At 43.4% G+C, this 244,583-nt stretch overlaps 3 protein-coding genes across 7 annotated transcripts in view; 1 reads left to right on the top strand and 2 right to left on the bottom strand.

Annotated features, from left to right (window-relative positions):
• LOC119405490 (MAM and LDL-receptor class A domain-containing protein 2) overlaps window positions 1–377 on the bottom strand; it is a 79,673-nt gene extending 79,296 nt beyond the window's left edge. Inside the window, exon 1 of the mRNA XM_037672327.2 lies at window positions 212–377. Coding sequence (XP_037528255.1) covers window positions 212–275 — 64 coding nt within the window. The 5' untranslated portion in view covers window positions 276–377. The remainder of the gene's footprint in view (window positions 1–211) is intronic.
• A 50,869-nt stretch (window positions 378–51,246) lies between these two features.
• LOC119405515 (AP-1 complex subunit gamma-1) lies at window positions 51,247–167,401 on the bottom strand. 4 transcript variants are annotated; one of them, XM_037672366.2, is made up of 20 exons: window positions 167,324–167,401; window positions 153,502–153,715; window positions 146,791–147,057; window positions 141,607–141,703; window positions 140,126–140,202; window positions 119,941–120,036; window positions 109,403–109,582; window positions 106,591–106,760; window positions 104,022–104,162; window positions 101,812–101,866; window positions 100,717–100,935; window positions 94,509–94,636; window positions 88,705–88,809; window positions 86,469–86,637; window positions 79,323–79,530; window positions 71,503–71,610; window positions 65,880–66,040; window positions 58,252–58,350; window positions 57,769–57,873; window positions 51,247–52,852 (listed from the first exon to the last, which is right to left on the bottom strand). In XM_037672366.2, the coding sequence occupies exons 1-19, from the start codon at window positions 167,350–167,352 to the stop codon at window positions 57,772–57,774; spliced, it is 2,625 nt and encodes an 874-aa protein (XP_037528294.1). In that variant the 5' UTR covers window positions 167,353–167,401; the 3' UTR covers window positions 51,247–52,852; window positions 57,769–57,771. The 4 variants fall into 4 exon arrangements, with proteins under 4 accessions (XP_037528294.1, XP_037528280.1, XP_037528301.1 ...); XM_037672352.2 differs by having other exon boundaries at window positions 140,117–140,202; XM_037672373.2 differs by lacking the exon at window positions 167,324–167,401 and adding an exon at window positions 166,963–167,268 and having other exon boundaries at window positions 140,117–140,202.
• Window positions 167,402–168,441: 1,040 nt separating this feature from the next.
• Window positions 168,442–242,721, top strand: LOC119405500 (NACHT domain- and WD repeat-containing protein 1). Of its 2 annotated transcripts, XM_037672336.2 has the most exons (16): window positions 168,442–168,810; window positions 175,805–175,916; window positions 178,055–178,268; window positions 178,677–179,045; window positions 180,168–180,492; window positions 183,668–183,842; window positions 183,937–184,148; window positions 190,152–190,492; window positions 197,257–197,460; window positions 201,428–202,888; window positions 216,803–216,987; window positions 217,253–217,451; window positions 226,879–227,063; window positions 229,456–229,580; window positions 235,044–235,313; window positions 242,604–242,721. In XM_037672336.2, the coding sequence occupies exons 2-15, from the start codon at window positions 175,852–175,854 to the stop codon at window positions 235,268–235,270; spliced, it is 4,287 nt and encodes a 1,428-aa protein (XP_037528264.1). In that variant the 5' UTR covers window positions 168,442–168,810; window positions 175,805–175,851; the 3' UTR covers window positions 235,271–235,313; window positions 242,604–242,721. The 2 variants fall into 2 exon arrangements, with proteins under 2 accessions (XP_037528264.1, XP_049274702.1); XM_049418745.1 differs by having other exon boundaries at window positions 168,443–168,810; window positions 178,058–178,268; window positions 235,044–242,721.
• Window positions 242,722–244,583: the final 1,862 nt, after the last annotated feature.

Consider the following 244,583-nt stretch of genomic DNA (forward strand, 5'->3'; position numbering starts at 1 on the left):
TATAAGAGAAAAGGCGGGCAATATTTGCTATATAGACTAATGAATGAAACCCACTATGAAAAGTACATAGAACGTAGCACGTACCAAATCAAACTCCACTCTATGCAAGTATGAAAGTGTACGCGTTGTCTTCCTCAACCCAGTCATCGCTTGCGTGCACGAAAACTGCGGTGAGCAAGTATAAAAATAAAAATCACGAATGCTACTTTACCAACAAAGATGTGGACGCAGCAGATGAGCCCAAAGATCCACAGGAGCAAAGAGCAGCGTACCATTTTAGGCCGCTCAGTGTCAAACTGCTCACTGAGCGAAGCAGCCGCCGAGGTGCAATGGATGTTCTCTCTAACCAGCCTGCAATATTTCTGCGCCGCCCGAAGCGCTATATTGAATTTACAGTTTCTCCGAGCCAACTACAGGAAATGACTCGATCGATTATTGTCCGTCTTATCTCGAGCATGCAACGCGTCGGTACAAAGGCACAACAACTATTCCGCAATAGCATATCTGCTGTGAACGCGAAACTAAATAATGACACACGCACGGATATTGCAGTTTGGGCCCAGATAAGATCCCCCGGCACAAAAGAGAAATCCGCGCCCAATATGCGGTCATGCCGCAGCCGTACTGACTGGGGTCAATGTACAAGGTACAAGCTTATACCGGATTGGTGTCCTTGCTAAATTGAGATCTGTGCCCACGTACACACACACACACACACACACACACACACACACACACACACACACACACACACACACACACACACACACACACACACACACACACACACACACACACACACACACACACACACACACACACACACACACACACACACACACACACACACACACACACACACACACACACCACATGCGCGCACACACACGCGCGCGCTTTAAGTCCAAAGGTGAGAGAAAAGCTTACTTGGCTTCCCATTTGGCGAGACAGTTGGGGACAATACATATTTCGGTGGAAAACGGCTTCCCAGTTTCCAAGTTCCCGCAGTTTCATCAGGACGACTTGCGCGCGCGCGCTTAGTAATGTTCGAATGCCAGTTGCCCAGTGCCATGAAAATGCCCTTATAAAAACCTCGTGTTCTAACAGACAAGCTAGTGCGAACAAGCTGACTTTCTTTTTGCGCACTAAGAATTCTTTCATAAACCCCATGATCTCTATTGCATTCAGCGACTTTGATTTACTCGGTTTTCTGTAATTTAGCTATTTGGTATGTGCGTCTGGGTGTGGACCAGTCCTAGTGTAATCCTCCATAATGGCTATGCACCAACGTGACACAAGGGTATAAAACAGTTGTGTTATAAGGTATCCAATTTGAATGTGGTTTGCACAAAACATTCAGGAAGGATGAAAATTTAATGGCCCGTCCCGTTTTCTGATGTATAATGAAAAAAAAATAACGAAAACCGCGAAATGCTATACAAGGAGGAATGGCTTCGCCTATAAAACATTGTTTAAAAAATCACAGTTTCGCCGCAAGTGAGAAGCAATGAATGCGATAGCAAGAAATTCGAATGTCGCACGAAGAACGAGAAGCACCTCGATACTCGCAGCGCACTGCTGAAGCACAAAGAAGGAAGCCCGAAAAGAACGCACAGGCATGCCACACGGGGGCGTCTGATGTAAGGCGTGCCCGGTGTTCTTTGTTTATTTTTTCCTTCCACATCACGAGTGGATACAGAAAAGGGCCACTTGGTCGTGCGCGTCTTAAGGGCAGTTTTCAAACTGAAAGAAAATGAGGAGCGTTGCGTGATAGAAAAAAACACGCTCAAGCTCCTTCGAGGTTTGCTTACCACCAGCGGTAAGTGGTGTATATATAAATAGCTCGCTGTTATTTCGGCGGCGCATGCATGGGGCATGGCTGAGTTGTCTAATGCAGCAGGCTGGGGAGCGATGGGTCGATGGTTCGAATCCCTGGTCGGGTGCTTCGGAATCTTTTTCTACTGCTTTATTTTTCTTTGTGCCTTTTATATATATACGTACATAAACATATCTGGGGCATCACGGCAACGGCGACGGCAAAAAATCACGCCATATTCACGAAGTGAATGATGATGAGTGGGCGAAGCTCCGGAGGTAATCTGGCAAACCGTCAATCCCCGTAAATTTTGCCCACTCGATCATCATACAAAGACCTGACACACAAACGCGGGGGTCCTCATATATGGCGTTAAGCTCAGGGGAACGTTTGTTGTCGACGTTGCCGTTTTGCCTTTCGAGGGCGAGAGCGCGCTCACGATCGTTTTCATCCATGGCAGAAAGAGAATGTGTGGTCTGGAACGCGCTTATACTTCATGGTCATCAGCGTCATCGTTATCACGTGTAGTGGGTACATTCCACTATACTGGAACGCGCTTATTCTTGATGGTCATCAGTCGTCATCGTTATCTTTATCACATGGAGTGGATACATCCCACTATGCATGGCTACCTACTACTACATACTATAAAGGAGGGACAGGCCCACACCCTGAGGAGCTTCGCCCCTAAAATAAGCCGAGAGTGTCCATATAATTGCTATCGCAATAAAACTAATTGCCATGCGGCGTACCAAACGTGACTAGCAAAGATGTATAAGGGTTATAAATCGCTTACCCTATGTTGGAGTAACCACCCAAAACGTCAAACTGTTCTGACTGGAACAGTATGCAGTCCTTCTTGTCGTGGCTTTCGTTATTTCTTACTTATTCTATTTTTCGGCGTTACACATCAAAAAGCGGGACAGGCCAATAAATTTTCATCCCATCCTTCCTTTCATCCTTTGCCGCAAACCGCATTAAAATCGGATAATTTGTAACGAAACTACAGCCCAATGAAATAGGTCAGGTCTAAAAGAATCAGTAGCGTAGCCTGAAACTTTTTTCGGCGAAGGAATGTGGGGGGAGGGGGTTCAACCATACTTTATGTATGTTCGCGCGTGCGTTTGTATGTGTGCCTGTATTGATTATACACATGCAAAATTGGAAAATTTGGGGGGGGGGCGGATTTGAACCCCCCTCCCCCCCTCCCCCCCCACACACACACCTGGCTACGCTAGTGGAAGCTGTAACGTTCACGGTGCACAAACAATCATTGCATGGGATTTCACGGTGTACATTATGAAAGTAAGTACAAATAACTGTATGCAGCACCCTTTGTCGTAGTTATTTAGTGCCTGCGTGTGGCCCACCAATGCATCCAACTGTGTGTGTATATATATATATATATATATTGAAAGACGCAGGACGACCGGACCAGAGAACGCCAGCAGAACCGTTTATTCCGCCGTGTCTGCCTCGGCACAAAGCACGAGGAAGAAGAAGAACAGTGATGATGATGACTATGTACAAATGAGAAAGATGAGGTACGTTAAATGTGCTTGCAATATATATATATATATATATATATATATATATATATATATATATATATATATATATATATATATATATATATATATATATATATATATATATATATATATATATATATCACATAATTAGGCGGGAGTCTCATTCGCTCAAAAGACATTGGCTCAGCCGTGTGGTTTAGCATATCAGGGGCCGCATTCACAAACCTTTGAGTTCGGAAGTGCTCCGTACCCTTCGCCAGCCGGTCTCGCTCACGACATGCCAAGCATCAGCATTGACCGAACGTCTCTTATACGAACGATTATAGAGCACGACGCGTTAAATTTGTAAGCGTTTCCATGCCGAATCTTTGGGGAAACTGCGTGTCCGTTACACTGCCACGTAAGACGAATCGCTATAAAGAAATATTATGTCAAATGCAAGTTCCCTTGGCGGTGGTAGGTTTCGAACATAGGGCACCCCGCTCAGGAGGCGAGTGTCTTATCCATTGGGCTAAAGGACCACACTTAAGAATGCGAATATATTTGAACCATATGAATGCGTTGTATCGGCGGTACAAAACAATTGCAAAGGAAAAACACTCTCTATGAAGGCTACGCTGAAATATTTCGGAACAAGATAGAAAGCTGACGTAGAAGGTCGTACGCTTCAGGAAAATTTCGACTTTGCGAAAATGTAATTCCGAACGCGCGTTTCGGTGGTCGCGGGATACGCATTCCAAGGGTCCGTTCCAGACGCTGACGAACGCTAGAAAGGAGGTAAAAGACGCCGCGCCGATGGCGCCCGACAACAACGTTCCAGGGAAGGCCGCCACCACAGTTTCCTGCAATAAAGATCTACGCTTACGCATCACTTAGACAACTGCCAAAGGTGATTCTGCGTGGAGTTTTTGTGAATACGGGCCCTGAGACCGAATTCACTGAGCTTTACATTCGTAATTGATCTTCTCCATTCGACAGAAGGCTTCGCTAATGATAAGTGCGCTTCATGATGGGCTGGAACTTTCTCTTACGAACAGTTTGACAGAGTAAGATGCGTTTGTGAATACGGGCTCTGGGACCTAATTCACAAACACATCTTACTCAGCGTCAGTGTGCAGCGTCAGGATTGGCTGAAGTTGTCTCGCATAAACATTTCTAGCGTCAAATGTTTTTTGGGAATGCGGGTCAACTTTACTATAATTTACGAGGTTTTAAGTGCCAAAACAACGATATGATTATGAGGCACGCCGTAGTGGAGGGCTCCGGAAATTTCGACTGCTTTTAAAGTCCGCTGACATCGCACTGTACCTGGGCCTCTATAGCGTTTCAACTCCGTCGAAATGCGACCGCCGCAGCCGCGATCGGACCCGCAACTTTCGGATCAGCAGCCAAGTACTGTATCCACTGTACCACCACGGCGGACCTCACTTTACTGTCATCAATGACAAAAAGAAAGAAAAAGAAAGACGATAGATCGGCTTGACAACAACCGCGTTAATGGCTACAACATCGCGACTGTACACGGACATAGAAAAATGGCTAAGATATTATGCCGTTCATATCGACGCACTGTTACACCCATGCAGCGGTATCAACTAGCCTTATTTCCACTCTCAACCACATTCATGCAGATTACAAACCGTGGACCAATCTGCAGGTGTTCCGCGTTCCATGGCCGATGGTTCCACATAACAGACCGGGATATGTTCCGGTCACAGTGTAGTCACATGGGGTGTTTTTTTTTTAGACAATACAGATTTTTAATAAAAATTCTATGATAGTCAGGCTCCTGTCGTTTTCGCACATGAACTCTATGTCGAGGCGGAAATACTTTCCCGCAGCAAAAATGACGTTGACGCGACTAATTAACAAAAACTCGTTAATCAAGTTTTTAATTACTTACTTGAGCGCAGATGTTTATATTACAAAGTTGTAGTGCGTGCCAATTCATGGCACACTTATTTTTTATAAATCGCAAAAGTTGCACATAGTTCGAGATATTCATCATCGGATTTCAAGAAGAAATCGAAACTTCTCGCGCCCGGAGCGCACAAAGCACGGCGGAACACCGGAATGACACGTGACAGGGAAGTGCTGAAATTTGAATGAAAGCGCGCCAAAGCAGAATCTGGTCACAAAAATCGGCAAGAATTCTGAAATACAGTAGTAGGCAGCTTAATGTTTGCATGCGATGGGTGGTACCAATCTGTTTCTTCCTTAAATTATAAAGAGGCGCGAAAAACTATTTAGCCTGTCCGCAAGAAGCGCCGCAGTGGCAGCCCCTGAGGTTTATGCTTTCCAGACAAAAGAAAGGTTGATACTGCGGTTTTCTTCTCCACAGTTCGAAATAAAGAGATAAGCTCCAAACACTACGCGCAAAAGTAAGGCGATGCGCGGGCACAGGTGAGGTGACCTGCAGCTTTTCACGAAAACATACGGCAGCGGCGCGCCGTCATTCAAATTTCGTCACTCCCATGTCACGAGTAGTTCCGGTATGACGTAACAGAACGGTCGCGCTTCGGGCGTACCGGGCGCGATCAGCTTCGATTTCGCCCTTGAAATTCGGCGATGAATATCTCGAACTACGTGCAACTTTTGTGATTTCTGAAAAATACGTATGCCATAAATTGGCACGCACTACAACTTTGTAATACAAACACCTGACCTAATGTCAATAATTAAAAAGTTAATTAACGAGCTTTTGTTAATTTTTCGCAAGACTGTCGTTTTAACTGAGGCACAGTATTTCCGCCTTGACGTGGAGTTCGTGTGTGAAAACGGCAGAAGCCTTACTGTCATAGGATTTTTTTTTTTAAATCTGTATTGTCTAAAAAGAACACCCTGTATATGACCAAGCATACAGCATCGCAAAGCATCAGTAGGGAGTTGCCGAGAAAGCAATAACAGCGGTGCATTCAACTGAGTCCCGTTTAGGTTATTGATTCGAAATCTGTTCATGGAAATTGCAGAAGCGCGTACGCCATAGAGAGCGAATCTCGTGGCCAGGGTGTTTACAGCCTAGATTAGAAAGATAGAATGTGCCATACCACACCCTCTCTCCCCTCTCTAGTGATAAAAACGATAATAATTGTTGGCATTTCCCGTCCCAAAACCACGATATGATTATGAGGGACGCCGTAGTTGAAGGCTCCGGAAATTTCGACCACCTGGGGTTCTTTAACGCGCACCTAAATCTAAGCACACGGGCCTTCAGCATTTCGCCTCCATCGAAATGCGGCCTCTGCGGCCGGGATTCAATCCCACGACCTTCGGGTCAGCAGTCAAGTACCGTAACCACTAGACCACCGTGGCGGGCAGGTTATAAAAACGACCACTACATATTCTTTACGGCCGTGCGTAGGGTTCCAGAAAATCCAGTACTTTTTTATTTCTATACATATGTGACTGAAATTTTTGAGGCTGCTTCCGGGTGTGCGGTGGTGCGATCTAGGCAAATTAAGTTTATGACGAGTATCAGTCAAGACGCGGCCGTCTGCACTGGTGTAGCAAGGGGGGGGGGGGCGGAAAGGGTTTGAACCTACCCCCCACCCCCCAACCCCCGACATTTTAAAATTTTGCATGGGCATACATACACGCACACTACAAACACGCACGACCATAAGAAATGGTGGTTGAGCACCACCTCCTCCTACCCCTTCCCCCCCTCCGAGAAAAACTTCTGGCTCGAACCCGCACGTGCCTCAAGCTTAGGAGCGCTACACCTACCTCAGCCTGCTAAGGTAACACGGTGGGTTAGAGAGGAACAATGACGAAATGTCAGAGAGGTTTCGACCCACTTTTAGCGCAACCATTTTTCTGTTGACACTTCAGAGGAAGACAAGAGAAAGAAGAAGAAATGGTAGCGTCCACGGATGGCGACAAAAACAGCGCCAGCGACCATAGTTCAAATGGTTATGACGGGAGCTGTTCTCCAGGCAAGTGCGCAGAACAATACCATTCAAACAGTCTAAACTAAGGCAAGGTTTTGTGCCCCGCCACGGTGGTCTAGTGGTTATGGCGCTCGACTGCTGACCCGAAGGTCGCGGGATGGAATCCCGGCCGCGGCGGCTGTGTTTTCGATGGAGGCGAAAATGTTTGAGGCCCGTGTACTTAGATTTAGGTGCACGTTAAAGAACCCCAGGTGGTCGAAATTTCCGGAGACCTCCACTAGGGCGTCTCTCATAATCATATGGTGGTTTTGGGACGTTAAACCCCAGGTATTATTATTATTATAAGGCAAGGTTTTGTACAAAGCACTTCGAAACTCGTACTGGCGATGTCTAGTCGAAAACAATCCTACTCGCTGTAGCAACACGCGTTACGGCTGTTGAGGGTCGTGAGATAGAGCGTGAACTACGAGTGCGTTTTCGAGCAATACACTTAGTTGTTTCCTTTATGGCGTTAAGAAAACTACATTCCTGACCCACCCATTCATTCACAAAAACAATTTTCATTTGCTAATCTAAGTAACAACCACAGCAACGTCCCCGCAGAGTTGCGTAGAGAGCACACACTTTCTCGACTAAGCCGAACATGCGATTTCAACTGAATATGGCATCCTTAATCATTCGAAAAATGTATCTTTGCCTTATTCTGAGAACAGGGAGCAACAGGGAGCAACAGAACAGTCATAGCAATCCGACCTTATATTTTCACGCCGAACATACGGCCTGGCTTAAGTATGCGTTATCTTCGACGAACGTCAGATGCAGGTTACCTTGACAGTCCCAAGGCCAGCCATAGCGAAAGGGGGCGCATCGTCCATCTGTGGATGAGATACAAGAGATCGTGGTTCCGTCCGCGACTGTCACGGTCGCCGTCAGAGCGCATGCTGCTCAACTGGGTACTGTGCCTGATCACGTTCGTGGGCGTCGTCACTGTGAGTCTACTGTTCGTGCTCATGAAAGTCTACGAGAATTCGAGGTTTGGACCCAGGGACAGGGAGCTGTACAGTCTGATCACAACCGATGAGTACAGGTGGGACGACGACCTAAACGACGCTCTGCTGGCGAAAATCACCGAACAAGACATGGACCTCATGGTTCGGTAAGCGCCGGAAGAGGCAACCATCTTGTCATTCTTAATTGGCGCAAAGAAACGCACACATGGCGGTAGTTTATCGTGCCCAGAAGCGCTCTTTGTAGAGCTATTCCACTGAGAGTTTATTGCAGCCTCGTGAAGTCAAACCTACGTGTAACCAACGCAGTGGCGGATCCAGAAGGGGGGGCGGTAGGGGCGATCGCCCCCCTCAAAGCATGTGTCAGTCCTCCCCCCCGCCTGCCTGCAGTGCCTGTCTCTCCTCCTCCCTACCCTACCCCCCCCCCCCCGCTGAGATGAAGGAACCGCCCCCCCCCCCCCCCAAAGTTGGCACCTGGATCCGCCCCTGAACCAACGACGCCCGCAACTATTTGTGAACAGCGCAATAAAACGTGTTCCTTGTTTACAGGAGGTCCCTTTTGTTTGTTTTGAAAACCGGTTGACGAAAGCAGAGAAGCACGCAGAAATGAAGAGGGCTTTATCACTTGGGCAGACATCGCAGAATTAACACGGGTCACCGGGCAAGGAAGGTGGGTTGGCAGGTTTTATGGGGTTTAACGTCCCGGAAACGACTCAAGCTACGAGAGACACCTATAGCGAAGGGCTCCGGATGACTTAGACCAGCAGGAGTTCTTTCTACGACATTGAACAGTATACACGGGCCTCTAGTATTTCGCCTGCATCGAAATGCGCCCGCCGCTGCCGGGATCGAATCCGCATGTTTCGGATCAACAGTCGAGCACCGTAATCACTGAGACACCACGCCGGTCCCGGGGAAGGAGCGTTGCGCTGCCTTCTCCGATTGGTCCGCTCGCGCATCTTTGAGGGGCTTGTTTAGGACAGTGGAGACTTACAGTGCGGCGTAAAATACAAAGGATCCTCGGCGGAAATGTGTTGGCAGAGCGATGTCGTACGCGTGCCGAAACTGATCGACGACGTTATATTGGCACGCAAGATATTTATTACAGAAAAATAAATCCATTCTCACCCGCAGCTTTGAGTAGCCAGCGCCAAAACGATTGGCGATCGGCGAAAAACTCAGTTTTGTTCGGCATATTAATGCGCCGCTTAGTGCGTACACATCAATTTGACGTTATGAGTTTTAACGGTTTTGCGACGTCTCGTACGTAACAGACAGGCAATGCTGTCGCGGCCAGGAATTTTTTTATCATTAGCGAAGAGATAATGGCGATAAAATGCGCTGAATCAGAAATAATTTATTGCCCGTCGTTTGATCAAATCATATGCATAAGCTGCCTGTACACATCATTTTGATATGAAATATTCGTTAAATACGAGATAGACAAGCGCAGTGGGCATGGCCTGAACGGGTCGACCAATTGGGGAGGGGAAATGCTGAACTTGCATTCGAAAAGATTGGAATATAGTTTTTCGGTTATAGCGACGGAGATTAGTACCCTGACTCTGTGGTGATACCGCGCGCGTTTTGCCAGCGTGGTGAAAGGAAGGGAGCGGCAACAATGACGACACAGATGCTGTGTCGAATGAGCTTGGAACGTTGAAAAGTAAGTGTTCCCGAATTCATCTCAAGAACGCCTCTATTCGAAATCGTCCTCCCGCACAGAAAAATCGATGGTGGGCTTCCCGGTGTCGCATTGCGTTCGCTCTATCATTGGAGTAATTAGAATCTAATTAATGGCACTCAGCTAATTCTGTCTAGCTACGCAACGTACTACTCATCATGAAAGAGGTCAAGGCGTGCAAACACGGACGCAGAAGAGAGCCAGATAACAGAGATAAGAATAGAGACAAAACTTATCTGCTTATGACCAGGTATGGTAGCGCCGCCTGTCCATCAGGCACATGTGCGGGTCTACGCGAGAATCAACTCTTTAGGCGTTTAATTTCTTCTTTATGCAAGTTAATCGAGCTGGCTCACGCATGCGATTTAACCACTATTGATGTGTGCCAGGCCACAACCATTAGGCGCGTTTCTTCTTTGTTATGCATCTGAAACTGCGCATTCATCAAATTTTGGCGTACGTTAACAACCTAGACAGCGCAAAGAAAGATTACATGGCGATCCTCTGGTTAACGACATTTTATGCTCAATTAATTTCTGCCTAACACAACGGCCCGTCAGTCCTATACGTATAAGCGGCCTCAGCTGAACAGGACAACACCAGTATCGCAGTCTAAATTTGTTGGGGTTTTGCAAAACAAATGCCTGTCCGCCTCTTGTCTTTTCTACTCTTTCTCTCTCTCTGCACGGCGGCGCATATCTTACCTGTAGCTTACTGGCAGGCGTAAAAAGAACGTTAACACCGGATCTACTTCCCACTTTCTTTAGCCTGTGCGATGAGGAATGGATATAAGGAATACCTATAGCACTCTTCTTTTGTTGTTATTGCTTTCTGCAATCATTTTCGAATTTGACGAAGTGACGGACTGAGTTAAGCGTTCAGCGACAGTGGCTACTGCAACACGAGGAAAATGCCCTTCAATGGCGCTTAACCTGCTCATTATAGGTGATGCTTATTCAGTACGCACTGGATTTGATGAGAGAGAAATGAAGGCACAACATGGTAATGCCGTTTTTTTTTTGTTGTTTTTTTTTTCAACCTCAGAATGCTTGAATGGAAAGCTTAGGAACGATATTGAAGATCCGGGGGAGTACTGCCAACGCACGCGGTTCTCCTGAAACGCCAAGGAAATGTATAATAATGAATGTATTACGCCACTCCAAAGGAATTCTTCAGTAAACTTAACTCCTCCTCCATTTACTTTAAATTGTTCTCTTACAGAAGTAACAACGGTTCCAAATTCGTTCCTGCTACAAAAAAAAAAAAAGTTAGGCGATTGCCCGCGTAACGAAATACATTAAGAAGACAATCGCCCAGTACGTCTTCTAAGCACTTGTAAACCTTGCTAAGGTATGAATACCTAAGAAATGGAAAAAAAGAAACATCTTACAACCAATCAAAATTCCCGATTTCTGTACAAATACGGCTTTGCACCCAACCAGTATCGACCTTAAATGTATGGAAAGGATTTTCACAAAAGCCCCGTTGAAACACCACATTCGTAAAACCGATTCGTACATTTGTTCATTAATACAGTATTAACACTGCGGCGCCATTACAGTCAGAGCAGAGGAGAAATATATTTAGGCCAAAATAACAATATTTTTGCTCATTATAACTGAAGGGGGTGGAGGTGAGAAGTCACGTACGCATTAAATTCAAATTACCTGGTCACGCTTTTGTCAGTGGGCACCCGTATAGGTGATACTTATAGGACTTTACAAACGAGAGGGAACAGTGACAGACAAATTGAATTACGTGACGTTTAGAACGTCGCGCGCATGTCCGACCGATGTTATCAATATCCTTATCAGCTAATGACGCTGCAAGTTATTGTTTAAAAGGCGGAAGTCCCTTGAACGGGTCACCTATACTTTTATGCCCGCAGCGCAGGATGACTAAATGAACTACAAAAACAAAAAAGAAACAGAAACGATATCACTGTGACTCCGCGGCAGCTCGCAACACTACAACACATGAAGTCATGAATTCATAGATTACATAGGGCGTCAATCAGGAAGTGTCAGCCCTGTCAATCAGGAAGCCACCCTATCAAGTCTTCAAGCATGCCATGCTATATACTTAAATCCAAGTGGGCATTGTTCAAACTTGAAATAAAGCTATATTAAGGACTGCACTTGCAGAACGAAGTATAGTACATCTAAAATAGTATCTTCCTGTGCAAAATTATGCTTACGTTTGCCGTACAGGTGCCCCAAACGTAAAACGGAGCACGCGAGCTGTGGCCAAACGGGGCGAAACAAAAGTCACTGTAACGGGAAAAGTACCGCATTCCTTTTCTCTTCGCCGCCGCGCCCTTTCGGCGGCTTCACCACATACGGGGTCCAGCTCGCCCACCTTGCTAGTGTCTCCCGGCCGCCGACGCGCGGCGCTTTAGAGGAAAATTGTTTTTATAGCCTCAGAAAAGCGTGCAGGAACATCACGACATCCCGTATCGTTTTGACACTTCATCGCAAGCCTGTCCAGGCATCCAAGAATGCCTGAGTGCTGCGCTTTTGGGTGCACCAAGTGGCGGGAAACGGGCAAAGCCCTCTTTGCTATTCCCAGCGGGAAAAAGGATGCCAAGCGACGGGCTGTGTGACTGCACAGAATACGGCGGGAAAAACTTGTTCCCACGACTGATACCCGCCTTTGTGACGCAAGCGTTTCATTGAGAATTCGCATATGTTGTTCCGGGGAATGTTTGCGTCTCCCCTGTACTAGTGCAGCTTGTTGCGCGTGGTTGCCACAGAAATTTCGTGCACAATAACATTGCCGGGCAGCTCTTAACTATGTTTGGCGTAAAAGTGACGCCTTTGGCCTCACATATAACGATCAACGCGCGGTGAAAACTGACTGCTACAGATTGGTACTGCGTGACGTGGCTGTATGACGAACATAAATAGCAGGTCGTACAATGAAAATGATGGCACGCATGTCATGTAAGGCATGATTTACATGCTATGCTCATGGTGGACTAGTGCGTAGGCAGATTTTTTTTTTTTTTTTTGGGGGGGGGGGGGCACCTCCTTGATCCGACATTGGGTCTGGGCAGATAAGTGGGGTCGAGTCTCACTTTGTGCCCTGTATCCCATGGAAAAAAAATTCGGAGGGGGGGGGGGGGAGCGCATGGGGCCGGTGTGTGCCCCCACCCCCTGGCTACGCCACTGTTGTGCACTCGCGGCCGGTTCGCTGGCTTGATATGTTCCAAAATCGGTATTGCGTGACGTGACTATGTGACGAACATAAATACCAGGTGGTAACATGAAAATAATGGCACGCATGTTATGTAAGACATGATTTACATGTGCACCTGTCACTAACGTTCGTCATACAAAAATATCTCGTCATATCAATTTTGGTATACATGCATTTCATTAAATGACCGCCAGTGCCCCTAGACCATGTCATGTAAATAATGTTTTACATGGGATGCCTGTCATGATTTGCACGTCGTAACCATACAGTAACTTGTGTTCGTCATACACTCTTGTCACGCCATACCAATTTTAGTGTGTTTCAAGCTAGCGAAGCGGCCGCGAGCGCAACATGAGTGTAATAGCTTTAGTACACGGGAGCCTACTTGGCAGGACACATGTTTATTGCAACTTGCAATACAACGGAATGAATGCAACGCGCACACGTGGCGGTCTTATAAGCTAACAGAGAACTAAGAGTGACGTAAGAGAGCCAACACTTACACGTGCATCTTATCTTAGGTACGATACGCAAAGCAATGAGTGACGTCAGAGCATGACTAACGCACGTTCTATCTTAAGTGGAATAACACAACACTCCCTTCCCCCCCCAAGTGTTTTTAGTAACGGTCAGGCGGTCGTCTTTGTCGGGTGCTACGTCGAAGTTCCGGTTGGGAAGGTTGAGACTCGCCCCCGCCGCAGTCCCCGCCTGCCGATGAAGTGTCCGGTAGGTGGACCGGTTCTTTGTTGGCATCGTCTGCCTGCTCATCGACTTGCTCGGCGTCAGACGTCTCTCGTGCTCCATCGATAGGTACAGGGGAACCTAAAGACCTGCGAGACACAACGGCTTGACTGCATGCTGGAAATTCGGGGTTTGCAGACGGCACCTGAACCGATGGCGGGAAGCGCTCCTGGAATGTTCATGGTGTCATATGATCAACGTGCACGTATCTCCCCTCGTTCCCTATCCCTATCACATAAGTGCTTAAACTAACGCGTTTGTTTACCTTACCGCTCAACCACTCTCCTTCCCCGGGGCGTAGTCCTTGCACGAGGACGTCTTCCCCTTCCTCGAAGTCTCTCCAAGCTCCCCGTCCCCAATTGGCCGACTGCCTTGTTCGCTGCAGTTTTTCTTTCATTCTTTGCGCGATATCTGGATGGAGAAGGCTCAATCTGGTTCTAGGTTTCCACGATAAGAACAGCTGGGTCGGCGTCTCTTCAGTAACACCCGTTGGCGTGTTCCTATAATTGAATAGGAACTGGTCGATCCGGTGCTGGAGAGACTTCATCTGCCCATTCCTCTGCTCGTCCATGACCTGCTTAATAAGATTTTTTTTCAACGTCTGTACAAAACGCTCCGCGCTGCCGTTCGATGCCGGGTGATAAGGTGGCGATTTTGTGTGCCGGATGCCGTTCCGTCTCATGAACGTCTCGAAAAGTTCCGAGGTAAATTGCGGGCCATTGTCTGTTACCACTTCTCCCGGTAATCCGTGCGCTGCAAATACTGTGCGCAGTTTTTCTATTGTCTTTTCGCTGCTAGTTGACCTCATCAGAAACACTTCAACCCACTTGGAGTAGGAATCAACAAGCACTAGAAACCAATGCTGATCTCGATGAGCGAAATCTAAGTGCACACGCTCCCACCGGCGCCCCGCCACTCCCCATGACATCACCGGAACTTTGGGCGCCGCATTTTGCGTCAACTGGCATGTTACACACTCTAACTTTTTGCTCAACATACTGCGTAAGGCGAGGCCACCACACGTGGCTTCTAGACAGCATTTTCATACGGGCCATTCTAGGATGGCCCTCATGCAACAGTGATAGCACTTCTTCGCGGAGAGATAATGGCACTATCACTCGGTTTCCCCACGTCACACAATCTCTGTCAACAGAAAGCTCGCTGCGTCACGCAAAATAAGGCGCCAGTGCGTCGTCAGACACCTTTGAAGGCCAACCGTTTTGCGTGTACAACAACACTTTTAATAACAGGCTGTCTTTTCTCGTTTCCCCTCTGATGTGTTCTGCGGAGAGTGGGAGTCCATCTAGAATAGAAAAAGCTATGTACTCCGACACGTCATCCGAGTTCCTAAGCGGCAGGCGTGAAAGTGCGTCTGCATTGCCGATATCCTGTGATTTGCGATAAACCCATTTGTAGTCATAAGCAGCAATCTGCAGGGCCCATCGCTGCACGCGTGCCGCCGACATAGCAGGAATTGGCCTATCCTGTCCCAATAATCCCGCCAAGGGTTGATGATCAGAGTATATTCCAAATTTCCGCCCAAAAAGGTACTTGTGAAACTTCTTTAGCCCGTACACTACAGCCAGTGCTTCTTTTTCGATATGGGCATATGCCTGCTCTCTTTTAGTCAGAGTTCTAGAGGCAAAAGCGATTGGCCTTTCTTCTGAGCCTACTTTGTGAAAAAGGACTGCCCCTAGACCAAGGAAACCTCCTTGCCCTAGACCATACGCAGATGCGTCGCAAACGAGCCCTAGCTGCTTTGAAGGGTCATAGTAGGTGAGTACAGACGTACTCAGCAACCAGCTCTTGGATGCTTTGAAAGCTTTTTCAGTGACCTCCGTCCATTTCCACTTGGTACTCTCAGCTAGCAAGTCATGCAATGGTTTAAGCTGTGCCGATATGTTTGGTACGAACTTCCCATAGAAATTTAACAAGCCTAAGTAAGCTCTCAGCTCATTCTTGTTTTTTGGAGTTGGTGCTTCTTTGATAGTACGCACCTTGTCCTCTGAAGGGCGGATTCCGCTTTCGTCAATCACGTGACCCAAATATGTCACAGACTTTTCAAAAAACTTGCATTTTTCTTTCCGCAATCTCAGCCCCCTTTCCTTGTACCTTGTCAGCACAGCTTGCACTCTATCATAACATTCTTCCATCGTTTCCCCCGCAATTAACATATCATCAAGATAACATGACACTCTGTCCAAACCCTTCAGCATGTCATCCATTACCGCTTGGAAAATGGATGGAGCACTTGTTATGCCGTACGGCATACGTGTGTATTGAAAAAGCCCTAGGTGAGTGTTCACAGTGACCAAGGGTTGCGACTCGGGATGCAACTGCAATTGTTGGTACGCTGTCGACAGGTCAAGGACAGTAAAACACTTGCATCCATGTAACGCTACAAAAGTATCTTCCAATGTTGGGAGAGGGTAATAATCAGTTCTCAGACAACGGTTCAAAATCACTTTGTAGTCTCCGCATATTCGCACTTTGTTGTTGGCCTTGGGGACAACTACTAGAGGCGTTGCCCATTCACTGTGTTTTACTGGAGCCAGCACTCCAGATTCCACTAGTGAATGTAACTCTGATGCTACTGCGTCCCTGAGTGCGAATGGCACCGGGCGATGCTTGCAGAAAACGGGCGTACAGTTGTCTTTTAGCACCAGTTTGACCGACGTGTCAGCTATCAGTCCTAGTGACGGATTAAACACTTCCGAAAACTTTTTGATGAGTGCGGTTGATCTATCAACTGTGTTTGATCTCTCAAAGTTGATATTACACACGCTAGACCAATTCAGCTTCAAAGCCTCTAGCCAGTTGCGGCCCAACAACAAAGTGTCACAATTTTTTTTTCTGTTCGAACTACAATTAACGGAAAGGTCGCGGTTTGCCCATCGTGCTCTACACGCACCGTCAACTTTCCGGCAATTTTTAGTGCCGAACCCCCATAAGTTTTTAACCGTAAAGTACATCTTTCTAGGGGTACCGCCGGCCAGTACCGTCTGTACATTTGTTCCGGCACAATAGACACAGATGCCCCGGTATCAACCTGCATAGTGACATTTCTGCCTGCTATCTTAACTGTCACAACGTAGCCACCGTAACTACTCCGACATGAAAAAATATGACTAAGCAAGGCATAGTTCTCACCACTTTTATCGTCCCAGTCACCGGAGTCTTCTAAACCAGTGCTCTCTTCAAGAGAGTGCACCGAACGTGGCGTTGTTCTGCAGACCCTTGCCAGGTGTCCCATCTTTTTGCAGGCACGCCATCGAAATTTGCGAAAGGGGCAGGTGGCGGCGTCATGCGTTGCTCCGCACCGGGAACAGTCCGTTGTCTCGGCATGCCGCTCCGTGTTTTTACTCGCGACCTTTCTTGTCCCAGTGGTCCGCTGTGGCTGTTGCTGTACCAGGTTCACGTCGCCGAGTTCTTTTGGGTGAATTTTTCTTGTTTCCGTGCGAGCAAGTTCCCCACTTTTCGCCAAGTCGTAGGCAGTTTGAAACGTCAGGGTACTCTTCTTAAGCAGCTCTGCTTGTGCCGTTTCATCTCTCAGTCCGGCCACGAATCGATCCCGTAAGGCGTCATCCAAGAATTGCCCGAACTCACAGGATCCAGCCAGCCTTCTTAGTTCCAATGCAAACGCGGCCACTGGCTCATTTTCCAGCTGCGACCGACGGTTGAAACGGAATCTTTCCGCTATCACCAAAGGCTTCGGAGAATGAATGAATGAATGAAAAACTTTATTGGTGCAAAGAAATTCTCCCGGTGAAGGTGGAGCCCTCAGTCCAGGGCCCCTGTGGCCTTTGCCATCTTGCGAGCTCTGTCGATCAGCTTGAGCTGTTCTTCAGGCTTCGAGCAGGACAGCGCAGCCTCCCACTGCTCCGGTGTTGGTGTGTTGTTTATTGGCACATCCTTTGAGTGTTGGCAGGCCCACGTAACATGATAAAGTGTTGCATGTTCCCCGCATAGCGGGCATTTGTTGTCGTATGTAGTCGGATAAATTTTGCTAAGTAGACTGAGGTTTGGGTATGTATTAGTCTGCAGCTGTCTCCAGGCAACCGACTGCTCTCTACTGAGATCTTTGTGGGGAGGAGAGTAAATCCTCCTCAGTGCTCTTTGATGTTCTAGAATTGCCCCATAGCGTCTAGTGAGTGTGTCTGGTTCCCCGTCGTTGTGCGCCCCCCGGTTGGCGTATGCTCGGGCGTTGGCGTCAGCACGCTGGTTCCCAGTCACAGTTTCATGACCTGGTGTCCACGTAATGGAGCAGCACGAGAAGGTGATTTTTCTCGCCTTGAGTATAAGAATAGTAGCCTTTCAGTATCTGGAGCAGTTCGGCATACGTTTTCTCTTCCGGCTTGGTCGGGGCCAATAAATTTTTCAGCGTGCGGTAGGCCTGTTTTCCAATGGCGGTGACAAATACTGATACCTTCAAGTCTTCACTGACCTGGGTAGCTCGGACGTAATGTTCAAAGCGTTCCGCATAAGAGTCGAAGTCTTCGTCTCCCTCCTCCGTGAACGGCTCAAACCGCCCAAAGGAAGCCATGTCGTGGTAATCCGCCCAGCCGCTTCCGCTCCTAGAATACCGACGCCAGAGAACATCCCATCTTCGTCGCCACTGTAATAGCTTTAGTACACGGGAGCCTACTTGGCAGGACACATGTTTATTGCAACTTGCAATACAACGGAATGGATGCAACGCGCACACTTGGCGGTCTTATAAGCTAACAGAGAACTAAGAGTGACGTAAGAGAGCCAACACTTACACGTGCATCTTATCTTAGGTACGATACGCAAAGCAACGAGTGACGTCAGAGCATGACTAACGCACGTTATAAAGTGGAATAACACAACAATGAGCGTGGCATGTAAATCATGCCGTACATGGCATGCATGTCACTATTTTCATGTCATCACCTGTAATTTATGTTCGTCATACAGGCATGTTATGCCATACCATTTTGGTGTACATCCTATTAACGGAACGGCCAGGAGAGCACAAAGTCGTGGGCGGCTAGATAGATAGATAGATAGATAGATAGATAGATAGATAGATAGATAGATAGATAGATAGATAGATAGATAGATAGATAGATAGATAGATAGATAGATAGATAGATAGATAGATAGATAGATAGATAGATAGATAGATAGATAGATAGATAGATAGATAGATAGATAGATAGATAGATAGATAACGTTCAAAGTTAAATTCTTCGCATTTAATAAATACCGACAGCCGAGCGCGTAAATTCCACGCTGTTCGCATTTATTTATTTATGTAGGCGCGCGCGTATCTCAGCAGAAATCAGCAAAGCGGCACGTATACCTTTCTACGCGCTGTGATCTCGCCGCTTCGTGCTGTGACCACTGATACGACAAACTGCACAAAAACCGCTTCTCCCCCGGGAAGAAGAAGAAGAAGAAGAAAGAAGAAATGACTTTATTCATTCGAAAAAGATAATACATAGGAAAAATAATATACAGAAGGAGGTCCCAAAGCTCTAGGCTGCAAGGGGACCTCCTGTGCTGGTTAAACAAAAGAAAACAAATCATGTGAAGCAACTTGGCAAACAGAAAAGAATAAGTTTCAAAGAATCAATAACACCTGACAGCAAATGAAATCAAACAATCAATCAGCAAAGAATCAATAACACTTGACAGCAAAAAATATGAAATGTATATACACTGAAGTACATGTTAGATGTTAAGCGAACGATACAGATATCACATGTGCTGAATAATAATGGGCAAAGAAAAAAGATAAAAGTGGTATGTCACAAAGCGGCAACAATGTCAGACACATGATAATCAGCGAATTTGGTACAATACAGAACAAACATAATGGGCAAAACAGTTCCGATTGAACAGCATAAACTACAAGATTATTTAAACGTTAAGTAATTACGAAAATAAGTGCTTTTTAAAACTACCTATGCTTGGAGACATTTTCACGTCACTTGGAATACCGTTCCAGACGGAAATCGCTGTGAAGTTAGAAGTGAATCTGCCATAGTTAGTTCTAACTTTAGGTAACAGGAAGTTATTATTTGATGCATATCGAGTTATATTTTGATTAATGAGTTGTTCTTTGTTGAAAACTATGAATGGCATGTTTGAGTGAAGAGAATTGAATATAAGGGTTGCCATGTTAAAATGAAAAAGTTTATGAATGGTTAGAATACGATGCTCTTGTAAAAGAGCAGATGCACTTCATCATGGTGACTGAAATGTGATAATGCGAATGGCCTGGTTTTGAACATATTGTAAAGGAGCCAGATGAGTGCTATATGTATTACACCAGGACGCAATACAGTAAGTGAAGTGACTGTGAACGAAGGCATAGTAAAGAGAAAGCAAGGTATTTAGACAAAAGTATGGACGTGCCTTGATGAGAATCCTGATGCCATAGGCAGCTTTTTGCTTTAGGTGTGAGACATGGGAAGTGTACTTTAAGTTTGAATCAAGAATCACTCCCAGAAAACGACACCGACTGGAAGCTTTGATGGGATAATTATTGACCGTTATAGACGGAAATTCAACGACCTTTTTTTGAGTGGGGTGAAATAGCATAAAAACTGTTTTGCTGGGGTTAATTTCCAATGAATTTTGACGACACCAGCGAATAATACTTTCAAGATCGCTATTAAGCTTAGAAGTAACACTATCAATCGAGGTGCAAGCAGGTAAAATCGTAGTGTCATCCGCATACAGGTAAGGTAGACAGTGCGATAGGTGAGAAGTTAGATCATTAATGTAAATGGTGAAGAGTAATGGGCCTAGTATTGATCCCTGAGGTACTCCCCTATTGACTAATTTAAAATTAGAAAGATGATTAGAAATGCTTACAGCCTGTTCTCTGTTAGTTAAGTAGCTGTGAATGAAGTTCAACGCAGGTCCTACCACACCAGCCGCGTTTAATTTAGTAATTAAAATTTTGTGAGCGACCGTATTCCCATTCCTATATACCAGTGTTTTGTATAGTTACGCGAGATGGATCAAAAAGAGTCAGCGGCTAGTCTTAGTTCGTATAACATTACGACATGTTGCTATAGCATTCGCTGCTTCGCCCCTTCGGTGAGTGAGTGAGTGAGTGAGTGAGTGAGTGAGTGAGTGAGTGAGTGAGTGAGTGAGTGAGTGAGTGAGTGAGTGAGTGAGTGAGTGAGTGAGTGAGTGAGTGAGTGAGTGAGTGAGTGAGTGAGTGAGTGAGTGAGTGAGTGAGTGAGTGAGTGAGTGAGTGAATAAACTTTATTACGAGATCCGCCATGTTTGTGGTCCGGGCTAGACCGCACAGGTAGACACCAGGAGACCTTGTCTCCCTATAGCCTCCCTGGCCTGCTGGATAGCCCATCTTTGGTCTTCGACCTCCGAGCTGAGCAGCACTAGCCGCCACCGCTCCCGGAGGGCCTCAGGAGAACTAAACAGATTTTTTTTTTCACAATTCAAGGGACAAATTTAAATTTCTCTCCCCACCAACTCTTTAATCCACATCTCCCTTCCCCTCTTCACCCGCGCCACGCCGCCGCCGATCCGATGAACCCCGCGCCGTTCACGCGCCGCCGCCGGAGGTGGAAACACCGGCGCGCCACCGCCGGTGATTTTGGGACCGGCGCATAGGTCTACACCACACCGCGAATCAAGAGCACTGTGAGAGGAAAGTGTGAGACATATAAGGCGCGTTCATGTTACCACCTTCACGTGTTTGATGGTCGCGCAGTGGGTTAAGCGCCCGCTAGCCATCGCCGCGGACCAAGACGTCGTGGGTTCGACTCCTGTCAACGGAACTTCATCTTTGCCATCTGATCGCGTTCATTTTGCTGACGTATTTCCGTGACGGAAACAAGTCATGAAAGTCTTGGTGGACCCCGGCATAAAACACTCTCGTGTTAAAATTGTCGGAGGTGGTTTAGGGGCCCTTTAAGCCGGCCTTAATCTATCCAACGCGAACAAAAAGCCTCGGGCGGGTATGTACCACAGGAATTGGACAAGCCCCACTACCCAATGCAGCAGGTGCGAGCGTTAAACGAAAACGAACACGTGAAAGAGAGAGAGAGAGAAAGAGATATTGTCACGTGGTCGTGACGTCATCGAAGGCAGCAGTCAGCACGTCAGAGATGAAACTCTTTATTTGACCGAACTTGTGGCCGGTAAACTGAAAGACAAACTACAGCAATGCACTGATAGCGGCGAACAGAGCGTCGACCGTCGATCAACTGACAAGTGGTGAAGTGCGTCGGCATTTATACATGTGACGTCGAATATTCCAGTCTTATCACTGGGTCACGCAAGCTCTGGAACAATCTAGGCCGTTCGCGGCCTGCGCGCAATCCTAACAAAACGATCTACAATAATCGTGAAGCTTTTCGAACAATGAGGCGCGGTTTGCGCTGAGCGTTTCTGGCAGTCTTTGTGGGCGAAAACAGAATACAACAAAAGTGATAATAAGGAACGCACGTGGCAATATAAAGAAAGAGGAAGAAAAAATAGAGAAAGAGAGAGAAAAAAGGAAAGCGATAAAAAGAAAGAGAAAACGGAGAGAAATAAAAGGAATAAAGACATCAAAAGATAAACAGAGAAAGACATAGACAAACAGAGAAAGGAATAGAAAGAAACAGACACAAAAAAGAGAAAAACTGAGAGCAAGACAGAAAGAGAAAGAAAGAACGAGCAAGAGAAATAAACACACAGAGAGAGCTAAAGATGGAAAGAAAGAAGAAGCGATAAATAGAGAGGGAGGGAAGAAAGAAAGAGAAAATAGAAAGAAATAGAAAGGAACAGATAGAGAGAAAGAAAGAGAAACACGGAAGGCCGCCCCCAGCTCCGCTCTTCCTTCAGGCTAATGCGAAGCGGCCATAATTTTTCTAAACCATCTCGACAGCGTTACCAATTTTATCACAGTTAGGATTCCAGATGAACGCGCTTGTCTGCTGCGAAGCGGTGAGGTTGCTATCAAGTTTGTTTTCTATTACTTTTTGTTGTTATTATAGTGAAAGGTTGTGTGAAACAAACGAGCTCTCAAAATTCACTTCGTTCGTTCGTGTTATTATGGTTATTTATAAGGTGTGCAGCTCACGTAGCTCGTATTAATATTAATATTATATAATTATGCACGTGTGTCCTTCGTGCGAAAAAGAGCAATGCAGTGGGAAGGCTTACCGTGATGCAGGTGACAATGTACCGGCACGGAGAGATGCTCTTAGAAACAACAAGCACCGACGTCCCATCCAGCATTTCGAACAACCGGTCTGCTTTTCTGGAGTACTCACTAGCTCGCGACGTGAATGTGAGTTGGCCGCCGATAAATGCTAACAGTTGAGACCGAATGCGTCCCGACCTTCGCACATATGCATTGTAAACGTGCCGCTTGTCCAGCTTCTATGAACGGATCAGCGCGCGCAACTTATCGCACGGCACGTGCACGCCGCTTGTGTCGAGGGTACTGACAAAAATCCCGCAACTCGACAACAGAAACAAAAGATACCGCCCGCATAAACTTTCATCAAAACAAACGACAAGCGATCGTGTATACGGAACAAAATTTTTGCGAATTCAGCCGCAGTTAGCAACGGCATGCAGACTACCACAGGAAACATAACAGGGTAGCTATACAATGAATTCAACTTTAATTGATTTTACACTTCCTATAGCACCAGTATGGCATAAACGATGGGAGTCCACTTAGCAAAAGTTGTTAATTGACGCTATACTATTTAAAATATGCACGAAAATATTTTTTTCAGATCTATTCGGAAACCCGTCCAAAAACAAACCTAGAAATCGCTTCTGTCCATACACCACGTAGCTCAGAGCCCCTTTATGCACGCGCTTTTATTTGAACACGAACTTAGGACTCTATTGCCGTGGAAGAAGCAAGGCATGCAAACACGGAGGCTACATTAGATAACCAGACAACACAAACGCCAAAACAAACACACAGCGTTTGTGTTGTCCGGTTCACTCCTCTGTCGTTTTTGCAAGCCTTATTTCTTCCAAGATGAGTCCCTACCTAGCTCTACTCTGTGTCGTTTTAGGACTCTATCCCCTTTTAAACATTGGTTCTTTCCCTGTACTGGCCAATAAACAGGCACTTGATCGCTTCTTCTGCAACTATGCAGCCACGGAAACTCTGTGGTGGAAGGCGTTCGAAAATGTGCAAGCTTGGCCTTAATATAAGACGAAAGAGATAAAAAGGCTGCAGAGCTGCAAAGGCCGCGCTGCTTCTGTTTTTTTTTTATCTCGCTCTTGAGGAATAGCTATCATGTACAACAAAGAGACTCAAGAGGCCTGCGTAAATTTGCATTTGCATTTTTTTTTTGCCATGAACAGGGTTCCGCTGTCTACGTGAACTACGCAGAGGACTCCGACTTCGAATTTTTGAGCTCCCACAAAATTGACGTTGCCGGGCGCATATGTTTGGTACGAGTAGGCAAGATCAGTAAGGGTGAGCAGGTAAGTTAAAATTTTCTTTACAAAAATGAAGCCTGCGCCTATTTTATTTGTACCTATAAATGAAACGGTTGCATTTTACTTGAGTTTCTGCTCATGCGGTCGTGCTCCTATATCGTCGTGACAATTTTCATATAGATTTAGCCTGCGATATTTTACATACATCTATGCTCCGACGTGCGGCATATCAGATATTTTGCCGTGATGAGCCACGACCCATGCGTAAGGCATGTGCTGTTTTCCCGTAACATGTCGTTTCCTTCTGTAGTATACATGTGATTGACGGCGAACAGGTTGATTACAAATCAAGTTGTGGCTATTTTTGCACATTCATTTTCGCTATAAATATGGCACAACGTTCACTATCTCGCTCCCGAAGTCCTTTGCGAAATGCTACAGCAGTCGATTCTCGCATGGTGTCCACTGTATGCGCTTACAGTGCTGCAAACGTCGGTTTATTGTTAGAAACGAAGATGCTAGCGAAAGAAAAAATCAATTACTGCACCGTGTGCGCAGGTAATGAATATCCAAGCACGTGGTGCCATTGGAGCAATCTTCTTCCTGAGCTCGCAGGACGTCTCCGTCGCAGCGAACCAGAGTACCAGCTTTCCCGAACCCATTTGTATTGGTGAAAACGCCCTGCAACATGGGACAGTGGCCAGGCTTCTTGGCGACCCTCTGACGTCTGGATACCCATCACATGGTTAGACACAAACCTTGCGGAATCAGTTAGGACATATAAAGAGAATAGAAAACGCTTGTGTAATACCGGTTAAGATGTGGCTGCAATAATGCAAAAATTGTCTTCGGCGATTGAGTGCAAATGGTTTGCCTTTGCCCAGTTTTATTTTACGAAGTATAACCACTCGGGAGTATAAATATATACGTATAGGTTGCTCTTCGCAGCATCCATGGCAGCCACGGTAAGGTGCGGCTGAGGTATGATCACATGATGTCGTCGTGTGCTGGATTCTGTTTTTTGTTATATAGACGCAACACAGAACCTTGGCGTCTCTGCTCTGCGAGTGCATGCTATATGGCGCCGATCTTTATGCGGCAGATGGCCTGCATCGGGTGAGCGTACAAGATTCTGGCCTGCCCTCAATCCCTGCGCAGCCGATAAACGAGGACAACGCCCGAGTCATTTTTGGGTAAGAAGATCGTCAGCGACCCCTTTACGGAAACGAGTGCTCGTGACGTCGAAAGTTAGGCGGTTCGATTTGGTGCAGGTCAATGACGGAAGCAGAGTGTCCTACGCAGTGGGATCCCAACTTAAATGTCCCGTGTGCCCTTGTTTCGGAGCCCGGAACGATGTAAGCATGAAACTATCCCGCTCTATACATGTCCTAATCGCGTCGTTGATCTCAGTAAATCTGAAGAAGCTGGTTCAAGTTGCTTTATATGTATGAACCATGGTCCACATGAACCGAATCAACAGCCGTTGCAGATATGCAACTAATCAGGGTGGACGATTGGGCAAGCTGGTGATCATGTGTAAGCCCCAGTGTAAGGATCAAGCTAACGCCGGACTTACGAGAAAAGGTTCGCGCAAAATTCGGAACCGACTTACATCGCACATACAGCGACCGTTTATCGACATATACGGGTGTAACGCTGTGTGCGCACTTTTACTGCGTTAATTAACATGACAAATAGTTTTTGGACTATTCTGGCGAAGCCTAGCAAGGTGCATACTATGTTTATATACCTGTAATTTCAAAGTTAATCTTCGTTATGATGATGACTTATTGAGCTTTCTTTCTGCAATGTTATCACTATAGAGTTAGAACTGCAAAATCGATTCGTATGCGCCTTCTTATGCCATACCAAAAGAACGGCTAAGTGGTCCTCGGCTGGCTGAACAACAGCAATTGAGCGCTCTTGTTCTCCCCGTGGCAGGCTCCGAATAAGGACGCACAATGTCTTTACGGTCTCCACAGTCCGGAACGTCATCGCCATGTTGAGAGGAAGCATCGAACCAGGTAGGCACCGCAAGAACATCTTAATGGAGTGAACAGAAGAGCATGGATATACCACAGTCAATATACGAAATTCATTGTCAATATCTACTGAGTTATTATCCTCAGTATAACTTGTCTACAGCAATAAATTCTCGAATTACAGGCATTTTGGGCCGTTTACCATGTTTATGATTGTTTTCCTTGGAATTCCTTCCACAGCAAAGTGAAATGAAATACTCATAAGGTAGCATTTCATTTGTTATCTGTTGCGGAAAAGTATTGCGATTAAGAAGCGCACTTTCTTTATCGGCGGCTGGAAAGTATATATATATATATGTTACAACAACAAAGTGTAACGTATGAACAAGGCGATGGTAGGAGAAGGCGACGAAGAAGAAGTGCGCGTGCATTAGAATAAATGCATGGCAACTGAACCACGACGCGTCTCTGTTTTGTAACGTTACACAAGTCGACAGGATGAAGACCTGGCAGCCACTTCATCAGCCACGCATCATCAACGTTCTCAACAAGACACCCTGACCACATACGGACCATCTGCGCACATCATCGCTGCATACAGTGACCAGCTTCATGGCAGCATCATCAGCAGACCTCGACATCCCGAAGTACGCAGGATCGGTGGACGATGGACCCGTCCAGGACTGGTTCCACCTTTTCGAGGTCCACGCTACCGCTGCATCATGGTCAGAACGGGACATGGTCAAAAACTTCAACGACTACGTCACCGGTGAGGCCTTCCGCTTTTACCTCACGCACATCTTCCAAAACAATGAATCATGGAACAAAATCAGGGAAGAAATGATCACCCGATTTAGAGACTACAGTGAAGATTCGCCTGTAATCCACCATCTGGAGAAATTTCAACTATGCCATCGCAGTCCAAGCTCTTTTCCCAAAAGATCTAGACATCCATCAGATTTCCATTCTGCACGAAACTCGTCATTTACGTCTTCACTCCACCGTATGACACGAGGCGTTACTGAAGCACCCGATGCCTTTGATTCTTCGCCTCGTATACGTAGACCACCGCCTGGTTATCCTTCACGCGGCTCTTCAGTTGCTCCTAACGCCTACCAACTGCCTGATAAGGTCGCTGCGTTCACGGTAAGCGAGCTGAAGCATTGGGAGAATACCCAACGACCTCAGGATGAGCCCAAGAGGTGCCTTTCACAGCAAGGTTCTATTTCAATAGTTCCGCAGTCTTGCCAAAATTCGCAACTGGAACCTGATCAAGCCATCTCCGCTGCGGTATCGCCACCCAGTGCTGATGCACCCGTGAGTCGAATCGATGCAGAAGGCTCGGATGTATCAAACCTCACACGCAGCTGTGAGTCAGAAGCGTCCGTAATGAGCGACATCGCAGAAGCCTCTGAAGAGCTTTCTAGCAATGATGGCGCTCTATGTACAGTGCCCGATAATCATCACAACAGGCCACAGTGCGCCGCCTACCTAGTGGACACCACATCAGCTTACGAAGAAAATCTAACTCGTGTTCCTAATAGGAGTCCACACAAGCAACTTCCGCAACATCAGGAATTCCAACAAAGGCAACAACAGGAATATCATCCAACACAACAAAAACTACAACAAAGGCAACGACGAATAAGAACTTCATCGGAAGCTCACTCACGGATTGAAGGACGTCCGAAGACAAGATCATTATGCCAAAGGAAAATTCAAGATGTAAGGCATCTGCCCGTACACCGCCAGAGACATCTTCTGCACCACAGAAAGCGACAAAAAGGCACAAAGCCATCAATTGTACTCCACAAGAACGTCGACGTCGTCCTGTCAGTTTCGGTCAACGAACACGCAAACGGAAGGCACACAGTGTGTATCAGTCACGACAAACAACCCGACGCGTACGGCATGCTGACATTCGATCCAACAAGGTGATCCAGTATTATTCAGCCGTGACATATCTGCGACACGTGTCTTCATCAGTGTGCATGCGCAGGGCATGGGTATGTTGTCCAGGACGCAACAGCCAGCCTCGCCCACCAGAGCTGTTCTCGATATCACCGGACTGCTGCACTCTCCCCTGAAGTTTTTGCGAGTTTACCGAACTCCACTGGGACATGGAACGATCTGTGCATTTTGATATTTGTCACTTCTAATTCTGTTTGTTTGCTTTTCGTTGTTGTTTGTAACTCACGCCTTCTTTCGGGGGGAGGGGGAATCATGTGACGTATGAAGCCATGGCAGGAGAAGCTGACGAGGAAGAAGTGCGCGTGCAGTAGAATAAAAGTATGGCGTATGAGCCACGGCCCGTCTTTCATTCATAGCGTCACACACACACACATATATATATATATATATATATATATATATATATATATATATATATATATATATATATATATATATATATATATATATATATATATATATATATATATATATATATATATATATATATATATATATATATATATATATATACATTTGACCCGACCGCTCGACTCCTCGAGTTAAAAAGTTAAGTAAGATAACTTCAATAATTACTGCCGTTGTTAATGTATCTAGTCGTCTTAAATGTCTCTCACCGTAGACAAGTAATTTTAAAGGTAGCGCGCAAATATGTCATTTCCCTTATTTTTGAGGATTTTCGGACACATTTCTCGAAACACCTTAGGCAGGCTGTAACCTTCAGTTCGCTATAGTATCTCGTTTCGTCATTGCTGTGGAGCAGACCGGCTGGTAGTGCTGGGCGCCCGGGCCTCGTGGACGGCGACCAGCCCAAACCTCCAGCATCGCTGGTTTCCCGTCTGCCAGCTCCTGCAGCAGAGCATCGCCTTCCGGGACCTGCGCCGTCGATGGTGGCCCCCGGGCGCAGCCTCGCCTTCGCGCTCTGGCAGTCGGACGAGTCCGGTGCACAGGGCTCCGCCGAATGGGTTGAGGACCGCGCCGCCTTGCTCCGCAAAGGGAGCGTGCTCTACGTGGACAACAGTCGGGTCACAGGTACGCAGTAAGGAATTGTCTCTTCTGTGCCGCGCATAAGAGTGTGTAAACACACGCGTGCAACCCTTTCATTCACTTACTTACTAAGGCGAAAGCCTAAGATGCCTCATCAAGCCCGAAAAGTGACCGTCGGCATCAACATGCAAAAAATCATCATATGATGACGCCATGATGACAAATTTGTGACGTCATCATGTGACATGTCGCTTGGTCAAAGGTGAGCCGATCCCGGAGGCACTGCAAAACCACGTTGGGTGCAGAAAGCTATAGAGAGGGGGTGGGGGTTCAATACAATCGAGTGAGAAGAAGACGGCTTTCGCCTTCCAGTCGTCTTATATAGGCAAATGCATAAGGGACCGCGTGACTTTTAATTTATTTATTTTGTAGTGAACAATACAGACGACGACGAAGCAGCCAAGAAAGCAAGCCACATCGTGAGTGGTAGCCACGCGACCCGAGCTTGCGCTTGCTTGGATTTTGGACCCTCGACGTTCCTCGACGTTCCTTCACGTTTGTACGTGAATAAACCACGTGACAATTTATTTATTTATTTATTTATTTATTTATTTATTTATTTATTTATTTATTTATTTCCAATCGTTCGAAGGCTTTACAGGGAGGAGGGGCATGAATAAATATCTGCACTGATAGTTTTTTGGACAAGTTATATACATAGCAGCGATGGTGGCGAAGAGGTGGCTTCAATCCTCGGAGGTCATTGGTGGTGCGGCATGAGAGTACATATCGAATGATCCCTCCAGGGTGACATGTATACGATGGCGGAAGAAACAGCTCGTCTTTGAGGGTCTCATTGGTGTAGAATATAATGTGGAAGAGGCACAGTGTGAGATACTTTCGGCGATATGCATGGTCGGCTATAAAAAACGCCGGAACAACGAGCACAGTCTGACAGGATAAAGCGAGCGCTGCGTTTGTGGATAGATGAAAGAAGGTTCGTTAGTGCTTTTTTTAGCAGGCCTGGTCCCTAATTGAACATGCGTACTCGACTTTAGGTCGAATAATCAAAGTACGAAGTATTGCGAGGCTAATGGGAGGCTTGTGGTCATGGTTCCCAGACATTCCAGAAACTCACTTATGTGTTTACTTTGCGCAGTGCTGTCGGGATTAGAGATTAATCAAACGACATTTTGAACACTACAGCTTTGGGTGCGCAGAAAAACGTTACTAGTGAAGCAGTGCTGCAAGAAAGCTTGGACATCCTTACAAGTAGGGGAGCTCGAAGCGAAATGGGACAAAAAACTTCCGAGGAAAATTTAAAAAAGAAAGAACAAGTGGCTGACTGAAACATTTAAATATTTGCATACGGACAACGTTGTCTTACGCTGGAGAAACGAAGAAAAACATGGATACTAAACTAACCAATAGTGTTCGCGCTAAGAACTACAAACAAGATAGACACAATTAAGAGGAAGTCAGCTACGGAACTCCATCTAACAACAAAGAATTAAATAGCAAGGTAAAAAGCAACAGAACTGCTGCAAACGGACCACTGAACTCATGTTCCACACTGTTGATTGACTGGTTATTTGATTAAAGCTTTAGTGAAGCACAATATAAAAGTTCGGCAGATCCCACGCACTGTGGGAATCGATGTAATGCGAAGCAGCCAGCAAAGAGCTGCATACATCGCCTTGTTTGTCTTTGAGCCAAATGAAATCATTCGTGCCATGGCATCTACTCCACCATATATCGCATGTTTGCCATGCACGCATGCATGCACAATCTAGTATACACCATGCCAATGAAACGCATATTCTGGTATATAAATGCATGACCTGTCGTTTATGTTCATCACGCACTCGTGTCATGCCTTACCAATTTTGGTATATATCACGTTAACAAAACGGCCGGAAGCGCACCATGACAGTGGCATGTAAATCATACCGTACATGACATGCATAACATGATTCGCATGTTAAGACCTCTCATTTATGTTCGTCATACAGTCACATCGCGCAACATCAATTTTGGTGTATATCAAGCGAGCGAAATGGCCGCGAGTGCACCGCGAGTATAGCATGTAAATCATGCCTTACATGACATGCATGTCATTATTTTCATGTTAACACCTTTCATTTACGTTCGTCATACAGTCGCTTCGCGCAATACCAATTTTGGTGCATATCAAGCTAGCGAAACGGCCGCGAATGCACCATGAGCGCGGCATGTAAATCATGACATACATGACATCATGTAACGGTTTTCATGTTACCACTGTTATTCATGTTCGTCATACAGTCGCGTCGCGCAATACCAATTTTGGTATATATCAAGCTAGGAAAACGGCCGCGAATGTATCATGAGTGTGGCTTGCAAATCATGTCGTACATGACCTGCATGTCATGCTTCCATGTTACCACCTCTCATTTACGTTCGTCATGCAGTCGCGTCGCGCAATACCAATTTTGGTGTATATCACGCAAGCGAAACGGCCACGAATGCGCCATGACCATGACATGTAAATCATGTCGTACATGTCATGCATGTCATGATTTTCATGTTACCATGTCTCATTTACGTTCGTCATACAGTCGCTGCGCGCAATACCAATTTTGGTGTACATCAAGCTAGCGAAGCGGCCGCGAATGCATCATGAGCGTGGCATTTAAATCATGACATACATGACATGCATGCCATGGTTTTCATCTTACCAACTGTTATTCATGTTCTTCATACAGTCACTTAGCGCAATACCAATTTTGGTGTATATCAATCTACTGAAACGGCCGCTAGCGCACCATGAGCGCGGCATGTAAATCAGGTTGTACATGACTTGCACGTCATGATTTTCATGTTACCACCTCTCACTTACGTTCGTCATACGGTCGTGTCGCGCAATACCAATTTTGGTGTATATCATGCAAGCGAAACGGCCGCAAATGCACCATGAGCGTGGCATGTAAATCATGACATACATGTCATGGATGTCATGGTTTTCATGCTACGACCTGTTATTCATGTTCTTCATACAGTCACATAGCACAATACCAATTTTGGTGTATATCAATCTAGCGAAATCAATCTAGTGTATATCAATCCGCGAGTGCGCCATCAGCGTGGCATGTAAATCATGTCGTACATGACATGCATGTCATGATTTTCATGTTACCACGAATCAGTTATGTTCTTCACACAGAAATGGCTCGTTATACCAGTTTTCGGATATATCCCTTCATTTAAACGGCCGCGAGCACCCAGAGACAATGTCATGTAAATCATGCTTCACATTACATGCGCGTCATGATTTGCATATTAGGACCAGTCATTATGTTCGTCACGAATTCTTGTCACGTCGTACCGATTTTGGTGTATATGAAATTAACGGAACGGCCACTAGAGCCTAAGGTCGTGGAATGTAAATCATGCTGTTCATGACATGCGTGTCATGATTTTCATGATATGACCTGTCATTTATGTTCGTAATAAGGCCATGTTATGACACACCAATTTTGGTATACATCCGATTAACGAAACGACCAGGAGAACACAAAGTCGTAGGCGGCTAGATAGATAGATAGATAGATAGATAGATAGATAGATAGATAGATAGATAGATAGATAGATAGATAGATAGATAGATAGATAGATAGATAGATAGATAGATAGACAGACAGACAGACAGACAGACAGACAGACAGACAGACAGACAGACAGATAGATAGATAGATAGATAGATAGATAGATAGATAGATAGATAGATAGATAGATAGATAGATAGATAGATAGATAGATAGATAGATAGATAGATAGATAGATAGATAGATAGATAGATAGATAGATAGATAGATAGATAGATAGATAGATAGATAGATAGATAGATAGATAGATAGATAGATAGATAGATAGATAGATAGATAGATAGATAGATAGATAGATAGATAGATAGATAGATACGCTCAAAGTCGCAGAAGTTCGCTAAGAAATGCTTCGCATTTAAAAAAAAAACATGGCTGATCCTTCCGTCATAGGAATCGGTAAAACACGAAAGTGAAACGTGACTTCACAGAAGTAGTGCTTATTGTGTAGTGATGTATGAGAGCTTGTACAATGTCTGTTGGTGTTTGGCAGCTATATATAGCGCCGTTTGACGTGGATGCACCCACGTTGGCGCCTAGTGGCATATCTCCATCGCGACGACTAACGCCCATGTTCATGATTTAACCGTTGTGGTAGCTGAGGTTTTTAACTATACCTGGATACAAGCGTATCGTGAATCCTGCGCAAAGGGACAACAAGCACATAATGATCACTGGTACTCGATATGCGCTTTTTCAAAGCGTCGTCAATTAAGGAGGGAAACGGCATGGTGTGCGGGTAACCTACGTCTGTGCTCATGCATACACGGGAGGCAGATGTTCGTAGCTTGAGCCGCGAACGCGCGCAGGCGTTCCACGTCCCGCTGGCCTCTGCCTCGCTCCACCAAGGCACGACATTCGCCCGTCGACATCGTTGCCTTTCTGCAGCGCTTACTACAGCAGTTTTATTAGTCGATGTTACAGCGTTCGAAGCAGTCGGCGGCGAAACACCATTGGTGCATGCGGAAGCTGCACTACTCCAACAACGAGCCGTCACACGCTAACACGAAGCGAAAGGCAAAGAAAGCAACTTGCGTCAAGGAGACTCCCTGATGCTAGCGCAGCCTGTGTTTTTCGCTGGCATCGAGACGCTTTGACCATGGCCTTCAAAATTGTGCGCCGGCGCGCAATCTCAGACGCCATGCTTTAACTGCGTCTTCGACGAAACGTTCTCTATCACATGCGTTTCGCCGGAGTAAGGAGAGGGTGTTGGGACTATACATGCCGCGGGACATACCTCCGAGCAAGAGATGCCTTCGCATCTAAAAGAAAAGAAAGAGAAGATCAGGCACAGCGCACAGCGCTACTCGGCACCCTTCGTTGTGATGCGTGAAATCCTCCAAAGTCCTAAATTATAACTGGGAGGCGCTGGCAATGCAACGAATGCAAGCGCTGTCGTCGGCGTTCGAAGGCCGTGCAAGCTAACTTGTTCTTTTAAAGACGACAGTCTTTCTTGGGATACTTAAACGGAGAAATTTTGGTCTGTCTGTCTTTCTGTTTCTCGGCACGTCACTCGATTCAGCCACTCGGCCAAAGTTGAACCACTTGCCCAAGGGCCAGTCATCTTGAACTGGTACGGCTGTTCATACTTGTGAACGTTGTCGATCAAAAAATAAATATCACGCATATCTGAGGCGCAAGATCACTAAGTAAGTATTAGGTGGTGTGTTCCTTTAATAGAAAATGCAAACATACGTAATTCTAAAACCCTAGTTTTTTAAGCTGCGCTGAAAATGCGACTGAGCTGGAACTTGCCTTCCTCCGTGCCCTCTGCACGAGCTCATTGTTGTGTTTCGGTTTCGGTTCTGTATTGCACTGTACGAATGCCATGGGGCGCCGCTCTGGCATTCCTGTTTTACCCAGGCGACGTGTAAATAAAAGAGTGTGTGGAGAGTACTCGTTGAGTGCGGACGTTTCATCTGCTTCAGCGCTTCGCGCCAAACCGCGTGTTCGGGCTGGCTGGCGTCCCCGCCGGGCGCGTTGGTCACCGCCGGTCTTCGCCTGCTGCTGCGCCGGGACTACCAGCCCGCAACACAACACTCATGTTTCCCGACGTTTTGCCAGATGGCGTCCATACCTCACGCAGCGCCTCTTCTATCGTCTTTAGACGACATTTGCAGCGAAGAACGCAGATACGCGGCCAATTTTGAGTTACGGTAGCCAATGCTAGCATCCATACGTGCAAGTTCACGATGACTTCATTATCTTTATATATTTCGCGGGCTATTTTGATAGCCAGGGAAAAAAATAACCGCGTACGAGATAAGGTCATGAAAGCGAGTCCATGAGGTTGCCAAGTAGTTTCAAAGTGTCAACAACGACACAAATTTTTTGTGGTGGGAACTTTCTAACGGAGGTTTTTACTGGAGTCGAAACGTCGTTGTACCAATCTTATCCAGAATAAAAAGAGAGAGAGAGAGCTCAGAGTGGCACATCAGTGCAGGTGATGCGATGTATGTCCAAATAAGGCGAGGAAGTCAAATGCAAAGTGAAATTAGTGTTCATCATGTTCCACAAATGCTCGGAAATAGTACGTAATGTATTTGCTCCCTTCGGAATAATGGTGTTGGCAAGTTTCTATGTGGAAGTCCTACAGAGACTGAGACAACGCGTCCTGCGTATGCACCAAGAGGTCGCTACGTCATGGTTTCTGCACCACGACAATATGCTCCGTCGCACACGTGCTCATTGCCAGCGAGTTTTTGACTGAGCAAGACACAACCACGATTTCGACCTGTTTCCCTGCGACTTCTTCCTGTTTCCGAGGATGAAAACGCGCATTTGCAGGGCACCGATACGCCATCGTAAGACGTCCAAAGTGCTGCAACGAAGGTGATCGACACGATCTCACAAAAGGGCTTCTAAAGAGTCAGAAGAGTCAAAGACTCGCCTACAAAGAGTCAAACTCGCTGGGCTCACTGTTTCGATGCCTAAGGTTCTCATTTTGAAGAATACCAAGTGTAGTGAAAAATTTTGTGCCCCTGCATTTCTGAATTCACTGTCAGCATCAAGGTATAGCATATGCAAGTGAACGCTTCTGAACATATTCGATTTTTGGTGAATTAATGTGTGGAGAGAAGCTCAGAGCCGTATTATCAGACAAGGAAGGTCGTCTTGTAATTAAACAGGACAGCATGTTTTCAGAAAAAAGCTTGATTAGCAATCAAACAGAATTTTCAGCCTGTAAAACTGATGTGATCTGTTGTCAAGTAACGCGATCTCGACCTTCTGTTACGACATAATCTTGATAAGGTCGTTTGTAGTGTAAAGAAGGCAAGATCGCCACCTTATAACGTTTTTTTTTTTTTCTTTTGAGATTCCCTTTGGAGCGATTTCTTTTGGAGCGTTTTTTTTTTTTTCGGAGACAAGACAATCCGCTGTAGCTATAGTTACGTGCAGAACTTAATACAGACCCTTTCAGCATGCGTAAATCACAGGCGCTTATTCAGCTGTTGACAGAGGAAAATCCCGACCGATGTGCAGATATGATCGCCTTGATTACTCGCTGCCACATGGCGGGTTGTTAAATTGCGTTAAAGAATGCATTAATGAACACCTGCAGGAATCGGCTTTCGCAGACAAATGCGCTGTTTCAACGAAGCTTTTCTGCAAATCATTTTCTTGTACTGATAGGGTCGACGGTGGTTGGGTGAGAAAAAAAAGCGTATTTGTACAGAAATCGGGAATTTGCATTGTTCAGGTATGAAACTATTGGTACATTCGACTGGGCGCCGCCGCGCTGTGACTCAGATTGCAACAATAGGGAGCCCGCTCTAGATCCGAGCGAGAGAACGGGTGTCCGAGCCGAACGTGCAGCCGCTCGCCAAAACACTCTGGAGCACACGAAAACGACCAGTTGAATGTACCATATCATTCCAGGATTGCGCCAATCTTTTGTGATTTACAGAGTGATGCATCAACTATATCACAGGTGTGTGTTTGTGGGGGTATATATATATATATATATATATAGGTTATTTGAGGCGCCCTACAAATAAAGTAAATATTTTACCGATTGCAGCAAAAGTTAGAAAGTTGGCTAATTAAAGTTAATTAATGAACGCTTAGTGAGTGAGTAAAACAACTTTATTCGGTCCACAATAGACGCGAGTAAACTCAACGTCACCTGGCTAGGCCCACTCGGGGACCGGCAGGTTAAACCTGACGGCCCTCGCGCGGGCCCTCTGGACGGCCAGGATTTGAGAGGTACGGTAGATACACCTTCGCTAGAACACATTTCTTTTTTTTTAATCATGGTCCGAGTGAGGTGGGACACCCGGTATGCAGGCTTTTTTTTAGACAATACAATTTTTTATAAAAATTATATGACAGTCACACTTCTGTCGTTTTCGCACACGTACTCTATGTCGAGGCGGACATACTTTGCCGCAAATAAAATGAGATCAACGAGACCAACAAAAGTTCCTTAATTACCTTAATAATTATTGACTTGAGGGAAGTTGTTTATATTAGAAAGTTGTAGTGCTTGCTAATTTATGGCATACCTATTTTTTAGAGATTACGAAAGTTGCACGTAATTCGAGATATTCGTCATCGAAACTCAAGATATTCGATAAATATATCAATATGTTATGACTAACAATTTCCCTTCCATCGTTCATTGCACATTCTCAAGCTTTTTTGTTAACCTCAAAGCTTCTATACACTAAAAGTTAATAGTACCCGTAGAATAGAACGGTAGGCTGCAGCTCATAATTCGGCCGTATATGCTCAAACGCATTGTTATTCTGTGTACTATCGTCTTATCAGGGTGGCTTCCCAATACTTGACCAAGAAAAACGTCATATTTCACAGATTCTAGAGAGTCTGACTGCTTATCAAATGCTTGTCTTGCCAGGCTACTGAACATTACTTTCGTCCCCATTCCTACTTTTACATTTTATTGGCCGAGATCCTCAATTACATGTTGCAGCGCACGGGGGCATCAACGGAAATGAGGCGACAGACTCTGCCGCTCGAGAAGAAACTATACGGAGCCGCAGCCTCGACCCTCGCGTAACAACCAAGACGAATTCGGTGAATAATACCTGCCTTGTGTTGACGAGGCATGCAGAACCTCATTTCCAGGTCCCATTTGTGCAATCGCACGTGTCGTCGCTCCGGTTTGGTCTAAAGCCCCTCCATCGCGTTTGCTGCCGGAAAACGACGGAAAACGCATGGAGGGGCTTTAGTTTGGTCTAGTGCTCAAGTGTGACGTTATGCACATATCATCGGCTGCAGTTACACCGGCCCCAACTGAGATCACTGTCAAGTGCCAGAAACACTTGAGCACATATTTTGTACCTGCCCAGCATACGCACGTGAACGACAGAAATTGATTCCCTCTACTGAAGGATTGCATAATAGGCCATTAACTGATGAGGTTGTGTTGGGCCCTTGGCCTGACGCCAACAGTACAACTGTGGTCACAAGAGCGGTCGCAGCTTTCCTACAAGCCGCTGGACTGGATGCGCAGCTATAGCACTGCGCCACCTTGACGGGACTGTACATACTCGCCTCCCCCATGCATCGTCATCCATCACTCTTTTTTCCTCCAATTTCCCCTCCCCCGGTGAAGAGTAGCAGGCTGGAGCATGCTATCGCTCAGGCTTTCTGTAAATAAACCTCTCTCGCTATCTCATATTAATACAACACCGGTCGCCCCGCGGGAGATCTTTGCCCTCCTGAGAAGCGAGCCACGAACACTCCCTCTATCATCTTCAACTCAAGGGGTACTGACACAAAAATTTTGGCCTCGCGCTTTTTTTGCTGCAATGTGTTGCTGGGGGCCTGTTATAACACGGCGCATCGTTTGCTGCAGCGCGCGACAGACAATTAATTAAAAGATCCTCATTACCGACCAGTCTGAGTTTCGGTTTGAGAAAGCTCCAAAAACGACAAGCCGCCGGGTGCAACTATCACCACCTAGCGTGTGCAACGTTCGACCACGTCAGCACACAGAACTGTGACGCACTTCCGCGCGGTCCGTAGCCCACACAACACAAGGAAATCAAAAAGTCCTTTCGAACAGGAAAAGGGAAAGCAGTGTCGGCAAACACAAAAATTTCAACGCGCGCGCCGCGGTCACAGACTCGCGAGCATCCGCCGAAAGTACGAGTCTGCTTGTGCAAGCGCGACAATAGAGAAATGGCGACGATGGCGTCACCATGACTTGTTGTTTCGGCTGCAGCGTGGTGAAACGGGGAAGTAGGGGGTCGCCTTCGAGTCACTTTCAAGGGTGTCAATGCCGCGAGGTGCGGCGTTCACGGCGCTGGATCGCGCACGCGAACGTCAAAATTCGTCTAAAATACCTTCCAAGCTATATTCGCCGTTAATATTTTGCAAATGATATACGCATATTTACGGGAATCGATCCCGCAGGCTATCTCGGCCGCGAAATTTTGTCAGTAACCCTCAATCGAACCAACACTTATCGAAACCTAAGCCTCCTCGGACAGAGTAAAATCGCATCGGCGGCAGCCAAGTATGCTTGCCCCTGGTGCGGCGATACAGACACACACTGAGGTATATAACATGGCAGTGCGGGAGGTCACCCAATACACTCACCCTAACCTCAAACTTATCGCTGACTTGGGAGACGCGACTCGCGGGCTGCGGCCCCGAGCATTTTCATAATGTTTTTATCCGCTAATATTTAAATAACATCACTGCATGACATATGGATGTGATCAACTAAAAAGCACCTCTTCCTGCATGTTGACTAAAGCCACGTGTTTCCCCGATTATTAGATGCGAAGTATCTTAAGGCGGAGCTCAATCCGGTGGTGGTGGTGTGCGGCGTGACCACCCTTACTGCGCATGCGCATACCCTCTCCACACACTCCTCTCCACTCACCCTCTCCCCTTCCCCTCTCCACTTTCCCTCTCACCTTCCCCTCTCCACTTTCCCTCCCCTTCCCCTCTCCACTTTCCCTCGCCCCTTCCCCTCTCCACTTTCCCTCTCCCCTCCCCCTTTCCACTCTTCCTCTGAAACGCGGGCTAGACATGCCGAAATTCTCTCCTGCGCAACGCCGCGATGAGCTCGAGCGCATGCGCGTCCCCTCCCCTTCTCTCTCCTCTTCTACGCTGCCCCCTCTCGCCCGCCTGTCGACCGCGTTCCCCGCTCGCCCTGTGAGAATTAACGGCCAGGCTAGATGGAAGATAGACGCGCGTAGCGTCCCTCTTCGCGTTCCACGACGCGAGGTCGGTAGCATGCCCAACGAACGCCAACGGAACGCGATCGTGCAAGTGCTCCGGCTTCGCATCGCCTCATGGTCCCCTTTAGCGGGAGATGGTGTAATTTTTTGAAATTCGCTTGAACATCCTGCACTGCATGGAAAGGAAGCTAATGAGCCCATGATTCTCGAGAACGTCGGCACCTTCCCTTGTGCACTTGAAATCCTGAGGCAATAGAGTAATAGAATAAAAAAAATGTTGCAGTGGCTTAGCTCGGCTATGCCAGGATAACGTAGCGTTAGCAAAGGTTCAGCTGATTGTTCTTAGTTTTCCTTATTGTCTAGGATTAGCTTGATTATCATGCTTACTGCTGCTCCAATGACACACTCATGGTATACATATTATGTGGCACATGTATATTTATTTTGCCAGGCAACTACTTCAGGATCCGATGAGTTAAGCTTCTCCGCTCTTCTGCGCCGTTAAACAGCATTTGCGCTCTCCTTCTCCATGGCTTAACCACACTGGCAAACGCCAGTCAGAGGCGCTATCAAGCGGCTCAAGCGCAGTGTCAGACGGCGACTGCACAGCGAAGGCGAATAGCTGCGCACGCGCCGGCGCCAGTACGTCTACCTCGGCTACGACGTCACTCCCCTGGAAAGCGCAGGCCGGCGGCAGCGAGTCGCGCGCGGCAGCGGCGGAGTGCGCGGGAGGTGCCGGCTCCGATGCGCCAGCTGTGTGACATCACTGATCCTCGCGCATGCGCAGCACGGCTCTTGAGGAGCCACGCGAAACTGGCTCGGCTAGGCCAGTGTAGCTAACGCTACAAAACTTGGAAGACGCTCGAGCTTCGCCTTCAAGAGTGGAATGCGATAAGCGTAATTGGGCTCCGTGCGCAGACTTCAACCGTGTCTCAAGGAACGTTTGCGTGCGAACACTGGCCGTGTCAAACTATCCTAGAATGAGAACAGTTGCGAAGTGCCAACTACGCCATAATTCTTCCTTCTGCCAATTAGCGAAGTACCCACTACTCGTCCGTAAGGTGCCACGCGCGTGCACCTGCACAGTTTGTAATGGGTGGACAGCTTTAAACCACCCACTCGTTGCGCAATTCACATGTTTTGACGCCTGGTGCGATTCTACGATTCTGCCATGCAATATTACATGCGTTAAGGAGACTCCTCCGACACAGTTCCAAGCACTGGCGTGGTTCTATGGTAGAACACCTGCTTACCACGCAGAAGACCTGGGTTCGATACTCACACGGACCGAGGATTTCTTTATTTGCATCTATCTCGAAGCTTCGCTCATGATCAACAAGGACGACGCCGACACCGGAATTTCCGCGAAACGAGCTCTTAAACGCTATCGCGCTAACATACTGTTACTCAGTCTTCTCCAGCCGCTTTTCCTCGCAGGCCCCGCAGAGTCCTTAGAGAAAAAAAATGGGGGGGGGGGGGAGGCAGCTACGCACTAGTGGAAAAAGCGGGGCTGGTGGCGTTCCCCTCCTCCTCTTCCCCCTCACTTCCCTTTCCCACCCCTTGATATTATTCAACACCTTCTAGTCTAGAGGGTGTTGTATTACTGCTATACTTCCTTTCTCTCTCTCTCCCACTTTCTCTTTCTGTCATGCTCCCTGTTTTTCTCTCTTTTTGTCTTCCTTCCCTTTCTATCTCTATTTCTCTCTCTGTACTCGTTCTCTCGCACATCCGAGTTATTGCATCCCACGCGGCGCCGGACAAATCGGCGCCTCCTCACCCTCACTTCCCTTTACCACCCCATTTCTATGCTATACTCTACAAGGCTATGCTATGCTCTGCTAGCGTGCCTGGATAGCCGAGTGATTAAGACGCTCGCCTTCGGATCGTGGGCACGCGTGTTCGAATCTCACTTCGCCAAGGCATTTTGTTTCGCCACGAATTTCTCTTTCTTTCTCTCTCTGTACTCGTTCTCTCGCCCATCCGAGTTATTGCATCCCACGCCGAGCGAATCGGCGCACGTGTTCTGGGAGCGAGGATGAAGAGAGCGCGTGCCGGTTCATGATGATGATAATTTCTGTTCGCGACTAACGGGGATCCTCCGAGCCTAAACAGCTCCGCTGTTAAAAACGGGATGGAGTCCCTGCCTTGTTAAAATCGAAACTCTCCACCGGTAAGCGGAGGCACGTCAAGATGGCAGTGCCCGTGAAGCAGCAAGGAAATGCATCTGCCAACCATAATCTAATCATCATCCTCTTGAAGCTTAATTTTGCAATCAGGCCCTTGTCCATATGAAACTTTAAGACAACCAGTAAAGGCTGCTGGATGGGTCACCCTCGGAATGAGTTAACCCCTACACGGTAAACGTCAACACAACAGTGATTGATAAAATAATACTAATTTACATCTTTTACTTCTAAGCAGGGGAGGAACTGAATGAATTCGTGGAAAGTTGATGGAAAGGTAAACGATATGGCACAGATGGTACATACATGCTGCAAAGGAGGGTTCTCTTTTTGCTGCACTACCTCTGAAGGCATTTACGGTCACTGGACAGCAATGCAGACTTTTAAACCGAGTTAAAACTGCGCGGTGGACGGAACACAAGTAGCAGTAGTAGACGTGACAAGCGATCTAGACAGGGTGTGTCCAGATAAGATCGAACACGAGGTCCCGGTCACCATTCCCGATTTTGATGAAATTTGTTGTAGGTCTAGGCCAGGGTTGCCAATGGTGGCTACTTTTCGCCAAATTGGCGAATTTGATAGGCCCGTGGCGACCTAAAATTATGAATGGCGACATGGCGAATTTTTGGCGATTTTCGGCTTAGGTCTCCACTGAGTTATGCATCCTAAGCTCAGTGTCTTCCCAACGAATGAACGGCAACATTCTCTGTATTTTTCTTGGTTTTAGACCCACGAGTAGAATGTTCACATTACGCGTCATTCGGTATGTCCGCTCTGTAGCTCGTGTGTATCTCCTCAATTCATCTAGATGCAGGAGGCACTGCAGCGTTCCCTAGCGACATTCTAGCAAAATGTAAGTCAGCGGAGTGCCTTGCAAACCTCGAAGGGGCAGTGTTTCACTGTAAGTTTGTGGCTTTAGGTGCTTTAAGCTTCTCTAAAGTTTCGCTCCTGAAGGGGCTAGACGACGGGTTGGCCGCGTGTTCCGACCATTTGTTCCGCCAAAGCTCCAACTGTTCTAAATAGCTTGGCGACTTATTCACTGTTGCAGTACCCACAATTCAGCTCGTAAAGACTGTTTTGGAATAGCGAAGAGAGGCGGATACGCGGCTATTTGTGCAATTTATTGATGCATTTTACACCGTTATCGGTGAGCGTGTGCAATGAAAACAATTGCTATATGACATTTTACGTTGTCTACGTGTTCATTAATAACGCATCGGATTGACGCGTGTAGATATAAGTTGCTTTAAGAAAAGGTCGGTGGCGTCAGGTATCATATTAGTTAACACTGAAAAGGTGAACTCATTAATGATCGGTTCCTGTAAGAATTCTGTCGGGTTACCTTCAGTAAACCTTTTAATCTTTTCAATTCATATAAGGGTACATAAAGCTGTCTGCAAACAAGGCTTTCCCGGTTTTCGCCAAAGGTTTACCACACTTTTACCTTTGAAACGAGCGGACAGGGATGGAAGGATATCATGAGCGCTTCATTGATTTCCCTTGCGCCATCACGCACATCTTGCGGCTAGTCGGAGAAGCAGCACGATGGACTCCCATGGTGAAGCGGGCAGTACGACTGGCATTGAGAAACGTCAATATAATTGAAGGGTCTTGGATGGTGCTGTATTCTACGGGGCTATACGTGAGCGGAAATTTTTATTATGGCGCACATATCTAGAATGGCGACTTATTTGGCGAAATTTGTAAAAAAAATGGCGACTTTTGGCGACTTTTTGCTCGTCGTTTGGCGACATGTACTCGAAAGTCAGTGGCAACCCTGGTCTAGGCATCACACCCAGAGCAACAGTTTCAAAGTTAGTTTTGCGAAAAAAAAGAATTTGTTCGCCTGAAAAAAAAAATTACAAATTTTGGCCGCAGAAAACACTTTTCTGCTAATTTCGTGATTTCTGAACTTTGAGCGCACCTAGGGAAAAAACGGTGCACTTCTCGGTCACAATATTTATTCCCCTCAAAAAAAAAGTTTCATGCAATCTTACGAGCCTATTATTTTCCTTGTTTGTCGAAGCACTTTTGAAGAAAAACATCGCCAACTCGGCAAATCGCACAAAATACCTGTATTTGAGGAATTTATTGCTGCAAACAAGTTAAAGTGCGGATAATAAATATCAGTACATATTAACCTTGATACTTTCGCTCTTTTAAAATAATTTTCGTGGATTTATCACGCTCCATTTTACTCGATAATTGGGCTGAAACGTAAGTGATTTACCAAAAACGCCGAACTTTGAACACAGTTTTCTCAAAAAGGCCATTTTTAATTTTTTTTTAATCCCTCTGATTGAAGTCAAGGACGTCATCTATCATTCTGCATAAAAAAAACGTTGCATTATTTTGGTTGCTAACAAGTTATAATGAGCCAAATGTGACCAAGTCAGCCTAGCGGCCGCGTCGTTCGTTATGTGCTGAAACTCTGATATGAGTTGTTCAAAATACTTGTACGTGACATAATCACAAATAAGTAGCTCCACACCAACAAATGCGCAGCCAGGTGTCATGGTTCAGCAAGCTTTGGCTCGCGATCAGCCGCTTGACAAACCCGCAGTAGCGGCCGCTCGATGCTGCGGGCGCTCACATTACATGAGTGCCGCTTCGACTGCGGATGAGCTCCGCTTGCGCGCCAAACTACGCTCACAGGACGAAAGAGAGAAGGAATGCATCACTGTGAAATATAAAGGCTGTTAAGTGCCAACAAATGTCATAATATGCAACGAAAACTCTGCGGGCAATTTCACAGTGAGCGCCTCAGTGCGCTCATCTGTTGCTTTCTCTCTTCAGATGGCCTAAAGATAATTAGGTTCACTCTATCAGCAGTATATGACACAAAAGCAAGCCATTGACATCTAAAGAAATGTCTCATACGTGCTTCCGATGGTCGAACAACTCAAATTGCAGTTGTTCTCTTTCTCGTGCCAGAACACTTGAGTCAGCCGGCTGTGAAAAGAAGTGAGTGCAAGTCCTTATTTTGCTTCATTAAAACACCGCTTTTACAATACTGTATTGTTGTGCGTCCGCAGATATTTTCAACGCAAGCCGAGCGTTTTTCACGATATTTTGCGGCTGCGGGCCTAAGAGGAGGGAAAAAAATACATGCATGCTGTATTCCATGCAGACGTGGAAGATATGCCACGACACAACGGTGTCTCAATGCAAACTAAACACACATCACATGGGAGATCCCAGCCGCGGACGTGAGACTCGGAACTATGAGATCAGCTCTTCCTCTAGCTTAGCGCGCTAGGAGCGGGAACATGTATACACAGCATGTGTTTTGAGTGGAGGAAGAAAAAAAGCATTCGTGGAGTCGAACATTCATATGGGAACGGATTACCAGCGAAACTGTTTAGGGTGCATAATTTTGAAATCATACATTATTTCGCCTATATAACACCTATTTACATGTATACATTTATGCTCATCTAATTTCGAAACGATGGTGATCGCTGGTTTATGATCCGTGAGATACATGGCGACAATTTCCATTTTCACACAGGACACATTCTTCGCGAACGGCGGGCCGATACGTGAACAATGCAGGGTTGTTTGTTTTGATGTGTCGGTGTAGCACACGAAACCAAGCGATAAGTGCCATCAAATGCGAGACTGATGCAATTTGGCGCAATTTACGTCGATTTTATCAGGACGCCGCAGTAAATCCCATTCCGCCCAGTGAAGTGGAATCACTGGGCGCTGCTGATGCAGGAATGGAACCATTGTTTACCTGTCTGAAATTCACGCAGGAAGAGTTCAAATTATTTAGCAATAGAAAAAGTGGTCAGCTTTGCTGACGTAGTGTTGCATGATTTGCTCCACGAAAAGCACGGCACGTAAGCGCGGGAACTCGAAGAAAGCAACACAAAAAAGGAAGTCGCCTTTCTCTGCATCTCCGATGCCATACGGCGAGATTTGCCGTATCCACGATGTATCAAAATCAAAGCGAGTTAGCTGCAAACGCAATATGCACGAAAAAGTAATTTAGTGAGCGCGGAAGATGAGAAATGAGCTCAATATCGCACAAAAACCGAATATGAAGAGGGCCTCTCTCATCATTGGACAGTTATAGTTTAGCGGGCTAGCGGGCTTAGCGGGTTTACCGGAATAGCGGGACCGAAATGCGCATGCGCAGTACCGTACGTGACCAGTAGCGTTTACCGTACGCACGCTATTTTTCAGCTTTAACGTTAGCGTGTTTGCGTGGTTAACGTAGTGTACGTAAAACATGGCGGCGGTTTTCGACGCCCGCTTCGAACTGAATTTAGCGTAGATGTGGACGGATCCACTTCTTTCGAAGCAAACGACTGTGCGAAATGGCTTCGCTTGCCTTCAGGTAGCTTCGACGGCACGGTATGACGGATAACTTAGCGTAGTTTTTGAGATCGCTTCCCATTTCGAAAGTCCCTAGGCCTATCAGAAGATCGGTGTAAACAGGTCTGCAACATAAAAATTTTCACTTTTGGTGCTTGGTTAATATTTATTTACTTTTATTTTCACTAAAAAAAGGAGTAATATTGCTGCGTGCGGGGATACAGGCTCGGTTTTGTTCTTTTCACTTTTTTTAACGCATTCACCCTTCGCTAGGTGGCGCCACAGTCCCGGCTTGGGCACGTAAACGCTATCCCGCTAAACTAAAACACGCTTTCCGCAACCAACGTTTGCGGCACGGTAACGCTATTCCCTTAACCCCCGCTATCACGCTAACGCTAAACTATAACTGTCTATTACTAGGTCATTACCGCCCGCGAGCGCCGCCATCGTGGTACGGTTCGAAAGCTCATACCATCATACTTTCCCCTTTCCGTTCCCACCACGCAAAAGAGACCAGGAAGAAAAGAATTATGATAAAGGATGTTCTGGAGAAATTCGCAGTGTATACGGCTGTGGCTACGGCAGATTGCGCACCGACGCTACCGGTGCAGTGCTCGCCTGCAGGCTTGCTTTGAGAACTTCGCCGATCCGCCGCTTCTTCCTTCGATAACTTCGCGACCGTAAACAGCGGCGAATCGATGCTCAGTTTTGAAAACTTCGACACCAGACTCGCGTGGCGGCGTACTGAGAGCCGAACACACCTTGACCTGACCATATGGGGCGATAGAGAGGAGGCGCTTATCAAAATTAAGTTTAGACGAGACAACGATCGCGCAGGACAAAAGGTCGACCGCGCTGTGCAGTCCGGTTACCGCGTCCGCAACTAAAGCGAAGTCCACGTCATCGAGCCACGTACTACACGCGGCGACGCGGGCGAGAGCGCCGACGTTGCGTGTGCGCTCGTTCCTGCAACTCGCCGGCCTCGCGCCGCCGCGGGTTCTTGCCGACTCATTAGCCGTAACCAGAAGCATAGATTTTTGACGTTGGTACTTGTTACTCAGATGAAACTGCCGCTGGGATGCGAGTTTGTACACCACCCAGATAAGGGCCACACAAGAAAGCCGTTTTCCCTGACATGTCTCGCTCGATTAATGAATTCCCTGACAATTCCGCGATTTTTCCCGGTGGCTCAAAATTCCATGACTTTTCCCGGTTTTCCCTGTCGCTATACACCAGCGGCGTAGCCACGGAATGGCACACCGGGCCCGTGCCCCTCACCCCGAAAATTCTTTCCCCCTTAGGAAACAGAGCACAAAACGACACTCGACCACACTTATCTGCTCAGACCTCCATGTCGGGACCCCCCCCCCCCGCCGAAAAAAATTTCTGCCTACGCCAACTTTTCTTGGCAATGAAGGGAAGGCTAGAGAGCCGAACTACGCATGTGCTACCGCGTGTTTTCTGCATGAGAAGAAAAAACAACATTATTTTCTACGGGGCGCTGCTTGAAAAGAGGGTCAGCGCGCACCAAGGAGATATATTTGTTTTGCTTTATGCAGTGTCATTTCGCGTTTTTGCACCTGTGAAAACGTCGCACCTTTTACGAGCACCTCACAGTCAAAATGACGTCTTCAATCTTCAGGTGAGCGCTCGTCACCCTCCAGCTTTTCCGACGACACGCCGAGGGAGCTTGTGACGAATTTCACTAACAAATGGCTGTGTAAGGCTGTAATGACCGCTCGAATAATCAAATGGCCGTCACAGGAGGTACGGAAGGTTCAGAAACCAAAACTAAATTCGAAACGCGCGCCGAACCGGACTATTTCGCGGAGCAGTACATGTGCAGTAGCTCCGCCCCCGTAGCCTTTCCTTCATTGCCACGCAATGCACAAAACTAACCTTTCCTAGCTTTGCACCTGGACAACAAGGTTTAACTGCAATTACACTAAAATATAATGCGATGTTTTGCTGCTGTCGTGTGTTCGGCAAAAATAATTGCTTCAGAACCGAGTTGCATGGTTAGAGATGTTAATGTGCTTCCATGCCAACACACCATGCATTCAATCTCTCCTAAATGAGGGTCATGATTAGCGTCTTAGCCAGCATTACCGCAATAGAGAAGGCATTTTTTATTGGACTAGGAAACTGCTGTCAAGTCAATGAGGAGTACTATTTCCATGGAAGGCACTATTTGCTTGAGTTCTTTAACATCTCATGCAACATTCAACTGTTACACTATATGAACAGTGCTTCCAGTGAGGTACTCTGTAATGACAATCTTTGCGCATGCTTGAACTGCAGCACACAATGCCACTTACAGATCATGAACAATAACAGCTAAAATACGATGTCATAGCCAAAAAGTCATTTCAAAAAGCCAGAGTGATTACTCAGTGCATTGACCTTAATTTTTAGCCATACTGCATGACCCTTGCGTATTGTAGGCTGCTTTACCAGATCACAGAATTTCAAATTTTGTCATGCTTTCTTTACAATATTATGGCTAAGCACACACCTGAATGAGACTTAAGGGCACCACGTAGGCAAAATCTGAAAAAAAAAAAAATTTTTTTTCTTTGCAATTTGGTAAATTCTGAAATAACTAGAATTGAAGCCTGACCAAAATACAGTCAATTTGCTGGAAAAAGATGACCACAATCGACAATACATTGCGGATAGAACTCCACGACAACTCAAAAAAGAAGCAAGGCAAGCAAGACTAGAGGCTCCAATGTGAAAAATCACTTTGTGCCAAGCTTGTAGCTACTAAATAAAATAGTTGAACGGCGTTTGTGGCAAAGTACGTTCATTTTTTAACTGTTTTCTAACTTTAAACTAGATCATTTCAAAACCTTGTTTTTGTTGCTTAGGTACCATTATTTCCTATGTATTCCAAAATAACCAGTTGGTTATTTTTTCTTAGGCATACAACTTCTGAAGCAGAATTGAAATTATGCACTTTAGAGATTTTGCGTTACAAATTTTCAAATTAACTCAAAATTTAGGTCCTAGTGGTAAAATATTTGCCAAAATATTAGTGATATTTTAAACAATCTGCTTCAGTTAAAAGAGCGGGAAATTTGTAAGAAAATGATATATGCATTATGTGAATATCCCTTTTAGTCACTGAGAAAACGGTCAAAAATGCATGGGACATATAGGGCTTACCCTGTGCCCTTAAAGGACCCCTGACAGCATAGGTCGGCAAACTCGCTCATGAGTAGACTCAGACTCTGATCTAGCCGCGAGTCTGAGTTTGAGTGAGTCCGAGTGAGTAATATTTTGGAGAGTTTGAGTCCGAGTGAGTTCGGTTGAGACAAATTTTAACGAGTGAGTCCGGCTGAGGAAAATTTTGGTGAATCTGAGTCCGAATGAGCCCTAAGCACAAAATATATTTCTTGAGTGAGTCTGAGTGAGCTTTCATTTTTTTGCTGACCTATGGTGATAACTACTCAACTTCAGCATTACTATCAGCCTTATGACGGCTATCATTCTACTCGCACACACGTCTACGCACTAGCATTCATACACCAGCTCAATGTTCATAGATCAGAGGTGTGCCTCAATACCCCCACTCCTCAGCAAAATTTTTCGAAAGAAGTTCTTAATAAAAATATCTCGTGCGAGTCATATCATTCAATAAAAATGTACTTATGAATTGCAATCACTGATAGCTCGGAGATCAAAATGCATATCGTAGAGCACAGATTATGCAAGATATTGGCGTTTTAAGTGCGCTGACATCCTGATCTTAAAAAGCTAATTATATGCTAACGGACTCATGAGTCTACTCACTCAGACTCGGAGCGAGCCGTGAGTTTGAGTGAGTAATATTGAGGTGAGTCTGAGTCCTAGTCAGTCCTAAGGGCAAAATATATTCCATGAGTGATTCTGAGTGAGCTCCACATTTTTTGCCGACCTATGGCTGACAGCGAAATTTTTACTTGACTTTTTTACTGTAATTTGTAGCCTTGTGTCTGGTAATGCCTAAATTGAATCGTAAATGTTTTAAGGTATCATATAATTAATGCTAGCATCATTAAATGTCACCAATGTTAACGCCACTTCGGAACGCCCGCCTAAAATCTTAACAACTAGCGTCCCACAGTGGGGGAGCGCCCGAGACTATGTGCGCTCAAGCTTCGGTGACGCTGAATGCGCAGTTTTCAAATCGGGGGACCCATGTGCAGTGAAGAATGAAACGATGTTGGTGCCTTCAGCGTGCCCCCCCCCCTCCCCCCAGAAAAAGAAAAGCATTCCTGGCGTAAGCAGCCCAAACCACCTTGAGAGCAGCCCGACAACAGAGCGAGAGGGGCGAGGAACAATAGCCCCCTTTGGGTGCCAGTCGTGGTTTCGTGTGCGCCCCGTGAATGTTCTGCAACGTCGACAATACTCGCTTTTTTTGTGGAATGTCGCAAGGGGCCTCTGTCTATGTCATACTAGTGGCGATGTCGCGAGGTGCTGAAAACTCAGATGAGCACTCACACTTATTTCAAAACTGAATTCAAGTATCTAAAAGGCAACGTTCCGTTAGTCATAATTGGTCAGAAGTGCCCACGCATGCAGGAACTATCCAACAACAGAAGCGTCTCGAGTTTCCAAATTTTGTGTCAGGGGTCCTTTAGGGTTGCAGTGACAACAAAGAACAAGAACAATCTGTAATTTCTTTTGGACTTGTGGCTAGTTGAGTAAGGCAACAAAATAAGCACACAAAACAATACTACACCAACATATAAAAATGTTCATTATTTTATTATTTTTTTTAAGTTAAACAAGCATTCCTAAACAACAACCATTCCATAAACCCTCACACAGTCCAACTAAAAAAAAAACACGTTCGTTCAATTATAGCAAGCAGAAAAAGTGTCACATCAGTGAAACCCAACATGTGTATACAAGACCAATTTCCTTTTTACAAAAATTGTGTAATGCCTAGACTCCTACAGAGCAACTGGAAACACTGAAATATCTTGCACACAATTATTTGCTCTAAATAGAGGAACCAAACTGCACATTTCCAGAGAACCCCAGATACCATTGCACGGCTCTGAAATATTGAATAACGGCACTTATCTTTTTCCAGTATGGAACACTTGGCTACAGCGAGCTCGTCTACAACACCTTCTGATGCACCACTCTTCACGTTCCTCTCAACCTTCCTTCTCTGACATCTTAGCACTCACCAATATTTATATATGTATATATATATATATGTATAGGTGTGTATAAATTCTCTCTGGACAGATCATAACGCTGCACTACACTAAAAAAAAAGTAAAAGAAGCAAGAAACAAGGGCTATTTACATTATAATCCCTAAATAAAAGCTTGCAAGGACCGTGTTCACCACTGCTGTTGCCTGCCTTAAACATTCTCTATATGAAGCACTCCAGACCACAACAGCCTTTGGCAAAAGGCAATGCAGGCAACAAACTAGTGTGTTGGTAGCTCCACAGAAATATCTTTCTAAAATATCCTGCAATGGCTAGTGCTCACGGGTACACATTCTTTATACATCCATAAGCACTGGTGTCCTAGATGTCACAGTTCCAGTAAGCAAGAAAAAAAAAAAATAAGCTGGGGAGGACACAAGGGACTTAAAAACCATTCAGTCGTTCCTGTCCCCCATTTGTCCTGTGGATGGAATGGCTAAGCACATCCAGAGCACCGTGGCCTGTTCTCTAACTGCTGGCCTCTCATCAAGAGAAAAAAACAAACCAGCATGGCATCTCAAAATCTAAACTCTTGAGCGACGTGCACAATAGAATAAACTGATGATCGAAACGCAAGGGCAAAAGTGATCAGAAAAAAAAAAGGTAGGCAATATTTCATTTTTCATACAGCATTCATAACATGCCTAAACGTGTTCTGCAACAACAAAAAGGGACATATCATTAGAGTGACCCAACATGTGAAGTCACTGTTGCACAGTGCAACTCTTTTAACAAAGTCAGGTTGCCCAGTGCAACACCGCCTTTTGGAGAGTGGTGAAGAAAACAATGACTAAGATGTTGGTTGCACCTACAAAAGCTGCAAGGTTACTTGGATGTTCTGGAAGAGGAAGGGAATGAGGAGCATAGAATGTGAAATAAGGGAATGGAAAAATGGCACTTGGCTCCTCTGCTGACTTGTATAGCAGTTCTCGTGGCTTTTTCCTTATCAATTCCCTTCCTCTCTGCCAAGTCCTTTTACATGCAGACATCCATCATCTCTCAAAGCTGTTTGTCCTCTTCATTTTTTCACTTCTAAGCATGAGGCTCTGTGACAGAACTCTGCAGCCATCTTGCCCACCAGCATGTGAACTGAGAGTTCTCAGGAGTGAAATGGTGTGACAGAAATCCTGAAAAAAAAAAAAAAAAAACCACCCATTTAGCTTATTCACGCCCTACCCAACTAAGCTAAGCACACATTTGCCTTTCAACGTTCATAAAAACTACAAATGGAAACCTGTCAGAAACCTCTGTAACTTGACATCCTTTACAATCGTGCATCCATTAGTGAAGACCACATTAGTAGAAAAAGTGCACAACCTGCCATCAGCAGCCTACAGTGCATCAGGAAAACGGCTACATGGGAGTAAACATTTTTTTTTGCCACTGGAGTGATAGGACCTGGAACCTTCTTAAAATTAAATATTTTTGCATGTGCTGCTTATCAAGGAGGCCAATAAAAAGGGGATGATACAGTGATAAAGACAAGACAAGCAATTAAGTGCCCTCTCAACTTTATCAGGAACAATTGCTCCTGCGTGGTAAGTTAGCAGGCAACGTGCCACAGTGACAAGGTCAACGACAGGGCTTAGATTCCTGGCACCAGTCACTGCATTTGGATGGGGGTGAAATGGAAGAATGCCCTTTTACTTCAACTTAGGTGTACATTAAAGAACTGCAGGTGGTCATAATCATAATCATGTTGTGGTTTTGGCACACAAAGTTCCAGTATCATTTTTTTTAATGGAATAATTGCTGATGCACTGATGCTACTAAGGACTTTTGATTTAGAGCACTTTGGAGTAGATAATTTTGCATCTGAAAGCACCCTGGAGAAGCAAGTTGCATTTACATTCACACTCCTGAATAATTATTATGAACTCTTATGAAGAGCTACATCGTTGCAAATCTCACGGAGAAAATGCTCTCCAGAGCACTCATTATTTTACTCGATTATGCAAAAATAAGGGTGTCATGCAACTGAATGTTATGGAATAACCTCCTCAGCTATTTTTTTTCTACAGAAGCAAATAAACAAAATACTGAATCAATAAAACTGTACATTATGAAATAACACTATAAATACAACTATGTGGTTATCAAAGAGCTCCTGCCACAAATCTATAGTGTTGATGTCAATAAAATGTTGCACTTTAAATCAGCACAAGTGGCAGACAAATGCCGCGACATACAACAGTGCCTCAGTGCGTGGGCGTCTGCAGGGGATGGGGGGGGGGGGGGGGGAGGCAAACCAGTGTTGCATCGCAGAGGGAATCTGGGAATGCGGCGAGGGAGGGGGGCTGCGCTGGTGGGGCTTGAGAGGGCAGGTGCTGGCGTGGCTTGAGGCGGGGAGGGGGGGGGGGTGCAAGTGCCCCCTTTGCATCCACTTGCTGAGGCCCAAGTCACAATGCTCAAAATTCACACGGACCCTATTTATACCTTCCCCAAAGGCAAAAGCCAGCCTCTTTTCTTCTCAGTCGATTGTATTGATCCTGTTAATTGATTACTGAATATTACCTTAATAATATGCCATGCGGCACTTCAAACGAGCCACCAGCAGCGTCTCTGGAAGAGACTATGTCACCAAACCAATTGCCGCCACACACTATCGCCACAATCGGCCTAGAAGTCACCAGCCTCTGTGGACAGCGCGCTTCACCATTGAGCTAACTTGCACAACAGAGACTATGTTGGCACCGTGCTTGGTGTCGTGGCTTGATCGGGACGCACGTGTGAGCATGGTATCGTCTGTGGAATAAGCCTTGGTCCGTGATTGTGAATTTGGTGGCCCCAGATCAAATTGCACATGTTTTGACGCGCCGGCGGTGCGACTGCCGGTGAAAGACATCATCAAACCCGAGACTCTGGCACAATTTACGCCAATTTTATCAGGATGGCACAGCAAATCCAATTCGGCACGCTTTCACGTAGTTGGCGCAGGAGTGGAACTGCTGCTGATACCAGCTGCAGTGATCTAAGAAATCATACACAAATGATTCAGCTATCACAACTGCCATCTCAGCTATCACAACTGCCATCAGCAGTCAGCAGCAAACCTCCGCACACAAGCACGAACCGCTGTCACGCTCACCTCCCACTGTTTGTAGCATGTGTTGTGTGTATACGACTTCATTGTCACCGCAGATCGAATAATTTTTATGATAGAAGCTTCACAACCTTTTCCGCGTTACTATTCTGCGATTAGGCACTGACCGGTGAGCCTTCCATTGCACTAGGGAAAACAGGCACCATAAAAATTGGTTGTCAGTCCCTTTAAGAGTTTTGCATACGGTCGCCCAAGGACAAACCGCCTTGTTTTTGTTTTTTCTTTCTTCCTCAGTCAACATGCGATTGTTGGTGCACGTGGTTTGGCTTGTCTGGCCGCTTTGTAGGCAGGAAATCAGTGTTATTTGTGACTGTTAGTGACATAAAAACTCGAATTCTCAGCTAGAAGTGACAAAGGCAGCAGATATTTTCAGGCATGGACAAACAAAAAATATGAATTAACCGAATTTATGCAATGGAGCAGTTTGTATTAAATAGCTTTAAAATACATTGAAAACATAACGGGCCAACCAAAAACTTAAAATTTGTTTGAATTAACCAAAAGCTTGAATTATTAAAATACTTGCAGCTTCCATGAACACTTGTGCCAGCGTTTTGTACAGTAAAGTTTGAAGGAACCTCTATGAGTACGACAGCAAGAAGACAAGCTAGGGTGACCACGACAATCCTCGCGCATTCTGACATGAGTGGCCCAAATGGTGCACTAATTTTGTCCATACTGGAAAAAGAAATCCCATTTTGTACAAGACTTATTATTAGTTAATGAATGAAGCTATACCAACTTCACACACTGGTTCAATTCCTACCAGTTATTCTTCGTACAAGTTCAAGATAAATGTGGATTTCTAAGATATAAAAATAAAGAAGGCCTTTACTACAATTACAATACAAGTTGACACTACTTATAGTACTAAGTAATCTTAGTAATGTGCCTGAATAAATGGAAATATAACCATGAACTATTTGTAGAATGGGTGGGTATTGGTCATTTTATATCATATTACTGTTTTTTTAAGTTCAGCTTTTACTAGATACCCACATGTGATGACAGTTACCAAATCAGAAGGATTGTCAAAAGTTAAAGTTGGCAAAGGGGCATTCACACGGGGGACTTCTGCTGGGGATAATGGACAGTGTTAACCACGTTATTTCTGGCAAGCGTCCTAGTCCTCCCCCTTTAACACCAAGACTGCCTGCCACTGCCAAGCCGTTGCACAGGCAAAGGCTGGGCACTTGTCCCACTTCGAGGATTGGGGAAACTTCGTCGCTCTGTTCACTGCTCTCCAGATCCCTGGGGGTGCTCCAAAAGGTGGCATCAGCCGATTAACCCATATATGCCCAGTGTCCTACATATAGGACGCTTCTTTGATGCACTCTAACATCGCTATTTCTTTAGCTGATGACTAGCGCCACCTACAGCACATCAAGCAGGCCTCGTTCTCGACGTGTGCAAGCCTAGACATTGCTTGCTTTTCATGCTGCCACGTGCCGACTGTTTTCTCTGGGCAAACGCGTGCTTTGTGTGAAAGACGTCATGGAGAGGAAGAAGTGCGCGTGAAACGCCGACCGCTTTCTCCGGGCAAACGCGTGCTTTGTATGAAATACGTCATGGAGAGGAACAAGTGCAATGTCGGTGTGCATGTGAAATGTTTCAAGGCTTCCACACTCGCACATAGCACCCCTAATGCCCAGGGTCCTATATGTATAGGACGGCTTGAAAAACAGTGTTGCGTTTACCTGGCAGTAAATAAAGAACTTGTGCTTTCGTTTGAGGGTATAAGTACACTTTCTGTGAAGAAAAATATTTGTTTTGTCATTTTTTCTGAGTTTGGGCATATATATGGGTTAAAGCGTAATGTAAAGGTCACACAGTGAGCTCCCCTTGCAGGGAGAGGCAGAGCTTTCCCTTGTGTGACTACCCCTCAACACTTTCCTGCCCGCATCTAAACCCATCGATGGCTCGCCCCCCCCCCCCTATAGAAGGTTTCAAATTCAAATTTCTCAGGTTTGAAACGTGCCTCGACAACTAGCATTATCAAGCGCATAAACAGAGCACTACTCTTGCCGTTTTGCTTGCCTTGTTATGTTTTTTGTCGCACGAGGTTCTTTTAAAGTGCCACCAAAGTTGGCTGCCATAGTTCCCAACATGTGTCGATGCTATGTGCGGTGGCTTATCGAGATTGTGCGTTTCTACAGAGTCTGGCGCATCTGCACATGAAATTTTTGATACTGGCAGCATCAGTAACCCACAAGGCAACTTCGGTTCGCCAGATTTCAGTAACACGAATAGCGAAAGTACATCAAACCGGCATGGAACGTAAATAGGTGCTCTCCAGCAAGTGCTGTTTTCGTTTCACTACTACCTCGCACTTATCTCAAGATCTCAGGCATGTTCTAAAAGAATTTTTTTCTGCCATGTTTCAGCATCGCTTATTGTTTACCACATGGAAACTTTTATCTTTCATGAGAATACGGCTGGTTGTCGACCATCAATCATATAATCAGTCGCCCTCCAGAGCGCTGCAGTGTGGTTTGCAAAAGTCCCATTTCTTCCTGTTGAACACAGAAGGTTCAAAATTGCTAGTACACTGCATGAATGTCTGTTTTATACGATGTATATTCTGAAAATGTTTTGTGCTGCACAGTCATGAAGATACATTGATATTTGTTTTATGTCCTCCAGTTGTCTTACAATTTTTTTGCATATTTTTTTCCCGCATTTTATTTATTAAGTAAGCTTATTGCTACTAACACAAGTGGAAAAATAATTCCTTCCTATATCAATTGGTACTATGCACTTCCGTATGAAACATGTTCTGCTAAAGGCAAAAAAATATATATTGGACCACCTAAAAAGTGCTACTTTTTCCACAGACAGGAAAGTGATGTCATTGTGAAAAATAGTGGAAGCAGCGCAGGGACATATATAAAGGGTGCCCTCGTGTAGTTGTTTTTTCAATGAGCAAATTAGTAATCTTACCTTTCACTGCCACACAGAAGCTGGGAAGTTGTTCACTTCAGCCTGCTCAAGGACTTGAGCACCATTGATGCTGTAGGATATTCTGATTCGCATCCTCAATGGGTTCTATAAGGCAGCATGACAGCGACATACTTTTTAGAATGATTACTACGCAGTCTACTAAATATTACAATGGAACAAACGCAGGCAACACAGACTACTGAAAGTTTTTCCTGTGGTAATCAAATAACATCAGGAGGAGCCACATGTACGTCAACTGGCCTGGCTATAGCACTGTCTTCGTTTGGAACTGTGGTCGGCATGCGCAAAAATGCAAGTTTAGACTCCCTTTCGTATTCATGCTAATTTTATCAACTCAGCTATACTGAGGTTTAACTGTAACACTTTGATGTAAGAACACTAAATATAAAAATATTCAACAATACTGCATGCACTGAATGCAAGAACATATCTAGCAAGATCAAAGAAAAAGAAGGTGATTACCTTTTGAGGACTTGTCACCTTGATGGTTTGTCTGACACATCCAGAACTGTTTGGTTGTACTACAGAGCCGTCTGGTGGTAGCATCTGCAGCTGGAATGTCTGTAAAAATAAGTTGATCCTTAACGTTTGTCAACAAAGATGCTACACAAAGTATCAAATTTTGTTGCATCTAACCTGGACAAGAAATAGTGAAAATTCAAAGCTAAAGTCAGAGTGCTACTTATACGCGAATTTCGGTGTACAGTCGAACCCACTTATAACGATCCCACATATAACGATCTATCGGTTATAACGACCATATTTGGGTGCACTTACGATTTTCCTATGCTAACCATTGAAGCTGCATCCAGATATAGCGAACATTTTTCAAAGCCTCCTACTTTTACAACGAACACTTGAGACGCGGTCACGGTAAAAATATGGCGCATACGAAGCGAAAAAAAGTTAAAGCATGCCTTCTAAAGCGTGACAGGGGCGCGCGCTCGCGCGCGTGCCCCGCTCCCGTTTACGCGCGACTAAGGTACCCAGATCGACGAGCACCGCACGCAGATTTCGGACGCTGCGAGCGAGGTCGCTCACTTTCCAGGCGTTTCTTCAGTGGTAGAATGGCAGTGAGGAAAAAAAAAAAAGTAGGCAGCATGAAGCCTTGCGGTCAGCTTTCGCACGGTGACCTTTCCTGACGCCGTTCTCTGTAGCTATAGTATACGACCGCCTGCGATGAACCAAACAATGCCTTGGAACGCAAGAAGGCATAAATGCAAGAAGTGATAACCGCGATAACTTTCCATCGCAAAAAGGTTCACTGCGTCCCTAAACTCGTCGACGCCACAATGTGCCGCAAAGAGTCGTCCGTCTTTTCGGTAACGGCAGAGACCGGTCGATTGGTGATTACGACTTCCATGCGATTGCGGCGATGCCTTCGCGGATAAGCATCAGAAAAGAGCGAAGGCGATGTGGCGGCCGTCGATAAACGTGCCGTTATGCCTTACAGCCGACAACCTTATCACGGTCATCTGTAGATATCTGCTCTGCTGCGCGCGTGGCGTACACCGTACACTGCAGATTGACGGCGGTACGAGCGTGCCATGCTTAGCCATGCTGCCGTTCGCAAGTTTGCCGCCGCCGCGTCGTGTGAGACCGCTTTAAAGTGCGCGTCGCTTTGTAGAAACGAAAGTAGCTCGCTGTTGTTGAGCGGCACGGGCACCGACAAACGTCGATGCACTGACAGCGAGCGTATACTGCGTGTCTGACTAGGTGACAACTGAAGTGCGCCGCGCATCGTCGTGCAGGGCCGCGAGGGCATCGCGGAGACGTAGTGCGCGTTGCTTGGAAAATGCTTGTTTTCGCCGCGTTGACCGAAGAGGCTAGTCGCCGCATCCGTGCACGATCCGGAGTGAAGCAAGCACGAAGAACGTACAAACGCGCGCATACGGCATACAGCAAGCGGCCCGGCAGTGACTCCGCGACCCGAGTAGGCGGCGCGCTGCACGCAACTAGCCAGGGACGATCGGCTCCACGTCGCGGTACCGCGCTTCGGTGAAACGATGTCAACTCATTGCAAAAGCGGTTAATTCACTCGTAAGCACGCAGCGGGCGTCGCTTCACGACGCGAAAAGGCTTAGCTTGTCACCGAAGGGGTTGTTAGCACTTTAATAAAAGTGCACAAAGGAAAAAAAACGGCTTGGCCGCAAAGCGCACGTTTTTAAGGGCTAGTCCATATACAACGAACTACTGATATAACGACCACTTTTCGCGACACTTTCGAGTTCGTTATAAACGGGTTCGACTGTATATGGTGGCAATGCGAAGAAGGTGGCAGTGACAGCGATGGCTGAAAGTGACAGTAGGTGAGTACAGGTAAGTGACACTAGTGACTGCAACCGAGTGAAAATAATGTTTTTGCGATCTTCAAGCTTAGTTAGCGAGTTCATTTCTATCAAAGTCAAAATTAATACGCGCAATTGAAATGTGCGGGCAATACACAGGGGTCTTTTTTAAAATGTTTATGCAGGTTGCAGTTGGGGGTGTGGGTTATATGCAGGGGAAGCTCAAATGTGAGAAAATATGGTAGACATGCTACCTGAGTGGTTATTTAATACAGTCAACTGCCGATTTTTCGGATGCCCGATTTTCCGGACATGCTAGAAAATTCCTGACGCTTTCGCGGCACCATCACCAGCCTCATAGACGTCAATGTATTAGAATGTCTGAAATTTCAGATGCTGAAACTATTCCGCGTCCGATTTTTTGGACTTTCTGCCCAAATTGCAGGTCCGAAAGGCATTATTTGAAGCCCCCATCTCTGCTGCATCTATCATCTCGTAGGTTCGAACCAGCGTTTTCGCGAGTTGATCTGTTTGCGACAATAGCAGAGTCCAAAAGTCAGCTTTGCCGCAATGCCGAAGCGTTATGGGGTGAAGCTGACCAGAAATTCAAAGGAGCCGGCGGTGGCGATGTTACGGATAAGCAGCGGAAATGCACGGAGGCGTGATGGCGGCAGCTGGCAAACACGCCAATACGGCTTAATCGCTGACAACTCTTACGATAAGCATCTTCAGTTAACTGCTCGGTAGTGCATGTAGCCTAGCGCAGTTGCATGCGTACTGCACGCATTTAATAGGCGAGAACCCAAATGCGCTGTGCCGCCATTTTTGCTGCCTCTTTGTACGAGACCGCTAAGTGCGCCGCACAGACGCGTTGCCTTCACGGACGAAACCAGCTTGGCATTGCCGCGCCCGTGTGCGGTCAGGAACAAAGTGCGCATCACGAACCCTTTCATGGTAAATGCGTGCGTACGATACAGCAACAGTACAGTGACGGCATCAGCTTAGTTGGCAATGTGCTGCACACAACTAGAAACGACCGGCTTGACACGGCAGCAAATGCTGTGTATTGGCAGAGATTCGGCGATGTGTGTGCGGATCGTATCGTTTACATGCGCACACGCATCGGGGAAAGCAGGACAAGTCGTCCGCTCTACCGCCACAGTCTTTGCGTTCCGCGTCATCGTTTCCAAATGCTTCATGATACGAGAGAGCCGTAATCTATTCTGCGCTTTGCTGTTATCAGTGGCGCTCATCACGAGATGCAAAAGTGGCGGTTGGCACGCACACAGTTAAGTGGGGTTCACGGCAGATACTGAATGCATTTGCGGGAACCTGGGCGCGCACCAAAATGCCTGATAAGTGTACTGGGAGGCATTAAAGCTATTTCAGACGTGGCTGTGGCGATATGACCGCTTTAGCGGAGTAAAAAAACATGAATTTGTTTTTTCGGACTGCTCAATATTTCGGACGATTTCGTGGTCCCTAGGGAGTCCGAAAAATCGAACGTTGACTGTAGTAAATTTGGATCCCTTATGCCAAAGTAGAGCAGTGGCAGCCCGACTGCCAGAACATTTCTCTGCCTGCAGTACACAGCACGGTTGGAATTCTCAGTGCATCGATAACATTGGAGACTTAGCATCCTCAGCAGTCGCATAACTTCAGTGACAGACAGACAGACAGAGGAACTTTATTGTGTCCTGGGACGAGGGTTCCTAAAAACCCGCGGAGGGCATCGCCCGCGAAGGGGTCGGGAGCCAAAGGCTCCCAATCGCTTCACAGGCTCCCTGGACCGCCCGGAGTTGATTCGCAAAATCCGGACTTGCGATGCATTTTAAGAATTCTGTCTTGTTGATGTGATGCTTTCTTGTGCAAACGCGCAAGCGGGGACACCGCCACATTAAATGGGAAAAAGTTGCTAGATGATCGCAAGCTGAGCACTTTGGCGAAATGTCTGTACACACGGCCATAGTGGCCGGCGATGGGAACTATCTAGTCTGGAGGAGTCGGAGGGCGATCTCCGGGTTCCGAGTTAGCTCTCTGTGCGGATCTGGAAAGGATTTCCTGCCTAGCCTATAGTGTGAAGTGACCTCGTGAAAGGTGGTCAACGGGTCTCCGTCGGCGCCATCGCCACCCCCCTCCCCCGCAGCCTGCGGGGGGCTCGTTTGCCCGGGGCGGAGAATGAGTCCTCGCGCCCGAGCGTGAGCCACTTCGTTGGGGTTGGCGATGCCGTCGACGGAGGCGCCCATGTGGGCGGGAAACCACGTCAACTCATGAGGGAATATTGTAGATTTAGTTAAAATGCTGTGAGCAGCCAAGGAGATTTGATTCGCGTCAAACGACCTGACGGCTGTCATAGAATCGGAAAAGATGGGGCATGGATCTTTAGTTGTTAGTACCAGAGAGATGGCGACCTGTTCGGCCACTCCGATGGACCTGGTCCTTACCAAGGCGGCACTCACAGTGCGGCCGCTCATGTCTACCACGGCGGCCACGAAGCTATTCGGTCCCGAGCGAGATGCATCGACGAAGAGAGCGTTTTCTCTTCTGCTGTTTAACTGAGAGAGGACGGCTTTAGCCCGCGCTCTCCTTCTACCGTGATTGTATACCGGATGCATATTTCGGGGAAGTGGGTGAACCATGATCGCCGACCTTACGGTGTCTGGAAGTGGAACTGCTCTCTCCTTAGTCAGGAAAGAGGTGATCCCTACTCTGGCTAGAATCGCTTTGCCCGCTCCAGTGCACGAAAGCCTGGAGATCTGAGCAGTGCGCTGCGCTTCTATTAATTCAGTGCTTACAAAACATTAAGATGCAGCGACACAGAAACCTATTGTAGTTGGCATGGTGACAACATGAATTAGAGCCCTTTTGTTCATAGTGGCCATGCTTCTTGCTAAGTGAAATGGCGTGCATTAGTATAATGTCTGATGACTCAAGCAAGACCTGGTACGGTGTCATGAATTTCAGTTGCAGCTATGTATCGGTTCAAAAGAAGTCTTGCTAGTTGGTGTTATTCCAAAACACTGCCACGTAATTTTAAGCAAGCTCCCCCCCCCAGCAAGTCAAGATTACCAGCAAAGTGGAGTGGGCGTGCTTTCCCGGAACAGCACCAAATTTCAAGATGGCAGTGGCAATGTTTTCCCGCCAAAAAAAAAAAAAAAATTGAGTGCACATGGACTTCTTCAGAAGTCCTCTGGCTTTCTTTTGTCACACGGCGCATTACAATGATGACTCACAACCAAAAGAAACACAAAGACAACACAATTAGACCGCGGGAAGCATGGCATGGAAGAATCTCCTGATTATGAGCCTATGCCAGTGCAGCAGCTGTAGGCAACAGAGACAGATCTCAGAGACCTTACTTTTGCGAACTATGTGAGTCATAAGTGCCATCTTTGGATTGCAAACACACAACTCAAGTTACAAAACTCAAACATACTGCTCGCAGGAGCCTGAAAATCGTCATGAGTGTTGTGTGCCAATTTTGGGGTGTGATCTTATACGGGAAAGAAAAGAAAGCAAAATTTTGATGACAAATTTCAGGCACAGGGCTCAGAGATCGGGCTGCTAAGCAGGGTTGGATTTGTTTCAAGCAGGCCAGTGTTGCCTGGATGCAGTGCGTAATCAGGGTGTGTGGTAGAGGAGCAGCGATTTAGTGCGAGCAGCATTTGCTAATCTCGAGTGTTTTCACTCGGAATTTATTCTATTTCAGGGTCCGGTATAGCTTCTTTCGACTGTAGGATCATGCAGAGTGAGTTCAGTGATGTCCCAAAACATGCAGTGACGTCCTTTTTCTCGCCGACTGAACTAGCCTTGTCAGATCCGCAGCAAGATCCGTGTCCTGAACGATTGAGATTGCTTGCAAGTGAAACCTCGTTTTGTTTAGTACTACCACCTCTACATCTACACATGCCTGTCACTTGACACACAGTGACAAGGACACAAAACCGGATGCTAACGCAAGGCAAGGGCAGCATGGAACACGTAGTAGCTGCACTAGCCGCACAGTCCATAATACAATGTGCTCCCTTGTGCTAGGGTGCCCGTACGCATGTTCTTCTCCCCTGCTCTGAAAATGAGGCGGAGAGCATTCATATTTTTCCTTGTCCCCCCAACAGTAGCCAGAAAAGATGCCACTTCACTTCGATGGCTGTTCTCTAGATTTGAAAAATGCATGTGCAAAAACACACAGCTCAACCATTTGACCGCTGGCACCAAACTAATAGCCAATGCTTTAACAAACTAGCCCACCAACGTGCTTGAGACACTAGCATCAGCAGTGAAACTTCGTTATATTCACATACAGTAAAAGCTCGTTAATTCGACTCTCGTTAATTCGGAAAATCGGTTAATTCGGACACGTCATCTGGTCCCTGTAAATATATGCATCACTCTATGAGACTGGGCGCTCGTTATTTCGGACAGATTTGACCGCAAATCGGATAATTCGGCGACTTTCGGGCCGCTGGCGAGGCTCGAAAACGAAAAAAGAACCATTCGGAACAAAAGTGAAGCTCAAATGCAGCATCGCCATGGACATCAATTATTGGCTTGGCTTGACTTGAGACTGGTTGAACGCCTTTTCTTCACGCCTGATAGCGTGTGGGTGGGGCGTGTGGGTTTGGTGCGGTGTCATTTTTGTTGCTTTGTTCCCGTTGGTGTGCTGCATCGTTGAACGCCGTTTTATCGTTGCTGGTGCTTTTGTGCTGACTTCTCGTGTGAACGCACTCTCCGCCGATGGCAACGCCGGCGAAGCGGACCAAGTACGAGGCCACGGACTTCACCACCAAAGTAGAAATTTTGCGTGCCCTGAAAAATGGGCTCTCCCGGCAAGAAGTAGCTCCTGTGCCATGACGTCGGCAAACAATACGACGTGAGTCTCCTGAGCGCAGTTAGCATTCTTCGCGTATGTGTGGCAGAGCACGCCTGCGCACGCCATTGCCAACTGTTTCAGGCACAGTGGCTTTGTTGTGCCCGACTCCAGCGATGCCGCAGTGGCCGAAGTGTCGCCGAACGACGGTGCCGATGACGGGCAGGATTTCGGAAGTATTATGCCTGATGCAGTGACACTCGACGATTATATCGGCATTGATGGCGTTGCCACTGCCGGCTCTCTGACTGATGAGCAAATCGTCAAGGAAGTGATGCATGGCGACGAATCCGAGAACGAAGAGCCTGAAGAGCAGCAGCCACACTATGAGCCACATAGGCCCCCTCATACTGTGAAGGAAGCCGCGGAGGCCCTCGTCGTCCTTAAAGAATTTTGTTTTGGCACTGCAGACAGCATGCGAGCTGCTGAGCACCTTGAAGGGCTCAGAAAAATTGTGTCCGCGCGAATTTCTGCTCGAAAACAGAGACGCATCTGCGATTACCATGTAAAGTAAAGGTATGCTGAAAAAACTCTTGCATTTATTGTGTTTATTTCGACCATTCGATAATTCGGACATTCGGTTAATTCGGACATTTTTTCCGGTCCCTAGAAATCCGAATTAACGAGCTTTTACTGTAGTCTACACTTGTCATGTTGAGGTCAAAAATTCATGGTGTATTATGAAGTCATAACAAGTTAAATACTTCGTTACATCAAGAATTTCATCGTCTTGAAGTTCATTATATCGAGTTTAGCTGCATTACATTACAAAGACATGTGTGCTCATGAAAATTTAAAATAGTGAAAATCTGGGCTCTCAAATTTTCTGTCAGCGCTTACATATGACGTAATTTTGAGATCAATGAACTATTTGAGTTTTAGTGCAGTGTTTAATAAGTAAGAAAGTTTAACAAAAACATATTCTCCACACTCACCTTTGGGACAGCTGCCTGAAACAGGAAATCTGTCATTGGACAGGATGACAGATTGATGGCTGTCAGATGAATCACTGCTGTCTGTGGGCTCGATGGTTCTTTCTCAAAGGCAAAGTCTAACTTCAAGCCATCTTTCTCAAAAACCGTCATTGGGGGAATGCCTGCATGATGATGAAACAATAAGCAGTGAGTATATAGTTGGAAGGGTCACAGCAGAAAATGACCATTGAAGCAATTTTTCTTAAAAAACATTTTATATTTTGGAAAATTTAGCGTCAAGTAAGCTTCAGTTTTGGTCCAGCTTGATGCTGATGAATTGTACATTTGAAGCAACATATTAAAATATTCCTATATTCAGAAACATAGATCATAAGCATATCAGAGCCACAGAGAAGATTATTCCACATTATTAGGAAAAACATCAGCTCAAAATACAAACGGATGTCAAATCAGGATTTTATTTACCCTCAGACTTTACCCTCCATTGATGGCTCGGAAATCATGACAGGGAACATGGGCATAGAGTGGGTGATTTGCCCGACTTTCCGCTATGCTACGTGCACATTTGTACAGCAATCTGCTACCCAAAAAACCCCGTCGCCACTTCATTGAAGTGCAGTAGCTGTTGCTGTATGGGGTCGATTGTACCAAGTATTTTCTGTGCACTCTATCACCTGCTACATTCATACCATGCTGCAGGAATGTCGGTACAGTGAGGTTTTACTGTGCCCTTGTTGCTCCTGACTGAGCATGGCTGTGATGACACTGCTGCTTTTGTTTGTTGAAGCTGACACACTAGGCTAATTCCGCTAAATTAAGAGTATATCCATCCAACCCCATGCACGCACACACGCACACGAAGAGTTTTTAATGAAGCTAATGATATTAAATGAAAATTCTTTATATTGAAGTTTAAGTAATACCTTTGCATAGCAGAACATTCTAGGCTTACCAGGAACTGGTAAGATTACACAATATGGATCAGGTGATAAGCCTTCCAAAAAAATTAGCCGCATTCACAGTGGCATACATTTTGTGTGGAACTTAGCATATTCAAGAATCACCACATTCTAATTCCTACAGCAACACACACTCAGTTACAAAGATAAAAATCATCTGAAGTATATGATCTTAAAACTTCAATAGCCAGAAGCAATTCTTATAGCCTACAGCTGGTCATGAGCACATTCCGTTTTTTGACAATGGTTGTAAGTACAGTGTGCTGCTTTTCACAAAAACAGTGAGTCCGATAACACACAGGATTTTACAGGTTTCAGAGACAAAAATTCAAGAGAAGTCACGGACTTTCAGGACCCTTTCAAAGCTTTTTCTAGGGCGCCAAATAACATCCTTGTGTAGTTCACTTTTACTATAGCAATGTTTCCAAAGCATCACACTCAAACCTCATTATAATGAAATCGCATCTGACATGAAAATAAGTTTGTTATATCCAAAAATTCGTTATAAACATATATTTGTAACACTGTATCTATGACAAAACTATTCTTGATTTACTTTAATGTAACTGAAAATTCGTTATATCCGTATTTGTTATACTGAGATTTGAGTGTATAAAGATAGAACTGGACAGAAAGATTATGTTCGAAATATCCAGCCTTGATGGGCCTTTTACAGTGAAGCTGTCTTAATCTAGCCTCTGCCATCATCGTCGTCATCGTAGTAGTAGTAGTAGTAGTAGTAGTAGTAGTAGTAGTAGTAGTAGTAGTAGTAGTAGTAGTAGTAGTAGTAATCACATAGGTAATGTGAGCAGGGTGGAGAAGAGAGGTCCGACGAGAGGGGGAGAGGGGGTCACGTAATAACTATTACATAAGGCGGGCGAATCAAACAGTGGATGGAGAGGGAAGTCATGTATGAAGGTGGGCGATTCAAAGTGTGGACTGAAAGGGAGGTCACGTGATGAAGCTTGCGAAAGGCGGGTGGATTCAAACAGTGAACTCGAGCAGTAGAAACAAAAAAGAAAACTATAGCAGTTCTCCTTCGCATCTGATGGCACAGTGTGTCTATGAGCAGCGCGGAAGCTCTCGACAGCAGCCGTTCAAACAATCGATAGTGGGCTAATGATGCCCTATGGGTGCGGTAGGGAAACAGTTAAGCAGCAGTTTGTGTGTGTAACAAGGCAATGACAAACTTGGGGTATGTTCTTGAACCAACCACTTTCTAAGACACTTTCGCATTAGTTCGTGTGACTAGCACAGATCGCGTAGAAAGGTTACAGCGTTTCCGACAATGTGCCAAGAATGCCTTCACACGTAGATGCTGATGAGTTGTGCTAGTAACGCAATATGTACATTATCCCACACCGACGATTCAAGAATAAGGCAGTCCTTTTTTTTTTTTTTTGGCCACTTCTAGAATAAAGTCATACATACATAACATAGCAATTCTAGTGCTTTGGATTTCAGATAATTTTAACTTTTTGGAAGTAGAACTCAAGTACAAATGATCAGTCCACAACTAATGGTATTTTTGTCAATGTTCTTGTGATCAAAAAGTCAACTAATACCTCATCCCCTTCCCTACATAGGTGAAAACAACATAGTGAATGAGATGAAGGAAAGATTACTTTTAAGGGCTCGTTTTTCTTTGTTATACACAATATTAATGAGAACTAAGAGACAGCAATGCCAAGGAAAGTATAGGGGGTGTTATTAGTAGTAATTAGAATATAAATGTGAAGAACGTAAAGTGGACAAAAAGATAACATGCCGCTGGAAGCGACCGAACCCGCGACCTTCGAATAACGTGTCCGATGCTCTACCACTGAGCTACGGCGGCGGTCATCTCCCCGTCCACTTTATAGGGTATATATGTGGATTTAAACTTGGGAGTGTTAGTGAGCGCCAGTCGCAGCCATGGCGACTGCGACTGTGAATGACGGCGGCTGTGAATGAGATGTACTTTAGCAGAACAGACTGTTGGGCTAGTTGGCTATCCATGAACACTGAATGAATAAGCGCTAAAAATTGACGAGCACAAAAAGTAGAGTAGACAAAGGACTGGCGCTTTGCCTTTTGTCCTTTGTCTGCTCTCCTTTTTGTGCTCGTCAATTTTTAGCACTTATTCTTTCAGTGTTTGTGAATGAGAGAGCCGGCAATTTTGGCTGGTTCGGACAGAGAATTCTAAATTCCCTGCTGCATGCAGTGCAATGTTTGACTAACGTGCTGACAGGAGCTTTGCCTACAGATCATCAATGTTTTCATAATACTGTGTACAAGTATTGCAGGGCCCCTTTAACATTTGCTCAAGAAGTCTTATGTTTCTCGATGAGCTGAACTGCCAAATGCTTTCCCAATAAGCTGTATTAAAAAAAAATGAAGCTAGTACGCAGCTGCCTCGGAGAGCATCAACAAACACTACAAATGGTAGTCATCAGAAGACGACTTCACACTTTATCTCAGCGGCAAGCTTCATGCAAATGAGGATTGTAGTGACCACGTAACTCACAGGAGTACGGCCACTAGCGTGGGTTCGGACTTAGCGAGCCACCGGGCCGCGTCTGCCGTCGCCTCGCGTGAACTAGCGCACCGCTGCACACGCACGTTCGAGCGCAAACAAGGCGCCGAGCGTAACGCGGCAAGTACACAGTACTGCTCTCGAAATCCGCAACACTTTATTGCCTGCGGCAACTCCACAAAACGCAGTACAACGCCCGCTCCCAAAGGCGGCGGGAGAAGCAAAACAGGCTTAACCACGCCACGGGCGAAAGTACAACACAAAGGGTGCCGCTAGCACGTCTCCGCGGGCAAAAGGGCTCACGGGGACACGCCGCTGAGAGAAACGTTCCCTCGCGACTATGGTGCGAGCTCTCACGATCAGCGACCAAAACAGGGCCCGATCGCTCGAGCAAGGGCAAACTCCGCTCGCGTTGGCTTCGATAGATACGGTTTCGGCGTAGTAAGACCACACGCGAATGCACCGCACCGCTCTTCAGCTTAGCGTTCGGAAAGGACAACGTAAGGTAAGCGCTCGCCGCTGGCGCAAGGCACAGTTGGCGAACTCCGTCCGAGCGAGCCCAAACAAAGGAGCCGACGGACAGGAAAGAAAATACGTGCTTACCCTACGAGGTCCAGAGAGTGTCTGACTCCCCCGCCGCGCGCAACGTCTCGCGAGACGCGAGCGCGCGAGACTCGAACGTGGCGCCACCGTCGCGATCCGGCGCCGGGGTGAGGGGGTTTAACGTCACCCCCGCTCGCCCAGCGCCGTAGGACGGCGGAGGAGGGGAGCGACATGATCGGACATGAGGATGGCAGAAATAGGCGAAAAACCCGCGCAATGGCGACGGGCAAGCCTCAATCCCCACAGGATAATGCAACATCTGTACAGATAAATCACTGACTTTCTTCGGACATCTTTACTGAGAGCTCTTCTTCTCAAAAACCATATCACTGCTTTCCTATTATAGGGTGATGTGATTTCAGTCAAATTTTCTTCTTTCAGTACAAATCAGCACAAAAGTTCAAATGAGCAAAAAAAAAAAAGAGAGAAAGGGGCACATGTATAACACCACAATGTCAATAAGATAGACCAGGGGTCCTCAAACTTTCTTGCCAAGGGGAACCGAAATGCAGAACCCCTAACTTTCCTCTATATGCTTTTAGCACAAAGAAACTAGTGTAGGGTGAGGGGGGGAGAGAGAGGCGACGCTTCTAAATCCGCGTAACCAAAGTATTAACACCACCTCATTGGCTTGTTATCTTTAGTCTTTCAGGTCATCGCGGCTGATGCGGAACTAGCGATAATACACAGAATGGAGACTCCTCCCGGTACCCCACCCACACCTTTGCATCTCGTAAAGCATTCACCAGCCATGAAGCCACTGCATGTTTTAGGCCCCATGTGCCGTTAAGTGCCACTACTGCATGGGTATCTTGCTACTCACAGACTCCCGATATGTAAATGGGCCATGCAATGGCTTAAATGCAAAATGCAAGGTGACTTTTCCTGTCTGAATCTATAAACTGGGTGTCCATGGGGGCAAAACAGAAGTGAGTCGCAATTGTTCTGACCGCTTGCGGAACCACTTTGCAGAACCCAGTTTGAGAATTCCAGAAGTAGACAATCACACTTCATCAAATAAAATATTCATAACACAATTTCATGCAATTTGCATCCAAGATCTTTTTTTTTTATGAAGCAAAGAAACTGTGCATCAATGTTTTTGAAAGAGCCCTTAAAGATTGCCTGCAGAGGTTACCAACTTCCACAAGTAGTGAAAAAACATAACTTAGAAGTAATGAATACTGAGTGAGTTGGTACTCCATAATTAAAAAAAAATCACCGATGGTTACGATACTCTGTAATGCAACATTTGAGCACAGCTGTTGAGGCGTTTTGGTTCTGCGATATATGAGGCAAATAATTTGTGAATGATGCATTTATGTCTTGGCAGCAGTCATGAATTCAGTGATGAATTTCTGCTTCGGTGGTTCGAATGGCAGGGTTGTTTCTTGCAATATTAAAGTAAAAAAATGCAATGTCTTTTCCCCAGTAAAGCTTCACTGATAGCTGAAGCTTGTTTTTAAGCTTTTGCACAGTAACTGCCTTCAAGGACTCTCAGTTTACAAGGAACAGTTACAAGGACTAATTCAAGAGCCCAACTTACCATTTGTGGTAGGTAGCACAGGTGGCCTGCTGACAATGCCATCAGGAACTACAGGAGCGCCTAGACTGCTTAGGGATGAAATTAATGTTGCTGACGGTGCTGTTTGGGCTGCAAGATAAAAGTGCAGTTTTGTCAGTAACCCTTGCACAAATTTTCCATACGAAAAGTCACTGTAAAACACCAGCATGCAGCAATAAGCACAAGTGGTCACATTTTTTTCACCAAATGTGACCCTCCAGGGATGATTCTTTTTATTGCAGATTTGAAACCTTCAGAGTGACTTACTTGAAAAACATTTACCCAAATTTTTTTTAAGAGGGACCATAAACTGACAAAAAATATTTTGCATAAATATAGGTGCATTGCTTATTTCTGAACAAAAATAGAAGAAAAAAAAACTTATATAAATTATAAAAACTGTTATCACTGGACTAAATATGTTTCACAGGCTTAGGAAATTGTGCACACTAGATTACTGTGACCATTATGTAATAGTCAAAATCGTGCCACGTATGCTACTGAAAAAAAAATGCTCCTCGATCAGCTTCCTATTACAAACTGGTTAGCGATTCCCAATCTCAGTAACCAATGTCCAATGAATCTGAGATTTGGCATTTGGGCAGTGGGTCAGATCGAAGGAATTGCCACCTGACTCACTCACGTGAGAGAAACTGGCACACACATAAACAGCATCATCACTGTGCATGTGAGCCCCAACAAGCAAAAAAACTTTCTACTTGTGCGCCCTTTAGAAAAACCAAACGAGTGAGAACTTCCAGTAACCCTTTACCTTATTGCCACTAACAAGCAATCAATTTTTGTGATTCTGTAGAAAGAAAATGCACAGGTGCAGTAGCATCGTTTGTATATAGCAGCATCATTAGTATATACCATTGGCTGCCTGTGAACAGCTGAAATCTCATACCTGCGGGCAATGAACATATAATAATTACTGGGGTTTAACGTCCCAAAACCGTGATATGATTATGAGGGACACTGTAGTGGACGGCTCCGAAAATTTTGACCACCTGGGGTTCTTTAACGTGCACCTAAATCTAAGTTCACGGGTCTCAAGCATTTTCGCCTCGATGGAAAATGCGGCCACCGCTGCCGGGATTCGATCCCGCGACCTTCGGGTCAGCAGTCGAGCACCATAACCACTAGACGACCGTGGCAGGTCGTAGGCATTAAACAAGCCAGTATAAGGTGGTCAAACTTTGAAAGATTAGAAACCAGAGAGACAAACGCAACAAACAAACTGCCCACGAAATGAAACCAAACTTACCACCGCACGCATGCTCACACGCAAGCAAATATGCAAATGATAGACAACGCGTCGACCTGAACATACAGTAAAACCTCGTTAATTCAAAGTCACTGGGACTGTGAAAAACTTTCGAATTAAGTGGGTTTTCAAATTAACGAAATACAAAAAACGGGATGCAAGGAACTTTGAATTACTGAAAGTAATCGGAGGTGGTCGTTTAGCCTTCTAGTTTGCGGCTCCAAGGGTTGTTTTCCAGCAATACCCGGTCCAATTTTTGCCGCAAACCCGGGAAAACAGCAGGCCTCACTGCTGTCAGCGCAAAAAAAAAAAAAAAAAAAAGAAAAAAAAAGAAGTCTCGTGGTCAGCTGAAATGCGTGCCTGCGGAAAAAACGGCGTGCTTCACTGCAGCACAGTGGTGACATGCGGGCAGCATGTCACCTGCTCCTCGCAGCGTCAGCGCATCATGATGCGGCCATTCGCCCATTCTTTCTGGTAAAATAAAGAATATGATAATGGCCAGCGTGACGGAATCCGCGATCTGTTCTGGCTGGAAAACATGATCATTGAAGTTTTGAACTGAGTTTTCTAAGTAGGCGTTACAGGCAAGAACTCCGCCAGCAGTGCAAGAGCGCAAATTGCCGGAGCAACCGCCAGTCGGAGGCTCGCATACATCATGAATTCCGTCAGGTCGTCCTTTATTATCTTTTCTTTTCCCAAAAAGAATGGGTAAATCATGACGCGCTGACGTTGTGAGAAGCATGCAACATGCTGCCCGCGTGTCACCGCTGTGTTGCAGTGAAGCACGTCGTATTTTCCGCAGGCACACGTTGTAGCTGACCACGAGACCGCGTTTTTTTTCCTTTATTACTTTTTTTTTGCGCTAGCACCAGCGAGGCTGGGTTGCTTCAACTGTCACTCATTAATATCGCTACACTGCATTGCCCTGTGGCTCCTAATGGCCGTCGCTTCCGCAGAGTTGCGGCAAAATCGGGATCGGGAATTGGCACATGGCACCCAAAGTTTTCGAATTAACCGGGCTGGCGCTGACCGCCGCTTCAAAATATCCACTCAGATTTACATTGCGAAATACGAGACCGCAGAAACCCTTCGAATTAAGCGGGATTTCGAAATAACCGAGTTCGAATTAATGAGGTTTTACTGTACCTTGGTGTAAATACGGATGGTGAACCGTTTTAGGGTCAATGACGTACATGTACGTCATCGCTTGTATGTATAAAAAGCACGCCTTTTTCTATCATTTTTCTTGCTTGGCATGTACTGCCACATTGCGGGAATACGTGGAATTTTTTTCTTGCGCTGATGTCTCTCCATTTTTTTTTGTGCTTTACTAGAGTGGTGTGCCAGCTAATTTCGGTTTCGTCCTTCGGGTGATTCCCGTTTGCTACGTTCGCAGAACTGATGGCAGTCTGGTTTAGAATCGCTCAAAGGGTGACTGCTTTGTTACTCTCTTGTTTATTGCTCCCCGGTACACTGTTACGCTCGTTTCCGTGCAGGCGCTGACACAAATGATGCCGCTGTGGTTGCGTTTCCCATTTTGAAGACTCACAAAAAACCGCTTCTATCTCGTTGCCATTACAATGAAGGATTATTATAGGTTTCTGCCTTATTTTAGCTTTCTGGATGCATGCACACCCATACAGTTTTCTTCAGTGCAATCGTCTGCACAGTTTGCTTGCGGTACGGAAGTGCGCGCCGGTTTCTCTGCTGCAAGTGAGCGGCGATTCCTCCGAACAGCCGCTCGAATGACAAATCAGAATCAGAGTCATTGGACATCAGCCCGTCATACGAGGAGTTACATAATAGTTAAGTGTAAGACTCTATGTTGATGAGCGAGCGACATCTCAAAAGCGTGCGCAGTGAGACAATGCTGACTGGATAAAAGGGGACTTTTCTACTTCAGTGTTTCCACTGGATGCCACTTCGTGCACTTATTTTTGTACGTCTGTGAACTACACAGGCATTTACTGCAACGCATAATTTTTAAACAGTAGTATAAGCTTTTTTTAAAAATTTATTTTGCTGTTACTTGTGAACAAAACATGTGTACGTAACAACACAAAATTTTTTTGTCACTTGATGGTCAGCCTAGAAAATTTACAAAAATTTTTTTCTGAAATAAATTCATCTGAAGAATTTAAATCAGCAATAAAAAAGATCAACCCTGGCAGCTCGCATTTGGCGAAAAAATTCCACCCTCAAAGGGTTAACGGCGCAAGAAAAAAATTCCCTGCACCCTCGCAGGGTGACAGTACTGCTAGGAAAAACAAGTTTAAAAATATGCGCATTTTTAAAACATACAGCCGACACCATAAATGTACGGCATCAACCAGTTGGGACTTTTTCGCGGCACTGAATATTTCGTCGCTGAACCTCAAAAGTGTTAATGGAGTTTTGACATCTTGAAGCAACATTGAAGCCATGAGAAACACCATCAGAAGGGCTTTGAAATAGGTATGACAGCCTGGGGTTCTTTAACCCTTGCAATGTCACTAATTTACCGATACATTCCCTCTTGTCCTGTTTTGTCACCAATGTACAGTAAGCCCACATTACAACGAAGTCGCTTTATTCGAATTATCGCTTTTATCGAAGTGTCACGTAGTCCTGACCCAAATGCGTGTATTTTAGACCGGATTACTCGAAGCATGTCGATAGCTTGCTCTGCTTAATGCGAAGTAACAAGTTGCGGATGCGTATTCACGGCGGCGCTAAGAGCGGGCGAGCGACCGCCCAGGCCGCCGAAGTGCCTGCGCGCTTTTTTCGTCCACCACCCGCGCCAAGCGGCCTTTTCTGTGCTGAGCGAGCAATGTTCGCGCTAGCGTTGCCGGGCTAAAGCGCGCCAGTGCAGACGGCGTGAGAGTCACCGCGGCGCCGATTCTTCGCCGCGTGAGAGTCTCCGCGGCGCGGATCTTACCCTCCTCCTCCGCGCCCTACTCCGGTACGGAGGCGACCACCGGAGGCACTCGCTCTTTGTAAACATGCTGGCTGCTCCCTCCTACGCCACTGGCTATGCCGGTGGTGTCACGTGACCAGTACAGAGCCAATGCCTTGGCGTGCTCCCTGGGTTTTTTCCATCCGTGTTTGGAACGCACTCGTGCACGTGTGTTGTGCGAGGTCTGTGTGAACCCGTGGCGTTGTGTGTATACATCGTGTGTGCTTTTAGTGACCGTCAAGTGAAAATGACACCGCCGGTGCCCACACGGAAGTGTCTGACATTGGAGCAGAAAGTTCAGCTGATACGTGAGGTGGAAAAAGGAGGCCGGCAGAAGTCTGAAATCCCAAGACAATTCGGAATACCGCCGTCAACATTATCAGCTGTTCCGAAGAATAAGGATGCCGTACTGGACGGCTTCGAGAAGAGTTTCTCAGCCAAACGAAAGCGCAACCGTGATTCTATGTATCCTGAAGTGGAAAGAGCGCTTCTCGAATGGCTGAAAAACGCTAGAAGTGCAAACCTTCCTGTAAATGGGCCTGCATTGACCGCAAAAGCCGAAGCCCTAGCCGCCCAAATGGGCAAGCAAGATTTTAAGTGCAGCAACGGCTGGCTTGAACGTTTCAAGAGACAGCACGGCGTGTCTTCAAAATCGATTGTTGGTGAGAGTGCAGCCGTGGACCGCGACGTCGTGGACGGATGGTGCAAGCATCGGCTGAGCGCCCTACTTCAGCAGTATGAAGACAGAGACATTTACAACTTGGACGAGGCGGCATTCTTTTACAAAATATTGCCAAAACGCACGTACACTACACCGGACGGAACCTCATCAGGATGCAAACAAAGCAAAGAACGCGTTACAGTGCTGTTCGGTGCTAACGCGACGGGAGAGGACAAGCTTCCTTTGCTGATACTAGGGAAGGCGGCAAAGCCCTGGTGCTTCCGCAACGCAACGATACCCAAAGATTGCATACACAGAAGCAACAGACGAGCTTGGATGACCGCAGCCGTTTTCGAAGAGTATGTGCGCCTGCTCGATCGACAGTTTAGGGCAAAGCAAAGGCGTGTGCTTTTTGTTATCGACAATTGCCCTAGCCATGGCAAGACTGAAAATCTGCAAGCGATCACTTTGGAATTTCTACCAGCGAATACGACCGCGATATTGCAGCCCATGGACCAAGGCATTATTGAGACAACACGAAAGTTATACCGGAAGAGTCTTTTACAACGGATGCTCGTTGCGTACGATGCCAACAAGGGATACAGCACCGACTTACTTGGAGCAGTGCATTTACTATGCCATTCATGGAAAGAACTGGCCCCTGCAAAGATTGCAAACTGCTTTGCACATGCCGGATTTTCCCGGTCGCATGCAGAAGACACTAATGATGACTGCGAGGACTGCGACGATCTCTACGAAGCTGTGAACAGCATCGTTGGCGGAGATCTGGAAGGCAACTTTGAATCATTTGCGATGGCTGATGCAGATGTACCCGTCGTTGCCCCAGCTATGGATGCTGAAATAGTCGACTTGCTTGGAGGCCCTGATGAGGAAGAAGAGCCGCTAGACGAACAGCCTCGCGAAATACCAACAGTGGCACAAACGCAGGAGATCCTCCGTCTGTTGCGAAATAGAGTGGAGTGCGCGGGCGGCGACCACGACCTCATAATTTGCCTGAACAAACTGGAGCGGGCACTCCTCGCGCCCAGCCGAAGCACCCGACAAAGCCAGCTGACTGACTTTTTTGTGCGTGAATAAAGGTTTGTTTCAATGAATATCACTTCTGCGAAGTTGTCATGGCTAATTTAGCTGTACTTGCTGAGCTTTTATGGGGCAGTCGCGTATATCGAATTACCGCTTATATCGAATTTTTTTGCCGTCCCGTTGACTTCGTTATAACGAGGGTTTACTGTACCTGCAACTTCTCCCCGTTTTCCGCTCATTTGCATGCAATAACATGCAGTTTATGAGCTTTGAATAGATCCTGCCATCTATAGTACCCTATTTTCTCGCATATAACCCACCCCTGCATATAAGCAGCACCCCCACTTTGTAAGCAAATTTTTCCGTTTTTTGGTGCGGGTTATATGCGAGAAAATACGGTATATTTCCAAAATATTTCTCTCTTCACCAAGTTCGTGCAGTCTGAAATTCTAGCACGTGTGGAACGCACTCCATCATGGGCATGGTTGCTTGTGCAGAGCCCAAGCGTCTACAGTGATTTGGCTCCTAGACTTTGTACACCGGTGTGGCTGGACTGTTCATTCAAATATTCACATCACGGCCCACTACTCTTGCATAAAACCTACTATTTGTCCTACGTTTACAGGACTCCTATTTTTTATCCTGACTCTTGCTATATATGCTATAGTGTGTTTCCTTTCTGGGCCTGAGGGTGCCAATTACACTGGTTTATTTCATCCAGCATGGCCTCTGCCCTTTGTCGTATATTTTTGATTTGTTGCGACCTCTTTTATCTACATCCCCCTTTTTTCTTCTCTACTTGTGGATGTGAGACGTAGAAACATGGGATTTAGTGTTGCAAAACTTACCATAGTACTATACCGCTACTGCTTATTTTTCTACTCTGACCTAGGCTATGTCTTCCTGCAAAAATTTACTAGTCCTTCGAAGTCCCTATTCTTACTACTCACACTCAAGCAAATGTGGGTAGTGAAAAAAGGTGGAAAGACCTCCAGATTAATTTATTGCCCATTTTTAACATGCACTCAAAGCATGGTATACAAGCACTCCTACTGCCTTTTACCCTCTACAAAAATGCAGCCATTGTGGCAGGAAACTGAACCTGAGACTTTATGACAGGCGTCACAATGTCACCCTGGTGGAAAATCACTTGACAAAGTTAAGCATTTACCAATGACTTCTTGCACTTTTGCCTGCCCTTCTCAAACATGAAACAACTCATTTTTCTTTATTCACATTTGCTTGTGAGTGCAAATGTACCCTTACTGCAGAAAATAAAAGAAGGAAACTCAAAGGGCTGCTCAATTGTTGCAACAAGACATAGCTTAGATCACAGTAGAAAAATATGCAGTAACCCTATTTCAATATACTGAAGCAGACCTAGCAGGCATCAGAACAGTCAAGGCAGGAAGCTTGCTAAGCTGATCCAATAATTCTTTTGTTGCAGATGATGAGCGTGGTGCTGCATAGCAACAGTAGAAATCTTCTCAATTGGTCATATTTTGAACTTAATCCCGTAATATACTGTTGATCTCATAAATTCGCGATTGCTGCAAGCTGTAGCACTTATATTGACTCGTTTTATGACTCATGGACCATATTGATGTGAATAAAGTATGGACAATATTCAGGCAATCTACAGTAGACCTTGAGAAGACAAGAGGTTGGCCTTCAGTGTATTACAAGAAAAGTTAAAATAATATGATTTAGTCACGATAGTTAAATTATTCATTGGGTATTAAAGCAGTGAAGAAAACATCACAGGCTACACAAGGTCGATATGATTGCTGAAATTGCTGCTGTCAATTTCTTGTCCACACTATTTTGTTGCAAGAGAATTCCATTAAAAGCTGTTTCCCATAAGCATTTCTTCCTTGTACATTGTTTGAACTCACCTGCAGGCGTTGGAGCTGAGAGGTCAAGGCCCCCCAGAAGATCAAGCAGGTCACTGCTACCAGTGCTTCCAGTAGGTGGAGGATTGCTAGCCTCAAAGGATGTCGACCCTACATCAAGTACATCGCCTTCACTCCTAGACGCTGTTGAAGGTAGACTTGCAGATTCCACAGGTGATGCCATACCTCCCAGGAGGTCCAGCAATGCACTCTGAGACACGAAATCATACCGAGCACCATTACATTTTAATAATTATGAGACAGTATCACAACAGCTAACAGCTAGTCAACATCACATGCAGCAAGAATGTATTCAGGCAATAACAGAGCCACTAAACATAAAATCAATGCGAGCAACAGCCACACAGTTGAACCAACTTATAACTATGTTCAAATGTCATGAAGATTTCATTGTTATAAGTAAACTGTATAAAAAAATAAAAGGTGGTAGAGTATCAGCCCAACAGTGCTATAATAGCAAGCAGTGCTACAATCAAACCTGTCCATAATAAACCCGGGTACAACGGATTAGGCTTTATATTGAACACGCAAACTTGTCTCAGCATTATTAATGTGAAATGTACTTTCCATAATGAACTATACATAGAATATATCGAACTTGGTGCTCGTGCTTGATGTACACTCGCATGCACCAATGCGCCGGGCCACCAGAGCTGCGTTGCTGTGGCGACAGTAGAGAATGAAAAAAGAAACATTACAGAAGCTTTTGCTGCGCCAACCACGAAATATCGTGTGAAAACCAAAGGGGTTGTTGACAAAGAACCGCTTGAATAAGCAGGTGCAGCTAAGCAGCGCAGCAAGCTTGCACAGATTGTTGGAAGCGTGGTAGATTTCCATGATGTCATAAGCACCACCACAGGTAAGCGCCATCTGAGGAGAATGGATGCTGAGCCGACTGTCTCGTGGGTACAGAAGACTGCGTGCACACGCATGGCTGGACTTGAATGGAGCGCAAGCGCGCTCATTAACAAGCATGTGCACAGACCAGCCCAGCTGTGGCCCACAAAATGTGTGGGCACAGGCAGCACAGCAGGTACAGGTGCACAGCAGGCACAGGCATATAGCCTCTTTGTGCGCAGCACTCCTATTTGGCAAATGCTCACCACGTGACCCGACTAGGCAAGAAGAAACATGAGAACAGGCATCAGAAGGGGAGACGAGAAGGGCAATGTAAGGTGAGCTACGCGGTTATGCACCATGACAACAGCACTCTATTTTTATCCTCCATACTTTCTTTGTTCACGTTTATACGTATTTGGTGCTGTGCCTGTGCATCACGTGTCGTTTAAGTGGTTCTAACCGTTCCTGCATTGCCATACCTGCAGCGTTCGGTGTACCTCAAAAGATGATGACAAAGCAGCGGCAAGCTCTGCCGCTCTGCGCCAAAGTGGAGATCATTCGCCATGTCGGACGTGGAGAAAAAAAATCCGATGTCGCAGTGCACTTTGGAATCCGCCTCTTTCATTTTCCTGTGCTGCCCTCTGCCATTTTGGTAGGGGTTTGGTAGGGGACGGGACAACCGGTATTGCCAGAAGCAAAGCCTCCGAGATGAGACATTTTGCAACTTTGCCACTAGGGGAGAGCGCATGCGCTGAGGCGTGGTGAAAAAGGCGGATTGCGAGAAACACGCTGCAAATGATCCTCAAAAACAAGGCAGTCATTCAAGCCAATGCATGGGAATCACAGCTGTCCCATCTGAAAGCCGGCCTATGACAAACTTGAGAAAATCCCTGTACAAATGGTTCATGGACACTGCAAGGTTTGCGAAGTTGTGAATGAACAAAGAATTGAAGACAAATTTACTAGGCACAATCCAGACGATCAGCTGCATTTGGCAAGATGAAACATGCGACAATCTTGAACTGTTTTCAGAATGCTGGACCGTGCCAGGTGGGTGCCGAAGCCACAGGTGCAGCTGAAGGTGATGGTGAGTAGTATTCCTTTCTTTGGGAGGAACTTGCACGCATTCCTGATACTGTGCCCCAAGAAGTTGGCTTTGAAGATTTTGTCATAGTTGATGACGAGGCAGCAGTGACGGCAAGCCCGTGGGTTGCGGAAATTGTTGCTGATGTGGTGGCGTCTGGTGACATTGAAGACAAAGGAGAGCTGCCGCCGCCGAAAGATGATTGCCCACACCCAACATTTGCTAAAGCAATCTCCATGACAGATGTGCTGCAATGCTACTGTGCTGATATACAAGGGTGCAGACTTGAGTTGTTTGACATTATTTCACGAGTCGCGATACATGCTTCCCCTCTGTCACTGTTAGGCTTGTGTGAATATTCGAGCAGTTTGAATTTTTGAAAAAATTTTACAGCATTCGAATTTGCTTCGAAACGAATTTAAATTATTTTAAATTTCGAAGTCGAAATGAACGAATACACATATATAAACTGCATGTAACCCCTTGTAAAGGTCGTTTCGCTGCAGTGGAGGGGTGCTATACTGTGAGTACACCTATCCCGGGGAAATCCACACTGGCGCGAAGTTAAATGAACAAATTACCCTCCCGTCGATTCATGTTTTTTTAAGTTTAAAAACTTGTTATACCGGCTTATATGCTCTAAGTATAGTAAATTTTTTGACCGAAAGTCAAATCCTGCAACTATTCAAAGTTGCTTCCATTTTGCTTTGAACCAAAAAGAATGACATTTGCACATGCCTTGTTTCAATATTAAAAAAATATTGTGCAGGTTAGTTGGATCATGACATATATGCTTATTTTTCTTATAATATGTGATACATACTATTCGAATTCGATATGCAATTACCAAATCACTATATTCGCTTCGAACCTAAAATTTACTATTCACACAAGCCTAGTCACTGCACATAATCACATAGAGCTTGTGCTTGGCTTTCCGTATGCCATTAAGCAATTCACGATTCAAACTTTTCAAAACGACCATCGGTTTGCCACTGTTTACAGTGATGCAATTATCCAACAAAGAAACTGTGGATCAGCAAAGTTTTTCTCAGGGCAACAGGCGAGCACTTCACTGGCAGCATCGGTATGCAAATTGCCATAGCAAGAAGCTATCAGAGTTCAACATACATCATGATTTTAGTTAGACCTGCCTTTATCATTCTTTTTCTTTTTTCTTCTTTTCCCACTTTTTGATGCAGCTATTTCATGCAAGGAGGGTGGGCATGGAAAGGTGAGCCACTGAGCTTTCTAACCACACCCCGATGGCAGCGCTCAGCAGAGGAAAAGATGAAACACCTCTATGAATTGCAGTTTTTGTGTGAATTCCAAGTTTCTTTCTCACTGGCAGCACTGATTGAATTACTTTTTCAGGCACTGTGCAGTTACAGCTAAACCACTTTGATATAGAGTATGGAAAAGGCAGCGTAAAGGCATTATTCACTTTTGGGCGAAAAACGGGTCTATTAGCAACTCTCGTTGACATCGGCATTCAACCAGTATTTCATCGCCTTTTCGCCTCAAGGCCTTCGAGAAAAGCAGACTTCCTCGTCCCTCGTATTACTAAAAGCCCAATTATGAGGTCTCACTCCCATAGCAAGGGAAAATAACGCAGCTGCATGCGCCAAAAATGAGAAACAATAGACCGATCTCACCGCGAGTTGCACTACGCCACCGCTGCCGCAGTGCATGCCGGTACTTAGAGTACTCGGTACGTTCAGCTGCATATAGCTGGTGCATCGGCGAGCTGCATTATCAAGCTTTAGGAGCCGTATTTGGATGAATCGCGATGGTTGGGTTCACGTGCTGCAAGCTGAGATGTTACAACAGCAAACTGAAGAAAAAGGACTCGGATTTTACTTGTTTTCAAAGGATGTCAAGCTCCGACAGAAATGTGTGCGACAGTCAACGAAGTCGGACGGAGCGGCAACTACGGCGCACTTTCAACGTGTTGTTCACCGTGTTTGTGATTTGTGTGTGTTGTGCATGGTAATTTAGCAACAATCTATTGCGTCATAACAAGCTTTCTGCGCTACTGATGTGCCAGTCAGCGACAGCAAAACTTCATACAACGTGTGCTCGATCCCCTCGTCGGGGCGATCGCCGCCAGCGGCGACAGGTTGGATACAACGTGTTTTCCGGGCAAAACAGTGATCGCTTAAATATATAGCGACACGTAAACCGACCTCTCATCAAATGCGATCACGACTGTGAAGTGTCTAGCGATACCTGTGATACAAGCCAAAGGTATGTTTACAGCTCGCGCCATGGAGTGCACGGCGAAAATTCGACCGTGCCGGCATCGCAGCCAACTTCGCCGCCGGGATTTTCCCATTCTTTTCGAAATGTGATATTATCGCGAACGCAGCGTAAAGCAGCAACAGCGGTAGCAAAGCTTAGCTTCTTATATAAGCGTAGACGGCTCTTAACGTACGTATACATACCTATACGCTGCGGCTTCGAAGCAGTATTGGCCTAGCGACGATATCGGCACTGAGCAATCAGCTGAGCCTGCCGCCGCCGGCCTCGGGGGGCACTGCTCATCCGCCACATTGTGTGTGTCACCAAAGCCTCTTACTGACTTATCCATCCCTTGTGCAGCAGGAGATATTTTGCCGTGCAGAAGATTTCCGTGACGTTAAACTTTTACAAACGGCATGCGGCCAGTCGTTGCCCCGCGGGCGTGCTTCTAACCTGCTTCACGGTGACCATCATTCACGTTCATCATTCATTCACGTTTAACGCATCACTGTGCTCGAAGTCGTGCGCTGACAACACAGTGTACGTACATTGAAAGTACTGCTTGAACAAAAAATAAGCGCAAAAAGCTTTCTTTTTTTTCGTCCCGTCGGTTTGTTTTTTTTTCCGTCTTCGTAGTCGCGGAGAGCTCTACGTTTGGGCAAGTTGTTTTCCGTACACTGTAACTTGTATCGCTCGCGTGCTGACGTTCACTAAAGATGTTTGCTCTCATGACGACAGCAACATGATTTCTCGTCTTTATTATTTTTTTTTTACCTAATACTTATTCAGCGAAGCGACGCGTGCCCATCAACACGAAGAGACCAACCTGGTCGCATGTAAACGTTGTCTAACTGTTCTTTTTTTTTTCCTTAAAGCTAGGATATGCAGTGTAACCTGAAGTAAAATAACATACATGAGCGGTCCGGACACAGTTTAACACAGCGTTCAATTGTCTTCTGTGCCGAGGATTCATGCCAAACGACAATATACCTGAGACACACAGCAAGCAGCCGCACCAGCAGCGCTCAGAGTACTCCAGCTAAGATGGCGGCAGTGCCGCTGTCGGAAACTCGCGCATGCGCAGATCATCTGGTGAGATCGGTCTATTGGTGCCAATCCTTCCCTTGGACACCACAAGGGGAACAATAACACCCACACACACTCACCATTTCGTACCATAAAAATGGAAGTGCCCATCAGTTCATTATTAGTTGTCGTCTGCTGGAAAGGTGCGTCGCCAGCTCGCGCATGGATGTGATTGAGAGAGGCGACCATCGTGTGTTTGTTCTGTGGTTTCCGTAGTATTCAAGATGTTGAAAGGTGCTTCAACGAGAATTGCTCGTTGCTTGCCAAGAAGTTGAACACGAGTGGTCAGGTGTGCGGCGTGAAAGAATTGCTGAGCGCAAGGGGACCTTCTGACATCATTGGGAAATGCATAGTGCAAATGAAAACCTACAACGTACAAGAGGAGGTGAGCTTTTTATTTTACAATGCTCTACAGGTGCTGAGCTATATAACTCTTTTCACTGCCAACGAAGTGGATGCTACGAATGTGCGTCTGATAGCACACCGTCACTGCTTGCTGTTTGGGCTAACGAGACGAAACCACGTGTGAGTGCAAAATACACAGGCAGGCGTTGTGCCCCTCTAGGTGGCAGCTGTCAGCCTGCTCCCTCCCTATTTCTTAGTGTCCTTGTATATTTCTGTATATACTATATCAAATTAATAATAAAAGACAAAAAAAAGCACGCAAGAGTGAGGACATTTATGGACAAAGTTCGTGGTGTTTACACCATGCACAGCTCCAGTTTAAGGTTTTTTTTTTTCTCTCTTTTTTAAGAGATTTCTATGGGAACACACAGAATTTTATAGATAACTGTTTTCCAATGGGGTTCCTCCAGCTGTTGTGGCAGCCGTGCGCACAGCAGTATGGAAAAGTGACAGACTTTCGTGACATTCTCATATCCTTTCGGTGAGGTGCTACGCCACTCCGTCGCGATTGCGCGCCCGCAGGCAAGCAATGACAATCCTAACTTTTCCACCACCTACATTAGGTGGTGCTGCCAGTTCGGTTAGGAACAGCAGTGCACTAGGCTTATAGCCACTGTATGATATCTCATGGTTGTGCAAGAGAGCCAGAATTTTTTCTGCCTTTTCAGTTCTGCACTGAACTTTGTGGCAATTTTACCAAGATGCAGGACTATTCTCGAAACGTGTGAAGTTATTGTTACTGTTTAAACATTAAAACCTCAACTCAACGAAATTCACTATATCTAATGAATTTTTCTGCTGCAAGCATGATTTCATCATGAAGAGGCGTGATTTTGTTTTGTTTATTTGTTTGTGTGTGTGCGTGTGTGTGAGTGAGTGAGTGTGCATGTGCGTGTGTGTCTGTCAATGTGAAAGAGCTCTGCATCCAGTGAAAAATATAGAACAAAAAGAAGACAACATGCAAAAACTCAGCTCTGGTAAAAATGTCAGTGCAAGAGCTTCAGGCGCACCATTTTTCTTTTTGTGCCATATATACATGTCATTTAGATGCTACGGTCAATTTGGGGTATTTATTATCAGTGATTCAATATCATCCTCATACACTAAAAAATAATGTGCCTTGGCTTTGAAGATATGCAGAGTGAAACAGACTACACCAACACATGCAAAGTAACTTGTTTGAAGGCAAGCTCGTTTCTATAGATTCACCGAAAAAAAACAGCGCTATGGAAAATACAGATGGGAAAAGACAGGACGGGCACTTAATAGCGAAAGTGCTCCCATTCTCATTCTTCATGTTGTTCACATGCTCCCACAGATGGTCACTCAAACATTGTCCAGTCTGGTCGATATACGGCACCGCACTCCTCCCGTCTTCTTCCTTTCTCGTCTGTTTCAATAGCGCTGTTTTCTTGGACAAACCTGTAAAGGTTTTGTGCACGTATACCAATTCGCATTGAAGAGACACTGACCGATTCTGCAGGAGGGCCACCAGTGACTGCAGATGGAGTGTTTTGGGCATCCCTGGGGGCTTGGTCATCAAGCAGGATCTCATCTTCGCGTGCCTGACCATTGTCCAATGCAGCTGAGCTTGCGAGAGACCTGCTCTCCATTGGAGGCATGCGTTCCAGAAGGCTCCCTCTGCAAGCAAAAGTCCTCTATGTTATAAGCCATGTTTGCTGACACACCACAGCATGGCCAACACCAAAAAGTACAATGAGCAGCTTTTGCCTCTTGCTTCAGTGGTGCGCTCCTCTTACACCTGGCCACTTCTCTTCACCAAAGCAACATTATACCAAATGTGCTTTGTCAACCATACCTCCCCTCATAGTCACTTCAAATAAACGTATTGCGAACTGGGCCTCTGCCTGACCAGCTCGTTTACCAGCAGTGGCAGACAATGCACCTCAATGAGTTGTGTCACTCATTGCGAGTAGTGTGGCTGGCACAAACAATGTCATCAGCAAATCAACGACCACATGTACTCCAGTGCCACATATGTTCATTAACTGCATACTCGTTTCTTTCTATGACGATTTCCAGGATGCCTTCCAAAGCCACTCTGTTAATTCCAACCGAGTGTTGCACAAAAATGTGCAGCTTAGAGATAAGGCACATTACAACAATAGTTCTTAAACCTGACACTAACAATCAATGGTTCAACAAGTGACTAAACTCCGTTTTAAACAGAAAAAAAAATGCCTTTGCAGATCAGCAAAAGAAAGAAAACCAGAGAACTCAGGAATAAATAACAATCTTGTACACAGCAATATCTTCAAAAGGTCGCTGGTGCAAAGGATAAATTCTTCAGCCCAAACCCCAGGAAATAATTATGCATATCTTTTTTCTAGGGATGGGCGAAAAGTAAATTTGAGGTTCGAAGCGAATCTGAAGCGAATAGTGATTCGGTCGAATAATTTCGAATCGAATAGTTCGAATAGTATTTACAGCATATTATTAAGAAAAATGAGCATTTTTGTCATGACCCTTGCACAATTTTTTAGGGATTGGAACTAGGTATGAGTGAATGTCACTTTTATAGTTTGAAATGAAGTGGAAGCAGCCTTGAATAGTATCAAGATCTGAATAGCAGGAGGGTGCAAGTTATAAGTGGTGCAATATGCTACAATTTAAAAATTACTATACTTAGTGCATATAACCCCATATAACATGCTTTTAAACTAAAAAAAAATATGTACATTTAATGTGGCTTCGCAGCAATGCAGATTTCCCCTGGATGGGTTGTTTCACGGCACAGTGACAAGACACTGCAGTGAAACCACCTTTACAGGAGTTTTTATGTGCAGTCAAATGTATACATATATTCGTTGATTTCGAATAATCTAAATTCATATCGAAGCGAATTCGAATACTTTAATATTCGTTCGAACATTCAACACGCCCGAATATTCGCCCATTCCTACTTTTTTCCCAAGGAACGAAATTTGCAAATATTTGTTTACTAAGTCTGACAGTGAGTCAATCAACAGTGACAAGTGTGCTCCAGCCCTCAATGATTACTTTATGTCTATTTTCCGTCCCCCAAGTTCCACTGTCAATATTTCACCCGGTTGAGTTATGATGAGCTGCCTGAAATTGAATTTACTTCCGAAGGTATATCCAGGCTAATTGTATCACTTAAAACCACACCTGCTGGCTGTGATAATTAAAACAAAATTACTCAAAAACAATGTTTCATGGCTAGCGTAATTTTCCATCGTATATTTAGGCGTTCATTGGGAACTGGCGTCGTTTATAATGGTTGGGAGAAAGCCCAAACTGCACCCGTCTTCAAAGCAGGCAACCACTAGCATGTAATTACCAAATGATAGTTTTTTTATTTATTTTTACTTACTTATAAATACTGCAATCCCTTTCAGGGATTTTCACAGAATATATCACATATATTCTCTCAAAAATACTACAACATGTTCACTGCATCAAACATTATGACTCACCGAAAGTCTATGAACTGCTTTTATCCCTCTTAAGCACAGTTTTAGAAATTTCTTTTGTGTGAAACCAAATTACCTGAATTCTCGCATGACTTGCACCAGTTCACACACAATCATCTTCAAGGTTCATGAACAATCATCTTTGGAGCACACTCCTTCACGCAAGGTCGTTTTTTTTATATTATGCCTACTCATTTTGTATGAAGGTGAAATTAAACCATTTAAACCGTTACTAGTGTAGTGACTTACATACCTTAGGTGATCAAACTTGGAAAACAGTGAAGAGAACTCAATGGAACGCTGCTGCAACTCAACATTCATGTTACCACCGAAAGCATCCACAACTTTCTTTATCCGCCTACAAACAAACAAGAGCGGGCACATAAATGTATGAAATGCAACAACAAAAACAGGTCAGACAGATACAACACTCATTTTTAGCATTAATATTGGAATGCAGTGAATGGATACTCTACAGGCAATAGTAGCTATTGTGCCAATAAACAAATCTTGTTCCATATTTTTTTTTTGTATGGCATAGTTATCCAGAATTCTAAAAGGAAAAATACGTTCTTTGTGCGCAAAACGTTTCAGAAAAGAAGAGAGATAGGACAGAGCGCACAGGGTGCGCTCTGTCCTATCTTTCTTCTTTTCTGAAACGTTTTGCGCACAAAGAACGTATTTTTCCTTTTAGAATGCAGTACCAACCAGACCAAGTAGCCACCCTGTTATCCAGAACTGTGGTCCTGATAATAGCAATAGATGGCAAAATGGACCATTTACAAACATCTGGAAGCAAGCCAACCTCCAAAGCTGTTTTAAAGCTAAAAACTCTAGTCCACAGACTACATTTCTATCCCACACATGGACATTTCAGTAGAACAACGAGCATGTCGCCTTGACATCTTAAAGGGACACTAATATAGAAAAACTATTTTCCTCGTATTAGTAAATTACCACTTCACAATATAGAAAGCACCACTCTTGCCACGAGAAGACGCTTGGCAAGCGAGAAAATGTGCAAAATGGAGATACAGATGGCAACGGTGCCTTGAAGTTCCTGCACCAGGTCACCATGACATCATAGGTTTTGATGACATCTGCTAGGGCCTACATAATCGCTTGCCACTAAAAACAATTTACACTGTGTTTGACATAAAGTCGTCCCACACTAAGTTTCAGAAAATTTCACTGAACCAATGTGCCTGAAATATGCAAAAGACTACTGAAGTTTCGATGCAAAATTTAAGCACGACACTGACTTTTGTTTCTTCTTATAATATTTAACCTATTGTAGTGAAATTAATGACAACAGAGTCCTAATAGAAAAAATTATCTGTCTAAGCTGGTTTAATGTTTCACTTTAGTGTCACTTTAATGTGTTTCCCAAATCCAGTTGACATCAATGCAGTACTCATTGACCTTTCTGTGAAAAGATGTGTTGAATCCATGCAGGAACTGTCTCCCTTGCCACACAGACATTGAAACAAGTTTGAGCTTTCCGAGCTCTAACCTGTAAAATGGTGAATCGGTTTATGGTGGCCGGATTGTGTTCCCTCTAGTTTGACGTACTATTGCATTCGATGCGAGTTACCATGCGCGTACTGTGACTGCAGCACTCTCCTAGCTGAGCTGGTGGTACCAATGTGAGACGCTCTTGAAAAAATAGAAAACTGGAAAGGATATTTCTATTCTAGCAATGCACACATTCTGTCGCCTGCTTCTTTTTCTAAACTCTCGAAGTGATGCTGGTCATCGTGATGAAGCCCAATGTGCTTCGTCCCGCTGCATCGCTGCTCTAGCTTTGTAGTTTTGTTTTCTTCAGTGGAGTGCCAGTGCAAACTATGTTTCAGCAAAATAAGAGGTAACGATTGTGATGGGCAGTTGTGACCGAAAGTGCTTTATCTCACTGACCGTGAACGACCATCGTGCATTGTGCAAGAATCTCTCATGGCCCAAGCAGCTAATGCAAGAGAATCTATGCGTTATCCATAATGGGGTATTTGCAGCGCACAATCACATGATTGACATGATGGTCAACACACCTTACCAATCGCAATGTCGCATTATTGCTTATAGGCAGTGATGCTACTGGCTTAGGCCACTTTGGAGCAGCTTTTGGAGCAGGCAAAATTGCGTTTTGAAGCAGCAAAACTAGCTTTTGGAGCAGGTGCTCTGCCTTCAACAATTCATTCCGAGCCGAAGAATTCTTAAAAAAGTAATAAACATCGACCACAGCAGCGTCGACATCCGAGGCAATGGCACTCAAGCCGCGGGCAAATGAGTTGTGCACTTTGTGCAAGCAGCACTCTCCTTCATCTATGATGTCAGGGTATGCTTCCTGCATCTTTTTTCTGAAGCTTTTCATTGCATTAGGGCCATCCCTAGAAAAGCAAATGACATTTTTCAGCGGCGGTCCATCATTGCTCTCCGCACTTCACTAGCCAAAATTTCCGAAGTCGCAGAGCCCAGCCAGAAAGACTGTAGGTGTTCCACAACTCACTGCATTTTGTTGGAGAAATGCCTAACTACAACATCAAGTTGTTGGCACCTCTGTTCAGGAAGAGGGGTCTCGTCAATGCTAACAGATAAAACCACATTCGGCTTGTTCAGCTCATCAAGCACAAGTTTCTTGAAATACGGCCCGAGGCCATCACTAACTATGTAGGATGCCTTGAACCTCTTACAACTAAGCTGCTTCGCTGTTTCGGAATCTCCAAATAACTTGGGAAACAAGGCAGTTGCTGTGTCAGCCCACGAGTATGGGATGCTCTTGAGAGTCATGCCAAGCACAAACAGAGTTTCTGCGTTTGTCACGCGGTCACACTGCAAAACGTTCCATGGACTGCCGAATTCCAAAGTCGGCTGGATCGTTTTCGGCCGCTGCAGCCCACCTGAAGCGTCTCAATGACGACTGGTAGCATCAATGTGCCGTTTCATGGCTGCATGTCGCTTGACTGCTGCTACGCCTTGTTGCCTACAGTTGATGCTTTGATTACAAAAAAAAAAAAAAAAACGCAGTTCCTTCGTCCACTTGACAACACCATATTGTATTTTGTCTCCATTTTCATCACTCTCATGGAGAACGTCCGCGTACGTCCGCGTACAGCGCGATGTCGCTCTCAATGGGGGAACCTCATGTAGTTAGTTTCATTTCTGAAAGTCAGAGTACACCCCTTTGGCGCAGGCTTGGCGCAGAATCGCCAAATTTTGAGGAAATGTAGCAGGTTGTAGCAGACAGGGCACTTTGGCGCAGTCTGGCGCAATTGGCGCAGCGGTAGCATCACTGTTATAGGAGATAGCAGACGACAGAAAGCAGGAGGGTATGCACATTACTACTATCGTGATATCCTCTCCACTTTTTAGCGCCGCACATTGGTGCCACCAGCTGGACCAGCTTTCCCTGTCTGTGGGAGTATAGCTTTCATGCTGCAAATCATACTGAATGCAATAGTACATGCAGAAGTGTGTACAGCAGAATCGCATTAAACAGAACCTGAAGCATAGGTCGGCAAACTCACTCATGAGTCGACTCACTCAGACTCACTCAGACTCATATCGAGCTGCGAGTCTGAGCCTGAGTGAGTCCGGGTGAGTAATATTTTGGTGAGCTTGAGTCCGCGTGAGTCCGGAAGAGAAAATTTTTCGTTAGTCTGAGTCCGAGTGAGTCCGGTTGAGGAAAACTTTGGTGAGTCTGAGTCCGAGTGAGCTCTAAGCACAAAATATAATTCTTGAGTGAGTCTGAGTGAGCTCCACACCTTTTTGCCGACCTATCGTTCTATTTACACCACTTCAGCATTACTATCAGCGTTATGTTGGCTCACGTTTATAGTCCCATTGACTCACACATACTTCAAAGCCCTAGAGTTCATACGCCAGCTCAATATTTATTAATCAGAGGCGTGAATTACAGAGGTTGGGGGGGGGGCCATGACCGGCCCCCAAAAACTCTTTCACAGGAAGTTCTTGATAAAAATATTTCGTCTTAGTCATCCCTTTCAATAAAAATGTCCTTACTGGATTGCAACCTCTGATAACTCATATTTGAAGGTGCGAGATCAAAAGGCGCCAAGTAGAGCACCAATTATGTGAGATATTGGTGTGAAAGAGCATTCACACTATAGCCGATAAAACCAATTATACAATAACAGACTCATGAGTCGGCTCACTCAGACTTAGATAGAGCCGTGAGTCTGAGTCTGAGTGAGTCCGAGTGAGTAATAATTTCGTGAGTTTGAGTCCGAGCGAGTCCGGCTGAGAAAATTTTCAGTGAGCCTGAGTCCGAGTGAGTCCGGTTGAAGAAAATTTTCGTGAGTCTGAGCCCGAGTGAGCTCTAAGGGCAAAATATATTTCATGAGTGAGTCTGAGTGAGCTCCAGATTTTTTGCCGACCTATGACCTGAAGGGACTAAGCAAGTATGTTCCATTTAACGGGAGTTTCATTAAGTGAGCACAATGTGTACGGCTAATAATATCATAGAACTGGGTAATGAGTGGGGTGGGACCACTGAGGCTGGAGTGTGCCAGGGTGTGATCACATACAAAAATTGGCTGATGATGAAAGCTTTGGCAAGCACCAACCCACGAACCAGCCCAGGTTTGAGCTTTGGTGTGCCCATTGCCTCTTTGGTGGCCTAAAGGTGTCACCTAGTAAACTAAGTGATAACACGTTTACTCTTGGTGCTAAAAAAATGCTTTGTGGCTTTTGCATGCTGGGGAAATAATGAAATACACAACGAAATAAGGAAATAAACAGGGAAACTGTAGGCAAACTATAGCTTCAGAATAAGGAATGACTTCATAGCAATGTCACATGACCCAATATGTCTGCTATGACATTACATCTTTTGCACCAATCAGCATTTGCAATGTTTCTGCTCTTAAACACTTGTTTGGCAAAGCATGAATGTGGCATGGTGCTCTTGGGCTTCTGCCTCCTTGAAATCCATTGCATGCTCATTGCCATCATATTGCTTACTATGTGCTTAAATTTTTTTGACATAACCATTAATCATTCTTCATAACTAGCAGAAATACCTCCTCCTATTCTGGAAATCACAGCACTGCCTTATTCAGCATAATTAGGTGACAAATCAATTGTCACCAGCATCTTCATATTTGGAATGTCCTTCAACATGCATAGCACATACGGCTAGGTGCAGTAACTAGGCCTCCTTAATACTTGCTGTTTCACAATTGGCTCACGGCTAAGTGTCAATGTTGAAGTTCTGGCATGACAAGTGCTCCACAAGCTTACTGCTCTGAGCCTTTCCGACTGGAGACATACCATTAATGGATATCTAGAAGATCTGTGTGAATGCGGATGAAACCTGGCACATGCCATCAATAAGCATTCTATGCTTAATATCACTAAATGATGCCAGTCTAATAAAAGTTCCCAATTGTGCATCTACATGCACAATTGGGAACGCACACCTGCCAACTCACCCAATTTGCCCGAGGGACTTCCGATCTCCCGAAAAACAGTTCCAACCCCACCCAATAGAAAATTATAACAAAGGACAGCGGTTCCAAAACTTTCTGGCTCTGGTTTTTCGCATGCGGAACACAAGTCACTTTTGCCACAGAACATTGGAGTCATGCGGCAAAGAGTACTACAGTAGACTGGGCAGGGGCTACTAGCTGTCATGACACACAGCCTTAATTACACAGGTGTGGCAATCATTCTGAGTGGTCTATGATGTGTTGCTGCGTCCCTGAGAAACCAATAAAAACATATGCCAGTTTTGTTTTTTCACACACTAGGCGTGCTAGCAGCATACTTAATTGCTGCATACTAGTTTTCGATATTTTTTTAGTGATACAAATACTTTTCACTGATAAGCACCAGAGTAAAAGAACAAAAGGGAGTTGAGTTTCCTTGTCAGCAGAAAGATCACAAAATCTCCCTGATGGGACACATTTGGGGTTTTTTGAGTGCACTGTAGGCCTTTGTAATGGCTCCGGCTTACATAGTGGTAACTACTGCAACACCTTTCACCAGATTCTTAACATCTCACAATAAATTATGCAGAGACAGAGCAGGAAAGGAACTCACGGTGCAGACGATGTAAAACGCACACTTAGTTTCATTAGTGATGTGACTGCGTACTCCTTCGTTACTAGCTGCACTTGATTGTTGCTCAGCATCTTTTCATAAAAATCTATGATTTCATCTTCAGTGACCTGGAAAATAAAAAGACGTAACATTAAAACACACATAAAAGGAAAACTTTGATGTTCCAAAATGTATATGTTACCGCCATTAACATAATCAAAGACCGATGCTGACAAAGTTTTCAAATACAGTTAAAAGTCAGCCTAATGAAACCCGATTTTACAAATTTTCCAATTTAATAAAAAGAGATTTCCATTCCCCAGCAGGTACCCACAGGGTTCAATATTGCCATCCCAAATTAACAAAATTACCTTAGCCACCAAACCTGATTTACTGAAGCTTTTCCTGAAATAAGTGAGTAAAAAAAGCAGTGATTTCTTTCTAATTTTGACACAGACAGGTTTTTCTTTGAGCATGCACTTTAACGTTATTGCATTAAAACATCTAGGCACCCTAGACACCACCCTAGCTTTATTTTGATGATGCTGCCAGCCGCGCAAATGCACAGAACGGACACGGCTGTCAGTAGTGTTCTAACGTACCAGAGGGCACTGGGGGCAATGGTGGTTGCTTTGAAGGAAGGATGCATGGAAAGCGCTTGTGGACTATGAAAAGTGTGTGCGTTCACTGCTGGTGAAACGTGCACAGGCGAAGATCACGAGTTTTTCACTGCAAAATAAATTGACAGTTCTCTCCAGAAAAACCAACATGTTGAACTGTTTTTCCCTTTCTCGATTTCACGCACACAGTGATGTGATTGGCCAAAGCCATTTCGGCGCAGCTTCTGGAGCAGCTAAAACATCACTTTGGAGCAGCATAACCACCTTCTGGAGCAATTACCTGACACATTTTCGAACGCAAATATTTATGACACTAAGCTGGAGTAGTTGTACATGTTAACGAAATCTTATGCACACATGCATGCATACTTAGAATACTCATAAAGATGAAATTAAATCACTGACATTGGCATAGCCAGGGGGGAGGCTGGGGGGTTCAATTCCCCCACCTCCCCCCCCCCCCCCCAAGTTTTAAAATTTTGCGTGTGTATACACGCACAAATTAGTGCCAACAGCCATAATAGCTTATCTCAGCATAATCTTGATGGAGCACTAAAAGTAGTCGGAAAAGTCATTGTCCTCGTCAGCACATCTCCAGTCACAGTGGCTTACTCAACAAATATAATAGTATTGCTAGCATTAGACCCCCTGAAAAATGATATCGGTTCATCAATGAATGTGCACTCAAATTTTTTGCTTTCACAGCCGAGTCTTTGTTTGACACTGCAAAAGTATTAGCCTAAGCTACAAGTGTTACGTCCCTCAGTAAATGTCCTCCAGAAAAAAAGCATGCAAGAATAAGAGGCTAGGCAAAAACACATACCGCCTCACTACTGGATGCAAATGAACACAATTATGGTACCCAACTGCAACACCAAAATTCAATTTTCCTTGCTTAAAATGGTGCTGAATTAAGCTCAAGTGCAGCTCCACTGATCAACTTGCATTTCAATGGGAATGGACTGCTAAATTGCCTCGATATCAGCAAAACGAATTACCATTTTTTCACCGCATCATGAATCTTTACAAAAAAAATTTCTTAATTTACCCGTTATTGCACAAATGGCTTCCAATACTCCATACATATCTTATACAAGTGCAACCCAAAATGAAACTTTCAAACGTGTTATTCAAGACAGCCTCACACATTTCTAAGCTGTATGTCCTCAATTCAGGGCCAAAATAGTTCTGAAGTACAGTCGATCCCGGATATACCAAACTCGGATATATCGAATTATTGGCTATATAGAACAGTTTAAAAATCCCCTTGAATCTCCCGTGCAAAAGTATAGGGCTGGTGCACACGTATATCGAACTCTCGCACAGCGAAACATCCGATATATCGAACGCTGCGCCGCGCTAAACTCCAGGGAGTGCATTTTTCCTAAAAAATGTTGGTCATTTTCGGCCTCGTTCTGCCTTCGCGAGCAGGTGACGAAAAGGTGGTGTCGTTGCACTACGTTGATCTGGTTGGTTGCGCAGCGCTTGCGAGTGCACTGGCTTGTTTGATGTGCGATCTGTAGGTTTTAACGCGCGTAAATAGTGTTTTGCGAAGGGGCCGATTGCCGAAGGCACCAAAATAGGATGAATCCGCAGATACTCGGCAGCTTCATCGCAATGTTCGGATTCCCTTCCCTGTTTGTTCGAGCACGATGGCATGCGGGCCCGAAAAGCATGGCCTTCGAGATACGCAACGTCGTGACGTATTTTTGGCGTTTTCGGTTATAAAACAGATCTCGAAAACTACCCTTTTTCTTGCTTTTCGCGCCAAAGCAGCGGCTGCTTGCTACAAAGCTACGAGTACCATCGCCACCGCCAAGATGTCGACGGTGGAGACTTGTTTCCTTCGTTGTTTGTGGGCTACGTTGTCTCTTGCGACTTGAGGACTTGCATACTTCTCGCTTCGTTACTAAGAAATCCTCATTCGGGAGTTGAACTAAACATTGACCCGCTCGTAGCGATAAAATGATGACTGGTGCTTGGAACAACGTCAAGCAAAGCACCATCATGAACTGTTTCCTTGCGGGCTTTGGTGCCAGGTGAAGACTTTGGGTGCGTCATGACCGCTGACAACGACGTACGGTGCCTCACTGGGGATCTTCGATTTTTGGACTTCTGGCAGCATTTCCAGGAGCACTCTCGGACAGGAGTACAGCAAGCGAATTCATCGGTGCAGATGACGACGTCGCTGTTTCTCACTGCATCGATGCCGCGATCAAGGCTGACGTTGACGGTGCCGTGGATGTGGACCCGTGCGTTTATGAAGATGTCAACACCGCCGCTAAGTCAACACTGCCACTAAACAACTTAACCGCGCTCCAGAGCTTGTATCGGCGTTCAACGTCAGTCACCGCTGTCGTGGCTGAAGGTGCTGTATTTGCTAATTTGGAAAGCTTCAATGATATTTTCATATTTATATCGTAATGACTACAAAATAGAATCCCCTATACTTTCGGTGGCATTATTTTCTGTTAGTTCTCATTAATATTGTGTCTAACAACGAAAAACCAGCCCTTAAAAGTAATCTTCTTGCCTTCATTCAATGATATTTAGGATGACTTGATGAACTTGACACCGCGCAAGAAGCAAGACAAGTTTACAGACTATTTTCGTGCGAAATAAAGTGCGGTAACTTGCAAAAGAAGAAGTTGCCACCTTGTTATTTAGCATACCAATTGTGAGCGAATCGTCATGTTAGCGCTTGTTACGAATTCCGGAAACTGTTTCGAGACCTGCAATGCATTAATATAAGCCTTAAATACGCATACAGTCGACATCCGATTTCCCGGACCCTCAAGGGACCGCGAAAACGTCCGGAAAATCGGGCAGTCCGGAAAAACGAATGCACGTGAAAACGCACCTTTTTGGTAGGTATTTTTCGCTGACGGAGAGGGTCACAGCCGGAATACAAGATTCCCATAGCAATTCAGCCAATGCATCGTTTAGGTGGCTCTGAAAAGAGCCGTTTATAAAAAAAAAAATACTACGTGGCCGGCACTACCTCATGGGTCGCAAAGAAGTCGCTTATTTTCTTTTGCACGGTCCGCTTGCCCGCGATTATGTCTGCCTCAATTTCAGTCAACGTCATGTTGCCGCTGTACACCAATGACAGTGTCATCAGTGCTCGCGTCAACTCCGAGCTCGTTGGCTGTGTAGGAGCTGGCTCTTCGTTCTCGGTGTCGGAGTCATCGGAATCCTCCGTAACTTGATGAATGATTTCGTCATCGGTCAACTCTGCACATAGCTCGAGGTCTTTGTCAGCGTCGACGAAGCCCTCAAGGGTTATCTCGGCTGGAATCAACACGCCGCCAGCGCGCAGATCGTCGAAGGCAACGTCCGCGGATGGCAGTTCGTCATCGTGAGCCTACGAGGTGGCTTTGTGCGCTTTGAAGGCACGGACGAAGACGAAGGAGCAGTCGGTGCCATTGCTGTAAACGGCGAATCCGCTAGACGAAAAGCGCAGCACGAAACAGCTAGGAACTCGGTGGATGCTGAAGGTCGGGAAACGTGATCACTGAAGGTAGCGCGCAGCAGCAAACTATCAACCGCAGACACGACTGCAGAGCTGGCACAGCTGACAAAACAACACGTGAACGAACACAGTGAGGTTTGGCTTGGCTAAGCTACGGCTGGCAACGGATTGACACGTGCAGTTTCGAGGTTACGGCAGCCGCGGCGCGGTGCGGCGGTGCTGCTGGCCACACCTGCGATCATGCCTGCTATGCGAGTATGGTGGGTTAGAGGATATGAAAATGAAAACAACCAAAATGGCGGCGTCGGTGGTGACTTTGGGTCGGCGGTTAACAGTAAAAAGTCCGGGAAATCTGATGGCGAAGGCTATAAGCGTCCGGAATTTCGGACTTTTTAATACATTGACTCTACGGGGAACTTGACGGTGCCACAGATGAGTCCGGGAAATCAGGCATGTCCGGAATTTCGGGCGTCCGGGAAATCGGACGTCGACTGTATTTTATATTTCGAATTATCGATATACAGTCGATCCCGGTTATATCGAACTCGGATATATCGAATTATTGGCTATATCGAACAGTTGAGAAATCCCCTTGAATTTCCCATGCAAAAGTATGGGGTTGGTGGGCACATATATCGAACTCCCGCACAGCGAAACATCTGCTATATCGAACGCTGACCCCGCGCCGAATCCTAGAAAGTGCATTTTTCCTAACAACTAGTATTGATCATTTTTCGGCCGCGTTCTTATAAGTTCCAATCCCTCGTCGCGCGCAGGTGACGAAATTGCGTTGCTCTAGTTCGTTGCACAGCGCTTGTCAGTTCACCGGTATATTTGACGCGCGGTACACAGGTTTTAACGCATGGGCTAGTGTTTTTCAAAGAGGCTGATTGCCGAGGGCACCAAAATGAGAATTCGAAGTGGCTTCGCAGTCTTGTTGTAATGTTTGCATTCCCTTCCTTGTCTCTTCGCGCACGATGGCATTTGGGCCCGCAAAGCATGGCCTTCGAGATCCGCAACCTCATGACGTATTTTTAGTGTTTTCGGTTTTAAAATGCTGATCTCAGAGGCTACGCTTTTTTTCACATTTCTCGCCAAAGTAGCGGCTGCCTTCTGCAAATCCACAAGTACCATCGGTATCGCCAACATGTCAACGGTGGAGAAATGTTTCTTCGTGCAGCGGTGTGGCGTTGTCTCTTGCAGAATGTGTACTGTGTGTACTTCGCGCTTTGTTCTTGATAAATCGTCATTCGGGAGTCTAACTAAACATTGTCCCGCTTGTAGCGATAAAAATGATGACCGGTGCTTGAAACGACGTCAAGTAAAGCACCGTCGTGCACTGTTTCCTTGCGGGCCTTGGTGCCAGGTGACGACTTCGGGCGCGTCATGACCGCCGACTACGGCGTACGGTGCGTCAGTGAATTTTGCGAGTTAGCGTTTCCGGGCGCCGTATCGGACGGGAGCACAGCGAGTGACTTCATCGGTGCAGATAACGACGTAGCTCTTTCTGACTCCATCGATGCCGAGATCATAGCTGACGTTGCCGGTGCTGCGGAAATGAACCCGTGCGGTTTGAAGATGCCAGCCGCCGCTGCCACCGCTAAACCCTTTACGGCGCTACAGAGCTCGCATCAGCGTTCAGCGTCGATCACCGCTGTTGTGGCGGAAGGTGCTGAATTTACTTATTTGGAAAGCTTATATAATATTGACGATGACTTGATGAATTTACGGCGCGCAAGAAGCAAGACAAGTTGACGACTTTATTCATGCGAAATAAAGTGCGCTACCTTGCAAAAGAAGTTCTCGCCTTGTTCTTTAGCATATGTGAGCGAATCGTCATGTTCAGCGCTTTTTATGATTTCAGAAAACTGTGTCGAGGCCTGCAGTGCTTTAATTAAAGCATTAAATAAGCATATTTCGTATTTCGAATTATCGATACATCGAACTATTTCGCGATCCCCTTTGAGTTCGATATATCCGGGATCGACTGTATCGAACTATTTCGCGATTCCCTTCGAGTTCGATATATCCGGGATCGACTGTATTTCTTGTTTCTATGTTGCATGTGCCTTCATTACAGTTAATGTACGTCGCTCAAGATAGCTAAAGTACTCACATTTACAGGCTCCGCATCAGCCCCATCAGAAGAATTGAGCAAGTCACCAAACTCTCCTATGCACCAGCAAGCCACCTGTGCCAAGGGTTGCCGTGCAGAGAAGTCTTCCTGGGAGATTTGCTGCCACAGCTGCTGAACTGTGTATGTGTGTAGAGAGCTAGTCTCTGATATGAGCTGGATGAGGCTGCCCACCACGTCATCCCGCACATAGTTACCCGCCTGCACAAACACAAATGCATGGTTTATAAATTGGGCGCTCAACATGGTTTATCAAGGGCATGCAATGTGTCTATAGCAGACAACTCACAAACCTTCTTAAAGAAAAAGTACTTCCTTGTACCTTGTAAGAAAGTTATAAGAAATCCCTTTAATTTACTGCACCTGAGCCGTTAAGAAGTCACAAGTTGTACAAGCCAAATTTTACTGCTTTATCAAAATTTCACCGCATACATGGCTGCATAGTAGCTCGGCAAGCCCATGAAACAGTCTCTTTTTGCACATTTAAAATTTCTCACACCACTGGGCACCTGCTCAAAAAGAATTGCTGCCTCATTCTGCCCATCATCGTATTAAGCTTTTCTACTGGCATGACTGTGACATTAATTGTCATGCCACTGAACCTCAGAGATCATAGCATCTGCACGGTGCATTGCTCACGACCCCCAGATCACACAGGTTACTTCCTATTGGAATGAGATTTCCTGAAACTGCACAAGGAGCTGTTTTGTTTTGGTGCCCGAGCAAACCTAGCCATCAATTGTTTAAAAACTATGCAGCAATGTAAATGAAAAGTAGGGGGAAGAAACTTGGAAAACTGATAAAAAAATAAGCAGGTGTCTTGAATGGAACTGTTGGCTCTGGCAATACGTACAGAAATAACATTAGCCTCAAATGTTCCCAAATAGCACTGTCTAGCAATTAATAATGATGGTCTATATTCAAAAAAGTTTTGCAAGGCTTCATGAACCTGTGGTCAAGGTAAACAGTTGCCAAGGTAAAAAAACAAATATTCACTATTGTTAGCATTAACTACATTCATGGTATCAATGGTAGCAAAGGATCAATGTAGTCAAGCTAAAGAGAAACAATACTCACTGTTGTCAACACTTTGATCATGGTGTCAATGTGCCACCGCTTTGTTGGCGCATACCTGTTACGGAGGAACAAAAGGTGAAGTTCAGCAAACTAACCAGAACTATGCAGCTACTAACTAACAAAACATTGTCAAGATCGCACCTAGAGGTACACTAACAAACTGAAGTTTGAAAACAATTGCATTCAACCTTTACAGTTATAGTGCCTTGAAGAAGGCAAGAACTTGGAGGATACTTGAGCTTTGCCTTCAAGAGTAGAACGTGATACAGAAAAAGCTCGTGAATTCAACCCCCGTTAATTCGGAAAATAGGAAAATTCGGACATGTTCTCTAGTCCCGGCAAGCATACATATTGTTTAATGGCATCACTGGCTCGCTAATTCGGTCATATTAGGCCACAACCCGGTTCATTCGGACAATCCTCTGAGCGCACCAAACACAAAGCGCTGCAAATGTGCAACGCAAAGGAACGAAATCGGCATTTGCGAACAACAGAAACGGCCACAGGGCTTCAGAAAGGCATGGTCGCCATCCACAATCTTGCCACAATAGCACTGTTACCGACCAAGGTTTCAAAGGCTGCGGCAAACTTACTTCGTTTGCGATTTTACTCAGTGCATGCGAACTACGTGGGCGCATTCTATGATTGCGACTAGGGTCAAAGCTGCGACAAGCTGTAGTTTCGTTTTCGCAGCATGCCTTCAGAATTACGTAGTTACCATCCATGATTGTGCATTAGTGAGCCAGGTTTACTCAGCAGCAGATGCGGCGCTCAAAAGTTTCGTTTCGATTCTGGACGTAGGCTGCGTGCATGCATTCAGAACTGCGTGGACGCTATGATCCTGCTTTTAGCACCCACGCTATTGTCCACAGTGGATGCGGCACTCAGTACCTTCGTTTTGACTTCGGGTAATGCGTGCACAATGTCACAAAACTCAAACATGGTGGAAGCTGTCGAAGACAAAAAGCTTCAGCCAAACTCCGCATGCTGGCATAAAACTCGCTTGCTACATTGTGATGGACGAACGATCAGTTGCCAGCCATTTTTCCAGCGAAAAAATTATCGCCACGATCTGGCCAACCAGCTTTGGGCCATCCGACAAGCAGAAGATGCCACACGAGGGCAAGGACTTCAAGCCATCAACTGAGGCACCTCCACAGCCATGACCACCGACGCCATCATCCCATGTGGACATACATTCGTAAGCGTACTGCACTTTTAACAGGCAATAGCTTAACAGTGCCATGCCACTGTTCACTGCTGCCACTTTGTACGAAACTGCTTAAATACATGTCGTGTGTAAACACAAAAGTAGCATCACTGTCACTGTATTAGTCTAACAAGATACACAATGCACTTGTGCATGGTCAGGAGCGGCAAGGGCACAAAGACACCTTGCTACACACTCTCCGACAGCAAACATGTGAGAACGTAAAGTACAGTACAACAAAGCTTTCTAGCACGGAGCGAGCAGAGTAGGCGACACACTGCACTCAAGTTTTTCAGAACAACCATCGCCATGCAGCAGCCGGTGCTACGTTTAAATGAAGCCGTGCAAGTTTTACTTTACTAGCAGAGTACTGTACAAATGTGCCCATGCGCACTGGGGTATGCCCGATGAGCTGTCTGCTCTGCTGCTATGTTCCCTGTCATAGTTTAGAAATGCTCTTTGGTGTCACACAGTTGTACGAAAGAGCCAATATATTTTTTTCCGCACTTCAGGCTCCATCTCTGCTCTCATAGCGAGCAGTCACGCTACTTTGCTCTTCTCTTTGGCTGCTGCGCTTCAATATGCTTGATAATGAGGTAATATAGTACACCACGGTTGCCCTAGAAACCTGTAAGGTTATTTTCCCTGTTGCAACATAGAAACCTTACCTGAACAAAATGCGTGATTTAATGAAGTTTTCCGCAGCAAGCATGACATCACTATATCGAGGTTTGACCGCATAACAAACCCTTTCGCAAGTTTACAGGCTGTTCTTGCAGGCCACCTTCTGAAGACACCAGTAAGCACACCCTCATACAATACGTACTGCCCAACCACTATCACGCACACAAAAACTGCAAAAACTGCCCAAAAACACAGGTACACAATAAAGGTTGGCTTGCTAGAGCAGGAATTGATATTAGATACATCAAATAAATAAACACTGAAGGTGCTTGCCAAAGAAACGAATAACTGTAAAAAGCCGAACATCAGAACTCACATTTCTGCAGCAATGAAAAGGTTTGAGGAACAAAGGGCTTTGAACTCGGGGTCAGCCTTCTCCAAAAACACCAGCAACTCCTTCGTCATGGCTCGAATATTTTGCGTGTTGATAAGTGCAAAACATAGCTCCAGTGCACGTCTGTATAAAAAAATAAAATGCGGAAGAGGTTTCAAGCAGTGTGGAGGACAAACAAAGCTGATCACTGGAATCATGGTCTTTACAGACAATTTCTGTATTTCTTGCTTCCAAACTTCTAAATGAACCTTAAAGAGACACTAAAAAGAAAAACTATCTTGCTTGCACTATTAAATTACAACTTCACTATACTGAAAGCACCACTCTTACTGTGAGGAGACGCTTGGTAAGCTAGGAAATGTACAAAAAGAAAACACAGGTGGCAACGCCACCTTGAAGTTCCCGCACCAGCTCGCCGTGACGTCATAGATGGTGGCGGCATCTGCTAAGGCCTATGTAACCGTTTATCGCTAAAAATGATTTACATATGTGTTTTAAGGGTCACAAAGTCTTAACATAGCAAGCTTCAGAAAATTTTACAGAACAAATGCGTCCAAAATATGCAAAAAGACTGAAACTGGTAGCTTCACACTGACGTACACATGCTTAAGCTATGGCACGAAATTCAAACAGGAAACATAGACCTTCATTTCCTCGGCTAATAATTAACCTATGATGGTGAAATTAATGACAATAGAGTTGTAAAAGAATAAGTCATCTGTGTAAACTGACTAAATGATTCACTTTAGTGCCCCTTTAAGCCAAATCTTCACCCTTAAGGCACAATAAAGGGAAATAATTTAGTGTGAAAAAAAAAAAGATTAATGCTTGAGAAAATCTAAAATGGCAATACTATCAACCAAGAGTGTTTTAGTAATAACAAAATTAAAGAAAATGTACAACATCACTTGCAAATCCAGCGAGACATTCTAGCAGGAGCCCAATGACTTAGCAATTCCTTGATATAATTCTGCCGATCTAGCACACGGCCACTCATAATAAAAAGACCACTGAAGAGAATTGCAAGATGGAATAAAATGCTACCTGTACACTAATAACAAGACAATGACAAGAGGAGGCAAACGTGTTTGTCTCCTGTTGTCATTGACCCGTTTTTCAGCACCATTTCCTTCAAGTTCAGTAATGCATCGACCAGCCCAATTCAAAACCATGCTGCCTAATTATTAAGGCCACTGCAAGGCAGCATTAAGAGGCAGATAGAGTATCCAAACTATCTATGCAGGATGCTGCTAGGTGGCAAACCTAAGTATTCAATCTGCTTATTCACACAAGACCTCCAAGACTTACGAGTGGCTGGCTGCAAAGTTCTGTGACCATGTTACCCTCAAGTTGGCATCACTGTTACCCATATAAGCTGCTACATTGCTATGCATGGGCAGTGTAGATGAGAAAGAGGCTAAAAAGACACCCCACTATGCTAAAAACTCCCCAATATCATCACACAAATCAGATCCAATGATGCAGCCATTATCCAAGAAAGTGAATATTGCTCCCAAAAAAATTCACTCAATAATTAAGGCTGCACATGGTTTTATTCAACATTCACACAAAAATATGGGAAAAAAAAAAAAAACTGATGACTTTGGAAGAAATCGTTTCATTCAAGCCTGACATATTGCTACCATTCATGAAGTTATGTTCTCAAATACTTTACATAATGAAGAAAAATGTTTTACTTCATGCAGATGCAGTAAAAAGAGAGTACAATCTACGAGTACTCAAGTCAAGAAAACGAAGCTATTTTTGGATTCCACCCATGTGAAAATGTAGCCGCTGCATCAGGGCTAATTCCATGATTTCATGCTCAGTAGCAGAACACTAATGCCGCTAATCCATAACAATGGCTCGCATCATCATGAAAAAAAAAAAAAAAATCACGAAACCACAATTCTGATAGCGTAGCAGTACATCATGTCTAGAAAAATTAATTGCCTGTTGCATGCCTGCTCTAAGTGCACTTAGACACTTTCAACAATACGAAGAGAAAAGTGCTCTCGTAGGGCCACAAAAGAGGAAAGTTAAAAGAGACTACCATACACGGCACAGCTGGTATTACAGAGTGGTAATTTTGATGTAGTAACATTACAAAATGTCAGCACACAAGGTTTTATCTAGTAATAGACCACCGGAAACACAGCAACAAAACAAAGATGCCTGTGTTTACAATTGCACTATTAAATAACCCCTTGTGCCATTTGGTGTGATTTACAACAAGCACGGAGCAATTGACGAGCTCTAATTGTCCTTAGGGCTGCATGAAAAGTAAACCAGCAATAGACAAGCTAGGCTCATCATCTGTCCTTTTTTTGCAAGTACATGACTCAGCTTGTCTTGCATACGAAAGGGTTAACAAAAAAGAAAGCAAGACATGGCCAAATTCTGTACGCAATTAGACATTCCCTTCCCAATGAATGTGACATCAGAGTGCCAAGTGTTGTTAAGTTCTTGACAGCGACATTGTCAATAAGGGTTATATAAGGCTTCAAGCACGTGTAGAATGTTCGAAAAAGCACAGAAGTAGTAATCGCACCTCCGAATTGAAACATCAGGATCCTTCAGGCAGTCTAGGATGGTATTGCGGTGCCTCTGAACCGCGGTGTAGTCGGCATGCACTGTCCGGAGAAGTGTGTTGAGAGCCACATAGCGAATGTTCTTGTCCGTGTTGAGGAGAAACCTGCCCAGAATGTTTACCCCCAATATCTGTCAATAGAAAGTAACTAGTGTCAGGAAAAAAACAAAAACAAAGCATGAAACACCAGTACATTAAAATGTGCACCCTTACGTCAAAATGTGCATACAATAACAAGAGTGCGAGTGGAACTACTGTGAAAAAATAGTCTACTTCCATTAATTAAACCCATAAGGGCAGCAGCAACTTCTTAAATTACATGTTGGTGAGGAATTAAAAGGAAGCGTTGAAAAATGTCTAACATGCTGTAAACAGCATGACACACAGCATACCAGGTATATGTAAAAGGTTTTTCAGCATAGCCCCAACAAATAGCTTTTAAACAACGTTAAGTACAGATTCCAACTGCTCCAGGGAAAATCTGGAACAGAGTTTTGATGATTCTGTAGATCACTCCATCATCAGTAGCCACAGAAATATACACTCCACTGATACTCTTCACAAAACCTTCAAGACATTGCCAACAAGGGATCAAAATTCAGTGCTTTGGCAACAAAAAGGGCTTCTGTTCAAGGGCTTCAGCATTGCCCAACTTTGGCTAGGTAACCTCTTACTCCTCTTTCCACTTGCGCTTGGAGGACCATTGGGCCAACCAGATTTTATAAATGCAATGGACATTTTCCCAAGGTAATTACAGAAATGCATAACAAGTCCCAGATTCCAAAAGTTTACCTTTTTTGCATAAAGATTATAAATAACTTTAATAAAGAAATATCATATGTAAAACAGGTGCAACCCCTGTGCATAGGTCAAATGAATTTCTTATATCAAATTAAACATTGCATGTTGAAATTACACAGACATAAAAGCTGGGTACAAGCTTACAAATGTGAGCGAATTCGTTCAATAAGGAACAGCATACAGTGGGTACAATGCTCAGCAATTGATACATGATAATCTGATCACGTGGTGGCCAGCACCATTTACGCCACTGATGAGTACTGGGTGATCTCGTGGGGGTCAAAACGCTGTCACAATGCTCAACCGAGACTCTCACTTTAATTTTATTACCAGAGCGAGCCTGCTTGGAGTCGCCAGTACTCATCTGTGGAGCAAAAAATCACCGCCATATCCACGAAGTGAATCACATTAGAGGAGCTTGCTCGGAGATGATCGAGTAACCCGCAAATCCTCCGTACACGTTCCTCTACCATCATAGACGTGACAACGTTGTTATATACACATTAGCTCTCTTCGTTTCGGCCTCCCAGGCTCTCACCACAAGGTCTTGATGGCGAGCCCGAGCTGCTGCTGCGTTGTGAGCCGGGCAGCAGCATGAACACCCCGCCTTGGCTGGGGTGTTCATGCTGTGGAGCGGCAACGAAGAGTGTTGACTGAGTGAGCTCCCGCCAAAGAGAAAGGAAGCGCGCAAAACGAGAGGCGCGGTCCTCTAGCAGTCACCTATCTAACTAGCGCATGCGCCAAGCGTGGCGTGCCATCTAGTGAGCATTCTTGAAATCACCGGAGAGTGTACACGCCGCCGACAACAGACAAGGCGCGAGCATAAGGAGCAAGCTCCTAAAAAAAGCACCGATTGCCATGCAGGCAGGTTATTGCATTTCAATTGCCGAGCACTGTATATTACATAGCACATAATTTACACAGCACTTTTCTGCCAAGTAAATTCTGTTTACATTTTAAGCTCATTTTATAAAAAAATCTGACCTTAACTTGCTCATCCATTTAATGCTGTCTGGGGTGTTTTTGAATAGAGAATTTAAGGTCCTCTGTTTGCCAAACAACTTACAGTAATTGCCATGTAAGAGTAAGTATTATGAAATTTAAAACTGAACACTGACATACTGTAAACAACGTATGGTTTTTGATGTTCTCTTCACATAACATAAAAACAAACTAGGGCCTTAAAACATTGTTTAATGTGGCTGAATGCGCTAGATCAGGGGTCGGCAACCTGCGGCCCACGGGGCAGTATTATGCGGCCCCCTGCACGTCAGAACCCCCCCCCCTCCACATGTCACTTCCTATCTGAAGGCCGATATGGCAGTTTTGAACTCAAATAAGGTTAGAAAGGAACAAAGAAAGATTGCTTCCAGTTGGCCTCTTTCCCCCAGTCCCGCATCTACACACTTAGCCAGACAACGGCTTCCTCTCTTTGCAGAGGTCCAAAAATGGGGGAAGAAAGTTTCTTTGTGGAAATACTAGGTCAGGGAATCCAAAAAACAGCAGGAAGGGAAAGATGGAAGCTTGCGATGAAAAAATCCGTAAACAGGGGGTGGGTGCTCGAGTCGACGTTTCGACAAGTGGACTTGTCTTCTTCAGCCTTCTACAGTTCCAGCCTTGAAGAAGGCAAGTCCAGTTGTTGAAACGTCAGCTCAAACACCCACCCCCGGTTTACGGATTTTTTCACAGGTCTGGGAAGGACCTTCATCCAAGAACCTCCAAGTGCATGTCAGTTTTGTACACCGTCGTCAATTTATCAAATTTTTTTTTCTCTTTGCCTGCAAACCACCCACCCCACTCCTGTTTTTCTGTCCGGCCCCCGCCGTGTCAGCTTCATGTCACTTTTGGCCTTCCGGCTCAACAGGTTGTCGACCCCAGCGCTAGATGAAAAACACTAGAGAAACAAAGATATATTGAAGACACAAAATGGTTCAAAATTCTCTTGAGACAGTCACTGCTAAAAAATACATACTCTCAGTCCACTCTCCGATTTGATGTCCATTATAGAGAGAACAGACTCATACAGGATCGCATTGCCCACATTCTTGCTAGTCTCAGTGTTAGTAGCAACTTGAGCCAAGATGTCATTCATGGCCTCGCTTGCCTCAGGGTCATTGTGGCCCAGCAGTCGTAGCAGTCGTAATATCTTCACCTGCAATAAAGTTTCAGTTGTGTTCTCCGGTTGTGTTTTCTTCCCCTAATAAATCGGCACAGTTGCACTAGCGAACCTCTCATGTTAAGTAGCAAGGATGGCACAAGAGCCATGTGAAACCTTTCAGGTGTGCCGATGGTGTTGTCTGTGAAATTCCCCTGAATTGTGGCATGTATAGAACAAGCTAAATGGTGTATTAATGACCGGCTGAGGGAGCATGCCAATAGTATTGGTAAAAGTGACTGTGCGCATCATCCAACACGTCAAGTCCAGCTCGTGTGTGCCGCATTTCGTGAAAGTTAAAGTAGTCTGCAAAAGCAGAGATCAAAGGGCGAGGAAACTTCTTGAAGCCTTTCATGTCAAAAGGAAAGGGTCCGCCTGTGTCAGTAACACATTGATTGTGTTGTGCACATCTGAATTGTTCATGATGACATGTTTGATGTCAGCTTACACACCATGCGTATGCCTGGAATTTTTTTTCATTTTCTACCTTTGACCGTTAATATGCAGTTGGTAGCTGGTCCTCCTCTGTCTCTTCCCTGCCCTTTTTCTTTTTTCATGCTTTAAGCTTTGCACCAGGAACACCATGCTTAGGAAGTGTCATGGAAAATATTCACCATAACAAAACAGCACTGATTTGGCAGACGCTGTCAAACAGGGCACTAAATCTTGAGGGCAGTGTAAGCAACACAGGCAAAACATGCAATAGGCTAGTATGTCTGTGATATAGCCTTTGGAGAAACAAATTGGTAATTTGGGGAAAGGTTCTCCAAAATAACATGCTAGCTAATCCCCTCAACAATAAAACCAAAACGACTAAGAGGAATCAGAAGGAAGAAAAGTGGAAGGGCATGCATTAACCGCATTCAGTATCATTATTCTATTCCCTTTCAGTCTTACTGTTTCCTTTACTGCCATTATTCTTGCATTCAATGCCCTGTGTGGCACTCCCTTCATGACATACCTTCAAAACCGAGTAATCACTATCTGTGATATCTGTGATCGTGTCGATAGCAATCACGATTTCGTCCGCAGTGGTTCTGGCAAACAGTGGTTTAGTTGTGACTCAGCACTTGTTGGCCATAACATTCACAAATGCACGATCCCTATTGATGATGATGGCAAACATGCGATTTTGTCCGCTGTGGTTGCAGCAAGCGGGACATGCACTTTAAACAAGAAGTTGTATTAAAGGGCCCCTGAACCAATCAGGGCTCGAAATTAAGTTGTGGTGTTGCAGCTGTGCATGAGTCTACAATGAGCATGTAGCCACGAGAATTTTTCGAAATGGTGCCCTAGTAGCAGAGTTACACCCGTTTGATGGTCAAGACACAACTCTCACTCTATTTTCTCTTTCCTTCATCCGTCAGCTGGTCTCTCCCTGCCGTTTGCCAAGCAAGTCGACTAGGAAGAGCAGGGAGCGTGCTTACTTCTTAGCAAACAAACAGGCTCTCGTTTGAAACGACCAGTGCTCGGGATACCGAAAAGGCCGGGAGAGGATCATGCGATTGTTTTCCGATTTTACGGTGCCCCGCAGTGCTCCCACATTTGGCATTGTTGATCATGATGGCACGCTGAACACGAGGCACATTTGCTTGAAATGTTAAAAAGATAACGAAGGTGGTTTAGGAGCCCTTTAACGGTGTGTCTTTGTCCCACAACCATAATCATCATCTGGCTTGCTTGCTTGCATTTCGTTTCCTAAAAATACCAGAAATGCTCTTGTGCTGATGGCGCGCACATTGTTTGTGACCTCAAAGTACTGGGCGTGCGATGATAATGCAAGAAAAGACACAGAAGATAGATGACTATTGTCATGGAAAAGACACCCCATGAACGACCATGACCATGATCGACCATGAAGATAGTATAGTTCTGTTTTGGTTTAATGCTGTGTGCGTGCAGTTTCACAAACACGGCAGAAGCTGTAGCAGACTAGGAGATTCAACTGTGTCTGCTCCCATCGAATCTGTTGGCTACACAGCTATAGATGGATGCATGATCTGTAGAGCTGATGAGGTTGATGGCAGAAAAAACAATCGGGATATGTCAGCAGTAATGAAAAGTATGTCTCAAGTGATGACACAGGTCTAGTGCAGCGACCTCACTACAAAGAAAGTTGCAAGGCCTTCGCCACTTCGAGCACTAATCAGTCACACACTGATGAGTATCGCAGCTTCTGCAGCAGTTTTGCATAAAGTAAAAACAGGCATTGTGTCATTGCCACCACAATGGATAATGACAACAGCAGCAGCGTTATCCATAGCTTGGCTTGGCTCAGACTGCACATGCGCCGCAATTCTGGTAGCTCCTGCAATGCCCCTTAGATATAAGCTGCACTCGAAGAGTCAATTTCATTTCTGAAAGCTGGAGCATACCATTCTGCGCAGGGTGGGCACAGATTTGCCATAATTTGGATAAATGTAGCGGGATGTAGCAGGGTTTGCGTCCTAGCACAGTTTGGCGCAAATGGCGCAGCAGTAGCATCACTGAAGCCAGCACTAAAGCCCCTCCATCGCGTCTACTGCCGCTTTTTTAAGTACCGCCATCTAATGTTCGACGACGACGCCCACTTCCGATTCCGGAGCTTCGGGAAGGAAGTTCTTGAGCCACTTCCTTCCGCTTTTTCCTTCCATCTTGTTTCTGCGCACGCATGTGCACACACGAGAAAGCTCATATTTGCTTCTCCGTTTCGCAAGTGTTGTTGTTTTGAGGTTCGTCGTAAACTGCCTGCCGCTGAGCGAGTTTTCGCTCGGTGTTTCTGCGTCGGGAGGGCATGGGCGGGCATGGGGCAGGTGCATCAACCGGAAAAGCAGCAGAAACCTCATGGCGGCACTTCGGCTTCCGCTAGGCGGGGAACCGGTGTAAAGGGAGAGGGGGCGGACGAGTTGGCGCTACTTAACCTAGCCGGCGGAAAATGCATGGAGGGGCTTTAGCCAGCACTGAGCATTGGTGTCCCTCGCTCCAACGGTGGGGTTTTCCAGTTCTGCACATGCACTAGTAGAGGCTTTCAATTCTTGCAAAGTTAAACCCACACATATTGCACAAGGGTATATAGAATTGTTGTCTGTATAGGACAGCTGCAATGCCTTTTAGAAATCCCATGCGAAAGTATAGCACTGTACAGTGAAAGCTCGTTAATTCACACCTCATTAATTCGAAATTTTGGATAATTCGAAATGGTCGCCGCAGTCCGGTCCGCAGTGCATAGGAGACCATGTGTAAAACGATTCGTTAATTAGAACAGAAATTGCCGCCTCTACGGATAATTCGAAGCGCGCGCCGCCGAGCGTCATCATCGTCAAACACTAGTGGAAGCTTTTACGGCCGAACGATAGGTGGCACGACCGGTTTTTTCGAGCTTCAAGTGGCCTCCGAGCAAAGGGCGAGCAAAGTATGGCCTCCGAAATCCAGGGAGCAATTTTTTTTTTTTTCCGTAGCCCTCCCGCTATCTCAGCACCTGGCGCCACTTGTATACGCGGGACCCGCGGGACGCTGAGGAGTCGGCGGAGTAGTCCTAGCAGTCCTAGGCCGCACCCGGCAGCGTCACTTTGTTCCTCGAGCACGTTGTTCGTTCACGCCGTCAAGCCGTCTTATTCCGCATCGAAGTTGCAAGATGCCGCGGGGAAACTACTGCGCGAAGACTGTCAAGGAGAAGGTGGAGATTTTGCGAGAGGTTGACCAAGGGAACTCGAGCAAATACGAAATTGCGAGGAAGCACGGCATACCTCCGAGCACGTTGTCAACCTACATACGCAACAGGACGGCCATTGAAAACGCCTATGAAGCCGAGGATTTTGGCGCCAGTCGAAAAAGGCTAAGGACAGCGAAGTTCCCGGAACTGGAGTCAGCTTTGATTATTTGGGTTAAAGAAATGAGAGCCCAGAGTATCGCATTGAGCGGCCCTATCATCATGGCCAAGGCAGCCGATTTCGCCCTGCGCTTGGACATTGAAGGCTTTGTCACCTCCGAGGGATGGTTTCATCGTTTCAGGGAGCGGCACAATCTCGTATTCCGCACGTTATCCGGCGAGGCAAAGGAAGTGGACGCCGAAACATGCGCTACTTGGAGAAGCGACACCCTGCAGCAGTACTTGGAGAGCTACTCACCACAGGATGTGTTTAACGCTGACGAGACAGCGTTATTTTTCAAGTTGCAGCCAGACAAGACGACCACCTACAAGGGAGACAGCTGTGCCGGCGGCAAGCGCAGCAAAGAGCGTGTCACTGTTCTGGTCGCCGCAAATATGACCGGTACGGAAAAGGTCCCCCTTTTTGTGATTGGCAAAGCACTCAAGCCACGGTGCTTCAAAAACATTCGGTCACTGCCGACGGAGTACGCCGCAAACAAGAAAGCCTGGATGACAGGTGACCTATTCAGGAAGTGGCTACTGAAATTCGACAGGCGAATGGAACTGGGCGGCAGACGCGTTATTCTTGTCGACAACTGTTTGGAGCACAAAGTCGACGTTGAGCTGAGAGCAACAAAGTTAGTGTTCCTTCCAGCAAATACGACTGCGGCCCTACAGCCAATGGACCAGGGTGTGATAAGGAACATCAAGTGCTTTTATAGGCGTCACATGCTGGAGAGAATGATTTTGTGCGCGGACGACAGGAAGGACTTCGGCATTACGCTGCTCACTGCCATGCACATGTTGGTGCGCGCATGGGAACAGGTGACCGCGACCACAATCGCAAACTGTTTCCGCCACAGTGGATTTGCAGCTGGAAGTGCGCAGGATAGTTGTGACGTCGACGTGGACGGGGCTGAGGAGCTCATGCCAGTGGCATTGCGCGACACTCTTCGGGGCGTACGTTTTGCCGATTATGTTGAAATTGACACCGGTGCATCGGTGTGTGGTGCCCTGACTGATGAGGACATTATCGCTCAAGTAGCCGGTGCGCAGCCTGTTGCTGAAGAGCCAGAAGGTGAGGAAGACGAAGATGACGAAGCGCCTGTGCGCCCGTCAGATTCTGCGGTGATGGAGGCACTTAATGTGGCGTGTCTCAGCTTTGAAGAGGGTGAAGAGGATTCCCTGCGCCGCGTCCGCGCGCTGGAACAGAGAGCCGCAGCTGTGGCATTCAGAGAAAAGAAGCAGATGGTCATCACCGACTTTTTTGGCCAATAAATATTTTTCGTGCCCCCACCCCCGAAATCCACCCATTTTTGCTCACTTTCATTATCTCGAATATTGTTTAACTCGAAATTGCTCAGCGTTCCCGTGGAATTCGAATTAACGAGCTTTTACTGTACTATGCAAGTATTCAAAATGTTCGCCACCACTTTTAATATCAACAATGCACTTCTGCAAATGAACTTCTTCAATCAGTAGTGAAATTACTTCTCACGTAATTGGAAGCATTCATACAGACAAAATGGCACTGTTTTGCACATGCTACCAAACAAGGCATTCAAACTTAAGGGGAGACGCGGGTCTTGGAACGGTCAAAAATGGTCAAAAAATCGATTTTTCGCAAAGCTTATTTTCGAGGCGTTTGTACTTCTGAGCACCTACTCTCAAATTGCTAACGCTAAATTCGGTCGGGAAACGCGATAAAATCGGCTTTCAAAGCACCCCGGCAGCACTAAAATGTCCCCAAAAGGACGAAATTTGTTCGAACTTCCCGCGCGCGCCATGAGCGTTGCAGCGGGCCGAGCGCCGCCATCTTGGGCTAGATTTGAAGCTGTTTTCTTTGTGCACATTTTGCGCCATCTCAAAATGGCGTCGCTCAAGCAGAACGGCCGCCGTCGCGGGTTTTCTGAAGGTCGTTTCCAGGCCACTGATTGGCTCTCACGCGGCGCGCTTTTCAAGCGCGCCTTTCCGAGTCTCCCATTGGCTGGCGCGACAAATTGGGCTACTTTTTTGTGGACTTGGCGGGATTTTTAGTCGTTGGCTATTTGGCTACATTTGGGCTATTACCTGCCTTCGCTTGAAACGCTTGTTTTCCGATGCCTTTTCTCCTCTTTAGTGGTTGTTGTGCCTCAAGTTCGTTGTGAATCAAGTGTCTACGTACACAGTTATCTTTCCTTCACTCTTTCTACTATCTTTTCCTTGGCATTTTGCATTATTTCAGTTCAGTTCAGTTCAGTTTTATTTCCTTAAAGGCCCCCATTCAGGGGGTGTTACATAAGGGGTGGGATTACAAATAAATGACAAACAGTGAAGATTCAATTAACATTGCAAATAAGACAAGCGGCGAAGTTTCAAGTTAACATAGCAGGTGATCAGTGACGCGTTCCTGGAAGGTAGATGATGAGGCAATGGTGACAATGTCATAGTGCAGGCCGTTCCAGTCTGAAGCTGCTCGGAGGAATAATGAAGCAGAAAACGTGGCGGTGCGTGATGGCGGGCGGGCAACTTGAAGTGGATGACTGGTGCGGTGGGAAATGCGTGAGGCGGCTGTGATATACGGGGCTTGATTGAGAGAAGAATAAAAGAACTTATGATAAAGGGTAAGGCTAGCAATGCGGCGACGATAAGAAAGGAGTGATAGGCCGGATTTAGCTTTCAAGGGTGAAATGCTGACGTCATATGAATATGATGAATGAATGAATCGGGTGGCCCGATTTTGAACGCCTTCCAATGCAGTGATTAGATATGCTTGATGCGGGCTCCAGATGGCAGATGCGTATTCTAATTTTGGTCTGATAAGTGCTTTATATGCGAGTAATTTAACATGGGGTGGGGAAAGTTGGAGGTGGCGTTTAAGAAAACCGAGCGTTTTGTTCGATGCTGAAATGATGTTAGTAATATGGGCGCGCCATGACAAATTAGAAGAGAGGGTGACTCCTAGATATTTGTATGATTCTACCAATTCGATAGATGAATTAGAAATAGAATATTGAAAGCGAGAGGGATTGTGACGATGAGAGAAGGAAATGAGTTTGCATTTAGGGGGGTTTAGAGTCATTAGCCAGACATTACACCAGTTTATTATATTGTTAAGGTCGTTCTGAAGGATGTGATGGTCATGACAATTAGTAATAGTATGGTAGATTACACAATCGTCAGCGAACATGCGAATGTTACAGGAAACATGCAATGGTAAGTCATTAATATATATTAGGAATAGGAGAGGACCGAGAACAGACCCTTGTGGGACGCCCGAGGTGACTGGAGGGGTTTAGACAGGTGGCCGTTAAGGTAGACAGACTGAGAACGGTCAGCAGCCTCCACCATACAGTTACGGTAGTCAGTAATAATGAATTCATTCTCTTCCTTTGAAGGCGAAGCTTCTTTTGCCGGGTTTCGCGTTGCTGCTGAGTCGCTCCCTCTGACAGCGGATAAATTTGTGGATTTAAATACAAAGTGTCAATGAAAGCACACACGAAGTAACTTCATTGGGTTCTCCATTACTTTGGCTACGATCATCACATTGTGGCTGGCGTCACTTCAAAGAAAACAAATTAATAAAGCAACAAGAAAATAGAAATGCCAGCAAATAGTGGCATTTTCTTTCTGTTGCCACTATCCGCACCACATACGCGATCTTGCATGGAGCAGCACACTTGGAGATATGCATATCATATGGGTAATTCCCCACAAAAGGTATTGATTTCTCTTTTAATACTGCTTCATTTTTTTTTGTTTTATTCATGTGAAACTATCTCTGCACAAAAAATAATAAATAGAATTTTTTTTTCATATTTACTCTTTGGCTATTTTGGGCTATTTTTTATTAATTACGTTTGGCTACTTTTGGGCTATTAATGGGCCGAAATTTGGCGGGTAGCTCTCCGAGTACCTGGCAACCCTGCCGACACGTCATTTTTTTTTTTTTCTTTGTGTTTGGTTCTCCGCCGTGGCTGTCCGTTTGTGTGCGCCTGCTTTTGCGATCGTGCGTGTTTCTCGACGGACCGTGTCTCTACTTTGTGCCGGTAGTTTTTCCACGCGATCGAGATGCCTGGAGACTCTCGTCTGAAACCATCGACGCAACGAGCTTTTGGAAGCCGTAAAAAACGGGCTTGGAACAAGAAGGCGCCGGCTACAAGTGCACCGTCGGCAGCGGAGTTGGAGTCGCGGCCGGACCCTTTGGACCTGCCGGGAACTTCAACTGACGACACCGTGGGACCAAGTTCGACTAGCGAAACACTTCGGGTTGATGCCGCGTACTACTCAACGGCGGAGCAGGCGCAGCGAGTTGAGAGATCGGCGCAAACGAAGACCGTTCTGTCTGGAAAGTCGGCTACCCAGCGCAAGTTCGACCTTCTTGGAGTAAGCGCGGAGTGCCAGACCGGTGACGCCGGGACCGATTTTTTTGCTCGTCGATATGAAAGTTTTGAATAACTTTTTTGCACAAGCGAAGTGCGACAAATGCGACGCAAAAAGTCTCAGCGTGAGGAAGGCAACGGACAAGGAGTACGGCCTTGCGGTAAAGCTTATTTTTTCTTGCAGCAGTGTGATTTCGAGAAGAAGCAATTTTCTTCTCCGAGAGTGAGCGGAACTGCCACCATCACTCCCTTCGAAGTCAACATGAGGGCCATGAAGGGGATACAGATGATAGGCAAAGGTGTTACTGCCCTTTCGGACTTTTGTGCGTGTATGAACCTTTCGCACCGAGGCTTGCACCACAAGACGTTTCAGGGACACCTAAAAAGTTTAGTGAAAGCCTGCGAAAACACAGCGACTGAAAGTGAAGCTGCTAGTGTGGCAGTAATAAAAGAGCTGTATACAGACTTCCTGAACCCCATAGGGAACATCGATGTTGTGTTCGACGGCTCATGGATGACGCGAGGTCGGAGCTCACACATAGGTGTGGGCTGCATCATTGAGCTCTACACTGGCCTTGTAATTGACCATGTTGTTTACTCAAACTTTTGTCTCGGCTGTGCCCTGGGACCACAGCCTAGAAAAAGACTCTCTGCGTTTACGCAAGGCAAATGCAACTCATCTGAAGAGCACCAACACAAAAAAGACTCTTGCAAGGAGACACAAAACGGGTGCAACTGAAGATTACAGTCCTGGACTACTTTGAAGGTATTCTCTCAAGCATAGCAACCTATTACCCAGGGTAACATGCTGCCTAACATCTAGAAGGTTCTTCCTAAAGACTGAAAAGACATGAGCAGCCAGTCGCTTGAGCCTCATACCCCATGGCTTTTCCAGAACCCCCCAGCCGCTTGTCATGGTGGGGTTTTGATCATGCTTTGCACATTGGAAAATTTTTTTAGATATGATTCCTTGGGTGGAACAAGACACTTTCTGTTTTGTTTTGAAGGGAAACAGATGGGGAACATGTGAATAAAATTTATGGTTAAAGGTTCCTTTTAGAAATTTATACAGTGCGTGTCAATCTTCAAACGCGATTTTCTCAGCTTCACATTTTTTGCCAACTTGACCAGCCTTACGGATCTTTTCATTATGTTTTTGTAAGGTAATTTTGATAAATTTTATACCGTTGAATTCGTAAGAAATAGGACTGTGGAGCTATGCTATTTTTTTGTGGCTAAGATGAACATATGAAATTTTGTGAACAATAATGTGAGCTAATTGCATTTCAAGATTACACAATGTCAATACAATTGAAAGTTCTTATATGATGATATATCTCAGTGACAATATAAATAGCATAGCTCCACATGGCAGGTCTTTGGCTACAGCTGCATCTTAAACAGAACCTAAAAATACTGAGGGAAAGTGTCTTAATGACCCGTAAGAAATTACCTAATTAGATTTCACTTATGCTCTCACAATTTGATAACTAATTGAAGTACATGAAAACTAATTATATTTTTGAAAACAGGAGGAAGAAATACATATACACACCCAATTTCATTACAATATCTCCAATAATAAAACTTTTCGTTTCGAGACCAGTGTCTCCCCTTAAAGGAATTACAAGCCATGGAGGATAAATAAGCAAGGTTGCGTGTATCAAAACATAAAACAAGGGCTTTATTTGCATGCATGTAGCGTGTTGAAGCATACAAATAGCAGTAAGAATAGTCGCGCAGCAAAGCATGCTACCTGTGCCTTACATCTATAATATTGAATTATAATAATACCAAGACTTTCAAGGGCCTTGAAAACAGAATTCTCAATTTCAAGTATTTTCAAGGACCTATACACACCATGCTCATGGCACAAAAAAGCTTGGCCTGAAGAAACGAGCACAAAGGGAAAGAGGCCACAAAAATGACAAATATCAACCAAACGTCACACGGTGGTATAAAAGAAGGCAGACACAAAACTTTTATGCACATGCTCAGGAATTGCGACACCATCTGTCAATCAGAAGCATACATGGGTGCACCCGAAATACTATAACTGTTCAAGCGTGGCATTTCATATTTCTCCAAGGTAATTGAAGGCTGGCTAATGCATGCACTTTCACTATCATTGGCACGGTGAAACATACCTGAAGAAAGGGGTCACTGACGCCACAGACATCGTGCTCAGGAGAATAGCCAGCCATGATAAGGTTCTTCAGAATCCGCACCAAATTGGGAACCAACTGCAAACAAATGAAACACGCACAAATTTTTCAGCACTTTACCAACATCAGCACCACCAGGGGAAATGAAGCAAAAGCACAACTACAGCATCACCAAGGAAGTTAAACAGCAATGCATCCCCTTTTCTTTACATAGGTTTTTCTTCTGTTGAACATTGCTATTCTATGCAAAAAAAAAAAAAAAAAAAAATCTGCAACAGTGCTTCAAACATAGCACTCATATAACATCCAAATGAAAAAAAATTTATTTCTCAGCATGCCACACTTCGAAGTTTGCGTGCACCTCAGGCCTACTATTCACAAAGTGCAAATCAAGCAGGCTGGCACAAAAAACACCATGCAGGAGCTGTATCCAATCAGATTTTAAAAAAAGGAGAATGCCATTTGCTGAAAGCAGAGATAATTTTGCAGGCTCACAAAACTACATCAAACGTTTCAACTGCAGTAGTAACAAATAATATGCTTCAAGTACAAATGCAAAACCGGTAAACCCTGTTTATGTGTATTACATCGCATCACTTTCTTTTTTTTTAGTTTTTCTAAAATGCAAGATCATCAAACTCTCTCTGCTAGGATTTACTACATAAGCACTGTAGTTAAGAAATCCATTAGTCTCCTCTGCTCCTCGACATGTAACATGCCCATCTTAATCCAAATAAGAGCATGAATAAGCTTGTCTTCCAATTATTTCAATGCCAGTGGTCAAGTTGATAGAGAAATTGGCTAAGCAAGTTTAGCATCTGTGAATAGGTCACAAACCAACAGTACACCACCATATGTGTCGAATGGTCTCACTATAAATTGCTTGCTGCACCCACCATCTTACATGACTCCTATATGCACACAGCAGACAATGTGTCAAGAAAAAGGTAATGCAAACTGTTTCAGCGGTACCTTTCAGAATAACTTTCGTGGCAAAGCTTTCCCTGAAACTTCATCAAGTGAACACTAGGCTCCCCTTTTGCAACACAGGTTACTATGTATTGTAATGTTTATAATTCAAATCCTTGTTTTAATAAAATTGAAGGCAAAGTCCAACTTATTTTGTTATATGTATTGCTTTGTTGCAATGGTTGGCTGCCGTATGGCTGATACTGCGTGTGGAGGGGGTGCCTTTACAACCATGTAAGCCAATGTAGAGCACTGCACGGGCCGATTTTTCCGGCCCGAAGACGCCATGCTCCGGCCCGCCCGAGCCCGGCCCGGTGTTCTTAAATGTGGCCCGTACCCGGCCCGGGCCCGAAAGGCTTGGGCCCGGCCCGGCCCGGCCCGTTTCAGCTAGTTATGCCTTGAGCGTAAAGGAGGCACTGTCCAAACTTCGGTTATTGTGAAGATACCTGCCGCACACAAGATAATTTCTAGAGATTGTTTTAGGAACTCCTTTCAGTGTCACGACTTTCACTGGTACTGTGTATACTTTCGGTTAATTACGCCCGTAAAACTCTTGCGGAATATTTGCAGGGCCATATAAAATATAATTGGAGTCATGGATGACTGTTTCATGTACGCACGCAGTGCTAACCACGCAGCCTTGTTTTTGCATTTCAAAGAACGACTACAAAATATAATACCTCCATAAAGTGAAAAAAAAAAGACATGGCAGACATTTTTCGTTTGAGTCTACATCAATTGCATACGAACTAGGGCTGTTGAGTAAATGTAGCAAGCCTCCTGCAAACTTCATGCTCGAAATGTTTCCCTAGATACAAATGCACACATCTTATATGTACTAATCTAGGCAGTTTACCGTTGCTTTCCTTACACGGTACCCGAGAACGTCTTTCACTCACTATAATGGTGGAAACTTATATTAGGCGTTTCTTGAAATTACGTGTAGCATACCGATGGAGCAAAATTGTAGACGTCTTGTACTGTGCAATTTCTGTGCCCGCCAATGCACTCCAGGTGGTTTAACTTTTAAATTACCCGGAGCCCTCAACGATGGCGTCTCATATAGCCTGGGTCGCTTCGAGAAGTTAAACCCCAAAAAACAACAAAAACAAAGCCAAACAACGTACACACGCAATTATACAGATACGTATGAGACCCGGGACTAATACGGGCCTGGCTCAGGCCCGAGCCCGACCCGAGCCTGAAGGTCACGGGCCCGAGCCCGGCCCGGGCCCGATCAAACAATCCCTTACCCGGCCCGGCCCGGGCTTTCGGGCCGGCCCGGGCCCGTGCAGTGCTCTAAGCCAATGTAAGGGCTCACTGCACGGCCACAGTAATGTGCGAGACTGCTTTCTGTCACATCTTAGTCGGTGATGACTGCTTTCTCTAATGCAGCTTTGTCCAGACAGTCTTAATCTTTGCTGTCACCATGTGGGCATATACGGGGTGTTTTTTTTTTAGACAATACAGATTTTTTATAAAAAATATATGACAGTCAGGTTTCTATCGTTTTTGCACATGAACTCTATGTCGAGGCGGTAGTACTTTCCCACAGCTAAAATGACGTTGACACGACAAATTAACAAAAACTCATTAATTAACTTTCTCATTATTGACTTGAGGGCAGTTGTTTATATTAGAAAGTTGTAGTGCATGATAATTCATGGCCTACATATTTTTTGGAAATCACCAAAGTTGCACGTAGTTGGACATATTCAGCATAGAATTTCAAGGGTGAAATCGAAACTGACGGCGCCCGGCACACACAAAGCGCGGCAGAACACTGGTATGACACGTGACCGGGAAATGACTAGTTTTGAGTAAAGGCACGCCGAAGCACAATATGGCCAGAAAAATCGGCAAGCATTTTGAAATACAGGAGTTGATAGCTTAATGTTTGTGTGCGATAGGTGGTGATTATCTGTTTCTTTCTTAAACTATAAAGGGCGCGAAAAAATATTTCGCTTGTCTGCAAGAAAAAGTGGCTGTCAGAGTTTTATGCTTGCCAGACAAAGAAAAGGTTGAAAGTGCGGTTTCCTTGTGTACAGTTCAAAAGAAACGGAAAAGCACCATACACTACGCACAAAAGTAAGGCGATGCACAGGCACACTGAGATGACTTGCAGCTTTTCACGAAAACATACAGCCACAGCGCGCCTTCATTAAAATTTCGTCACTCCCTTGTGATGGGTCGTTCCGGTCTGACATCGCAGAACGGTCGCACTTCTTGCGTGCTTTGCGCGATCAGTTTCAATTTCACCCTTGAAATTTGATGACGAATATCTCGAACTACGTGCAACTTTTGTGATTCATAAAAAACAGGTATGCCATGAATTGGCATGCACTACAGCTTTGTGATATAAACACCTGCCCTCAAGTCAATAATTAAAAAGTCAATTAACAAGTTTTTGTTAATTAGTCACAACAGTGTCAAGCTAACTGCGGCAAAATACGTCCGCCTCGACGTGATGTTTGTGTGTGAAAACAACAGGAGCCTTACTGTCATAAAATTTTTATAAAAAACCTGTATTGTCTAAAAAACAAAACACCCTGTATACCAGTACAACAGGTCTTAAAGCATTTCATGAATGCACTAATGGAGCACTGCAAGCCTTTGATTTCATACGATCCTCACTGCTGTACGAGAGTGCACACTTATGAACACAGTTTTTTCTTTGCATTTTTACACAACAATGGGCATTGCACAAAATTCTGAGAAGCCTGCCATTTCTGAGAACATGAGCTGGAGGCTATATCTTTAAAAGTTACTTTTTTTTTCTGCCCTTCAACATATGCTAAGACATGACACGCACAACACCTACTACAAAGCGCTTCTTACAGAAAATAGGTTGATCTGGAAGTGTGATGTGTTCTTGCGCGGAATCAGAGGAAATCGAACACCTTGTGATCTCAAAGCTTCACAAAGAAAAAAATCAAGAGATAAATTGAGCACTCTGCAGCTTTTGCAGGAAAGAATATTGGGGCCATATCAAACGACTGAACTACAAAAGCGCACATTTAATGCTTTTAAATAATTTTTGCAAGAATCAAGAACAGTGGAAAATTATTAGAGCAGTTTCTGCAGCAGTATGTGGTGTACAAGATGCCCTTGACATTCATCTTGTTGCAACCTACGTTTTGCCCTTGTATATGCACATTGTATTGTGAAGCATACAAGTGAGCATAAGAGAAATGCACACAACTACTGTATTGCAAACTGCGAGTTCTCACAGACAATAAGATAGTTCGAATTTTATGCGAGTTTATGCACTTCAATCTCTTTTCTCTTTTAGCTTATTTGCGTGTTTGCTACAATAGCAGCAAGCGAATATTTGCCATGCACTGCTTTTTTTCTTGTTTTCTCCTTTGTTTGAACCTGGACTATCTTGCCATGCACTGTTAGCTTAAGAGAAAAGCAGCAGTGGGCATCACACATGACGCCAACCTCTCCTACACACACATTTAATAATAAAAGATGCAATAGTGAAAGTTATTGACAAAGCACAGTATGAGGTAGAACAGAGAGTGCAAACATGGCTGCCGAATCACCAGCACCACAGGTTTAATGCACTGCCAGGTCACTGAAACCTTGTTGGAGTTTTGAAATACTGCATCAGACAAGTTAGCAGTATAGTGTTTTAGTTAAGCATGTTATGCATCTTTGGTCCACGCTTCCCCAGAGCGGAGCAAAGGTAACTGATGCTTTAGCTGCATTTTAGCATATCCAAGTGAATTTTTTTTTACTATTAGCACTATCTAACAGAATACAGTTAGTGAATGCTTAAAGTAATTTTTTTTTTACACAGTACTACAAATATCTAGAGAGAGGTTTTTGTTCATAAGATATTTGGTCATGTACCTGTAATGCGTAAACGGCCCATTTTGACTTTTTCAAGGCTTGCACTGTGTATTATAACATAAGCTGCAGTCAGTCGAGAGCCAGGAATTTTTTTCAGAGGGGGTATGCCCTTGACCGTGAAGTGACGACTAGGCAAGGCAAGTGTTGAGTGTTGTTTTTATGCAAAGTATTATACTGTAGAAATTTCAGCAAGGGCACATGCCTGCTGTACCACCCCCTGGGGGTACAGCAGTACCCCCCATTTGACGTGAAAGCAAACGAAGACATGATTCACCGCAAGCAGCCATTTCAGACTAACTAGATAACTAGTGAAAGACAGTGGCCATCCTCCGCTTAGGTAGCTTCTAAATAGAGCATGTTTCTCGCTACACTTTCCTGCTTGCTGCTAAATGGATGGCACATGCACATTTGCGTTCCCACGCAGCAGCCAAGTGCAGTGGGTTGTATGAACTCTCAAGTAAAACAGTCTAGTAGTGTTGAGACAACATATTTTTATCTATTCAGCACAATATGACTGCACATCTTCATCCCGAACTAAAAAGAAAAGGCTTTAAAGCTGTATTAAATCAAGTGACATAATATGTGAAAGTTTAACCCTTTCCCTCCCATTGACGAGTATAGTAGTCATGAAATTATGTACCAAAATGACCGACGACGACTATACCAGTCGTCAACAAAAAATGGTCACACATAGATCCAATGATGACTATACTCGTCACAGTTGTGTTTCTTGACGCTAGATGACCACATCTAGCGTCAGGGATCCCTGCAACACCTTTGAACATGGCAATTTTGCCCAGCTGCTAGCCGACAGTATTCTAAATAAAGATATCTTAAATGCAACTAGGATCCTGCCATACCACTCGCTAGACTGCCTGCCTTTTTTCTTTTAAACTAAATCTACATGACTACCACTCTTCTGCTCATTTTTCCACAAAATTAAACAACATGGCTATAGAGTGTGCTTTTTTAAATGTCATGAATAAGTTGTGGTTTGTCTCCTCTTCTCTTGTGTCCTCGTCATCGTTGCGCTATGTTAAACATGTTCAAGTATTATCACCAACTGGCCCAGCTATCAGTTCTTCTATAGATGACCACACTTGACCATGTTGTGCGATTTGTGCCATGAATTTTATTGCATTGCCATGCGGTGAAGCCACCTTCGAGCTATCTTTTTTTACGCAATTAGTGAAATAAAAAACCCATTGAACTGAAATGGTGCCGTTTTATTCAGAAAAAAAAGCTCTACAAATTGAGCGAAAAAATTTTTCCGCTAAGTTTGGCACAATTTTGTTTTCTCACGGTAGGGAAAGGGTTGAAGGAATATGGCAGCACAGCACCTTCTTTATTATTTTAGAAAACAGCAAAACTGCCAACATTCATAGGCAATGTCTGTAGACTTTTATGGAGAATGTCATTCTGTGCTGTTTAAACTGAACACAAAGACAGAAAGGTGAATTTTCTTTGCAAGCACTATGTGAAACCTCCTGGTGACAGTTGATTTCATGAACTGCATAGCAGTTCATATCACTCATGTGCATCACTTAATTGAGAGAAAGGTTTCTTTTGGAAGACTTGCAACAGTCAAATCAAGAGACAATTAATTTGTATTTTGTGACCCGACTGCAGGAGGACGATGGCCTTACCAGCTGGTACAAAAAAATTGGCAAAGAAGACAAGTGGCCAATACAACCTAAAACACTGCACTGTCAAACACTGCTGATTGCAATAAAGGCACAGAAACCGAAAGCCACTAGAGGTGAAAAACAATCAATCTAAAGGGAAATCACCATTCCCAGTTTCACCTTCTAAAAGACATTATATGTACAGAATTTCTTGACGATCATCTCTGGCAGATATATGTAGCACAATGAAGGCACAAAATACAATTTGGTGCTTCTTTCCATGCTTTTCTGTCTCTTCTATTCATCTAGTGATACCAGCAAGGTCATGTGTGCGATGCCAACAGGATAAAACCAGTCAGTTTCCAAATGACAAGGGATGACTGAAAATCAAGTACCACTGCTTGAGAAGACATAGCTTTTGCTGCACTGCGGAGCACTTGTAAGGAGTGTAGCAACGGCAAGTGAGAAATCACGGCAGCCACACAGTTGTTGATTAGACACTCCCAACTTCCTATTACAGCACGATTTCACAGACACAACCAAATGAATCCAGCAAACAATTAAGTTAAGGAAAGCATAGGGGACATTACTATGTGTTATTTTTAACTGTAGTGTAGTAATTATGAAATCAATGGAAATGAACTAAAGTGGACAAAAAAACACCTTTGCCATCAGTGGCACCCAAACCCACAACCTCCTATGCATCTGGTGACACCAGCAAAGTCATGTGTGTAATGCCAACAGGATAAAACCAATCAGTTTCCCGTCTGAAAAACACCTTTGCACCAACGACAGCACAGGTGAAAACACTGAAAATGCAGAAGCTTTAACCAAAAAAAAAAAAGAAAAAAAAGATAGAGGACTTTTTGTTTAGGTCTGGCGGTCCCATGCCGCCGATTTCCTACAGGGTGGGTGCCCTCCCAAACTATACACTTCGTTCTGCCAAGTCTCTTGTACCAATTCTTGGTTATACCATTCTTGGTTAAACCAAAGTAATCTGTTAAAGTTTAGGTGTCCCCTGTGTGAGTTCAATGATACCGAATAGACTAAATCCTAATTATGATAAGCCACTGCAATGTGTTGCAGTTTTGCACACAGTTCCTTTGCAGGAACAGGACACAACTTCAGTCTGAGTTCCATTGCCATTGTTGTGCAAGTATGGACTAGGCCCTGACTAGCAATGCTCAAGATTTCTGTAAAAATCATGTTTTGATTAGTTAATCATGAACACGCAATGAACAATAAGAGCACGAAAAAGACAAGCACAAGATGAGAAAAATCGAGATGTAAGCCAGCCTTGCACTTGCTTGTATATCATACTCATGCATATATGCTGCATACCTATTAGCAATGGCACTGTTTCATGAATGAAGCCAGACAACAATTCATCTTTTTTTAGCAACCTCTGTAAAACAAAATGCCTAGATACTTTTAATAAACATGCAACAACGACATAAGTGTTCACTTAAGACATACAAATAAACGAAAAACAAATCTGCTACTGCTGCATCTCAAAAACGCATGTCCCTGTAACATGAGCACACAGCTCAAGCTGCCATGCAAAAATGCAAAAAGCTCATTTCTCAATCCCCAGTCTCACACACAGATGACTTTGCTATGCTATTCCTGCGAACACCCTAAAGGGATCCCTGCAACACTTTTGAACATGGCAATTTTGCCCAGCTACTAGCCGACAGTATTCTAAATAAAGATATCTTAAATGCAACTAGGATTCTGCCATACCACTCGCTAGACTGCCTGCCTTTTTTCTTTTAAACTAAATCTACATGACTACCACTTTTCTGCTCACTTTTCCACAAGATTAAACAACATGGCTATAGAGTGTGCTTTTTTAAATGTCATGAATAAGTTGTGCCTTTGGAAAAAAAGTGAGAAATATTAATGATAGCACATTGGCACCATCTGGTGGCAAAGAACATTAACACTACACCACTACTAGAGCCTTCAAGATGACCAGATAATGGAAGCTTATACAATATAGACTACGGCAATAGAAAAAATGTCTAATGCAATGATTAAAATCAGCATGCTCGACATCCACTGCAGTGGCTAAAGAGCTGCTAAGCATGAGGTTACACATTGAACTGCTGGCCATGGTGACTGGATTTATATGGGACACAATGCAAGAAACACCAATGGGCTAAGACTTAGGTGCAACCTCAGGTGGTCAAAAGTAATCCGAAGTTACACATTACAACAAGCCAAATAATTGTACTGTGGTTTTGGCACGGCACGTGCTCTGAACAAGGCACACAGCTTGGAGTGCAAGATCAAGCATGACAAGGAAGGGGGGAGGGGCTACACAGATGAGGCAACAACTGTATTTTGACTGCCGAAAATTCCTTTTAGTCAGCGCGTATGCGACTGCTTGTTAAAATCCTGCTTAAGAAGGTATTTCTGATTACCAAACATATACCACACCTTTCACAGAAAGTGTTGCAGGGTCACATTAATATCTTAACTTCCTAGGCAGCAAATGAGTGAAACCACAGTCCAAACTGCTGTTTATTAACATGAAATTTAAAAACTAATCAATATTTGTGCAACCGCGATGCCTAGAGTTGTGAGAGTGAGAAACTGTTATGAAAGGACGCATGCTAACAAAGCAAGCAGGCATATCAAAAGTTCAAAAGGGGAGCCAGACAAACAGAAACGCCTAAGGTGTTATACAAAAGGCAAGGAATGAGCAAGTTGTAAAAAGCGATACCTCATTGTACTGTTCCCATCACAATGGCAACGAGAGTGGTTCGAGGATGGAAGAGGAATAAAAACGGGCAAAGGGAGCAAAAGGGAAAAGAAGACACCACTGTCAGCGGTAGCCCTTTTGACTAAAGGTCCTTTGAACTAAAGATATTATGAACCACTTACACCAAGTAACCAGAAGTGAGCACTCCAAAAGAGGCATAAAGGCTGCTTCTAGCACTATAAGGCACTAATATGACACACTTAAAATAGATGCACACAATTCTCTATGGTGTTTTGCAACTTTTTCAGAAAGGTAGAGCTAAAAAAACATGAAAAGACAAAATATACACACTACACAAAAGTTCGTTATTTTTAGCGAAGTTATACCTACAAGGCATGCATTATTGTTAATCTGCAACATGTGAGATGGTTCAAGGCCAACTCCAGCGATTTTTTGACCATGTCAAGGTAATAGCGATTCTATGTTCCCGAGACACTGCTGTCACACGCCTGACAGTAGAAATGCTCAGAAAATTTGAAAATTCTAAAAAAGCGAAAATTCATATGTAAAGTATGGTGATACCACATCGGCTGAAGTGTGCGCATGCACAAACTTTGTTGCATGGAAACTCTTTCCATAGCACGTACTGGATCTCTTTGTGCACGGTAAGCTATGCACCATGTAAAAGGTGGCTCGTACTTGGCTTGTAATTAATTTCATCGATCCTATAGCTGCAATGCTAAACACCGCTATCCACAAGCTTACTTGTTCTTCCAATAACAACATAAGAGAGTTACAGTTTGTTTACAAACTTCTTAGCATTTTACCCGATTACCATAGCCACTAACTTGAGTGGCCTGGACAGGTGGGTGCATATGACAGTAGGGTGTGTCCAGATAAGATCGAACACGAGGTCCCGGTCACCATTCCCGATTGTGATGAAATTTACTGTAGGTCTAGGCATTACACCCAGAACAATGGTTTCGCAGTTAGTTTTGCGAAAAAAAGATTTGTTCGCCTGAAAAAAAAATATACAAATTTTGGCCGCAAAAAAACGCTTTTCCGCCAATTTCGCGATTTCTGAATTTTGAGCGCACCTAGGGAAAAAACGGTGCACTTCTTCGTCACAATATTTATTCCCCTTAAAGAACAAGTGAAACACAATCTTATGAGGCTATTATTTTTCTTGCTTGTCGAAGCACTTTTGAAGAAAAAAATCACAAACTTGGCAAATCGCACAAAATACCTGTATTTCAGGAATTTATTGCTGCAAGCACGTTAAAGTGAGGGTAATAAAAATAGGTAAATATTAACTTTGATACTTTCGCTCTTTTTAAAATAATTTGCGTGGTTTTACCGCGCTCCGTTTTACTCGATAATTGCGCTGAAACGTAAGTAATTTACCAAAAACGCCGAACTTTGAAAATGATTTTCTCAAAAAGGCCATTTTTAATTTTTTTTAAATCCCTCTGATTGAAGTCAAGGGCGTCGTCTACCATTGTGCAGAAAAAAACGTTGCATTATTTTGGTTGCTAACAAGTTATAGTGCGTCACATGTGACCATGCCAGCCTAGCGGCCGCGTCGTTTCTTATTGGCTGAAACTCGGATATAAGTTGCTAAAAATACTTGTACGTGACATAATCACAAATCAGCAGCTCCACACCAACAAATGCGCAGTCCGGTGTCATGGTTCAGCAAGCTTTGTCTTGCGATCAGCCGCTTGACAAACCCGCAGCAGCGGCCGCTTGATGCTGCGGGCACTCACATTATATGAGTGCCGCTTCGACGGCGGATGAGCTCCGCTTGCGCGTGAAAACTACGGTAAGAGGACGAATGAGATAAGGAATGCATCACTGTGAAAGTTAAAGGCCGTTATGTGTCAACAAATGTCATAGTATGCACTGCCGGCGATTTCCCAGTGAGCGCCTCCGGTAGTGCGCTCATGTGTTGCTTTCTCTCTTCTGATGGGCTAAAGATAATTAGGATCATTCTATGAGCAACAGATGACACAAAAGAAAGCCATTGACATCTAAAGAAAGCTGTCATACGTGCTTCCGATGGTCAAACTACTCAAATTGCAGTTCTTCATCTCGTGCCAGAACACTTGCGTCAGCCGGCTGTGAAAAGAAGTGTGTCCAAGTTGTTTGCTTCATTGAAGAACCGCTTTTACAATACTCTCTTGTTGTGCGTCGGCAGATCGAATATTCAACGCAAGTCGAGCGTTTATCACGATATTATGCGGCTTCGGGCATAACAGCAGGGGAAAAAATACATCCGTGCTGTATTGAAGGCGCTCACTGGGAAATCGCCGGCAGTGTTTTCGTTGCATACTATGACATTTGTTGGCACTTAACAGCCTCTAACTTTCACAGTGATACCTTCCTTATCTCATTCGTCCTCTTAGCGTAGTTTTCACGCGCAAGCAGAGCTCATCCGCCGTCGAAGCGGCACTCATGTAATATGAGTGCCCGCAGCATCGAGCGGCCGCTGCTGCGGGTTTGTCAAGCGGCTGATCGCAAGACGAAGCTTGCTGAACCATGACACCGGACTGCGCATTTGTTGGTGTGGAGCTGCTGATTTGTGATTATGTCACGTACAAGTATTTTTAGCAACTTATATCCGAGTTTCAGCCAATAAGGAACGACGCGGCCGCTAGGCTGGCATGGTCACATGTGAGGCACTATAACTTGTTAGCAACCAACATAATGCAACGTTTTTTTCTGCAGAATGGTAGACGACGCCCTTGACTTCAATCAGAGGGATTTAAAAAAAAAATTAAAAACGGCCTTTTTGAGAAAATCATTTTCAAAGTTCGGCGTTTTTGGTAAATCACTTACGTTTCAGCGCAATTATCGAGTAAAACGGAGCGCGGTAAAACCACGCTAATTATTTTAAAAAAGAGCGAAAGTATCAAAGTTAATATTTACCCATTTTTATTATCCTCACTTTAACTTGCCTGCAGCAATAAATTCCTGAAAAACAGGTATTTCGTGCGATTTGCCAAGTTTGTGATTTTTTTCTTCAAAAGTGCTTCGACAAGCAAGGGAAGTAATAGCCTCATAAGATTGTATTTCACTTGTTCTTTAAGGGGAATAAATATTTTGATGGAGAAGTGCACCGTTTTTTCCCTAGGTGCGCTCAAAATTCAGAAATCGCAAAATTGGCGGAAAAACGTTTTTTGCGGCCAAAATTTGTATATTTTTTTTTTCAGGTGGACAAATTTTTTTTTCGCAAAACTAACTGCGAAACCATTGTTCTGGGTGTAATGCCTAGGCCTGCAGTAAATTTCATCACAATCGGGAATGGTGACCGGGACCTCGTGTTCGATCTTATCTGGACACACCCAGTAGAGAGATGAACCAGGCAAGCACATGACATAAACAAGTATATTGTGCTTCATTGCTGGCGCAAATTTTTGGTAGCAGCGTAATTATGAATTCCTTGGCTTTAAAACTTCTTAACGTCAAGGACACTTGATAAAACACAAACGATTGTTGTCTTCTTGACGTTGCAGCGGTTTGCTCGTTGCATCCCCGAACACCCGTATCAGGGCTTCCATCACTCCCGTCGCTGTGCTCACGCTGACATCACACGCAATGCGGCCAATAATTTTTGATATCCAAGTGGGTGGTTTTAGATAACCAAAAAAAATTTATTTGTAAGCAATCTGCACATTTCTCAAGCCTGTACTTTGCATAAATTACAGAAGTGTGCAAAGGACACATACCCAGCAATGCATAGACTTCGAAAAATCGCCACAGTTGGCCGTTGGGCTTAATAAGAAAAGAAAAAGTGAAATGCTGATTTTACTGTTTATATAACAAAAAAAAAAGCTTTTCAAATAAACTAGTGTTAGCCAAGTTAGGGCATGCACCACAGCTTTATGCAATTATTTTAATGATGCTGCTCTTGCTCACTACAGAAATCTTCAACATTTTCAAATACCAGTCGACGAAACCAATTTTCAACAAAGGAATTGGAAGCAAAGAATAACCCTCGTCTGGCCCACTTACTACAATAGGCAACCTAGCAGAGCCTTTTCCTCAGAACTCAGTACTTAGTCCTATTTAAAACACAGCAGAAGCAATATTCCACGTTCTCATGAAATTCAGTTTGTTCATAATAAAATTACGTATGAATTTTCAATATAAAATAATGGATAATAGTTGCAGTCAGTTCCTTAAGAATTCTGCATAATATAAATGCCTCAAAATATAGCTTTGGCTTCTGGGCTCAACAAAAAGGCATGCATGTCCCCATTTATTTAAAGACTGTGTTCAAAAAAGGAGATAGAATGCTTGATGGAGCGAAACGATTCGCTGAGCAGAAGTGCACTACTATGCCAACTGATGGTGGAAAGAATAACCCATATGAAAAGGCACATTATAAACAAGGAAAGCGACATCTGCAACGATACAACTACAGAAAGACCACCCTCTCGGACTGCTGAACAATGTCACTGCCACATCCTACAAGGTGTCTGTGCCATGAATATTGTTGATAAAGATGCCATTAACTACCAGGTTTCTGTACACACACATAAGTGACACTGAGATGGGCTACTTCACCAAATGCAGTCCTTCCAATGATATGGCACTGCAATTTCTATCAATCCACTTTGCTAGTTTGTAGTGATTAATAATACTAGTTTTTCTGTCAACAGTACTGAGTCAAAGAAGTCAACTGTGAGGTTTGAGACAGCTGGTGACAAAGGTAAAGGCCACTTAAATCTTGTTGTATCAATCATCTTTCAGTTACTGCTTCCATATCCAGACTACAAATGAAACGTACATTATAACTAGCTTAAAGAAAGACCTAATTACTTCAGAATACTTTTCAAGATTTAATAACAGAATGGAAATGTTAAAATATACCAAACATTGATACAGTTAAACCTCAACGCAACAATTTTTTTTTACTTTTTAATAACATACATAGAATGCTACGAATTGGATTCTCCAGACCACTACAGCAAAAGAAGACTGAAGAATTTAACAAAAATTTGATACCAGACATTAGTGTCAGGACGGTTGAATCATGAACACCACGCTCAGCAGCCTAAGATTAGTAGTGCAAGAGCAATGACGATTCACTCCACTGATGTGTACAGTCCATATAAAATGTGATGTCCTTGTGCAACACACATGCATTCAGGATTGTGAGAAGTGGCTGACACCAACAAGACAAGAGGGGTGAAGCCTGTGCACAAATAATTTCTGTAATTGGTGTGAGAAATGTAGGCCTAAATTTAAGGTACTTAATCTATGAATCTATGAAAACTCATGTAATGATGTAGGTGGCTGATTTTTAGGACTTCTCTATACCAATGTTTAACTGCAGTCATGCCAGGGTTTAGTCCATGAATTGACACATAAAATTCCAAATTACGCTTTGGGGTGAACTTCGCTACCCATGCTCGGCTTACTTTCGCACAGAGATGTACAAACTTTACAGAAGGTGGGTAGAACTGTAATCAACTATGAAGCAAATGTTGAAGCAAACAGTTGCATGCGTACGAAATTTAAGATCTAGTTCCACTTCATTAATGGCACAATCACGAAAACGAAAGGTTCACGTCAATTCATTTTTTTTTTTACATGGTAGCAGGTCTCGCACAAAATAGATGGTCAATTATTTTCATCGCAATTTTCAGTTCTAAAGTGAAGCACAGAACTTACTTTTAGACATGGGTTACAAGTCGGGGACAGTGGTACATCCTAACAGGCTCCCGAAATTCTGCCATTAGCCAGTACATTTCAACTTAACTTTTTCGTTACCGCGAGAAAATGATTATTTTTCATATGTCTCGGGAAGAGAGTTTTTGCCACTTTGAAATGTGCTCCAGCATGCATTGCAGCATACCAAATTATGCATAATAAAATGGTCTTTCAAAAAAAATATAATTTGTAAAGCAACAAAAATATTGTGGAATGTATAAAAATTTTAAGGTGTGTAACATTTTGTCGCCAGCTGATAAAGAGAGCAATAAAAAAACACTATATATGCAGAAACACTCAGAACAAATAAAATTCAGAATGTACATACAGTGGAACCCCGATTATGACTTTGAGGGGACCACGCAAAACCGTCGTATAATCCGGGTGTCGTATAATCGAAAAACTGAAAATATTGGCAGTGGCAGACAGCTTTGCCCAAAAAGGGGGCACAGACCGCCTCAATAGCCCATGACATGACCCTGAGGTTCTCCAAGGATGGTAGATTAAATTATTTTTGAAAATAGGAGCTAATGGCAGCATTACTTTGTTAAATGAGGTGTGAGCGAGTCGTTATTCTTAACTTTAAAATATAGAATCCAACGCGCATCTTTCTCCCGATAAATCGAGCCTGAGAAGTGTCTGCACGTGAAAACGAAACCGAAACCGCGTCGGCAACAGCCTTCCGTCGGAAGAGTCAGACACAGTGTCATCGCCATCACATAATGGCGACGGAGCACGAGTTTGCGTAGGATACTTTCGTGCACGACTGAGCTGTGCGCATCATATTTGTTCCCTTGTGAAGTCCCTTGTGTGATGTCCCGCTGTTATTATGAACGTCCATATCAAGCGAAAGTTATTTTGCACTGTGAAAATAGCTGCGTCGCGCCCTTTTGCGTGCTCAAGGCCTGTGACTGTGAGTGCTGCAAACAAAGGCAGGAGGTCAGCTGGATGTCGACCAGGAAAAGTTTCCACGGACTGAAAACGTGAAAATACCCGAATCTCAAAGATGTGCTTTACGGCCAGTTGGAGCTTCTCCGTGTACTAGATAGAGCTTATCTAGGTAACGACTCTGGATACGCATGCGATCGAGGCGTATCCTGGAGCGATCTTAAAAGTCAGGGAAAGTGGATCACAGAAGCGCATGAATTGCCTGGAGAATAAATTTTCCATTCGAAGAAGGCATAGTGTCGCACTCTCTACTTTTCTAATCGACAACCTAGGGGAACTTAAGTTCTTATTTTGCACTCGGGAATATTTTTGTCGGCGTCCGATTCGAGTAAAGGTGGTGTTTTCTCTCGGACGGAATCGAAAAGCCGTCGTAAGATGCGGGAACGGCGTAAAATTGCGTCGTATAACGAAGGTTTTAAATACATTATTTCTATGGGGGTTTTGCCGGGACCAAACTGATTCGTCGTAAAATGCGGGTCGTTGGAAAACCGGGGGACGTAAAATCGAGGTTCCACTGTATTGAAGATAAATGACCCAGGAATCGTATAAAAATAATTAACGTTCTACACAATGTTTCTATCAAAATAGACAAAAAAAAAATTTGAGCCGAGGTACTGCTTAACTGCTCGTGCAATGCGGCGAAGCATTTCCTGGTTTTTCGTGAGACGCAGGTGCACTCGTGCCCTTTTCGCATAAAATCTTTGTTCTTTTACGAGAATAGTCTGCTGGTGTTCCAATATAGATGGATCCCCGCGATGTGAACAACACCTATATAAATCAGATGTGCAATGAACTTCACCAGTTCGTCTGGCTTGACCTCTTTCCATGAGCCACCTCTCTCCGCATAGGCTAGCGCTTCAAAATTTACATCCAAGCGTATTTATTCGTATTTCTGCAGATAGTATAAAAAAAAAAGAACGAAATCATGCGCAGTCCTAAAACGTCTCGCACTGCACTATAGTGCGGGGCCGAGATCTGCTCCAGCGGCCTTCTTGTCATGAGGAGAAGCTTTGCAGCCGGCGCAAGCACATCACGCCCAAGCAACGTGTGGACCTCGCACGTAACCAGAGTAGCTCTAAGATTGTGCACAAAGGTCAGCAGCTACCCACCTGCGGCCGGAGGAGACCACTTGAGGCCGTAAACGAAATCAACCCCTGAACAGCTGAAAATGTTCGAGGCTGACTCAAAATATCGTTGCCATCAGAGCTTGAAGCTCAGGTGCTATCATCTTTGGACTCAAAGCTCGTCGTCACTAAATTCAGGTGTGGTTGCAAGACAATTTCGAGTGGCGCGCGTTTATCGCGGCGCAGGTGCATACCCATGCGCACGTGACCCCGCCGCCATAGGAGCAACTAGTGACACGAGATGCGGCCTTGCGTCTAATATAACAATAGAAGCGAAACCGAAGCTGCAGGAAACTGGCTGAAAAGGCCACGTCCACACATCATACATGCGGCGGACCTTCAGAAATAATTTTTGGTAGAATAAATCTTCCTCGACTCCAAACATTAGCTCTCAAGTGGATAGCTGGCATAAATTTCAGGCCATTATTACTGCTCAACATCGTCAGATTACGAAGCTGACACCATAATTTGGTATTTGACTTGCACAAGTTCTTTTGATTACAGAACTTTGATGTTATTGAAGCATAACCCCAAGCGGCACGCAATTCTTTCAAGTTCGTCAGCCAAGTGCATTTTCCCCAATGACACACACACATTGGTTCGCGCAAAGGTCTGTCAAAAATCACTACGTCGCCAAAACGGGCAAATTCAAACTGATTCTGAAAGTTCAGTGACTGGGCAAACTAGTAGTAGGTGCTAGGCACACTACAAACAAATTCAACATGCCAAAATCAACGATTCAAAGCATTGATTACCAGTGATCGATTTGAATAGGCGTGGTGACGGAAACGTTAAACTAGGTTTTTTATTACTTTATTATTGCTAGGCTGCCTTTGTACCACAAAATGTATCATATGTTTCATTATAACTCTCCCATCCAACCAGCCCATCATATTTCAGCCTGCAAATGTCCCCACAAGGCTGTCTACTCACCTAATGGTTGCACCAAGACCCTCCATCCCTACTCCTTCACTCAGACAGCTCGTGACTGGAGCAGTCTTCCCCCAAATGTCAAGCATCATTCCAACACGAATAGCTTTATCCATCATTCTAACACGGATCTTTGTTTTATTAACACCACCTTGTCAGCCCCCCACACATGTAATTCCTATCCTATTACTGTTATGTTTGCACTTACATGTACAGTAGAACCCCGCTGATACGTTTTTGAAGGGACCGTAGGAAATAAACGTAAGAGACGGGAAACGTAAGAGCCGAAAAACAGGAAAAACGGCAAAATATTTAGTGGTACAGAATTTTATTTCAATTCTTACGAGCAGCACGAAAATTGGCGCGCTCAGCCGCGATCTAGTCGATGGATAGAAACGCGGAGCTTAGGACGGCCTCATCCACAGAAATGTAATCAACGTATGTGATTTTTTAAACACCAACAGCTGTAGGCATGAAAGAACTAAGCACACGCAATCGCAATCGGCGCGGCGAGTCCGACCGCGAACCGCACGCACGACCACGCGAGCTCCAACCAGCTCGAACTCCTCCCGTTCTCCAACAAATAACGATGATGATGAGTCTACGCCAGCGCGATGGCAGAAGTGAATGCCAATCTCGAAGGCCTTGCTTTCGCAAGCAATTACGTCATACACGCCATGTTTGTGCAATACAAATCTCAGAGGCTATGCTTTTGTCAATAGTAAATGCCAATCTCGAAGGCCTTGCTTTCGCGAGCAGTTACGTCATAGACGCCATCTTTGCAATTTGAATCTCGAAGGCCATGCTTTTGTTTGCATCAATTGAAAGATTCTGTTGCTTGCGCCTCTCATGCGGCTAATATTACAGTCAAACGAGGCCAAACTGCGTGAAAATGCACCATGGCCGCTCTCTTTGGTAGTCACTCGGTCGGCTCCGAGCGCACTTCGCGACGTATCATACGGGAACGGTCCGACAGTTACGACGTAACAGCGGGGTTCCCAATACATTGTATCCTATAGGAGCTATGCCGGGACCGGCGGAAAACGACGTAACAGCCGGGAAAACGCAGCAGTGAGGAACGTAACAGCGGGGTTCTACTGTATAATCTTAAACTATTAGATGTTTGATTTTGTACTTTTCGTTAATCGTAGGACTTTGATGATATATGTCGTTTACTTCCTTCTGTTATGCTAATTTGTATTCTGTAGCTGTTCTTACCTCAGTTGCAAATCACTGATGTAGCCAGTGATTAGCAACTAAGGTAAAAACAGCGTGAAATTTTTCAATTTTGCAAGGGTATGTATACACGCACGACCATACATAAAGGGTGGTTGAACCATTGAACCGCCACGCCACGAAAAAATTTCTAGCTACACCCTGTTTAATCGTTTGTTCTACATTTTATACATGTACTAACAGGTGGTCCCCTGATAGTTTCTTTACTTTGGGACCTGCTTCTGTATTAAATTGACTTTGGAATTGTACTACTCCACAAAGCCCTGCATGGAACATAGGAAACAAGGCTCTCCCCAGTAGTTTTTAGGGGTGGTCATCACCAGAGAAGGGGAGGAAGGTTACATGTCACATGTAAAGTTTTCTTCCCCCCTTTTTTGTGTACTTTTTTATCCGTGGCAGTCCATAGTGCAATGATACCTCCTGAAGGCCAATTTTTTAGCCAATGTTTCTTGACAACACACTAGAAAAGAGTGCTTTTCTGAACTTTTACATTACATTTGTGCAATATTTTTGTTACTTGGGCACAAAATAAATGGGAACCTTGGAAAGAAAAATACTTTGGCCTAACTGACAATTATAATGGCAGAGTCCCCCATCAACAGGGTGAATGGTAAACCATGGGGAAAATCATAAGAGAAAGCAATATAATAACAGCTATATAGAGAGGCCATTTTAGTTATAACACACCACTGCAGAAAAGAAAACAGTTGCCATAGTCAACAGCACTAAGCACATTTTACACTAACTAATGAAAGCACTTTCAAACTGCATCTAAGCATGTTCAACACGAAAGCTTGCATAATTTCAGTTACTATATGCAATAAAATCCAGTAAAGCCTTAAGGGTGATTAAAACAGTAGAAAGAGTAGTGAATATGATTGCTAATGAATTATGTGTCATTACATAACTATGGTTAAAAGAACACTACATGAACCTTAAAAAGAATGTGATAAAGCATTTCTTCATAAGTTTGGTCACAAGGATAACAAAATCAGATCAAAGCAAGCAGAAAGAAAAGGAAAGTTCACAACACATCAACAAACCGTTCTCACTTTCTTGAAGTGCTGTAATGTGTCTGGACTCTTCTCGCACATTTCTGTGATGAGGATGACCCCTGTGATAAGCACACCTGCACGAAAAATTTTCAGGTATAAGCATTTCCAAAAACATGTACCTTAAGAAAACTTAAGTCATTTACAAATTACAGCAACGGGGAAAACTACAATCAACTTTCACATATACCGTATTAGCGTGCACAATGACTGCACTCGTACAATAAATGCACCTATAACCTTGGTCTTGTAGCATGATGTGACAGCAGCTGAAAAGTCATACCTTCATACCTGCGTTTATTTGGAGGGCCAAGAAAAAATGCGAAGCAGTGAGTGGAACCAAACAACATAAAGTTGAAAGGTTTCCGGCACAGATAGTTATCGCTGGCAGAATGTCACGATCGAAATCTTCGTGCTTACGGCTTCGAACGCACTTGTGGCTTTGTTTATTGCTGTGTTTTGGCGTTTGTTTCGGATAAAAGAATAGACAGTTGTGAACTTCGTGACCAGATTTGAATTGGTGAGCCTAAAAAGGATAAAGTGGTGAAGTGAAACTGCTGACTTTTGCTGAACTTCGTTTTGTGACAAAAAGGATGCAGGCGACGCGGAGCCAAACAGAGCTGAAAGAACGAAGTTTAGACAAATCCGTGTACTACCATCATTCCCATGCTGGCTGAAGCACCATGCGTTGCAGCTCCCATAGACACTAGCGCCAGAGTTCCCTCTAGTAAATATTGTAGAAAACTCTATGGTTTCCGGGAGTTGAACACTAGGTTGAACCCCATAGTTCCCAACAGACAATGTTATGCGGTAACATGAACAATGGTCTCAAACAGCACCCAGGAGCGAAACTTGTGGCTAAATAGTGTTCATATAAGTGCCAATTTTGAAGATAAGCATTTATAGGCATTTGTAAACATTTAAACACAAATGCCAAAAATAGGCATTTATAGGCACTATAAGGATGCTATTTAAGAATATAAAAGCCCTTCTTAAACTCGAATTCATGCTCACATATCAAAATGGTGCGATAGGAGTGCAAGGAACAAAACAGGTATTTGCCTAAAATCCGGTCTCTAGTGATGACGCTACAGCCTAGCTTTTTGGGACACTTCTGAAGATTTTCGATGCATCCGACTGCATTGAAAATAATTGGGAAGGTGACACTGTTACCTTTGCAAAAAAAAAACATCCTGTAGAATAAAAGAAAAATAAAAGGGAAGTGGGCAATTTATGTAACTGCAAAATGTAAAACTTTTTTTTAGCACCCCTAATCACTGCACCCCTAAATTTGCATCAAAATCTTTTTATAAAGAGTACAACCATTATGCGAGTAAACATAGTACGCCCTCTTCAAGTCATGATGTGGCCAATGCCACGCTGTGCAGCAAGAAATCTCCATGATATCCAGTTGCAGGCACCTGCTGGCCAGTGATTACGACTTTGGTACGTAAGCACTGAAAATGGTGCAAGACACTCACCATGGTTCTTCTCAGTGAGGAGTGACCGTGTTGCAGGAATAAACATTTCCATCAACTCTGGAACCTTTCTAATAATCCTGAAGGCACTCAAGGCAGCCTGCAAGCATAACAAAAATTGATTGTAAGAACAGGAAGTGAAAATGCGCAGCAATGTTAAAGAGGTCCTGAACAACTTTTCTAAGCAATCATCAAATGACCTCGTTATCGAAGTTTATTGCTTCACAAATCGATTGCCGCAAAAATTGTTTGAATCCGTCAAAAACGAGTAGAGCTGCAGGGTTTTGTCATATGCTTTAAGCGCTTTCTCTCTTTTCTCATCCAGACAATGCTGGAAGCTACACAGGGAGGGATGGCAAGGTGAAAAAAAGTTACATCAGTGCACATCATGACCTTCAGTGCACATTATGAAATGCGATCTCTCTCTCCTGCTGTGATTCGTGTGTGCGAGTGTGGCTCACTGAGTAACGTTAGCACACTATGGAGTGCAGACCAGCATGTGGCGGCACCCCATGGCAAGAAATGCATCTGATCCAAATGCCGGTCTTGCTTTATGTCAGCTATTGGCCAATAGCATGCTATCTGTTGTTTGACGTCAAGCAGCATGCACCCTGCCCACTGAAGACAGTGAGGACGGGCCTCTGTAAGAAGAGAGCACGCTTGAGAAAATGGTAACTTCGTGCTCCGCTTCTAAACTCTCCTTGCTGCACACAAGTGCAAGATTTGGCTGAGCTATTCATAGCAGTGTCTGCTTTCTGCAGGATGTGTTTTTCCACGAAGCCCAAGCAGTGGTTCATGACCCCTTTAAGTACAACAGTAAGCAGCAATTATATTTGTGGTTCTTGCTTAGATCGGTAGTTTGAAGAAATACCACCACAAAAGCAAAAATATTATACTAGGTACCTCAATCTGCATAACCTCTAATGTACTGAGAATAAAAAAAAAAGTGACACTTTTGCAAAACAGTGATAACAGAAGACGCATTAGATAACCACACAAATTAAGGTTCGTAGTTTTACCAGCCCTATATTTTGCAGTAAGCATTCACTTACTAATTAAATAACAAGCAAGGTGTCACACGCACACAGGCAAATGTGACCATATTTCACTTGATGACCAAGAACACCAGCCGTTGTAATATTGTCATGATGAAAAGTGCAGAAAGAAGTGTGCAAACACATCGCAATGCCTCACACTTCAATCTTTTCAGACACCGCAACATCCCACAATTGGGGCAAGGAAAGATGGCACATATATACACACTAGCCATCGCTGCTCACTCGGACTTTGCACCGACTGCTGATTACCTACAAAATAGACCACGCATTTCTACCCTTACAGACCAATGCCACGTACACCATGCACAGCCCGGCACTGTTGTTTTCACTGCATGGCACTTTTGTTCCTGCAATTATGCTTCTCTGACAGCACTTTGTCAAAGCTGCACAAATGCAGGTCACACTCTAACCTGCAATTAGTTCAAGCTAGAAAGCAAGAGGTTAGTAGGTAAGAATTTTATTGTTACACTATACACCTTTATCTGACTGTATTTTGCCTCCCGCTCCGCTCAGCCAGCTGGCGGTGGCACCTCTGAGCATGTGCCAGACAGTCACACGTGAGTGCGTGACCGACCCCTCGCATCGTGTCTGCTTGAGATAAGGCTGAGCAGAACACGAATGCATAGCGAGTGAGACCACGCGAGACAAGTAAAAACAAGCAAAATTGCTGCCTCCAGTGCTGAGAGTCCGAGCAGTGTAGTGTCAGAAACATAATGTTGAAATAAATTAGTTTATGTTTTAAAATAGAATTTGCTTTATTGCTGCAAAATAAGTGCACCTGTTTGTTTGTTTGTTTGTTTGTTTGTTTGTTTGTTTGTTTGTTTTTCAAGGTAGTTTTTGGGTTTCATCCTCAGATGGCGACAATCCAAAAATTGGACCTCTGCTTGGCTTGACTGGAAAAGTGATGGAAGTGACATTTTGCTGTTTGGAGCAGAAAAAATATTGCTTTGGAGCAGCCTTAAGTGTCTTCAGAGCAGAAAAAATGCTATTTTGGAGCAGCTATTGGTGGTTTCAGAGCAGATTGCAAAATATTCTTAACGACTCCTGGAGTCAAATAAGCATATCAGAAATATTAATATTGATTATTAAACATGCTGCACATACAATAATCACTGCAAATTGCAAGAAACAAATAATTAAGCAGATGGATGGTCATTGAAAACTAAGTAAGATGAGCTACATATATTTAAAATATCAGAACTTGTGGAAGAAATGATAAAGCGATAAAGCTGAGCATCAAATTATAAAAGTAGCCACAATCACATGTAACTATCGTCATAGCAGCAGTTTATATTAGTATGAGGTCAAAGCAATATGTTATTTCCACATTTCACCAAAATAACCATCATCGAAAATTAAAAAAAAAAAAAAACAGCTAATCGAGCTATACACTTACTTAAAGCTATAATCGAGCTATACACTAAACTTAAAATGCCAGTTCTTATGGCATAAATGAGGTTTAAGCTGATAAAATGGTAAATGTAGTCAGTCACACATCAAAGTCGCCATAGCAGAAGTTAGTAATCAGTATGACATCGAAATAATCTCACACACATTTCACCAAAACAGTCTGCTAGTCATGTGGCATTGTGGACGTCTGGCATTGTCAATATGCTAGTATGCAGCTAGTAAGCAAGCTACATACTAGCATACTTGGATGATAGTATGTACAGCTTTTTTTTGGTTTCGTTTAGGCTCCCTGGATGGTCGCATGGTTTAAGTTCATTGTTTTATTGCAATAGCAATTATATGGACAGTCACGGCTGGATTTTGCCATCGCCGCCGTCATGCACCATATATGTATAAGTATGTATATATATACATATATATATCAAAGTCCCAAAGAAAAATAATTCAGAAAAATGCTTCCGAAGCGCGGAATTGGACCAGCAGCCTCTCGTTCCGCAGCGCGCTAACCGCTACGCCAGAAAGCGCAGATCCTTCAGGTAGCTAACGGCGAGCGTTATATACACACCCTTTACCGATGGCAGGAGTCGGAGACGGCAGGCGCTTATAAGCGTTTCTTCATTACCAACGAGATGGCGCGACGGGCGCATTTAAAAGTCGTCTGCGAGCTCGCTTGCTTCTTATATTTGCGCAGGGAGAACCTTGCCCTTCCGCTGTCTGCTTGCGCGGTTTTCTCGTGGTGAGGAGAAAAGGGATGTTTCGAGCTTTCACCGTGATGTACGCGCTCATTTTACGGAGCGTACGAGAGTCACTCGAGCTCAAGGGACGCCGCTAAACGAACGAATAGAAGATGAGCGCGAACTATCAAGTGTCATAGCTCGACACTTGAAGCACGCTAGTTTCCTTCGCTGCTTCGGCCGCCTTTGCAACAGGAGCGCTGTTCAAACTGAGAGTATCCATTGGTGAGCCTCACTTCGTATAGCATTAGTTTCTTGCTATCGCATTCATTGCTTCGCCCTTGCGGCGAAACTGTGACTTTTTTAGTTTCCCAACACCATTTCGGAGCAGGTTCAGAGCAGTTACTAGCAAATATTACACTTTGGAGCAGCATGGAGCAGCATTTCTCTTTTGGAGGAGTTTGGAGCAATTGGAGCAACACTTCCATCCCTGCTGGAAAGATATTTGGCTAAATAAAGAGGCACGTTTTTGCTCTGGTCTTGGTTCGCGTTTGCGAGCCACGACCAGAGCAAAAACGTGCAATGGCTCTTAAATCATGGCTCCTTCTAACAGCCATATTGCCAGTGAGAGAGAAGAAAAAAAAAGCATTTTTAGAGCGAGGGAGGGGGGGGGGGGGGTTGGCATGCAGATTGTTTTTTATACCTTGATCTTAACACAAGTCTTTCCAAATATATATACACCTTTTATTATTGAGGACATGTTTTTATAAACAGCCCAAGCGTTCACAAACTTTGGCACAGCAAACTGGAACCAACACATTGCTTTTACACTACAGCGATTTTGCTGTTGCCTATTTTCACCTTCTTCAGGAACTTGTCTAAGTGAACATCCCTTTTGCCTCTGTTCCCCAAAGAAGACTTCACCATAGTAGAAGACTTTTGGTTCAAAGATGAACAATCTCTTTTTCCTTTTTTTGTGAACAGCATTTATTTTTCACAAAACTTCATTCCACATCCGCAATACGGTAGACTCTTGATAAACTCAAGGGAACCTCAGCATTTTGTTAGAATTATCAATATGACTCAGGGCAACATACCAACTTGCATTGTGATGTTTACTGTTTCTCAGGGCAGCAGCAACATCAGAGACTGCTTTGCATGATTGCCAGTAAAGTTATTAGACATCAGCGATCATACTGGTAGTCTTCATTATACAATGCATGCGTATGCAAGTAATGGATGAAATGTGCTGTGCCCTGCGAAAGCTGATAGCCCCTTCCCAATCTTAGGACACTTTCCCGCATGACACCAGTGTACCGCGGCGAAAGTGAAGCATTCAGCAAGCAATAGGCCAAGGCCAGACAGTCTCGGTTTTTTTTTTTTCTCCCTCAGTCAGTATGCAATTGTTGGTGCATGCAGTTTAGTTAGTTTGGCTGTTTTTGTAGACAGGCAATCTGCTTTATTTGTGTCTGTTCATCACATAAAAATGCGAATGTTCAGCTAGACGCAACAAAGGCAGTAGATATTGCTAGGTATGGATAAGCAAAAAAAAGTTTGAATTAACCAAATTTTTGCAGCGAGGCAGTTAAGTAACCTAATAAAATGCTTTGTTGGGCGTGTTGGTTTATTCTGGAATAGATTTGAACACAAACAGACGAGACACAGAGCCCTCGCGTAGTCGTAGTCTCTTGTGTCGCGTCCGTTTGCACTCAAATCTATTCCGGCTTGAATAAGGTGGCTTTAAAATACATTGCAAACATAGCAGGCCAACTAAAAATTTAAGATTTGTTTGAATTAATCGAAAGTTTCAATTATCAATAGTCTATAGTAAAACAATACAAAAATTCTCAACATTAGAAAAAAAAAGTTAGGAGTTGGGGGGGGGGGCATTTATACAAGAACTGCAACCGCTAATAATAAAGAGATTGCTCCAGCTCTAAAAACATGCACACACAGGGCCTTGCTCATCAAAAAGAAAAAAATATTTGGACACTTCTTATAAAGTCACAATGAATGAAGCATGCAGTGAACAAGGAAATGTCTACCTTCTTGCGAATGTAGGCGTTTGACGTTTTTAGAAGACGCTCCACCTCACCGGCCAAGTCACGACTCATTTCTGGTGAGCAGATAGAACCCAAAGCAGTAAGTGCTAGGCCAACCACAAACTGAGTTTGGCTGCTCAGATCATTCTTCAGCGAGTTGGTGATAAGCAGGTGTACATCCTGCCGCTCATCCAAGAGAAGCATCGCTCCCAGGTAACCAATACGCTTGTCCGTAAAACGTGATGATGCTATCAGCTTCAGGCACTCCAACTGCACGAGGAAGTGACAAATTACAGCCAAATAGTGGAAAGCAACAAAGTAGGTTATTTCATATTTGACTAGCTTTAGCATCCATGAAATTAAAAAGGTTATGCTCACTGCACTCCAGATCACACAGTACCAAACTGCCTTTCCACAATGTGAACGATTTTTAACTCGTAGAATGTGAATGGGATAGTAACACAGCACACAAGAACATGCGTACATTATCGAGGCAACCATATTTATTTAAGGAGTATTATTTACAACTGTGAACAAATTGGCTTAGAATGAGCTGTAATGCTTAGACCTCAACCAGAGAACCCAAAGGGTAAGAAGCTTACTGATAGAGCAACCACACTTCACAAAGTCACGTAACTCCTAACATTGTTTCTACTAGCCAATTCCGTGCAAACTGCTTACCCTGTCAAATTTTCAAGCTGTTTGGTTGTTCAATAAATTAGTGGTCATTTAAATCATGTCACTAATAACTGCAATACTGTACTTTCTCGCGTATAACCCGCATCTTAAACAACGATTCACGAAATATATATTATAAAAATTATCCCCACATACTGCCACAAAGCTAGCTTTCTTGCATAGTTTGGAAGCACTGCCGTGAAGCCACCTTTGCAGACTAGAATTCACTTTTTTATTTCTTAGCGAACTTCTGCGACTTTGAGCGTATCTATCTATCTATCTATCTATCTATCTATCTATCTATCTATCTATCTATCTATCTATCTATCTGTCTGTCTGTCTGTCTGTCTGTCTGTCTGTCTGTCTGTCTGTCTGTGTCTGTCTGTCTGTCTGTCTGTCTGTCTGTCTGTCTGTCAGACAGTGTCTGTCTGTCTGTCTGTCTGTCTGTCTGTCTGTCTGTCTGTCTGTATATCTATCTATCTAGCCGCCTACGACTTTGTGCTCTCCTGGCCGTTTCGTTAATCAGATGTGTACCAAAATTGGTGTGTCATAACATGGCCTTATTACGAACATAAATGACAGGTCATATCATGAAAATCATGACACGCATGTCATGAACAGCATGATTTACATTCCACGGTCTTTGGGCTCTTGCGGCCATTCCGTTAATTTCATATATACCAAAATTGGTACGGCGTGACAAGAGTTCATGACGAACATAATGACAGGTCCTAAGATGCAAATCATGACGCGCATGTCATGTGCAGCATGATTTACATAACATGGTCTCGGGGCGCTCGCGACCGTTTAAATGAAGGGATACATACAAAAACTGGTATGACGAGACATTTCTGTATGACGACCATAACTGACACGTGGTAACATGAAAATCATGATATGCATGTCATGTATGACATGATTTACATGCCACGCTCATGGCGCACTCGCGGCCGTTTCGCTAGATTGATATACACCAAAATTGGTACTGTGCGATGTGACTTTATGAAGAACATGAATAACAGGTGGTAGCATGAAAACCATGACATCCATGACATGTATGTCATGATTTACATGCCACGCTCATGGTGCGCTAGCGGCAGTTTCAGTAGATTGATATACACCAAAATTGGTATTGCGCGATGTGACTGTATGAAGAACATGAATGACAGTTGGTAAGATGAAAACCATGACATACATGTCATGTATGTCATGATTTAATTGCCACGCTCATGATGCATTCGCGGCCGCTTCACTAGCTCGATGTACACCAAAATTGGTATTGCGCGAAGCGACTGTACGACGAAGGTAAATAAGACGTGGTAACATGAAAATCATGACATGCATGACATGCACGACATGATTTACATGACATGCTCATGACGCACTCGTGCCGTTTCGCTTGCTTGACATACACCAAAATTGGTATTGCGCGACGCGACTGCATGACGAACATAAATGAGAGGTGGTAACATGATAATCATGACATGCATGAAATGTACGAAATGATTTACATGCCATGCTCATGGCACACTCATGGCCGTTTCGCTAGATTGATATGCACCAAAATTGGTATTGCGCGACGGCACTGTATGATGAACGTAAATGAAAGGTGGTAACATGATAATCATGACATGCATGAAATGTACGAAATGATTTACATGCCATGCTCATGGCGCACTCATGGCCGTTTCGCTAGATTGATATGCACCGAAATTGGTATTGCGCGATGTGACTGTATGAAGAACATGAATAACAGGTGGTAACATGAAAACTATGACATGCATGCAATGTATGTCATGACTTACATGCCATGCTCATGGTGCATTCGCGGCCGTTTCGATAGCTTGATATACACCGAAACTGGTATTGCGCAATGAGACTGTATGATGAACATTAGTGACAGGTGGTAACATGAAAAACCATAATATTCATGCCATGTATGGCATGATTTACATGCTCTACTCATGGTGCACTCGCGGCCAATTCGCTCCTTTGATATACACCAAAATTGGCATTGCGCGATGTGACTGTATGACGAACATAAATGAGAGGTCCTAACATGCGAATCATGTTATGCATGTCATGTACGGCAGGCACGTAGGCAAGGGGGGGCCCGGGCCCTCCCCGAAATTTTTTTAGCCTTCTATATTCCCAGGCAACATTTTTTTTTGTTTTTGCCATGGAAAGACTTTCTTTCGAACAATAAGGCCTTGGCCCCCCCCCCGAAAAAAATCCTGGCTACGTGCCTGATGTACGATATGATTTACATGCCACTGTCATGGTGCGCTTCCGGCCGTTTTGTTAACGTGATATATACCAAAATTGGTAAGGCATGACACGAGTGCGTGATGAACATAAACGACAGGTCATGCATTTATATACCAGAATATGCGTTTCATTGGCATGGTGTATACTAGATTGTGCATGCATGCGTGCATGGCAAACATGCGATATATGGTGCACTATATGCCATGGCATGAATGATTTCATTTGGCTCAAAGACAAACAAGGCGATGTATGCAGTTCTTTGCTGGCTGCTTCGCATTACATCGATTCCCACAGTGCGTGGGATCTGCCGAATTTTTTTTACTTTAGGATCAATTTTTTTTTTTTACTTTTGTGCGGGTTATACGTGAAAAAAATATGGGTATATAATAAAATTCTAAGATAAGCAATTGCAAGCAGCAAAGCAGCATACATACACCACCATTAGCCACAAAAGCTGCCCCTAAATAGTGCCTTTTTCAGTTCGAACAATGATGAGGGGGAGAACTGGCTGTTATCAGAAGTGGCACATCAGGACAAAATAAGTGCAGGATTACATTGCAGCAATGTTACAAGGAGGCTATCAAACCACAGAGCATCAACAGCCTAAAATTTCTAAACTTTAAGCAAAATAAAGGGCTAAGAAAGACCTCGAACAAACAACACATGAGAAAAAGGTGAAAAAAGTAAAACCTCAGCCACCAACATGCAGAGGTGGGCTGTTGCCTCACAAAATGCAATATGTCACAATTTGACAATAAAAATCAATTGCAGAGCCTATTATGTTAAAGCAGAAGCAAAAGACCTTAACAGTTTTAAGATGTCAGACAATTGACAGGTTGTCTACCAAGTTGAAGTATCTGAATGTCACGAATTTCCCAGTTTTCCACAGAGTCATTTTATGATATTCCGTAAGTAACACAGACCTTCAGTTTCAGCTCAAGGTGGGCTGACAATGACGCTAATAATATCACTCTCTAGTGAGCACGCTAGGGAATAAAAATGCATTGTAGGGTACACAAACAAAAATAGTGTCTGCACATTTCTGCATAACCAGAAATGCAAAGATGACACTTCGTCAGTGTTCTTATCGTTAAATACATTTATATATCATTTTTCATTTAACTCGAAACAACCGTGCTAGTATTACTGAGAATATTTTTGCAATAACCAATTCAGCCAGTGCCTATCGGGCCCACTCGCTGCATAGTTGATAACTTTATGAAGCAGAGAAGAAGCTATTTTTGGCTGTTTGTGACACGACATTCTAAATCACGTGCTGCATACAGGGAAATAGTATTCGATCATGCATTCACCGCAACCTTGACTGCACAAGCATTTTCTGACAATATTCGAAAAGTTTCCCGTTAACCTATCACATCTCAAATGGTGCTAAGCAATTTTTTGTGCAAATATTCAAAATACCGTACAGTAAAACCTCGGTAATTTGTACTCGGTTAATTGGGAATCCCGGATAATTTGTATTATTTGCGCGGTCCCAAATTTTTACATGTAAATTTAACCGGATAATTGGTGCGGCCAGTCTGCGACTTCCCGGTTAATTGGCACACTTGGCCGCGACTTCCAAGATATGCAAAGGGTGTTGCGAATCTCGGAGGCTGTAACTAAAACATGCATTTTTTTTTTTATGTACGGATCTCGAAGGCCATGTTTTTTTTTACCGGAAATACGTCGTAGACGCCATGTTTTAGCAATTGCCAGGCAGCGATGCGTGCGGTTGCGATCATGATCATCATCATCTCAACAGCGATGTTAGCCACTCTAGCGAAGTGAATGTTTTGTGGAGTCTTTGTGCCATTTGGATGTCGGCTGGCGAGCATTGTGCGATTCGGTGCGACTGCTCCATTTGTCTACTGTCTCCGCTTGAGTGTCTTCCCTGTGAATTAGTTGATTGAGGTGTGCTTGGAAGGAAGATGCCGAAGTACAAGAGCTTGTCCCTGCACGAAAAGGTGTGCTTAATTGAAGAGGCCAGCAAGTCGACGGCGTCGAAAACGGCTCTCGCCGAAAAGCACCACGTGCCTCTGTCAACGCTGTGCAACATCATCAAGAATAAGGAGAAAATTCTCGATGCTTACAGCAAGACGCACTCGTCAAAGCGTACACGAGTACGCCCGCCTACGTACGCCGACGTTGAAGCAGCTCTGATCGACTGGCTGCAGAAAGCCAACGCAGCACACCTTCCTGTGAATGGGACCATATTGCGTGAGAAGGCCAACCAGCTGGCGCTGCAACTTGGACATTCTGAGTTTAAATGCAGCAATGGATGGTTTTGCCGATTTAAGGAGCGCAACAACCTGACATTCGTGACTGTTTGTGGCGAGAGTGGCAGCGCGGATCAGTCTGTTGTCGACGGCTGGAAGCAGCACACCTTGGCTCCACTACTCGCCAAGTACGAAGCAGCAGATGTTTACAACCTTGATGAAGCTGCTCTGTTCTACAAAATGTTGCCTACGAAGACGTTCGCTTTGAAGGAGGCAGACATTAAGGGGCGGAAACAGAACAAAGATAGAATCACTGTTTTGTTTGGTGCAAGCATGTGCGGTGAGCACAGGCTGCCACTGCTTGTTATTGGGAAGACAGAAAAGCCTCGTTGTTTCAAAAATGCACGACTGCCATCCAAGGATGACCTGATCTATAAAAACAACAAGAAAGCTTGGATGACGGCTGCACTCTTTGAAGAATACGTGCGGCACCTTGACCGCAAGTTTGCGGCCGCAGGGCGCAGCGTTTTGTTCGTCGTCGATAATTGCCCAGCTCACGGCGACATTCAGAACCTGCAGGCAATCAGGCTGGTCTTTCTACCCCCGAACACGACGTCGCTATCGCAGCCGATGGACCAGGGCGTCATACACCATACCAGGAAAATATATCGCTACAATCTGTTGAAGCGAATGCTCCTTTGCTATGACAACGGAAAGGAGTATAACATTGACCTCCTCGGTGGTATTTGCCTCATTGTTCACGCATGGAGGCAGGTGGAGGCCACCGTTATTCGACGGTGTTTTGAGCACGCCGGTTTTGTGAAAGAAGAGGCAACCTCCGCTGAGTTTGCTGTCACCGCTGTCACTTGCCCGTTTGATGAAGAAGGGGAGACTCTCTGCGCTCGATATGAGGCTTTGCACGCGGACGAGGAGTGTACTCCAATCGGATTCTCCGAGTACGCAAATGTCGAGTGCACAGTGCAGACGTGTTACGCCGACATCGACAGCGAGATAGCTGCGAGATCGACCGATTCGGCCTCTAATGTTGACAGCGATGACGAGCCCTCCCGAGCACCCCCTTTGGCGGATGTCATCGATGCCTTGAGTGTTGTGCGCAGCTTCGTCGAGTGCAACGGCGGCGAGGCTGAGATGCTGCGCCTCATTGACAGGCTGGAAAATATGACTTTCAGTGCTGGGAACTACCGAACGCGTCAGTCACGCATGGAGGAATTTTACTCCAAGTAGGCTGACTTGCCACAATAAAGGTGTGACTTCCGTACATCACGTTTTCTGGCTGATTTCTTTGATTTTGCGTTGTTTCGAATAATTGGGAATCCCGCTTAATTGGGATATTTTTCTCGGTCCCGAGGCCTTCGAATTAACGAGGTTTTACTGTATGTACAACAGCCTCAAAACATTTTTAATGACGCAAATGTACATAGCATTGCAAGAATAAAACCTTCAATGGCCACATAGCACTTATCAACATCTTTAGAGCAATGTTTGATTTCAACAGATGACTACCTGAAATAATAAATAAAAAGCCTACCTGACCAAAATGTGCAGGATAGCCAAGCATGTGAATGTAGAGGAGTTTGGCCACATTGCGACAGCGCCAGGTGTTGTCCTCTTCACGGAATGTTGATCGGATATAAGCACACTCTTTTTGCACAACTGCCCGCTCATCTGCTGCTGTTCGAGCTGCCCGGATCTGACGAATCAGGTCTCGCAGACGCATAGGCGTCGGCATACCTGTTGTCAATCTGCAAAAGTTGCTTTCATAACTACAAGACTCAACATTATGCATACTTTGATACTGCAATATATATCAATATAAATAAGCTTCGAAGCCTCCAAAATAACATCATCATCGTCAGCATATTTCTGTCAACTGCAAGACGAAGGCCTCTACCACAGATTTCCAATTTTCCCTTCCCTGCGCGAGCCGACTCCATCTTACGCCTGAAAATTTTTTAATCACCTCACCTAACCTACTGCCATCCTCAGCTATATTTCCCATCTCTTGGTATTTACGCAGTAGCTCTAACTAATGATCAGTTATCTGTCCTTCACATTACATGACCTGCCCAGGTCCACTTTTTCATCTCAATCTCGACAAGGATAGCAGCTATGCCTTTGTACTCTTGTCCACTCTACAGACATATGCCTTAATGCAGTGATGCTACTGGCTTAGGCCACTTTGGAGCAGCTTTTGGAGCAGGCAAAATTGCGTTTTGGAGCAGCAAAACTAGCTTTTGGAGCAGGTGCTCTGCCTTCAACAATTCATTCTGAGCCGCAGAATTCTTTAAAAATTAATAAACATAGACTACAGCAGCGTCGACATCCGAGCCAACAGCACTCAAGTCGCGGGCAAATGAGTTGTGCACTTTGTGCAAGCAGCACTCTCTTACATCTATGATGTCAGGGTATGCTTCCTGCATCTTTTTTCTGAAGCTTTTCATTGCATTAGGGCCACCCGTAGAAAAGCAAATGACATTTTTCTGCAGCAGGTCCATCATTGCTCTCCGCACTTCACTAGCCAAAATTTCCGAAGTCGTAGAGCCCAGCCAGAAAGACAGTAGGTGATCCACAACTCGCTGCATTTTGTTGGAGAAATGCCTAACTACAACATCAAGTTGTTGGCACCTCTGTTCAGGAAGAGGGGTCTCGTCAATGCTAACAGATAAAACCACATCCGGCTTGTTCAGCTCGTCAAGCACAAGTTTCTTGAAATACGGCCCGAGGCCATCACTAACTATGTAGGATGCCTTGAACCTCTTACAACTAAACTGCTTCGCTGTTTCGGAATCTCCAAATAACTTGGGAAACAAGGCAGTTGCTGTGTCGGCCCACGAGTATGGGATGCCATTGAGAGTCATGCCAAGCACAAACAGAGTTTCTGCGTTTGTCACGCGGTCACACTGCAAAACGTTCTATGGACTTTTATTTTTGATTTACATAAATGACATTGTACACTGCACAGACAACGCAACATTTGTATCGTACGCAGATGATACGACAGTTTTTATTACAGGGAGCTTGGAAACAGAGATAGAGGTAATGGCTAATAAAACGCTGTCTGACATAGACTCCTGGGCCTCGGCGAATTTATTAAAAATGAACCCTTCAAAAACGCAAGTAATTGTATATATGCCTAAAGGAAAAATCTCGACAAATAAGATTAATTTATTTCTGGGCTCTCAGCAGTTAGATATGGTAGATTCCGTTAGTACCCTTGGAGTATATTTTTCAAAGCACTTAACATGGAATGTACATATTGATAGCCTGCACTCAAAGATGTCATCTGCCATTGGTGTCCTTGCACGTATGCGATGTATTCTTCCTACTAAGGTGAAAGTTACGATATACAATGCGCTGGTATCATCTTTGTTACAGTATTGTAGCATAGTGTGGTGTACTACCGGAGTGACAAATTTGCGCAAGTTGTATTTACTACAGAAAAGAGCCATACGACATATTGCTGCTGTACACTATCTGTCATCTACAAAACTTCTTTTTCCAAAATATGAAATTCTTCCAGTATTCTCTTTGTATAATTACAGGCTGATGTTGTGTTATAAGGAGTTTATTAAGCATGGTACCAATACCATAATTAATCTTGCTAAGCTAAACGTAAACCCGAGTGTTCTGACCAGGCACAAAGAAATGTGGACTGTACCCACCCCTAGAACTGTTTATGATGAACAATCATTGTCCTACAGGCTGCCGTCCCTACTAAACTTCTTAAAGCACGAAGATTTTGATCCTTCGTCTAATCAAAACTGTCACATTAATTAAACGCTTCGCCCATCGTATTCATTTTTCGGAATAATATATATCTCGGAATTTTGGCCATTCTTATTATTGTTGCTTTTCATGTTCATGCCACTTCATGACTATACATATAAACTATTCTCTCTATTTTCAGTGATTTGTATAATAATTTTTGTATTACTTGACGCCATGTTAAACTTGTAAAGTGTATTCTGTATTTTGCATTCATGATTGTCCGCCATCCTGCTGCATTGCCAACTTGTAACGGGGTCGGGACCTCGTCAAGCTCTCGAGCTTTTAGTCCTGTACTCCTCCTATTGAAAGGAAATAAATTGATTGATTGATTGATTGATTGATTGATTGACTGCCGAATTCCAAAGTCGGCTGGATCGTTTTCGGCCGCTGCAGCCCGCCTGAAGCGTCTCAATGACGACTGGTAGCATCAATGTGCCGTTTCATGGCTGCATGTCGCTTGACTGCTGCTACGCCATGTTGCCTACAGCTGATGCTTTGATTACAAAAAAAAAAAAAAAACACAAAACGCAGTTCCTTCGCCCGCTTGACAACACCATATTGATACAGTATAACCTCATTACAATAACAGACCTTCATAGTGAAGAGGATTTTGGTCTGTTGTAAAGGGAGTATGTAAAATCCAAGTACTGTTACAACAGTCTTTCATGTAAACACTGAATGGGTCTGTTATAACTGGAGAGAATTACGAGTCACAAACATGGTCTTATTTTTAACGGGGGACCAAAAAAATGCGATTTTTGGAAAATCGCATTTTCAGTTTCTGTAGCCCATTTCTATCTGATTCCAAAATGACTTCAATGAAAACTACGTAGAAGTGCTATAAAAAATTTGTTTTGCGTCTGCCGACTCGGCGAAAATTGCGGAAATATAAAAAAAGGCGTTTTTCAAAATTATAGCTCGGCAACGGCGCAACTGGGCGCCACCATTTTGGGCTCGTCGTAAAGAGCATTTCTCCGCGTTCAAGTTCTCTGTTTCAGCTGGCTCCTCCATTCAGTAACAAGCGTACGAAAAACACGTTTTGGCTGCTTCTGCGGTATTACCGCAGAAGCAGCCAAAACGTGTTAATGCTCGCTTCGGTATCGTCGTCTGCTGCTTGTGCGTCGCGAGGTCGTGGCTGTCGAAAATTGCGCTACTAACTCGTTCTGTGTTTACCGGTCGACGATAATTTGGAACGCTTTAGTTGGGCAGCTGCAAGCGGAAGCTCAATCATCAAATTACGATAGCGCGCCGCACTCGTCGCGAACATCGCAGACGTGCGACTAATAGCGTTGACTCGTTGGACCCGCTGTTCGAGGTTCTTATCAGCACTTCGAAGCTTATGACGAAGACCACCGCGGGACAACTCCTTGTACTCGCAATCGAGCATGACGTACTTTGAAACATCGGGCACCGCGGCCACGCACATCGCAACCGAGCTTTCTACTACATGTCGTGGTTAGGCCTCACTCCGTTCACGGTGCCGATGTACGAGCCAAATCCGAACTTTGCGGGCAAGAACGTCGCGCTAGCGGACATGCGAAAGCGAAGAAGCCGTAATGTCCTTCGTCTCAAGCAACGAATCGCATTGCCCGCTGGCTCCTCAGAACCGCGGATGGGCATTTTGCTCATCGGCAGCGGACCCCCTGCCAAGCTCGCCGCGCAGCGACCGCGCAGAGAAGCGGTGGCAGCGGCTCGCAATTTCGCGTGTCAGCGTCCCAAACGCAACACCAAGCACGCTGCGCGTCGTTTTTTTTTGTCGCTACAGCTAGGCATAGCTGATCATTGACAGACCGGGGATCGGCGGCCTTCGTTCTTAAATCGGTACGTCGATATCCGCGGTGCGCTGCTCCCGTCCCGAAAGTATGCTAAGCGATGTTTGAAGTCGGAAGTTAATGACCGTGGTAGAAAAGTCCGCTTAAAGGAGTCCTGACCACCTTGCTGGCCTGAAATTTTAGTCAATTATATCCGAATGTCCGTTGTACCAGAATCCGTTGTAAACGAAGCTCAATCAATGGAACTAATACGGAGGTCGGCATAACGCCGCAAATTGGTATGTAATATCCGAATGTCTGTTGTAAACAGATCCGTTGTAACGAGGTTATACTGTATTTTGTCTCCATTTTCATCACTCTCATGGAGAACGTCCGCGTACGTCCACGTACAGCGCGATGTCGCTCTCAATGGGGGAACCTCATGTAGTTAGTTTCATTTCTGAAAGTCGGAGTACACCCCTTTGGCGCAGGCTTGGCGCAGAATCGCCAAATTTTGAGGAAATGTAGCAGGTTGTAGCAGCCAGGGCACTTTGGCGCAGTCTGGCGCAATTGGCGCAGCGGTAGCATCACTGCTTAATGTTACACCTATCATTTTCCATTTCATCGCATGCTGTGTGATTGTCAACTTTTCTCAAGTTTCTGTTGTTCGAAAAGTTTCTGCCACATGTGCTGGTACTGGCAATATGCGATGGTTGTACACTTTCACTTTGACGAACAGTGGTAAGTTGCCGGTTATGCTCCTTGAATGGAGCATAGCACATTGACGTACAATCCATGTGAAAACTTTTACGGAAGGAACTATAAGACAGAGATGGGAAAACTGCGTTTAACTTCTCTGCTTTATGTATTTTCTACACTGCATTAACACACTGCATTGTTTCCACAAAGCATTGACTTCTACAGTGCATTGTTTTAGTAGTTGTCTCACTGCAGTCAGTATGTAAAATCTTTGCCAACATGTAGTCATTTCGAAAAACCTTTAATACAAGCACAAATCTTTTTATGTACAAACAACTATTAAGCCACAGTCTAAAAAGAATTAAAAAGGACATTGAAAAGAAAATTATTACGTTGACCTATGCAGGTATATTACATCTCTGGAATGCCAAATACGTGGGTTTCAACGAGTGGAAATTGGTATGCCAGAGAATAAAGAAAAAGGAAACAAAAGCAGACAACCCCCCAACCTCACAGACTGACGATGTCTGGTCAATCAAGGCTAATTAAATGTTTAAAGAGACCCAAAATAAAAATACTAACTCACTTAACTATGACAAACCACTATTTTGAAGCTCTAGTTCCATTAATTCTGCTGCACGAGATCAATTAAAAATAAAACTGTTAGAGGAACACTAAAGACAAACATTTAATCAGTTCAGACTAACAAAGCATTCTTTAAGAACTGTACTGAAGTTAAAAATATCAAGCTGACCAACCACAATGTGGTGCTCCTTTTATATTCCACTTAATCACCTAATTAAAGGGACACTAAAGGCAAATAATGTATGTCAGAGTGAAAGGTCAATGTGTGAGAACAGATAAAACATCAATAGTATCAACAGCAGTGCTCTAGCAATCGAGAAATTAGGGTAAATGTAGGACACGATGTGCGCCACGAGTGGATAATTTAGAAATGATCCTGATGACGTCAAGAGTCTTGAGTACAATTACCCACTAGTAATCAAACTAGTTGTAACAAAAAAAGAATTTTCCGTGCATCACAAAAAATAATAAAATGCTGCTTGTTCGTTTGATTCATGGAAAAAAGAACCTCTTGGTGTTACCGTGGAGAACGGTGCGAGGGGTTCAAAAGTTCCGTTTTCGCCGAGCTGCGCGTCTCAGTGGTAGTTTCAGTGTCACGTACTGCTGCATGTGCTTGGCTCTCGCTATTTTCGCACTGATGATACTCTACTGCTGCTGCTGGCCAAGCTAAGCTCCATTACAGTGAACTATGCAGTTACGGAGTGGCTCATGGTTGCGTCTTGGTAAAGCTGATGGCCGCTGTTGTGCAAGAAACCGTAGTGTCGGCGGCCGGGCAGTAAAGGCGGGCAACGTTGGGCACGGCAACTGCTACGTCAGAAGGCCCGTTCAGGCGGGTGATTTGAAGTGCGCGTACGCCATGCAGACCACTAAAACGTGATTTTCTTTCAAAATAAGCATTTCCTTGGCACGAAACAAGCACTACGAAGTTTCTGGAATGCTACTTCAACAATCAACGTCAACTGCAGCACTGTCAACCATGCTGTAATTACAATTAACAGACAACCTATTATCAAAAAATCCAAGAAAATAGACAGTTTTGTGTTTACCTATTAGTCCAAATTGGTTGTCTTTATAAATTAGCGGTTTTAGATTTTTTTTATTTTTTGCTTAGTGTGAACTTCTCTAGCAGGAAACATTATGAAAGCAAGTAGTTGCAGTAAGCATCTCATCCTTTAATTAACATCAAAGGTGGAACACCATACAGAATACAGAATTCTGTATGGTGTATAGAACACCATACACCATACAGAATCTGAGGCAACAGCATAATGCAGAAACATACGGCACGGCAGTAACATCAAGATGGCTGCCTCATATGATGGCTGCTTAGCAGTTGAGAGTAAATCCTATTATCAAGATAGTGTGCAATATATCTATCACTACAGCAGCTGCACAGGCGGGAAAAGACCAAAAACAGCAAACACACACAGAAATGGGTCAAGCAAACTATCACTGCAGGTGACAGCTTACACTACTGAGAAAAAAATGAAGGCTCAACATCTAAAATAAAAAATTGACAGCAACACAAAGCAATGGCTCCTTCGCAAAAAATGCAAGAGGACCAGACCTTCGAGATAAAATAGAACACAAGCTTCACTATAGTGCGCAAAGAGAATGACACAGCAAGCCATAAAGACCAGAAAAATTCTTTACTCAGTTATCATTAGAAATGTTCATGCTAAGAACCTAAAGTATCTGCAGGAATGCTGTCATAAAGGCAGTGCGCAGAGGACTCCAATCCAGTTGAGAGTGAACACCATTTATAATGTTGCACAATGACAACTGGCTGGTGCCACAAAAGCAGTACAGCAGTTGCTAAAGCTTTTTATCTACATTTTAAATCAAGAGAGAAGCACACTTCTCTTGTGAGAAATGTGTGAAATGCATACTAGGTGAAACATAACAGAACTGCATACTACTTTAGCTAAAATGCTGAAAAGCAAAATAACTTGCCAGACATTGAAAAGTGGTGGGAGAAAAAACAAAAAGCATTTCCAAAATTATAAAGCTATGGAGGATGTGTGCTGACACAATAGGCACTGCACTTTAAAAAATTTAAATGTTCCAATACACGAAAATATAATAATAAAACCTCATACATCTGACAGATTCTTGTACTGCCAACACCTCAAGGCCTGCAGGCGCCGTGAAAGCTTGTAAAAATGTCACATTACCAATTCTTCCGCAGTCTCACTGCATAGCAACAATGCACACTTGAATAACTTAGAACGAAGGCTTGCTAACCTAGCACATTAAAAGTAAACGATCAACGGCAGTAACTTTTCAACCCTATAACGCTTATACATACATCATACACCCCATTTACACCAAAAAAAGGCAAACGACGGCAAATTGATTGGAGGTCAAACAACCACTCTGCCACCAGCCTTTTATCATCTCAAATATTTCCAATAAATTTTCAGACATAGCACTCTCACCAACGTTTGTGCTACTCTGCTTCCTGGTGAAACATTTTCAGTCATATAATTGAAGTACAGTATGATTATGTTCACCATGTTATGCCTGTTATGCTCACCTAATAACATCAGAAAAACCAAGGCCATATATTAGCCAAAGTACATCTTTACCAGGTGACACTAAAATGGCAATTTTTGCCAACGAACACTGCGAGGTTTCTGTAATGATATTTTGACAGCATATATGAACTTAATGTATGCCCTTTAGTGTTCCTCTAAGCCACCTTTACAAACGCAGGTGACAGAATAATGGTTCCAGCATTGTTTGCAATTGAATTTAAGAGCACCGTACATGCTATATAACGTTCACTCACAAGTTATGATGAGTTTAAAAAGAATGTGTTGAAGTAATACAATTTTGTTTTAAAGAGACCATCAACAAATTAAGGACCTAGTTTTTTTTCATGGCACAATGAAAAGCTCATCCTCCAATGTCTTTATACTTGCAGCAGTTACTCCCAGTTATTTTTTTTTATTTAAGCAATCTAAAAAAGTACAAGTGAACCATGGCAACACAGAGAAGTACGAACAATGCCAAAAGCTTGCCTCACAAATTGACAGCTTTCAAAGGAGTGAGTACAACTTCGGTAAACTATTTACATTTTCTCCTTTTCAGCCACTTCAAAATAGAAAGCTGCTGCAGCATGTCTGCATTCCAGTACTAAGCCTTTTAAAAAATTTCTATTACCTTATCTCTCTAAAAGGTAGAATCTAAAACATAGACTGACAGAGGTGTAGCCAGAAATTGTTTTTTTTTTTTTCGGGGGGGGGGGGGGGTCTCAATATTTATGTATCTTCGTGTATGTGTTTGTATGCGTGCATCTAACACACACATGCAAAATTCAAAAATTTCGGGGGAATTTTAACACCACCCCCACCTCATGGCTACGTTGGTGTTCTTTGATGTGTTTCCGACTCTTGAATCATTTCTGGCACATGCAGTTACCAAAAGCAAAGCCTTCAAGATCAGTCTCCTTAACCAAAGAGAACCGTCACTAGACTGTGCATTTGGACACCACATAAAACTTCCCGACGACCTGCATAGGCCTACATTATAGCTTGCCATGACCATCCTAATTCTGCTGATACACAAGCTAGGCCAACTCATCCTAAACAATATAATGCTTTTTCACGACAGCATGGTAACAACCCACATTTCAGAGAGTGGTCACACTAAGAAACACATCCTTGCTTTGTGTCAGCCATTTGCAATAGAAAATTACAGCTCGCCTGTGACAGCCCAACATGAAACTGTACAAACGCTGAACTTCAATATTTCCCTGGACCAGAGCAATGCTCATTGCCATCACAATGAGGACTGTACATGGGAGTTGTTTCATTAAGTCACGCTAATGCAGCACCACTTTTCTACACATGACAATCGAACATTTAGCTACATACACACTGCGAGTTAAATATTAACATAATTTAAAGAAATCTACTCCAGGAGAAATTTATCACATCCTAATATTAAGTAAAGGCCCAGGAGACTCAGGCACTCATGGTAGGTCATGTAATTAGGTATCCTACTTGCTGCATATTTTTGACACATGGTGCACCAAGCATCACTTATTTCCACTGGTTCTCAGGAATTAAAAATATAAGCACTCATTTAATGAGAAAAAATTCATTACATACTTAGTAACGATTGTGTCTGCAAATTATGAAATGCCTGTGTGGCTCGAGAAAGTTCAAAAATCAGAACAGAAGGTTGTGCCCTTCTTTTCGCAAGAGCTGCAGATTCAGAGGGAGAATGAGAGGAAACTTGCACATATATGCCTATGCAGCACGGACTCTTTAAAACGTCCAACCTGTCCAGAGTGGTGCACGCGAGCGCAACCAGACCGTTTGTGAAACGCCACTGACCATGCATGGCATGCAACTTCGCTTCTTCACCCAATGCAAAGTGCACAATGCCACTGATGCCAGTGCTCCAAGAGGCAAAATAGAGAACGAAGAAAAAGGGAGGAAGGTTTTCTCGTCACGTCAACACGATGTGCTTCTTTCCCTTGACACTTCAGACAATGCATGGGAGTGATGGTGCTTACGGCTGCCAGCTGCAGCAAATAGAGCACAGCCTCCGACTGTGAAGCTCGCCTCCTAGAGGCATGGTAATAGACGCTTCTATTTCTTCTAACACATCTAACAGCGAGAAGATTTGAAGACTTCTTTTGGTAAAACATTTTCCAAACTGCACCTTGCAACTTCCAGTGATTAACCAAAATTTGCAAAGGGGCCTGGTGAGGAGGCCCTTTAAAGCCCTCAAGACCATGCATTTTCTAGTGAAAACTCCTAATTACAACGAAATTCTTGACTTTCAATAGTCACTAATGTGAATTTTTTTTTATCAATTGAATCATCACCTAAAAGCACATACAAAAGCTAATTATTGGCTGCAGTAATTGCAAGATTAAAAATATTGCTATTTTGCCATTGCTGGGAGAATGTGGCACCTTCAACACCCTGTATCAATATCAGTAAAGTAAGCGTGTGTAGAAATACTCTTCATACTGATTCATGTCTGCATTTTTCTCATTAACCCCATAGGACAACATTCGCAAGAACAAGGGGATCCACAACAGACGGGCAAGTCTGTCTGGCACATTTATAAAGGATCAAATGGAAGGATCCAATGCAAGTTCCACACACCAATAAGTGTGGCTCGAGCAATAAGAGACTCGAGATCCAGATGCAATATGCTACAAATGAAAAGTTTTACTGGTTTTGGTAATGTTGATTAGCATCAGAACAACACAAAAGGAAAAAAAGAAAATTCCTGCCAGACCATGCAATCACTCTTTTTATCCCTTTTTGGGAATCAGATTCTTCGCAGTTTTTTTTTTTTTTTACTGTCCTGCATGTCAAGCCATCAGTGTGACCAGAATATGGCATATTGCTTAAGTAAGAAATGTGTTGTTCGAGATAGAAGTTCTGCAACCAAAGAATAAAGCTAAAAACAAGAATGGCTACAATGGTCTTAAGCTGCTTTATAACCCAAAACAATTAATGGTCAGTCAACAAAAACAAATGCTGCCAATTGTCTAGTAAAGGTTATGTTTACAAGCAGTGTTATGCATACGTGCTTAAGCTCATGAAAACAGCATGCAGCATCCCCTGCATTGACTCAATTTGATAACCTGAGAATAAAAATGTTTGCTGAAAGTTACAAAATTTTAAAAGCCATGCTTAACATTGCAAAATGAACGTCCTCGCCAATTTAAAGCACGTTATTTATGCAAACTTTCTTATGCAATATTTAGTTTTCATATTCTCTATAAATGCCTAATGAAAATACTACCATTTTTGCCTTGCATGATATCTGATGCAATACCTCACAGAACCAAAGAGCATGCTGTCAATACACTCAAGAGCTACGAAGCAAGATTATAATGGCAGGTGTGTGTGGATGTAATGAAAGTCAGCATCCACTTCATCTGCTTTAACCAAATAATGCACCCGGCAAGTGGTATTCGCGAAAGTTACCGACAAACAATACAGCCTCAGAATGCACTCTGCCTAGTTCTTGATAATCCCAGTTTGTGCAAGCAGTTTTTTAAGGGTGTAAAAAGTGTTCCAAGAGACTTAGTAGTTATAACTTAAGTGTCTATTTATGACATGTATAACTTTAAAAGCATTCATGTTTTTGGATTTGGTGCCAACACCGAACACAGGAACAGTGAATACTTTTAATGGGAAGTACACATTTCTAGACCCCATCTCTGCTTCCGTAGAGAATGACAGTGACTAAGAATATGTTAATATTTCAGACTTCAAATCCAAATGCTCAGATTTCATTTCGATTTTGAAATATTTGATCCAATAAGTTGACAATTACAGTTCTCAAATGTCCAATTACACTGGAAGGCAGGGGTACACCAATTACTGTAACATTCCTGCCTGGGAAATGTGTGAAGCTGTTGATCATCCATATTCAGGCTGCCTAAAAGTACTTTTGACGGACTTCAATGTTCCAGCAAACACTTCACAACGTCAATTATGCTGTAGAAAACATTACTGCTGCACTTTCACATTATAAATGCTAGCACTGTGGAATATAATGGGTGATTTCAATGGCAGATTTAGAGCACTTCCGGTAGCATTTGATCTGTTCCTAGCGGAGCAAGTCTATTCCTTTGGTATATAGAGACTTTCGCACGATATGCACACCCCACATGAATAAGATGAACTGACTGAGTTACACATCCCAAAGACATAGTTTGGCTATGACACATGCTATCCCCAGCAGAGGAGTGCCAGTGGAGTACCAAATAAAGAGCACAGCATTTAGTTACAGCGAGGCATCTTGCATGCATGAATATACGTAAAATAATTATAAGGCAGATGTAACGACAATTTCATGTTTTTAAACTTATCCATACAAGCATTTGTAGCTGTCACAAAAGTGGTCATGCCAACAACTGCCAGCACTACAAAGAACCATAATAGTGCTCGCAGTATGTTTCCACTTGACACCAAACCCCATGTATACTAGTGGGCAAAAGCATACTTTTGTAAGCCATCCATTCAAAGAATTATGCCCAACGCTATTCATGTGTAGTCAATCTTTTTTTTTCCCCTTCTCATACCTGTATGTTCACTATACAATTCATACTGTTTAAAAGACATGAGGCATAATAATGCCACAGAAATGGTTAAACTGCAGCGCATTTTTTCACAGCGGAAACAGCAACAAACTCCACTCCAGGTTGAAAATTAGCAGCCAACACAACAAACAAACAGCAAGAAAAAAAAAGAGGGGGGGGGGTGCCCACGTAGCCAGACACAAGTCACATATGTGGCCATAATCGAATAAGCTACGAAATATATATTTTAAAAAACATATGCGAGTTGTCCTTGAGTTGTTACTCATCGCTGAGTAAAGCTTGGGTATACACTACATAACATAAAATTGGTTACTGAGCACAAAAACTGACAGTTTCTATAAAGGCCATTTCAGAATAACCTGCAGATTAGCAAACAGTACATCTGCAGAAATACTCCTTGCAGTTGACGAAAGAAAACATTTTGCCAACACATAAACGGATGAATTGAAGCTAAACGAAACAGCGAGAAGGATGTGAATGCCGTACGAACTAGCCTACCTAACAAGAGCGCCCGCTACACATGGCACGTAGCCGAAAAACGTAACATGCGACGGAAACTACGAGCTATACCAACATTACATGCCGAGTAGCATGCAAATTAAGCATCTATACGGGCAATGGCCTTGCCGTTCGATTCTAAGTTTGGCAAGGATATATAAACTTCACGATACTCCTCCACTGGCTTCAGATTTACGACAGTGAAGATACGGTGTGCGCTTTCTTATCGCACGGGAGACTCTCGCGAGCGACAGGTGAAGATCGAATACCCACCAGCAAGATTTCAGAGAGCCCTACAGTGTGCAGGTAGTCAAACGTTAGCAAATCGAATACCGACGAGGCATTTCTGAACAAACGATATCCGCATCATGACGCTGTCCTTGTCGCGCCCACGAAAGCAAAAGATGCGTGAAAATAGTCGTAGATTTCTTTGGGGGAAATATAACACACATTCCTCATACGGAACGCAGATTAGAATACCGGCAAGATGGTACACCCAGTTCCGAAATCAAAAGGAAAACTTGTTTCCGCCGCAAAATGCACCCGCCCACGTCCGATTCTAGACACTCGGTATCAAATAAAAATAAATAAAATAATGCGCGACAACCTTTAGACCTTACGGTGGAGAAGAAATTCGGGCTCGATGCTGGCGATCATCCGATCTTTTTTCACTTCTACGGAGGCGTCACCGGCGTCGCAAACGCCTGCGCACTACACGGTAAGCCTAACAGCAGTTAGCCGAACCAGCGCAGACGAGCACAGTAGTGCCGTAGCAACATGGCGCCGGTCAATGTGCGAGCGTACGAGCGGCAATCGGCAGTCCGTTTCGAGCGGCAGTTAGCGTCAAGATCATAGTGAAATGTTACGGAACTTGGCTCAGCACATGGCTAACGTTGTCAAGAAATGAATTGCATCAAATGACTGCTACACAAGTCGAGAAAAAAAGATATTAACGTTATGTATGTTACCTCGAAAAGAGAGCCGCTTGTAGATCCATTGTGCCATCTAGTGAGAAGCACCTTAAGTTTTTTAACGGGAAGGGGTCGCGTGGACGTGGATTAGTTGGAAAAGTTTCCGCTTGGGCATTTAGAACGCATGCTATGTGCAAGAATTTTTATAAAAGTTTTGGGTGACCTTAAATGACGTTGAAATATTCTTAAAACTCCCACCTCTTGGTTGCGTTTTTGCCATTTTATTTCACCACGTTAAAGCAGTGCGTGGGTTACGTAATATATCCGTGCATAGTACTTGCTTGTGTGAAAAGTTTAGGAATGGGAGAGAGTGTCTTTGCCATGCTGCCCGATGCTGCGTCAGCTGCGTCTTAAAACAAGTCGCTGAAACGCTTGATGTCAGCAGCGGGCAAGAGCTACACCGGCTACACAACTGCTATCAGCATGTGTGAAATCCCAGTGTTGGCGCGTAGTTATTCAACGGCTGTACTATGAATGGTCTCAGTGTGCAGGTGTGTGTTGCTTGCCTACAGCAGGACAGAATATTTACAATGTGTGCACGCACTCGGCGTTGTTAACATCGAGGGGCCGTGCTTTGTGGGAATCTATATCATTTTCCATTCCGATCATCTTTCGCGCCGAACAAGTGGCCGATCCCGGTGTTAACGCACGCTTGCTTGTGTTCAAACCAGTGATAGAGCTCAAAGAGAGGAAAATGAAGCATGGCCGGTAAGGAGGACGGCTCACAACATCGACACCCTAAACAAAGTCATGGCTCGCGAACGCGGCACACACTTGCACATATATGACGTGCACTCAAGTCCTAGTAAACACACCGTCACTGCAATTGTACTGTCGTAATAATTAAATAAAGTGAAATAAATTCACCTGATCACTTTGATAGTATATGTGTCGCCTGTCTTTATATTTTAAAATTCGTTATATACTTCATTGTGCTGAGTTTGACCATCAAAAGGTGCCCTTTTCAGCGTTAAACGTGCTTTGCACTGTGCCTCTGCCGGTTCGTATCCTTTATTTTGGGCGATGTATGGAGATAAAGCCGCAGCATTGGTAAATAACCGGCACTGCCAGTGATCGCTTTTCCTCACGCTTGTGAAAAAGTTATTTCTTATGTGTTGGTAATCCTTAGCTCGGCGTGTTTCTTACAAATCTACGTCCAGCGTAGCAGACACCGCATCATATGATTCGTTGCTCTGCCATGCAGCATCCGCGGATGATCAATACTGCGCATGACCGTATCCATCCAGTCGCCCTGGCCAAAATGGCGAGCGTTTGGCGTTCGCGAGACCTTCTCGCCCCGAAAGCTTCCTTGTTCCCTTCCGTTTCACTGTCGACCTTCGCGTTTCGTTTGACATGCAATCGGTGATCTCGACTCCCTGTTTCATCAGAGGCTCGGGGGTTCTGCAAGTGCTGGCTGTTGCAAGTATTTTAGCAGTGTCGACGAATCGCAGCGACCTGGTTTTGCCGGGGACCCCTGGAAATGTGTGAGTGCGTTGACTGAGCCTGATCTATGCTGCGGAGTCGTCTCTGATTTCACTTAAGAACTGCACAATATTTGCAAAGCTCGACGGTGCGATGTCACCAGAGCCTCAGTGTTTGATTTTTCTTAGTTCCGAGCTGTACCTTGGGAGAGTGTGTGACCTCTGGAAAAGGGCCACATTAGGCGCGCGTGAAACCGGATGCCTCCAGCTTACATACGCTGATGGATGTCTTCTTATGTGTTCTTTTAAAGTCAGCAATGCACGAGTTGCGTAGCTGCATTAAAAACTGCTTGTTTCGAGTTTTCATGCCGAAAGTGCGAGCGTATATAAACACGGAGGAGCCGCGTTGTGGGCCTTTATTCCTACAGGCAAACATGCGGCTGTTGCTTGTCGCCGTTCTACGTATTCCGCATACATTCGATGTTTGCTGGTTAAGCTGTGTCGGCATACATGGCGTCTGCCAGGAAACAGCGATTTATTCATTGGAGTTATCCCCACTATCGATGTCGTCTTCTTTTCATCCTTGCGCATCTCGCAGCGCGTAATTCGCAATATTCGACAATTCCTAAAATACTCTGCGCGGCCGGCCAGTGTGGTTACATTTAAGTGGCTGCATGCCGGCTTGCGCACAATCACGTGATATTTAACCACCAATCGAAACCATTGTTGACAAAAATGAAGGATACGCCTATTTTCTGTGTTGTGTGTGCATTTTGTATAGTGTGTGGCTGTTTACATGTGTGTTGTTTGTTTTTCGAAAAAAGTGCACGAATGAAAGACCCTCATTAGCTTTAGTGATTTCGTCGGGGGTAAAACATTATACGTGGTTGGGTAAACTCGGTTTACAACTAGCAAGCGACGTCCAGCTGCTGTCTAAAATTTAGTTGCCGCCTGCTTCCGAGGCCGAAGAGTACGCGTAGCAGAAAACACGACTGACGCGTTGCTTACGCGCCCGTACTTCTTAGTGCAAAGCAGTTTATTCAGCGTGTTTTTTTTTTCTTTTAGATTCTGTTCAACAAGGCGTGATTGAAGTTTCAGTTCAAGACCCATTGCGGCAATTTTAAATGTTCCCGGCTCGTTTATCAGAGCGGGACAGCCGCGTCTACGTTTATCGAAGTTTACAAAGTTGGTACGGATTCACCTTTTAAAAAATGAGCGCAAAAAAAAAAAAAAAACAAAGCCCATAGAGCAGGAGAAACTCAACACATAACGCAAGTGTCTTGTTTCATTTGCTAGGGCCGACTTTATTGCCGGGCGAGGTGTAGAGTGCGTCATGTTGAACCTAAGCGATGCGATTCGACTTGTTTGACCTTCGAAGAAATGAGCAGCGCCTGCAACGAAAAATGCTCTTTCAACGTGTGCACCGCCCCGAAAGCTTTCCTAATGGCATGCTACCGGTCACGGATGTTTTCGTGCACCGCGCTGCTTGACTGCCACCTCACTTCCCCCTCTACTTTTTTTTTTTCTTTTTGATCGATAGTAAGTAGTTCAGTTTCGTGATGTCGTCGTTTTCTTATTGTCTCCGTTATTTATTTGTTGTTTGTTTGCTTGTTTATTTACTCATTCATTCACACACACACACACACACACACACACACACACACACACACACACACACACACACACACACACATATATATATATATATATATGGGAATGTGGGGATCGCATGCTTTGGCACACATTCAACTGAATGCTGCCGGTCTCCGATTCGATTTGCAATGGTGCGTAGCCCACACTTCCTATAGTTCAGTGTATGTGTACTGTGTACCTCCACAGATAGCCCTGCACGAGCCCATCGTTCAGCAACCGCAGCGGTGGTCGTGTGGTTAGAGCATCCACCTCCAATGCGGGAGGTACAGGATTCGAATGCCATTGCCGCCGGGCACCGGCCGGTTTTCCTAATGGGGTGAGAGGAACCCACGAGCCACACGTACTCGCTGTTATGTGCAGGGCTGCAGAAATAAGCGTCTCTTCCTCCACATAACCACAAACACAACATATCGTGGTCGTGCGCTCAGCTGGCGACGTTAAAGATGCAAATGTATGTTTAGGCACCCGATTTCGACCCGGCGGCTTGGTATTTAGTAATATGTAATTAGTAGGACTGGTTCGTTTATAGACTTTTACCCGATTAATAACCTGCTAATCGATCAATATGGCAGACTTGTGCATTTACTTCATTAAAACAGCAATCTTGCCAAGTTGATGATTATTCATTTTACGGAGTGCAAGCAAAGACAGGATTTTTATACATGAGGTAAAAGTAAAATAAATGTTATTTTTGTATATGAACGTCGGGGGAAAAAAAAAGAGACCAAAGAATGCAATTTGAATGGCACTCTACTACCGCACGATTTATGGCCGATCCCCCGTAGTGGGTTGTCCTCTAGGAACCAACCAACTTCATGCCTTCAAACCTACGTCAGCGGGGTGCACCCTGCTCTAGACGTATCATTGTAGCACAGCTACAGTGAGCTGCTGTGGTGGTATCATCAAGTCGGGCAGCTTTTTTTCGGCCTCCCAAGGGACATCCACGCAGGTACTAGTGTATAATACTGTCAGCTCAGTGGCATCTTTCCTTAAAGGAGCACCGACACAAAATCTCGAAGACGAGATAACCTGTGGGATGGATTTGTGTGGACACATACGCATCATCTACGAAATATCAATGGATAGTATAGCCTAGAACATATTTAAAATCACATTTAAAGTGTGCATCGCGCCACTCCACGCAAAACACGCCTTTGGTGTTCTTGTAAACAACCAACCGCCACTTGCGTCATGAGTTTGCATTGGCTGCCACGATTGTTGCGGGCGCTCTCTCCCACCCTCTCCTAAAGTCCCTCTATCCTGGCAGACCTTTTCAACGGAAAGAAGGGGAGACTTGCATGAGAGTACAAAGGCAGGTGTCCTCGCCTCGTCAGTGCATCTTGAGGGGGTCACGCATATCTACAACCTCACAGAGGACATTGTAGCAACACCCTGGAAGCCTTCGTTGAAAAGAGTTGTTGACGCGGTGCTCTTGTGCACGCAGTTTTGTGTGATCACGCAGCCAGCTATGTTTACATAGCCATCACTCTGGGTCCCGCCTCCCTGGGTGCTCCCTGAAACCGAAACTGCGACTGGGCGCTATAAAACCGTGTCCAAATAATTAACGGTTGCACACTCGAGGAAACGAGCTTTCCAGTCATGATAAGTGGGTCATTAACTACTTACCGCAACAGAAAAAACAGGATGCAAAATTTTGGTGTCAGTGCTCCTTTAACAAAACTAAAAAAATGCAGTGGGTCCATTTGTAAAACTTTAACCTAATACCAACTGGGGTTGAACCAAGTGTGACTTTTGCAACCTACTGGGCCATACATGTAACCAACTGAATCCAAGCTTCCCAGTTTTATTCAAATTGTATCAAAATCAAGGCTAACTAGTGCTCACGGGCTAGTTGGTACATTTTCCTGAATTGAAGAGCATGTGCAGCGCAATGCAACGTAGACAAGGAACACAGAAACGATGCCATTCCATATCATTTGTGTTCCTTTCCTGTCTACGTTTTATTTGATCTGACTGGAGCTAACCACATGTAACTGGTTTCCCACTTAGTTGTTAAGTGCAAACCAATTAGTTCTGTGTGGTCAACCAATTGAACTTTTGTAGTTGTCCATGTGAAAGAAACTGGTGAAAGCTTTGTAAGTACAGCCCATAAACACAACTAGGTAGTGCTTGTTATGCTAAAGAAACCATGTTGCCTAATTGTGTGCACTAAAACTCTCATGCACAAATGTATGAGTGAGGATCTGAGGCACCCCCATGTGACTAAATGTAATCTCTCTCATAAGGCTTGTAAATTCTGGCCCGTCAAATGGTGTTAGGTTTTTAAAACAAATCGGTGAATTTCTATGGCAGACTCTATAATTCAAAAAGAACTGAATGTTGCTCTCCATTTATCATACCAAGGTGCAAAGTTATTTCTTATTTGAGGACTTGCATTGTAATTGTACAATTATTTTTATTAACAATTTTATTGTTGCACTGCATTGCTTACCTGTGTACCTTTCTTGAAGCCATTTGGCATACTTAAGTCCCATTGGAACCTAGTGAATGCATTCTCAATAAATTAGCTGGTATAGCTGGTAAAACTGTAGATTCCAACATGAAACACTCCAATAATTACTTGGTCAATATGATTCCTCAAGCATATCTCACAATCGCATGTCTCCTTCAGTTGAGAATTATGGTGGAACTTATGTAAATGTGTTATGTTTAAACAACTTTATTCCAAGGCACTCAGTATTCCATTCCAAGAAAGGGAAAGTGGTAATAGGTTGATTTAAACATTTTTAGTAATTAATCTTAATTATTGTGTAATTAAAGATCTATTTATTGTGAAGTCAGTCATGTTCTATTTTTGTATAAAAATAATCAACTCTAAGGCTTGAAACATAATTTGTTATTGGCTATATCCATTCTAAGCAAACAAAAATTATTATTTTGGCGTGGCTTCCAGAATGGCGCACGTCAAACAGCTCTTCGAACATTGTAGTGGTTTCAGTAAAGTGATCCTCTGCAGCAGTGCACAGCACAGTGAAGTTAAATGAGTGCTATTTGTTCACTCGGGAAGCACGTACAAATGTGCACATTACATTACAAGCCGGTTGAAATAACACACGGTGCATGACAGGCCTCTGAAGTTGATGTGTAGTATACACTGCTACTGTCTGGGATATACAATGAGGGTTGAATTGAACTGGCCAGTACCAGTTGGACACATAATGAGGACAAACTGGAACTTTCATAATACTAGCTGATCCCATGACCATATCCAATTGATTCAAATGCTTAATGCCAACTGCGCTCGTAATGATGCCCAAATGGCACTGTTTGGTGTCGGTGGTCCTTGTGCCAGTGAAACCTGATGATCAAACATCAATGATGTCCAAACATTTCACTTCAAAGCTAGAGCAATGAATGTTCCACTTGATTGATCCCGATTGTAATTGCACAAGCAATCGGACTATAAAACATTGTGAACCAGTGAACCCACTGGAAGGCCAAATGGAAAAGTGTAGACAAATCAGCATTACCATTTGAACATGTCAAGTCCAATTGGACTATCCCATTGAAGTCTAACATTCCAATTGGTTTCCAGTCCATTCCATTTTGGGGACCCTGGCTAACAATTCGTATCACCAATTGGATGGACCAAATAACATTCTTCAACTTGGATTGTTCTTGAGCATGTTATTGTCTGTGGACAGCTCAGCTAACTAATTAGTAATTAATTACTATAACAACTCATTTATAACTTAAATATGATTTGTTATTGTTTTTTTACAAGTTTACTCTCTGTGGCCGGAAATAAAGGTGAACAATTTATGATATTATTTGATGCGTAAATGTTTTTGGCTGCATTCCAGTGTTACTTAAAAGGAAAAAAAAAAAATCATTATAGTCGGATGCAACTTAAGAAAACAGGAGAGGCCCCGCCCAGACGACCAAAGCGCGGCAGCCGATCGCCTCCGCGACTAAAGAAATAGTCCTGCTCGAGCACGCACCAATGTTCTCCGAAGGCGGAGCCACCGGCCGTCCTGCTCATGACGCCAGTCCCGAGTGCACGCCCATTGGTGCAGGCTCATGTTCATCCGCCTTTGAGGAGGAAATGCCGCTGCCTTCTAATGTTGTATCCGACTATAGTCATGAATATAACAATATTCGATTTACTGGAAGGTTAGTCAGTGAATTAATTACCCATGCTATTGATTATGCACAAAATTTCGCCATTTCCAGTGAACAGTCTTTTCATAGAAGGGCTGAGTGAACAGTCTTTTCATAGAAGGGCTGGAACACCAAAAATAATATCTTGGGCCACATGAAAATTTTTAGAAGGTTGGTACATAGAATGGTGTATTGTCTGTATGTAATTACATTGTGCTATTACTAGGCACACAAAGCAGCTGATTGTGGCAGTAGCAGTGGTGCTGTGTGGCTGGAACCAATTATGTTTGCACGGAATGGGAAAGATGAAATTTAGAAAGTTGATTATTTGCAAGAATCTGAAAGTTGGCTGACCTGCAAAGGCTCTCTTGTACTTTTAGGATAATATCCTCTTTAGAATAACTTCCTCTTGCACTTTAGGATAATTTTAGCTTGTATATGAGAAACAACTAAATGGCTCTCATATCTGATTCTGCGTGAAAATGAGTGTGCAGGCCGTCTAAAACTGGGGCATACCTATTGCATCACTGCAAATGATGGTTAGCTGCTTGATACGCTTTCTTAGGAACTCATGCCTCTGCGCAGCAATCACAGTTCTCCTACAGTAGAATCGTTTGTAACACATATCTTTCTTCCTGTAGATTCCAATAAGTGTTTTATTCTTATATTGTAACAGAACCAAAGATTTAACTAATTTGATTTGTAAATTTTTAGATTAATTATAAATGAAGTAGCAAAGGCTACTCAATTTATATCATGAAAACTTTGAAATTTGGATGCTCCTATGTTTGTGTGGTGGGGCTTACCTGAATAGTATGTAGTGGTGTTCATGTGCCAACTAGGTGAAAGGAAGTCTTTCATTGTGCATGAGTGGGATAATACATTGTAAGGGTTCTTTTCATCTGCTTCTGTTTTCTATGATCTATTCCCCTCGGTTGCAATATCGGCAATAGTAAGGGCACAGCTTTGTGCAAGCCAATGGCCTAGGATGAAAAGAATGCAAAATGAAACTAATTATTTTAAAATGTGCCCCTGTAATCCCTCAGTATATTTTTGTCAGACTTCGTTTGTGGGCCTCATTCACCTTCCCATAGGGAGGCCTTGTTGACTTCCTTCCTTGCAGGCAATTTGTTTGCTCTTAGTCATGGGAAAAACTGCGAATGAGTTCATAATTTTTTTCTTTCACTACATCAGTGTTATATTGCATTTCTCATTAGAGTAGTTTCATGCAGGGCAGCACTTGGGTGTTAATAACTTACCAACCCGTGAATTTTGTTTTCAGAATTGCACCTTTTGCTTTTTGAAGACGGTGAAGAGAGAACAAGAGCTATGGGTAGCAGCTGTTCTTCTGCACAAAAGAAGGATAAGGATCGTTCGAAGAAGAAGAAGAAAGGGTGCGTATTAAATTTGTCATGGATAGTGCGTAAGTGCTGAACTCCTCCAAAATGCTTTGTGATGCTCACTCACTTGTGTCATTTTGAGGTATACAGACACACCAAACTATATGTACGCCCATACTCTGGAATGATAGCGAGCATGTAGACTTGAGGCACTTGTGTAACAGGCATACAAGATGGTTCACTACTTGAGACTCAAGTAGCAAACTAGCTCAACAATGACAGTAGTGGACAGCAGTGAGGAAAGAAACATGGCACATTGGTAAATTAACAACAAAATGTTTGTTTGTCATCTTAAGGTACATATACATTGAACGAAGAAAACAAAAAAGAAACAAGCAATAAAATCTGATACTATGTGAGCACATTTCTCTGGTCCTGCTATGCTCTCTTCTTCACCTTTCTGATCGATGGAGCAGTCATGCAAATTTTGCTGCTTTCATTGATGGTGAAGGCGTCTAGTATCTCGTTTGGTATTTTATCACTGTTCTTATGAACTGCGCATGTTGCACTTAATTCTGGGCTACATTTACATTTTTTGCAGTGAAAGGGCAAATTCTGTGTCTGTGGGCTTTTCAGCAATGTTGCTTGCTTCTGTTCTCTATTGATATGGCATTTGACCTATTATTATATTTGTCTGATGGAAGGGGAATGTTCTATAGTACTATGACTTTTTTCATGATTAAGTATATGGGCTCCTTTGTGAATTTCTTTATTTATTTTTTTATTACGATTAGCTCTGGGCAGACTCTTGAAGGCATCTGTGATGGGTTCTTAGCATTAATTGTTAATGTCAACATTCTACAAAGTAGCAAAAAAAAAATCTTTGACATACCTGACTATACCTAGAAAAGACGCATTTTCAGAATGTCTTCAATTTTCTTTGTCTAGGAACGAATGTTGATATCACACAGATGACATGCTGCATTGAGCCTATGCGCAATTGGGGCATAATGGAAAAAACACCTGTGTACTTAGATTTAGATGTACGTTAAAAATCCCAGGTGGTCGAAATTAATCCGGTGTGCCCTAGACTGTCTGCCTCATAATCATATTGTGGTTTTGGCATGTACAACACAAGCTATTATTATTATTATTATTATTATTATTATTATTATTATTATTATTATTATTATTATTATTATTATTATTATTATTATTATTATTATTATTATCATTATTATCATTAGAGCCTGTGCACACACTACCTATCAGGATCCATTATGTTTAAAGCAGCACAAACAACACAAATGAAGAAAGAGACACAACAAGCATGTCTCTTTCTTTGTCTGTGTTGTTTGCACTGCTTTGAACATAGTGGAACAATACCAACTAGCCCAGTTGTCGACCTTGCTGTCAAGACGTTTATAGTGATATGGTTTAAAGCAACATTTCCCTATAATTGCAGCTTACAGCACAAATACCATGGATAGTAGTAACAAGTGCTTAGAGGCCATTGTGAACCACTAAAATATTTTGCCTTGAACTTGACCAATAACCTACCAGCAAATTTATATGTAAGGTTTTCTGACCTAACGGTAAAGTTTATGCCTGGATTTGTTTGCTTTGCAGTGTTTAATGAAATCAAGCTAGGAGTTTAGCCACGTGATTCAGGTTACTGAAGAAATATAGAAAAGGGAATAAGCCATCACAACATTAAAGCCTTCCACAGGAAAGTTTTGCCAATATGAAATTGTGCACAGCTTTGATTGATCGATCAAAGGCTAAACCAGTTAGCCATTAATTGCTAATCCACCACCAAAATTATTTGACCATTTCTGAGAAGCTTGCTTCATGTAGTAGTTCAGTATTCATAACAAATAATAAAAAGACCACCTAATTGAGGACACTCTATACACAAAAAGAAGTGTCTGTATGAGTCTACTCTCCAAGCACTCATATTTGAGAAAATTACACACAGAGTTCATGACAACCAGCAGATAATGAAGCCAAGGAAGGTATAGGGAGCTTTAATTGTACTGTTTTAAGTGTATTGTAATAATTGTGAGATAGATGTGAAGAAAGTAAACTGGACGAAAAGGCAACTTGCCGCTGGCAGTCACCGAGTATTATTTTCAAGCATACCATAACCTGCACCCCCACACTTAGTGCATTTTTGTTGGTGCAATTTCCAGCAGCTGTTCTCCTGAAGGGAGACGACGCAGTTCAGTGCGCTCCACAGACAGCCTGCCATATGGCAAGGAGTCCACACCACCACCTTCGCGATCTGACCCATCTGTTACTGCCACTGCTGGAAGTACAGCGCCTCCTTTAGCTCCAGTTGACACCTCTTTAACAGAAGTGCAGCAGAATAGTGGCTCCCTTGCATCTCCAGCCCCTCAGGTCACAGTGAGTGGATTTAAAATTAACCTTTATCACTGTGTTTGTGTCCATGCGCGCGCGCGTGTGTGTGTGTGTGTGTGTGTGTGTGTGTGTGTGTGTGTGTGTGTGTGTGTGTGTGTGTGTGTGTGTGTGTGTGCGTGCGTGTGTGTGTGCGTGTGTGTGTGCGTGTGTGTGTGAAGCATTCTTATCAACTGTAAAAAATGGTATGTTGTTTTCCTCCTTGATCAGTTGCTGCAGAACTGCTGACTGTTACAATTATTGTAACAGTCAGCAGTTACAGTCATCAGTCATAGAGTAATGCAGAGAAGGCACTTTAGCATGAGATTCCTGCCTCAGCATGTTTGTAGATAAGCCTATAAGTAGTTTCGCATCTAAGCTACTATGTCTTATGTCATTTGTTTCTTATGTGCGCAGAGCCCAGCACCAGGCAGCGAGACCTTCTCTGATGATGGGTTGCCATGCCTGCAAAGCTTTCCAGATGATGTGCAGGCACTGTTGCTTGGCCGGTTGGGTGCTGTGCCTGCATCCTTGTTGGCTGCAGGCAGCCGGCTCATCAGCCTATATATCTGCTGTGGCCTGGCTGATATGGAGATTGAGCGCACACACTTGGAACAGCATGTCTATCCCAGTGTCCGTGCCTATGCTGCTGACAAAGGCTATGATCTCAATGTGGTGGACCTTCACTGGGGCATCCATGTGGAGGCCATGGATCGTGACACCTTTGCACACCTTTGCCACCAGACCATTGCACGACTGCGCACTCAAGGCCACTTTCTGGCACTGGTATGGAGTTATCCATTCTTTGCTTCTTTGCTACCAGTGCACATTTTTTGGTTCCACTTTTCTTCAGGAGGCATGACTGGAAAAGTGCATACATGCGTGTGTATGTAGATGTGTGTGCACGCGTGTGCGTGTGTAAGGTCTCGGCATTAAATTAAATTTTACTCCAATCAACTCAGACCTTTTCATCAATCAAATACATAATCACTTAAATTGATTTATGAAACTCACACAGACGCAGTCACAAATTCTGCTGCGATAAGGTTTTTTAGTAGACCACTTTTCTCATTGTCACGAAGGGCAGCGTGCACGGGCAACTTTTGTTCTGACTTTTGAAAGACATGCATTCATATAACACTTTTGTCGTAACATTCTAGCTTGGTCTGTGGTTCCATTCTTTGCTGTTGTGCAAGTGAAACAGTGACATTGATGCCAATGCTTGCCTGCTTTGCTCGTGTGACCTCAACCAATAAAGAAGTTATTCATGATTAAAGCATTAATCGAGCATAATTGGAAGATTGAATTATCACTCGTCCAGCCCTGTTATATATGTAATGCCATTGTTAATCTTCACAGACAGAGAGATTGGAAGTAACTATTAGTAATGCAGCTAAGCAGTTTTGACTCTGTGTAAAGACAGTTTGTAGTCCGGGCTTTCTTAATGCACTTGTAATGTACCCTCATGAGTAAAAAATGAGCAACCACTGCTATGAAAAAAAAATTAAGACTATGGCATAGCTGTGTAACGTGAAATTCTTTCAATGCATTGCATTCATCAAGCATTTATATGTGAGCCTACCACTTCATTTCATATTGGGCACTTTGCCTAAGTTCACCACCCACATTTCAACTTTTTCTTGTTCTTTCCAAATAAGAAACAGTCTAGTTGGTAAGACTTTTTTATTATTAAAAAAAATTCGCCTTACTAGCATTCCGAAAGTGGGATTTACCAGACTGTCAACTTAGAATTCTTCAGCGCCCCTTTGAAATTGTAAAAAAGAGCTAATGCAATGGACAGAACAGACTGTAGAGGCAAAATAATTGTGATTGCAGCCATTCATACACTTTCTGAATAAACTAGTCAATCCTCCTGCTTACAATGCTTTTTTTTCCAAAATTCTGCAGGTACTTCTCAATGAGAAATTGGAAAACCAGCTACCACACATCTTGCCTGCCAGCTTGCCTAGCGATGTGCTGATGTGTGTTATTGATGCTGTGGAGTCATCAGAACAGAGGCAGCTGCTGCTCGACTGGTACATAGAAGACCTGAACAGTGTCCCAAAGTGTTATAGACTTCGTGCTATACGTGAACGCATACCAGACATCATGTCTGTGAATCCCTCAGCACAGAGTGCTGCTTTTGAATTATGGCAAAAGCAGGCATCACTGATGGTGGAGGCACTAAGATCTGCTCTGTCTACAGAACAGCGTGGGAAATATCTCGTTTCAGGTGGGTAAGCTGTATCACATTGGTAAGCTGTTCAGAAACAAAAATAAACTGTGGCATTTGTGTACCTATATACATATCTTTCTTTATGTTTTTTTCAGTTGTCACTTTAAAACACATTTTGCATTAGGCTGGAGCCAAGTACCAAATACAGCAGACTTCCATGAATATGAATCAAGCTAATTCAATTTTTCGGTTCATTCGATCCCAATGAAAGGTCACAGCTGGCAGCCATATGTTTCTATGGGCCAAAAGTTTTACTGCTTCAATTCTGAAGTTCGTCCTCACTGGATAATTTTAATTTGACTGGTCAGCAAAATCTTGCTCATCTCAAATCGTGACTCCACTCATGACTCCACTTAGAATTAAAAATGACTGCAGTGTCTGCGTGGCAGTGCCACAGGAGAGCGAACATGCCAAAGACATGTTAGCTCTTTCTGATAACGCATATTTTTGGACATTCCTAAGATTATTCTAAAGCAAAAACAGCAGTTCGTCGTGATTTATTACTGTATTAACCCATTTCTTACATGCTTTTTTTTTCCTTAAGAATATTGGTACAAAAATCTCTGCACAGTGAAACCATGGTCGCGGCCTTGTAAGAACCTACTGTCAGAGCCAGCGTTGTCAGCATTGTTGTAACAAGATTACAACAGAGCAAGATGTCATATAGGATTGTAACGAAGATTTGCTTTCTCTTTGATTTCAAAAAATCATTCAAAACCTGTTTTACTTGCTAAAGTAATAGCAGCAAAATTGTGTCAGGTATTTCCAGCATTGTCAAGAGCCGCTTTCCCTACAGGACAAACTAATAAAGTGGCTGTTGGTCCTTGCGTGCACCATGATCCTCGTTTGCAATTGTCATGGCGTGAGTGTTGGTATCAGTGGTCATTATGAAAGATGATGTGATGTGGTTCATGTGCGATCTGAGTGACGACTATAGATTATGTCTTAATAAATTTCCATTCTGTGAAGGTAACTTTGGTGCCTTCACCTATTTCCTGATTGCCAAAATTGGAGGTGTGCTACATTTTTACTCGTTAAACTTTCAGATGTGCATTGGATTTCAATTTTCTGTGGCTCTTATGACACCTTTGCATGAAATTTCTACTTTGGACTCATAAAAATTGGGTGTGCATTAGGTTTGTGGATGTGTTAAAAACTAAGAAAGTACTGTCAAATCATGAAACGGTGCATTTGGTCATTTTTTTTTCTAACAGTTTAATTTCACCTTCCAAACAATTAAATCAATTTTGTCAATCCTGTAAAAGTTGAATTAACGGAAGTTAACTGTTTATGTGATCTTATTTTCAATTCTCCACGGCCAGACTTGGAATTCAATAGAAACAATGCAAACAGTCTACTGTAGATCCTGTGCAATGTATTCTCAGTAAACATTTCCATTTGCCTAAGATACAAAGCAATGCAACATAAAATGACAGCTGGAGCAGAGTAACACCTACAAGCATTGACTTTTAAGCTCGCACTGCTCAGAGGTGGTAATTGAGAGCATAGCATTCGCAGTTTGCAACTATTTAGTGTCATGTAGTTAAAAAAAGTATTGGCTATTTAATTTGATACATACTTGCACTTTCACTATTTAAAATGATCAAATTGTTTTCACAATTGAAATTTACAAATGCCAACCTTTAGTTGTCAGCACTTAACCCTTTCCCTACCAAAGACAAACTGAGCTCATCCTCACAGTTTATACCGCTCTCACTGAAGACGAGCTGGGCTCGTCCACGCTAAAAGAATCGCTCGGGGGTGCTGCAATTAAGCTATCCTGAATCATCTTGCCGAGTTCTCTTTGGCTTGAACAAATGACGCAGTAAAGAATTTAATAACATGCTCAAAGGATGCATTTTGGTCAAGAAAGAACTTGATTCTCGTACTGGAATTAGAAAATGGCGTCCTCCTCTGTGCGCGAGTGGCACGTGTATGCCGGCAATGGCTCTGTTCAGAAAAAAAGAAGAAAGAAAATGCTGAAGTTTTGTGGAATGAAAAAGAATTTTAGTTCTCCTGTGAGTGTGGCAGCGACTATACAGAGCAACATATTATCTCTAAATCATCGGATTCGGATGACGAACACATTTCGATGTATCGGCAGTGGACGCCAATAGATGTAAACAAAGCCCCGCCAGTGCCCAAGGTTTTTTTTTGCAGGATCGCTTATCCTTGCGTTTTATATTTTTAAATTTCAAAGAGACATTTTCTGCATAGAAGACTGCAAAGGTTAGGGCACTCTTCATGGTGCAGTGCTGTGAAGCCAATTCTGTGCATATTAAAAAAATATATATATTCTGCTTGTATGTTACGAATAAGGCACCTTTAAATACCTTTTTGAGTTGTTTAAAGACACACTCAAATAGGGAACTAAAAAAAATCGGTATTTTTGTATTGGTTTTGGCCAAAAAACTCAGTAGTGAATGGATTAAATAGCAGTTGGGAAGATAAGTGCTGTAGGCAGAGTTCGCTCACTTTGTGCACTGGAATGTAATTAGCTGTTCATAAGGTGGGTGAAATGGGTGCCATCAAGCAGCCTTCTGGATAGTTTTTGCAGCTATATGTCTGTATGCTTTGTGGCCAGGAAGTGCACTTTGCTCTTGTGTGTACAAGAGTTTAGAACTGTGAAGGGAAAGCACACCTAAGAAAGTTGTGGTGCAGTGAGTGCCTCGAAAGACACCTGAAGCAGCACTGATTTGAACTTAGAAGCTGTACAAAAATGATATTGATTAGAAGGGCAGGACAGGCACTACCCTTGAACTGCCTTTATTTGATACCTCTGTAGCTAGCAGATTTTTTGTCTATTTTGTGCTGTACCTGTGTTTCCATTCACAAGGTATCCCTACAACACATATTAGCAGCACAGATATTTTTCTAAATTTTAAGCAACCGTAAAGAAAATGTTGAAAACCATTGCTTTGAATGGCATAAGGATTTGGCTTCCGAGAGTAAAAAGTTTTTGTGTTGTGAAAAAGATACTGCCATAACATTAAACTGCCTCTTTTAGCAATATCATGGATGAATTGTGATATTATTAAACAACATTTGTAAGGTTGTACTATAGTAAATATATAGGCTATCATAAAAAAATTCTTTTCCAGCATTGCAAAAGTTATAACTGTTTCATATTACTGCTGTGCAAAAATAGTTATCTGGATCTACATTGCTGCAGTGGTAGAAGAGGAACTGGAAGCTGCTGTGCTGACTGAAAGCCAAAAACCACTTTGTTGTCTTTGGATGGAGCGAAGGTTCACTCACAGGGGTCCCCAGCGGAGCAATAGTGTTGTTGGCACATTAGTGGAACCAGCTGAGGGCACTGGCCCCGTTGACCTCTCCGACTCAAAACGGTGAGCCTGCTCATATTTCTTTGGTGTCTGCCTTTCTTTCCCCACTTTTCTTGTCCTTTTCGAAAATGTTGTTTATTGCTTGGCTGGTTTGCAGGTACAACCTTGTCAGGGCTCAGCTGGAGGACAGGCTTCCTGAGTCACAGAAGCTGGTGCTACGTGTGAAGTGGTCAAAGGAAGGGCCCAATACTCAGGAGAATACTGAGTATTTTGATGAGCTAAGCAGTACGCTTAGCCGGGATCTGAAAGCCATGGTAGACACTGTTGTTGAAGAAGATGGAAATGATGAAACAACTCGACCGTGCCGAGGTGTGTTTTCAGAGTATATGCGAACAAACAGGGGTAGCCAGTGTTCTAGTTGACTTAAGAGAAAGAAATGCACCTGAGTAAGTCATGCAATGCGAAGGACAAATAAGTGGAGGTAAGTTAGCATGACGAAGTGGATACCAACAGATAGGAAACATAGCTGAGGACGGCAGAAGGCTAGGCGGATTGATAAAATTAGAAATCTTGCAGGCATAAAATGGAAGCTGCTCGTGCATAACTGTGCAAATTGGGGATCATTGGTAGGAGCCTTTGTCCAGCAGTGGGCGTAGAACAAGATGATGATGAAATTAAGTTTTCGCAGCAATCTGTTGTTATTGCTCAGTCAAGATTTTCGTACCCAATTTGTGTAGCCACCTAAACCAGGCAATAGCCAAAGCCACACCATGTTGCAATTGTGTGTGAGGATACTGTGTTTGTATTACGCTCGTCTGTTGATCCGCCGACATCTTCTAAAGCAGCACCCTGACCAGCATGGAGCAAGCGGATTGTTCCCTCCCCGTATTCGTGGTCATGGATTGCCTCGTCGTGAGAGAGCCCTCTTATATAAGCTAAGAGTTGGCTCTGTATTAGTGCGTGAGGGATAATACTGTCAAGGTCGTGTAGACAGTCCATCATGTACGTCGTGTGGCTCCTGTAAGACACTAGAACACATAATTTTTTAGTGTTCCGCATTCGTTATGCAGCAAGCACTGCTCATCAAGGAATATGGACTTATTTGTCTTAAGTGTACGAACCTCGATGATTGCCTGTTCCCGGGAGGTTGTGCTGCTCGGCGTGACCAGGCCCATCGAGCCCTACTAACTTTCTTAAAAAATACCGATTTGGCCTCGCGTGTATAGACATTTTTCCATGTGACCACTTATTCGTGTTTACGTCTGTGTTATTTGTTTCTTTTTTTCTTTCCTTTTTCTTTCCCCCCTATCTTCCTTTCCTCTGTTTCCCCCTTCCCGAAGGAGCAGGCAGGTGTTGTGCCCCTTTAGGTGGCAGTTGTCAGCCTGTTCCCTCCCTATGTCCTCTGTGTCTTCGTGTTTTTATGTATTCAAACCAAATAATGATAATAATAATAATAATACTGTAAATATTCTTATTACCAATATTCATAATTTAAGACTGAGGTAGTGTAATAATAAGTGTACAAATGCTTTTATTTTCTACACCCTGCATATCTGGATGCATAGTTGAATAAATTTCAATTAGATTACTCATCACAAGTTGAGCTCTGAAAGTTTGCAGAGCGAAGTTGAAGTGTACTTTATCCACTTGAAAAAGCATTTGTCATTCACTACAGCTAGAAAAAAAAACAAATTAGGGTACACAAGTAAAAAAAAGCCTGTATAAAAAATTACTCTGTTGACACTGGTATGCACAGATTGTGCACAAAACCATTTCGTTTCTCTCTTTTACACTAATTAAACTCCAGGCATTGTTAATTAGCCAAGGATATCAGTTAAACACACACCTCTATACCTTATTGGCTGTGCTACTGTCATTATTCAGAAACTCATGGCTGTTCCTGCTTGTATGTTTCTGAGCATTTCCATAGGCATCAACAAATCACTGCAAGTGTAGGTGTCGACAGTGCCAGGCTGGAAAATCACCTGGTAGTCTATTTTTCACATAACTCTCACAGCATATGCACCTTTTTCACAAAGTCTTCCAAATGCATGCGCTACGTGGGAAGGTTTCAGCAAAAATCAAAGAAATGTATGGAAATAAAAGGAGAAAGTGCTGACCACACGCTGAAGCTTCCCTCTACTTCACCGCGTTAGAGACGTTGTACACAAGGTACTTTGGCCACAAAATTTTATGAATTCATGTTAGCCACCACTGTATCCCCAGGACAAAGAGATGTGCGAACATCAAAAAATTGTAAATTACGTCAGTATATTTCTGTTCTATTCAGTGCCCTATTCAGATACTTAATATTTGAAACCTAAATATTTATTGAATGGTTTCAAATTATTGGTATACACTCAAAAAGGCAAAACAATAGCAGCAAGGGGTTCACTTTTCTTCTTTCTTTTCATGAAATACCCATATTTGAAAAGCATAGGGCCAGTTTTTATAATGGGTCATTCCATGCCAAATCACCCAGCGTTTTTCCGACCATCACAAATATGGCTGAAAAAATTTCCACGTTTTTCTTGAAGTTCAAAACTCGTTCTGCTCGTTTATTTCTGTTGCCAAAAATTTTCCCGCCTACTTGTGAGAGTCTGTAGTTTTGCGCCGACTGAGCTAAAGGGCATCAAAAAACAATTTTTTTCAAAGGACGTTTATGAGATGCACTCGATAAAATGGTATTTCCGGCAAGCTAATAAAGTGATGTAACTGTAAAAATAATGACTTATTTATGTATATCGATTCTTCGAGGGCTTTTCGCACGAGCAAAATTGAATAAAGTTGCAAAGTTTGATATTTTTTTCCAGGAACAAGGCAAACTCAAAGGGTAGAAATTAATTATATACTGGAAGCCTGTTAGACATACTACAAAAGAAAAATAATTTAGTCGCTGATGGTGTAGCAAATCGTCTGAAAAAAAATTGCGAATTTCACTTTTTTTGAGAAAAGCTCTGTATTTATCGTCCAAAGCTTGCCTTGGTGGTCGGACTAAAAATAAGCACGATACTTCATTTGAAAGCTCTATGTATTAGCTGAACATAGACAAAGTTACAAAAGGGTATGATTTTTTTAACTTGAGAAATATTTTTTTGAAGCTTTGTATCTCCACCAGCTTTTCACCGACGTAACTCAAGCGGCATGAAGCACTCGCAAAGGCAATCTTCAGCCCATGCCTACTGACCTGGGATGCAGACATCAAACATGGTGCTGTCTATAAAGTAATGGAAAAGGAAATGGGGTTGCTTTATAGACAGCACCATGCTTGACTTCTGCATCCCAGGTCAGTGGGCATGGGCTGAAGATTGCCTTTGTGAGTGCTTCATGCCGCTTGAGTTACGTCAGCGAAAAGCTGGTGGAGATACAAAATTTCAAAAAAAATATTTCTCAAGTTAAAAAAATAATACCCTTTTGTAACTGTGTCTATGTTCAGCTAATACATAGAGCTTTCAAATGAAGTCTAGTGCATATTTTTAGTCCGACCACCAAGGCAAGTTTTTTGACGCTAAATACAGAGCTTTTCTCAAAAAAAGTGATATTCTCAATTTTTTTTTTCAGACGATCTGCTACACCTTCAGCGACTAAACTATTTTTCTTTTATAGTATGTCGAACAGGCCACCAGTAAATCATTCATTTCTACGCTTTGAGTTTGCCTTGTTCCTGGAAAAAAATTTCAAACTTTGCTACTTTATTCAATTTTGCTCGTGCGAAAAGCCCTCGAAGAATCGATATACGTAAATAAGTCATTATTTTTATAGTTACATCACTTCATTAGCTTGCCGGAAATACCATTTTATCGAGTGCATCTCATAAATGTCATTTGGAAAAAATTGTTTTTTGATGCCCTTTAGCTCAGTCGGCGCAAAACTACAGACTCTCACAAACAGGTGGGAAAATTTTTGGCAACAGAAATAAACGAGCAGAACGAGTTTTGAACTTCAAGAAAAGCGTGGCAATTTTTTCAGCCATATTTGTGATGGTCGGAAAAACGCTGGGTGATTTGGCATGGAATGACCCAATATGCACTGTAGGCACAGTATACTGATCTCGGGGCACTGTTGCTGCTAAACGCTTGTGTGGTACCATTGCTCATGTGCCACTAACCTGATATTATTATCATATGATTAAGGGTTTGGGTTATCTTTGAATTATATCGTGAAGAAGTCTGTTGACCAGGCTCTCCATGGTACTCTGGTGCTTTTGCTTTGCTTGCAAAGCAGCTAATTTGCTAAAGATTTGGTTTAATTTTAACACCCCACTTTCACTCGGATGGTGCCAAACAGCACCTTTAATGCTACATTCACTGTTATAAGGTAGCTTATTTCACTGCAAAATGATAAAATAACAGCAGAAGTACTGTTTACACAATGTTGTATAAGTGCTCATTTCAGATCATATTGTTCTAATATTCGGAAGATGAAACCAGCGAAAAACCACACGACGACAGTGAAGAAGAACAACCAGACAGGACAAGCGCTTGACTTACAACTGAATGTTTATTGAAGAATTGCACACACCCCCACACATGAATCAGTAGCGCATGCGTAAAAGGCCACCTGAGCCATGTCAAAGTTACACACCTTTCTAATACACACCGTTACACACCGCTCTAATATTTCTTGTTTGTGAAACTTATCAGCAGTGCATTGGAAGAAGAAGTTGTCTTATTATTAGAAAATGTCAATATAAGTATTTGGTCATCGCTACTTGATTTGTATTCTGTTTAGTTTCAGAAATTACTACCTTAGAATTCGCCTAAGCAGAACTCAAAGGGACATAAGAAAGTGTTCTGTCTGTCCGATATTTCATTTAACCGAAAAACTCAATATTAAGAACAATGCCATTTTTTTAAGAGAATGACATAAATATCAAGAACAGTCATTTGATTTGAAAAGCATCAAGTGTATTAATTTTTGCTGTAGTGAATTATCCTTTGTGATTGTGCCCTACATAGAATGTCTTTGCATGCTCATATGGAAGCCAGTAATGCTAATTTTAAGTGCAACATTCACTGCTTTCGCTTTCGAAATAGGGCAGTTGATAAAAAAAAAAATGGTGCAGCATGGATGCTTGAACTGCAAAATCACTACCTTTTGCATTTGTTCATGTTGAAGTGTGCACATTCATGTCCAGCCCACGATGCACAGCATCACGAGGCACAGAATGAGAAAGCTGTGGTGTGTGAACACAACTAGTAGTTCTTCCACTGGCGCTAGTTGGTATGGCATTGCAAAGTGAAATGATGCGCTGCATAGATGAACTGAGACGAAAGACACAAGAACACGAAATGGAAAAGCGCAAGGTCCTTGTCAGTTTCGTGTTCTTGTGTTCGTCTCAGTTCATCTATGCAGCGCATCGTTTGACTTCGCAAGTGAACATGGCCTAGCAGCCATTGTTGCCACAGCACAGCAACTACTTGATGAATTGAATTTTCTTGACTATTTAGCACCACTATTTTACATGGTGACAGACTGTTCATGTTTTGTGAACTATGTGGTAGTTTCGGTTCCAGTTCCATTTAACCAGAGTTAAAAAAAACCAAAAAAAAACATTCCTTTCAAGTAAAGTTTGTTAGGAAAAGAATTTGTTCACATCGTGCTTTTAGATGGCCAACCAGAGTTTATACCATAATTTTGTATGTGCGAGTTACGTTTATCCAGAGTTTCTGTATTGGCACACCCGTACTAGGATTCTCCTTTACTTTGTATAACTGCTGCTAGTTCATATATCCCTAGAATGGTCTTCTTAAGGAGAAATTGATAAAAGCCATTTGATTTTTGTGTCAAAATGCACAATTATTGTAATGGCTGTGTTGTATTAATTAAACTAGAATTTAAATATGTGAAGGCCGACAGTTTTTCATAAGCAGTTTGTTTGAACTGGGATTGGTAAATTCATTATCGGCAGATGTTCTTCAGATGAAACTTCGAAGTCAAAAGCCTATTTATAAGGTTGTTTTCATTTTTCTTAACTTTCTGGTAAGCATGTTGCACGCCTTCCTACAAAGTTTCCTACAGATTTCACTCTACTGTATGCCGCTGTAGTGCAACCACTGGTGGAGCAAAATAAGTTATCATGTTGGAATAAACATGCAGTGCGGCACATACAAAGGACTAAGAAACAGACACGAGTATGTGCTGCGCTGTACGTTTATCCCAACATGTTAACTTACCAACTCGCCCAGCTTGCTGTGTTGATCCAAAATAAGTTGTTTGCACATGTAGGCACCTTTCCAGCCCTTGGCTTTTCCAGCATTTGTTTTTACGTGCAAATGGTGCCAAGCACATAGTCAGCCATAATTTTCCTAAAAAAGGCATTTCAAGTATTAGCGTTGCATATCACAGCTCTCTTTTCTTTATATTGTGCAGGCATAGAGCAACAGCTTTATGTGGAGCTAGTGCAGCAGGCCCAGATGTGCGTGTCTCTTGCGGAAACCTTGATAGGACGAACAGAGACCCTTGCTCAGCTGGAGAAGTATCTTCGGAGCAAGCTTCGCCATCCACTTGTTTTACATGGCGTCAAAGGCAGTGGAAAGAGCACTCTGGTGGCCAAGGTGGCTCAGCTGTGCGAGACCTGGGTGCCTGATGCACCTGTCATTGTGCGCTTTGTGGGCACATCACCCGATTCAGACACCCAGCAGCAGCTACTGCGAAGCATTTGTGAGCAGTGCTGTGCACTCTATGGAATGCACTCAATATTCGCATCCAAGGTGTGAACTAGTTTCCTCTAGATGAATTTCTCGAAATGCATGTTATAAATGTGTGGATGTAGAGGTTATTTACACTGAAAATAGGATGTATACAGTCGAACCTGGATATATCGAATCTGAAGGGGATCTCAAACGAGTTCTCTATATATAGGTAATTTGATATATAATATGTTTTATATATCAAAACTATATTCAAGGGCATTTTACAACTGTTTGATATACACAATAATTCATTATATGTGGGTGCAATATATGCAGGTTCGACTGTATTAAGCTTATGTATTTTTCTGAAGTAGAAAATGATGACGGGGAGGGTGGAAAGAGAGGGCACATGGATGTGGTTACGTTTGTAAAAGTTCACTTACAACTGTTTGTCAAGTCAACTACATAAGCCTGTGGCACTGTGAATCATTATAGCAGGCTTCTTGTTATCTACATACCAAGCATTATTATTATTATTATTATAACTGCCACTACTACTACTTACAGTGCATATAAAATACATATTCTACCGATATTGAAATGTTTGTGATTCTATGCAAGCATAGGGGAAAGCCGCTTTGTATGATTAACTTGCTGTCAAGCCTTCCTCCTCATTTATTTTTCTGTAATGTTCTATTACTGATGAGTTGCTTTATTCTATTTGATGCTTCACCTCATATAGTTTTGTATATCTTATTTAATTTTCTGGATAATGGCGTGTATCTTGTGTTTTATGTATCAGTTTCCAAGTTCACCAGTACAGAAGCTTCATAGGTGTTTCTGGGCACTATAATAAATGTTTAATTTCTTAGTATTATTGTTACTGTAACAGAAATTCTCAGATTGCCTGTGGCAGAAAGCACAACTCTACTGCCTGAATTAGATTACCCAAGGAAGCAGACATCAATTGTATGAGGTATCACAGTAGATATTTAGCTGATTAGTGCAATTCACTAAATAAGTTATAGCTAATCAGATCACTATCCATGTTGCAGCTATGTTTCAAAGCAAGTGAATTTTCAGGACACATCCACTTGAAATGAATTTTGAAATTTTAGCATATTTTGAGATAAATACCATCAAACTTACATCAAATTGCATTGTTCTTCTCCTTATCTTTTACCAAAATGGCTTCCTAAGAAGTGCAGAATAATTCAACTGGAACACCGGTGCTTTTCAGAGCAATTATTAAGTGGTGAATTTAATTAATATTTATTATAGTCTGAACCATTCGCTATATGATTAGTTAAGAATTAGTCATGCCTTATGAGTTTGCAAATGAGGGAAATGCAATTTTTCTTATTTTACATCGGATGAGATTATCAAATAACCGTGAGAAACAGCTACTCCTGCGGCTTTGACGGCATTCAAATACAACCAAATCATTAGTAAGCTTAATATGTACGCGCTTTGTCATATAACCAGCACTGTTTTGTACTGGAATTATTTCCAAAAAAAATGAAAATTGGTAGGTTTTTTGCTATGTACAAAGGTGGTGCTGCCGGTTGCTGTATCAACTATCGAACAGTTGTCATATTCCCTGTTCTATCAAAAGTAACTGAGAAGGCTTTAAACTCTAGAATAACAAGGCACATTGAGAAATTTAACGTAACAGTGAATCAGTATAGATTTGAAAAAGGTAAACTTTCTGAGTTGTCTCTTCTGAATGTTTGCAAGAAAATTGCTAAAATGGAAAATCAGCACTACAAAATAGGAATGTTTTCAGGCTTCAACAAGCCTTAGACTCGATTAAACATAGTACAATATTTTTAAGTTGCCAAGATATGTAATATGGTTCCCTGCACTTGATTTGCAACACAGCTACCTTCAGTATCACTCTGAATTTATAGATATCAATAATGTCAAATATGACTTATTACTCGCAGAATATGGTGTAGCCTAGGGGTTGATTTCAGGCCCTAAATTTTTCCTGCTCTACATAAATGATATTGTGAATATTCCTAACTCAGCTGACATAGTGATATATGCAGACAATGTAAATGTTTTTTCCCTCCTTTACTAAGATATCACCTCTGGTTCCAACAATTAATACTTGGCTAAATAATAATCTTTTGCAGTGGCTAAATGCTAACCACTTACTTCTGAATGTTACAAAGGCAAACTTCATAATATATTTTCTGCAATTAATAAGCTAGCTGATCGTGACACTATAATTACATTGCAGTTTTATACTCTAGAAAGGGTTACAGAGCATAAGTGTCTTGGTGTTTTCTACTATAAAACCTGTGTTTCACTTCTCATGTTAACTTTATCAAACATAACATAGCACAGGCACTTGCTATACTGAAAAGGTATTGTGCATTTGTACCACTGAAACTGAAGCATCAATTGTACTTTTTTGTCATTCACTCTCGGCTGCATTGCAGTTTGCTTGCATGGTGTATAACATCTAAAATTAACTTTGAAAGTATACATATATTGCAGAAAAAAAGGTCTGTGCATATTTTATGTGAATGGTCTGTGTAACCAAAAACTCACTGAAATTGCCTTTCAAGAATGCTAACCAGGTTCTGATAATATTTTTTTGCACACATCCATACAACTACACATCCTTTTGGAACCAGAAATTTCTTTAAAGTATGAATAACAACAAAGTATGGCACTGAGTTATTAAAATGGCAGGCCTAGATTTACTAAATAATCATTCATCATTATTTGACATCACTGAACAAACTACATCTCTACTTGTATATAGGGGGCAATCGAAATTGTATTTTCTAAATTGTTTGTAGTTTTATTGTAAGTTTTTTTTGTGTGTGTGTGTGTGTATGTGACGTAGTTGATTTGCTATTTTGCTGAAAATTGCACATGTTAAAAGGTCTATTTCATTACCTCTAATATATATCATAGTATTTGATGTGATACTGCATGCAAGTTGCTACATGCTGTGTGCCATTTCCCCTACATTGTAGTTTGTCTTTTTATATCTACTGATTTTGTAGCTGTTATTCTTTTGTTACTACAGTGTTAGGATTTAAGTGAGGTGTATTTCTTTGCCTTTAGTTCCAGCGCCGTAGCAGTCGTGAAAATTCATGTATTGTCAGAAATTAATTTTAAAATTTTCATGGTACACTTCTCGAACAATCTCAAAACTTCGTGTCCCCCACAGAGTTCCTTCTAAGAAGATAGATATGCCTTGTAAACTGATTAGCTATAGTTCGTAAACTGCAATGTATACCATGAAGTAATTAATTATAAAGTTGATTATTAACATTTTGTGAGCTGATTATGCATTTAGGTTTCTTGTGCAAGTAATCTTCGCCTTTTCGAGTAATCTAGATCAAGGAGCAAAATTGTGAAGGCTGCCACAGTTTATTTTTAAATTCCGCTACGATTAAAGAATACCAAGTATATGTTCACCAAGGACCAGAGTACGATCTTGTGGTTTTGTGTTAATAAATAAATATTTTTAGCTTGCTAAAATTCAGTGATTCCACTCCTGCGCCAACTGCGCCAAAGTGCGCCAAATTGTATTTACTGCGCCATCCTGATAATATCGACGAAAATTGCGCCAAACTGCGCCAAAGTTTCGGGTTTGGGGGCGTCTATCACCGGCAATCGCACGGCCGGCGCGTCAGAATATGTGCAGCTTGATCTTGGGGCTGCCAAAGTCGCAACCATGGACCAAGAATTATTCCGCTGAATAAATAGCGCTCGCGCGTGCGTCCCTAATAAGCCACGATGCCATGCACGGTGCCGACGCAGCCAGTCGGCTCGACAGCAAAACGCGCTCTCCGCAGAGGCTCGTGACGTCTAGGCCTCTCGGTAGCTAGAAAGTGCGACGGCGATTCATCGGCGGACGTCGTCTGTTCTAGAAACGCTGCTGATAGCTCGTTTCAAGCGTCGCACGGCATGTAAGAAAAGCAATGTTCAGTAATAACTACATGTGTGCTGCTAAAATATCTGTCACTTCTGTTTCCGGACATCGCAGAATGAAATCTGGGATCGCTAGCAGTATATATATGGAACAATATCGAATTTTCCTTGCTTCGCGTTTATGGAAGAGCACGCGAACGGTGGAAACGCGTTCACACTTTTCCTCAGATATACTTTATCCATGGATCTTCATTCGGAAGAGCTCTTTCGTAATTGCTTATACCAGCACGTCCGAGTTTAATCACTCTGCGGTAAATACCCCCTAAAAGGCCCTGCCCTTTCGAGCTCACGTGCTCGGGTTCCAATTCGAATTTTTTTGCTTGCTTTTTGAAAATGTCATCTCATTAATAAAAGCATATATCCTGGTCGGAGCAGCCGCAAATACGCAGCTGTCAGTAGCGGGCCCGTCGCTGACGGCCCACAGTGAAGCGGCTACCCCATGTTACACGTCCGCCCCTCGCTTTCGCGGGTCAATAGCTGACGGGTAAAAAAAAAAACTCAGTTTCGCTTAAGGGCTAAGCAATGAATGCGATACCAAAAAATTGTATTGTGAAACAAAGTAAGACTAGCAGCTAACTCTTTTGGATTCGATCTCGCGTAACTCAACAAAACGCTGGTTTAAGTTAATATGGCCGCTCCAGGAACCGAAGCGTTTTCTTGCTCTGAGTTCTCTAAACACAAAGTAAGCGTTGAGAGCACAGCAAGTTTACGAGCCGTCTCCTGATGCCTCGAGATGGCGCGCGCGCAGGCGACTGCGCCCTTCGAACAATGCGGTCCCCTCCCCCCCCGCCCCCCTGGCGTCCTTTCATGCTCCTTACGAAAGACGGGCGGGGCGTTTCCTCTCTGTTTGATGAGCAGTCGACGGCAGGCCCGCACGCGGGAAGATGTTATCCCATATGCGCTGTCCGTGCGACGGAGACAGACGGCCGGCTAGCTTAATCTCCGCTTCAGCCGCGTTCGTCGCCAGCGCTCGCGAGCTTTTACCCGCGGCTAGAATGCGCGTGATGATGTTATTAATTTGGTCTTTATACAGAAAATTACGGCAATGGCGACGACAAAAATTCGCGGAGAGCGTCCATATAATTGTTGTCACAATAAACATTTAAAAAAAGTTGAGGAGCCATTTCACTCTGTGAAGTGGACGATAAGCGAAGCTGTTTTGCGCATGGCAAGGTGACATGGTGGAGGACAGTTTGGTATGTAAGGCCAGGTTGTTAACGTTCAATACGCAATATTAATGCGAAAGCATCAGATGCTTTATCAAACACGAAAATTGACCGTCGGCGGCGTCAATCGATTAATGCAAAAGATAATCATGTGATGGCGTCATCATCACGTCATAGATCGTCAGAACTTGTGACGTCATCATGGCGTCATATATCGTGATGTCACGTGATGACGCCATCACGACATCGTCGCTTTACACTGCTTCCGTAATCGGTGCGCCGATCATGGAGCTAGCGCCAAACCAGGTGAGGTGCAGAAAGCTTGCAGAGAAGGAGGGGGAGGATCAACCCGTCGATCGAGAAGAAAAAGAACCTGGCTTTCGCCTAGGAGTTTTCTTAGGGGAATTCATTAGGGACAGTGTGGCTCTTTGGCATTGAGGCACTGCTGTACATCACGGCGTTTGTCTACAATGTCTGCTGATAACCACATAGATGTATTTAGAGTATTATTTCATAAAGTGCAATTTTATTGATCTGGTATTCTGTTTATTGCTAGTGTCGAAAATAATCGCCGAAGAGGTTAATTCAGAACACTCAACTGCATGAGCCCTTATTTTTTCATTAGCGAGTGAAGTATGGAGTTCTCCTGAGATGATTTTTTCCATGAGATTTGCAATGAATCAAAATATTTCTAGCCTTCATAAGAGCCCCATAGTAATATTCCGGTGCTTGAATGTTGTTGCAATATGCTTCTGTAGTGTATTCCAGGATGTAAAATTCGCTGCTCCAGAGTGCTACCAGATGCAAAATTATCTGCTCCAGAGTGCTCCAAGATGAAAATTTTGCTGCTCCAAAGTGCTCCAAAACGAAAATTTTGCTGCTCCAAAAATTGCTCCAAATCAGAAGTCCTCGGTAGCATCACTGAAAATTACATAATAGCTGCTGCGTGGTTCTTTTTTTTTTTTGTCTTTGTCATACCTGTGGTAATCCGTGAAATTCTGACTGTCACATTTATATACATGGTAATCAGGTTTTACAAAGGCACACAGAAAGTGTCAGTAATTCATATTATGTTAGGTTATTATTGATGGAATTTTAAAGCGAATACAAAGAAACTGATTGAAAACGAACTATTGTAATGGATCGTAGTGTAGCCTAAAGATACAAAGGAAACCAATCTAGATGTTGTACGAACTGATGTAGGTGATTTGAGAAGAAAGTTTCGTGGTTTAAGAAACACTTCTTGTAATCTAGGTTGGAGCAGCAATTTTCTGTTGCCCCTCTACTGTCTCATTAATTAGAAAGTTAGAATATGGCAGTGTGAGGCCAAAATAATTGAATTTGCAATGCAGAGGCAGGGAAAAACACTATCCATTTAGCACCCATCGTTCACGTAGATTAAAACTGTTCTTTTTCATGAAACTTGCTCCACCTTGTGTATTTCAAAAGAATTAATTTTCTTGAAAAGGAACTGTAATGTCATAGAACATTATAACCAAGAAATATAATTTTGCTTTGTAAAAAACTCTAGTCATTAGTTTTTAGACTTAAAGCTATTGTTTATATTATATATGCATAGTGAACAGGCTGTGCTATTTGCACAGCCTGTTCAGGCAAATACTCGCGCTCTACACAATAGTACTGAAAATTTGCTTGGTGCGGTATGCCATAGTTAAGTATTAATACCTTACCTTTTACTCTAAATTATTTTCTTTTTAGAGCATTTCTGAGCAGCGTGAAGTACTAGGCGTTCTCTTGGACAAGGTGTCATCTCATAGGCCTCTGGTCATCCTCCTTGATGGGTTGGACCAGGTCACCAAACATAGTGCTTATACCTTTGACTGGCTGCCGTCTGAGTTGCCTCCCTATGTCAAGGTGGTGCTTACAGTCCGCGATGGAAGTAAAGAACTTGAGGACCTCAAGGTAAATTTTTACAACATTTGATGACTTACTTGCTTGGCTGATTTCATTGTGCTCATCTAAAGCAACATTGTTGGAAAATTATGTGCTTTTATCCTGAAGCCATCAATATTCATCAGTTCACTATGCGAAACGTGGACAAGGTTTCGAGCAAGACGTGGTAATCACCATATTGGCAAGGACGAGAGGACATTAGTAGCAAATTAAATGAGATGGTACCTAAAAAACCTTTATTTACAAGACTGCAGAAGCAGGGCTCCAAGTCTCCAATATTTTGTATCAATACTAATAGTTCAAAGCCAGACAGAAACTCTCCATTTTGGGCACTTCTGGGAGCTGCTGCTTGGCAACTTCCATCGTGCATACCGATAGGTTTATTGTGTCAAATGCGTCTAGAATTAATGATGAAGACAGTGCAGGATCAGGGAGCCTGACTGCATCAAAATGTGAGTCTTGCTAATCGTACTGATCATTTGTGCATCAAGTTGTGCCAATGTCATGGACATTGTTTGTGATGTTTAAACTTTTAATTTCACGGGTTATCATAAGTGAGTGCTACCTTAAATGCAGAAGTTAGTGAACAGTTTTTCAGCATGTCAGTGGATTATGCACATCAAGCTGTGTCGTGACAGTGATATGCTCTGCAGTGCATGTAAGCATGGCATGCTATGCCCTATAGCAGAGGTGTGAATCGTGAGGCACCAGCCGCTGAATAAGCAACAATGATTATTAAAAATATAGCACACAAAAAAGACACAAGACAAAGATAAAGAAAAAGGAGCACAAACCACAAGCATGTGTAGTCTGTGTTCCTCTTTCTTCGTGTTGTGTGTACTTGCACTCTGTTTTATAATGATGCAGTACGAGCTAGCCTGCCTGGCCATCCTATCGCAAGAAAGAATGCATGTACATGCTTTTTCTATTTTGCCTTCTCCATTTCGAAATCCCATTTCTCTTGCTTTGCACTTTAAGTGACCTGCTTTTTATTCTCTGTCTCTTCCTCCCTATGTGTGTGTGCGTGGTGTGTGCGTGCATGCGTGTGTGTGTGTGTGTGTGTGTGTGTGTGTGTGTGTGTGTGTGTGTGTGTGTGTGTGTGTGTGTGTGTGTGTGTAAGCAGTACATACATCTGCAAATGTGTTTATGCCAGTCAGGGTGTCAGAACAAAATGTTTTTTTCTGGTTTAAGTTACGTTCCACTGAAAAAAGTTCCATTCTGTTTGTGGAACCCCCTAAAAAGGGTCCTTAGCAGTTTGTAATGGTCTTTGTTTCCATGCAGGAAATTTAGAAGCAAAGTAACGATAAGAACATAGTATTTATTTTTGCCCATAAGTGAATTACGAATTCTCTGAGCAGGCTGAAAGCTTTGCGTCAAGGGAGCGAGCATGATCTCAGAAGCAGCACGTCATTGAGTGTGTTCTCTGATATTCGAGACCACTGTTCTGATAAAACAAACTTCAGCACTGAGAATGCCCTCTCCACGTTTACCTGTGTGGCTGGCACGCCAAGGGCCACTTCTTCTAACACGTATAGTTTCAGTTGCCGCTCTTTTCGTTCTACCCAAATTTGAACTCATTCATGTTTCTTGGAAGGCACGGCTCTTTGTCTAACATTTCCAGCTGGACAAAGATTCAGATGTGAATTTTATTGTTGGGTGAATGGAGTTGAGGAACGTTACAAATTTAGCTAGGCTGTCCTGACCGTGCCCCCGTATTATAAATATGTCGCCCATGTGTCGTAGTGTGTGTCATTTTTGTCTGTACAACGATATAGGTAATTGTTTGGTAGAGTACCTATAAATATGTAACATAGGTTTGTGCAAAAGGTCTTTCTTTTTTTCTTTTCTTTCTTTATTCAGTAGCATCAACAATTAACCCATATATAACTAACAGCCAAGGCAAAGATTTATCCTCCTATATAAATGTAGGCCGCCAAGTCTAAGCCACCTTTCTCTGTTTTTATGTCCTCTGTTGCTTCCATCTGCTGGCTCCCCATCATTACTTTGGAATCCCTGTCTGAGATACGTGCTAATACTTTCCCCTGAGATATGCATTAAAGGGACTGACGACTGATTTTTCTGGACGTAGTTTTTTACGATGCAACAAAAAGCTCCTCCTCAGTAGTGAATAAACCTGCAGCGGTTGATTCCAAAAGCGCGTGAATATTTTGTAAGCAGAATTTTTGCGATCTGAGAAGCCTCTAAATAAGTTAGTCCCTCCTCCAGCAACGCTGAGAAGCGATAGTGATGCCGAAAGCCCTCCTCGCAAACTGTTCATTATGCTCAACGTTCTGCTTTCACAGGAGTGAGTGCAACTGTGGTTGACCGCCTTCATTTTGACATTTTCAACCATTTTTTAATATAAAAAGGCGATTGAGTAAGTTTTCTGAATGCTTGTTGTCACAGTAAGCCTATTTATGGGCTCACGAACCAGGCATGTGCTCCTGGTACTTCTCCAACTCGTTGGCAGGTGCCACTAGTCCCTCAGCTGACAACTTTCATGCTGCCACTCATGAGCATCGGATCATATGTTAAGCGAACATGGCACCACTGTTCTGCTTACTACAAACGGAGGCTTATCTGTGCATTTTAAGTTAGAAAAGATTATAATAATAGAAAGTGTACTGCACTTCAGTGTTGATATAGAGACGATTAACCGTGTACACCAGTAAAAGGTCACGTGATCGGACTCTTCTGCACCTTCGCTTTTTTGCTACGTGGGCCACTGAAAGTCATTTTTCATGACTTTAGTGAAGAAATAAAAATAGAAATCCACATCTAATGAGAAAAACAAAGCTCGTTTTAGCCAATACAATAGACAATCTTTACATCAGTTGGGTTATCTCAATTCGTGTTCTGAGCAGTTGTCTTTCTCTTTAATGCTCTCATTGCATGACATCGGTTGTTCCAGATTGCCAAATTCTGCCTTGAACCGAAGACCGATAAAGAATATTTTGGTTTCCCTTCGAAGTGGAATAATAGATAATGTTTCGATTACGTTTTCGTTCTGGTCAAAGATATTGTTTCTTTTTTTTTCTGTTTTTTGGTTTAGGTTTTCAGTCCATTCCGACAAACTGATGCCAGTGATCACATTGATCTGTGATCATTGGCCAATGATCTTGGGGATCACGTTGGCAGTGGCTGGGAGATGAGTTCCAATAACTGTGTGCTGTGCGAGATGTGTACTGTGTACTCTGTGATAATGTGAAAAGGTTGAGAATGAAGCATAAAAGCTTAGCCAAAAGTCACTGATGTGATTTGGAACGCATTCAAAGGCCTTTGTAAAGTCCAATCGGATGACGTTGGCTTAGGTGAGAAACAGTAATGAAGGAATGTTGACCAATATGGGATGCTATTTAGCAAATATTTTATATGTTAAATTATTGAAGCATCCAAAGACGCCGACTTGTTGAGTGTACTCAGGTTTAAGTAGCACAAGTAAGGTGACCTATGATAGTTTTTTAGTCATCCTTCAAGATTCCCAGAATTTTTAACGGTGCAATTGGTGCAATCTAGCACTATTTGCAGCATCAATTTGTACATCTGTGAATAACAGTTAGTGAGCAGCCATTAAGGTTGGCATAAACCTGAAATATTGGCTATCTGAAAAGATATGATAATGATTACAAAGGCAGTGACAATGACAACAATTATTGTAATGATGCTGATAGCACAAGTAGCATGAGTAATGTTTCACGGCCTTGCGAGTTGCAGATGTGCCCAATGTATTTAGTAACATATGTGTTATATTGAGGTCCGCAAGCATAGAAAAAGAATAAAATTTGGCCTGTTATTTTGAATTATTCAGTATTTTAAAATTGCTATTATAGTAGTAAAATATTTTTAAAATATAACAGGCTTGTGGCAGTGGATTTTTATACTTTCATTATCTTAAAAAGTTGTTAATGTCATGTTTGTAGGAGTGAGATTTGCATTCTTAGAGAATTTATCTGTGGCTATTTTGTGCTCATTCCAGGCTAAACTCAAGAATCAGGAGCAATGCTTCATAGACTTGGGACCTTGTGGTGTAGAGCAATGCAAGGACATTTTCCAGAGATATTTGGAAAAATGTAGCAGAACAGTCAGTGCTAAGCAGTTGGAAAGTGTCAGTGCATCATTGCAGAAGTCACCAAGCCCTCTATTTGCCACACTTCTAGCAAGTGCTGCATCACACTGGCAAGGAGCAGATGAACCTTCCACGTTTCACTCTGAAGCTGAAGTGGTGTCGTTTCTTCATGATCAACTAAAGAAGGAGGTGCATCCCAAGGTCACATCCTTAGTGTTGGGACTCTTGAGTGCCTCACGCCACGGACTTTCTGACAAAGAAATTATTGATGTGGTCTCATCAAATGAATCGCTACTTGCTGAAATGCCTCTAGTACATCACAAGAGGCCACTGACACGATGCCCATTTGCTGTTTGGGCCTTGGTGCAAGCAGGCTTGGATAATTTTCTGAGGGTGATGGTTGTAGAAGGGTATGTGCTCAACACATGGTGTGGTGATTTGTTTCGGACGTTGTGCACAGAGCATGGTCCAAGTTTGGAGGTTGCTCATGTGTGCACAATGGCACTCTTCGACTATTTTCAGTCTGTCTCAAGCATGGATGTCTCATCTGTTACAAGTGCAACTGAAGCAGATAAAGGGACCCAGCGTGATCTCCCTCATATCCCCAAAAATGCAGTTTTTTCAAATAGACGGAAACATAATGAACTGCCATTCTATATCCTGCACCTCATCAGCCTGGCACGTGAAAAACTGGCAAGCGTTGACACACTTCTGTCAAGACTTCAGGTAGCTAATGGGCCAGCTGGTGACAGTGCACCTGTAAAATGCAGTGACAGTGGTGACAGCGTTGAAGCTCTTGGACAGGTTGTTCGGAGCCAATTCCTGCTGAATCCTGAGTGGCTGCAGATAAAGGTCTGCTGCTGTGACCCCTACTTTTTGCTTGAAGAGCTCGACATGTTCTTGAATTTGAATCCTGCTGACATGGAATGTGCTATGCTTCGAGAACTGGTTCAGTTGTCCAGCTATGCATTGCGCTATGATGGAAGACAATTCGCAGCACATGTAACAGCACGGTTCCGAAAGATAATTGCTTGTGAAACATCTGATCTAAAATTTCCCCATCTAAAGAACCTCTATGAAATGGCGCGTCGGTTTCCCTCTTTGGTGCCAGTCAGTGACTATCTGCGTGAACCATCCAAAGAGCCAGCATCAACAGCTGTACATGAAGAGGAAAAGGGCCGAACATTGGGGCAGCTGTACACCATCAAAGGTGATGCAAGTCACATGGTGTCGCTGAACCGCAGTGACCTGTTAGTGTGGGATGTGTTTGGTGAGAGCATCGTGCGGCGCCTTACCGGCTTGTTGGAGCCCCGGGACCTCAAAATGGTGGACCGCTTCCGTGCCTTAGTGCTCTGCAACCGGGAACTTAAGGTATGTGCAATAGAATAGGTAGTGTAGCCACCTGAACCTCTGTACCATGTTTTAATTGCATTCCACTGCGGAAAAGCTCTGCTGAGAAGTTTGAAGTCTATATGTGTACCAGATATACAGGGTGTCCCAGCTATCACGCAGCACGATTTAAAAAAAGAGGAACGGCGTTACGCGAATCAAACCTACAGCATATTATTCCTAGTACACTAGAGTAGCCACTGCTATTTTTTTCGTTAATGAGGTTTAATTAATTAGTCATAATTATATTTCTAACTCGACAAGTGCTCGCCTAATTGTCAAAATGTCAATGAGGCGTATGTAGGCATGTTCAAATGGCATCTAACTGCGCTCCTTTCAACAACGTGCTAATTGCGCGCTCATTTTTTCCGCCTGATCAAGAAAGCCCGCGAAATATGAAAAGTGACACGTGACTAGAGTGTTACGCGCGTCGGGAACCAGTGCCCTCAAACAGGCTCCCTATGAGGCAGACAGTATCAAGGAAAAAATGCAGAAAGAAAAAAAAACGTATCGCCCTATCTGCCACTCCCCGGCCTAGAAACGCACCGCTTGGTTTTACAGAGTCAGGCCGTAATCGGAACACCTGCCGCGTTATCAATGAGAACAGTCGGCCGTGAGATATGGACGATTGCGGCGTACTATCGAACGGATTGAATTCAAGCGAAATTGCACGCATATTGCTGCCGCCCGACCTGTACCCTTGCCAAAATGCGGAACGCTGTCTTTCGCAACAGGCAACAGGCAAAGCGGTTGTTTGCAGTAAGCTTATTTGAGGGCGCTGGTTTCCTTTGCGGGTGGGAGCGTAGTACGTGTTATTTTTCATATTTAGCAGGCTTTCTTTATCAGCCGGATAAAATGAGCGCGCAATTAGCACGTTGTTGAAAGTAGCGCAGTTAGATGCCATTTGAACATGCCTACATACGCCTCATTGAAATTTTGACAATTAGGCGAGTACTTGTCGAGTTAGAAATATAATTATGACTAATTAATTAAACCTCATTAACGAAAAAAATAGCAGTGGCTACTCTAGTGTACTATGAACAATATGCTGTAGGTTTGATTCGCGTAACACCGTTCCTCTTTTTTTAAATCGTGCTGCGTGATAGCTGGGACACCCTGTATATCAGTCATTCATGCTTGCCTGAATAAAGTAAAAGCATTATAAAACTACCTTAAGACAACGACAAAGAGACCTTGCTGGTCTGTCTGTTTTATGAGACATTCGTATCAACAGTTAACTACACTCAAACCTCGTTATAACGAACACGGTTATAACGAATTATCAGTTATGACGAAGTAAATGAAGAATAGTCTTGTCATAGCTGCAGTGTTACAAATAAACGTTTATAACGAATTTTCGGATATAACGAAGTTATTTTCGTGGCAGATGCGGCTTTGTTATAATGAGGTTTGAGTGTATATCAATTCAAAGTTATGTATGCATAAGTCACCAAAACACGGTGTGCTTCTGGTGAATTGATGGTATGCTTCTGGTAAATTGTCCATAAATTAATAAGACTGGGTCTGGTAAAAAAATATTTATTGATCCGATTGGTACATGTTATTTAAATTCTTCAAAATAGTTTCCTCGTGTGTTGATACAGCAAGTGCAATGCAATTCCTACGCTGCAAAGGCTCCCTGAAAGTCAGCTGTCGTGACCATAGAGTTTCCTAAAATTAACTAGAGGGGACTCTGGCGCTGCGATTGTTCAGCCACCATGGGAATGATGGGTAGTACACGGATTTGCCTAATCTTCGTGCTTACGGCTTCGAACGCTTTTGTGGCTTTGTTTATTGCTGTGTTTTGGCGTTCGTTTCGGATAAAAGAATGGACCGTTGTGAACTTCGTGACCAGATTTAAATTGGTGAGCCTAAAAAGGTTAAAGTGGCGAAGTGGAACTACTGACTTTTGCTGAACTTCGTTTTGCGACAAAGCGGATGCAGGCGATGCGAAGCCAAACGGAGCTGAAAGAACGAAGTTCAGACAAATCCATGTACCACCCACCATTCCCATGCTGGCTGAAGCGCCATGCGTTGCAGCTCCCATAGACACTAGCGCCAGAGTTCCCTCTAATAAGTATTGTAGGAAACTCTATGGCTGTGACCACTCTCAGAGGCTCTGTGACAGCCCATTGGATGGCGGGAACACCATCGAAACAATGACCTTTCCGGCTTCTCTTGAGATTTCGGAAAAAGAAAAAGTCTGCCGGGGTCACATCAGGACTGTGTCAGGACTGCATCAGCAGTCCTGATACAGTCCTGATCTGACAGTCCTGATCTGAGGCAGTCCTGACACAGTCCTGATGAATTTCTGTTCTCTCTGCCACATCAAGGTCCTCAAGCTTTCTCTTCACAACATATTTTTTTTAGTGTGATGAGCTCCTTGATTCAGGACCAACACGGATATCTGTTTGGCCGCTCAACTATCACAAATCTTGCTAGTTTCACGACGCAGATCTCCATGCCTGTACTTCAGGGAGGCATGTCGACACCATGTACTGCGACCTTAGCAAGGCTTTTTTAGTGTAGTCAGCCACTCAATCCTTATGGTTAAACTTATGCTCTTTGACGGTGACTCTTCAGTTCTCAATCCTCCCCATGCCAATCTTCTTAAGAGATCATATTATGTTGCCGTAAATGCCAAACGCCACCTTCATACAAAACAACTAGTGAGAACCCTCAAGGGTCAGTATTAGGCCTGCTCCTCTTTTAATTTTTGTTAATTATGTTTCTTCTACCATATGGAATTCTTTCCTTCTATGCGCCGACCACATCAAGATATTTTCATCACCGACCACGTCAAGAAAGTTTTCATACAGATGGTGACTGTCGCATTCCACAGTCAGATTTGTATCCTTTTTTTTGAATGATGCAGGAATAGTAACCTCTCCTTGAATACTGCTAAGACTAACGTCATGACCTTCACTCACAAAGCAGCAAGCACATCATTTTTCTACTCTTTTAATTCTGCATTGTTATGTAAGGATTGTGAGATCAATGATCTTGGTGTTCTCTTTGATACAGCCTTACACTTTTCTACTCGCTCTAAGTGCATTGCTATACAAAGTCCTCACTCTCTTGCCTTCATTTGCAGACTGTCGACAGGGTTCACTTCTGCAAATTGTACACAGCAATTTGTCATTGTCTTCCTAATTTGAATATGCATCACTGGACTGGAATGGCATTTAGAAATGCCATTCCAGATCACTGGCCGGTTCAGAAAAAATTCCTAAGCATATATAATCCTTAGTGGTGTGCGAATATTGAAAATGTCCACTGCATGAAGAAAGCCTCTCCCAGTGATTTCCAACCCATCCTGTCCTGTGCAAACTGATTCCACTTTATTCCTGTGAAATTCTTAAGTTTGTCGCTCCATCTAGCCTTTCCCATCCTCACCTGTGTGTGCATCATTAAAAAGTTGCAAAACGAGAATTGACAATAGCTTTCATTACTCTAAAAAACAGATGAATGAAACTGCATGTCATTAGGCTGTAGCAAATTGAAGGTACTTTTGGTAATGCACTCATCACAAATTATCACGCAGAAAAATTAACTGCTTGACATGTTGACAAGGCGAGCACTCTTTAAAGGGGCCCTGCAACACTTTTTCAGCATGGTCAGAAAACGCTGCCGATCAATAGTCAAGGTTCCTGAGAACACACGAGCCAAACATTATAGTGCAGCACACGGCCTGAGATTTACAATAAATTCTCAAAGTCAGCTAAAAATCGCTTCCTCTTCTTTCGACAAATGGTGCTTTTTTCTCAAAATCATTGTGTCATAGACTCAAGTTCCACGCCATTGACTGATTTGAACATGGCACGCTTGGTAGTTACTGGGAGGCCACCACTTGCCCGCGCGCGCGATCGCACTGAAAGTAGGCCGTGTGTTCAAAGAAAAAAAAAAGTGCTCAAGGTCACGAGGCACGCATGACGTACCTTCTTCCCCCGTGCCATCCTTCCCTGCTTAGCTTCCAGCGCTTTTGTCGGGACAAGAGAAGAGAGGAAGCAATTACAGCGTGCGACAAATCCTTGTAACTGCGCTTGTACTGGAGGGATTCTAAAAATTTTTGCAGCGGTCGATTCGTGAGGCGATAAGCTCCTTGAGTGAAGTCATCCTATGGCTACTTGGAAAAGTGTTGCAGGGCCCAATCAAGTGCTGTAGCAACATATCTGAAAGTGAAAAAGACCTTCTCCCTTATGCAGTGTGATGCTCGCACACTGCCATTTCTTTTTCCAAGCATTTAAACATTGTTCAGGTAACATTCTTGACAGTTATTTTATTGTATCTGTTATAGAATGCAAAAGTACAACATATGCTGTATAAGAGACCTTCAGAATAAACCTTGGCGAAAAAGGGACCGCCCCTGTCACCTGGGTACGTCTGACGGGCTGTAACGAAGTGCAAAGGTCGCGCATCATGCATATTTCTCAGTGATTACAGTAAAACACAGCCAATTGCTGGGAACGCAGCATAAATATGCAAATAACAGTAGTATGCAGTAACCGCGAAGTGGAACATAAACTAATGGGTGCATATTAGCGCTGTTTTACTTTAAAAATAAGAATGCGTACCATTCATAAGTCATCACTTGTTCAAATAATCAAATTTGGCCAAATATACGGCTGTGGCCGAATATTCAGGACAATCCGAATATGCATTTTTTTCTAATCAAATATGCTTTGAATCAGGAAAATATACAATTCCTACTTGAAATTTCGAATATTCACACACTCCTATAATCATCGATTTGCTCGTAAATGACTCTAGATTTTGTTCTAGCACTATTGTATTATTGTTATTGCCATTACCTCACTATCAACGAAATCACACTGATCTACTATTTCTTTTCTGGTTTCTTCACAGTGCCTGGAACTGCTCACTTGTGTTGTTTTTCAAATCTCATGTAATATAATCAGAGAGCACAGACCTTTTCATGTATCTGCCTGTCTCTACGAGCATTCAACAGTCCACAGTGTGTTTATTTACTTGATCTGAAAGTTTTCATAACTCCCAGTCATTGTTTTTCTTTCCTAATATCACACTCTTTTAACAATTTCACACATTGTACAAGTCATTTTTTCTCCTTTGTCCTTTCAGCTTACCTCATGCTTTCTTTTGTTTTTTTCGTGAACAGTGCTTATTACCATTTTCTTTCCATATTTCTTGTGTTGTGGGAATATAATATGCACTATCGTTCTTTTTTTGTTTTTTATTTTTAAAAATCTTTTTTGTTGGTATGTTTTCCTGTAACCTGTCTTCATTTTATCATTAATTCTTTTTTACTTGATGCTTACACTCTGCACTAAGACCTAAGGATTGTTCCAGGGCATGTTAAATAAATTATTGATTGATTGATTGATTGATTGATTGATTGATTGATTGATTGATTGATTGATTGATTGATTGATTGATTGATTGATTGATTGATTGATTATTAATATAAAGCATGCATAACATGTTCCTTTTCCTAAATGTATGCACAGTTTCTATGTAGCTCTAGCTGCCAAGTTCTTGCAAAAAAAAAATGCCCAAGATCTTCTGGCTCTTCTCTTTATTCTGTTAAATTCTTGGAGACTTACTTCAGCTTGAAAACTATACTCTGTGAACAATTTTTATAGCGAAACTGTTAGCCTCTTTCTGGTTGCAATTTTTTGTTGCAGTACCGTTGTGCTAAAAAAAACTCTTGCCACTTGCGTCCCTCTCCACTCAGACAACAAAAAAAACCCACAAAACTGTGCAGTTCGAGAGGAAAGCACTGGGGCTGGTGTAACAACAGCATGCAACTACAGCCGGCAGTGGGGCAGTACGATGTAAATCGGTGGGACCCAGTAGTCTGCAGGGGTGGTTTTGCACATTTGTCAACATCATGCTTGCCCATAAGCAGATGATCAGCCAGATTTTCGCTCATCTCTTTCTTCATGGCCATGTGTAGGCCACGAATGCGGAAGTCTGCCAAAGAGCAGCATGAGCATGAGCTGCTGCAAAACAAAAAGCGTTGGCTTCCTGCCACTGCCAAACTCGTGGAGCTTTGCATGCAAGGTGCCGAAAGTACTATGTGTAGAGACAGTGACCACAAGGCCGCTATAGCTTTGGTGACTAAATAAAGCATTTTACAGCATGAGTCTTGTGTTTGTAGTGCTTGTCTAACGTGCTGCAGTGTTATTCATGTCCGTCTAGTAGGCTTGTGCGAATAGCATATTTTAGGTTTGAAGCGAATTCGAAGCGAATAGTGATTTGGTCGAATAATTTCAAATCGAATTCGAATAGTATATTATATCACATATTATAAAGAAAAATGAGCATATTTGTCATGACCCAACTAAGCTGCACAATATTTTTTTTTTAATTCAAACAAGGCATGTGCAAATGTCATTCTTTCTGGTTCAAAGGAAGTGTAAGCAACTTTGAATAGTAGCAGGATTTCACTTTCGGTAGAATGCAAGTGATAACCTGTAAAATATGTAACGTTTTAAAATTTACGACACTTGGGGCATATAAGCCGGTACAACAAGTTTTTAAACTTAAAAAATTATGAATCAGTGTGAGGGTAATATGTTCATTTAAGGGGGGACACGGCACTTAAAAATTGTTTTTTATTTCTTGATCGATTGTGATGAAACTTTATGCTTTGGGTATATCTGTGTGCTGATTTCAAATATGCCATTCTTTTTCTAGCATAATGAGTAGTTTTTAAAATGCAAAATATTTCTGTGCCTTTTGGGGAGCAAGATTTTTTCTAAACTGAAAGAGTTACAAAGTAAATCAGCATATCACCATAACCTAGAATCAGAACTGAGTGCAGTACTACAACAAAAATGGATCTTCTAAACCCATTAGAACAAAAGTTACGGTGTGTTGAACATTCGCCAATGAAATCCCAGCTTGAAATTGATACACTCGTACATGTTTAACATACCATAACTTTTTTCAAATGAATAGAACATCAGTTTTTGTTGCACTGCACACAGTTCTGATTCCAGATTATTGTGATATGCTGATTTACTTTGTAACTCTCTCAGTTTAGAAAGAATCTGGCTCCCCAAAAGGCACATGGAATATCTTGTATGTTAAAAACTGCTCATTATATTAGAAAAATCATTGCATATTTGAAATCAGCACACAAATACACATAAACTCACCAAGTTTCATCAAAATCAATCAAGAAATAAGAAAATTTTAAGAGCAGTGTCCCCCCTTAACATTGAAGTGGGGCTTCGCGACAGTGCGGATTTTTCCTGGAAAGGTGTATTCACGGTATAGCACCCCTCCACTGCAGTGAAACCACCTTTACAGCGGGGGAGGTTACATGCGGTAGAGCACTGCACGGGTTGTGATTCTCGGCCCGGGCCCGGCCCGGACCCGGGACTCGTTCAAATTTACCCGCCCGAGCCTGGCCTGGCGACTAAAAGCGAGACCCGGGCCCGGCTCGAACCCGAGAAAAAAATTCGCCTACCCGGCCCGGCCTGGCCCGACCAGATATCGGGCCCGACAGAGGCCCGAGCCAATAATCTAGGTGGTGTTGCCCGAACATAGAATCGACCGCAAGGCTTTTTAAGTGGCAAATATCTACGCACGCTTGGCGCATGCTTTGCTAGCAAGTACCTTGACCTATACCGTACTTTCTTGTAAAAAGGGGCTGGCTCACCGTGGAAACAGTTAAGCGGACATACTTGGTACGATGAACGTTTGTTCGGCAGTGGTATACTGTACTTAATTTTCTGCGAATACAGTCGGGATCATCAAGAGCGTTTTGTAGCAGACATTGTAGGAAGAAAAGTGATTTGCAGCTTGAGTCCAGTTTCAATAACAACAGAGAAGACAGAGAACAGAACACTCTCTTCAATTTGTTTTTATTGTGCTCTCTATTGAAATTTAAATCGACACGAAAGTGAAACAGTGAATCGGCTTAGATTGATAAATTGTACTCTGAGAAATCTAATGTCGTTAATTTCACCAACACAGATGCATTAATAAAGGCGAAAATCAAGGTCAAAGTATCATTTTTAAGTTGCGCGCTAAAATCTCCACGCGTGACAACACGGATTTCAAAACGTAGTTTTCGTATTTTGGCGACTTTGGCATGTTGAAATTTGCTGAACCTTCTGAGTGTACAACCCCCTCGGAATACAATGCACTTCATTTTTATCGAGTAGGAATTACGTCAATGCCGTCAAAGTCTATGATGTTTCGGTGTTTGGTGCGGGAATTTCAAGGTGGCGTCACCACCCGTAATTTCTTTTTGCGCGTTTTCTCGCTTACCATTTGTCTTCTCGCGGCAGGCGTGGTGATTTTGAATTGTGAAGGAGTAATTTACTAATACGACAAACATCGTTTTAACCTTTAGTGTCTCTTTAAGGTGTGCTGTAACGACAAAGCCAACCCTGCACCCTTCTGGATATGTATAGCACATATATCTTTGTCATAGTGGCACCTTGCCACATCAAGAGAAATAGAGAAAAAAAGCCAAATTTATTACATTTGTTGTAAATACACTACCCTAGATAAATATTAAAACGAACCGCGCGCACCACGTGTACTTTGGAAATACGTATAAGAAGCCGAATGAAAAAAATAACTATTTGTCATAGCATTCTTTTCATATATCACACCACGGCCATTATATACAGTCTATAGGTTTTCGTGGCATAGTTTGTAGTTTATCTGTTCGCATGTTATTGTACAAAAAATAAAATTACAAAGAGATTCCGCTATAAGCACACCATGCGCCATTGCATCACATGTCCTTCCGCGCTGAAGTTCCTTGCACTGCTTGCGCTGGCCGCAGGGGCGCAGGGGCGCACATCTGCCTTGCTAAATGTGAAGGCGTCGGCAGGCGTATAGTTCTTAACTTCCACCACTGGAGCAAATTTAGGATGTCCTTTTTACACCTCTGCAGAATGAAAATAGCTATCCAGCTCATCCCTTCATTCCTCTCGTTCCCGAACCTTGTGCCACTCTTCAATGTAATCTATAAATGCCTCTGAGGGCTTCTCCTTGCAGTTTTAAGCAGTGTTTGTTATGCACGGCTTGCACAGGGCTCTTTTTTCCCATATTATAATGGTGTATGCCTTCCTAACAATGTTGTGCCAGTAGAAGGTGGCCTACGCTGGTAAGACTACACTGATAGGACTGGAAGTAGGCGGACGATGTGATTGCGATCTATTTTCGGGGCTCATTCCAGTTTGGTAATAAAAGTGCGAATAAGCTTCTCGACGCTTGCTCATTGGATGCATATGATTCGAGGTAAGAAGACATCACCCAGCGTGGAATTCGTTATTCTTATTTCAAGCCAGATATTTCGTCAAGCGAATATACTTTGCCTCTAAACATGAATATGCATGTTGAATTGACTTATGCTATTCCTGCACATTCCCGCGCTGTTGTGGCAGTATCATGTAGCTCGCGCACTACATATATAGTGCGGGGGTCTCAAACACCGCCCGTGGACCTCTTTCTAGCCGCCTGCGACCCGCACATGACTGTCTTCGTCCCATTTTTTTTATTTATAAGTACGTTTTTGAGCTAAACAGGCATGGCAGGTCTAAAGCATTTTTTTTTTCGTGAGGCACCGCCTGCAGCCACCATGTATTGATGGATAACCGTGAAACAAAGCTCTATATTGCAGAATTGGCGTCCAGATTTTAGTCATTTTGGACACAGGTATCGATATGTTAGTGGAATCTTGCCGTCGAATACCCTTCAGAAATGATTCATATATGAAATATTAAAAATATCTTTCAAATGGCAACGTCAGCTTACATCTGGTACAACCTACTCCTACACCATAATTCCATAATCACTACGCTCGCTGCGACAATAGTCTTGGTAAGCGAGAAAACGCACAAAAAGAAAATGCGGGTGGGTACCGACTCCACCTTGAAAATCGTGCAACAAACACCGTGATGTCATAGGTTCTGACGGCTTCTACTGGTATCTACGTAGTTCCTAATCGGTAAAAAGTACATTGACCTCTGAGAGGGCCATAGATTTAACATAGCAAGTTTCAAGAAGTTTCGTTGACCCAATGTCTCCAAAGAACGGCAAATACAGTTTGAAATCCGTGACGTCACGCGAAGAGATTTCAGCGTGAAATTTAAAAATTGAACTTTGCCCTTGATTTTATCCTTATGATGGTGAAACTGATTACGTTCGAGTTCTCAGAGTCACTGTATCACTTTAGTGTCCCGTTTAGAACTGAGCAAAGTTCCAGCCCGGCCTGACCCGAGCCCGCCACCTCGAACCCGGGCCCGGCCCTAAGCCCAGAGCTTCAGACCCGAGCCCGGCCCGGGCCCGCCGTGAAAGCTACTTTACCCGGCCCGGCCCGGGTTTTCGGGTAGGCCCGAGCCCGTGCAGTGCTCTAACATGCGGACTAATATACACTTATTCGTTCATTTCGAATACTTCGAAATTTCCACTAATTTAATTTCGAATCTAAGCGAATTCGAATACTGTAATATTTGTTTGAATATTCGAAATGCTCGAATATTCATGCAAGCCTGCCGTCAAGGCCGCGAGCTCAACCATCGCGACGCACAGAGCATATTCGAAATGCTCGAATATTCGCGCAAGCCTACTGTCAAGGCCATGAGCTCACATCGCGACGCACAGAGTATGTTTGCGTGCAATTTGATGTTCGGTGCACTTTACAGCCGTGGGAGCATTGGGTCATGCATTTAACAGCTTCGCTGTACATCCGCTTTCACAGGGTGGAATGGAGGCAGGATTTTTTTCATTTATGTTCGCCAATATATCAGAGCCCTTGCAGCACTGTTTATGGAAGGTATGGAATGTCTAGTATGAAAGGGAATTTCCTAATTAATTTCTTGCAATAAAAAGTCCTTGAATGTACAGTCGCGCTCAATATGACTTGCAACACGGGAGCATGTGGCCCTATGAGTTCAAACATTGCACATGGGTTCAACTTGTTTTCATTTCAGCAACTAAACGATATTTTCTTATTTGGAATCATCCCCGAGTGCTAGAACAGCATTTATTTATGTAAATAAGGGCTAGTGGAAGCCATGAGCAGTCTTTGAACTCGTGAGGCCACGCGCTCCCGTGTTGCAAGTCATATTGAGCGCGACTGTACCTTGCATGAAGAGACTTACTGGCTGCTACTGCTTCCACCTTTGGGTTCTTTTTAGGGGCGAAGCTCCTTAAAGCGGCACCCATTCGTCCCTCGTAGTGCGTAACCAGTCGTAACGCTAGTACCAGATCTTGACCTCCAAGGTGGTGCCGGTGGGAGATTTCTCCTGTGCGTTGTTGAATAAAAAATTTGCAGCGTGCGCGTTAACTAAAAGCCGAATTCTTCTGTCTCTCATTCCCCATTAGCAGCCATTGGCATGTTCCAGTAGGAAACGTTAGTAGAAGTAGAAGTGTAAGTGTTAGCTAAAAGCCGACTTCTTCTGTCTCTCATTCCCATTAGCAGCCATTGTTTACCTCCTAGGTAGTGCCTGGTGAGATTTCTCCTGTGCGTGATTAAACAATAAAAATTTTGTTCAAAACGCCGTTGATTGATGAAATAAACCAACGAAAGACGCCAGATGTTTTCTAAAAGCAAGACGAAAGGACGCCAGATGTTTCTAAAGCAAAACGAAAAGACGCCAGATGTTTTCTAAAGCAATGGTTTTCTAAACAATGAAAATTCACAGCGTACATGTAAAATTAAAGTGAGCTGCAAGTCGTCATAACTCTCATCGAACCTTTAGTATAAACGCGCCCGATCTCACGTCGGTGATGATGTACTGGGCAGAACTCACGGAAGATTCACGGTTTACCGATGAACCTCCGCAGCTTCGCCCACTCATCATCATTCATTCCGTGGATATGCTGTGATTTTTTCCCATTTTTGTTGTTTGAACCTTGCTTGATGCTAGGCCTACATACTCATCATAGAATGACTACAAGTTGATAAAGGTTCATGTTACTGAAAGGCAGGCATGCAAAACACAAGCACAAGTAACCAAAAGAACAATACAAAGACCAACTGTGAAGTGAAAGGTTGCATACTGCAGAAAAAAAGAAAGACACACAACTTGCCTGTGCTTCATTAAGGGAAAGCAGGACCTCTTTGTCAGTCATGGACACATGGAGCCACTTGCAAAAGATTGCCATTTAAATGTGACAATGCCTCTTTGTGCAAGAAAATTGAGGACTGACTTGCACACATGCTAGGGCTGTTGATGATATGCCAAGCCTCAACCATGAGTTGGTCTTCTGAACTTTCAGTTGATAGCTTTTTTTTTTCTTTTCATTTATTATAGTGTATGCACTTGTTTGCCTTTCATTTCGGTAACACGAATACCTGCCATGAGTACCTACCACACTCTGCTCACCTCTGCTAAGCTTTGTATCAGTGCCACATTGAAAATTAGGTGGCGTGACGCTCCATTGAATTGTCCAGTTTCAAAAGTTGTGGTAATCGATTACTATGGATCACTGGTATAGTTTCTCACAACAAAATGGCACCAATTCCCTATCAGTAATGAGATTCCTCCATTCTTGCTGCTGCCGGCTACTGGCTATTGTGCTTACAGGTTCATTGATAGGAATACACAGAGTTGGTTGTGACAGTTTCAGAAAATTGAAGGAAAAAGCAGACTGTAAATGAAACTTAAATGAGACTTTTAGTTCTTGAATGTTGTTATCCTGAACGACTGTGGCACATACTCACTGTGCAGGATTAGCCATGGATTGGGTGGTAAAGGAATCAATACTGTGAAGGACGGGGGGATCTACCAATTCAGACATTTTTAATTGTCAAAGTAAACTCTCATTATAAACAACCTGAAGTTCCTGGAAAATTGTTGTTTAATTTCAGCTAGCAATGCAGAGGAACTTCTATGCTGGTGGCAGAGGCTCTCCTTTGGGCAATGTTGTTACGAATTGCTGGTACAGTTCTGCCTTAATAGCTAAAAGTCTAAGACAATGTAGAACGAGGCCTGGTGCCTTTTGTATGCATGTTCTACATTTAAGAGATCACACTTCGTGCCTGATTTACTGAAGTCAAGCAATAATTAAAATAACTTTATGCAAAAAATAAAGAAAAGGAGAAAGATCTGGCGTACACTTAACCTCTTAATTGGGGAATGCATCTTTAGATGTGATGCCAAGTTGACCATGGCATGGGGAGCATGTCTTCAGAAGCAAGGCTCTCTCACCACGCTGAAAAGTTCAGTTCAAGTAATACACTTCTTTTATTCAACCAGAACGTCTACTACTCTTTCTTAGCAAAGATGATAATGAATGGTGAGATGCTTGTTTTCCTGATTGTGCCACTTTGCTTTTGAAGAAAACAAAGTAGGGCACACGTGGTAAGGAGTGTAGGGACTCTTGAATTTGGTTGTGAATCTGGGTGCGTGAACTCTTAAATTTGGTGTGAATTGTGCCAGACTTCAGAACATGGATTCTGTGAAGAGGCAAAGTACTCTGACAGAAAGTGAAATTTTGGTATTGCTTGAGCAGGGTGATGACTCTGATAATTAACATATGCGTTGGAGGACCTCAACGACTGGTGACGCCGAAAGTAGCATCAAGGAAAATAAGAATGGCTTGGAAGAGCCAGTCATAATGAGCTTCTGAATTGCAAAGGAGTACAACATTATTTTAAATAACCAATTCTTCCAGGTCAATGTCCTCTGGCAAAAAAAATCTTTTTTGGCTTAATGAATGCAAAATTTCAAAAAAAAAGATTCCCAAGGCATTTTTCTTGAGTAAACAATTCCTCATATAAGGGGTTAACTCAGTAATTCTGCATTTTTCTCGGCTCTAAGTGAAACATATGTGTATCCAAATAGAAAAAAAGTGATATTAAAATCTGTTATGCTTTTTTCAAAGGTGCATGTTTCTTTTCAAGAGGGGGTGCATTGCTCTCTGAAATGCCTTCTTGCGCAGGTATATTCGCTAGATGAGGGACGTCTCCTGGTGAAATTGAAAGGGGTTATGAACCAGAAGATGGCGTACTTTGGTTTGCACAGTCAGGACTATGTGGTGGCACTCTCCAGGAATCGTATGTACGTAAATATGCTCAACCTCAGCAGTGGAGACTTGGAGACTACCTTTAAAGTGGGAGAGGACAGGTGAGCTCCTGAAAGTTTTACAGTTGCCGTCATATGATGGGCAACTCTGCTTGTCAATTTTCATAGGCTATTCAGTGTAAATTGTAACCTGGGTTGCTATGTGCAGTAATTTTAAAGGGACACTAAAGGAAAACATAACAGTAATGTATCAACAATGTTTTACTGTTACACTGCCATTTTCGTACAAAAGATGCCCATTTGCTTTCTGTACGTTTTTTTTATTGATAATTTGTCTTCTGCTTTTTTCAATTGCCTTCATTTACAGGTTTCTCAACAGTCTTCTGGTCAGTGGCAATGGCAAAATATGTGTTTGTGGGGATGAGACACAAAAGCCATTCCCATTACTTGTTTGGGACCTGGCAAATCGAAAGCTACTTTATGACCTTCGTATTCCACACCATGAATTCATTACTCGCCTTTCAGCCATATCTGGTGATGGACACTACGTCGTCTGCGTTTGCAGGGTTAGTACAGTTTTCAAAAACTTGACTCCTAATTGTTGTTATGTTTTCATGCACATTTAGTAGTTTATAAGCTAGAAGCCACATCAAGACAATTGGAATATCACATGGCTCAGAGATCTCGAAGAAGGGTGATTGCTTGCCTGCTCACAAGAAGTTCAGAATCAAAATCAAGTTTAGTAACATTTAAAAAAACGTACAGTTTAGATGTATGCAGGAGGACATCCTAATGTCAGGGACTGTAATGGGCTCTCATTACAGATGCCACTAAGTACGCTGGCACCATCACATTGCCTCTTGCTTGAAAGCAATAGCTTCTTTTATGGTTATGAGGAGTGCCAGTCATGGAACTGAGGGTGTGTCTTTGTATGTAATGAACTAAAGGCTACTGTATTCAGTGCTTTCAAAATGAAGAGCCAGAGTAGGGGCTGGTTGGTTGTGCATAGTTGACACTTCCGACACGCTGCTCAAACACCAAGAAAAGCTCACAAAAAAACACACGTACACAAGACAAGTGCAAACTAAAAACTGTTTATTTGGTGAAAAATGACAAATATAACAAATAATAAGTTAAATTATAAAGTAAAATTATAAATTATAATAAAATAAACTATAAGCACCACAATTGTATCGCAATCTAGAGACACAAGAGAAAGGGAGATTATCGAGGCCACATCAGTAATGATATGCGTGTTAGTGTGCCATCGATGTTTAAGTGATGATGAAGTGTCATTTTTACAAAGAAATCTAGATAGAAAACACGGACAGGCTTGATGCCGTGACGCGGATGGCCCTTCTCTTATTGTGTGCATTGCACTTGTGTCTTTCTTTCTCTCACCTAACAGTTGTTAGTTCGTTCTCATCTTGTGTACCTCGTGTGTTTCTTTGCGCATCTTTCTTGGTGTTCGAACAGTGCGTTGCAAGTGTCAACTAAGTGTCAGCTTTCAGAACATCAAATTTTTGGTCCTGTATTGAAAAACTCTCATTCTTGCCTATTTAAAGCATGCGTTGAGTTTTGCTTTACGACTTTGAAATTTTGGCCCATATTTTTTTAGTTGTCCAGACGAAGTTGAATGTGGTGCAGTAATCACATTTCATAAAAGAAGGAAAACAAAAGAATTTGCTGAAAGGCATACTTCAGTGACTCCTCCAGCTCTGGAGTTATTTACTTTGACAGCAGACACCACCATTTTCTCAAGAGTTCCTTGTTTGCAATGCATGCATCATCTTCATCTGCTATAGTATGCTACCTAGCACTATGTATAGAGGCCACCATTTTCAGAGTCTGCATGACACACAAAACTTCATGCAAATTGAGTTTGGCAGCGTAGTGGTTAGAGCATGTGGCTCACAGATGGGCAAAATTTTCTTCTCTTTCTTTTTCCTTTTTTTTTTTTAATATGGTGAAGGTAAAGCTGAGAATGACTGTTATGGCATGATTTTGACAGTGGAATTAAAACAACAAGTTTCAAACGCTTAATTACCATCAAGGTAAAATATGTGGCCACAAGATGCAGCAAACCTGTTGGCTAGCACACCTAGATGCTTGTTTTTGCTTTCACATGCTGCTTCATGTAGCTTAACAGGCTAGATTGATTTCTGTTCAGGATATTCTGTTGCCATTGTACGTTCCAAAAGGTTATTGGCAGCCTGGATGTAGACAAATATATTTTCATTTGTCACGTTTTTTTTTACTTGCAAACAGGATTTCTACAGTGTGAGTAGGCAGATCAGCTGCAGGTGACGTGTACCATATTTGTACAATTATAACCTGCACTTTTTTCGCTAAACGTAGCCCTCAAATTTATGTGTGCATTACACTTGGGCTCAAGAGCATAATTGGCATCAAGTTATTTTTTTCAGTTTTCATAACGTAAAATTACCTGCATGTTACACCTGGGGACACGCTAGAATTGTGCAAATACGATAATAGGTCAGCTGAGTGATAGGTCACTCCTTGTTAACTATTTTTCAAGGTGTTTTCCAAGCAGTGTAACACATCTTGAGTGAGTACATTAACATTAAATATTAATGCAAACTCCAAAACCTGCAGCCATATGAACATGATAACTTAAAGAATTTTTAAACATCAGTTTAAGATGTATTGCTTGGATAAGTGCGTGGTTGTGTAAAATGTTTTACCATTGAGGGCTATGATCACATAGCCTGCTGGTTGTTATATTCCAGTTATAGTGTATATAAAAATTACTTTATTTATTTATTTATTTACTTACTTACTTACTTATTTAGCCTCAAGGTAAAAAAAAACATTACAGAGAGGAGTGGTAACAGATATAAAAATTGAGTACAAGAGGTACGATCACCCCTGCTTATACAATCTTAGCCTTAAAAAGATAACACAATGAATCAAGTAATAAAATGGCAATAATACACAACACATGTAATTTCAAGAACCAAAAGAGAGAAGAAAAAATGCAGCAGGTTACAGCAAGTATAATATATTCAGCAAATGTGGAGTCATAAGAGCAGTTGAAGCGTGCATCAACAATTCACCATCTTTAATTTCAGGTGTTCGTGCGGGAAGACAATTCCACTCTTTCAGTGTACATGGTATATATGAGTTTAAGAATGCATGAGTTCTGCATGAGGGATTCCAACTTCGTGAACATGGTCTAGTCTGTCAGAAACATATTGGGCTAGAGAGATTAGTTTGTTGCACAAGTGTAGATGGTAGTATAGCTTATAAAAAAGGACTAAATGGTGTATTTTACATTGGGATGCGAGAGACAGGAGGTTAAGATCAGACTTCATAGCTGTTACATTGGTGGTGTAGGAGCCCTATAAAAACAATTGGTAGCCAATATTACGGTATGTATATACTGTAACTTGCAAGCACAAGGGTAAAAGAAGAGAAGAACAATGTGCAATTGCTCTATGGGCACATTCATGAATTGTTTTCATGAACATCATCTTCCATCTTGTAAATAAACACAACTAACCATCACAGTTATGGTGGAGGTGGTGGGAAAACCCTTACCACTTGGTTCTGGGGGGAGGCAACACTGTACGCTAGCAATAGAAGCACAACAGTATGCTCTTTGGTGCAACCATCAACTCACGGGCCTTGGACCGCTATCGCAAGCAGTGATCTGGGACAGACACCAAGCAGCAAGAGATAGTCTCAGACGGAGATGACCAGTAATGGCGCTGCCAGTTTTGCCCAGTACCAACAGGAGCCACGTAACTACACAGAAAGACCTGCACCAGCCAACAGCATGGAGAAATGGCTCAAGCGATTACTCATCATCTTTTTGATTCCGCACTAGCTAACATTGTATCATGAAGCAATTCAACTTACCTGTTCTCTTTGTAGGTAACCTTTCCATTTTGGTCAGCATTGTATGAGTAATGAAAGTCACGTTTCTAACGTCATTCATAATGCCTTTGGCCCAGAGGTTGTTACAAAATAATAAATAAGATAATAATAATAACAATCACCATCAGCGGATGAGCCAACCTAATGGCTGGAATGCTGCTACCCAGTTATCCAACGTTGAACTGTTTCTTGATTTTGCATTTCACTGTATTGGTTTGGTACCAAACCATGAGCACACGTTGGCAACTTAGGAATGCTTTGTGGAAAAAATTAAAAAGTAGTGCTTTGTAGATGAATGAGAAACGCACAAAACACTTTGTTGTAAATGGCTCAAGTTCCTGGCGAGACATGCAGAACATACATTGAAGATGTATTAAAGTTGCGCAAGTCCGTGGACGCCAATGTGATGGACAAGGTGGGCTATATCCTTACTGGTATCACCCAGGATGTTTATCACTCCTTTACTAGGAAGGAAAGTCTGGATTGCAAATCAGCATTTTCACAGCTGTAGTTTGTGCTGACATCAGCGTCGGTGTTATGCCAATTTTTGACCCTGTGCTCCCACAGAAACTTATATCTATGCCAAAGTAATTGGTGGTGGTAGTTGTGATGTTGCAACAGGTGGGGTTAACCTGGCCTACAGGCTGCCAATTGTTCTGCCTGAGCATCTCCTGAATTGTAGGAGTCTGTCACCACGTGTTCAACAGCCTCGCGTCTCGCAGGAAGGCCATCAAAATTAGTTGCGCGCGCCTACTCGTTGCCGCGAGCCCTTCAGGAAAAATGACATCTTCAAACATCCAATGCCTATGACAACCCCTTTGCAAGCTGCGGACTATTGCTGCTCTTTCCCTATCAAACTGCGAGCAAAGCCAGATAAAATTAAGTAATTGGTCTCGGCACCATGCTAATTTAGTGTCATGACAATGCTTAACATGTGGTTACTTATGCAAGCTGTTCTTTTAGCAAGTCTGAGTGAAACTCCACAGCAACAGAACAAAAGTGCCTCACAGTCATTTACACTGTTCACAAGTTTCATCCGTATGTCTACGACCATCGCTTTGTGGTTGTTACCGACCATCACATTCTTTGCCGGTTGGTTAAAAAGGTCCTCCTGGCCACGTAGTACGACAAGCCTTGCATTTACAAAAGTTTTACTTTGCAGTATATCGCAAGAAGGTAAAGCTTCATGCTGACGCTGATGCCTGTCATGTGTTTCCCTACCAACAACTGAGTGAGATGCTGTCAACTTCGATTAATATCATGCCACCATTGACTCTCCATTTCCTGATTTCTTCACTTCCCAAACAGCACATCATAGTGACCATAGTCTAGGTCCTCTATTGTCCTCCACTAATGAGCATGCAAGTGAAAGCTGTTTTGTGCTGTGCACAATCTGCGTTGCTAGAAAAAATTATTCTGCCCCAAGAGCCCAACTCCTTCTCATCATTCCACAGTCCTTATGCTCCTCATGCACAGCAACACAATCTGTGGCCACATGGGCTTAGTGAGAACACTCGAGCGCATCCAGGAGCAGTTCTACTAGCTGAGGATGCATCACAACACAGAAAAACGTGTTGCATGTTGCGAGCAATGCCAGTGACATGAACGTCCGTCGACTATGTCACCCAAATTTCTCCATCCTCTACTGCCTTCCGAGTCTCCTTTTGATATTGTTGGCGTTAATCGTAGTGGTGTTATTTTTGTTATCAAGCCACACCACATTCCACACAGTTGTCTGCCTCGACCACCTCATGTGCCACACAGAAACTGCTTCAATACTTGCTGCAAAGGCCTTGCATGCATGGTTTGCAGTTTATGCTTCGCTTTGTAAATTCAGTGCCATTGTCCTCCACACATCGTTATCAGTGATCAGGGCTGTCAATTTGTTGTGGACATCATTGAGATCTTCTGCCTGGTTACCTGCAGTTTCATCATGCCACTACATATCAATCACCATGCAATTGTCTCATTGAACATGTGAACAGGATTCTCGCAAATATGCTCTCAGCCTTTGTTAATTCTCAACGCAAAAAACTAGGATGAAGTCTTACCCTCAATCACTTACACTACAATAGCACGAGACATGAAACAACTGAATACCCTCCATTTTAGCTTCCCTACACTCGCTCCCCTTGTAGCTGTCTTGATGCTATTCTTCCTTTTCCACTGGACATGGACACCTTTTTTGCTGAGAAACTATCTCGCATGGAAAAGACCTATCTTATCACCCACCTCTATATTCTGGCATCTTCACAAAGTTCAAAGACATGCTACAATGCCTGTAATCATGTTCGTTGCACTAAATATGACCTGATGTAGTTGTGGATGCAGCTCCACAAGCACAATTTGTGCCAGAAGTTCTTGGCCTGACACTCCAGCCCATTTGTCATTCTTGAGTGCCTCAGTGATGTTACATATGCAATCTCATGTGTCACATATACTGATTCCCACACGAACAGGACACAGTTGACTTCTTAGAGCATCAATCCTTTGACTGAATTACTAGTGGGCATCGTACGTGAAAGAAGTAGTGAAGCGGCCTAGTGTAAGTGGGTGAAGAGGAGAACAAGAGTGGACTGCCCTGCAAGTGGCTCCATGAATGGACCTTTCCTAAAAGTCGCGCGCACCACCATGTGTCCGTGTAGTGCATCACGGGAAAAAAGAGTGCCGAACTCCATCGTCTGTTGACAGCCGCGCATTCAGGCTTGTCGTAACATACATGGTTCGTCGCTTGACACGTCGTGTCCGGACACCATCATGCGGTTATCACCCGTTGTTATATCGTGGTGGTCATAGTAGGCTACAGAGTAAACCACATTGTGCCTGGCAAGGCATGTCATGCGATGCAACTGAAGTTAGCAGCAACAATGTAAATAATCACTTTGCCAACAGCTCACGCGCCTTTCACTGTGTGGTGCGAGTATGTAGCTGCGGAAAACCGCTTGCTCGTACCTTTGCGAATGGCGGGCTCATAATCCGAAGAAATCGCTGCTAATATGGGAAAAGATTCACACACGGACAATCCTCCCAACCGTACAGAGCTCTGTAATGTGCGCGTTTTTGATAGTCTATGTTTTCTGTAAACCTTCATTGTCGAACTTTGGCTATATGTATTGCACTGTATCAATTTTTTTTTTTAAGTATACAAGACACATTATTACTTTGTAAATTGTATCGCAGTTGCCTAATCAGAATGCACTAAATGGAATCCACTAATGGTGGTTATACGTTCCCGCAGCCTTTCTTGGCCATGTGTATATGTCTCTGCGAGATGTGTTGGGCTGCACCCCCAGTTTTGATTAACGCATTAACATAAGTAACATATATGTCATGCCTTTCTGCACAAAATGCAGTACCTACATAATGGTCCTCATTTTCCTGGATACATGGCCACCAAAAGCAGAGTTTGAGTATCGGTCATCAGTGATCTAGTTTTGATTACGATTCCGGGCAACTCCTTCCATCTGTGCATTGATTACTTCTCGCCATTATAAGATGCTACCACATCCTGCACGCAACACTGGCACAATGTTATTAAAGAAATTGCAAGGGTGTGTGCTCGCACGTCATCTTCGTCTTTCACTTCTCACTCTCATTTATTGCTGTTTAAACATCACACGGAGTACAAGTATGGCTCTGCGAAGCTTTTGATTTATTACTCCATACATTTCATAATTACTTTGCAGGTGTGATATCTCAGCAAGTGCCATGACTCCTTTGTTTTAAAGGGTCCCTAAATATTGCTAAAACGGCTGCTTGGGCGAGTTGGTTCATGATCAAGATAGATTTACCAGCGCAAAAAAGACAGGACATTTAGGAAGGACACACACACATAGCGCTGCACTCACAACTGATTTATTACTTCGAACGCAGGGCCTTTTTGTAGGCACGCGTCGAAGCAACAGAAAGATAACATCGAGAAAAGAAACGGTGGGAACCACGTGACACTGCTTGCCGAAAAGACAATCTACCGACGGTAACCGCGCAGTCGAAAAATTGTTACGCTACAAAGTACGCCCCCGATATGAAAGAAGTGACACTATAATTGATCTTAAAACCAACCGGCAAGCCCGAAAAGCCAAGGCAGCCACACAAGAAAGATAAAAAAAGGTATAAAACGTTAAAAACTAAAATGAAATATAAGAAATGTGTAGAGCACATGGTAAAAACTATTGTGTAAAGGACAGGGTAAAAACTATTAAAAGGGTAAGCGCCGTAGGTACCTGACTTCCTTATTTGAGAGGGAAATGGAAGGCCTGCTGACACATTTGTCACCCAGCCTCTCGATTTCGGCTGCCTCTAAAATCTCTCTAACAATTTGCTCGCTATGCCTGGCTAAGACAGTGCAACCCTCAAAAAGCGGGGAGCAGCCGCAGTCTCGGCAGTGCATGGCTAAATGACTGCAGGCGACCGCTGACAGGTTCTGCTGGTGCTCTCTGAGACGGACATTGAGGCACTATGTTGGACAAACGGGCAGGTGCCTCAATGTCCGTCTCAGAGAGCACCAGCAGAACCTGTCAGCGGTCGCCTGCAGTCATTTAGCCATGCACTGCCGAGACTGCGGCTGCTCCCCGCTTTTTGAGGGTTGCACTGTCTTAGCCAGGCATAGCGAGCAAATTGTTAGAGAGATTTTAGAGGCAGCCGAAATTGAGAGGCTGGGTGACAAATGTGTCAGCAGGCCTTCCATTTCCCTCTCAAATAAGGAAGTCAGGTACCTACGGCGCTTACCCTTTTAATAGTTTTTACCCTGTCCTTTACACAATAGTTTTTACCATGTGCTCTACACATTTCTTATATTTCATTTTAGTTTTTAACGTTTTATACCTTTTTTTATCTTTCTTGTGTGGCTGCCTTGGCTTTTCGGGCTTGCCGGTTGGTTTTAAGATCAATTATAGTGTCACTTCTTTCATATCGGGGGCGTACTTTGTAGCGTAACAATTTTTCGACTGCGCGGTTACCGTCGGTAGATTGTCTTTTCGGCAAGCAGTGTCACGTGGTTCCCACCGTTTCTTTTCTCGATGTTATCTTTCTGTTGCTTCGACGCGTGCCTACAAAAAGGCCCTGCGTTCGAAGTAATAAATCAGTAGTGAGTGCAGCGCTATGTGTGTGTGTCCTTCCCAAATGTCCTGTCTTTTTTGCGCTGGTAAATCTATCTTGGTCCCTAAATATGCCTGGAGAATGCAGTTGAGAAATTTTCAGTCACCATTCTGTGAGGCCAGTATTGCTACCCATGAAGCCAGGCATGGGACAACCAAACGTGCCATTTCAGGCTACAGAATTTTCAAAGCTGACAAAGTATTGTGCGCAGAGGGTTGCCAAAGTGTAAACTACCCTCCCTGTCCTTGCCGGTTTATCTGCCACACCCATTCCCTCTTCATCTTCTCCTTTTTCTGGAAATAATGGAATAAAATGTGTGCATGCTTCGTGTTGCTATCACAACCTGGAACACAGACTGCCAGTGATCAGTGATATAATTGTTCCAGTGATCACATGGCACAATTATATATTCAAAACTCGTGAGCGCATGCTCAAAACTACCTGAGCATACAGTCGCAACAATGTTGGATGGAGGGCGGCGTGCTATTCTCTCACGCGCGCACACTCTTTTTTCCCACAGTGCCTTGCACGCGCGCCTGGGGCTAGTATGGCACTGCGGTCTATGCAAAGGTCCATTGCATTGGTTCATTGCATTGGTCCATTGCAAAGGTTGCAAGGTCCATTGCAAAGGTCCATGTCATCTTTCACGAGCCATCATCTTTCAAACTGACACAAGCCATGACTATTTACAAGTGTATTTACACTGAAGTGCACAGTATCAAACAAGATGGAGGACATCACGCACACCGGATAGGCCAGTCCTCTTTGTCATCTTCTACAGGAAGAATGTCTAAGTCTTGGATTGCGCTAGCTACGTAGCAATATTGTAAATAAATGTGACAGTATTCTAGTAAACTTAATTAGTTGCCCACATTGCTGTTACCAGCACAAAGTTGCATGGATTACCAACAGGGACTTATGCAAAGCCAAAGCAAATGTACAGTTTTGCATGCTTGTGAATGTGGAATTTTTAATGCGGTATACTGTACATTGCAGGAGCTGAGTGACAGTGCACCAAATTTCATCATTGTCTATGACCTGCAAAGTGGGACGTTGTTCAAGAAATGGAAGCCTGAACGAAACAGTTGCAGCATTGCTATTTCCGCTCAAGGTGGCTGTGTTGTCAATGGCCTTGACAATTGTTTTGTCCTTGTGTGGGACCTTGCTACAGGAGCAAGAAGGTAATGCCATGTTGTCCAGCAGTGTGAAACATATCTTTTGTGTGTGTGTTTTTTTTCTCCTTTTCAGCTTTTTCTTGCTGTCTGTGCTGTACTTCAAAGATGTCAATGTCTCAAGGGTATATTAAGCTGGCTATTAGAAAATATACCAGCATTTTTCTTAGTTGCAGATATCAATTGTGAAGTAACACTGTAATCTGCAGGCCCTGCTAGCTTTGATTCCGCTAGGTTTATGTAATCTACCTGTACCAAGTGAAGGAGTTGCTAGAATGCTGTGCTCACCTCTTGTTTTAGCCAATGCAATGTAGTGCCTTTTGCAATCTGCTGTGCATTTCAAAGAGTGAAGGAAAAGTGTAAGTTTGTTTCATGATTATTCTTAATCTGACCAACTGGACCAAATAAGTAGTACTACTTACTGGCAACTAATGGTAATACCAGATGTGCAAAAAGCAGCTCGGTAGAGGACATAGTAGGTGGGCATAAGCGTCATGGAAACTTTATCATATCTGCTGTGTCTATTTAGCTATGTAGGAGGCAGGTCTATGCAGTCTATTGCTGGCCAGCAAGGTATGATGGGGTACTGATGTTTCAAAATGTGCACTTCATTAAAAATACGCTGTCAGCTTACAGTGTCAAAAACAATATTTCTAACTGATAACATAGTAAATATTGTTTTTTTTTCCCCCCATTCAAAGCTCCAGCCAGTGTTTATACACATCTCTCTCTACTTTTTAGTTCTTGCACAAAAGGGACAGTGCTGTTCATGGGCATCAGCAGGATATTGTCATGGGGGGTGCAAACCTGTGTTGCATAGCGGTGCGGCAGGGGTGAGAGTGCCCCTTTTACACCCCCCTCTTGCTGACGCCCATGGTGCTGTTCGTTGTTTTTAGGCCCCATACAACTATGAAGCCAACCATACCAGTTGAACCTACAGTTTGAGCCCAGTTACCACCACTTATATGGTGCATATCCTCAAAGAGAGCTTATGTGAAGAACAAGCAGAAGGCCTGCATTGTGCCTACTTGAGATTTCTTGTCAAGAAACTTTATTGATGCATTTTTTTCTGCCTTTGAACTCAAGCTGCACCATGTAATCGTGTACTGCTGTGGACTGGTTCATAGTGGTGCAGGCTAAACAAATCGGACCTATAGTAATTGCTGGAAAACATTATTTAAGTGAACTCTGTTAGCAGCTTCAACAAGCTCCTGAAAGTTCATTGTAGACCTTGGTTAAAGAAATAATGTGTGTACCACTTGCTATTTTCTACAATCAGCAGCAGTAGCAATGGTAGCAACACAATTGAGAACATCAGGATTGTCATTTTATGTTAAACTCTGTAAGTGATGACAGGTACATGCAACTCAGTAAGTGACAGATGCATGCACGTTAGTTTGTGAAGCATAATTAAATCAGCGTAATTGCAAAGACTAATAGTGAATGCTGCATTAACATTATCCTAATCTCAAGATGATGGTAAAATAGAGATTTTTTTTTTTTTTTTACTAGCTATGCAGCTTCTACATGGCCAGATAGTTAGCCACTACAATCACTACGACAAAACCTAGACAAGTTGGTTCCTTCCACCTGCCCCCAGCACTGATGTTACTGGGGTGAACTGTCATCACGTGGAAAATGCAAATTGGTGCAAATTTTCTCTTGAAAGTTATCAGTAATTGAAACAAAAAAAGCTGTGGCATTTATTAATGTTGCTATATGGTGTAGTTCTTCAAGCTGGAAGCCAGCAAGCACTACCTCATGGGTGGTGATCCACCCTGGACATTCTTAGCAAACTCTGCCAAATAAATTCTTGATGAGGCTAATGAAGAAGGCTAAACCTGGATATTGGGACCAGTAATAAACACTTCTCTCTTGCTTACAAGAAAACACTTTGTTTGACATTTGGTTATCAAGTTAAATAATTTTATCGAGGCAGCTTCACTAAAAGCTGCTTTGAAATTTTAGCTTCCTTAACGAAAGTGGTCATACTGCTGCAGCCTTGCTTGTTTCTAGGTCAGAAGAACTTGATATCGCCAAGCTTCTCAGTGAGATGTAGGGCAGGCAACAAGCCCTCAAGAAGCCTTACGAGCTCTGGAGTGCTAATCGATCTGTAGTTGAGAATCAGTAGTAGATTGCTTCTACACAACAATATTTGCTTTGCATGTTAACCATATTCACTTAAAATTGAATATCAAAAGACAGGTTTGGCAAAATTCTTTTCCAGATTTTTTCGCTTGAACTCCAAGAACTGAAACCTAAGGTTAGGCTGCTTTTGAAGCAGTGTTTCTTTTGTTAGCTTGAATTTCCTTTCATTTAAGCTTTCTGAGCATCCCTGTTAAATTTGAACTTATATGATATTATTGTTGCATCCTCTTGTCCCTCTCTCACTATTATGCAGGTACACATTAAAAGGTCACAATGCTCCCGTAGATCAAATTCGGCTTGATGAATCAGGCTTCAAGTCACTTACTTACAACTCGGATGGAATCGATAGAAGTGTTCGTGTCTGGGACGTCATGAAAGGCAAGTTTTTTTTACATCACTGATGATATCTTATCACTGTGTGCAGACATGTATCCCAATAAACCTCAATGTAATGCAGTTACAGGACTAATGCTTTATTACAGGAAAATTTGAGAAAAAGAAATGTCAGGTGTTATAAAAATATTCTGCTGTGTCAGACCGATTTTCCACCCCCCCACCACGGTGGCCTAGTGGTTATGGCGCTCGAGTGCTGACCCGAAGGTCGCGGGATTGAATCCCGGCCGCAGCGGCTGCATTTTCAATGGAGGCGAAAATGTTTGAGGCCCGTGTACTTAGATTTAGGTGCACGTTAAAGAACCCCACGTGGTCGAAATTTCCGGAGCCTTCCATTACGGCGTCCCTCCTAATCATATTGTGGTTTTGGGACGTTAAACCCCACATATAAAAATAAAAAGATTTTCCACCCATAACAGTTTGCAAATAGTGTACTGCTTTTACAAGTGTGCACCATTAGCATACTATTCAGTTACCTTGCAACTTGTAAGGTTGACAACAACTGAAATTATTTTTATGAACCCAGGGAACTACTTAAAAGCAGTACATAAAGGAGTGAATTTTTTCTTGTGGCTATATTCTTCACGTACTGTCTTGACACTTGTGCCCTACAAATTTTATCCATGTGCACTAGTGGTCTCATAACTCTCATTTACATTTAGTGAAATGTATGTATGCATGTATTCAGACATTCAGAAGTATGTATTGAGCATGTATTCAGACTTTCAGAAGTTCACTTCCTACAAGGCTTGTAAGAATGAAACAGTTGAAATTATTTGCTTAGCTGGCTTCAGTGATAAGCTACGACATGTTGCTCTTAATATCCCCTTGCAGTTTACAGGCGTCACTAACAAAATTATCTATGCTATCCATGACTACAACAGAAGACACTATAACAAAATTAACAAAGAACCTGAGACATTTCTTTCTTGCACTTTTTTTATGCTTATTTTCTGCTTGGTTAGTTAATGAAAACTGGCTTCTGTTTAAAGAAAAGCTCTGTGCATTAGCGGAGAAGGATGTGCCACTAATCAGAATGTGACAGACAGAAGCCCTGGTCCACCAAGTACCTTCGAAGGCTATAAAATAATAATAAAAAGAAGACGTACATGCTCGCCCACGGCATGGGATAGATATAACCTATTTTTGAAAGCTTATTGTTCAGCTGTAAGTGAGGCTGTAGACCAATACTACTTGTGTGGATCTTCCTTAAAAACACCCAAAAATTTTGGCAGGCAATGTCATCCATAATCATGGCTCGCACCACATTTAATTAAATGGTAAGAACCAAGTGCTGCTTACTGAGAAGGAGTGTCCACTCATCTTTTTGCATTCTTTTCATCCACGTCGACAACAGAAGACCATTCGCACATGGCACAAGCACTGACCTACAGTGTGTTTTTTTTAGACAGTACAGATTTTTTATAAAAATTATATGACAGTCACGCTGCAGTCGTTTTCGCACACATACTCTACGTCGAGGCGGAAATACTTTGCCCCAACTAAAATGACATTGATGAGACCAATTAATAAAAACTCGTTAATTAACTTAATAATTTGACTTGAGGGCAGTTGTTTATATTTGAAAGTTGTAGTACGTGCCAATTTATGGCATACCTATATTTTTTAGAAATCGCAAATGTTGCACGTCATTCGAGATATTCACCATCGAATTTGAAGGGTGAAATCGAAACTAATCGCACTCAACATGCAGAAAACACTGCTTCACTGTTACGTAAGACCGGAACTACACGTGACAACCGGAACTACACAGAACTACACGTGAACCAGTGTTGTTGCTTCTGTACACCTATCCGTTTATACTCTAATGGGGGGGTTCTCAAGCTTTCTGGCCTTGAAGAGCCCTAGCGGCTTCTTCAGAGTGCCGCACAACCCCTACCTTCTTATTCTTCTTCCTTTTTTATTTTATTTTTTTAACCACGGCAGTGGCATAGCCCCCCCCCCCTTCCGCCAAATTTTTTCTGCCATGGGATAAAGGGCACAAAATGACACTCAACCACACTTACCTGCCCCCCCCCCCCCTCGCCGTTGATGTGGAACCCTACCCCCCTCCTTTTCGCACCGCTCCGCAAGTTGTGTAAAGAACCCACCAACCATACACTGTATACTTTAGGCACTGAGCACCATAAGCAATGCAGATGAAGCACCGAAAGGACAAAAGCCCATTTTATGTCTTGCAAAATAAAAAAGAAGGCATGCCAGTGGAGCTGCGAAATGGCCATACCGATACACTAGTCGTAGTAAGGCTGAGCCTAAATGCTCGTGTAGCCCACAGCAGGCACGAAGCAATGCCTCTTGCGCATATCAAAGCGCTCGTTGCACGTTTTAATTACAACACTGACATATAGTGCAGTGGCAAATCAGCGTGTATGAAAACTGCGACATGTGATAGCCGGCGTGCCATGAGCCATGAATAAAGTGCCGAGGTGCCTGTTGATGTCGTTTGAACGGGTTTGGACACCTAGTATCATCTTCTGTATCTCGGCTTGCAGAATTACCAAATTGATTCCCACACGTGTTACGAAGTGCGCTCTAGAGCATGAATTACCAGCGTGCTCTGTGACTGAGGGGGCCAGACATCGTGCAAGTTTCGTGGCGCGCACTAGATGAGTCTTTATTGCTGTTGCAACTTGGGTCTGTCACTGCCCGCAGACACCCGATGTACGGATGCGACATGCGATGGCTTTGTTAAGTGCAAAATGCAATGGAATATTTCTTGTCTAAGTAAATAATGGGGGTAAAATGGGGGTAAAACAGGAGTGAGTCGCATTCGTCCTTATCGCTCGCGCAACCCTAAAATGTCTTCCACGGAACCCAGTTTGAGAACCCATGAACCCTCTAATGAACGAACAGTAAGACGTTTACGAATTAAGTAAAACTGCACAGCGGTATATGCACCGTTGTGCAGAGGCTTCTCATTGGCATTCTTGTAACTAGATGGTGACCCTATAGGTAGTCGGCAAGCAGAGCAGCAACTTCCATTATTTATACAAAAGTGCAAGCAATCACTGACAGCCCAGCGTGTAAAGAGTTCTCATGTTAAGCAGCTAAGGCAACTCCAATAAATTGTTTCGGAATGAGAATATTATGCTTTGAGCAAGAAAGTCAAAATTTTGAGGCACAACAGACATTTCATTCAAATGAAACAAAATTGGTCAGAGTCAATTGGAGTTAAGAAAATTTCAAGTTATCATTTTTGTGCATACATGTTTGCTGCTACAATATATATAGATTGATAATGAGAAATTTTCATATGTATTAAAGTATCTTAAGATACAAATAGAAAATACAGTATCGGATACAATAATTGCGGTAGTATCTTGTATCTGTATCTCAAATACTGCTTGCCTGGGTATCTCGTATCGTATCATGATACCATTGGCAAGTATCTTTCCCCAGTCCTGCTGGAAAGTCGCTTAACCTAAGAGTACTGTACCTACTCGAATCTAACACTGCTTTGAATCTGATGCAGAACCAATTTTCGAGAGTTCAAAATAAAAATGCACCTGACGCTGTAAAACTGAAGAACCTGCTGTTCTCCACAAAGCTGGGGATAATCAGTACAGTCGAACGTGGAGAACAGAAGTCTGATGTCGCCGCTGCGTGCAGCATCCCAAGAAGCACACTTAGTGTGATATTGAAAAACAAGGCCGACATTAGGGCCCAGGCAGAGTACACGCTTCCGGCGCCTGACGAGTATGCACAGCTGCGTAGAAGATTTTGAGGCGATATTTACATCTATACTGTATTTTCTCGCGCATAACCCACCCCTGGATATTACACTGCATCCCCAACTGCAAACTACAGAAAAATACAAAATTAACCCCTTAAGTACCGAATAAATTACGAAAAATTGTTCAAAAATTGCCAAATTTTTTAATGACATGAAATGCTTGTTCAAAACAGAAAAATACTTGCGAAAACATTTTACAACAGATAAAAATGCTTTGTTCGTCATATTTCGCACCGGCATGTAATACCCAGGCCCGTAGCCAGGAATTTATTCGGAGGGGGGTGGGGGAGCACTTGCTGAAGGCCTTGAAAAACACCTGTTTCTTTATTTTCGGTAAAACACCCCCCTTCATCAGAATTCTGGGGGGGGGGGTACCCGGGCCAAGCCCCCACTGCTGCGGGACCCCATACCTGGGGCATTTGATCAGCATTCCAAAAGAAATTTCTGCTACTACAGAGAGTATGGGTTCCATTTGACTTCCCGTGGAAAAAATGTACTATTCTAGTTCAATACAGACTAGATGAGGCTACCATCCTTGTGGTAGCTTTCAAAGCACAACACTGCACCATGTTCGTTTATAACGCGCGGGAAATGCAAGGTGCGCCTTTTGCCGTTTAGTGTGCAGACTCTCATTCAATAAAAGTGCCAATCACTGAACCCATGCTGCCATCTATGTTTTAAATAGGAAAGCACCATTAGATGAGCTGGGCTCGTCAAAAGCCTCTTGAAATATTGCTGAAGAGCCATGACGAGCACAGGTCGTCATAAGCACTTAAGAGGTTAAAAAAATATTCCGCTTATTGCCGTGAAGGCATATTTCTTGAAGGCGTATTTCGTGAAGCAGTGTCGTGAAGCCATTTTGCGCACTGAAATTTGCATTGAAAATTTAATAATTTCATTAAAAGCTGGATATTGAATTATTCTATATATTGAACTAATCCCTGTTTTTCTGCAAGTTCAATATGAGCGGGTTCAACTGTAGTTGGACACACTGGCACAGTCAACGCATTCGGCCACTGCTAGCACACTTCTGCGTGCCCGGTGTCGAGATGACTCTTGCTCCATTCGCATGCTTATCACGCCAATTACGCAACCCACAATGAATTGCGTGGAGAAGCGGCTGCAAAAAAAAGGGTGGGGGGGGGGGGGGGGGTAGCTGTGTCGTTGAGCAGACGGTGACAATTGGCTGTTCAAAGCAGTACATGGGTCAAGAATCATTCTGCACGTGCTCTGAAGAGAGCAGCCAGCAGTTGCAAACTATAGGCGAGACGGCATTTCAGTGGGCGCGTCGAAGCATGACATGATGCAGACAACACTCACCCACACTTGTCAAACTATAAACCTGCCTTTAGGGTCTTATTTTTTATTCTTACTTAAGTAATAGTTTACGCAGACAATAACCACACTAGGCATAAGGGAGTGTATATCTCGTCAACATAGATTTACCACTACTTCTATGTAAAACATTTTTATTTCTGGATAGAAAGCTTTTAAACTACATTTATTTTGTTAAATACTTCAGTGGAATATGTGCATTTTATGCTGAAGAAAGTTATCGACGCTGTTTGCCCATTTAGTAAATATAACTTGACCGGTGAACTAGCAACACATCGGCCCGTATTAATTATAATTGCTTTCATTTTTCCACAATACTAAGAGACAGTGACATTATAGCCAATTCTTTTGACTTGTAGGAGAGTGCTTGGCCGTGTTCACACCTGACTTGGCCGTGACCTGCTGTGAACTGACCCTGGATGGAAAGGCAGTGGTGATGGGCTTGGAAGGATATGATCGTGTCTTCTGTCATCTGCTGCATGAAGGCGAAGGAGACCAGAGCCCATCACAGTCTCGTCCTGCATCAAACACTTATGGCAACGCTAGCAACTGTGGCAAAGTTTTTGATGTCAGCCAACAGGGCTGAGCTGCTGTTCAGCCACTGCCTCTGTTACCAACCCGTGAAAGTGGTATGGTGGCTCAGCTGGTGCTAGCCAGAGTGAGAGAGAAGAAAAATGGCTCATTCAGTGCAGCTTCTTGTTCTGTCTAGCACCAGCTAGCATTTTTTCTCATGTCCCCTGAGCTACAGGTCAAGCAGAATCCTTAAGTTGGCTTTTTGCAAGCTAACCCTGCCTATACACATGCATCACACACACTTGCATAGGCTGTAAGCAGTGAGAGTACAGAAAGGGCAAAGCTGGAGATATCAGTGGTCATGAAAAATCTTTAGCAAGTATTCATATATTACGAAAGATGTGTTTACCTTAATACGAAAACCATTTGTGCATCGATTCAGCCAGCTTTGAAGCAATTCAACTGCATGTAACTGCAGCATTCTTTGTCACAAAGCAGTTGAGGCTATTGAAGGTTTGAGAGTAAAATTGCCTATTTAATTGAATGTGGATCAAAACATACATCTACTGTATTCCCTCAGGCAGTATTAACATTATAAATATAGTACATTAAAGAGGTACAGACATATGCTTATTTTAGGGAGATTGCACATGCAAGTCAAGTATTTTCTTAATTCAGCCTCCACCAGATCATTAAAATGGTATATGTACTATAAATTGACATTTCAGTCTCTAAAAAGTTTGGAACACTGAAACACCAAAACACTATGTCCCCCGCCATGACCTTGTGCACAGCATCAAGGATATGATGAAAAAGTATTGTATTTAATAAATAATAAAATTTGTGGGAGGACGTTTGGTGACTCTGTAAGAAGCATATATATAAACTGTAAAGAGGAAAGGCACGTCAAGTTAGGAGGAGCAGACCAGGATAAAGATAAAGTAAAGAAGGTATCTGCAAGGACAAGCCTCTTGTCTCCAACTTGTCATTATCATGTTACAGCCTACAATCAGTGAGCCTTAAGGGGCATTCACATGAGGGAGAAATCTGCCTCCTTGCTATTACACAGCTACATCACACAGCCATCAGCCCCTCTAAGCTCTCTGTGGGGATGAGGGAGCGTAGTTCGTTTGAGATCTACAAAAGGCCCCCCCTCGCGTGGAAAGAGCAGCACCCAGCCTTCATCTGTGCAACTGCTCGGCAGCAGCACATGATGCTGGTGCTTCTGGGGAGAATGAGGAGGCTCACCAGATATGACATTAAGGATATCTTCACCCATTATCCCAGCAAGGAGTCCTTGGAAGATCCTTATTGAGGACCCGCCCTATGGACTAAGGTCCTGTCAGACGGTGCAAGATATCGCCCACTTCGGCACATGCGCAACTGTCTCTGCAGAAACAACGCACCACCTAGCTTCATTTACGAACTGGACATAGGAGGCATGTGAGCTCTCGCTGACGTGCCGGGCTCAGACTTGTGGTTCTCGCATGTGTTCTACCTACAGACATACATGTCTCAGCAGCAGGTGGTATTCCATCAAGCTCTGGCTGTTTGTGCACATTGGCATCAGAGGCATCTTCAGTACCAGACTGATCATGAAGTTGCTCCAGAACTGACAGCATGGCCAAGTGTAGAGAGGAAAGACACAAAGAATGAGAAGGAGAAGATGAGAAAGATGAAGTAAGGAAGACATTTGCTGGAATTGGCCTCTTGTCTCTGCCTCAAACACACGCATACACACTCTTTGTATAGGATGTGTATTGCATTTATGATAGAATGTTTCAATGTGCTGCAGCATTCTATCAGAATGATGCGCTGTTGTGTTTGCACAGGCGAGGCCGAGGCCTTGCAAACAGGAGTAGACTGGAACGTTAGACATCTTTGTGCCATTACCTCTTTCATTGGGCTCTCACTTCCTTGCTCACTTGCAGTCGCACTGACATCTGTATTCAGAGCCAGCTTTAGGGGTAGGTGACCCCCGTGAATGCCCAGGACACCATCGATAGAGGGATGTCACTGCACACATCTGTAATTTTTCTTTAGATTTCTGATTTACCGTAGTTGAACAGTTGAACACAGTTACCAACATGATGGCGTATGGTCTGTTCTCATTCAGTATTTGAATGCTGTTTTTAGCTGACAAAATTTTCATATTGTGCCCCTACTCACATGTTTGTTAGCAAGATAATGTAGTACCAATAGTAGGTATTAGCGTATTAAAACAAATGAGGTGGGTGCACAACCGCCAGAGTTCACCCAGGGCTGTTCATGGTGTTAGGGCAGCCCTGTTTGTATTATGTCTGCGGCATTGTGACATTGGCTTTCTTAAGTTTTGCCACAAAGCAGTTAAGCTCACCAAATTTTTAATGAGGTATTTGGAGGATTGGGGAATCTCACATTATGTTTGGTGCATGGTTCAGAATATTGATAAAGGTACTTTCTCATGCTGGAATTTGTACAACAAAATTTCACATCATAGCTGTGGAAGTACAGTACATAGAAGCATCAAACCTTGTTCAATGAAAGTGTACTATCATGCACTTGTCCCCAGCAGACCTCTGCTTGCTGTGTTACAGTATTTAGTTTCTCCTTCATTACTTTCTTTTGGGATTTTTTGTCACATAGCCTTGTAATGAATGCAGCAGTTAGAATTTCCTCAACACTGGTAGCCAACTTGGAAAATAATGTTTTGGTCACATTTCACACTGGAAAAAATGCCTGCTGTAAGCTGTTCGCTTGGAAGAATGCTTTATATTACTGAAATTGAGACACTTGCCTAGCATTTAACTAATGCAAGTTGGACAAGCAAAGTGCTTATGTGAGCAGAAAGAAAAAAATGTGGAGAAATCTTGGTAACCGTGTGTGTGCGTGCGTGTGTTCTTAGTCCTTTATGTTCACCTACTGATTCTACAGTTTGTTGGAAAGTTGTTTGCTTCCCCATTAATATTGTCGTCTTGTGTGCTGATGGCATTGTAGCTATAAATTCTTTATAGGCTTTACAAGTTTATAGGCTTGGCTACAAGAGGTGCTTAGTTCAACCTCCACCACCAGACACTCACAGGTTTATAAGACAGGTACCGTACTCACGGATTGAAACACAATATCGTTTTTTTTTTTTTAAGTATAATAACTGCTATGAGCAACTACTCGTGATAACTGCATCATGTTACTGAAATCTAGCCACTAAAAGTAATAATGGCTCTGACGTCAGTGTTCGAGTCAAAATTATGCTGGTATGCCACGAACTGTAGGTGCTGGAAATGAAAGTACGTGCATTACTTAGCCTTGAATTTTTGCATTTAAATAAATGAGTACTGTACCAGCAGCTACTTTAGCAGGCATCCAGTTTTCCAGCGGTGTGTTGCTTGGGAGAGGTTTGCATAGACCGCTATGTGTTATGTGTAAAAATGAAAACAAAGCTGCCACAACTCTTTTTCCTATGACCACCAGTTTTTTCTAATAGTACGGGACCACAAAAAATGCTGAAAAAAATGAATTCGTAAAAAAATTATACTATTGCATTTTACTTTGTGAACAGCTGGGTAGGTTATAAACACACTCTTTTCTCAGGCTTGCAACAAAGCATGCCATTACATGCTTGATTTTTTTTTCTTAGCCTTCTTTTGCAGCTGCTACGTGCAGTCTGATGTGCAATGTTAGTGGCAAAGGGTGAAAAAGAACAATTACAAAAACAGCTCGCATAGCTTGGATGAGCCTAAAAAAATTAAGATCTTGATACCGCAATGGGTTTATTCAGTGTTCACTCATTTATGTCACCATTAGGCTTAGCAGTGAAACAGCATGGAAAGACAACAAACTATTTTACCACATGAAATGAAAGTTTCATCATTTACAATGGCAATGTTAAATGACGTGGAATATGCAGAGTTTGTCTGAAAAATTAACTCTTTTCGTACTGCGGCCATAGGGCATCGATAACCCGCTATCGATGGTTTGAATTGCCGCTTTTGAGACATTCCACGCCATTCACGGACACATAGTACCATGCGTCGTGAAGGAGAAGTAGTACAGTTTTCTTCTTTATGTAGTTTGCTTTTTTTTCTTGCATGGCCTTGATTTTTTAACGCACTGCGAAGTTGCACGATCATCTAAGAGGAAAGTGAAACGGCCGCCGCCAGATCCAGCACACGCGCGCTTCGAAAGATTGCCGATATCGGCGGTCCGGCGTGTTTGTGGCTTATTGTATTAATGTAACAAGCAGCATTGAGTCTGAGGACACTGCTTTTTGGTCGGACTTTGGCTCTGAGAGCAATGACGATGCAAACCAGCTCGTAACATTGGTGAGCTTTGCTTTCTGCTTCGGGCCGTCTCAGTTTGTGTTTCAACACCAGCCTGCCAGGATGGAAACTTGTAGAAACTGTAAGAAATTCAAGTGCGACTAGAAAACCAAGCAGAAACAAGAGTTTAATGCAAGACATGCGACATTACGCTATGCTTTACATCGAGGAACTCCTTTGCCACACGACACGCCCAATTGTAGTGTTTATATTAAGATTTTTGTCAGGTAAGTACTGTTCAATGTACAAGTTTTAATTTTTTAGGGATGGTGCCGATTAGATGATGGTACATTTTGTATATCTCATAAGTCCTGTTATATGTTCTTCTCAGAAGATAGAAGCGTGTCTTTGCAAACTCTTTTTAATTTTGTCCTGTGATCCTTAATTTGGCAATTTATATCGTTCGCTTAACATAAATCTCGTTAATGAAACTTGTATGAGTGAAAAGTTTATTCATTCTGCTTTTCATTGATGTATTACATAAAATATTGGGTGCAGTAGTTCCTTCAGCAAAAAAGATCTAGTGTAACCTACAATAAACACCTATTTTCCCTGCAGTACGGAAAGAGCTAAGAAACCATAACAAAGTTTGAATTGCCATTATAAAATAGACCCCTACAAAAGCCATTGCAGTGCCACCATAAAGACCAAATAATAAGAGAAGCAGAAAAAGAAACGGTTGGCTGCCACGAAAGCAGTCAAAAAGAGAAGCAACTGCAGGGGCATTGCCCAGATTTTTTTTTTTTGGGGGGGGGGGGGGGGGGGGGGGTTGTACATTTCAGGCTCCTCAGCCCCAGGCTATGCCTATACGCCTCTGAGCAACCGGTATGCTTTGTTTAATAATTGGCACTTTGCCATGGGCTTTGCTTCTACTTATAGTACCTTTCACCTAAATCAGTAAAATTTTCCTCCTGAGTTATCTTCTGAGATTTTAACGCGTTAGCGTTAGCTCATTTCGCAGAAATTCCGCTGTCGGCATCGGTGACTGCGTTGGTGACGCTGTCGCTTGTGAGCAAAAAATTGTCCATGACCGAAAAATCAAGAAAGATGCAAATAAAATAAACAATAAAAATCTTCGGTCCCATTCAGGATCGAACCTGGGCCATTTGCGTGGCAAGCAGGTGTCCTACCACAAAGCCACTATGTTACTTGCAACTGCTTCGAAAAAAAAAAACACTGCATAAATGCCATGTAGTGGAAGGAGTCTCCTTAACGCATTTTGTTCGGCTGGTGTTACGACGAAAATGAGCCCATTCGGCAATTTGTAAGCGCATTGGCGAGGCCATCAAACTACGCTTTTTGCACGACGCCATGCTTCGAAAAAAGCCGGGATAGTGCACCCATCGCCGCTAAAAATACACACAAACTTGCAAACAGCTCCAAAAATGGACTACTATGTCCATGTAGCAGAAAACATATCAAGCAAACAGCAAACATTAGATAATGTGCTACCATCTGTGAGGCATTGTGAGAAACATGTCTCAACTCTAGCACAGGGAAGTGCTTTAGATCGAAAACCTGTACCATTACTATAGATACATTGTAGCCGCGCATGTGTGTGTCTGTGTGCATGTGTGTGTAACGACACACATTAATAAGTATGCACTTAGTGGTTGAAGTGTGCACTAGTAGACGGATTTCGCTGTCACATTCAACTCTTAAAGGCGAAGCTTAAAGGTCCCCCAATTTTTTTCAGAGGTTATTTTCTGTGTTATTTTCTTCATTTTTTGTGACTGGAAATGTTCCTAACAAATGTAAACCGAAGCATCTTACCATAAAATGAATGCACAGCATTTTAGTTGAAAAGTCGGTATGTCTGTACCTCTTTAAGTAGCTGCCTTTTTGCATATTTTATAGCAGAAAGGAAAACATCATAATACATTTTACAGAGGTATTCAATTAATTTAATGCCAAATCAATGCCAACATGTCACTAAAGCCCCAGTGCAAGTTGATGCAGTGTTACTGTTTATAAAATGCCTTCTGTAGCCACCAATACCACAGAAGCCCATAAATTAAGGTGCCAGTGGTAGCTTGGTTGTTTACCCAAGAGAAGTTATGCACATCCCAGCTTTTGGAATATAGTGCCATGTGTTATGATGTGTGAAGTTGGAATAACATAAGAGATGTTTGTTGCTTGACTTGTAGAACAAATGCAATAGGTTTGAGCTGTGCGATCTATTGAAAGTGGCCTGTGCAGCTGTTCACAGAAGTTTTCAGAGCATAGAAGCAATGACAAGCTCACTTAACATGTGGTCAAAGGACACGTAAGGAATTTAGTGGTTTATACTCGTGAACACGAAATGCACTTTTCTGGATGAGGCTGTGTGCCAGTACTACAAGCAATTATGGAGTTTTAGAAGTAGCACCATCTAGCTGCTTCGTGTACCCAAAAGCTTTTAAATCCTTTGCAGACTTCTTGCATTCTTTTGTATGATTGGCAATAGTGTTCCCTAACTTTGGGTCTCCTATTTTAAAAGCTTCCTTTTTTTTTTTATAAACTCTGTGATCCAAAAACTTGTGTGACCAGCTGTGCCATGTATGTGAATGCACTTTGTAACAGGCAGGGCACATAAACAGGACCAGTATTCACAGGACTTCAGTCACGTAACTGTGATTCTTTTCTGGCTGGCATTTGGGCAGCGGCAACTCACAATAGCCACCTGCATGATAAACAGCCATAATGTGGGCAGTCATCTACAAGCAGCACATATGTGAAAGAAGTTCTGTGAACACAATTCCAGGTCTGTAGCTCACAAAAAATATGCATTGCGTGACTCATTTCAGCATAAAAACAGCCAGAATCTCGCTTTTGTTGTTACCTTAGAGAAGCACACTGGTGCATTGCCGGTGTTTTCCTATTGTAGAAGCATTACTGTGTTCTGTGCAAGTGGCTTTCGTCCTTCAAGCCTTTGCCAACTTTGTGTAATGCCAAACATGCTGCAGCTTCAGTCATCCAAAAAACTGCCCTTAGCGTCTACTACACATATAAACTTTCTATGATGCAAACATTTTGATGCATGGTTAACTGTCCATTGTCTTTTTAAAGACTGCCAATTTTGTCCACTTTTGAAGTGGTGGCAAAGCTCATTGAGAGGTGCTTTTACAGGAGCCCTTGTGCACTTGCATCTGCTACTCAAGGTACTCTCCCAGAAGCAGTCAAGAAGCACATCTACATTATTGACAACTGTGCAGGTCAGCCATTGAAATATTCCTTTCATAGTGCAGCTTATTGTGATCAAGACTCTTGGGGGATAAGCTCTTCAGGAAGACCCAATGCCATGTTTCTCTCTTTTAATGTGCCCCTTTGTAGTAGGCAGAGTGTGAGTGGAGGTGTATGAACTCGAAATGACGTGTTATATAAAGTACAGAAGTCATCTCTTGTATCTGCTTGTATTACAGTAGCACATAAAAAGTGCCCAGCATTTGATTGCATCCAGGCTGAGTAATTGACATACTGAAATTTCTCCACTACATTTTTTTTTTCATCAGAAAAGAAAAGGAAGGTCATCTACCAAATGAAATGCACTTTCTCTATAGAATTAGACGTAGGCAGGCATTATATTGTGACTTTATTTATTATATTGATCTCATAGTTTAGTATCACAACTGAAGATTGACATATTGTGACTTATCATCCTTAAGTTTTGAGACCTCATGTGAATAGCTGTCTCATTGTATAGCTTAAAAAGCAAAAATGCTTCATACGGTAGGTGAAGGCAATCATTTTCTTTATAATCCCACCCTCCCCAGTTGTTTTAAGCCTTGAAATATATATCCAACATATGAGAAACAGCCAAATGAGCCATAAAAGAACACACCCAAGCAAAAATTACACTAATCATTGCAGAGGAGGTTCAGATTAGTTGTTCTATTGCTACACGCTTGTGAACAGAGTTCCACAGTAGCTGTGTGACTTGATTTTTTGGCATTTCGTTCCATTCTTAGTATATTGATGCACAACATAACTACAAAAAGGAAGTGGTTTGAGGTTGGAAATACAAATGATGTGAAAGCTTGATGTAGGCTGCGAATTCCAAGGAAAGAGAATGTTTTCTGACGTGCATTATTATTTCATTTAAATGCATTTTTATGAGCACTAGTGAAAGTTCAATGTGAGCTTTATGCTTGGGGTTATTCACGTCATTTTGTATTTCAGCAGACAGTGTAAAAAGCACTCACTTGTGAACTATGCCGACCCAACTTTTCAAATAACGCAACTTAACAAAAGAAAATCCTTTTGAGGTAGCCTTCGACGCAGCAAAAAGTTCCGATGTCTTAAAAAAGGGGCCCTGCAACATTCTTTCTGAGTGCCTTCTGTAGCACTGGAGTGTGTGTGGTATCGAATACTGAGATGAATGCGAAAAGGATTATAAAACATGGTGCATGGAGACTGTAGTTAGTTTTCAAAGCTCATAACCCAAGCAGATGACATGAGAAAACATCCCCTTTCGCATTTCACTCTCCTAGTGGTGTCTCTGGTTGCTTCCAATCACAGCGCGCCTCTTATAGAGATATACCATGAGCCTTGCCTCATTATAGCCTTTGCAAACCATTGCACAGCACACCTAGTGATGTGTCGCAATTGTCTTCAAAATATGATATTTAAAACCAGAAATCCTTTTGCATCTGATAAAGTATAAAGGATGTTTTGAAAGTGTTAGTGCACAATAGTGTGGCCTAGCTCAGACCATACAAATGTATTGTGCAACTTAGCACATCAACCCAATCAGAACGCAGAGCCACTGGCGTCACTCTCACATAACCAAACGTCACTTCCGATGCCAAAAATTGTCGTTGTGTGTCGCTGCGCTAGGAACAAAAGGTGCTTTGTTTTCAACATTCCTGCTTGCGGTATCACCACATTCACGATATCACCGCATTCCACAGTTCCAGGAGAAGTGGTGAAAACGACATGCTTAATCAGTGTCACGGGGCCCCTTTAAAGGCACTGACAACCAATTTTGGTGGCAACCACATTTTTTTCTAATGCAACAGAAAACTTATAGGTCAGTTTGTCCAATCCTACAATTCTAATATAGAAAATGCCATGGAACACTTTTTATCACAACTTTTCAATCTGCAGTCA

Source organism: Rhipicephalus sanguineus, chromosome 1, assembly GCF_013339695.2.
Source record: "Rhipicephalus sanguineus isolate Rsan-2018 chromosome 1, BIME_Rsan_1.4, whole genome shotgun sequence".
In the NCBI taxonomy this organism is placed as follows: Eukaryota; Metazoa; Arthropoda; class Arachnida; order Ixodida; family Ixodidae; genus Rhipicephalus; species Rhipicephalus sanguineus.

Excerpts from the sequence above, each read along its gene's own strand:
- LOC119405515 (XM_037672352.2), bottom strand. The coding sequence starts at position 167,352 with ATGGATCTACAAGCGGCTCTCTTTTCGAG. Across the intron at positions 88,810-94,508 it reads CGTTTTACATCGTCTGCACC|GCGGATAAAGAAAGTTGTGG; the intron begins GTGAGTTCCTTT and ends GTTTGTTTGTAG. Across the intron at positions 57,874-58,251 it reads AGGTGACAAGTCCTCAAAAG|AACCCATTGAGGATGCGAAT; the intron begins GTAATCACCTTC and ends GCTGCCTTATAG.
- LOC119405500 (XM_037672336.2), top strand. The coding sequence starts at position 175,852 with ATGGGTAGCAGCTGTTCTTCTGCACAAAAGAAGGATAAGGATCGTTCG. Across the intron at positions 202,889-216,802 it reads TCTGCAACCGGGAACTTAAG|GTATATTCGCTAGATGAGGG; the intron begins GTATGTGCAATA and ends CTTCTTGCGCAG. Across the intron at positions 227,064-229,455 it reads CTTGCTACAGGAGCAAGAAG|GTACACATTAAAAGGTCACA; the intron begins GTAATGCCATGT and ends ACTATTATGCAG.